Source organism: Pseudonaja textilis, chromosome 8 (assembly GCF_049901715.1).
Source record: "Pseudonaja textilis isolate UNSWEBS1 chromosome 8, rPseTex1.2, whole genome shotgun sequence".
NCBI lineage: Eukaryota > Metazoa > Chordata > Lepidosauria > Squamata > Elapidae > Pseudonaja > Pseudonaja textilis.
Genome location: NC_141997.1, coordinates 19,837,636 through 20,070,813, shown reverse-complemented (window position 1 = coordinate 20,070,813; position 233,178 = coordinate 19,837,636). Strand labels below are relative to the sequence as shown.

The following is a 233,178-nucleotide window of genomic DNA, read 5'->3' as shown; positions in this document are numbered from 1 at the left end:
TAAAAATACGAGTTCCAGGTAAAACTGAAGAGACAGACACCCCAATCTCTGGATGAGGGAGGGAACTAGAGAGAATGCTGTCAGTCATGCGCACAACGGTTGCTTAATGTTTGATAAAGGCACGTATCTCCTTAATGTTAGCTTTACACTCTGACGATGTTTGATAGATAGATAGATAGATAGAGATAGGTGTGTATATCTATCTATCTGTCTACCTATCTATGAATGAATGATGCATTATGCATTGGTGGCAGACAGTCTTCCTGTGTACCGTACATATCCTTTAAGAACGTATTCATATTAATGTTTGTTGCGTTTTTGACTGATTCAAGGGAAACGCGCAGAAAAACCCAGCTTCTTGGCATTTAATTGCACGCGCAGTTCCAGGGGCGCGAGGCTAAACCCGTGTACTTGCTTGGTCAGCAGCAGTAGGTAGTTTGGGTCCAGGCGCGCGTGTAAGAAAACAAACCCGGCGGGGCTCGCTCGTGATCGCCAGAGACCCCCGGCAGGCGCCGCCTCCGTTTTGCTGCAGAAAATCACGCAAGCGCCCCGGCCGAAGCCAAGGCAGGACATGAATGAGCCAGCAGGATATTCTGAGCCGCGCTACGGCTGCGCGTATCTGGACCCGCCTTGTCTATATATAGCGCTCCCCTCAGTCTACTAGCAGGGCTATCCCTGTGTTCCCCCCCCCCCGCTTCACGGCCGGTTCCTTTTCTATTGGTGAGCTTGGGAGAGCGGCGCTTCCGCTACAGAGCCAGAGCTTAGAAACTTCCGCTCTCCTCCTTTAGGGGGCGCTTGAAACTCGGCCTTTCCAGCCTATGGAGAGTCCGCAACCCGCAGCACGAGAGAAAGAGGCGGGGGAGGGTCAGGGAAAGAGGACGAGAAGCCGAAAGGAAAGGGAGGGGGCGGGAATATTTTTTTTTTCCCTTTCCCCAGACGTCACGTGACGTTCGGAGGCCGCTTTTTTTTTCCTTCGGGACTTCTCGGCCGCGGCGGAGAGGAAGACTGCGTCCGCTCACCGTCGCGCGACTCCTCGGTGCCTCTCGCCACCAGGGGGCGCCGCCTGAGGGCAGGAAGGACCTGGCGGCGCGAGCGAGCGAGTGAGCGAGCGTCGCCGGTCGTCGGAAAAGGAGGGAGAGGCGGGCAGGAGCGGTTGATGGCGCGACACTTTTTGCGCGCCGTGCGTGACGCGGCGTTCTGAGGGAAAGGGAAGGTCGGAGGAAGAGGCGGCGGGGGGAGACACAGAGAGAGAGAGAGAGAGAGAGAGAGAAAGAAACCAGAAGCTGCGAAGGCGGCCGAGGAAGAAGCAACACGAGCGGCGGACGCGGAGAAGGGGACGCGATGTGAAAGCCTGCGAAGCCCGGGGGCGGGGCGGGCAAGACGGCGCTGCCGCCTGCAGCGGGACGAGAGGTGAGAGAGCGGCGCCGACTCCTTTCAACTCCCTCCCGCGCGGTCCAGCCAGTCGCTCCCCGGGGAGGCCCGCGGCAGTTCCGGCCCGAAGCGGCTCTCCCGTTTGGCGCACAGTTTCTGTCAGGGCAGCGGCTTAAATCACCAACTGCGCCCGGGGGTCAAGCAGTTGTTGCTCGCGCCCGCCGGCGACAGGTTGTATCGTTTCGGCGCCAATCACTCGGGCCGCTCCAGATACAACACCCACCGCTCCCTCAGCGGGACACGAACCCAGTTGCTCGAGGCGGCCGCGGCAGAAGGCACTGCGGACCCGTGCGGAGAGGGGGGGGTGCCTCCCCCTGCCGTTAGCTTTGGGTGAAAGTGCGTGCCAAGCCCCCAGTTCTGGAACCCGTGGCGCTGCCTGTAGCTTTCTTCCCCTCGCTGTCCCCAGCCGTCTGCTTTTTGCTACGATTATTCGTCGTCATTATGAATTATAGGCGCTTTGAGCGGCGACGGGCACTTCGGTTTGCTTGCCGGGCGCCAAGAAAGGAAGTGAAGCTGTTCGGTTTTTAATGAGGCTGAGGGAAATTCCGTATTGGCTAGAGGCGGGAGGTTTTGTGAGACCACCGCAAAAATAAGCGCCAGGCTCAGAATAAAAAAGGCTGGAGGCAATTGACAAGACTTCAGACCAAATGGTGGAAGTTAAATCACAAGATTTAAATGCTTTTTAAAAAATCTTTTTTTTTTTAAAGCCAGAATTCAAGTGAATTCTTTAAAGGTTGCTTTAGCAGATTCTTCTTCGCAGGATGTCATTTTGTGTATAATAAGAGCCATCCAGTTGGCATATAAGAAACCCCTTAATACTATAAGTGAAGGAAAAATTGTTCCCGCTAATTACGTTTGTCAAAAGATTAAGAACGAAAAGGTGAAACCAATTTCTCAGAACATCTCTTTATTCTGTGGCTTTGGAATAATTTTAAGTGATGATAATTAACAGGAATAGTGTTTGGAGAATTTACATGACATATTTCCTGTTCTTTTCCATAATCCTGTAATCTATTAATTTAATGAACAGTTTGGGACTTTATCAGTGCAGGCAAGTCAGCATTAAGATAGTTTCTTAAAGGAAACTTTAAACTATTTGAAATAATTGCAGAAGATTTTGAAACACTTAACCATCACAATTGAGCCCAGAATTTATGTTGCTAAGTGAGAAATTTGTTAAGTGAGTTTTGTCCCATTTTACAACTTTTCTTGCCACATTTGTTAAGTTTAAAGTGAATCAGTGCAGTTGTTAAATTAGTAACATGGTTGTTAAGTGAATCTGACTTTGCCTGTCACAAAAGATGGTCACATGACCCCGAGACACTGCAACCATCATGAATATGAGTCAGTTGCCAAATATCTGAATTTTGATCTTGTAAATATGAACCAGTTGTCAAGCATCACAGTGTAAATCATGTGACCATGGGGATGTTGCAAACAGTCATAAGTGTGAAAAATAGTCATGTCACTTTTTTCACTCACCAAACAAACTGTTGTATAAATGTATAGAACTACCTATATATTTAATGTTTATTGTAAGCATATCTAAGCACATTGGAAATATTTTCTATGTTCCTCTGTATAATTATTTCCTGAGAAATCTTGATACATTTATTCAGCAGTCCAATAAAGAACTTCATAGTAAAATTCTTTGGATTATCAAATTAATCTGTGCTAATTCAAGAAGGAAGACTCCGTTCACTCAATTGTGCATTAATTTCCAAGCATATAGGGGAATAGCAATGATAACCACTGGACCAAACTGGATATAGGCAGGTTCTTTAAAATTAAATGTTGTTAGAGGGTTTTGCTTATCATTGCTACTCCCCTATATGTGTTGATTTACTTATAATATAAGGCTTTGTATCCTTAAAAATTATATTCACTTTCAGAGGGTTTTGCAAAGTATGCAATAGGAGTATGCAATGCCTTTGTAAGAAGTCCATTAGAATGCATGGGAAAGTTTTATAAAGATTAAAGCAGCTGCATCATTTCACAGGTTTAAATAGTACTCTAGAAGCTGCTCTTGGCTGTTTCCACATACATATTTACGTAGAACCTGGAAAAGGGCAAAACTGCTTTAATTATCTAGAAATTGGCACTTCATATGCACTCTTTCACATTCTGAAGTACCCCCTTTGAAGAATGTGCATATATCAAATGCACAGTTAAAAACAATTAGAGTTAGGTTAGCAAATATTTCAGAGAATGCAGATCTGTGCTAATGGTTCATTGTGATTGAGCATAAGCAAATTAATAAAAGAATACATGGAACATTTTAAAAAACAAATATTTAATGAGTTTAATTTGTAATTTTAATAAAATAAATCTGATTTGTTTTAAGGAACAAAGAATAGGATAATTTGAGAACGGTTTTGGGGCAACTAAGATTTGTATAGATAATGCTGTCTGAAACTTACTGCTCTGAACTTCCTCCCAGCTAATTGAGACAAAACTAGAAATTATTCTGTCCAATTGTTGCCCATCTGACTCTCCCCTCCCCTCTTTTCTAAGTAAAAAGTTCAGAAGTATCAGTGAGAATGAAAGGGAACTTAGTTTCAGATGATGCAATTATGTATCTCTTCCAGTACTTGTCAGCAATCAATAGCATAATGTATTGGGACAGTTATTTAGGTATAGAAAGTCTATCTATTGCAGTAAATGATTTCTGTATTTTGGTAAACATTATTGATGTTTATATGGGAAGCCAATCATAAATCAAAGTTAAAAATATTTGTTGTTTAAATTATCTTAGATACTTGAGGTTTTTTCTCCACAAGAAATTTAGAAAATCTTAGGTAGGCTATAATGAAAAAGTTCTAATTTCACATTCTTACCTCTTAAATTAGTATTTTATAGAACTATGCATACTTTGGATGTAAGATTATTAATGGTTTCCATTTGTACACATTTTAAAAATAATGTTAAGTCTCTTTAATTGTTCAGGATATTTTAAAGTTCAGGATAGCAACATGACAGTAATGAGAGGGAAATTCTTCCATGTTCTTAATTTATGTTTATGCCTGTACAGTACTATTTCATAAGGGATTAAAAACAGGCAAGTTCTGGCAGGACTGGTATAATTATTTTCTTCTTCAATTCCCCCAGAGACAGTAATAATCGATCCATTTTCCAACTTTGTATTGAAAGTCATGGACTTTAATTTATAATGAATTTTGCCTTCTTTGTATCTTCAGAGTGTTCTATCAGAAATCACAAGTGAAACAGTGTAGTTAAGCTTCCTGGTAGATATTATACATATGATTGTATGGTTGGATTTCTTTAAGTCATTTTGAGAATATAATCAATAATATATTCTGAAATAAAGGTCTGACCTTATTTTTGTTAAGGTGAATCTTATGTTTCCCTTAGTCAAGAGGAATAAGCCTTACGCGCTTTTTTTGTTGTTGCCAGTCTTGAAGATAAATACAATACTGTGTCTCTTTATTAATCTCCAGAATGTTGAAGAGAATCTGAGGCTAACAGAGTACTGGCCTTTTGAGGCTGTTTGACCAGCCTAAAAGGTATGAGTTCCAAATATAAAGTATTTGGGAGTAAGCATGAGCTTGATCTGGCCTTGTACTCCATTTCATAAGAGCAGGAAAAGTTAGGAAAATGCTTAGACACTAAGAAAAGGGGAGGAAATATTTCATCCCCTGCCTTTGGTTTTGGTTGTTCTTTCTAGTTGTTTACAGCTATATGATGAATACACATTCCAAAATTTTAAAACACAAAGTTTCTATATAATTTGTTAAATGGAAGACTTGGATTCAAAGTATTCCAGTAAATCATTATACTTTTTATCTTGAGCAGTGTTTCCTTAAAAGGATGCATATAGACCGATGAAGTGCAATCCATGAAATCTTAATATATTTATTAGTTTTAAGATGCCAAATATATTTTGTGGTACTTTTATCTGGGTCTGTATATTTACCATTTATTGAAGCAGACTATTGATGTTGTTATGTAATTGCTGCTTGTACTTCGCAAGATCTCATCTGCAGATGGAAGTTTGAAGATATTGGAAAAGGCATCCACCTTGTCTGTCCCTTACTCTTATCCATCTAATATTTATTTGAAGTAACAGCATTGCTATCTTAAGTTAATGCTCACATAGATATGATACAGACTTTGAAAAGGGTAGGATTCTGTGCTGTTTCTGAGTTTGCCTCCTTTTTTCTCCTGATATCATTAGTTGTTCAATCGTGTGGCATAGCACTAAGTATCACAGTATTGGCTGCTATTTTAGTACAATTAAGCAACAAAATACACCAACATATAACATTAAGATATACCTTAATTTAACGATGAAATGAAGAAGTATTCAGTCAAATTTTTAAAGAATTTGAAAACTATAAATTAATATCTTGTAGAAACACTGTACTGTATTCAAAAATTTCTGGAATAGTTAATTGTAATTTATTTTCTATGAATTATTTCTGGCTGTGTAGTATCAAGTGTTATAGTAGCAATGCCAAAAGTAAATGCCTTTTTTCCCCTTCACAAATAGAAGGTTCACTATGAACCAAGGTGGATGGAGAAAACGAGCCAGTGACAGAGATGGCTGGGCAGCATGGGTAAGTGCATGCAGTGAAGCTTTTAACTAACTAAATAAACATATTTTGAGGGACAATTAAATATTTTGTACTACTTTAATCTGATTATTTTATTAACAAAATATATACACCATAGCCATGCCAAAGAAGTAGTGGTAAAGTCATACTTTAAACTTCAGATATGACTGAAAATCATTTTTCTGATATTCAGTAGTAATTTAAGGATGATACATGAGATTTATAAAATGTACAATACATGAGATTTATAAAATGTATAATACGTATAAAGATTAAACATGCAACATTTCCCATATGAAAAATGAAAGTGACACTATGTATATATGTCAGAGGCTGGAATCTCTCATTACCCAGCAGTCATATTATGATCTATTTGATTTTGTTAGCATGTTTTGTTAGTACTGTGTATTTTCTAAAGCATAAGTTATGAATTAGCTTGTTGACTATTTCACAGCTTATTAAACTATTTTTCATATAATTGTAGAAGCGATCAAGTTGATAATAAATCTCTAAAGATTTATATTTTTTCTATTCAAGGGAGGATATATGTCTGCCAAAGTCCAGAAACTGGAGAATCAGTTTCATTCAGAGGCAGCTCTGCAACATCACAAAGATGAAAAATCATCCAGCATTTTCAGTGGAGTTGCCATCTTTGTCAATGGCTTCACAGGTGATGCTTTTATTTTTATAGACTGTTCAAAATATCCTCTAGGAATATAATTAGGGATAAGAAAATTGATAAAGATGCTAATATGTGGGTAAAGGGCAAAGCTGTAATTTTATTCTGTTCCTAACCAGAATCTAATATAAATGAAAGAATTAGTGAGCCAGTTTTTGCTTGTCTAAATTCCCTGAATGAAATGCTCCAGAAAGTGTTTACTGTACTCTTATTTCATTTTGATATAGATCAGTTTAACCTAGTTTTTCAAAAAAACCTCTGTATAAAGTTCCAAAACTGCAAACTGCAGATTCACATATTCCTTTTTTGCTTTTTACCTGAATTGTGAAATGAAGAGCAGGACTGATGGGTATCTACTTAAAAATACTTCTTTTGCTGTTTGTTTATTGTAGTCTTGATAGTTGAGTGGACGTTATCACTGCACTTGTGGAATGGCCAAAGAGATACTTTGAAAAATTATATTAAAATGTAACCCCAATGTAATAATTTGTTGCTACAGCACTTGCGGGATTCCCAGTAAAAATATTTTAGTTAAGTTTTCAAAAACAAACATGCTTTGTGAGATGTTAGAAATGTCTTTCAAGCTGTCATGTTATAAAAAAGAAAAAAATGTAATACTGTATATTATTACACAATACAGCATTCTTTTTAAAATCTTCATTGTATATGCTAATAGCAAATATTTTTAACAATATTTCAGAGCATGGCTACTCTGAATGTTATTCAAGCAATGAATGAAAGAAAGGAGTCAGCATTGTTGTCTGAATTTCAAATAAAAAATTGCAAAGAACACAGAAAAAAATGCAGTATCCTGGACAAAGGATTAGCAAATCTATTGGAATTCTGAACAGGAATCCTCCAGATTAAAGCATTTAGTGTAGTTATTTTATGGTACGGAATGAAGAAGAAATATTAAAACAAATATTAAAAACAACTTAATGAAAAAATTTGTGGCAACTTTTCAAAATTGGTATTTTACTGAGGGAGGTAGAATTGTGAAATCTATAACTGTGGAAATTGTGACATATTTATCAATAAACTACAGTATACACTCTACTACATACGCTCTACTTTATCTGTAACATTTTATTAGATGAATAATTGCCCTTAATTCCAAAGCATAGTGCTACGTTTGTTAGTTTATGGTTTTTAAAAAATACTTTTATATATCTTGTATTTTTATTACAGATCCTTCTGCTGATGAATTAAGGCGGCTAATGATGTTGCATGGAGGACAATATCATGTATACTATTCTAGATCCAAAACAACGCACATTATTGCTACAAATCTTCCAAATGCCAAAATAAAGGAACTGAAGGGAGAAAAAGTAGTTCGACCAGATTGGATAATAGATAGGTAAATATTAGAGAATTGTGAGCAGAATCCTATTTGAAAAGTCTGAATATGAGTTCCGTGATTTTGTTTAAAAATACCACAGACATTCTGAAAAACTGATCTCATTTAAAAAAATATATATTAAATGTTTTCTGTTTTTATCACTAAATGATCTTATTTTCATTAGAGATAATATTAGTGTCTCTGTAATAGTATTGATCAGATCCAGTGGAAAATTCAAAACATTAAAAGTAGAGACAATTAAATAGAAAGCATTACATAATATGCATATTGTATTTAAACATAAAAATAATTTCCTTATTTTTGCTTTAATTCATATGCATTAAACTTTATTAGATTACTTCATAGTTATTAAAAATAAGCAATTATGCTGCAGTAATTTGAATTCTACTCTAGTTATTGAAAAAATAATCTGCACTTGAGACTATCCCCAATGTAGCAGATAAGATTGCACCATTCCCATAGAAACCTAATCACAAACACTAACAAGTTCTTTTTTTTTAATTGGGTAATGTGATCCTACTGTAGTTTTGCTAACTACAAATGGATTGGCTTTTGAATCTTTGCCAAATTTCTTGTTATAGTGTAAATGCAAGCTAAATGAAAAGTATATCAAAAAGAATTATTAGTAATTGTGATAATATTCCAGTTCATTTTCCCAGATCAAACTGTTTATCCTCTTTTTCTGTATAACAGAACGTTTGCAGCTTTTATCACAGTGTAACACTTCAGAGTATTCTGGGTTTATAAATATAAATTGTGTAATGACTTGTACTTGATTCACTAAACATAAATAAAACATTTGAAATAATTGTAGTAAATACAATTAAAAGAACTATATTACTTCTCTATATGATTTTCATGTTGATCTAGCAAGATAAGTCATAAAAATTAAATAAATTGAAAAATCATAACAGGCCAATGTAGAAAAACCTTATGTGTTATTATTTCCCTTATTTAAAAATAAATTGAAACCTTTTTAGATACTTGGTTAGAAGAGACTCAGTGACTTCATCAGTTGGAGTGTAAGTCTGTGGTAGAGCACCTCTGTTTCCACTTTCACTCACACTTCAACCTGTGGTAGACCATAGGACTAAGGGATAGGAACACAACAGAAGAAGTAAGCAGTTCTCTTATCACTTCTGTCCTCATCTGGCTGTCATCACGTAAGGAATTAAATGCCAGAAATCTTAAATCTGGTTACTTGCCTCTTTCATTTTTTTAATTGCCACATTCAAATTTAAACATCTTTTTATTCAGAAACAATTTGACTTGTATAGTTTCCTTGAAGATTTTTTAATTACATTGATGCCTCTTTTTTTTCTTTTAAGTCATATAAGTCCAAACAAATTGCTAAATTAGCATCTCTAGTGTGTACCCAGAGAAATGTAAGTTTTTGTTTCTCAACAGCTTAATTACACGGGTGAAACAATTTTGATACGTTTTCAAAAGCTGTTTCAATAACATGTATAAGAAAATGCTTCCTATTCAAATGAAATGTGCTTAAATCTTGGGTATTTCTGAATGTGTGAAAGAAATAATGTGAATAATTAGAAAATGTGATGCCATTTAAAGTCATTTAAAATCTGTCTACGCTCTTGAAAGTAAGAACAATTGAATTTAGATTATAATATATCCTTTACACATGCACACCTGTTAATAAGGCTTTCAGAACAAAGAAACATTCCACTGTATATAAAGACCATTTTTTCATGAAGTTTTTGAGTAATTAAAATTCTGGCATTCTGTTACAGCATAAAGGCTGGACGACTCCTTTCATATATTCCTTATCAGCTTTACACAAAACAGACAAGTATTCAGAAAGGCCTCTGGTTTAATACTATATGCAAGCCTGAAGATTCAGTTCCAGGTCCTAGCAATATCTCTGTGGGACTCAACAGGGTGTAAGTAATTATTTTGATTCAGTAATTGAAATTAAGTTTAAGACTGAGAAATTTTGATGAGTTTACGTTGATATTGTAAATTCAATTATTTGAAGATCTCCAAGTGCACCTCACACTATAGTTTGATACAATGGAATTCAGTCTGAAACCCAGTGCAGTTGTAATGGTTAAAGTGTTCCTGCAGTAGAGAGACCTAGATTCAAGTTTACCCTCAGCTGTGGAAGTTTATGGCGAGTCATTCTTTTTCAGCCCAATTCATAACCCAGGGTTCTTCTGGTGGGGAAAAAAAATGGAAGGAATGCTATATATGCTGCTTTCATCTCTGCCAGAAACCAGTCTAATAAGACTTTTTTCTCTAAATTAAGCTTCTTTCAATATTAAAGATTTTTTTAGATAAGTATACATAACAATGTAATATTAAATCTAATCTGATACATATATAAAGCGGGTTCTTTGCACTAGTATAGATTTGTTGCAGTGCTCTTGTATGTTCCATGCACCCTGGTGTATAGTGTATAGACATGCTGGCCACATGACCACAGAAACGTCTTTGGACAATACTGGCTCCCTCGGCTAACAAACGGAGATGAGCACCGCCCCCTGGTGTCTTCATTTCTGGCTGGACAGGAGGAATATTTACCTTTATTTTTTTACTTCACACCTTGATTTCTACAAACCACTTGAGTTGTTCAGTCATTATCCATGCTGCAAAATTGAAGTTGAGCAATTGTGGAGGAAGAAATCAATGGTTGTACCAATAGTAATAGGAGTTCTTAAACCCAAAAGATTGCCTAGATCAGTGTTGGTGAACCTTTTTGACACCAAGTGCCAAAACGGCAGTGGGGAGCACTGGAAATTGTGAATGTGAATAATTAGAAAATGTGATGCCACTTAAAGTCATTTAAAATCTGTCTCCCCAGTGTGAATGCACGTTCTGGGAAGCTGAGCTTCTGGTTTCTGGCACATGCATGCATGCTAGCCAGCTGGTCTTCACATGCACATGTGCATCAGAAACCAGAAGCTCAGCTTCACGGAGCACACATGCTCTATGTAGGTTTAGTTCTCTGCCAGATCTAATAAGACAAGCTGAAATAATTGGGGAGAAGCAGTCTCTCGGATAGCCCAGTTCTATGTCATGAAAGGATTAAAGGTTAAAACCAGTACCTTCAATTGGGCCTGAAAACAAATTGACAATCAGTATAGCTTGCAGAGCAGAAGAAGAACTGACTATTCTAGGAGCGACATAATTGCTCATGCTGCTGCATTCTATACCACTTGAAATTTCTGGATAGTCCTCAAGAACAGCCTCATGTAGCCCACATTGCAGTGATCTAATCTGGAGATGATAAGAGCATGAGTAACTAAACAGGGTCTGCCAGTCAAGAAACAAGCCTAGTGGTGCACAAGATAGGGCTATCAAAGGCCCTCCTAGCTATGACTGCCACCTGCTCATTGCTCAGACCTTCACAGCCTCCAAAGCATTATTTAATTGACCAAGAGGATATATAATTTGGTATTTCTTTAAGATATAAAGGAACAATCCCCTATCCCAAGAAGAATTCATCACTGCCAGAACCCACTCACATGATAACCGCCCAGGCTGTTTCACAGGCCAGGCAGTGCATGGAATTAAAGGTGGCTGAGTTCACAATCCTAAGGATTTGTCCACTTCTTCAGGTTCAACAGATTCAAATCATTGCCAGATAACTGAATAAGACTGTTTCCCAAACATCTCTTCTAGACTTGTGAAGGTTAGAGTCCAACTGGGAGTGAATTTGAGCAACTTTATCCACAAATTTGCAAATTCCTCCACGCAACCAGCAAAAGATTAGAGTTAATCCCTTACAAGGATCCATATCTGAAACAGCTATGGGGAAGCAATATGCAGATCCAATAAAAATGGAGAAGTATTGTTACTTTGCTACCCTTACTGTCACAGTGTAGATCTTAATAGCTCTCACCCATGTTCAGTTGAACCCATCCTTTGTTGAATGCTTTTCCTTATATTTCCTCTACTTATGCCAGAATACTGGGAAAGATCTCTAATTTTACATTACAGTGTATAGTATACATCAAATAATTAAATCTTGGACTTACTTTCTTTAATCTATAGCATATAACAGTTCAGGGAATAAAACAGTATCTGTCAAATGTCCTAGAACAATGGTAGCTAACTTTCTTGGGCTTCTGTGCCAAAAACTGTGCGCGCACTTGTGCTCACGCGCTTGTGTGCCAGCACCCAGAAGGGAATGTATGCCCCTCCATGCCCCTTGCGCATGTGCGTGCAGACCCCACCCCCTTACCTGCATTGTGCGTCCCAGCTGATTTTCAGCCCATTTGAGGCCTTTTTCGGCCTCCCAGAGGCTTGATGAAAGCATCTGCAGCCTCTGCAGCCCGAAAAATAGGCCCGTTTCATCACTTCCGGTATTTTTGGAAATACAGGAAGTGACAAAAACGAGCCTATTTTTCAACTGAAGAGGCTTTCCTCAAGCCTCTGGAAGGCTGAAAAAGGCCTCAAACAGGCCGAAAATCATCTGTGAGGCATACACATGTGCAGTGAGATAACTTTGCCTGTGGCTCGAGTGCCGGCACAAATGGCTCTGTGTGCCACCTGTGGCACGCATGCCATAGGTTCACCAGATCTGAATGTATCGAGTAACTAGATATACCAGCAAGTTTGTATGTCAGTCAGAATTCTTGGAATCATAAAATATAGGCTGTAAGATTTTTAATGTCATGCTGCTAACATTTATGTAGTATTCCATTCATGATTAGGTGATGAAAGAAAATGTGTACAGTATAATGTACATATATTGAAAGCTTGACAAATGTATAACAAAATTAAAATATTTAGAAAAAGGATCTTAAATGTAGAAAATATTACCCAAGTCCCAGTTCAGTTATTAGTCTTCATATAATATTACAACAAAAAGAGGAAATCATTTAACCTTTATCCGTTTTCTTGATTTTAGAAATAGTCTTGTAAAAAAGCATGAAGGAGAGAATGAAATGAAAACAAATGGAATGAGTAAATCAAAGAAAGAAGCTGAAACTACAAGATTCTTGGAGTTGGAGCAAACTCTTTCCAGAAGCAAACAGAATGGAATATATCAGAAAGACAATTTTTCCATTTTTAATGGACATAGTGATAGTTCCAACAGTGCCTTAAAGATGCAGGATGGTTTGCTACACTTTGACAAAAGTGTTATAAGCAGATTGTCTCCTGTGCATGAAGAATTGAAAGAAAGCACTGATTTTAGAGACTGTTCTACGCAACATTTGCCACAAAGCAACAGAAATACTGAACTTTTAAGAAATGTGCACAGGACTATGAGTAATTCATCTTTTTCATCTTTGCACAGTAATATTAAAATAAATGGTGCTCATCACTATAATGTTCAGGGGCCTTCAAGCACAAAAAGCACTACTTCAGTACCTGCTCCTAGTAAGGAAGATTATTCACCTTTGTCCAAACCTTCAAATGGTAATTTCATTTCAGATTTTTACTCTCGTTCAAGATTGCATCATATATCTACCTGGAAATGTGAATTTACAGAGTTTATCAACACGCTACAGAAACAAAATAATGCTAACTTCCCAGGAAGAGAAAAGTTGAAAAAACTGAAAGCAGGACAATCTACAATAAATAAAGCTGACTTAGGTAAAAAATATTTCAAAATTGTATATAAAAGGTTGTTACATATTTGTTTTTCAATGAAATAGTTGATATTGTGGTTTGCTATATTTCTTCTGGTATGGTTGTTTTGGTCAGAATATAAATATTTCAGAATTGGTGTGAATAGCATTAAATGGTATCTGAAAATAAGGTGGCAGATGTTAGAGCAATTTTAAATTTTTCTACAGTTATATTTTGTTAAAAAGTAAAGAAGAATTGAGAGCTAAGTTTTAAGGTTACATTTTCAATTTTACTAGAAACAGTAGATAGTTGTTTAGCCAGAATTAAATTGTCTGTTTTCTTTTTCTTTAGATAGTACATCCTTTTTGAATTCAGCCAAACATCAGTGTTGCATAATGCATGTAGATATGGACTGTTTCTTTGTATCAGTTGGTATCCGAAATAGACCAGACCTAAAAGGTTGGTATTAACATCTAAATCAAATGTTTATTTAAAAAAAATACTTACTCATTAAAATATTCATTTAAATAGATATTCATTTAAAAAAAGAATGTTCAAAGTCTGTTGCTACATAGATATTTAATAATCAGAATAGAGCTGGAAGGACCTTGGAGATTTTCTAGTCCAACCCCCTGCTCAAGCAGAGCCTCTTCACCATTTCAGACAGGTGGTTGTCTAGTCTTTTCTGTAAAACCTCCAGGGATGAAGCACCTACAACTTCTGAGGGCAGGCTGTTCCACTGGTTAATTGTTCTCACTGTTAGGAAGTTTCTCCTTAATTCCAGGTTGCTTCTCTCCATTCTTTCTTGTCTTGCTTTCTGGTGCTTTGGAAAATAAGTTGACCCCCTCTTCTTTGTGGCGGCCCCTTACTTACTGGAATACTGCTATCATGTCATTCCTAGTCCTTTTCTGTAAACTAGCCCTACCCAGTTCCTGAAACTGTTCTTCATATGTTTTAGTCTCCAGGCTCTTAATCATCTAAGCTGCCCTTCTTTGCACTTTTTCCAAAATCTCTTTTTTTTTTTTTTGTAATGCGACGATCAAAACTGGATGAAGTAGTCCAGGTGTGATCTTACTAAGGATTTATAAAGTGGCACTAATACTCATGTGATTTTTATTCTATGCCTATGTTTATACAACCAAGGATTGTGTTAGCTTTTTTGTCTGCTGCCGCACACTCATGTTTACGTTTACGTGATCATCCACTAAGGATTCCCAAGGTCCTTCTCACGGTTACTGTTTTTGAGCCAGGTTTTTCCTAATCTGTACTTGTACCTTTGGGTTTTCCTGCCTAGGTGTAGAACCTTGCTTTTCTCACACTAAATTTCATCTTGTTGGGTAGAGGTCATTATTCAAGTTTGTCAAGGTCTTTTTGGATCCTTGTCTTCTGGGGTATTGTTATTCCTGCCAGCTGTGTCATCTGCAAATTTGATGAGTTCCCCCTCTATTCCCTCATCTAAGTCAATTATGAAGATATTGAAGAGTACTAGGCCTAAAATGGAACCTTGTGGTATCCGAAGTCTTGCTTTCCTCCATATAGATGTAATACCACTTGTTGACTACTTGTTGAGTATGATTAATCAACCAGTTACTTTAGGATTTTCATCCATGGTATCAAATGTCCCACTGGCTAACTTAGCAAAGGAAACTCCTGGGACATATTTTTTTACCAAGAGTATAACTTTACTAAAATTCCATATGGGTACAGAAGTAGAAAAGCCAATTCTAACAATTTTGTGCACAAGCAGAATAGGAAAACTTTCCCTTTTCCCCTGGCCCTCCCAATGTCCATTCATCTAGCCCATAGGTGTTAAACTTGCGGCATCACATTGCTGTCATGTGATGTTTCATGACGCTTTTCCCCTTCACGGAGCTGGCATGGGTGTGGCCTGCGTGTGACACGTCTGGCCCACAGGCAGCTAGTTGGACACTCCTGCTTTAGATTGATGCCTATTCTGGTTGGTCTTCGCCTACCAGGAGTGTATGTGGTTGGATCCAAGCTGTGGTGAATTCGGGGGAGGGGGGGGTCCAATCTGTTTTGAAACAAGTGCTAATCTATGCTCTCCTCAAGTTTGACCCAACAGTTCTGAACAACTTCTATTCAACCCCCAACCTGAGTAGATGTCTCAGAGCTTTAAAAGACCTTAGAAAAGCAGATTATTTGGATACTTTCCATTTAGGATTTAGCCCAGGTTATAGTACCAAACCAGCATTGATCATACTTGTGGATGACCTCTGAAGTTTCAGGATGGAGGTAATTCATTCTTGCCCTTCTGGAACAATTCCAGTTAGTTTTAGTAGCAAGAGAGAGATCTAACCTTGGATTTCTGCTACATGGGGTAATTCAGGACTCAGTGCTCTTCCCACACCTATTTAATAACTGGCTTTAACTAACCCAGTTACAAATCCCTATTGCAGAAAATACAGAGATTTTGTTGAGTCTCTTAACCAGTGGCTGGAGACAAATCTACATATGAATAGGCTCCAATTCAACCCCATCAAGTCTTGAGTTGCTGTGAGTTTTTGGGCCCCCGATTCTGGAACCATTCCACTTGCAATCTGAAATGGACTTGCATTTCCCAAAATAGAGCTGGTATCTGGTTTGAGGTTTTTGAACTCATGATTACTGCTTCAGGAGCAATGGCAGCTGTGGTTTGGATGACCTTTGCAGAAATCCATTGTGTGAGTCAGTTACTCTTGTTGATGGATCAGGAGATTTTGATCACTGTCAACCACACCTTAGCCGTTTCCTGGTTGGATCAATACAACATCCTGTACATACAGCTGCTCTTAAAAAGCTTTTGGAACCTTTAACTAGTCCAGAGTGCAGTGGCACACACAATACTGAGAGCACCTAGATTTACCCATGCCACAGCTTTACTGCATAAGCAGCACTAGTTTCCAGTAGCAATTCAGTTATCACATTTAAAGTCACACAGGTGCAAGGATTGATTACTTATGGAACCACTTTGCTTCAAATAGTTTCTACCCATTTAACCAGATTTGACATGGTGAATATGTTTCAGTCTTTTCTATGAAATAAGGTCACCTTCAGGACGCAGCAGATGTGTTTTCTCTACTTCTACCCCTGCCAAATAGCCTCCCCAAGAGATTGTGAATCTGCAGCTTTCTAGAAAGTTATGAAAATTTGACTTTTCCCTCAGGAATAAGCACAGACAATTATGTGTTTTGGGGACTTTTTCAGTTTATGTTGCTGTTTTTATAATAATTTTTGTATTTTGTTGGCAAACTCACAGGTTTGGCAGCCATATAAATTTTCTAAATAATGCTAAAATGAATAATTGAGATCTATAAAACAGAAACAAACTGAATATATTCAGTTTTGTAAAAATGGATACAATGTAATTTGTCTTACATTTTAATTGTAATTTGCAGGAAAACCAGTGGCTGTTACAAGTAACCGAGGATCAGGAAAAGCATTGTTACGTCCTGGTGCAAATCCACAACTGGAAAGGCAATATTATCAAAATAAATTGTTGAAAGGCAGAACAGGTACAAATCTGTAGTTTTTGAAATTGCAAAAAGAAATACTGTTGAATTTATAGGTTTTCATTTATATTACCCACATTACTTTAATATTATAATACACTTCTAAATAGATGTGTTGTATTTTTAAAACTTTATGATACCATGCCATTCATTTTGAGAAAAATAGAGGTGTAGAACTATTTTCCATTGTTCAATGAGAATGCTTTCTTTAGAAAGAAAGAAAAATCATAGTGGGAACTTCCAGTAGCAATAGCTATGCTTGAAACCAACATCACAATCCATGAAGGATAACTATGGATGTTTCCAAATTGATAGATTGTTGTGCCACCCATATTATTTATTTAAAACATTTATATGTCTGTTTAGTATGCATGTCATGACTCTGAACTGTGTGCATCAATAAAATCAAAGGGAAAAAAGTACAATTAAAACCGAAAACATAGCAAAAAAAATGTGTATGCTAATGGCACACAGTTAAGCCATTAGCACACGTTTCATCTCCCAAAGAAAACAAGTTTTAAAGCCTTCCTGGAGATTGATAAGGTTGGGCCAACTGAATTTCAGACGGCTGAAGTTGTTCAAAGAGTAAGCACTGCCACAGAAAAGGCACTCCTAGCTTTCATCAGGTGACATTGCTTCAAGGAAAGGACCTAATGCATGCCCATTTTGTTAAACATGCAGGATTGGCAGGAACCTAATCTTAGGTGGTCCTGCAAACCACCCAGACCTTTATAGGTGATTATTAGCACCCTGAGTTGCCTAAGGGAAATAGTGTAGTTTGAAAGTAGTAGAGTTTCCACATTTATAACTACCTACATCACTGCATTCTGATCCAGTGCAGCTTCTGGATGAAGGAATACATTGCATATTCATCTGAATACATTGCAGTAACCTGGCCAGAGACAACTAAGGTATGAGAGACTCTGACCAGGCCTCCCGATTAACACAAAACTGGAATTGATAACAGATATAACAGATAATCATAGTTGGAAGGGACCTTGTAGGTCATCTAGTCCAACCTCCCGCCCAAGCGGGAGACCCTACAACATTTCTGACAAATGGCAGTCCAATCTCTTCTTGAAAGTCTCAAGTGATGGTGCTCCCACAGCTTCTGAGGGCAAGTTGTTCCATTGGTTGATTGTTCTCACTGTCAGAAAGTTTCTCCTTATTTCCAAGTTAAATCTCTCCTTGTTCAGTTTCCATCCATTATTCCTCGTCTGGCCTATAGGCGAATTGTGCAAAGGCTTTCCTGGCCCCAGCTGCCACCTGCTTCTCAAGCAAGAACTGTAAATTTAGGAAAAGTCCCCAAATTATGCGCTGATTTTGAATGAAGGATGTAACTCTTTCTAGAACTAATAATAGCAAATCTGTTGATCCGGGATCAGAGGATCAAAACTCATAGTCACTCAGTCTTGATATGATTAAAGCCCTTTTTTTTCCATCCTTGCCCCTTTGGCCTCCAAACATTAGAATGAAATCAATCTCAGAGTAGCATCTCAATAAAGTATCACCATCATACTAAGGATTTTCTATTGCTAGAAAATGTATAAGTGTTCCTGTGTATATTGGATAAGGCAAGAATGCAGTGTACAATCTACACCTATGCAAAAAGATGATTGTCTCTATTATTTTTTGATTATCAGTAATTAGACATAAATTAGTGAGTCTTACAAGATCATTCTGTGAAGATAATAAAATCAGTGGACATTGATAGTTAAAAGAAAATTGAATAACTAACTTACTATTAAGATGTTCATTAGGTCAATCTAAAGTGTACAAAATAGTGTATAAGTTTTTAAGGTTTCAAGAACTTTCAGATCAGCAAAACATCTAGAAAAAGATGAAAAGAAAAATGTGGCCTGCCTTTAAACCATTTTTGCATATTTGTTCTTTTGTAGAAACTAGAAACAATATGCAGGTTTGCAGATCAATCCGCTTCCTATACAATATCTGTTGAACCTTGGATAATATAGAGAAAAAATTAAGTTTCAAGGCTTTTTTCTCTCATGTACCAAGCTATAGAAGCCAATAAAATCATGACATCACAGATTGATTGACTTATGAACACAGTTGCCAAAAGATGGCACTAATTTAAATGAATTCAATTGTGGATTAAACTATTTTTCTGCAGAATGTGTGTATATCAATTACCATTACCTTACATAGCTAGGTTCAGTATATCCTTGAATGCCAAGTGCTAAGAACAAACCCTTCAGAAGGGCTGTTTTCATACTTTCTAATTAACTTTTTAGAAACCTTGTTAAAATTGAATGCTGGGCTAGATGATCTAATCTAGCACTTGCCTTTTTATATGTTTTTTTTTATCAGTGAATCTTATACAACTTTTTTCTTTGTACAATTAGTGAATTTAGGTGTTTTTTAAAAAAATAAGAAATCTCTCATAGCAAAGTCAAGCTTTATCTAAGGCTATGTTTCCATTTTTTCAGTGTTGTAAATATAGAAGCAAGATTATAGTAAATTGCATGAAAGCAATTTATTCGATATCTAATCCCAAGACTGTATGATCTATTGCAATATATTTACTTGAGATCTTCAAGGCAGGACGAGAAAGTGCTATGTAAACAAAAGCTGCAGTTGTGGGGAGAGTTAGGGGGTGCTGTTAGGAATCCAGTTAAGGGATGGTAGTCTTATACAGGCAGGGCCACATCACCTGCCAAAGATATTCCAGTGTTTGCTTTGGTTTTTTTTTCTTCTGCATTTGGAACTTTTGGGGATATTCTTTGTTTTATTTACATTGAATGTTCCTTGTTCAAAATAGAAAATAATGGAAAACTGTGCAGCCAGATTTCAGCTATCATATTCATGTTTTTATAGTTCTTCACTCGATCTAAATGTTTTGCTTTTACTAAAGCCGGTAACCATATTTTAAGGTTTGAATTTTGAGCAATAAAATAAACATTTAGTAGTTTTTTTCCAGCCAATTCTGTTGAAAATACAGATAATCCTTGGGTTACAATGGCAAATGGAACTGGGATTTCCATCACTAAGTGAGGTGGTCATAAAGCATGACATCTCGTGACTTCACTGCTTAGTGACTGAAATTCGGGCAGTCCCAGTTGCTGTCATGTGGACCAATAAGTTAAGACCTTCTGTGACTATGATGTGGGAAGAGGCAGAACCTCCAGGCAAGCAGAGCAGCAGATCTATGGACCAACTGGGCAGGTGGGCACTAGGAATTGTTGGGCTTGCCTAAGCACAAGACATGAGGCAGCACTCCTCCACGGTGGTAGCCTTCAGCAGTCTCAATCAGCTACCACTGCTTCAGCTCTTTATTTCAGGCCCAGCACAAGCCAGAGAGCCATAGCAAGCCCAGGGCTGAAGCAAGCCTCAGCAATGCCAGCTAGTCTCAAGCCCCAGTACTGACTTCAAACCCCAGCAGCACTGGTCACCTCAAGCCCCAGCAGTACCAGTATGCCTCAAGTCCCAGCATTGAGGCAAGCCACAGCAGCACCAGCGATCCATAAGAGCTCATTTAATGTCAACTGTCTAGTAGGTAAATCCAGGAAAAGAAACTCCTGCGTCATTATTTATACCAAGAGTACAGAAGAACTGAAAGCAGCTCTGGCTTCCTGCGCACAAGCACGAGCAGTTAATCCTCTTTTCCCCATGGGCCACCCATAGTCCATTATGTCCACCAATCACTTCTGTTCATTTTGTTATGAGAACCAGCCAGCCATCCTGTTACATCTGTTCTAGGTGTCCTTGAGGGGGGAGCAATGTCTCATGGGAACTGACAATGCTTGGATGCCATTCCCCCCACTCTTGCATTCCAATCCACCACCACTGTATTCTTTGTCAAGCTGTGAGCAAAGCGGAATATAAGTGAAAGTTCGAGTCGGTCTTGACACCCTCATTGCAGCAAATCTGAGTAGCCTTAAACTCACACTTCCTAGCACCAGTATCAGTCCTGCAGTATCAGCCATGAGTCCAGGAATGGATGGAGATACAGCTGTTGCTATTGTGAGTTTCTGTTAACCCTGAAAGATGCTGCAGCAGACATAGCTGGATGTGAAGCCTTGTTTGTGAATTTGGGCCTCAAGGATCAGCCAAGACCACATCTTGCCTCCCTCCCTTCCTTCTACAGTATGTAACAATATTCCTACTTGAACTTTTTGATTCTGTGATTGAAATGGCAAGGAATTTCCCTAAATTGATAGTCCTTGGGACATCATTCTTCTGCTAGAGTCAAAAATGACTTGAGAAAGTCCCACATTTGATTGTTGTTGTTATGGGACATTGGAATATGATCAGGTATTGATGGATGTTACATCAGTTTCTTGCCATGAACAGATTATTTCCTGCAGTCCTGACCATTGCAAGGAAGAAGGGCTAATTTGATCATCTCACCCCAGGAGACTGATAGACCCGGTGGGGTTTTAAAGGGAACTCAGCAATGTTCCTTTAGCGTTAGTACATGATTTTCTAGAGGCGTTAGTTATGGCCTGAACTGAACATGCAATAAGAATCTTGGAATGGGCTGTTCCTGTGTGGAGTCTATAATACTGGGCCTGTAGCCCTTCAATTACTGAGGAGGGATTTGGGAGATTAAATAAAACAAGTGATATTTAGAGTGCTGTAGAGAAAGACAAAGAACAAACCTGATCCAAGTATAGGCGAGAGCCTTTATTAGCATTTGCCTTGTAATAAGAGCAGTGAAACAAGCTTAATTTTCCTTATTGTATCTGCCAATAGCTGACCAAGAGCTGTTTCAAGTGATTAGGTCCTTTCCTGGTAAAGGGGGGAGCTCATGCAAGGCCTCTCTCAAGACTTTTTTGGCATCTGTTGAATAAAGTTGCTCAGATTTGCTGAGTTCGGCAGATCCTATGCAAGTGGTTGTTGGATGCCTTTGCTCAAATATTTGGGAAGAGTTTCAATTGGGTGGCTCTGAAGAAGGGGACAGAGTTCTTGTTGCCTTGAGTTCTTTCATCTTGTAAGGTGGAAAGTGGTTGGATTCGTGCAATTTTTAATGCGTCTTTGCGGAGGGTTAAAGGGGATCCTTAATTTACAACAAGTTGCTTAGTGACCATTCGAAGTTACAATAGAACCCCCCCAAAGGTACTTTGTTCTCATAGTCACCCTGCCCTTGCCCCCTTGGTCATATGATCACAAGTCAGGCACTTAGCAACTAATTCAAATTTATGGCCATTTGCAGTGTTCTGTAGTCACATGACTGCATTTGTGACATGGCCTATAGCAAACATATAAGTTATTTTATGACTGGTAGTTGCCTAACAATCACCTTAAAAGATCATAAAAAATGGTCCAGTCACCTGCTTTACTGCCATCATGACTTACAACTACAATGGATAGGCTCCATTTCTGGCATTAAGTCAAGGGCTACCAGTAATTCTTGCCTTGAAGGAGGCGGTAGGTTGTCTGACTGTCATCAAGAATAACTTTTATTAAGTCTCCAACCTTCCCTTTCTAGGGATGGTTGTTTTGAGAATAGTGAGTGCTCCCATTAAAAAGGTATTAGAGGAAGCAGGTTACCTGAACCCATTTTAGTTGGGTTTCAGGGTTGGTTGGTTATTGTACTAAGATGGCATTGTTTTCATTTATGGATGATCCATTGAGGGCTCAGGATGGGGATGCTGCACCTATTCTGGCCTTCTTGAATCACTTGAAAGCTTTCAGTGACACTGACTATGGTATTCTGAATAAACTTAATGAGTTGGGACTACAGATACTGTTTTACAATGATTCTTCTGCTTTCTCTGTAGTCAGTGTTGATGAAGTAGGAGAGATACAAGTCTGTCCTTATATATAGTGCCTCAATCTTCTCATCTCTCCTATTTAATATCTATTTGAAGCTGGAGTCCTTCCTGTTTAACATCTACATGAAGCCTCTGGGTGCAGTCATCAGTCAGTTGCACATCTCCACCTCAGTCCAAGCAAGTTATACTATTCAGGTGCCTACTCTACACCTTGAGGCTGGGAAGGTCTGAATGTAGAGGAACCAACTATGACTCAACCCTGGCAAGGTAGTGTAGTTTTAGGTTTTCTCCTGGAACTGAAGAGTTGCAATATTTAACTCTTGATGGAATAGCCTTCTCCTGAGAAGAGTTGGTGTGAAATTTGAGAGTCCTCTTGGATTGGTGGTTCCTGTTCAAAGAGGAAGGGGCAGCTGTGGCTAGGATGGTTTTTGTGTATGTTCATCTTGTGTGCCACTTGTACTCATTGTTGGACTGGGAGGCCTTGCACATGGTCCCTTAACGTTTTAGTCATTTCCCAGTAGGACTACTGCAATGCTGTTTATATTTAGCTGCCTTGAAGATCATTCAAAACTTTCAACTGGTGGAGAATGAAGTGGCTAATAGAGTTCAGGGCATCCTGCAGTTTGCCCATATGGGCAAACTCCTGTGGCTCCCCATTTTCTTTCCAGGTGCAATTCAAGATACTAGTTATCACCTTTGAAGCCTTATAAAGCATAGGTTCAGTTTACTTACAGGACTGTCTCACACTGAGGGTGTTTTCCTGTCCCAAAGATCAAACATAGGGTGAACAGTCTCTCTGCTATGTCATCTGGGCAAAGTTTGGACGCTGGAATTCTCTGTAGCAGATGCTGCCCTATGAAACAGCCTCCCTGAGATCCAGAAGCCCCCTATTCTCTTAGACATCTGGAAGTCTGAAGACCATTAAGACCTGGTTCTTCATCCAGGCATTGGGCTCAGATGTGAACTGAATCCAGTTCATGCATGTTTGGGGTAGGAGTGTTGTGGTGACTTGGTTGTTGCTGTGCATGATGCTTTTAATTTTCTTATTTTTTGTCACTTTTATATGTTGTGAACTACCCAGCATTATTCTATTTAAGATGGACAACACTATATCATACACACACACACACACAATAAATGTCAGATTTAACATTTGAGCAAAATAACGAAAAAGTGAAATATGTTTGTGTCTGTCTGAATCTTAGAGGTTTCTGTGACTCTATGTACCTTGAAATTCCTTTTCATTTGGAGCAAATACCATCTTGAGCCAATGTCTGGCATAATTACTATAGTATAATCTTTGTAGTGCCACAAAAGCCCCACTCTACCTGCATTTCCTTTTTTTTTTTCATTTTATTGAATAAATTCTATCATAGAAGACATAAAATTTGTTTTATCTTAATAATGTCTGGTCAGAAATAGTTCATTTCTGAGTTAACAAGCTCAATGTTATAAAATTGAGCAAAATGTCCTGTATAACGGTGTTGTTCAAAAATTCTTGTAGACCGAAGGATTTCCGTGGTGATGCATGCTGTTTTATAAACTGCTTGCATTTCCAAGAAGGAAAAGAAAAAATTAACATTATCTCTCCCCATTCATATCATGGAAATAAGATTATTTATAACCTGGGCTCACATGTTTTTTCTTTTCTAGGCAAACACAAACACGTGTTTTTTTTAAAAAAATGTTTTGCAGATAATTCAATTTTTAATTGCATATTTTTGCACAATACCTGCATTTTTTGTAGTGTATATTTACTTGCAGGTATTTTATCAGTAAAGAAATATAACTATTAGCTTGCTAGGTGTTAGAGAAAAGTAAGAAATATGCTAATTTATTGCACTATGGAATAATTAATTAGCAATATGTCATATAGGATGGTAGGCACTGACAAAATAAAAGCTTTGGATGGGCAGATGTTCAAATGTGTTTAGCATACTGATGAATTCCACTCTAATAAATCATCTACATACAACAGAGTTCATTCATGTATAAGTGTGAATGAAATCTGACAATTTATTACACATGACTAATCATGTTCTGATAAATATCATTTATCAGTACCTCATATTCCCCATACTTTTGTTCTGGTGATCTTCTCTACAATCTACTAGATAAAGTTGTTTTAAAGATCAGTGAATTTCTTAGTGTAACTTGATTCAGGTATCTGCAACATCAGCCCCATCTTTACAACCTGCTTATTTACTGAGGATTGTCCTTGCTTATATTGCTTCTTTTTGGACAAATTGATTTTCATAAAGAGATCCAGGATTCAATCTTTAATATTTTTTATACATCAATTGCATTATTCTGCATTTGATGGCATCCTTCTCTGTACTTCTATCTTGGAATATATCTTTAAGGGCAGGTACAATAATTACAATGTGTTGACAAAATCTGGCACAAAGACAGAAGTCATTAAACATGCATAAAGAATGAGTTATTGTCTTATCCACATCTGCCAGTATTCTCAAGCCCAATATCTTCAGTTCTCATTCTAGAGAGCAATTTTTTTTAATCACACTTTAGATACAGATTTATTCTCAGCGATTTCTTTTTCACAGACTTGGTCCTGGCCTCTGCTTTCTCCATCCGTTGCTCCACATTCACCATGCGTCTGTCTAGTTTCCCAACTTTTGATGAGAGGTTCTCTACCTTGCCTTCCAGTGAGAAAAATGTGTCTTCCATTGCCCCTGAATTACATGAAGTGACTTCATCAACTTAAGGGGGGATCTGCTGTACTGCACTGTGGAGGAGCCCATCGAAGTCATGAAGATAGACAAGATGATGACATCATCTAATGCCAGGGCAGAGAAACAGATGGACTAAGGACATTGTTCTTGTTGTTCAGGGCATAATTTGCTCTAATTTGCACTTGCAGATATGTTGGACAACTTGAATGACACAGTCATCCGAACGATAGTGATGAACTATCAAAGATAGCAGCTTGTCCATGTTCTGTCTCCCACTTTTCTCATCCACTACATTCTTTATCTTGATTATCATTTGTGAAAATAAGTGCAGCATAAATTTCACATTCAAGTCATTCTGTAAATTTTTTTAGCAACCTTTAGAAGTACTGAAGAGGAGAAAGCATAACTCTTCACGGTGTGTGTTTATGTGTAAATTAATCCAAATTACCTTATTTTTCTCTTCTAAAAATATTAGAGTGCTAGAGTAGGACTTCCTTTGTACTTTACACGAGGCAGGAAGGGGAGAGGAATGTTTTCATCCATTACATTTTTCTAGCAAGAAGTAATTACACGTGTGCATGCTTCTCACAATATTTACTTATATAAGAAAAGAAACTTCCCTTGTTTTTGCATGCTGTAGCTCTGGACTATTCCTTTTTATTCATACTTAGTATGCAGTTCACTGCAAGAGCCAATTTTCTCCATAATTCTGCCTAATTTGGACAGAATGTAACAGCAAAAACGATGTTTAATGGCTTTATAAAATATCTATATTTGGGAGAAATAATGACTAAGATATAAATCATACTATCAAGGGAAATCATTGAAACATTCTGACTTACTAGTATGCTTAAGTGGATGTGCATTACCTATAAAACTGGCATATTTTTGTGATTCTATTTTAATCACATATTAGATTTATTTCCATTTTCATTAAAAACATTTTTAAAAGTCCTTTGGATTAATATGTATATTGTTTTTTAAAAAATGATTTTTTTTTCAATTTAAAAGGGGAAATATCTTTTCTCATTTCAGGAAGAAAGTTTGTTATATCAAACTCTACAATATTTGTTATAATGACACAATCCTTTACATGGTTGTTTGGAAGTAGATCTAGTTAAATGTTATGAAGCTTACACCAAATTAATTTGTAAAATACTGCAGATTAATTTATATAACCAGGCTTAAAATAAGTAGATTTATAAACACTTCCTTTTTAACAATAACTAAGATAATAACAATTTGAGTCCTGCCACAGAAAAACAATTGTGGGAAATTAAAAATGCTGCATGGCTAGAATGCAGTATTGTTGCTAATTCTGCTGCCAGTAGTTCGATTATCACAGGCTCAAGGCGGACTCAGCCTTCAATCCCTCTGAGGTTGGCAAAATGAAAACCCAGATTGTTAGGGCTGTAAAGCGGTATATACGTCCAAGTGCTATTGCTATTGCTGTTACCAGTTATAGAGTTAATTGACAGAATTTTGCTTGAATGTAGCTAGCAGCAGCATGCAAAAATTTTTGTATACCTAGAATTCTCATAAGTAATAAATAGGTTTGTCTAATAATATTTACAAGGGCATTTGCTGTCAAGCATATCTTCTGAATTTCCTAAAGTGAGACATATTAAGCCGTATAAATACAGTACATTAAATATGAAGACTGGTATCAAAAACTATCAAATTGATCTGCATTTTTGCAATGTGTATTTTATTGGGTATTGGTTTGTTATATAGCAAGTAAATTATTTGATTTGTTAACGGGAAGGAAGGAAGGAAGGAAGGAAGGAAGGAAGGAAGGAAGGACTACCATTAAGATTATACCCTGTTGCAGATTTCTACATATACAAAATATTTTCTTAAGTAACTTTTTAATTACTATAAATCAAATTCAATTTTAAAATGTAAATAATGACTTAATAAAATTATTTTCAAATAGAAATTGATGATGCTGACTCAACAGATGATGATAATCAAGATTCTGCCGAATTGAGTAAAAGTGATTTTGATATTTCTGTGTCATCAATGGCGGAAATTGCATCTTGCAGTTATGAAGCCAGGTAAGAGAAAATTATTTCTTGTTAGTTGGAGGTTGCAGAATACAGTTTTTTTCTTTAAATAGATAAAGCATATTTATTTAGTTGGTTGTTTATTAAAGAATTTTTTAAATACTCCTACACATTTGTAGGAAGACTTGAGCTTTTGCTGTGCAAGTTACAGTGTGAATTTTACTCTTTGTGAGTTAAGGTATTTATTTGCCACTATATTATGCAACATAAATAATTAAATTTAAAAAAATAGAATGAAAAAAGAGTAATAAAAAATAGAATGAAATAGTTTCTTAATTGCTTAATATTCCTCATGTAAGATAATTATTTATTTTTATTAACGGTTGGTTTTGAATCCCTACAGAATTGTTTTTGTTTTTAATTTAGGCAAGCTGGTATAAAGAATGGAATGTTTTTTGGACAAGCGAAACAGTTGTGCCCAAATCTTGAAGCTGTTCCCTATGACTTTCATGCATACAAAGAAGTTGCACGAACTATGTATGAAACATTGGCAAGGTAAATGTTTCATACTATATAAGTTGTTAAAATATTTAATTTTGAGAAAGAATAACTACCAAAAACTTTTATTATGGAATTCTGCTGATTACTTTGTAATGTAATTTGATAAAATATTATGTGCTATTTATTTTATTATCGTACTTATGAATTTATTAAGTACCTCTTCAGCAATGTACAAATATCCCATATTTTTCTACTTTTTTTTTTCTATAGCCTCATCTCACAAAAGCCACCCAAACATTTCTGAATAACGGCTATTCCAAGATCAGATTACCATTTAATCTCAGCAAAATAGAAATTTTGTTACCAAAGGATATCATTTTTAATTACAAATCAAATTAACATAGTTACCTTAAGCCAACTAGTTAAAGCCAAGCTCCATTATTCTACTTTCCAACCTGGGATTTTATTGATGTCTGATTAAACAATTGGATGTAAATATGTGAAAAAAAGTTAAAACAACTATGCTTCTCAGGTTCAGGTTTTATATTTTAAAATGAAGTATGTAATCTGGTTACTGCTACTTCACAATACAGCATCTCATATGGAGTGATGGGTGGCAAATAAATTTAATAGGTATTTTAAAATATTTTTTTCACAAATTGGAATCTTTATATATTGCGGTTTCACTGAAAAATGAGTATTTAATATTTTTAAATATGCTTAATTTTGAATAAATTTTGTTCCTACTATTCCTACTACTACTGTTCCTACTATTCCTACTATTTCTTTTTAATTCCTTTACTTTGTTGATAGCTATACTCATAACATTGAAGCTGTCAGTTGTGATGAAGCACTGGTAGATACCACTGAAATCCTTGCAGAGACTGGGTTGATATCAGATGAACTAGCAAATGTTATTCGTGCAGAAATAAAAAACAAGACCAAATGTTCTGCTTCAATTGGAATAGGTTAGTATATTTCTACAAATGTTTATTTAGAAGTAAAGTAGATTATTAAGTAAAAGCAACGTTTTATTTCCATAAAGTATATGCATTAATCACAAGAATAAAATAATTTTATGATTAGAAATTTGTGCAAAGTCTAATTATTTTTTCTTGTTTTCTCCACTCTTCATTTATAGAAGATAAATAGAAATACATACTGCCTTAGAGGCTTTTATATATTACCAACTGCCTTCTTTTGTAGTATTTTTCTCATATAAAGGGACACAGTGGAAATACTTATAATATTTGTTGCATCTGAGATATTTTCAGCTTAATGTCTATGGGTAAGGTCAGTTAAATGTGATCTTTAATCACATTCAGTTAAGCATATCATACTCCAAATAGCATTGTTCCATTTACCAATCCCTACAAAGTATTTTGGGATCAGCCATAGAATTACCCATAGGCAAGGAATATCATGAGCAAATGAATGCTCAGTCCAGCCAACAATGAGTAAATTGCCGTTCAGTCAGTACCTTGCAGCAACTACAGCAACAAAAATATTCCCCATGTTTTCAGATAAATACTCCTGTGTGTATTTATCTAGCCATTTGTCTTGTAAAAGATCTGAACGGTTGATCTGAGGAAGTTCTAATTGTAATTGTTCCATTATTCCAGCATTTAGGTAGGTCACAATTAGTACAGGTTCAATAACCAGATATTCAGTTTAATGCAGATTGTAAATTAATACCAGTTTGTGTTTCATATGACCAAAATTCAATTAATATGATACTAGCTGAAATGTGGATAAGTCCACTCTACCTGTATTTATATGTAGATTTCAAGAAAGAGAAAACAGTTCAGTCTATGCTGCTAAAATATTTTGAGAGGTAATAAAAATGTTTTTATCAATGTAAGATTGTTGGAATGATTTTTGGAATTATTATTAGTAGGAATGATAGTTGGAACTGAAATAACTAATTCTATATAAGATAATAATAATCATGGTGGACCTGGATTATAATTCTACTTATGCTGATGAATAAAATGGTCTTCCCTAGTCTCCCTATGGTATATGACTAGGAGTTCCATTATAAACTATCCTGCCTTTCTTCTTGTGTAAGGTAGGAAAAATATTGAATCTTCCAAATGGTTGAAATACTGCAATATTGAACTTTTATAGGTTCAAATATTTTACTGGCCAGGCTGGCAACTCGCCGAGCAAAACCTGATGGGCAGTATCATTTGAAGCCTGAAGAAGTAGATGACTTTATCAGGAGCCAACTAATTATACATCTTCCAGGTAGCGTTTTTCTATTATATTCCTTCTTAGTTTTCTTCAGAAGTTTTTATTAGAGTTGCTTTAGCTCTACTTTACAAAAGTAATGGGTCATTAATAAATCAAAGTGGCTATTTTCTTTATAGTGAAGATAAAGCAACATATATACATTATCCAAATTTTGAATAGCATTCGCCTCTCAATTGAAAGGTTGAGAGTTGAATCCTATATAGCAGCAGATGTTTCTTTCTTAGGGTGCAAAGAAAAAAATATCTGCTGCAAACTCCCTATGGCACAGGTGTCAAATTTGCTGTTTCATGTTGCCATCACATGATGTATTGAAACATTTTTTCGTGGAGCTGGGGTGGCATGGCCTGTGAGTGACACATCTGGGCTGCCAGTTTGACACCCCTACTCTTATGGCATCAGGAAGAGGCCAGTAAATCCTCAGCTTCATCCAGTCGCCCTGATTCTATCCGGAATGAAAGGATGATAGGGTCATAAAAAGAGAGTTGGGTTTTAATCCAAATTTTGAATACCAATCTGATAAATTGCAGGGTGTAGATTTTGCATCCTGAGATTATGTTAATCATCTGTATATTTAATAAATATTCAAAACATCAAAATAACAATATTCAGCCAAAAGAAGTCTAGACAAAAATACATATTTAATCGATTAATTATGTGCCATCAAGTCATTTTTGACTCCTAGCAACTGTGTATATAGATTTTTCTCTTGACAGTCTATCCCCAACCTTTTATTTTAAATCCCCCAAAGTTGCACTCATGGCTATCTTCCTGCAAGTAGTCCTTTTTTCTTTCTACTTTCTCAGCATTAGATATTTTTACAGAGAGTTGGTTCTCTGCGTAATGTGTCCAAAATGGGATAATTGGAGCCTGGCGTTTATTCCTATTTTAGATGGTGTGAAGTGTAATTGTAGGCAACATTCTCTGAGATATAAAATTACTGTCACATCTGCTGCTTTATAACATTTTATGCATTTATACAATACACATTTCAGTTTAAATAGTGTAACAATGATTGTTAAATTAATAATTTCTCTGATGTAGAGTTCTAATACAAAAATACATTTTTTATTTTGGGGTTCAGGAGTTGGAAGAACAATAGAAACTAAGCTGTCATCTATGGGGATAAAAACTTGTGGAGATCTACAGTGTATCACAATGTCAAAGCTTCAGAAAGAGTTTGGACCAAAAACTGGACAAATGCTATACAGATTTTGCCGTGGTTTGGATGACAGACCAATTCAGAGAGAAAAAACAAGAAAGTCTGTTTCAGCTGAGATCAATTATGGTATAAGATTTTCACAGGTAAAAAAATTAAATCAAATATAAGTGAAACAATCATTGTTTCAAAATGGTTTATAAGATTGCATGTTACTGGGCTATAATTTCTTTGTTCTAATTCCTTATTTATACGAATAGGCGGCAATATAAATTAAATAAATAAATAAATAAAATGTGCTTTTATATGAATGAGAAGGTGGATGAGCATTAGGTAATGTGGCCTTCCAGATGCTACAGGAATCTTAGAATTTGTTAAGGCATTCATTAGAAGCTTTTTAATTAGAATTCAGTAGAGCAGTTCCTGTGCATGTCTCTACCCATTGGAATGGAATGGAATATTCTCTATTGGCCAGTGTACATACAAACAACAAAGTAATATAATAATAAGTTAGCAATAATGGAAAAATAGGTAAGATAAGGATACTAGTAATAGAGCCCTACTGCGTGGGTAGATATCCTTAGGCATAAGACAGGGGTGTGCTAATTAGGTGTTCAGCAAAGTGATGGCATGCGGGGGTGGGGGGAACTGTTTAGTTGCTTTGGCATGCAATTCCCTGCAGCAGCATCCCAAGGGTAGGAGTGGAAACAGTTTGTGTCCAGGATGTGAAGCGTCTTAGATATTTTCTCAGCCCTCTTTCTAGCTCATACAATATGCAGGTCTCAATGGAAGAAAGGCTGGTGACAGGGGTTTTGTTTCCCCTGCAGCCCTAACTATCCGTTGAAGTCTGTAACTTGTTCTCTTTGCTTGCTGGTCAAACCAGAGAGTTAAAACATTTAAACCAGTTAAAAACGAGGCATTAAAACATTGAATGATCACTGAAGGATTTACTCCCAGATATGTAAATATATAGGATTGTGGCCTAATGATAGAAGGTCTTCTGAGAAAAACAGCAACTATTATTGGCCCTCTTTCTAATTTCTTACCATGGAAGAATGCAGTTATAGCTTATGTTCTTCAGCTCTCATAATTTATACGTATACTCTATAGGGTTCAAACAAATATATATTCATGGTAAAAAGCATGATAATTAATTGCCAATACAATAATTAAAGTAACTCAAGATTACTTTTGTAAATTTATATGTGATTCACAAATTATATGTGGAATGTCAATATGTACATAAATGTGTAATATAAAAAATATGAAAATAAAATTTGATCAAATATATAGTGGCACCATTTTACAGTAGTTCAAAAAGTATTATTCATTTCAGATTCAGAAACTATTTGTAAACATTTCTACTATGCAACATTATTTATTTTTATATGAATATACCATGAGAGCTGGTGCTGTATGTGATAAGAATATGGTAGATCCTAATCCTTCATATTATGTCTCGGTCTCATAGTCAAAAATGTATGTCTGTAATTTTAGTTTGAAAAAATTAAATATCCTGCATCCTGCTTATGTTAATTTATTTTATATAAAGATGCTTGAAGAGATGTATACAAGTACATTGACAAAAATAGTTACATAAATCCTAAGTAATATATTTATGAGCTATGGCTCAGAAGAACATTTTTGAATACAAAAATTACCATGAAGTTTCCCCCGTGTACTAAAAGCTCTGTATTGAGTGGAAAACGGGTTGTTTTGAACATTTTGGAACCATTCTGATCATAACGTAACATTATAGCCGTGTTTTCAAGATTGAAATGCTTTGAAATTGCTCAAAACAGCTTGCTGTGAGTTCAGAAAAGGAGTTTCGTATTTAGGAGGAAACATTCTATGAAATTTCACATTTGCATTGTCTTTCATACCTATTGTCAATTGTTAAATGGTATTTAATGTTGTTGTTTTTTTGCTGGCATCTATTAGTACAATAATGAAGATCAGTTTTGATTTGATTACATCTTTTAACATGTGTAGAATCCATTTTTCCTATTTCAAGGCAAAAGAAGCAGAAGCTTTCCTTCTGAGCCTTTCAGAAGAGATCCAGCGAAGGTTGGAGGCAGCTGGTATGAAAGGAAGACGATTAACTCTCAAAGTTATGATCAGGAAAGCTGGAGCCCCAGTAGAACCTGCAAAATTTGGAGGGCATGGAATTTGTGATAGTGTTGTCAGGTAAATAAATAGCTCGGTACATAAATTTGTCATTGTTTTATATAGTTAAATTTGCACACTAATAATAAATACAATATCTCTCTTTTTCTCTGCCTTTGAGTCAGCTTTAACTTTTGCCCTTGCCTTTTTCTATGGCTGAGAGAGAGAGATTGTCCCAAGATTATTTGGTATTTAAGGCATAAGTAGAACTCCCAGTTTCTAGCCTGGCTCCATTAACCATTACACACTGGCTCTTAATTTCAGTCATTAGACTTTCTTTTTTTTTAAAAAAAGATTTCTTTTTAAGTCCTTTAATACCTCCTTGTAACATTGCATTTTTATATTGTGATTTTAATGCACTATAAGCTATCCTGGGAAAACTCTGTTTTCAAGGCTGGCATAAGTTTTTAAAATAAGATTGTACATTTTGTAAGATATAGAAAATACATTTTTAAAAGTTCCTGTTTTACAAATAATGCTAGTGATAAGAACATGCTTCCAATTTGTTTTCCATACTCTTTCACATGACCATGTGTGTTGGGACCCTATAAAACATTACTGTCAAAATACAGGTAGTCCTTGACTTAACGACACCAACTGAAGCCAAAGTTTTTGTTGCCAAGTGAGACAGCTGTTAAGTGAGTCTTGACCTATTTTATAACCTTTCTTGCCACAATGGTTAAGTGAATCCCTGCAGATGTTACATTAGTACATGGTTTTTTAAATGAATCTGGATTTCCCCATTGACTTTGCTTGTCAGAAGGTCACAAAAGGGTATCACAGGACCCCAGGACAGTGCAATGGTCATAAATATGAGAGTTGCCAAGTCCCCAAATTTTAATCACGACCATGGGGATGCTGCAGTAGTGGTAAGTGAAAAATGCTCTATTTTCACTGCTGTTGTAACTTTGAATGGTCACTAAATGAACTGTTGAAAGTCGAAGACTACCTGTATTGTAATAAGTATTTAAGGAAAATATATAGTTTTGATGCTATTTTTCTATTGTTAAAAATTAGTAGTAAAATATCTGTTGTTTTTAAAATGGAAAAGAAGTAGACTTATATCAACACAATTTATTCATGGCATTACTTGGACCTCATTATGTGTGATAGCTTACTGGGGACTTAATAAAGCTACTAATTTGCTCTTGTCTGCCAAAATACAGGACAAGCTGAGCAAAATACACCATTGCTATCTGACAAAATGTTCAGGGAGCAAATAATACACAATTAAAAAACAAAATAAGCACATGAAAATATCTTTTAGTAACCAGAACAAAAGCTGAATTTAATTGCAGAAATTAAACAAGAAGAATAGTAAACCTGCATTATTAGTTAGTGGGTTAATAAATAAGCAGCCCATTTCCCCAATCGTGGCTTTTTCTGGTGACATAAATAATTTTTATAGGTGATCATATTAATCTAGAAAGTTTTTTAAACTGAAGGTCTTGATTTTCTGCCTCCTTTAAAAACTAGATTCATAAACTAAGAAAATGTACAGTCCTAGTTTGTAAAAGGAATAACATGACAGCATTTATCAGAAATGGTAATCATTGAACATGCTAATCAAATCATTTTTATCATATGCATCCTTATATTAGCAGAAGGGGATAGGAGAAGGAATCTGGTATCAGGAAATGAGTAGCTAAGTAGCTAAGTGCACTGTAATGAAATTCAGTCATGGTAAATTCAAAAGATTTCCTAGCTGTTTTTGCATAATGGTTGCTTTTTCTAAGGAAAAGGAGCTTTGGGGCAGTGTTCAGCAAGTAATGAATAATGTGTAAAGTGGTGTCTTCCTTGCCTGCTTAATTTTTACAAGGAAAAGAATAGGTATTGCTGTGTTATGTATGCATATATGTACTGTGTGTGTGTGTGTGTGTGTGTGTGTGTGTGTGTGTAATGTAATTTCAAATCTAGTTTTTATATATGACTGACATTGCAAAACAATTGAAATTAAAATCAGAAGAATATGTCTAGAAACCTACCTATTTCTTTTTTCTATAGTGCCCACTCAGTTTTCTACCACATTCAAGGAAACCAAATATGACAGCAATAGTCCTTGGCAACTTTGGAAATAACGAGTATATTCAAAGATGTGCTTCTTCTGATTCTGGTGATGACATGTACTCTTATCTAATCAGTAGCCATTGTAAGGCTGTTGATGCATTTTAAAAATTTTGTATTTGTAGGACTGTGACTCTCAACCATGCAACAGATAACGGGAAAGTGATTGGGAAAGAAATATTAAATATTTTTCACACAATGAAACTGAATATTTCTGATATGAGAGGGGTAAGTTTTTAAATCACTGCAACTTCAGGACTCATGCTTGATTTTTTTTCTTCTACAAAATTATTTACCAGTGTTCCTTTATTGTTCTAAATAGGAGTGGTTATATGATAAATATTTACTTCTTCCAATGTGATATATCCTATTACATGTGAAATAGTGCAATTTTACATTGGACTGACTGGCCAGCCATTATTTAAAATGGTAAACCCAATCTGAGAAAAGGAGCATTGGCTAGAGAACTTTGGAAACTTGGATTAAACAGATTTTAAGAGCTTTAATGACCCTTAGTTAATCAGCTAACTGGTTGAAGAATGTTTCATCCAGTAACTATAGATTCTTATTACTGAAAGAATTTTCTACATTTCACTATGACCTCTCCTTTTACTATTCTCATAAATACCCATACAGTTGGCTTTTTTCCAAGATCATACTTTCTCGGTGGTTGTGGTATGTGTGTGTAAGTGTAAGCTATAGATTTATGAAAAGTTATTCTAAAAATAGGGAGTTCCAGTTTGTCAGGCTTTGGAGGCGGCAGGAATTCGCGTTTGTGCACGATCCCTGCCGCACTCGCTGCCGGAGTGCCTTCGATCCAATTGGATTGGGAGGCTATAGTTCTATAGGGATAACTGAAGAGAGGGGAGATCCGGGCAGGGGTCTGGGGATATCGCAACCCCCTTCCCCAGCCAGCTTAACTCCCTTTTCCAAAGGCGGTGGAGCGGCGGTCAGCAATGGCCGCCACAAAGAACCTCTCAGCCAGACAAGTTTTGTGCAGGAGGAAGTGAAGAAAGTGAAGTCTTTGGCTGAACCAGGACGACAAGCAACATCTGAATACCCTGGAACTTTGGCTTTTTAAGTGATACATTGTTTCCCAGAAGATCGTAAAGCTGCGGGTGAAAGTGAAAGCTTTTTTTCCCTCCTCACTTTCCTTCCCTACGGAGACAGCAGATGGAAATCGGAAATACCCGCTTTGGCAGCAGAAGGTACTAACTTTGAAAATTAAAGCCAAGGGGACATTAGATTTCTAAACACTGACATTTAAAAATTAAAATCTTTTTGCTTTAAGTGGGAAGGAAGAGAGGTAAATGATTTATACCAAGATTTGTTGAAGGAGATTGCTTGGAGTTTTATAAGATCAGAGATTGAATTGCAATAAAACTTCCAAAAATTACCTTGGAATTGTGTAATTGAATTCTACCCCAGGAAGAGAAAGTAGAAGAAAGTGCTAAATGAAACAGACTGTGCTGATTGTGCTGACTTTGATTGCTTGATGACTTTGGGACTTTCGTGAACTATCTTTTGAAAGACTAAAAAAACATTTGGATTGTTTAAAAAAAAATTCACAATGGTATCTGTTGAAGAACTGAAAATGCAATTTGAAAAGTTAAAAGAAGAGGAAGAAGAAGGCAAGGGCTCTTTTGGATCTATTTTTCACTTCTTAGAAATGGCGATTTCTACTTATCAGGAAATGCAACAACAAGAAGGCTGGGATGATGAAGAAGAAGCCATCTTTAATGGACATATGATTTTAATTGAGAAAGAAAAGGGTAAAAAGGAAAAGAAAATGGAGAATTTAAGTTCTAAAAAAACAACCAAGAAAGGGAAAAATAAGGTGAAAAATCGATATAATGTCAGAAAGCAACAGAAAAGAGGAATACAACAGGGGGGAGACTAAAAGGCTGGAGATTGAGGGGGGGGTAAAAAGGCTAGATTTGACAAGGAAGGAAGGGGAAAAGTGAAGGAAGGGAAGTTATAAAGGCTTAAAACAAGATGTTAACCAACAGGTTTTTTTCAGAGACAAAGGGTAAAATATAATTTAAAAAGAGATTCTGCAAAAGTACATAAGATTGTATTGTAGTATTTGTATTTGAAATAGAGTTAGAAAATTGGAATAACATATGTGTTAATAGAATATTGTAGGGAATGTGTAAAACGTCTAAGATTTAATTAATAGAGTTTAATTAATTTATTTATTATGGAACATTATTTTTAACATACTATAAGCTCACTATGTTTTATATTTTAAAATGTTATGTAGAATGTACTAAGCAGAATCAGAATAAAAATTATGTATTATTTTAAGTGTTAAATTTGGGGGAAAGATAGAAAGGTGTCATACTTCAACCAGTAATTACAGGAAAAAGTTTGTGTTAAAGAGAAAAGATAAATAGATAATTGAAAAAGAACGGACAAAAGATACAAGTATAATGATTTAAATTGAGATTAAATAAATAAAATAGAATTAAGAGAGTGAAAAGAGGGGAGAAGACATATGGAAAATATAGAATGTTAAATAAGATATGAAATAGTATATAAGGTGAGCATGAATTTGATTTATGTCTGTACAAAAAGTTGTAACCCGGGGTTAAGCCTCTTCCTAAAAAGAAGTTTTATGTTTTTATGTTATGTGTTTTGTTTGTTTATGTTTGTTTATTGAGGATTAATGATGTTGGATAAGAACATATGAAACAGTAATAATATGAAATATAGTAATATGAAATAGATGAAAGTATAAGTTTAATGAATAAAATTGAACAGAAATAAAGGAAGAAACAGTGAGAAGTTGGAAAAAGAGTAATAAGATATGAAGTTGAATACATAAGATGTATATTAAATTGTGTTTGTATGGAAACGTGATAATTTAGAATTACGTTGTACTTAAATAAGATGTTTTATTTGTTTTGTTAAGCAGTTTTTAGAAAAGATGTTCTATGTTCTTATGTTTTATGTTTTGTTTGTCTGTGTATTGTCTTTGAAAATTAATAAAATTTGTTTTTTAAAAAAAGTTATTCTAAAAATAATTTATTGTTAAATATCTTTAGAAGACAATGGTTTTTGCTGCAGCAGCCTATAAATGAAGTTATCCCCCCAAATTTACACTGGTATCTTTTTTTCTAGGTTGGAATTCAAGTACATCAGCTCGTTCCAGTTAGTAAAACAACTGCCATGTCTTCCTCTAATACTTCATTACCTTCTGGGTTCTTGCCTGGTGGAGCTGATTCAATTATTGATCTTTTGCAAGTTCCAAAAGGTGTGAAGAAGTCCAAGAACAAAGAAGAATGCAAGGAAGGTTGGAAGATAAATAACATTTTGCTTTGTGTGGGTTTTTTCTAGATAGTTTTTGGAATAAATTGTTATCCTCAGAAAACAGAGTTGCTTTTTTAAAAAGTATGTTACATTATTAGGTGTACCTTTTGCAGGTAAAGATAGTTGGGTTACTGTATATTTGTAGTTTTAGCTTGGTGGTCTGCAGTGATTGAAAATGTCCTTTTCTTTCATTGATAGTTTTTTTGGCTGCTGTAGATGTTGAAATATCTTCTGCATCAAAAGCATGCACAGAGTTATCATCATCAGAAGCAACTAATTTCCATCCCGTTATCAGCAAATCTGAGCCTAGTACCAGTTTGAATGGCTTATATCCACCAATCAGTATAAAATCTAGGCTTAATTTAAGTATTGAAGTGCCATCAGCTTCCCAGGTAAAATTTCCTTTTATGTGGATAATATAAAATCATTTTTATGCCCCTTTCTTAATAAAGAATGCATAAGATGAATATTTTATGGGCTTTTATGCTTAATGCTTCTCACTACTCCAGTGCATGTGTTTTTCCTGGGTTTGGTTTGAAAAATAATTCCTTTAATTGAATGGGAGGGAAGTTGGTCTGAATACCCTGGATGTCATGGTTGCATCTCAGCTATCCAAGCTTCCTGAACTGACAGCTTGACATTAGCATGAGAGAGGGGGGAGAGGGAGAGATTGGAATGGAAGGGGGGAAATGGAAGCCCAGCTGAGCCTCGTGAATAGCCAGCCAAGGTCAACTAACAATATGCATAGCTGGGAATTGAGCACCTGTTTCCTAAACAATATACAAGCACCTGATTGGACATTGGGGGGAGGGAACTTTCTTTTGTGTTGTTTGCACAGGAAACCCTCAAATTCATCTTGCGCTACTTCTGTAACCATTTCAGCTTCAGTAAAGTATAGTCTTGGTAAAACAAATGGCCAGGAGTCTTTCTTTCTTAAGATGATTGGGTGGGACAGTTAACATTGGACAATAAGGAAAGAGCACTGCCACTCTCTTCCATCTGTTAGTCTATTGATTGAATTATTTCAGTTTTAGCCATTTTTGTTAATATTTCAATTACCTTATTTTTCGGACTATAAGACACTCCGAACTATAAGACCTAGCTTTTGGGGAGGAAAACAAGAAAAAAAAAACGCCTCTCAGCAATTTGCCTCCTGGCAGCCAACAGCCTGCTCAGCTTCAGCACAGCCAGATTTAGCATGAGTAGCTGATTGTCAGTTGGATCTGCCTCTCGCAATACTGATGATCAGTTGTTCCAGTCTGCAGGGATTGCCACCGCCTATCACTGCTTCCATGCAGCCCGTTTTCTGTGGGGTGCACGGAGGCTGAAAATGGGGCACATGGAAGCGGCGATAGGCGATGGCGATCCCTGCAGACTGGAACAGCTGATTATCGGTATTCCGCGAGGCAGATCCAACCGACAATCAGCTGCTCGTGCTAAATCAGGCTGTGCTGAAGCTGACCAGTCTGTTTACTGTTTGCTGCAAGGAGGCAAATTGCTGGGAGGCAGAGGCCGAAGGGTGGGGGCTGGCAGATGGACAGCAACATTCGCTGTATAAGACGCACAGACATTTCCAGCCACTTTTGGAGGGGGAAAAGTGCGTTTTATACACTGAAAAATATGGTATTCACGAAAGACTTAAGGATTTAGTTTAACTTGTCCTGAATTTAGCTAATATGAACACAAGAGCCTCTTGGATGCATTCACTTATGTTAGATGCTACTATTACATGTAGACACAGGCACAAGAGAAGAGCAGCTTCCTCCTTTTATAGTCTATACATTTTGTACTTGTTTATTATTTACCACGCAACGAGCATAATATAGTGTTTCTGATAAGAGTTCTGCGTTTAAGTTACATCCAATTTTCATTTCCACTTTCTTAAAGAAAAACATTTTTTCTTTATAGCTTGATAAGTCTGTATTGGAAGCACTCCCTTCTGATCTTCGAGAACAAATAGAACATGCATATTCTCTTCAACTAATAGATGCCCATGATAATAGCAAAAAGGAACCAATAAATGGATGCAATATTAACTTTCCATCCCAGCCTGGTGGAACCGTTCTATTACAGATGCCAGATCTCAAAGAATCAAGCAATAATGCCGGGATTAATATAATAGCACTCCCAGCATTTTCACAGGTAAATGATAATATGTATTAGTAGATTTAATGTGGTAAAAATTTTCTATAGAAGTAGTTCTGTAGATTTCTAGTTAGAGACACCATTAATAAACTCTATTTCTTACCCTAGAGCCAAAAACGCAGAAGTTTAAATATTAATGTTTCAGTGATTTCATATCAGTGATATGATGACAAATGGATGCTTTATTACATAGGTGGATCCTGATGTTTTTGCTGCCCTTCCTTCAGAACTGCAGGAGGAACTTAGACAAGCATATGACCAAAGGCAAAATCATGTAGAGAACATATTTCAGCAATCAAGTGCCACTGGTAAGTCTTTGAATGCATTCCTATCAAATAACTATGTGTAATCTTTTTTATTGCAGCAAACATGTGTTACAATGGCTGGGCTGTAATTTCTTTAATTATAAAATGCTATGCAATTCTCACTTCTTTTTTCTCAGCATCAAAGAATCCAGTTACAAAAAGTAAGAAGAGAACTAGAAAGAAAATCCAAGTCAGCCCAGTAAAAACAAACCATAGTCCTTTCAAAAACAAGCGTTTGGGTAACCCTGCAAAAAATACGGTTGTTTCTGTTGGAAGTCCTCAGAAATTAATAGATAACTTCTTGAAACAGGAAAAAGCAATCAGTGACAATCCTCAGGTAATTTTATAAGCCAATTCAGCACTTCAGTATTTTTAAACTCATTCTGATTTAAAATCATAAATTTCTTATTTTTCTGGGGTTCTTGTGCTTGGGCTTTTTAAATGTTTCCTATTGAGAATATAGAGAAATTTCCATTTTTATTCTTTCTGGATAGATGGAAGAAGTACAAGCTGTTACAAATCCTTCCAGTCCATCTATTTCACAGCCATTATCATCTACCACAATTTGGCCTCAAGCACCTAATCTAGCAGGAGCTATTGAGTTTAACGATGTAAAGGCCTTGCTTAAGGAATGGATTACAACTATATCAGGTAAACTCTAGGCGTATTATTTTTTAATGAAAAGGATGGTGTGCCTTGTAAGCTAATTGAAACCAGGCTACATTTCATGTCTGTACTAGATGTCATCAAATAATAGCATTCTACAATCCTGGTATCATTGTTTGAACAGGAGATTTGAGTATTTAAAAATAGTTTTAATTGATTCTTAATATTATTTAAGAGCTACTGTGGCTTTCTACTATTGCTTGCATTCTGTAGTTTTCAAAGGATATTAGTCTTAAAGTGCCAGAGAAGTGTCTCTTCCAGTAAATATATTTCAAATTAGACAATGTTCAAAATCACAGAAAAGAGAATTCTACTTCTGTGCAGTGCTTTATAGTTTGGTGTATTACTAAGAACTGACTATTGATGCCACAGGTACAATTGTAGCAGTGTAACTAAGCAAACCGAAACAAACAAACAAAAAAACAGACTTCCGCTGATGAAATGGTATTTGCCTGGAGCTGTGGGGAGACCTTGATCAACCTCTTCTATGGAAGTTTCTTTTTTTTCTCATGATCAATCAAAATTATGAATATTTAAAGGACCATTGGGCTGTATGTATACTTCAAATTACACCCCCCATGAAGTGTGACTGTATTTTATTCTTTTATATTGGGCTTTTTATTGCTTATAAGCTGCCCAGAGTCACTCTGAGTGAGTGTACAGCCATATAAATCTAATAAATAAAATGGAGCAGCTTCATGGTGGCACAAACAAAAAGGGTTGAATTCCATACAGAATTTCATGGGAAGATGTGGCAGATACTGTGTAGGGTTTTAAAGTTCTTCTTTCAAATTGGTCTGTAAATTGAGACAACAGATAAGAATATGCTTTGAGCTATAATGATCACACACAAGATTTTGTATACATGAGCTTAATTTTCTTACTTGAAAGAGGCAATTTTTTTGTTTTAAAAGGAATATCAATTTACATCAGTGTCAGAATATCCATTAATTTAAAGCTGCTTAATCTCTGCCACTCAAAGAGGCATTCTATAAAGTATGTATAATTTTGTAGATCCCATGGAGGAAGACATTTTGCAAGTTGTGAAGTATTGTACTGATCTGATAGAAGAAAAGGATTTAGAAAAGCTGGATCTAGTCATAAAGTACATGAAAAGGTAACTAGATGCTAACTTATTTTTGATATATAGAAATAAAAAATCCAAATGACATTGAAAATAAGTTATAAAACTTTTTAGAATTTCAGATAGCAATTCTTTATACTTGCGTATCTTGCATTTGTCATATTATTTTCCCACAATTGAATATCTAGAACGTGTTCATTTGTGGTACTGCATCAATTATTTATTGTGGCTGTGATTTCTCTGCATTATTGTGGTGAGTTTGCACTTGCAAAGTTCTGGAAGATTTCTGAGAGGAAGCCTGTATGGCAGTCCTACCTCTCTTCTGCCTGCTTTGCCTTAACTTGCCCCAAATCGCCAGCATTGCAAAATTATTCCAGATTTATTAGGATATTATATCACCTACTTTATTAGGAGTGTTCTCTGTGACTCAGTACTCTGAATAGACATGAAAAAATATGGTGAGTTTTCCTTTTTTCCTTTTTGTTCAATTAAAATGTTTTTTTTCCTTTTGTTCCCGGCCCTTTTACCACATGACCAAGGCCTACTGTTTATCTGAAATTTCACGTATGTTCCAGCTGCATGTCCACAATCATTAACAACCCTTTCTGCTTAACAGGATATTGTGTGGGTTCCTATCCATAGCCCAAAGTATTAGAATCGGAATTATCTTGCCTTCATATCTTCCTATGGGATAAGGCTTTAAAAGCTATTGCCATAGCTTCAAATAAATTTTCTCTCTTCAGCCTCAGTTTGCTAGATGCAAGTGCTTTTTCTGTCTCTTTATGGCCACATCTGTCAGTGAAATATTTAGCTCATCTATATACCAAAGTGGCATAGAATCATGAAGTTTTGGGACTTCATGAAAGATCACTCTTTCATGCCTCTTCCCCCATTTCAATAATTGACAAGGCCATGCCAAAATCCACAGATCAAAATTCTTGCAGTTTAATGACCTTTTGCTGAAATCGGGGACTATTGTCTTACTGCAGCTATCAAGTGACAATCAGCATTGTTTCCTCAACAAAAAGTTTCCCTTAGAAGAGGTAGTACTGTATTCACCATGTTCAGCTCTTCCACTACAGTGTTTTTACAGAGTGGTAAAGCAACTTGTCTTTTAAAGTTTAAGCGATGTGAAACTACTTGTTTGTATTTGGAATAAATTTCTTTTTCTGCTTTATTATTTATTCATTCAAGAAATCATTCACTCAAACAATTAAATAATTGTTAAACAATTAGAGGTTTCTCTGCCATCTTTATGGAAGTGCGTTTAGTTCTTCTTTCTCCCTTTCATGCCTGTTGATGTTTTTTTCTGTCCCATTCCCTTCTTCCATAACCAGTGTTCCCACCCCCATAGCAGGATTAAATGGCTTGAAAGGAAACTGAATTGCAACATCAGTAGGAAGTATTAGGAACTTGTACCTATTCACCTTTTGCATCTATTGTAATCTTTCTAATGGTGGTGGCTTTGGCCTGTCAAAGAAGTATTCAGCCATCAAAAATCAGTCCTGGTTTACCTGATATAGTACAGTGATGAAATTGCATTAAATATGATCATCTTAATTCCCAAGAGCTTTAAATTCTACCCTTCCCAGGCATCTTTACTGCCATTTTTCTATTCCAGTTCTTTTAGAAGTTTGGAATCTTCTTTATGTGGTTGCAAATAAAATGTAGCTTTATCTGTTTACAGCAGGGGTGTCAAACTCAAGGCCCGGGGGCCAGATCCGGACAGTGGGGTGCTTAGATCTGGCCTGTGGGGCCACCTTGGAAACAGCAAAGGACCAGTCCGCAATGCCTCTGCCAGTGAAAATGGAGCTTGGGAGGGTCACAGGCAGCCTTCCCAAGCTGTTTTCACTGGCGGAGGGTTACAGGAAACCGTCGCAAACAAAAACAACCCAGGAGCCCATTTTTGCTGGTAGGGTGCTCAGGCCACCACAGGGCCCCCCAACATGAGTCCCCATCCTGGTCACGCCCACCCTGGCCCCCCAAGATGAAACACAACCCTGATGTGGCCATCAGTGAAATTGAGTTTGACACCCCGGGTTTACAGTAACAAATCTGTAACTTTGTGAGTCACATTTTTATGATATAAAATCAGCATGACGCACAGACTCCAAACAAGACAATTGTTTGCTTCTCTGTAACTAATTGAATGGCTATATGATTTCACATAATGCACCTGCCATTATTTCTTATATTGCTCCTTCTGCTAAGCTTCCCTGTTAAGGAATTGGGATATTTAGCAGTCCTGTATAAACCTACAGTTGAACAAGGTTTCAGACAACAGCTTAGCCAAAACCTGTTCTGTAATGTTCTACACCTGTGCAAGCCAATCAGTGTATATGCTCAGAATAATCCTAGCAGTTTTGGAGTTTTCCTGTTCTTTGAACTCTCCCACTAAATACCAGTTATACTCTTCGTTATTCATAAAATGTCTGCTTCAGTTTCCAAATTTGTAAACTGACAAATATTTTTACATTTCATTGTTTAAATCTCATGATTGAACACCTAAATGCAGAATGTATAATTTTGTATGTTTGTCTCGTGCCACTTTAAATTTATTTTTAAAATATTGCATAGACGGTTTACCTGCGAGTGTGTGTGTTTGCATATGTTTTTCCATCAACAAAACTTTGTTTCTAAGTATTTTCACACCAGAAAGTGAACTATAATTAATATAGCTAAGCATATTCTATGAGTTTGGCTGTGAATAGCCTATTCCAGTTCAAAATCTTGCTCTACAATCTATGAAAATGTGTGATAGTAAGCTTTCCTTTCCATTCTGTTACTTTTTTTTATCTCCACAGGCTAATGCAGCAGTCTGTAGAATCAGTATGGAACATGGCATTTGATTTCATTCTTGACAATGTTCAGGTTGTTCTGCAACAAACTTATGGAAGCACATTAAAAATTATCTGAACTGATCTTGTAGAAAAAGATATGGTAAGAGCCTGGAGCTCTCTGATAGCTGTACCATAAGTGCTTGTGAGGTATTTGCAAAGTGCATGATATTAAGCTGAGTTTTTATAAGTTGAATTTTTTTTAAAGGAGAAGGTGTTTTGTACATTTTCTTTCAGCAAAGTGCCAAAATTTGTCAGTATTGCATGTAAATAATTGTGTTTAAATTCTTTTATTGTAGAATAGAATCTATTTACAAAATGTTTGTTTATAAAAGTTTTATGGATTTTTACAGTGAAGTGTTTACAATTGTTTAATAAAGAATTGTATGTAATTTGTACATATTGTTTCACTCCTTTAATTTTCTTTTCTAAATGCTATAAATTTTGAACAGTCGGTATTAGTTTTCATATTTTTATTGGCTAAACATTTATCTTCAAGCTTAGCTATTTCACAGTGGGAGAAGGCTCCCTGGAAAGTGTTTACTTAGTGATTTGGACTTTTTAAAAAAAGAAATTCATTATTCTTGGAATTGTCTAACATGAACAACAGAATCCTGGCATCTGTCTCATAATTGGCTAAATCTGATAATATTAATGGAGTTTGGTTTGTTCCTATCAAACACATGTAAGAAATATTTTCCTATTCACAAAATACTCAAGTTTTCATTTTCATTTTCCTTCTATTTAAAGAGTTTCTGTTATAGCAGTCTATTAAAACCTTTAAAAATGTAAAGAGGTAAGAAGAATGTCTATTGGATTAGATCAAATTGCTGATCTTATAATGTAGCAAATGGACTTCTCTTTGTACCCACACTACTAGTGTGAAGAGATTTCTTCTTATCCCCATATCCACCTGGTAATTCTAGCAACATATCAACTGACGTTCACAACAGTCTCATTAAAACCTACGAAAATTCTCTTATCACAACATTTAATTTCAGAATTTGTAATATACTAGTCTTCATGAGGCTATATGAAAATGCTTTAATATTAAATAGAAAACAATGAGGATTGAATATTTACTTATGTTTATCTTATCAGGTAAAATTATACCTGTAGAATAGACTTAAGTTACAGCATATCTTGAGGTTTCTGCAGACTTGATTGTTTCTTACCTAAGTTAATCAGCTTCTTTCAATTGTAGAATTTTAACTATTCTTATTTCATTTACAATTTTAACTTTACTGATGTTTCCTGATAATTATGTTTGCAACTGGTTAAGGCCATTCTGCAAACATCAGGCAAAAACTAAAAGTAGGATTGTTGATAATCTGCCTTCCATGTAACCTTAGCAGTAAATACCATGATGCTATCAGTGTATAAGATCACCATCCAAAGAGGATTTAATTTTAGCCCACCTTTCCAGATGTGGTTTTGTACAATTATACAGTACAATTATACCTCATTTACACATTAATAGGATTACTGTACATAATTCTTCGACCATGCTGACCAGATCAAACTGCTCAACTGTGCTCTTCTAAGCATTTGGCAGAGATTTTATTCCATCTTTCTAACAAACAACCTACACAAGGACTATTGAAGTGTTCAGACCAGACACACGTAACTAAATTTTGACAGATATATTTGCATGCTGCACTGCCTTTATTAGGAATTAAATTATCAGAGTAATGTTCGTTTCTTTTATTTGCAGTTCGGCACTGATTAATTTGCCAAATTTCATAAACTGTACAAGCAATAAAAGGCAGCCAACTGTGCTTTACATCATTGTTTCACACCAACCAAGTACAGATAGCCAATTACCTAATTTTTCTATAATAAATTTCTATAGGCACAAAGCAGAAGTGATGAAAAAAATCAGGGGGAAAGAGGGTATGCATAAATAAAGATTTCTTACATCGAAAAAGTCCAAAAAATCACAAAGTCTTGTAAGAGTTTGATTAGGCAAATACCGTGGTACTGATCTTACTAGTATAAAAGTGAAATCTGAGTTATTTAATAAAAAATTATTTTCTTTTAATTTGGGGATGTGACGTGGAAAGGGCAAACTTTAAAAGTAGCCAGTACAAAGTGAAGGGCATTGGGAAAGATGCACAGGCACATTGGAACCACAGGGACATAAATTGACCACTGTCAAACCAGTGTAAGTTATTTGGTTTCTCATGGAAAACATTTTATCCACATTTTTCCCAGATGTTTGTTAAATACAACAGCATATTTATTATAAGCTGCTGTTGTTCTTATAATAGGAACTGTGGGCTTTTGCTAATCATTGCTCAAAAGTTTGACAGAACCTAGATGATTTCAAATACTTTCTTGAGCTCCACAATAAGTTGCCAGTCAGACTTCTGCATTTCATCTCTGAACCAGTCTTTCAGGGCATCAATGGACTGCCGACTAATCTATAAGTAGAAAATCAAAATGTTTGATATGAGACCCCTACTTGTAGGATTATTTGTAATATATAGCACAAATCTACATTTCATAAATTTCAGAAACCAAAGTTGCACCTTAGGCACTGTAATGATGTTCTCAACCATTTTTAATTTTAATCTCTAGAAGCAAAGAATGATTATCAAAATTTCTGTAACAGCCTCTCTTACCCCCACCCCGACCCCCAAATGCTGATATATCAGTCTAAATTCTATCCCATTTCAAAAAAGGCCTTTTGTCTTTACAGTCAAGCATAACATTCCGAATTTAAAAATGTTTACCTTGCTGACAAGAATATCAGTTGCTTCAAAATGTCGACCAAACATTTTTGGTGCTTCACCAGGAATTGGTTCTATTTTTACACAGACTTCTTGACCTTTTTTTGCAACATCTACTTGTTTATGATTTATTTCAATACTTGTAATTATTCCAATATCAATGAACTGTAATAAACATACTCTTTGTTAGCAATAAATTTGCAGAACAAGGGCATAAGCAAAATAAATATTCAAAATGTAACTAGATTTTTAATAACTTCTCCATGTAAAATCTGAAGAAAAGTATGGGAATCTATCTGTTAGGTGGTACTGTACATATGTGATTGAGCAGGGATGTCAAACTCAATTTCATTGAGGGCCGCATCAGGGTTGTATTTAACCTTGGAGGCCCAGGAGAAGGGCTGAGCATAGCCACGGTGGGCATGACACAGACCATACCTCCACACATAAGGTTTTGTACACTTATAAAAATAGATAGGCGTACATTTCTGTGATTTTGTTTTTTAATACTTACTTGATCTATGAGAGAGACTAGATCAAGAAACTGACTGCATAGGAAGACTAGAACTATAAATTATTGACTTAGGCTATAGTAGCAGAATCCTGCAAGCCTGAAATACTTTACCTTTCTTCCCTTTTATAACCTTCTGAGTCAAGGACGGCCTCCTGCAACACTCTGGAGGCCCCATTTTGGATCTGGAAGACCTCTTGCAGCACTCTGGCAGCCAAAACTGGTTGCGGTGGAGCTGCACATGCCCCCTCCACCCCCCAGCTGCCTTATTTTTGCTAGCAGAGGTACCACAGGCCGGTCCTTTGCTATTTCCAGGCTGGCCCGTGGGCCTTTGAGTTTGACATCCCTGTGATAGAGTATATAATGAAAGTTTGGGACTGGAGGCCAATTATCTCTAAACAACTAAGAAAACCTTGGGAAAGCAGGTTTGTACACTGTTATTTATTTCGAAATATGTTTTATCAAATTTAACATTTGAAACTAGAAAAATGAATCCATAGGTAAAATCAATATTCCACAGAAGTCATGATAAAGGACATTTCATCGAAGAATCCAAGTTTCTAATCAATGCAACTTTACTGCAACATAGATGGTTGATTTATATATTTATAAACACCTATTATCAAAGTATATTACAATGAACTATTTTTTAAAAATCATTATCCAAATAACCCTTCTTTTTAAAAAGATAGAATATCTTTAAAGATATAGATTACTCACATTTTTACTAGGTACACAGATTGGAGTTCCCTGTTTTACCTGACCTGCGTCCACAAGGACTCCCATCACTATGGGATCACGAGAATTAAAAATAAATTGAGGAAGTATTTTCATCTTACAAGGGAATACTGCTATATGCCTGGGGGGAAAGGGGAGAGAAAGATGGCAAAGAACTGTTTAAATGTAATCTGAAAATAAAGCTACATGCACAAAAATCTATTTTTATTCTCAAGTACTACTACTGATAAATATAGAAGGGCACAGAAAGTTCTGCCATAGCACTCATCCTTTAGAACATGGGTGTGAAACTCGATTATGTCACGTGACATATTGTGTATATCAGGACTTTTCTGCATTTGTGGAGCTGGGGTGGCTGTGGCCTGCACACGACCCATCCAGCCCATGGACTGCCAGTTTTACAGGCCTGCTTTAGCAGTTTTACAGGCCTGTTGTTCGAACAGAGACTATTTCTGACCATGCTGAATTTTTGTAAAACTCCTGAAATATCCGTTTGGGGTCCCAAGTATGAATGAGAGTCTGTCTCTTGGTTTTATTGAGTGTTTTTCAGATGCTTGCCTGTTATGTGTTTTTATGTGTATTTATGTGTATTTTAACAACTGTTTCATTCAACAACCAAGATGCTGGTCCAAATTGCAGTAGTTAAGTGAGGATGTCCTGTATTTTTTACACTAACATTTTTCAGTTGAAATGAGAATGAAACACTATTATAGAACACTGGTCTTTAAAAAATAATTTTATAATTCACACACATGCAAACATAGTATTTGTATCTATATCTCTGTATGAGAATTCTACTTACTTGAATTCTTCTTGTTTCTGTTTTTTGTAGTCTTGCCTATATTTTGTGAAGGCATCAAATAAATGATATATAATTTCTGCACTAAAGATTCTAACCCCTAAACTATCAGCCATTTCCTGGGCATCTCGTTCAATCCTCACATCAAATGCCAAGATCACGGCATACCTTGAAAATAACAAATGATAATATTAGGCAGCTGCACATGAAGCTTCTTTAGAAATGCTACAAACATTTTGAAGGAAAATACTTACTGTGGATCATGCTCCAACATGACTGATGCCTTCATAACATCCTTTTTGTGCACAGGTCCTATATTAATTCCAGCATACTATCAGGAGACAAGAAAAAAAAAAACAGCTTGCCATTGATATAAATTCTGCAAATAATACCCAACAAAATCATGACCAAGAAAATAGAATCTTGGGTACTTACTGGCACCTCTGAAGTTTTCAAAAATTCAAGTAATGCTTCTAAAGATCCCAGGGTAGATGCCTGGACATAAACCCCCTTTTCTTCTAACTTTATGGCATTCAGTGTCTGCTTCAGTTCATGTATCAATTCATCCTTAAAATAAAAAAGGAAGGATTTTAGAAAACTTGCTTTTATGTGTCCAACGCTGGAAGTGGCATTATACACAATACACTTATGAACAATGCACACATCAGAGATACAGCTTTGTATTTAGGAACATGCCGCTGGAAGCTCAAACTGGTTTAAATTGACATAGCAGACAGCTCTACTACCCAAAGTAGAGACACAAGGTTAATTCACAAATATTTAAATTATTATTAGATTTTATCCCACCTTTTTAAAAAATAATAATAAATTCAAGTAAATCTCTTTTTTCTCCAGAGCACAATGAAAAGTTCAGTTCTATGATAATCAGTTTTTTCCCCTTAATTCCCCATTAAATGTTCCAAACTCTAAAACGTCAGCAATTATCTTAATTCAATCCTAATTTTACAGAATTGTCCTTTGTTTTTAACTAACATGTAACTTGAAACCTAGTAGCTTATCCAGATGGCACATACCTATAAGGCCTTTACTTCCCAATAATTTGATAACTATATGAGAACAATAATTGCTTCTAATTACATCTCACATTTAAAAATTTAAAAGTCAACAGTTGAGAACTGTTACTTTGCTTAAATTCCTTAAAAATCTGAAAAGTTCCTCATCGCTGGAATTTCATACGACTTATTCCTGATTGTTCTACTTTAGCACAATTGAGGCATTCATAGTGGAATTTTCTGGCTGCTGAAACTCCACTGATTCCGATGAAGATCATCTGTGCCTTACTTTAAGAACTGGAATTTCATCTTCTTTATAGGCTACAAGCAGGGGCAACCCAGCCAATGTTTTCTCCAGGTCCTTGCCAAGAATCTTTACTCCTTGTGCAGCAATAATTTCTTTGTGTTTTTCGTACTGATTCTACACAAACAGAAAGATGAATAGTTATTTTTCTGGTTTTCCAATTTATCACCTTTGTTTTAATTATATTAAGAACTGTCAAGAACTCCAATCATTTAACTCTATTCAGTCATTTGACAAGATGACAGATACACTATATTTATTTAATGGGTATCCTACAATTAATGAAACTGGAAGGAATTAATATGACAGTTGCTCTATGGTATTATCAGAAATGACAATTTTCATAAGAAGGCACTTCTTGAACAAAAATAACAACTAAATGTTCTGGTTTTTAGACAGTAAGAAGTGTTCTTATATCCAAATTTGAAGATAATACAATATAAAGGCTCTTAGATTAGATTCTACTGCACATCAGAAATATAATGTTGTTCTATCAGGACATAATAAAAGTGTTAGTTCACCTACACAAAAAGTTCCAAAATTGATCAAGTATTATGACAATAAATATTGTTCAATTAACCATTAATTTTAGAACATCCCTGCCAGAAAATCTTCAAAGTATAGCAAAACAGAATAAGGAAAAAATGAGAAATAAATGATATACAACAGTTTCAATATCAGACAATATGACAAAAACTACATGGAATCTCCTTTCCCAGACTTTATCATTTAAGAACCTGAATCTGTTATTTTTTGCTAATAGAAATTCAACAACAAAGAGCATAGATAAAATTAAATACTTTCACTCAGTATGACTGGACACAAAAACATTTCCCTAGTACTGTCATCTTTCACACAAATAGCACATTTCTTACAAAGGGTCATTACCGCAAAAATAAGAGTAATTTATCTGGGGGAAAGGAAGGGTGTATGACCTAGTAACATCATTGAGCAATTCATACACCATTAATCAATTTCAGGAACATTTTTTCATATGCTGTTTCCTTACCTTCACTCGTAATTCTTTCATGGGAGGTGGGAGCAAAAGGCCTCTTATCTGTGTTACTATGGGGCCTTCTACTCCAGGAACTATAATGGTATCACCTTCCTTCAGCCTTCCATTAATCAAAATGACATCTATTGTGGTACCCATTCCAGGAAGCGCTTTGACCTAAAAGACACAGGATTATATGTCTTAAATGGTTTGCCTCAGTCAAGTTTGTTGTATCAATTCAGTTATCTAAGCAGCATTTCAAAAGATTTGCTAGGTAAACATTACCTCCATAACCTGTGCTCTCAGCTCTTCACAGTGTGCCAGTCTCTTATTTAACATGGTTTGTGTCAATTCAACAAGAAGAGCAATTAAACTTCCCATACCATCTCCTGTATGAGCAGAGGTAGGAACCAGAGAAACAAATGTGCGGGGATCCTTATTTTCATAGTACAAGGCAGCATTCAAGCCCTAAAATAAGAAGCAGAACATTACAAAGTGAAAGAATGGGGAGAGCAGGGGAAGGAGGGGCTTCATTCCGCCTAGTCGAAAAAGAAACTTAGGAAGATGGAAAAATGGAATGCATTATCTAATATCCAATCCTCTCCCATTCAAGTCCACTCACCAGAATAAGTCTTCTATTTCAGTGGTAAAAATGTCTGATGACTCTGACTCATTCTGCAAAAGATCCCATAGTGGGGCAGACTATGGAGGATGAGATGATGTTGCCGATTATTTAAGCCTAAACCTTGTGAGACTTTCACAGCAAAAGTAGCACCTTGACTTTGGCTAAGACTATTACTGTTAATCAGTACAGGTATTTCAACACAGAGGTAAAGTGACACCTTTAAGAAGTGCTGCTTTTTAGAGTGATTCATACTGTCATATTGTATTCCAGACCTGCTCTAATTTCTATCTCATCTTCAAGGGTTGTGCCTTGAGTAGTAGTTGTCCACGTTACCAAAGCATCTGACATCAATATTAATAAGAATACTGGAAAATTATAATCAGAGTACTGATTACTACAAGTATCAAATCTAGATAAGCTTCTTCCTAACAGCTTGATACGATTAAATAACAGACAAAATGGAACTTTAAATTTAAATCTGAAATACATGTAGACCTTATATAAACAGTACTTCTCCCAGTACAACATTTCCCTCTCTCATTCTCCTGAAAATTACTATAGTCAATAGTACAAAAGTACTGACAAATCCAGTATTACTTCACTATGCCTCTTTCCAGCAGAGATCATTCATTGGACAAGTAAGGATGTCTCTCGACAGAATCTGAAAGCTGGACTGGAAAGGTTATTGATAATTGAGCCCTAGTGCTACTGCCTGCATTAAATTTGTTAAAATCACTATAAGGTACCAATTTATAATTATAAATTGTCCTGTCTAAGCCTGACTTCTTAGATGCAGGCAATCATCCCTAGGTATACCATATCTGTTCTCACTTTCCTCCTTTCTATCAACCATTTGATTACAATTTTGTTTGATCCTGGATGGTTAATGTGCTTGGGCTAGTTTTACCTACAGGAACTACAGCGTGCAAAGCATACTCAAGACATTTTTTTAACCAAATTGATACTCACCTGCTGGGCAAATTCTACTATGATAGCCTTAGCGCGTTCCTCAAATTCATCCTTTGTGTTTTTCTTCTGTTTCTTCAATGTGACAGCTACATCTGTATCTGGACTCTTTTTCCAATCATATAATCTATCAATCTAAAGAAGACAGAATTCACCACGATTTAATATTGCATTATTCAGGCAGATCTATATAGTAAATACTCTGTATGTATGGAAATAAGCAAGGTAGAATGGAATGGAAAGCAGAATAGAATAGAATCAAGTCGAATAGAGCAGAGCAGAACAGAACAATAACGTTATTCTCACTCTGAATGTACACTGATCAGCATACATTAAAATGAAATTTAATTGCATACAGCTCTCAAAGGGTCTCCACCTCCAATATATGCTACATAAACATGACAAAATAAATACAAAATTATGTATCATTTCCCCGAAAATACAACCTATTCCGAAAATACGCCCTAGCCTGATTTTTGGGGGTATAATATAATCCCTACCCCCAAAATAAGTCCTAGAGAAGGAGATGTGGCAAGCACAGGAGGCAGCCCTTCCCTTCCGCAGTCACCTCATGGAGGGTTGACCCTTAATCACAGCAAGGGCTGGGAGCTGCCTCTCATTCTGTCTCTCTGCAGAGGCCTCCCAGTGCAATGTTCTGCCACAGCTTCAGAGCAAATCTCCACCTTCCCTGCATAGGATTGCGAGACTGAAGGCTTCGGGGGGAGTATTTTTGGGATGTGCATCTGTGCAAAGCTCCCCAAGGATAGAATGATTGGCAGGGAAATTGAGGGAGGGGGGAATTTTCCAGCTGATTGGAGCAAGGCAAAGCCTCCAACCTTGCAATCCTATGCAGGGAAGGCGGACGTATGCTCTAAAGCTGCAGCAGTGTGTTGCACCAGGAGACCTCCACAGGTACCGGTAACATTTCTGAAATATTAACACCGTACTCACAGGAAAATCCCCCCCTCATCGTGGTTTGATTCGCTTTCTGTGAAGCTTTGTACTGAGAAAGGTCCATGCTTTCTGATTCCCTTCTCCTCCACCCCCCTCCTCCGGCTTTCCATCTCAGCTTTCAGAGACAACTGTCCGCCAGGGTGGAGGCTCCCTCGTGGGGTGCAATTGAACTTCCAACCCAGATCATCCCAAAGGTAAGTACAACTGTACGGTAATCATTAAGGCAATGTGATAATAGTTTTGGGGGGCATTGGTATGATGATTGCAATCTTAAAACATGATGGAACCACAGCCTGACGCAACAAGGAGTTGAAGATGTCTGTAAGAACAGTGGTCAGCACACTCCTTAAGTACCCATCCAGGGATATTATCAGGACCAACAGTTTTCCAAGTATTGACATTCCACAGGATCTTCCGAACAACAGTTGTATCAAACCTGAAGCACCTGCTCATCAGGGAGGGGAACAACCTTTCTTGCTGGAATGTTGTTTGTGGCCTCAAACCGTCCCCAAAACATATTCAGCTTGTTTAGAGAATCTGTGTCATCCTTACATGTCAAAGAAGCTGCCTTATAGTCAGTAATGACCCAAGACATTGGAGGTCTTCTAATCCAACTCCCTACCTAGCCAGGAAACCCTATGCCCCAGCCATTTCAGGCAAAGGGAGAGAACCATTCCTTTGCAAAAAGCATTCTTAAACTGATATTCATTTTAGTACAATCCAGTATTAATCTTTCATATACAGAAGGCTACAGCATCAATTCAGTTCCATCCAGTCTTCCAAAAGGGACAAAATATTTATAGCTATGTTCACCTAATTTATTAAATCCTAGTAAATTATTTTATTTTCAGATAAATATAAGTACAGTAAACCCTTGATTTGATTAAGCTTCTATGCATGAGGAAAGCGTACAATCTGGATTGTCCGCCTCCTAGTCTAATACTTCAACCACTGCAACTATTTTGATAAGTAAATCGTTGATTATGGATGTGTGAAGCACAACCAAGGAGATAATTGCTAACATATTCTGCTTATAGATTTCTCAAGAAAATCCAGCTGTGCTGGGGTAGGAAAAAGGCATTGAGCAACATAGGCATTTACATACAAAAGGGCTTTAAGAAAAAAATCTGTAACAAAACAGCTGGTTTCTTACACTTTGCTAAATTTGCTTTAATAGTGATTAAAAGGTCACAATAAATGAGTTCACACATCCATAATCAATGCTTTTCATACCAAAATAGCTTAGCTCATGCAACATATAAAGCCAAAACAGAATACATCATTGAATACAAACCCATTCAATGAAAAGAGATCTTACCTTGTTAAGTGCAACTATAAAGGGACACTTTTTGGATTTCAGCAGGTTTATAGATTCAATTGTCTGAGGTTCCAAACCATGCATGATGTCTACTACAAGAATTGCAATATCACACAGTGAGCTTCCACGATTTCTAAGATTGCTGCAAATTAAAAGGGTATTGTCAACAACAGAAAAAAGCATGATCTGTAGTTTACCAAATTTGCAGTTTACCAAAGAATAAATAATGTGTATTCTTAATACAAATCATGTTAGGTAGAAAGATTGTAATATTTTTTTAAAACAAATTTTATTCAGTTTTCCATATTTTAGTGTCTCTTTTTAGTGAACAGCATGATTACAAGTTTCACATATACCTACAAATATGACCATCTTAAATTCTAATTAAAAAAGACACTTCTATAAATTGGTTTCCCCCTGAAATCTCAATATAAGTGCGCCACCTCTAAGTTATAAAATTCATTTATTTTTACCCCTTTTACATCTCGTTAAAAAATTTAACATTACCTAAAACATTAAACTTAATAATCCTTTTAAAACTACATAGCATATATAAATCAAATTCTGCATGATTTTTCTCCTTTTAAATGTCATTAAATTTCCCCGCCCCCCCCAAAAAGGACATATTAATCTACTCATTCACAGTAAAACAATCCTAAACCCTAAAGTTAATTTCATTTCAGCTCTCCTCCTATATCACTTCATTTATTTCCATATATTTAATACACATATTCCATTAATTATTCCATTCATATTTAAACCAAAAAAAGCCAACATTACAATCTTAAAAATATTTCAATATATCTAATATACATTCCATTATTTGTTACAATTATCTCTCTACATAAAGAGGAAGAGCATTAGATTCCATTATCCAAAAAAATAACAATTGTTTTTCCATCGTCTGTATGTCCCTATTTTGTAACTATAAATTTATTTATATTACCCCCTAATACCTTGCAGAATCCCCTTTCTATATAATAATCACCCATTATCTGTGTCCAATTAAGGATTTCCCCATTTTTTTACAATTCCCATATTTCTTTGTTTCCAAATCCTGTTTTTGTCCCTTCTTTCCCGTCTTTTCTCCTTTGTTCTTTCACTCCAGTTTTTATCCCTCTCTCTATTTACAGCTTCCTTTCGCCCTTTGAATTTCTGCTGGCTCTTTTTCCCTTTTTTAATTTTTCGGATATTCCCCTTTTTATTTAATTTCTTAAATCTCCTGTATTTATTTCCAACTCTTTCCTTCTTTCTTTCAATAGTTCTTGTTTCTCAATGATCACTAAAGATGGTCTCTTCTATGATTTGCTCCACCTCCTCTTCTGCCTTTTGTCTTTGTTGTTCATATTCTGCTGCCACGTTTTCAATAAATTTTAAAGCAAAACCCAGTGATTCACCCCGTTCTTGTAGTGTTTCTTTAATTTTTCTGAGTTCCATTTTTAATGCCAGAAGAGAAATCGCCATTTTACAACTTTCTGATTGGCAATTTAATCCAAATAGTATCTTCCTGTTTTGAGCTTCCCCAAAGACGGACCGCTGACCGCGATCGTGCATGGCTCTGGTTCGTACTTCGGCGTCGGAGAGCAGAAACTACCTCATAGGGGTGGCGGAGGAAGGGGAGACCGTCAGCTGGGTAGAGGGGAGTCGCAAATCCCCTCCCCGGCTTGGCAATTGCTCCCTCCCGAAGATGCCTGAAGCGGTGGTCTAAAATGGCCACCCTGAAGGGGAAGATTAGACTGGAATAAGATTGTGCCGGAGAGAGAGAAAGAAGCTAACAGCAGGAGGAATGGGATGATATAATCAAATAGAAGATGCCCCCAGGATTAACATTTCAAAGAATCTTTAAGAAAGGATCTAAGCGGCGAATAGAAAGAAAGAAAAAAAGGTGTGAATTGCTTTTGATAGCATCGGGGCTTCAAAACTGCAAAAGGTAGAAGCTGGAGAAGGAACTATATAATCAACTTGGATAAGTATACTTTGAGTTTATATTGGCCCTAATAAAGCTGAACTATAGACTGTTAAAGAGGAAATTTAATATCAACTGGATTTGATCTTTTTCTTGTTGGAAAATTGTGGTTTAAAAAGCTCTGAATAATAGAGAAGAAAAAAGAAAAGACGGAGTGAAGACTTAGCATAATAAAGAGTGCCATCTCAGTTAAACTCAACTTATTTTTCTTTTAAAAAACTTGTTTCTTGAAATTGCATGGAAATTGATACAATAAAGCAAGAACTTTGAAAAATTGAAACATGGTAACAAAGAAAGAATTAGGAAGATTCTGCCTTTGGATTAGTTGCTGATTCTGACCTGAATTTGGCACTGGATTAGCGGAGACTTACAAACTTGAGAGGAAGAAAAGTTGACTGTTGGAGAACGATTGTAATATTGATCAGTCCACATATAATACAGGTACAAGACAGCATACCACTTAAAATATATAAATAATTTCTGCCTCTGCAACTGTTTTTAACATTATATATTACAAAATGTAACCCCAAAATGATATAAATAATCTTACCTAAAAGACTCGTGTCCTGGAGTATCAATGATAAGCATTCCTGGAATCTTGACTGTTTCTTTGTCAAACTATTATTGCAAAATATTAATTAACTTGATATTTAGGCAAACCAAATTTTTATAACAGTTTCATGCTTGATGACATTTATTACAAATCTCAATCCTGTTTGAAGGTACATTAATATTTTAACTTTTAATATACAAGTTAACAATCAATTGAATAACTTTCACTTATTAGATGTAAGTCTTTTTAAGATCGTAGGTTAAGATATGCTTTTATTGTGAGCTCCATCTCTGTTGGCATTTGCAAAATTACAAATGAACATAGACATAAAAACCTCCATAAGGTAAGTAATTCAATTCTATGTATTCATGCAAATGCAGAATATTTCAGGTCAACCAAAATAGTCCTCTGAACATGGAACAAATAAACAGAAACCTCAAATTATCCACTGTCAACACTGATAATGATCATAGGCCAAATTCATACTATTATGTGGAATGCACTTAAAGGGCTGAAGGGCTTCTACTTACAGTTTTCACCATCTTTGCTTGTTCATTAATGGCTTCAAGAGGAACATTAGTTGCCCCAATCTGCTGAGTGATGCCACCTGCCTCACTGTCTTGCACATGAGTATGACGAAGCTATATGAAATATACCATATTTATTATGATATAGTATAAAACAGTTCTCAACTACAAGTGTTCAGTTCAAGTAAAAGCCAACAGTTTGTTTGCTAGCTAGTGCTATACCTGTGCTTACCTTATCTAGGATTTTTGTTTTTCCCGTGTCTACATGCCCCAGCACACAGATAACAGGTGCTCGTAGTTTCTCAGTATTTACGTTTTTATTATTTTCAATTCGACGTTTCTAAAATTAAAAAAATGAGAGTAAGTTTTACTCCCCCATTAAACAAAGTGAAATGCAAATAAGTCAGATTTGAGGATTTAAACATTTTCAAGATCAATGCAATATCCCCAGTGTTTATTAGTTTTCTTTTTAAAATAAACCTGAAGTTATAGGCTAGTTGACATCATAAGCATATATTTATATTTAGTTACATGCCATAATTCTGTATCAAAAGGGAATAATTCTGGATAAAATTCAGAGCTCTCTCCAGTCCATGGGGAAAAGGCAAAAAAACTGTTTGTGAAAATGTTTAACTAAATACCTCAATTCGACGTTTAGCTTTGTCATATGAACGTTCTTCTTTAGTGCGATCATCATCCGAATCAGACTCTGAATCTGAACTTATTTCTTTGTTTAGCTTTTTTTCTACAGTGTGTTTTGCAGCAGCTTGTAGGTCTGATTCCTTTTCATCTGAGGTTTTCTCTTCTTCACTTCCTTCACTTTCTCCTTCTTCATACTCTTCACTCTCTTCCATATCCTCATCTTCATCTTCATCCTCATCTTCATCATCTTCGTTTTGTTCTTTGACTTCAATATGGACAGTTTTTCTCTCTGATGAAGAAATACAAAAGTTACTTAATATGATTCTAATTTGGCTCACCCAACTCTGCTTTGCCCAGGTATTTATAGGTAATACTGCATATCGCTGAGATTTCTTTAGAGGTTTGTAGTATATAAAATATGTAACAGATATGCCGCAGACTCATTCCCATGACCAGCCACAAATGCAAAGGAGCAACAGTGCATCAAAAAGTCAAGCAATAGCTTGTTCTCTTATTGGTTGTTCCCACTACAGAAGATCTTGTTGAGAACAGAAATGTGGCCCTTCTAACAATGTTATCACTAGCCCTTCTCACCCAGTTAGACAGCTAGACAATTTTTAAAAATTATTGAACAGCTAAAGATTAACAGAAAAATAAGCCACACATAAACAAATAAAGCGATCTGCATTGCAGTTTAAAATATATATTCAGTTTTAAATACGCTTTTAATCATTTTTTTACATTGCTTGCTTACTTTCTCTTACTAAACCCAAGGCTTTAATGAAAACAAAAGTCTCACATGCCATGTAATATTTTGTTCTTTTTTCAAAAATTTACCCTTTTCTCTTTCTTCATCACTGGCCATAGCTTCCCAGTCATCTAATCCTCCATCTTCAGGTTCTTCCTCTTTTTCTTCTGAAACTAAACAATAATAGATTTTCTAGTAACAAAGTTTACTTCATAGCTTACTAGACATTAAACTCATTTCTTACTGCCTGAAAATAAACATTTGAACATTTTTCACAAATATCATAAGAGTCACAGAGTCTCACACACAGATTAATTTAAGGAAATTAAATGAGGGTTCCTCAAAGAGCTGATTATGATATAATGAAATACTTAATGCCCAATTTAGAACTACCTGGTTCAGCTTGAAGATTAATCTCCTCTTGTTCAGGTACAACTATTTCTGCAGCTTCTTCCACCGGGGATGCCAATTCTGTAATATCTAAAATGCAATTTAAAATTATTAGTTATGACTATTTTAAATTCATGTCATTGTTCAAGAACACAGCTCCTACAACCTTACCTACATTACATTCTTCAATTAGCTTACAATATTTATGCTTCTAGGTTACCAAATAACCACAACCTCTAAGGGAAGTCCATTTGACAGATCGTCCACTATTTACTGCAGACTTCCCTACACTGTAAGCACAGTAAATTATAATTCCTGTGGTCTCTGCAGTAATGATATATCTACTTGATCAACTACTTTATGCATTAATGGCCAATGCAGGATGCAACAATGAAAATAAATATAAAATACCTATAGATTCATAAAACTTTTAATAATCCAAATAAGGTAGAAATTGCATCTTAATTATTATGAATATAAATCATTATGTCAATTCAAGCTATAAATCAGAAACATTATTCTATACCAAATTAATCAATCTTTTTTAAAAGGCATAGATCTTTTCAATTTATCTAATACATGGGTGTCAAACTTGCTGCGTCATGTTGCCGTCACATGACGTTTCACAATGTTTTCCCCATTTGCAGAGCTGGGGTAGGAGTGACCTACACAACGCATCCAGCCCGCAGGCCACCAGTGTGACACCCCTGATCTAATATGATAGCAGAGAAGAAATGAACATCACTTTATACAAACCAATTTGGAACATCTCAGATTCTTGCAATAATATTTTAGAAGTCAGTCAAAAATGTATAGAATCATAGAACAATAGGGGTGGGATGGAAGAGACCTTGGAGACTATCTAGTTCAGTCCCCCACCTGGTGCAGGAAAATTCACAGCAGGACATCTCCTGTGCTTAAAACACTTTAAATCACAAAAGAGATTCTCCCAATGGACCTTTCACTGGACTGCACAACCCACTGAAGACTATCCTGTGCTCCATACGTCTATATAGAGCAAAGGAGATACTTTGAAGCACACAGTGATTGAAATAATCTTTTCTTGATTTTTAACCTGTTTCTGTGTTTACAGTTATCCATAAACAACATTATCACCTTCTTTGCTTTCTTGCTGCTGTTGCTTTTTTTTCTTTTTGTCTTCATATATGGGTCTTTTTTTTGGTATTGAATCTTTGGATGGCACCTCCACACCTGCACATTAAACAAAAAAAAATCTTCACATAAACATTTGATGACAAGTGACTGAATTTGGAAATTAACAAGATAGGATAAAATTTGAGGACAAATATCTTGACAGTGTGTCTAGATTGAAACTTAGGACTTTTAATATGGATCAGTTAATCTGCTAGTGATTTGATTTTACACTGGTATTCTATTATTGAATAATAAATATTAGTATTTACAGTTTACATTCAGTGAAACATATACTGAAAACTGTAGTTAATAACAAAACATTTCTACTCTGTATGTTAAGCAAAGTAGTGCTGAAAAAAAGATGACTTGAATAGCAACAAAAAGCTGCACACAGAAGCGCAGACCTCATTTGTACTTTGGCTTATTAACATAGGATGGTTTAAACATGACAGCAGACAGCAGACACTCATTTACAATTGTACAACTTGATCGTAAGCAGATTTTGTCAATAATAAATTTTCACTTAATTGGAGACTATTCTGAAGTACAAGCATAAAATTGTGGTATTTTAAGTTAATACTTTACACAAATACAAATAAGAATTGCAAAACCACAGCTTTTCTATTAAAATGTCCCCGTGATATCCTAACAATCATACTCTAATGAAGTATGTATAGTATTTTATCCTAAACAGGACAGAAATAAGAAAATTATTATAAAGAGCAATCCTTACCCTGTGCTTGCAGCAACTTAAGAGTGACCTCTGCCCTGGCTTTGGATTCCCTTTGAGATTTGGTTAGAAGCTTTCCTTCCTTCTTCAAACGTTCTTTTCTCTCCTTTTCTTTTTGTTTTTTCCTTTCCTTTTTTTCTTGTTCCAAGCGTTCCTACAAAAATCAAGTTTTAGCCTCTTTATGACTTCCAGTGCACAGGGCTGGAACTTGGCATGCAAAAATGATAAGGCTGCAATGCTGCACACATTCAGTTGGGAGTCTTGTTTAGATTTCCCTCTAAATAAATGTATATACCATTGCATTACAAATACACTGTAATTCAATAACAAATAAAAATCAGGATTAGTTATATCAGTAGCTTAATGATTTTCAATACAGAAAAAAAATGGCACGGCAAGGGATTCTGAGCACCTTTGCCTTTCAAAGCTAAAAACATATACACTAGAGACAAATCTATTTATTCTCAATCTATAGGAAAAGTTGTAATACCTCTTCTTTGCGTTTGGCTTCTAGCTCTTCAAGTTGTCTAATACGTTCCTCCTCTTCTCTCTTTGCTCTTTCCTCCTCTTCTTTCAGTTTAGCCAAGGCTTCTTGCATTGCTTTAACTGTGGCCTTACTGGGACCCTTTTTTTTCTCTTTTTCCTTTTCATCTTTCTCTCCTTTCTTTTTCTTTTTATCTTTATCCTTTTTCTTCTTCTCACCTTCATTATCATTGACTAAAAAGGAAAGTTAATTGTTGAAGCACAAAGGATAATTATGCATAAGAAGAACTTAAAAAAGTAACGAAAATTAGAAATGCTTAAAACTCTTGGTATTTTTTTCTCTCCCACAATTTACTCATGATAACTTTCAAAACTGTCAAGCATGAAAAGCCACTTGAGGGGAGCCACTTTTTATGAAGAGTCCTTCTTATATACCTTATTATATGAAAAGAAAAAGCATTTGCTTTAGGTAATTTTAAATAAACTATCAAATCAGCAACATGAGTAACTAGGCAGCATTCAATTAATGTTAACCGCAGAATAAGCTTAAAGAAAAAAGGAGTCAAGAATATTATCATCAGTTCCATTCATTAGGTTATAAACTGAAACCTACAAAATTCTTACTAATCAAAAATTAAGTATAAATCCTCTTCTTCCTAAATATGTCTTTCACAAGCAAACCCAATTTCTGAATGAACATATAAAGTCAGAGTGGTATCATTTGCTGATAGTCAAATGTGAAAAGATTTCAGGATAGATGCTATAAAGACTGATCTTTATAGATTTACATTTCTTGGCATATTACAAGATTAGAGAAAAACACTTCAATAGTCTCACTCCTTACTTTTGTTGAGAAACCAAGTATACATTTTTTTTAAAAAAATCTATTTCTCACATATTACCCAAATGTTACTAACCTTCTGCTGCTTCTGGGGTCTCTCCCTTTTCCACAGTGGCAGATGTTGACAGCTGAGCTGAGGCAGTTCCTTCGTCAGTCTTCTTCAGCTTTGCCTGTTCTTTATTAGCTTCCAAGTCTTCCTTTTCCTTCTGTTTCCTTAGCTTAGCCTTCTCCTCTTCCCGTTTTTTCTTTTCTCGTTCTTTCTTTTCTGCCTTCTTCTGAGCCACAGTTTTTATTTTAAATGAAGAGTCATCCACGTCATCACCGCTTTCGGTCTCAGCCACTAATTTTACCTTCTGATTTTTCTTCTGCCCCTTTTTTGCCTGCGGGCCTTCATCCAATTCATCTTCACTCTCACCAGAGGACACAGGATGTGCCAACTCTTTGCTCTTCTTCACAATGCCAGTTTCATCTTCTTCAGAAAATTCGTGTTTATTACCTGATTTCTGAACTTTTCCTTTCATTTTTTTAAAATCAAAATTATCGTCATCATCACTCTCGGAGAGTAGTTCTTTCTTGGGTTTGAGGAACTTTTTAGATTTTTTTTCTTTGTCTTCCATTTCTTCACTGCCGTCTTCCTCCTCTAAGCTAGCCTTTTTATTCTTGCCTTTCTTCTTTTTATCTTGTTTTGACAGGCCAAGTTCTTCATTTTCATTCTCTACCTGATAAAATATTTTAATATCATAAATTGTAAATAATCATAGAAATCATATGGTTTGTGATCACTACATTCTCTGACTATTAAACATTAACAAAACACCTCTCAGAAATATACCTCCCTCTATTTGGTTGGGAACGGTGGCAAAAGAAATCTGAACAAATGCTTCAGATGGTACATAAAATAAAATCTTGTTCAAAAAGTGTAGCGAAGTTATACAATAAATAGTGTTTTTTGCTGAAGATCTTGTATGTGTAAGGTTTTCTTTTCATGTGGCAAAGGAACCTTCAAGCACAGCACTGCATATGTGAACTTTTTTTTGTCTGGACTTTATTCAATTGTTCCTAAAAGGATGTTTCTTTGGAATATAATTTGTTAAGTCTTAAATTAGTAAGATTATTAGACTACTCTTCCTTTTCCTGGTACTGTTTTCTTGTACAACATGATAAAAATTCAGTTTCAATAACACACCTGATTAAGTTCATATTTGTGAGAAGGGACTGTAGTTGCAGAGAGAGGGAGGGAGGAGGGCTAAATTAAACCCATCAGCAGCAGAATCAGGGAGTGGGTTAGATGGGGTGGTGCAGGAAGACCTTAGCAGTCCTCAAAGGGAATGAGGGCAAGCAGTCATTCACGTTGTAGAGCCAGGCCCAAGATCATAACAACAACAGAACGTACAATTGGTATAAGGAAAGTGTCTGTAGGAAGGATGTGGGGGGAGAGCAGCAAAGCACGAGTTAAGTCCATAAGTGAAACAGGGGTGGAAAAAGAGGCAGGTAGAAGAGTTATAGAATTGGGTCTAGAGCCAGTTGCAGCAGCGTTGAAGGCCGGATGGCCTGTGGTCAGGATGGAACACAGCAGGTCAGGAAGACACTGGAGGTAGTTGCCCTATGAGGGAAGCAGGAAGCTACACAGATTGCATGGCTGGAAAGACACAGGGAAGAATGTGAACAGTGCTGACCTCTAGGCCAATAGCAGCAAGATTTGGAAATAGTCTCTCAGGAGTCTTTGGACAGGATGGTGGGCAGATGGGCAGCAACACTCTGAGGCAAGTATTATAGAAGAAAGCACTGACACCTAAGACTTGTAAAAAAATTCTTATGTTTGCAACTCTTCCAAACAGAGCTGGACAGCTGTCAGAACTTGGACCAAACTAACTGGATAAGCCAGCAGCTACATTGCTGTATCCCTCTTTCTCTGACTGCCAGATTTCTTTTGGTGATAATCTGAAAGATAACAGCTTCCCTGGATAGGCTTTCAAATGTTGGCAGGAAATGGCTGCCTGATAAGGTGAATGGCAGCATAGAGCCCTGCTTTGCAATATCCTTTGGCATCGTCCTGCTTCACCCTCTTCCCCCCTTCTCACAGGTGCCCTTGATTGCATTGAATTCTACCACCACTGCTAGCCTTGGGAACAATTCTGCAGAGCAACCACTTGTCTCCCGTCAGTCCTACAACCTGTACAGCTCCAAGCCCCCTCAGAAAAGAGTTGCCCAGTCAACTTAGGGCACCTTTATCAACAGGAGCCTTCTTCCTGGTCCTTTTTTTGCTTGGCACATCTCCCTTGGCTCAAGCCTCTCAAGCCGATAACCTGTCCCTCAGGACATTTCTTGGCTCCTTCCTGCAACGGTAGCCCATCTCTTTCAGGAGAGTCAGCATGGATAAGATCTGGGTAGGGTTTTTTTCCCCAGCCCTGCATTCCTGAGGCATGATTAGGTACAATTGCTGAGCATGAGCATAGACAAGAGCTACCCAAAAAACTTAAACAGCAAGACAGGGGATGTGGCTGAGCTCCCTCCTTCAGGGGGCCATATTTGCACTAGCCAGGCAATGCATAGCCAGAACTACTTCTCAGGAACTGAACACCTAAAGCTCCATACAGGCCTTCTGGCAACCTGGCACTGGTACCAAATTCTGACAGGGCTCCAATTTTGCAGGCATAAAAGGGGATAAAGAATGTAATAAGGATGCCATTAAATGCTAAACAATTAATTGACATACTCAATTATTCCCATAATCCTAAGAAAAGTTTCATTAGCACCCTCAAATGAATTCATCCAACTTCATCATCCTTAATTCACTGGAAATCAAGGCAACACAACGCTTCAGAGCTTTGTGGAAAGCAAAGTAAATGCAGATGATTCATTATGGTTCAAAGATCAATAGCCAAATATTTCCTTTCCTAATATAGTTAGATTAAAGTATAACTTTGGTTACTGTATAATATCAAAATTTGCACCAATATTGGTTTTGACAAATAAAGGGAATTGAGATTTAGGTTGTACTCTGATACTTTTGTGTATCTGGTTATATGGACTATACTATATATGGCAAACTTTCCCTCTGGTGAATTTAAACATTTTGTTTGGATACAAATGAAATAAATGGACATTCCTTCAGGATTAAAGCTAATGGGATTGAAATAAAATATAAATTAATCTTGCATTTATATTTAAAACATCTTATTCAGTCATACTGATTGCATTACTTCTATAAGGTATTAACTTTCTCTGACATACATAACCATTAAGATTTTCATTGTATGCGCTGCACCATTTTTTGGGAAAACTGGGTTTCATTTCCTGCATTATCATATGATTTTCTTCTCTATTTAAAATGGAGTAATTCAATGCAGAAATCTATTTTGTCTATACGGGATATGTCAGAGAAAGTTTAAAGATGGACGCAATCACCAGGCTACTTGTGATGCAGTTTAGACATGGGAACATGAAGCTACTGGGTTTTCCTACCACTGTCAAATTATAAGTTTATGCGATTGTCAGCATTATTTTAGACTGAGCGCTATTAGTTAAGGATGTATGCATTCTACTTTGCTATATTTCTGATACGTGAAATTTATTTTAAAAAATTGATGTGGATTGTTTCATGTGTGGGAAAGAATTATGCAATATTGAAGGGACAAATTACAAATAACTTAGAACAATGGAATGTTGATATGTATCATTGGCGGTATTCGCCCAGTTCTGCGCGGTTCTGGAGAGCCGGTAGGAGCGATGAGCAGCAGAGACTGAACCGATTCTCTCTGCTGCTCTAATGGTGCTGCTATTGGGCCCACCCACCTGCCTGGGCTCCCATACTCACCTTTATCCGCTGAATTTGAAGCGCAGCTGCTTTGTGCGGCACAGAAGTGTGCTGCGCGGCAGCTGCTGAAGCAACTGGGATCATGCAGGTTTGCAGGAGGTGAGTTAGAACACCTCTGCGCCTGTGCAAAGTGCACGTTTGGTGCACACACGCACACAAAGTGTGTGCACATGTGCAAAGCGCTTCCACCAAGCCACGCCCACCGAACCAGTGGCAACAATATTTGAATCCCACCACTGATATGCATGAACTGTCAACAGTTTTGTTTTTGTTTTTTTACAAAAAAAAAGCCTTTTGAGCAATCTGGTCAAGTGCTTTAAATATATTTTGTTCACAACTTTCCACACCACTTTCCAGAGAGGTGGGTAAATTTCAGTGTTAAATTATTATAGTGTTTCCAGGTGAATTAATCTGACACAAAAGATATACAACGTTTTAAAACTTTGAGCACCAGTTTTGCAGGATTTTTACCTTTGCTACAACTGGTTCTTTTTCAACTCTCCCACCTTGTGTTTCTAGAGACAGCTCTTCCAACTCTTTCAGGATATCATCTTCACTGCAATAAGAATTATATTATTTAGATCCTGTTTATATACTAAGAAAACTAAGGAAACAGAAGTCAATCATTGGATGAGTCTGATAACAGAATAAGAGTTGAGAGGGACCTTAGTGGTCCTCTGGTCTAACCCTCTACACAAGCAGATGACCCTATATCATTTCAGACAAATGGTGTTTAAAGTAGTGCTGCTCAGCAGTCTAAATCATAGCATTCCTTCCCTTTCATCTTTTTGAAACTTCTCAAAACATTTTAAGGGAAGGGGAGATATAGAAGAGGGTAAACTCTACAATATATACCCTACCATAATTTATTTTCAAAACTTAAATGTACTATATAAACATTCAGCAAGCTAATGTTTCTATGAGATTGGCATTCTCATGTTCCTTCATCTGGAAAACCATTTAAGAAGAAAATTAAAGCAGTGCACAAGTTCTGTTTCTCATATAATAGTTGGGCAGTGAAACTAAAGGGGAAATCATAGCCAATGGCACACAGATGAATAGGGAAGACAAGGCACTTTGCCTTGGCTGAACAACTCAGTAAGATGCTACCAAAACATTTCTGCAACTGCCAATAAAACTACAGGGATGAAAGAGTAGATTTGGTCTCTATCATCGCTATCACAATTCTTTCAGTCATCATTAAATGCACTTGTACAAGCCTTCTCCAAATATAGCTTTTTATCCCACATGTTCAAAGCTTGCTATAAGGATATTCACAAAGTCTGATTTCATGCATCTAATATAATTTGTATGACAACTCCTGCCTAAGCAAGGGGTTGGACTAGAAGACCTCCAAGGTCCCTTCCAACTCTGTTATTCTGTATATTCTATTTTATGAAGGACAAATTTTGTACTTACTCATAGTCCTGTTTTTTCTTTTCTTTTTTCTTCTTGCCTTTAGATTTTTGAGGCTCTTGTTCCTTGGCAGCACCTGCACCCTCTATTTCAGCAGCAAGGGCATCAAGATCAAGGTCATCCTTGGCACTAAAACAGCCCCGCAAAAAAAAAATGAATCAAAAACTAAAGTAATGTGAAATATATCTGATACAGAAGTTCAAATCTGTCCTTTCCAATACCAGCATTTTAAAGAAAACTTGTTCTTGAGTCTGAAAATCTCTTTTTTAAATAATTATTTCAATATTGCAGTTCTATTCAAGAGGCCCAAATCAAGTACAATATGCTTCAGGATTGTAATTTCATGTGTGGGGCACCGTTTATATTTATACAAGCAAAGAAAAATTTAGCCAAGAAGTTCTCAGCTTGGTAAGATTGGATATTGTATTATCTGCTGCTTAAAATAAAGGTTCCTTTGAGGCTTCTGGCAATTTTGTGGATAATCTATATAGCTTTCTTGGCAGAAGTGCATACTTTTTCCATAGTGATTTTTTTGTTTTTTTCCGACCAAAGCTTTCTGGTAGCTTTTCTTTCAAGAGCTAAACAACACCAAAGTGCTTAGCTTCTCAAGATCAGATAAAGTCATTTTATTATTATCTTTAGTTTTTGCAATGTATGAAATCATGTTAAACTTCTACTCTTTTTCCAATAACCTATTTTTAAAAATTATCTCAGAATGTATCTAGCAAGCATCTTCTGTAATAGGCATTTGCATTCAAAAATATAGTCTACACCAGAATGTGTATCATTTAGCTTTCTCAGATAACTGTAACATAAAGATGTTTGAAATAATTCCAATATAAACACTTAAGAAAGTTCAACGGTATAAGAGAAAAGGGGGTGGGATGGAGTGGAATGAGACAGTAATTAAAGATAAACTGGATAGCTTGCTCTAAGATAATAAATCGTTCTATCTGAAATGTTTTTAAAAAACAACACATATACTTCCAAAAATAATAAAAACCTAAATGTTTCAAAATCAACATTAGGAAATCAAAGTTAGGAAGAATCTGTTTGAAAAACCTTTAACAATAAAATACATTTATTTCATACATCCAATAAAACAGGAGATAAAAGAGCAAGATATATTTGTACCGATTTCATTATTATCAAAACCAGGCATCGTTCCCAACCTCATAAATTTAATTATAGTTACAATTTCCCTTGGACTGCAAGGCGATCAAACTGGTCAGTCCTAGAGGAAATCAATGCTAACTGCTCTTTAGAAGGCCAGATCCTGAAGACGAAACTCAAATACTTTGGCCACCTAATGAGAAGGACTCACTGGAGAAGAGCCTAATGCTGGGAAAGATTGAGCACAATAGAAGAAGGAGATGGCAGAGAATGAGGTGGCTGGATGGAGTCACTGAAGCAGTCAGCATGAGCTTAAATGGACTCCAGAGTATTGTAGAGGACAGGAAGGCCTGGAGGAACGTTGTCCATGCGATGGGTCGGACACAACTTCACAACAACAATTTCTTGAAGCACACAGAAAAAAATTATTGTTCTGACCCCTAAATGTAGCAATCTTTCCATAAAATAAACTATATCATCTCCTACTGACGGAGTAGAACTACAAAATATAAAAGAAATGTAATACATTGACTAAATAATCTAGAACTGTATATACTTTCACATTTGTGTCTCAAATGATGGTATATTTTATTGCTTATTTTGAGTCTAAACGCCTAAGAGTTCTGTCCCTTTTTTAACATCTAATAAATATGCAATATAATCTAATAAAAATCCTTTATAAGGATTAAGTTCATATTTTATTACATTCATATTTAGCAGATATCAAAGATCTATATAAGGAAATATATAATCATTCCTTAACCTGCTCCTCTAAGAAATTAACCTTTAGCCAATTGCTGTTTGTTTTTATAAATACATGTGATAAGACTCTAAAAAAATATTTCAACAGCTTCTCATTACCAAAGTCAATGTTGAAATAAAAATCACCCTTACCTTTTGCTTAATAAAATCTTTATTTTTCAGAATGTTAAATATCGGTATAAGCATCACTTAAAAGAGCTTTTAAATTTTTGCCATATAAACCAATATCACAGAAGCACCACCTGAATTTACTCTCATGTATAAAGGACTATCTTTAATTACTGTCTCATTCCACTCCATCCCACCCCCTTTTCTCTTACACTGTTGAACTTTCTTAAGTATAAGTGTTTATATTGGAATTATTTCATACATCTTCATGTTACATTTATCTGAGAAAGCTAAATGATACACATTCTGGTGTAGACTATATAACAAAATAATATTGCTGGAAACAATTTCTGTATATTCTGTACAGGTAATCCTAAACTTACAATGCCAATTGAGCCCAACATTTCTGTTACTAAGTGAGACAGATGTTATGTGAATTGACTTTGCTTATCAGAAGATTGCAAAAGAAATCACATGGGCATTGCAATCATCAATATGAATCAATTGCCAAACATCTCAATTTTGATCACATGACCAAGAGATTGCAACAACAGTCAAAAGTGCGAAGAATGATCATGACACTTTTTTCAGTATTGTTGTAACTTTGAATGGTCACTAAATGAACTGTTGTAAGTCTAGGACTACCTGTATATCCTATTTTTATCCTGACATTTATTTGGAAGAAATGTCATTTTTTTCTGTAGTTTACAAAATCTGATTAAAATCACACTTCTTGCATTAAAAACTACACATATAAATATCTTTCTCCCAATCTTTCTATAAAATATTTATATTTAGGGAGAATATGTTATCTCCTAAGAAAAATAAAGCCATGGACTTCCGGTTTGTAGGGCTTTGGTGGCGGTAGGAATCCGTGATCATGCATGGTTTCTGCTTGCGCTCACCGCTGGAATTCCCCGAGCCAGCTGGCTTCAGGGCTATAGTTACCCCGTAGAGGTGACTGAAGATAGGGGAGACCCAGCAGGGGTCGAGGGGAGTCATACCTCCCCTCCTCAGCTGGCTTAACTCCCTTTTCCGAAAGCGGCAAGAGCAGCGGTCAGAAATGGCCGCCACAAAGAAGCACTCATCCAGAAAAGTATGTGCAGGAGGAAGCTGAGAAGTGAAAGTTTCGGTTGACCGGGATGAGAAGCAACATTCAAGATATCCTGGAATTTAAATTTTGGCAAAGGATACATCTCTCCCAAAGAAGATCTGGAAGCAGCGAATGAAAGTGAAAAGGGAAAGTTTGCTTCTTCTCACTCTCCTTCCTTATGGTGACAGCAGATGAATGAGAAATTGGAAAAACCCGCTTTGGCATCAGCAGGTAATTAAACTGGAAAATTAAAGCCAAGGGGACAATAAAGATTTCTGAACACTAAAAAAACTTTTTCTTTGCTCTAAGTGGGAAGGAAGAGGAAAAGAATTAAGATTAAGATTTGGCTGGAGGAGACTGCTTGGAATTTAAAAGACTAGAGCTAAATTGTAACAAGACTACTAAAAGATACATTTTAATTGGAACTTTGTAACTGAATTGCAACCCCAGGAAGAGAAAGTGAAAAAAGGAAAAAAGTGTTAAATGAAACAGCCTGTGTGTATTTGAACTGCTTGATGTCTTTGGGACTTTTGAAAATTATTATTTGAATAATTAAAAACATTTGGGTTGTTTAAAAAATTTTCTACAATGGCATTACTTGTGCATGAACTGAAAATGGAATTCAAAAAATATAAAGAAGAGGAACAAGAAGGGAAAGGTTCTTTTGACTCCGTTTTTCATTTTTTAGAAATGGCGGTTTCTACTTATGAGAAACTACTAGAACAAGAAGATTGGGATGAAGAAGAAGCCATCTTTAGTGAACAAGCAACTTTATCTGGAGAAGAAAGGGGAAAGGGGGGAAAGAGAATGGAGAATTTAAGACTTAAAAAAAACAACCAAAAAAGGGAAAAATAAGGTAAAAAGTGGATACAATGTCAGAAAGCAACAGAAAAGAGGGATACAGAAGAGGGTGGAGATCAAGAGACAAGGGGGTAAAAAGGGTAGAGTGGAGAAGCAAGGGAGGAAGGAAGGGAAAAGAAGCTACAAAGGTTTGAAACAAGATGTAAAGAAACAGGATTTATTTAGAGATAATGGATAAAAATATAACTGAAAAAAAGATTCTGCAAAGGTACATAAAATTGTATTGTTGTATTTGTATTAGAAATAATGTTAGAAAATTGGAACAACATGATTATAAAATGGGATAAAATATTCAATGTAATTCAGTGAAGTTTTCTTATTTTTTGAACAAAATAAATGAAATGAGATATGAGAGAATTGAACTAAGAAGGAATGGGAACATCTTAATTACATAATGTGTTAAAATATAAGTGAAATGGGGTGGAAGTAACTACGTAAAATTTATAAGTGTTTCCATAGAAGCATGATATCTATTTGAAAAGGAATGTGTAAAATGCTCAAGACTTAAACGAATATTAATTTTAATGATAGAGTTTAATTGGTATGGATTGTTGTTTTAATATTATATATTTATATTTTTTTCTTATTTTAAAATATAGTGTGTAGCTTTAGAATGTACTAAGCAGAATCCGAATGAAAAATTATGTATTATTTTAAGTGTTAAATTTAGGGGAATGATATAAAGGCATCATACTCCAATCAGTGATTACAGGAAAAATTTTGTATTAATGAGAAAAGATAGACAGCTGAAACAGGACAGACAAAGGATATAAGTATAATGATTTAAATTGAGATGAAATAAATAAAATACAATTAAAAGAGTGAAAAGAGGGGAGAAGATATATAGAAAATGTAGACTGGTAAATAAGATATGGAATGGTATATAAAAGTGAGCATGAACTTGAATTTATGTCTGTACAAAAAAATGTAACGCGGGATCAAGCTGCTTTCCAAAAAGATGTTTGTTTTCATGTTTTGTGTTTTGTTTGTATATGTTTGTTTTTTAAAAATTAATAAAATTCTTGGGAAAAAAAAGAAAAAGAAAACCACTTTCAATATTTATATTTTTAAAAGTTCATTGAGGATTCCAGTTCTTTAACATTGTATCTTACAAATGAGAGTATTATTAATATTAAAATGTGAGCAGGAAAAAAAGATATACGCCATATGGATTTCATTAAAAACTCAAGCCAAGAAAAATATTTAAAAAGTGATATTAAAAATAAAATCTATAAACTCCATTCTTAAATAAAGGCAAATTTAAATTAAAAAGGAGGAAAAAAGGGACAAGAGGAAGAGGGAATAAAAGGAAGACTATCTAAAAAGCTGCCATGTTTTGCAGTAGTTAAGGACATAAATATGAATATATAATTAAGAGTTAAAGATAATGCACAATAAAAAAAATTAACCACCTTGTAATAGGAATTTAGAAGTGAGATATGTTTTAGACTGCGCACAGTAATGAAATGATTTTCACTGTCAATTGATCATTTTAGATTTCTTTTCTCAAGAACTATTTCAAGTTAAAGTTAGTATTTCTCTGTGCTGGTGAAGCTCTTTGGTATAATCTGAGAAAGCCATAATGATTGTCTTTATCTTCTCAGTCTATCGCATACATGTGCCTTCACGTCAATGCTGACTCCTGGCAAGTGCCTGGATGAGTCCCTGTAGTTTTCTTGGCAAGATTTTGAAAGTGGTTTGCCATTACCTGCTTCCTAGGCTGAAAGATGACTGCCTCAATCACCCAGACTGACCTACGGCAGAATTAGAACTCATAGTTCTCATAGTTCTCTTAAGCCTATGTGATGACAACATGACACTGTGGGTTTGATACTCCTGCTTTACATCCTCTCTGACCTGCAGGAGAATGGCATCACATCTTTCTCAAAAACTCTTGTTGAATTGTCTTTGATGCCATAAAGACAAGTAACAAACCAGTGTGCTCTAGTAATTATATATTTCTGGTTCTGGCAGTAACAATTAATGTAGCAATTAAATACATACCAAGATTTTTTTAAAATGTATGGGTGGCCATCTTTCTACTCCCTATTTTCTTCTTAGGATTAAAATGGCTGAGTCAAAGTATTACTTTATTCAACAGTTTTTGGAAACCACAGGGCTTTGTCCTATTATATGCTGTTCTGGTATTTTCCTGTGCACTACTGTCTTCTGTTTCAAGTGTGATACTTGCATATGTAACCATGGTAGGCTATTTCATCAGCACTGACTTCATGTTCTACATATTTACAATAACCAACTGATTCTTACTGTGTTATCTTATATTTCATTTCAAGACTGGTAAAATTCATGGCTTGTAGTTAATTACCACTAATGATCAGGCAGAAATAGTCGGAGCTCTAAAAGTTGGAGGCTCCAACAATTACAAGAAACTCAGCTCTGATGAGAAATGCAGCAAGCCAGTGGTCTATAGTACAGGATAGGTGAAGTATAGAAAGCCTCTTCTTTCCCAAGAACCTCAAGAGCAAAACCCTTAGTTGTTCATATCACTGTACTCTTCTTGAAAAGGCGGCCAGAAAGGTCTCCCTAACATACCCAACTCCCGAAAATTCACACCATTTCATCTAGAGTAAATTGTGATTATCGTCAACAAGTAGGGTTAAGAAGGAATGGTTTGATCACGTTTAACTTTGTTTTATCAGTAACTTTTCCACGTCAGGTTTGAACTAAAGGGCCAAGCGAATATCTGGAAGCACAGGCCTTTTTAGCCTCCTCCTCTCCCCCCTCTCCCCCAAATTTGACACTGTCTTTAAATAAACTCTAGCTCTCCTAACCGGAAAAGCGACTGCACCCAGAAGTCGCAGGGTGAAGTCGAGCAGAAAAAGCGCACACACCTAAAATAATTGCGAAGGAAACCATGACTAACAGCGCCTGTTTAATTGAACAGGCAAACAAGTACCGGCCGAGTCCTCAAAAGTAAGCAGTCCCAGCCATGAAGGAGATATATATATATGAATTCGGACGGGCCCCTTGGGTCTCCCCCCCCCTTCCCAGTCTTCCCTTCACACGCGAGGCTCTGGCCCGAACTGCCACGTCCCCCCCGAGTGAGAGAGGAGCTGCCTCACATTCCTGGACTGAGGAAGGGGCATCCCTCCGCGCAGCCTGCCTCAGCATGTTGGAAGAAGAAGAAGAAACGCAGGGCTAGCAGCCCTGGGCCGGCAGCCACCGACTACTCCCGCTCCCCCGCCCACCCAGGCCACGTCCAGGGCTCTGGGTACCTGTCTTCGCTCTTGTTTTTCTGTTTTTTGCCCATGGTTGCAACCGCCCCTCTGAGGCTGGCTCTCTCGCTCGCTCTCCTTGCGCAGGGCCCAGACAGCCGCCTCCACACGCGAGAGGGCACATATGGTGAGAGGCCAACGCGACGCGAACCCTCCACTCGGCAGCGGCCGACGATGTGCGCAGGCGCCTCACCTCTGGCCCCCTGGCACGCGGCAGGCGGGCAATCAGCGCGCAGGAGAAGCAGGTCGCCTCGCCAGGAGCTTCCGGCTGCGGCGACCGCCTCCTCTGGACGGAGGATGAACAGCAGACGAGCGCCTGAGTTGGGCCCGTATTGAAGATGAACTTGAACGCAGGACTGGGGCGCGTCCGTCCCTTGAACGACCGGGGTGGACCGAGCGCGCTCGGCGCCTCAGCGGCGGAAAGGCCCCGTTAAAGCGCCACCCTTCGCTGAGAGCCATCCCGAGGTGGGATCCGGGTGTTAACGAGATGGCGGGGGGGCACCCAAGCGTTGGGTCTTGCAAGGTCTTATGTGGCTTATTACAAGCTAACGGAATTAGCGCGACTCGGGACGGTATGTGCTGCAGGAAGCATTGCTTTTTCTTATGAATCCCCCTCGCTCGAGCGAGACTTTTAATCGTAAGTCGTTAATTAACGTGAAAGTAAAGCCGCTAAGCAGCCATCCCGCTCCCTGGTATTCAAGCAAAGGATAAGCGCACGACGCAAGCGCAGAAGGGATCGTGGCCTCTGACAGGTGACTGCTGCGTCAACAATAAAACGTCTTCAGGACGCGTCGGAGACGTTAGAGGCGCATGCGCGGGACACCCGGGGTGACCAGGTTTATTTGCTGCGCCAAGTCGTTGTGCATTGGGGGCTCCTTTGGAGGCTCATTGGGGAGGCCGGTTGGGCGACAGAGGCTCAGGGAGAGATTTTTGTGGTTTGTCTACGCTGAGGAGCGTTCCTTTGTTGGCCTTTCGATTTCTAACTAGTAAGTATCGAGCCGAATCGTTACTGTTTGGTTGCCTGGGTCTCGAAACGATACAAATAAACGGTGTTTATGTCTTCGTGTTTCTTTTGGAAAGCCTTGCTGCTGATGTAATAAACGAGGAGTGGGTTGGATGCATCTCTGTTGCTTTTAGATTTAGGTGTCAGCTTTGGACGGATAAGTATATTTTCCTTATCGTCCCTAGCAGAAATTGCTTTTTCTACATCATGATATTTCAGATCTTCTTAATTGAAATCGTATTTCCAGAATACGAAGCATGATGTCCTCACAAAACAGCCATCCCAACTATTGGGGACATCCGTATTTGGAAAAAAAAAATACAAAGGTCACTCAAAATTTGTATGTTGTTAAATTGTAAATGGGACACTGACTGCAAAGCAAAATAGGTGAATGTAGTAAAGTTTTCCCCTTTAATTTTTCATTGTTAAAAGTGGTTTATGAAAATTATAGTTAAAAAATATCAATGCAATGGAGACATTTGTGTTATGAAGAATAAGATATCTTTTCTAAGATAGTGCCTATGAGAGAGATTTGTAATTTAAAGTTTGATTAAATATCTTATATTAATGAAAAAAGGTTTACAATATTATCCTGCTTTGCTGAATTTCTTTTCTAGAGTAAGAAACATACATTTAGGAATTGCTATTTTCTTGTAGTATACATGAGATTTATTCTGAATTCAATTATGAATATTTTGGATGCAATAAATGAAACATTTTGTGTGCATATTTTGATTTAGCTTTTGCCTAATTTAGCAACAATAATACTGTATGTTATATTGGTATCACAATCCATTATTATAAGATATAACTGAAAAGCAATCATTTTGCCATTCTTAACATATTCGCTTCAGGATCTTTATATATTTGGTAAGTTATCTCCAGATAGATTCTTTTACTGTGGTTTTATGTCAATGCTACATTTTCATTTCTTTCTGATACTAGTTTTATTTCTGATATAGTTTCTTGTTTGTATGCCACATGATTCTTTTTATTTTCAAGAGAGCATTTGGTATTATTTTAGAATTTTTTTCATTTACTAAACAAATGTTCTAGTTAACACTTTAATTAGATAATCCAATGCTATTTGATATATTTCACATCTTGTTACTACATGCTTATGTCTAAACTTGCAAGTCCATGTTACTCATTGTTAAACGTAGAATTAGATTCCATCAGAAAGAAATTTCTATTTACCAACAATGGCAAAGGGAATATTGGTTTAAAAAAAAAAAAAAGCTTCCACGGTCCAGATAGTATCCTTGCCTCTCCTCCAAAATCTTGCTCTTCCTGATCAGTGATCTGGTAATGGAAAAACACTGGTTTCTTTCCTCCCAACACAAGATTACTCTTCTTTTTCTTTGTGGAGAGAGAAACTTGCCTTTTATTCATGGTTAGAAAGAATAAGAATGGTCATAATTTCCTGCTCAATGTGTTTTGAGAATTATATATTCAGAATGAATTCATTCTGAACCCAATTCTGTAATTAGAGTACGGTATTAATGATTGATAATTTGTCAAAGCAGATTCTTAAATTATTTAAAGACTGATCTGGTCCAGATGGACTTGAAATTTTGTACTGTATGTTTTCCTATCTACTTACAGTTTCAAGGGTATGTTGCCCATTATAAAGTAGAAATGGACCTAGATTATGCTCCAATGCGAAGTACCAGATAATCCACTACAGCATTTCTCATCACAAGTGTACCAAATTAGAATATTACTTTAGTAATCCTCACTTAAGAGAAGATATATTTAAAATGCTGACTAATAATAAAAATGGTTCAGATATCAATCTCTGTGCCTCTATGTATAACAACTCCCCCCTCCATACAAGGCTTAAACCAAATAATCAGAATAAAATGTATGCTGTCAACAATCCTTCTGTCAGTGACCACTATTTAACTATAGCGAAAGAATCAACTGCAGTCATCTTTTCAATTAAATATTTTATCGCTCTTCTGAATCTGCTTTCAAATTCCATTATGTATACAATTGTTATTATAATAAATATATTTTCAATCTGTCTGGTTCTAACTTAAAATCTACTTCATTTTTCAGGTTTAATGTGTCTGCTGCTAATTTGAAAAGAAAATGGATGCAGATACTTCTGTTGATGTATTTTCCAAAGCCCTGGAAGCTCCGATGCTTCAGACATCTAAGATTTTAGAAGAACAGCTTGATGCTGAAATACAAAAATTGGACCACATGGATGAAGATGAACTGGAACTTCTCAAACGAAGAAGGCTTGAAGGCTTGAAGAAAGCTCAGCAACAAAAACAGGTAACTGACAAATATAAGAGTCTAAATCCCTTCTCCTGTACTGCATTTATAATCTTGGAATATCTCTACAAACTAGACCACTCTTATTGCACTAATGCACATGTGTCAAACTCAATTGTGTCACGTGACGTATCGCAATTTTTTTTGCCTTTGCAGAGTTGAGGTGGGCGTGGCCTGCACATGATGCATCTGGCCCACATGCTGCCAATTTAACAGGCCTGCACTAATGCATAAAGAGATGAAGTTAACAAATATTAGCTTGTTTCCAGTCGCAGAGATTTGAGATGAAGCAAAATTAAATAGTGAATTAGTAAATTCCATTAAAATCTGAGTTTTAGTCAACATTCATATGTTTATCATTACAGTCTTACAATCAATCTTTGCAAATTTAATCTAAAGTACTTTAAGAGATTCAGTGAAACACACAAGTATGAATTGCCTCAGGATATAGTCCTATGCACACTGGGAGAAACCCCTGTTGACTTAGACTACCTGATTCCCTATAGTCAGACATAGGACTAGCTACTATAACATTTCAGCTTCCTGAATTCTTTTGACATTGACTGACAGATTCTTCAAGTGTTGAACAATTCTTACTAAAGCCAAAATTGTCCGTTCATTATTTTTCATATAGTGGATGTAAAACAATATTGTGCCCAAATACATCAGTCCATACATATTTTAGGACTTCTGGAGTCATTACAATTATCAACATCAGTAAGTTTTGTGATATAGAAAACTGAGGAATATACACAAGAGTAATTACAAATCTTTATGAAAGGCAGCATTGAGTGTTTTCTGCTAAAGAAAGTTTTTGGGAGCCAAATGGTTACCTTTGAGCTTGAGTAGTATGCAGGAGGCCACAGTTTTAAAAATAAAGATCAAGTAGAAAAGTGAATCTGATTTAATTTACATTTGCAATGTAACTCAAATTTAAACTAAGTAATTGCAGGTCCTATATTACTAAAATAGCTTAAAGAATTCCAGTGTGGATGTGAATTTTGAAATACAGATATTTTTGACTAATTAAATGACTCTAAATACAGCATTGTTACAACCCGGTGTAATTCCTGGACATAATTGGTGGACAGGTTAGAATAAATATATGCATAATTTCACTGGAAATTTACTTCGTATTAGAGTATTAACCATTAAAATTTCATTTACTTTTGGAATACAGACTTTCTGTTCTAGTCCTTTTATTTATGGAAATGGTTTATAATAAATGTTTTTATTTAAGTATATGATTCATTTGGAACTAATGTTGACCAACTTCAAAGCATGTAAGAAATGCTAAAATTACCACCAGTGTAATTTTGAGGTTAGGTTTTGGATTCATCAGATGAAGCTTAGACATAGTAGAACTTGTCCTCATGGAATAACGGTAGAATTATAATCTTATGGAATGAATTTGGAATGATAAAACTTTGTATTCTTATTAATAGGAATGGCTTTCGAAAGGACATGGAGAATACCAAGAAATCCCCAGTGAGCGAGATTTTTTTCAAGAAGTGAAAGGGAGCAAAAATGTGGTCTGTCATTTTTATAAAGATTCAACCTTCAGGTAATCCTCGCTAAAATTATTAGTTGAAGAAATCTCAGAAAAATTGGAAACTTTTTCTAGTACGGACTGAGTTAGTGTATTTTTTTTAGCAATGTAACCTCTTAAAGTGAATCAGTGTTCGTATTATAACCTAGGCATGGGAAGAACCATTATTCCTCAATAAAAACATAAATCACATAGGGTCTGCTGAATGGCAACTGTTATTATTGTTCCCATTCAATATTACTAACACTATAGTGGTTATTCAGAAATAAATCTCACTGTTAATTTGAAATTCCTTTCAGGTTAATGAATTGAATTGCCATATTTTTAAATTTAGGAGCCCTTTATAAAACCAACTGGAAATTTCTGGTCATAATTGTAATTGCGTTCATAATATGGTTATTTGCTTAGCCATTGTTTGTTGAATATAATATATTGGATCTCCATATCATTCCAAATAATATTCAAGGAAGTTGATAATGGTTTGCTGAAGATAGGAAACAGTTCAGTGACTCTAAGGACAATTATCTGACAGATTTATTGGAAAACCTGATGGCAATAACCTGAGATACCTTTCAGATCCAAGTGTTGCATTTTTCATAGTATCAGCTCCCCAAGTCAAAATGAAAAGGAATTTAAAAATACATTTTGGGTATGTGCTTGATAATTTATTTACACGCTGATTTTAATGTTTAATTATATCTGTATAAGATCTTAAATAGCAGAATATTGTGTCTAGAACAATAATGGACCTTGTTTCACTCTTTTTCAAATGGACAGGATGACAGGCTTTCAGGGATGGTTTAATAGATTTCTTTACAGAAAAAGGGATTTGGGTTAGATTACTTACAAGTCCATTTTAACTTTGATTCCATGACTATATTATCATTGGCATAGCAAAACATGAAAGCACACTTCAACTAGCACTTGTAGTATTTTTAGATGGTGGAAAGCATTTGAAGGGGCCTTCCTGAAGTGCCTCTCTTGAAAATGTTGAAATAACCATATTCACTTGGCTCATTCAAAGGGTTTTCCAGACATATATGCATTTATATGCATACATGTATAAAAAAACATTTCAGCTGTTCCTGCTGGTGAAGCAACTATATATACAGAAAAATGAAAGCATAATTCAAATGCTTTGCACAGCTTTACTTGAATTAGAAAGCAAGAGATGACTTGATATTTCACTATTTAATATATTAAATGTTTATTTTTCCTCAGATGTTTAATATTTGATAAGCATTTAACAATACTTGCAAAAAAGCATATTGAGACTAAGTTTATCAAGTTAAATGTTGAAAAATCACCATTTCTTTGTGAGAGACTTCGCATCAAGATAATTCCCACATTAGCACTAGTAAAAGATGGAAAAACTCAAGATTATGTTGTTGGATTTACTGATCTTGGCAACACAGATGAATTCACCACAGAAACTTTAGAATGGAGATTGGGTTGTGCAGATATCATCAAGTACAGGTAAATAAAATGAATCTTACTGTTATATAATACACTTAATATAAAAATATCTTCCTGGCAAAGTAGTGAATGATATTATATTAAATCATTTTAGGCTTCCCTGATTTATGAATGTTACCTAATGTATTACAAATATTTTTATATCTTTTATAAAATATATACCTTTTATATATGATTTTTATGTCTAGTTCATATGTCTATATCCAATACCAGATATGCCAGTTTACAGAGAGCCTATACAATGGGCCAGCACCAGAGGTGGTATTCAGCCGGTTTTGACCAGTTCTGGAGAACCAGTAGCGGAAATTTTGAGTGGTTTGGAGAACCGGCAAATACCACTTCTGACTGTGCCCCGCCCCCATCTATTCTCTGCCTCCTGAGTCCCAGCTGATCTGCTGGGTCTCCTTTGGTTGCCCTGCACAGGAGAATGGAGCTGGAAAGCAGGTCAGTGGGATGGGGAGGGAATGGGGATTTTGCAATATCCTTCCCCTGCCACACCTACCAAGCCACGCCACGCCCACAGAACCGGTAGTAAAAAAAAAATTAATCCCACCACTGGCCAGCACCCAGCATTTAGATCTACATTCAGTAAAGACTTCAAGGGAAAAGACCTTGCATGCATATATGAACTAGAACTAGATCACTTTCATTAGAGGAGATAGTCCCTAAGATACCCTGGAGCCAAGATATATTGTCAAAACTGATTATTCCAACTGAACGTGGCAGCCTTTTGGTAACCAATGCAGCAACTGGATAATATATGTAATATTTTCATAACAGCCACTCACAGTCTGGCTGCAGCTTTCAAATGGTTTCCAAAGGCAGTCTATCAGTTTCTGGACAAAGCATCCTAGTTCACGTAGGATCACAACTGATGCACTAGCCTTTTAGGTAAGGCTAAGTCATGTTCCCACCTGTTATTCCACTAGCAACTGCTAAAATAACCCAAAATTTCAGCCCAACTCCTTTAAAGGAAGTCTTGTCCAGAAGTAATACTGGGAATTACTTAATTCTCAAATCGGAATTGTTCTGAACAAAAAGTAACTCCATCTTTCTTGGATTAAGTATGAACATTTTCCAAATGCTTGACATTTCAGACTCTGGTCTAGGATTTCCATTGCATCTCCAGTTCAACCTGAGCATATTTGTGTATTAACATATTTGAGTATTATCAACATATACTTCATGTCTGACCAGCAGATGATTTCTGGGGGCTTCTTGTAGATATTCAAAAGTATCATGGATAAGTCAGTCAAATGTTTGACCATCCCTTCCTACTAAAGTAGGAGTGGAACCACCATGAAATGGTCCCCCCAGGCCTTGTAGGCAGTCCAGTAAAGTACCATGGGCAATGGTATAAAAAGCTGTATAAGTTTCAATACGACAAAGAGGGGCACCCTCCCGCCTTCAAGAGCCCAATGCAAATCCTCCAAAGCCATCTGTACTGTTTCTGTTCCATAGATAGGTCTGACCCAAAGTTATTCAAATAATTCTTTTCTAGTCCAAGTATCAGCAGAGCAACACATCTAGTCATAGCAAACATTCCATGCACAGTCATTGCCACCATCACTCCAGACACAACATTGCATCTGTTGATGGACCTGAGATATAGGAGGGCAAATTTCTCACAAAGCTATTTGTTTCATCACTGCCCAATCAGGTTTCGTTAATACATGCCCATTTATCCATCACCATATGATGTCTGAATGAGATTTTATTCAAAACAAAACTAACATTTGTCAAAAGCAGCCTATATCCAAGGCCATCAATTTTGACTAGAGGCTCATAAATATGGAAACCTGAAATAAATTTCCAGTCACACATAATTCTGCTATCGTTTTTTGCTCTCTTTCATTTTCTTGAAACAATCCTGAGTTTGAATGCCACCAATCAAGTTCCTTTTTTAATTCCAGTGTTCTTCCCATTCAGGTTTATTTTTCTCTGTTCAGTATCTTTTTCTTTTGCCTACTGTCTCCACTTCCAACCATCAATCCAACCATATTCAAAGTTTCCTCATCACTTTGATTGTCAAATCAGTCTCAGTTGTCAAACATCCTAAATACTACTCCAAATCTTCAACATCTTTCCCTAATCTACTGAAAGACAACAGCAATAACAGTCCCCGAACAAAAATTAACTAGTTTCTGGGTGCCATTTTATAAGAAAAATAAGATCGTTTGCCACTGTGTGGACCAATTGATTACATTCAATCCGGCAGGGCATGGCTTATGTTTTTATCATGCCTGTTAATTGTTTAAAATGTTTACTATAATGCTAAGAGATTCATGAAGTAAAATAATGTATCCCTTTTTTGATGTAATGACCTGGGAGCAGGGAGTGTTGGCTTCAGACAATTGTACTTCCAATTTGTGTTTTGCCGGATATGTCTAATAAACTGGTTTTTCAGACAGCTGTTACCTTAAGGATATTTATATTAGTCATTTCTTCTTTTTTAGTGGCAACCTAATGGAGCCGCCTTTCCAAAGCCAAAAGAAGTTTGGAACCTCTTTCACAAAATTGGATAAGAAAACAATCAGAGGAAAGAAATATGATTCAGATTCTGATGAAGATTAGAATTCATGATACAAATATTTGTAAACCATTTTTCTTTTATGTTTGATACATTTTTAGGAATGTTTTATACAGCTGTTTGCTTTCAGAACATTTGCACATGACACTCATTTTCTAACAGTTTTATAGAGCTCATGAAAGGAAATCTTAAATATTTCTTTCTCCTAGGAAATAATTTCTTAGTAAAGAAATTTGAACCCTTTTAAACTGTGTAACATGAGAGATTACTTTTAACATTTTCTTGATTTAACAATAGCTCTCTTAAATTGCATCTTAAAATTTATACCATTTACCATTAAGTTATTAATGAAAGACTTCTGTCAAGAATTGTTATTTAAACTATTCTTGAAGTAGTGCATTAATAAAAGTCATTCTAATAATACCATGACTGTGACTGTGCATGCTCTTAACTTCATTGCACTACATATTATAAAATTCCTGTAGTTTTTCTTTAAATTCATTTTGCCAGCTGTGTACACTGCATGTTAGAGCTGAATTAGCAATAAATACTACATGACAAATATACTGAACTAAAATTCTGAGGCTTGAAGGACAGCTTTTTTTTTTTAAACAAACCACAGGAAAATTTGAGATGTTTAAACTCATATGAATACAGGTTAATACACTGTCTTGCATTGTTGTTCTTCACTAATATACACATTTCCTGGCACAGCTTTTTGAAATATTAACAATCCTGTAGAACTTTGACAACCCGGTAGGTAAAAGAATATTTTCCTATATATCACATTTAAATATTTTCCACCTACAAATTTTGCCTTAGAAAAATTAAGTGTCACAGGAACTTAAAAGCCACAGATTAAAGTAAACATGGGAACTTTCCATTCTATTGGCAACCAATCAAATAACAATTGCTGCAGGGCACGAGATTACTGCAACTATCTTCCCCAAAAGGAAAGAAAATGGGAATTTAAATTTCTTTATAGAATGTCTTCTATGAAAGATAAAGACATTGGGTAAAGCATAAATGGAGGTAATAAACCTTCTACAAGTAAAATCATGCCATAGTTTTGGAATCACATTTAAGCTTCTGTTTGCTTTCTTCAAATGTTGGAAGGCATCGATGGTCACACTACTTTCTCAAATGACAAAAAGAAAGCATGAGAAGTTAATGAGGAAAGCCACAGGACAGAGATACAAGGCAGTGGGAGAGAAATAAATAACCCATGGCTTTCAACTAGGAAAACATGTTTGAGTGCGGGTCAGAGCATCTGATTCTCATTTTATAAACCATTGTTTCCAGAATAGTTATAAAACTTAACTGCCTTAAAAGGTTAATAATAGTAATCCTTAATAATAATTGGTTTTGTGGTGTTCAATTACATTACGTTAAACTAATACTCTGAGTATTATAATCCTAAAATGTTTTATGTCTCCCTAGAGATTACTTCATTTTTCTCAATTTGTTACTTTTTATAGTTATGGCTGAGACATTACAACAAAAGACTAAATGAGGCATGGCTTGGAACATTAAGCTGGTAGATTAAATTCAGGTAGTCCTCAACTTACAACAGTTTGTTTAGTGACTGTTCAAAGTTACAATAGCACTTATGACCATTTTTCACAATTATATTTCACAGTTATGACTTGCAGCATCCCTATAGTCATAGTAAACTGAAACCACCTGTACATCTGTTGCCATTTGGAAAAGGAATGGTCTAGTCCTGGCCAGTGACAGCGCTTTGAAGGTTCAAGCTAAATATACTTGCTTCTCTGGAGATGTGGATTTTACAGTAGTCATTGTAACACAATCTAATAATTGACTGGTATCTTCCACATTTTGCTTTTTCACTAATCTTTTAAACTTGCAAGTATCTTATCTGTAAAAATGCCCCTTCTACAGTAGCTGTAGTCAAGACCTTTGCAGAGTTAATTTCTTCTATAATCTTAAGTACCCTGTACACTACTTCTGATGCCATTGCATGGTTATTATTTATCATGGTTAAAAAAAGCTGGATCTTAGGCAGCAGTATTTCCCTGAATTTTAATTTTTTTTTTATAGATTATTGATTATCCAAACCAGTTCAAGAAAAATAAATCTCTTTCTTTGATATGATTGGCTTTTCTGAGTGCACATAAAAGCCCACTCATCACCAAATTAAATGAATTTTCAAGGAGGTAGTTAGAAGGAGCCATCTTCAGAAATGCTACAAACTTTTGTACAGGATTTCTGGGTCATATTACAACCATTTTTTATTTAAAAATATTTTGCCTGTAATTCAAAATTTACAATCATTAAGATGATGAATAAGCCTTTGATGATATACATTAAAACCATTTTTTAGTTCATAACCATATGTGGATATATTTACTGTCATCCTCCAACTTCTTTGTGTTTAATTGTTTGATATTTCATTTTAAATAAAAATAAGACTTTTTATATAATTTCCATTTTAAAGTGCAGTTCTTTTTCCCTATAATTATATCAGCCAAGAAGATCCGCTTAGTGGACAAACAACATAAAAGAGATCTCAGCCCACAAAAGAGGGAGGGTATGGGAAACATTTCAGAAGGGACCCTTCTTAGTTTTCCAGAGAGCAAAAGGAAAGAAGGGGGAAAAACACTTTTACAAGATTTTGTTAATTCTACTTCAAAAGGCTAACATAGCCCTTCAGATGCTGAGGAATGTCTGGTGTTCGTTGCCGGCTGGTGATTTTTAGTAAAAGAAACAAGCCAGAATTATCTACCAATTGCCGTCTTTAACTGTCTTGCATTAAAATTACCATGTTATCATGTTATACCATCATAACACTACTCCCTGGTCAAATGGAACAGTGCAAAGCATACCAGAAATTTCATCAGAACATCCCATTCAAAAAACCAAAAACCAAGAGCCATTTTGCTTCCAGTCCTATATAAAAGCTTTCCAGGAAAAGGAAGGAAAGCTAAACCAGGCCTGTTTATGTAGTTTCCTGCTAACAAACTGCTTAACAGACATAGCCATCACATGAAACAACAGGGAATCTTACTTCAATATCTACTCAGGCAGAAACTGTTGCGGAGCTGGCCTTATGCAAGCTAGGGGTTACAAGAATGAAATCCTATACAGGTAGTCCTTGATCAAAGTTATGATGGATCTCCCCAAAACTTACAACCCACTTTTGAAATTACATCTGTTGCAGTCCCCCAAGTGAACAAAATTTGGGCACTTGGCAGTCTGCCGTATTGCATGGACACCGTAGTGGGCTCAAGGACTGGAAGGAAATATTTAATACAATTGTGAAGAATTCTAAGAAATGCTAAGGAAGAGTGAAAATTATCGGCTCACCTCAAGATAATGTGGAAATACAAATTCTCTCATACTTTTCATACAAAAGCAAAATGGGGGAAAAGCCAACTGAAGCCAAGAACTTGGCATTTTGACTCCTCTGGAACTGAAGACAACTCACTGCAACCAATGAGCTGCAGCCAATTTGCTGCAGGACAACTTGCCATGGCCAACTTGTGTGGGACAATTTAACAATTCAATTTAATTATTTAAAATGAATAAAACAATTAATTTTTGTTATTCACATTTCATTCTGTCCCTCCATTTGCATCCTTTCTTTAATGATTCTATTCCACCAATTCTTTGATATTAGTGTAACTTTTGTCCTGTGGCAAGTTGGCTGTAGTGAGTTGGCCGTGGCGAGTTAGTCATGGCGAATTGTCATAGACGCCCACCCACCCCCGAGTTGGCTACAACTAGCTGAGTAAAACCTGCAGCAACTCCTTTACCTTTTATAGTCATGTCTACTGGCTGGAGTAATTTGCTGGCAGATTCTGACCTATTTGTTATACATGCCCTTGTGGTCCACGCAGTGTCTTTCAGTTCTTCAGTTTGTATCTAAGTCCCCACCTTGGAATGATTATCGAAGTCCAGCATATTCCATGGATGTCATACCAGAGATAATATGCTTCAGAACAAAATATATACCCTGTTTCTCCAACAATACAGCCTCCCCCAATAGGAAGTCCCAGCATGTTTTATAGGCATGAAATGAAATTAAGCCCCTCCCCCCAAATTAAGGCCTATATTAAAACATGTGAAATGGGGGGGAATGGTGGAGGGGCTTGCCATTAGGAAGTACTTTTGTTGCACACCTGGATATGGTGCTGCCTGCGTTGACCCGATACGAAGTGCCCCACCAACGTCAAGTTCAACATCCAAGCCATCGCCGCCTGCCCACTCAAAGATGCAAGGGGGGGGAATTAAGTCACCACCAAAAAGACGGCCTAGCCATTTTTTCAGGGCTCAAAAGAAAAATAAGATCCGGCCTTATTATATGAGAAACACGGTACTTTTTGATGAAAGAAAGGTGAGTAGTTGTTCTTAGTAAATATGTGGTGCAGATACTTGAATGTTGCTTTTATAAGCTGCAGCATGTTTTTGTGCCATTAATGAAGGTTCTTATGCAACTGCTTTCATGTGCTGTGATGCAGTTATTGTATGCATGGTTCAAATTTGATGTGTTCTATCCCCGCAAATCTCCAGTCACTGACCAACCTAACAGACTTCAAATTCCACATCTATGAATACTGCAAGGTGATCCTTATTTGTTAATGCTCTGAGGAAGCCTTGCCAGAATAATGTCTGCAAAACATAAAGATATGTAAGTTTTCCACAGGAAAACTTTCTCCACAGGAGAGCATTTGAGGTGCCTTTGAAGTGGCCAAAGCATAGGGCTCATACATTAAAACAGTGGTTGCCAACCAGTGGTCCGGGGACCACTGTTGGTCAGTGAGAAAATTTCTGTGGTCCGCAGAGAAATGTCACCCCCAAAGCACCTCCCAAAGCAATTAATCCAGGCTGTGCAAGAACATAAGGCTGCACCACCCACATGGCCTGCAGGAACACAAGGCTTGTGTCGCTAGTGAGGGGAGGGGGGAAAGGGCGGAGGGGGGGGGACTTCTTTCTTCTTCTTTCTTATGCTGCTTTTGGCTGCACGCAAGGAAAGCAGCAGAAGTCTTTCTTTCTCTCCCCCAAACTCTGCCAGAAATGTGCCTTTCGGACCCTTCAAGGCATCCTGCTCCAAGAGATTCTGACAAATCTCACAAAGACTCGTTTCTGGTCTGCGGTAAGGCAGAACATTAAAAATATATTAATTTTAGAGAAATATAGATAGTGAAATATGTGGTATTAGCAAGAGAAAGAACAAGAAGTGTGAAAAGCCAAACCACAAGGATCAGATGATCCAGTCACAAAGTCATATTTGCCAAGAAACCTTGTCTCGCTTGTAACAAAACCACAAGCTAGGGAGTTTAGCAAGATGGGTTTGTGACATCCAGCCATCCTAGCCTAGCAACAGGGGAGGGGGAAAGCTGTGTTTCAAGAAACCAATGAATGACTGACAAGTTATATTTCTGTGTTTTGCCCCTTCTGAAGAAGTATATAGGCATGTGCTGTTCTATAAGAAATTGGTTCAGAAATAGTTCTGGCTAAAATATTCTGAACCTGTTTGCGCAAATAAAACCAACTTATTTTTTTGGATTCCAAGGTCTGAGTCTCTTAATTTCCTGCAACAGCGGGATTTAAAATAATGAGCTTGATGGTCCCTCAGGTCCAAAAGTTTGGCAAGCCCTGCATTAAAACACAGTTAAATTGAAAATTCTGCCACTGTGCTTTGGGAAGGTCAAATTCAGTTTAAAGTTTGGAAAAATCCTTAAAACAATCACTACATAATTGGCATAAGCCTGACTTCCAAACTTTCCAATCGAATACTATCTATTTTCAGAGTAATTTTCCAAATAATTAAATATTAATGAGTCCTATTAACAAAAAATCTGTGCAACTAAAAATATGTACAATGAACATTGCTGTTATCCCAAGAAAACCAATCAATCAGATATGTGACAATCCCCTTTGATTTGGTACTTTCCTGAAATGTAATTAGGTAATTTCCCAAGGGTTGCAACCAACATCCTGTTTAGTCAGCTAACAGAAATTAATGTTGAAAGTGATACTACATGTCCTTCTTTTCTTTGTTCAACACAGTATTGAAAGTGACTGCAGACAACAGAGAATCATGGAAGGTATTTATTTTATTTATTATAAAATATGTAAAGGATGATAGGCTGTGGTCAGGGTGGGGATTAGGAAAGAGCTAGTCATTTGTGTGCTAATGTTGTGGTCTAATTTTACCAAAAGTATTTATAAAGTTGTGGGCATTAATGGCTAATTTTGAACCTAGCATTAACACTTTTGCTTCCTTCTTTTAAGTTCCTTTCCCTCTCCCCCAGCCCATTCTTCTTAGAGTGCAGTGTTATGATTCCTAGCAACCATAGCCAACTGGGAGCAGTAGCATGAAGTAAATCTCCCTTACTGGGTTGGAAAATGGTTCAGTTTATGGAAAAGGTTTATTTTTAAGCTTTCAGTACTCCAACATCCATGATCTCCATCAAGAAGGTGAAATTGTGTCATACCGAATCCCATCAAGCTTCAATCTGCAGGATCCAACCTTATCTCCAGGTTTTCTGATAATTCCCCAAATTAATAGAAAAACTATACCGGCTATGGAACTGCCCTAATTCATTTCCATTCCACTGAATTAATGGGTAGAGAGTAGAACTAGAAGTAGAATGAAGATATGCCTATTTTTTCCTTTTCTAAACATTGTTAAGCACAATTATTTACTATATAATGTGGGCTATTTTGCTGTTCAGCTTAGTGATGGAGATTGCATTAATCTTTTCACAAGCATTTGAAATTAGACAACCTGTGACACTTTGGCTCATTGTTTCAGTTATTTCTTTACTAGATGTCTTAATGTCTTCAACAATGGCAGAGCTTCTACATTACTTGAAAAGAGATATATTCAGAGATGTTTCTGCCTTGAAAATAGTCCATGCTGAACTGTATGGTAAAACATCAGCAATTGATCACATGAAATGTTTTATGACATTTTGTATTATATCATAAAATACTTTGATAACTTTTATGTCATATTTTATAAAATTTGCCAAATATCAGTTCCATGGAAGTCATAGGCCATATATTCTGTAAGTTAGCCCATTTGAGGTACCTTGATTCAAAGTGTTGTTCTATCCTGCCCCATTTCATCCAGTTAAAGGTTACAGACACAAGAGTTTTAATAGTATATAGATATACTTATTTTGATCAGGGCATTGTTATGTTGATTATTGTCAGCTTCAGAATTCCTTTCCAATAGACTGCTTAATACATTTTGTGACTAGACAGTAATTTAATGCCTCTATAAACAGCTTGTTCTTCTTATTACGGTAACATAATGGATGTGGATACTACTGGAGCTTCTCTTGAAACTGGAAAACAAGAAGGCTTGGAGTTTGGGGGTAAGATTAACTATAACCTACATTTGAATATAATATATTCAATGTGATATATTTTTTCTTTCTCTTTTCTGTTCAATGTGTAACTGTTCTTAAGTCTGTATGTTCCTGAGCAGAGTCTTGTTTTTTTCTTCTTTGGAAAAAAATATGTTTATTGCAACTATATAAATAGCTTAAACACAGTGATTAGATTTGCTTTATAACAAAATATATAACTGCACAATTATATACCTACAGCAATAGGACCATATTCTTAAAGGTTTCTGTCTCCTCTTAGGAATGAGAATTGAGAGAACTTTTCTTTGGCATTTAATGTTATTTCTTCATTGTGGTCCATTCTGTAGTCCTTGCTATGGTTTCTGAAGATTAATTCTACTTGCTTTTTTGTTTTTACTCTTTAACCTTTTCCCCACCCTTACTTTTGCCATAAGAACCACTTACTTGTTGGCTGCTGTCCTTTCTGTAATCATATTATTTTGGTTCTGCTTCTGTTTTCACTTACACAATAAATTTAATACGCATTTGATGATCTTGTGTTTGTGTGCCTTCAAGTCAAGTTTAACTCACAAATCCCTGCAGTTTTCTTGGCAAGAATTTGGAAGCGGTTTGCCATTGCCTTTTTTCTAAGAGTGACTCACTCAAGGGCACCATCTGGCTTGATGTCTAAAGCAGGATTAGAACACATGGTATTTCCAGTTTCTAGCCTAACCATTATAGTAAATTGGCCATGGTGTCCTTGATGCTCTCTAGGTTTGGTTGCTTCATTAACCAACTAGGTAACATCATCAGCTGTAAGCTCTTTGATGCGCTTCTAGGAGGCAGCATTTACTTTAATTTCAAAAATGAACAACTTCCAACGTAGTTAATTCAGATGCTAGAATTGAACATTGCTGGAAGTGTGGATTAGATTGAGAAACTGAAAAAAAAATGTTTTGAAGAAAGCAACGGCTATGTCCATGAAGTACTTTAGTTTTCCAGAAACTAGAATTTTTAACAAAGTTACTGATAAACCCATCAATATCAGTGACACATTGACCATTATAATGGAGATGGGCTTCCTATTCCTATCAAATTCTTAAACATAAGAATTGTTTTATTTAGTTTAATTCCAACTGTTATTTTTAATCAGAAGCACATTTCTCATGTTAGTTTTTTCCCTCTGCAAGGGGTTGAGGCTTCAAAAATAATTGCAAGGAAAGACCTAAACAATCTAGAGAAATATAAAATGAAGATTAAGCGTGTCAGCGAAAAAACAAATATTGATGCAGCTGTGATTGCTGCTATAATCTCTCGAGAATCACATGCTGGAACTATCCTAGATGATGGCTGGGGTGACCATGGAAATGGATTTGGATTAATGCAGGTAAAGACTTTTGTTATAAATTAAGAAACAATGCTCAACAACTCTAGGCAAAGCTATCCTGGAGTAATTATAAGGTGTGATTATAATTGCCCCTAAGCAAAATACAGCCTTATATAATGGGAAAAAAATCCATTTCTCCCTAAATATACTCTCTGCTCCCCTCTTTATAGTATCTTTCTCATGTTCTGATTATACATCTCTTTGGTAACTGATGTGTATTTTTTAATCATTAGCTTGCAACGCAACTGAACTATCCCGGTATAACATAATCATAGCAATAATTATTACAGAATAATTGAAAGCATTTAATCATTTTTCAGGTGGATAAAAGATATCATAAAGTAGTTGGCACCTGGGACAGTGAGGAACATATTAATCAGGGGGCTCTCATTCTCTGTAGCATGATAGAAGAGATAAAAATAAAATTTCCATCATGGACAAACGAACAGCAACTCAAAGGTATGAAACATCATTCTTCTAAAATCTACATGGAATCTGTTTTATGTCCAGATCCTTCATATAATTTTTCAATGTGACTCAGTATTTATAGCAAGTGATGATGATTCTCTGGTTTGGAGAAGAAAATGGAAAATTCCCAACCAAAGAGGAGATCTTTAGAAAGGAAATATATATGCTTTTGCATTCATTTATGATAAAATAGTTTTTGTTACCAACCAATCCTTTTTTATTATTTTATTATTCACCTAGTACAGGTGGCCTTGACTTACAACCACAACTCAGCCCCAAATTTTCATTGTTAAGCAAGACTCAGCAAGTGAGATTTGCTTCAATTTACGACCTTTCTTGCCACAGTTGCTAAGTGCAATTGTTAAGTTAGTAACACTTTTGTTAAGTGAATCTGAATTCCCCATTGACTTTGCTTGTCAAAAGGTTGTAAAGGGTGACCCTGGGACACTGCAACTTCACAAATACATGCCAGTTGTCAAACATCTGATTTTTGATAATTTCACCATTGTGAATATTCAACAGATAAGTGTGAAAAATGGTCAAAGTCAGTTTTTTCAGTGCTGCTGTAATTTCAAACTGCCACTAAATGAATGGTTGTTAATTGGGGACTATGTGTAGTTAGTAATTGGAAATCTACTGCAAAAGCAGATAACTTCAGATCAGATTTTGTCATATTGAAGATGGACAAGAACTTTTTTTCACTTAATTCAGATTAGAAACTAAGTTACAGATAATCCTCAACTTACAACCGTAATTGAGGCCAGTGTTACAATTATAAGTTGTTGCAATTAAGCAAAGCATCCATTTGATTGCCTTGCCCAATCACTGCAAACTTGGCTCTCTCTATTGCAGTCTTTGATGATTGTATGGGTCATTAAGCAGAGTGTTGGGTGTCTCAGGAGGCCTGCCATAAGCCTAGGCTTGCAGCACCTTCCCAGCTCACACAGGGTTTGCACCAGGCCTTCCCCACCCAAGGTACACCTTGTACACCTTCCTGCCCAGGTGGGTCCTGACAGGCTTTGGGCCTGCTTCCTGCCCAGCTGTATCACAAGACTTGGATCTGCTTCCTGCCCTGCTGGGTCCCACATCCTTGGGCCTCCTCCCCACCCCTTCACATTTTGCATCAGTTACCTTTTCTGAAGATCACCATTCCAAAAAAGTGCCCAGCTTCCTACAGAGGACCTACCTTGCACCATTTGGGAAGTAAGATCTATTCACACAATCTCTCAGGAAGATACAATTTTCCAATATTATTTTCTCTCTTCTAGTATATTTAAATAAAACTTCTGTTTAACTTTCTGATAAGAATAGAAATTATGCATTTTTTTAAAAATGTTGAATTAGTAATCTAATGAATATATAATTTTAAACAAGCCCTTCAAAGGCATATTTGTAGATTACTGCAGGCAAAATTATTCCAAAACATTTACTTCTACTAAGTAGAAAGAAAGAAAATCTTTTGTCTTGAATACTGTGCTTTACCTCTAATCAGCTATTTAACTTATTTTGTATCAGCAGTATGGTTAATCCAATCTAGATTCTTATTTTGTATCAGGAGTATGGTTAATCCCATCTAGATTCAGTTTGTAAGTTGTTTTAGTATTTGAGGAATGTCTACATTATGTACTTAATGTAACTTTTATTTGTCCATTCACTTTTTAAATGATAGGTGGGATTTCAGCCTACAATGCAGGACCTAAAAATGTCCAAAGCTATGAGCGAATGGATATAGGCACTACAAAGAATGACTATGCCAATGATGTTGTTGCAAGAGCCAAGTTTTACAAAACAAATGGATATTAAAAGTCTAGAACAAGATGCTCTCATTTCAGCCTTATCCAAATTTTGTATGTAACATTAGCAAGATCTATATGCTAAATTCTACAAAAAATAAAGTTGTGCCAATTTCTGCAGAAAATAAAGCTATATTGCTATTTTATGATCGCAATCACACTTCATGCAAGCAAGCTTGAATGAAGGGGGTATGCATAAGCGCACCAACATGCCTACCGTTCCTGTCCTATTGCTTCTTTTTATTTTTCTTATATGTATCCATTTCATGTATTCATAACTATGTTTATACTTATACCTGTTATCTTATGACAAAATAAATAAATAAATCTTGTATTCCCATTATAAGACTTTCTTCCTCTTCACTCTCTGTTCCGCCACACTATTATATCCTTTTAACTTTAGTTTGTGGAAGAAAATCAACAGAACCCATCTACACTACAGCATCTACTGAGTCATTCTTAGTGGTGAACTGGGGAAAGATGTGAAAATATTTTCAATCACCCACTTAGAAAAGGGTAAAACTGCACAATGAATGTACAAAAGAATGTGACAACCAATGGAACAAGCCAAGGCTGCAAAGTAAAGCACTTATGTCATCTGTAGAGGCTTACTTGTGCATAGGATTTATATTTCCACAGACTCTAACCAAGTTGAGGAATCTGAAAGGACTAGCTTTGAAAGACTGGGCATTAAAAGAAATCTGGGGGAATACTGCTTTTGGGAGACAGTCAAAATGGACTTCTCCATGGAGTCACTATCTGTACTATTTCAAATCAATTTACACAGACAGCTATAAGCTAGCTGCAGCTTATCTAATGTTGCTCTTCCTTTTGCAGTCCAAATAAATTGCATCTACAAACTGGTCTGAATTCTGTGAGCTCATAAAATTACACTGGAAATATAAAATATAATGAAAGTTCCTGAAAGTAAGTTAGCATCACAAACATACCATACTATTAGCTTGTTGAAGAGAATTGCTGAGATCATCTTGGGTTAGAAAAAAGAATCCACCAGAGATCTAAAGTAAATGTTTAGTAATGGGCAATTTCCATTATATGCATAGACTGGATAAATGTACATTCAACACATGACAGTTTTCCTGATATGATCAATCAATCATTATTGATTCATAGAACTAACACGAGGGGATAAAAAAATAATTCAAAGTAATATACTAGATCTGGTAAGAAACTTAAAATTTGAGCAATGAATTAGAAATGTGGTACATTATTTCTGGACTGTGTATGTATTGTGAAAAAAGAGGAAGTATAGACCTGAAAATATGTGCTATCAGCTTCTAAACAGACCTTCATTCGTGCTTTAATTTTAATACTTTAAAAGCCGTTTAGTATGGATTTCCTGGCAAAGAACAGAATATAAACTGTCCAGGAAGCAATCTCATATTTCCCATAAAACAAAAAATATATACAAAATTATGTTAATAAAAAAGGTGAAATAAATGTCAGGAGAACCAGATGTCTTTAAACATACAGGGATTTTCCAAACAAAATAGTTCAGCTGGAATGTTTACCAACCAAAAATGGGATAAGTAAAATTTGGTACATGCCAGGGTAAAAGAACACCAACCATATACAGTATTCAAGAAGAATTCTGTCTGAAAATGGAAAACTTCCCCAAATGAAAGGGTGGGAAAAACAGATATAAATGCTTTCAAGTGAATTGCTGACATGAAACAAGATACAGAAATACACCTACCCGAAAAATCCCAATAGGAACAAATCTGGTTGCAGGCCTAAGGGTCAGTTACAAAAGGAAGATCCTCAAAAAATCGAAATAGAAATACTAAAAAATAGAGGTAAGATTACTGGGAAGAACTCATAATTATTATTTTTTTTTGGGGGGGGGGATGAAAATGGACCAAACATGGCCTATTTACAATTAACTGACCATTGACTGTATCTGCCTGATGATGACACTTTATTCTGAAATGTTTTATGTTATGCACAATTGCATACCTTAAAAATTAACTTTTATCTGACTAACAATGGTCAGCAAAACAAAATCAAATTAGTTTAACCATCATAGAAATTCAGTTTGGTTAGTTACACCCTTCTGTAAACTTTGTAGATACCAAAATATATCTCAAAAGCTGCTGATGTTGCATTTACTGTTATTCATACTGTCACATTTATAATAGTCAGCTTAAGTAGAAATTATGCCCAAATACTAGATAAATTATTTTTATCTTCTTAGTGATAATACTATCTAATTTTATGAGAAGGCAGTTAAGTCTAGAGAAATTGTTCTAAAAATGAACATATATATATTATGCCTCTAGTGGCAATTACAGTAATACAATTCTCAACTTAATATTACATTTATTATATAAAGCATTAATACATTATTATGAAGAATCAGAGGTGTTCTTTTCCACTTCTTTTAGATGGCGACAAACTATCAATTCACCTGTGACTTTGTTAAGATAGGTATCAGGTATTTCATCTTCAGTTGGAATTCCATAAGGCAGTTTTAATGGCTTTATTCTATAGTCAAAAAGAGAGGAGGGGAAACAACCTATTAGTATTTTTACACAAAAGCAATTGCAAAATATTGCTGATAAGAAGAATTACCAACCTTATTAGGTGTTTAATGACTTTCAGTTTTGCATTCACAGAAGGGATGTTTTTAAGTATTACTGGATCAAATCTCTGTAGGTGATACAAAGCTAAATCAGACAACTCAGTTTCCAATGCATCACAGAAGTGAATTTATGAAAACAGCTACAGTAACAAATTTGATTAGATTTTGTAGATACTGCAGACACTAAATATTCAGTAACAATAAAACAAATGTTATGATCCCTTAAATTGATTTCTGCTATAGTTTAGTAGTTTTCCTTTAGTGGCCACAATTGGGATCAACAACCAAGGGAAGTGGTTGCTAACCAAAATTGTGATTGTGATGATGATATTACTTCAGCTTTCCTTTGCTTTACAGACTTGCCTGCAATGGTTGTAAATGCGAGGAATGCTTGTAAAATTACTTTTTCATCAGCAACGTAATTTGAATTACCATTATTACACAAGGCAGTCATTAAACAAGAACAACCTGTAAACCCTAAAAAGGAGAAGAGTGGAGGCAAAAGGGTGGAACTTGGAATAATGAAAAAATGGAGTGCCACCTGGAAAAATAAAGAGGATTAACAGCGAAACTTTGAAAAGACTCCCAAGGATACATTGTAATTAAAATCTTATTAAAAGATACAGTAACTCATGGAAAGGAAAAGGAAAGGAAAGAAACAAGAAGGAACAGTCTGGGATCATTTGGCATTGGTTTTTTCTTTCTTTTTCTGTTTTTACTTAAAGTCAATTGGGTGGTTGTTCAAAAGTGTTTAAAATGGCATCACTCCTGGAGGAATTGAAGATGAGTCTTAAAAAACAGAAAGAAGATGCAGAAAGGGGAGGAAGATCCTTTGGCTTCGTATTTGAATTTTTTGAAATGGAGATCCTGAACTATGAAAAGCAAAAGCTTCGAGAGCAAGAAGAAGGGCGGGACAAAGAAGAAGCCATTTTCAATGATCAAATAATGCAAAGTGTGGTAATAAGGGGGAAAAGGGTGAAAGGAGTTAAAAGTTTGTTATCAAAGGGAACAGCCAAAAAGAAAAATAGTCTGAAAAAGAAGTATAACAGCAAGGAGAAGCAGAAAACTACAGAAGGGAAAATTAGAGAGAGAAGGGTATAAAAAAAGAAATGAGAAAAAGGGGGGAAGATAGAAAGGGAAAGAACTGAGGGACAAATAAAGAAAAAGGGAAAACGTACTAGGATTAAAGGTATTTGCTCAGCTAGAAAACACAGAGACAATGGTTAAATTAAGTTAAAAGTGAGGATTCTGCAAAGGTACAAAAGATAGTGTTGTGACAGTAGCATACTGTAATGAGTTAGAAATGAAAAGTAAATAATCTATGATATAAAACTATTGTTTTATAATGGTATGTTTATTTATAATTAATGCAATAATAAAGAAGAGAGGGAAACATTGCAATTGTTTCTAAAGATTAATAAAATATTGAAAAGAAATGTGAAAGATTTATAAGGAAATTTACACCAGTTATTAGAATGAATTTGAATAATTATTTTGTTTATTAATAGTAAATAATTTATAAGATAAAACTGTATGACTATCCAATTGTATGCTTATTAACAGTTGAGTAATAATGAAGAAGGAAGGGAAACATTTCAATTGTTCTCAAAGATTGATAGATATTGAAAAGAAACATGAAATATTTACAGGGTTCACACCAGTACTAGAATGATTTTGAATAACTATTTTGTTTACGTGTGCGTGTGTGTGTGTGTGTGTGTGTGTGTGTGTGTGTATTGTTTTTGCTATGTTTTTAGAATTTTTCTTTTTACATTTTCAAGGGAAAGTACCAAGCAGAGTCTGAATGATGAGATTTACATGATATAAAATAGATATTAGAAATTTGAATTTTATAATTTTAGAACGCACAAATTCAATATTTAATGAGATTTCATATGATAACAACAATAAGATTTAAAGGTGTTGCACTTCGATTGGCAATCATAGGGGGAATTTTGCTTCTTAAGAATGTTGGAAGAGAACATAAACAAGACAGATGAAAGTATAAGTACAATGAATAAAAAGATATAGAAATTTAGGTAAAAGAAATACAGTTGAATAAGAAGAAAATGAGATAACCATAAAAAAAAATTAAGAGAAGTAAAGGGAGAAATAGTGAGAAGTTGGAAAAAGAGTAATAAGATATGAAGTTGAATACATAAGATGAATACGCATATGAAATTGTGTCTGTATGGAAATGTGATAACCCAGAACCATGCTATACTCAAATAAGATGTTTTATTTGTTTTGTTAAAACTCAATAAAATTTTATTAAAAAAAAAAAAGAACTACCTGTAAAGTTAACATTTGTTAAAGCATTCAGGGATTTAACTATAAATATAATTGCTTAAAGATGCAGACTCCTTAAGTATTCTTGATTTCTATAGTGATTCAGCTGTGGAGAACAACATGTAAAGAGCAGAATTGTTAAGAGGTCTGATATTAGCTACTGTGTCAGTCTCATCATCCTGTCTGCCGCTGTGCAACCCCCAGGTGACTGCTCCAAATCTCATGTAGTCCTTAGAAGCAAATACTGTCCTGATTCTGACAATCCATCCCAGGGGTGAGATTCAACCAGTGTTACTACCAGTTCGGTGACTACGTTTTTGCTGCGTGCATGTGTAATAAACCTTACGCTGTGCCGCCTGGACAGCTGATAAGTGCTGCGCGCGAGTATGCAGCTTTTGAAAAGCCACTTTTTTACTGCTTTTTCAACCTCAGCAGTGCCGCACAAAGCAGCTGAGGTTGAAAAAGCAGGAAATAAAGGACAGGTAAGAACCCGGGTGGATGGATGGACCAAACAGCAGCAGACACAGAACCGGTTCAGTATCTGCTGTTCTTCAGAGCTACCAGTTCTATAGAGCCGGGCAGAACAGGTAGCATCCCACCCGATTCATCCCTTAACTGTTTTCTATGCTAGAAAAGTGCTTTGCTTCCCAATTACAGTACACATTCCATGAAGAGATGGGTAAGCCTCTAAGAACTTAATTTTTTCTTTTTTTCTTTAACATAAGATAATGCCAAAAAAATGAATCCTGCCACACATTTGGTCTTATTTATTATTAAATCTGTATGTCACACAATCATGATGTGATCAGACTCCTAAAGATAAAGGCAGAATGAAAGCCTGCCATTTGTAATCATTGTGACACAAGTATAAAGCTTCTTTTCAGAAATCACTTTTTGTTCACTCTCTTCCCTCATCTGTTATAATCCTTCAAGAACAAAAGCACTTCAATTCTACTTAGTTTCATATTACTCTTAATTCAGTAACCAGGCAGACACATAAGAGCAGCAACTTCTTTTTTAAACTTCTGGAGACTGCCTTTGTAACATAGTTTAAGGAAATACATATCTGAATTGCCATTCCTGCATTATAAAATAGTAAGAGACCTAGAAGATATTGCCAATTCTAACACTGACATCAAAATGCTTTCATGAAAGCAAAAGGAAAGATCTGAAGTGGTTGTGTAAGGACATCTTAAAACCTAAGATAGAAGGAAGCATCAAACCCCCTTTTTGTTCCTAAATTAAGAGCAATAGCCTATATGTTTTCTTTTATTATTTCTATGAATAGCTACTTCTTATTGCAGCAGATTGCCAGATCCAAGATGCAAAATTCAAACAACTACTAGACATCACTGCAGAATTAATTTGTCATCTAATGGCATCTGATGCTTGCAGACCATATCTGATAGCCCTAGAGATACCAATGGTACTACATTCTATGTTCAACATGTTTAATTCTGAGAAATGACACATGTCCCTGGAGATTATTTTGGATACATTTATTTTCTGCTGTGATAGAACCATTTGGCAAGGACAGAATGTTGTGATTGCAGGATGCAATCATCCCCAACTAATAATGGTATTTGCAGATGGATCTAATTTTAGTATAGTTTACTGTTCTTTCCAAACTGCTACAAGGGGCTAAAATCACCCAGCCTAATGACAAAATTTGCCTTAAACAGTTCAAAATAACAGAAGTAGCTAATGTTGAGCTCAGTGGAAGCTATGCAAGGTTGGATTTGGGGGAAACTATAAGGATTGTATAGCACTGATGATATTACCTAATTTGGTAATGAAATATCTGCAGGAAAGCAACCAAGCTCAGAGAGCACCAAGGACCCCACAGTTCAACCCTGAGCTACAAATATTCTTTTATCAACAAAGTTAACAGGACTATAGGCTACACTGGAAAGTAAAAGAAGAATTAGAAGCAGATGTTTCCATGCTGTTCTCAAGTAAACACTGTGGCTATTTGGAATCAACAGGCAATTGCGAATCTAGATTCTCCTTTCCTTTTGATACCAACTTTCTGCCTTACAATGAAAATGAACTCATATGTTTAATCAGTATTATAACTTGTGACATGGAGCTGTTCTAGCTACAAATTATTTTACTATGTGGCCAAATATCTCAAAATAGAGAACCATGGTCATAGACAACCATTTTGTTCAAATTATTAACTCCACAACTTCTGAATAAACAATTCGTACAACTGAAATTTATGCAGAAGCATTAAAGGTGGAAAAAAATCTCTAACACTGTCATTTACACTGTAAATTAAATACTTTTGTTAATCCAAGCTCTTCAAGCAATTCTTTCTCCCAATAAGGACGTCTCATTCCACTTCTGATCCTGGTGATAAGATGTAGTTTATGAGGCTTTTCTGGATTACCACCATATTTTTCATGATCACCAGGTTGTGGTTGAAATACCTAAAAGAAGTTAAACCCTCATTATTAATCAATCCAATAAGTAAAATCAGTTATTAATGATTTCCAGGGCTCATCTTCACATTAATCATGGCGCAAAGATGCCCAAATAATCATTTTTAAACATCTTACCCTCTAGCTATTGCCTTCATTTCATCCCAGATATCAAAGACAAAGTTTAGTTTTCCATATTTAAACTGGGGGGTTTCCTCCTTTTTTTAATCACAATTTATTATTTACTGGCATGGATACTGGCTAGTAATTGGCTTACATGTGGTTTACAGCAAGGGTCAACTTTGGGATGAAGGTAGAGCGAGTCTTCCATAGCCAGGAAGGTATATCAGAAATAAAGGCAAGTTAAACTCTGATCAATTCAGACCTACATAATTCAATTTTAAAAGTACAAAGGTGAAAGCATATATTCATAATTGATTTGATGTACTAAGAATATATTTTGACCGTTTTCATTTGTAATTTCATTTTCATTTGTAACTATAATGTTTATTTTTTTAACCCAAGGCTTACCGATTCTGGAATTCGTGACCTTGTAAATCTCTGCCTAATCCATATTCTCCAAGGGATTGGTTCCCTTTTGGTCAGATTCTGCAGCATAAGAAACCAAGGAGGAAACAACGTAATACTTCAGAGTTTAATACATAACACAGTCAAATATATAAAAGTTTCAACTAAATCAATGATGACAAAATGCATGGGTGCATATATTAATTCTACTAAGAAGTTATTTTATATTCCTGGAAAACCAAAAGCATCAGAGATTCACAGGAAGCACATCTTCTTATACCAGATGTATTCACGTATATTTAAATCAGCGAAATTGGAAAGTATAAATGATTTACCAAGTAAAAAAGTACATGAACGGTTACTCGTCGCTCCAAGGCATCAATTTTTCCCAGAATCGGGTTTTCTGATTAAAAACACATTTAAGAACTACGGTAATGCTTTATTCAGCTCCAGCGAGGACGTTCTGCAACTTCTGCAATTCTCTTCCTGATAAAACCATCTGAAATTTACAGAAATCTTTTAATCATTTCCAAACTTCTCACCTGCCAAGCGGATACAGAACATCTCCAGGCTGCCATCTTACGCTGCCGATTCTCCTTCTTGCAAAAAGAGACGCCAATCACGTGTAAAGTCTCCTCCTCCGGAGCCACGGGAAGAGAGGGACCAGCTTGGGATCTTCCTTAAGCGTTCACTTTCCGGTTCTTTCAAATCACGTGAGCAGAAAAGGGCGGGGCAACCCCGCCTCTTTTCCATTTTGCTTGGCGGGTCGGATGGATGTCTTCGCTTTTGCAGGTTTGCAGGGTTGGGCACGGGCTGTTGCATTTGGGGCGGCCCTCCGCAGAGGAAAGTGTCGTGACTCGTGCCGGGCATCGCTGGCTGATTGACATTAGTCAATCAATCAGACAAGAGCTGGAAGGGACCTTGGAGGTCTTCTAGTCCAACTCCCTGCTTAAGCAGGAGACCCTTGTACAATTTCAGATAAGTGACCATAATGTATTAGACACACATCCGCAAACATGGAGGATTCGGCGGCGACGGTGCTGAAGCGAGCAGTGGAACTGGATTCGGCTTCGCGTTTCCAGGAGTCGCTGATTTGCTACCAGGAAGGGATCGATCTCCTACTTAGTGTGCTGAAAGGTGAGAGTTTCGTCTTCCCACCCCTGAACCAGGAGATGAACTGGCTTGTGCGGTGCCACATTTCACCAATCGTAGTAAATCGGAAAAAGAATTTTGCTTGCCTTGTGCTTAGCCAGAGATGGATTGCATATGAACGCGGAAATCCTAATTGTAAGGGATCTTTATCGCTGAAGGGAGATCTGCATTTGATTTGTTCACCTTGCTTAGAATTTAAAAGTTTGCAGGATTCAATGCAAAAGGTGTACTTTCACCACCTATAGAACTGGGCTGGATCAAAATATTGCTGCCCTGTATTTGTTTAGGAACGGTGGATGGTCCACTCCCTGCATCCTGTTTTAAGTAATTCAAATTGTAAATTTGTAATATGCTTGTGCTGGGATTGATCCCTTTCCGATTCTGGTTTCCCTAGAAATATTCTCTGAAGTGTGTTATTTTAAAGTCTCAGACATGTCTGCTCCCATGGTTGTACTGTAAATTTTGTAAAACATAATGGGAAATAGCCTGAAGCTTAATTGTTAATTCAAATAAATTAAGATGGTGTACTTTTTAAGTAGAAATTACTGTATAGTGTTCCTTAAGTCCACATTCTGGCTCCGGTGAATTTTAATAACTACTTGAAACCATTGGGAAAGGTTTCAAACTGAATGAATCTTAACGAAACAAGTTTCAGAGATGGAAAGTTTTTCTATACTTACAGATTTTGATCTTCTGTTTTCTCAGACTGAAATAATAACTACAAAATTCAACTATGGAGGATAGATACTCCAATTGCATCCTTTCCTGGAAGAAAATTACCAGTGGTAATTGTGATCAGGAATGGTTGCTAAGTCAAGGAACACCATCTTGTAATTGTGCTTATCTGTGATAGGAATTCCAGCACTTCCAGTTACTGTCCTTAGACAAACTCAGCATCCCACTCTCATGCAGTTGCCATTTGCAAGCCTATGCCTGTTTCCTCACTGACTTTGTTGGAAGCCAACAGTGAAGGTCTCAAATGCTGATCATGTGGCTGTGGGATGTCGTGACATTGCAATTTTGAGGTGGTTACCATGTGTCTGAATTGCGATCATAGGACCATGAGGATGCTACAGTGGTTGCAATAACAATGACCTGTCATAGATCCCCCTCATTCAGTGCTATTGTAACTTTGAACAGTTGCTGAAAAATTGGACATTAAGGACTACCTGTATTGTATTGAAAATGCCATGTGTTATTTGGATACTACAGCTATTATCTCCATCTATGATTTCCCCTCCCTCTTCTCATATCAGATTAACTTAGAAAATTCACATTAAGTTGCCATGGAATCTTACATCCTTATTCTTCTCAATGTGGTTGTTAAATGAAGCATAGGGTGCTTCACGGACCTAGAGGAGGCCTAGTATAAGACCTGCCGTGGGTCTGCCAAAGTCTCCCCTACTCCTGAGATAACTCATGTTCCACTTTCTAACCTTCAGAGTCCCATCAGGCCTCAAGCCTGCTTCCCATACCACTGGGGCCCGAACCCTCCTCATTTAGTGTCAGCCATCATGCACTTACCTTTCAAAGAGGTTCAAGTTAGGGAAGTAAAGTAAGCTGCTCCATTACTGGGCTGCACAATGCGATTAAGAAGCTGCCATTTTCTAAGCAGCTGCAATTCAATGCAGCCTCTTGGAAAATTAGAGGCTGCTTCCACAATCATACTGCGTGGCCCAGCAATAGAATGGTGTGGAGTCCTTTCTTAACCTGAGCTCTGCAGTATTCCACAACACAGTGGGACACTGCAGAGCTTGGGTTAGGGGAGCAAAGCAAGCTGCTTTGTGGATGGGCTGTGTGGTGCAACACCAAGCAGCCATAATTCAATATCAATTCAATGTATGAGAACATACATTCCTCTGAAGGAAAAAGCTTCCATTATACGTTTTTAGAAAGGATACTGATCACATTGTTTTCTTAATAAGATCTCAAAGCACATATTCTTATCCCTTATGATCATTCATTTAACCATTTTTATATGAACGGTCATATGAGGACGACCCCCTGTAAAGTTTCAGTGGCCTTGGAGAAAGTGACTTACAACCTGTACTTACCCTTGTGGTGACCATCATATCACATCTGCAGTTGCATGATTGCAGATCAGGCACTTGGCAACTGGTTTGCATTTACAGCCAGTTGCAGCTTCCTGTGATCACATTATCACAATTTGCAACTTTTTTTACCAATGGGAAAAGGCATTGAAGCAGGATTTGCTTGATATCGCAGAATCATGTCCCACTCAAGTTACGACTACAATGACTTACAATGGAACTTTTGGTCTCGTTGTCATAAGTCAAGGACTACCTGTACTTTCAACTGCCCTGACAAAATGGGTGGGCAGTTGGAAGTACAGGTATCCTTTTTCCTTTTTTCATTTTTTCGTATCTTCTATTCGCAGCTACAAAAGATGCAAAGAAAAAGGCTTACTACAGAAACAAAATATCAGAGTACATGAACAGAGCGGAAGACATTAAAAAATCTGTTGTGAAGGAAAAAGAAGGTATGAAGTTACAATGGAACATCTTTTTAATTCAACCATAATTGTAATGAGGTACGATGCTTAGTGAAAGTTTGCTCTTGTACTTAGATGGGAAATGCCACAAACAAATAAAAATTGAAGAGAACAGCAAAGGATTCAGCTATGAAAAACTGTTCCAAGAGTATCTAAATGAAACTGTTACAGAGGTTTGGGTTGAGGATCCTTATATTCGCCAAACCCATCAGGTGAGATAGCAGTGCTGCATTTAATCAAGACATTTTGCCCTTTTCCATCTGAAAAATTAATCCTGTTTAATTTTCTATAGTTGTACAACTTCTTAAGATTCTGTGAAATGCTTGTTAAAGGACCATGCAGAATGAAAACTATACACCTACTTACATCTCATGAAGAAGTAAGTATTTTTGACTGTAATCATATTACAAAATTTAATATGAATTCTTAAATTATTTAGGATTGCATAAATGTCCTCTTACTTAAAGTAAGAGTAAATACATTTGCTGAATGGTAGTATTGTTGCGATCACCATGATTAGAATACAGAAAAGAATTTTTATTCTGTAAATAATATTCTATACCACATTTTGGGTCAGAAAAGAAATTGATTGAAAAATCATTTTGTGGATGAAAAAGATTGCTATCACTTACATTAAAATTAAATACTTCTTGTATTAATGGAGATAGTTTTGCTTTGGAATAAGAATAGTTTTAAAAATAGCTTAATGTAGGTATTTTTTACAGTAAGATAATATCAACTTTAAATTGGTAATTAGAAAAAAAATTAGTTTTCAGTTCAATATTTTATGTTTATTGTAGCAGTTCCTCAAAGTTTCATTCCAGTATCTACATGAAATGTCAAGAATTTTACTAAGTACCTTTTGCATACAAGTTTATGCCCTATCACTGAGATACAGTTTTGCTGCCCTTTCTATTGTATTAGTGCTTTACTAATTAATTCTGAAAATCTGTATTGTAGGAGATGACAGGAATCATCTTCCTCTGATTTTTCCACCAGCCTCTGAGGCCTACAGTTTCTACATTTTTATGTATGGATTCTGTGTCATGGAATCAGGGTTTTCTTACAAGTCATCCATCATTTACCCAGAAAAATAATTGGTACAGGCTTCTCTTCATTAGATAATTTATAAGTTTTGATTGAAAACAATGTTAATGTGGCCTACATTAATGTAATTAAAAATAGCAATGTTTTTCAGAGAATTCTGAATCGACAAGTTTCAATTGTCTATTCAAGTTTAAATTATAAAATGTCTTAACAGGGTCATGGAAAGAGCCAACAGATGGGTTCCTTAGAAGAAATACAACAGTCTCTAAGGGATTTTGGCATTACACTGGATATATCATACTCTTCTTCAATACATGATCGAGAAATTAGGTTGGTGATATGTAAACACTGTACAGTAAATAAAAACATAATGTACTAAAGGTTGATTAATATTGTGCTTTCCAAAATATCGATAGACAGTAGGTGTTTAGGCATCAGGGATTCAGAAATATTTCCACCATTTCTGTTAATTGAAAGAATGTAAACAAAACATAATGAGCTTAAAAATAAAGCATGAATCCCCAACTTCAGCTTTGTTTACAAGAATGCCCCAACCCATTTTGTAATACTGGGGCATCCTGGTGGTTGACATAGAAAACTGCACAAGTTTGTTTTCTTGTACATAGTAGGATTTGGACTGCAAGTACAGTATAGTACTTTATCTTTTTGCTGCCATCTACTGACCAGGAAGAGTTCTGCAGCCCTCATCTGTTGACCCTAACCATGTATTTTGTAAATGTAGAAAAGCCTTCCATGGGCAGTAATTCTGTGAGAGCACCCATGACATGCTCACAAAATTCCAAATGGGTTTAGATTTAAAATGTGTGTCTGCCCTTTATTAACAAATTTGTGTTTGTGGGTGTGTGTCTAATGCATGATTATTAAAGGTTTTCAGATCAAAACAGACAGATTGCAAGTGAGTTATCAGGATGCTGCTTTAATAGTATTTGGCAGTCAGTGTTCATGTAAAAAAATATTTTTCTCTCTCAATATATATTTATGTGCCTGAGTAAAAAATAGCTGTGCCTAGGATAGGCCAGATTTCCAAACTGAAATCTAATGTTAATTTTAAAAGGCAATTGAAATATCTTTTAAATACTTTTCCTGAATTATCTGCAAACATACGAACGACATTGCCATTTTTGTATTTTTGAACAGTGTTTCTTTATTCTTGTATTTAAAAGATTCAACAATGGATGGATGTTTAAAATTGGAAGAGGCCTTGATTATTTTAAAAAACCACAGGTAAGGGATTTTGTTTTTGTTTTCTTTTTTTTAAACAGAATTCCTGAATTGTTTGCTAAGGAAAAACAACTTTTTATAGGGTCGTTTTTGTCTTGGATATTGTGATTTTGATTTGAGACCTTGTAATGAAACTACTGTGGATATCTTTCACAATAACTACACAAAGAAGACATGATTTCTTCTGAAACCACTCCTGTTTTCTAGGTAAAATCCTTGCCAAGATGTATATTTAATATGCTTTTTTATAAAATAAATTGTTGTTTAAGCAAAAATGTTTAACTCAAGTTAATTTTAAAAGAGGCTTCAACAGTTAAATTTTGCTTAAAGGAAAATCAGTATTCTTACCTTAATTAACATCAAGTAAAATATTGGAAGAATAATTAAATTAAAACAAACTACTGAATATATCTTTAAAATGCAATGACTGGAGTCACTATTTTATACAAAGAGCTGAAATAAACCTCGGTACAGATACAGGTTCATTCAAAGTTATGACAGCACTGAACAAATGGTTTCCTCATAGTTTAGCTGTTGCAGTGTCCCCACAGTCATGATTGCCATTTGGGTACTTGACGCACTGCTTGGGATTATGTTGTCTCAAGGACTGTGGTCATGTAATTGTGATTTCCAATGTTCCCTACCAACTTCCCACAAACGAAGTCACTGGGAAAGCTGGCTGGAAGTTGTGGTCATGTGAAGTGCTTGTTTAGTGATCATTTTATGCAGCCCTGCAAAACTGTTGTTCCAGTTTCTTACTGCATCACTTAGCAATAGCAATTCCAATCATAAGCCAAGAACTTTTGAATTTAGCAGTCTAAAAAACAGTCTCTTCAAGTTATATGAAGCTATTGCAATTAGAAAAAAAAGGTTCCTGACAAATTATTTGAACATTAGAGGATGCTCAATGGAGAGGATTTTTGGACAGTTACACAGCAGTCACTTAGGTCATATAGCATGCTGATATTGTGATGACCCGTGGCGTGGCACAAAAGCAACAAAGTCAGTTAATCAATAAGTCCCTTTATTAGCTCCAACTTTGCCCACAATGTCCTGCTTACCTTCTGGCTGGAGAAGAACTCTCCCAGGAACTGCCTTTAACTGGAGAGAATCAAGTCCAAAATGTGGTCAACAAAAACTGTAACTATAAGTACAATCAAGACAAAATGAGGTAATTATTTTGGCAGGGCAGGAGCAAGAATTCCAGATGTGAAGGCAGGGCAAAACTCAACACAGTTGGAAAGAGGCCAGGAACACAGATAAGCAAAGTCAACACAAGATAAATTCACATTTGCTCCCAGCAGCTGCTGCATGCAGCCTGCATTTCTTTTAAACTTTCTTCCCAGTTGTGGCTAATGAAGGGAATCAGGGCACTTTCCTCCCGCATAAACCATGCAACCCACATTGCTCTCTTCTGTTTCTCCCTGCGTGCCCTAGGATGAAGAGGAGGCAGGCCTGGGTCTTCCTCTGAACTCCCTCTCCCTTGTTCTCTCTCTCCCCTACTCTGCCCAGCCAGACTTTGCCCTCCCATCCCCAGTTTCCTCCACAGCCAACCGAGCCACACTCCCTGTCAGCTGTTTGTCTTCCTCCTTGGCTTCAGACTCTGACAGGGGCATGACAGGTATACTTTGAACAAAAAGAGTCCACCTGCTTTTTTTTTTTTTTTTGCAAAAACCATGCCACTACCACAAACCTGTCTGTTCAGCCAAAATGGAAGAAAATTACACCATGGCCAGCTAGCTATGTATTGGCTGAGAGCGTAATAGTGAACCACATCTTCTGAACTTTCAAAATATTGTACATGCTTGCAATTTACAGCTCATATTTCATCTATGGGTTCTTTAAAGAACCTTTCTAGTCTTGATGTGCCATTCCTAAAACCTTTGTAACATGCATGTTCTTTTAATTAATTTTTTTTCTCTCCTCAGAATTATTAGGTGATACTGATATTTTGGAATCAAATAAATGATCAAAACTAAACATCTGATCCAGTATGTTATGGATTTCATTTCTTGAACTCTTGTCCTTTTGAATGTTAGTGGGTTTTTTATAATATTGTATTATTATTATTACAGTTATAATTTATATACATTTTTGTTTTTTATGTCAATAAATTTGAATTAATAAAAAATAAGAATATAGACCTTTTGGGATTATGGCTTGGTTTTTTAAAAATGTACTGTTCACCCCATACAGATCTTCTGTTCTTACTAGAATGGTGAAGTAAGAACTAGTGAAAAGTAATTTAAAGTAAAAGAAGCCAAACAACCTTTCACAAGATTGTTAACATGTCATTTATTAGATTTATTTGCTGCCTATTTCACCTTGAGTCAATCTTATCCAGTACAGAAAACAGGGAGAACAAATCGTATTTCAAATTTTGTTGATTAGAACAGGAGTAATGTTTCATGTCAGTTCAAATATGGCATTAGTTGGGTGTTTGGACTAGTAATATGTATATTGAATATGAAAATGGTTATTTATAGCTTTCCTTCCACATTTTTGCTCACCCAAGTGTATTATTATTCTTACAATTGCATTCTTGATTTCAACTCTATAGTAAGTTAATTCAAGTTCCATTAAACTCAATGGAGTTCACATCTGAGTAGCTAATGACTGCAGTATCAATATCAACCTCCTCTAAAAAAGGAGCTTTATATTCAAATGTTATTTTGTTCAGTTATTATGTAACATTAAATTTACATTCACCGAACTCTTCTAACATCATAACAATCTTGTATTAGAAAACTACTAATTTGATATCCAAGAATCCAGTTCATCACATAAGTTACATTAATGTTACAATCTTCTCACATAAGATATGCAATTTGCTGTGTAATGTAGAATCTGCCCAAGTTCGCAGCAAAGCAGTTGCCAGAGCAGTGTTTTCATTTGGGCAAAACTTGTTGCCAATCAGGCTGTTCCCGAGTTCCACACATACATCCAGTGGCAGCCAGTTCTGAGGCACATCTATTTGGCAAGTTTCAATGTTACCATTCTTTATATCCATACTTATCTGAATTTCAACATTGGATTCCTCATGACGTATATTAAAAGATGTGATGATTTTGAACTTTGGTGTTTTTCCATATAGCCAATTCCAGGCTTTTAGTTCTATGGCTTTATTGTTAATTCCAGGGAATTCTGTTTCATTGGCTGGATTTATGACATGGATATGGTTTTCTATGTGATGATGTGAAGCATATTCGCCAGCAATGGCTTCCATAAGCATTTCACAAGTTAATGTGGGATCTTCTTCATAGAGATTTCTCACTAATGCAGGCACACTTGGTGTGGCATTACTTTGGATTCCACTGTTAGGAGTCTTTAACACAGATGTTAGAACCAATTTATCAGTGCTGCATAACAAAGTGCAGTGGTGATAAGCAGCTGTTCTTCCTAATTTTGCAGCAGTTCCTGAAATTTTAAAGATTTTGTTTAACAAGAGATCATATCTTTCAGTAGCCTGAACATCTAGCTGGGGTCGCAGGGACTTCAAAGCTTTAAGAACCAGTTTTAAATTTTCAATTCTTTCATATTTTTTTCTGTCAGTGAAAAAAGTCAGATTAATGTTGCCTTTGTCGTGGTAAACTGCACCTCCTCCACTTCGTCTTCGAGCAAGCTTTACACCCTTCTGCCTCATGACTCCAAGGTTACATTCCTGCCAGGGATTCTGGTGCCGACCAATCACTACAGCAGAAGAATTTCTCCAGAGGAGAAGAACATGTCTCTTCTCAAAATCCATGTTATCATGGATCCAATCCTCTAATGCTAGATTCTGGTAAACATCCTGAGACACAGACTGTAGGATAAGCCCTTTTTCTTTTGTACTTTTGAAGCCAGCAGCTGGAACTTTGAGGACACAATATAATGGGAAACATTTCTTCCATGAGAACTGGATTATCATGTTTTAAAGAACTAAAATAAGCATCAAAAGCAATGGAAGTTTTGGCACTATTCAGAATCTTTCAAATCATTGGTTCAATGGTGAACTTTTTTTCTTTTTAGAAACAGTTTTAGATTGTTTTAATATTCCTTTTTGGTAGGTAGCTGCAACCTTTAAATCAGTGAATTTGTAAAATGGTTTTTCAATCAATTGCCGATAACCTATTGGAAAAAAATATTTATTGAAGTTATATCTGAACACGTCTCAGTAGTATATACACAAATATCTTCCCACAAATAAATTAATTTGATTAAAATATTAAAATATTGAAACATCTACAACAGGATGAACAAAAATAAACTAAATCATGACACAAATGACTAATATCTGTATAACAATAATAACAGAAAAATAAATCAGTAAATGACACAACTCAGTAAACATGACAGAAACATTCCAAAAAGCTCAAGTTTTAGTTTATTGTTTTATTTATTTTTATGGCCAAGCAACTCAACAACCAGGCTCACAACAAATTCATGAAAATAAAGATTAAACTGATGTCTCATTTATTCTCCAATAAACCTTAAGAACTTTCTGAAACTCACCAAGGAGGTGGCTAGCCTGATCTCCACAGGAAGATCATTCCCCAACAACTACATTACCGCTAAGAAGCAGTGCCTTCCAACTTCAGTTCTCACCTTTCTCTTTAGTATATCAGGCTCATACAGGCTGGAAAAGACAGTTCTGATATAGTCACATTTATAGTTTTAAAGTTACCAATTCAACTGCTTTGGGGATTATACAGCAAACAGCCTATTTCCTGACAGTTACGGTTCATCACTCAAATCTGGAGATAATTATGTCTGCCAAACAACTAAAGGTGCTTACAAGGTGTGCACAGAAACACCCCAGAATGCTCTACAGATACAAATAGGTCATGATACGCTGGAACCTAACGAATTTTTAAGGGAAAACCGAATAGAAAATGTTGCCTCCCTGTTCCGCTCCATTTTTTTAAAGTCCCATAATCCACAGTGTATGAAAAGATTGAGCAAAGATAATGGGCGCTGTAGTACAAATACATCTGACGGACAACTACGGGGGCGGGAGGCTTCTTCAAACAAGCCGAAAGGCAGGAGTAAGTTGATCGCAACAATATTCAGCGGAAAACTCTTGGCGAACAATCTTATACAGACATCTAAAGGCGCCTTTTCCCTATATAGAGGACTGCTGCGCCAGGGCACGACTGAGCACAGTTCAGGCACCAGAGAAAGCAGGGCTGCAGACCTATGAAGCTTGCACGCTGCAAGGCTCGCTAGACAGCCCCATTGTTTTTCGGAGAGCAGAAGGGCAATACCGTACTTACCAGCTTCTCTAACGGGTCTTTAATCTATTGCACGTGCTGGAACGTTTTGCCCTCTTGGAACCGCGCGAGACATTCGGAGAGAAAAGGATACGCGCATTTTTACATAGAGACAAAGTGTAGAGAACCGCTCCTCCCATTGTTTGCACTCGAAACGTCCCGTTTGCTTAAGACTCTCTCCCCGTTCTTGTTTGGAGGATGGGAAGAGCGAACCTTGAGAAAGGGATTGGTGCGGAGAAAAGAGTTAGTGATTTATTTATTTTGTTTGTTTGTCAAACATGTATGAGAAAACAACATGTATATGAACATAACATATCAACAGGTATAAGTATATACAGAATAAACGAGTACGGATAAATGGAACAGTAGGGCAGGGAGGGTAGGCATTTAGAGCTAGCAAAACAACAGCTTTTTAAACACCAGTCGCGAAGAAAAAACGGAGGCAGTCATAAATTATTCCTACCCTTCACGAACCGAAAGGGGGGAATAGATTGACGGGCTATGTAGTACTTTACAAAGCTATAGCAGATTTCTATCAGTAACCCGCTGTTCAAGACTATTAAAGGAACTCGAAAGTCGATGAATAGTGTTACTCTTCCTTGTATTTTTCTCAGATAGTGTGCTTTAAGAAGCACTTCCGTGTTGGAGTTGCTCTTATCAAAGCACTTCCGCGTGGGGATAAAATTAGAACGTGCGTTGATTTCGTCTCTTCCTCACTCCCACGTATTGTTGTGTTCGGGTGGTTTGAACTGGAGTTGCAGAAACTGGCTTTCCATTTTTAAATTGATTACAACACATAAATTGCAAAACAGGTTTTATAAGTTTAAAAGTATTTTCTCATTTTAATTTTATAAAACCATTCATCCCTTGTTTGGCAATTTCTATTCTCTGGATGCAATAATGTTGAAGACCATTACAACATATTTTTACTTGAAGTCAAAAGAGTCATCAAACTATATGTACCAATAACAACTCCAAAAACCAGAAAAAAACAGATTACCCATAACAATAAGGAAGCTTCAATCCAAAACGAAATCACTGGTGGAAAAACAAATCTGGTCAGTTGCCAACTTCAAAAGCCGATACAAAAATTTATGCCACCAGATAAAGACTGAATACACCAATTATCACATTAAACAAGAGGAAAACCTTCTACGCACCAATTCCACCCACGCTTTCTACAGTTTTGTAAACAACAAACTAAAAGACTCAAGGTCCATCCCACCCCTGAAAGGACCTAATAGTAAAGACTGCAACAACGACACTTAAAGCCAACCTCTTTAACACGTTCTTTGGCTCAGTATTTGTAATGGATCATGCCCAATATTTCCTAGTCGAACCACAGACAACTACAATAATCTAATACATATCGATTTTACAGTAGACAATGTTGAAAAGCACTACACAATCTAAAACCATCTCTCTATTGGACCGGACGGAATATGTGTCTACCTCTTAAAAAAGCTATCCACTGCCATAGCCGAACCTCTAAGCATAATCTTTTGAAAGATCTTTCAGGACCAGCTTCTTGCCAAAGCTATGGTCACAAGCCACGGTCATCCCTATCTTCAAAAAGGCCCCAGCCTAGTTGAAAATTACATACCAATCTCTTTATGCTGCATTACCTCTAAAGTCATGGAATCAATTATTAACCAATCCATTATCCTCCACTTAGAAACAAACAACCTACTCTAATAAACAATTTGGTTTCAGAAAAAAACTATCCTGCAATCTGCAACTCTTACACTGCAAAAACATATGGACTACACAACTCGATCAGGGCAAAGCAATAGACGCAATCTACATAGACTTCTGTAAAGTCTTTGATTCAGTGGTACACGACAAACTACTCCTAAAACTAAAATCTTACAGTATCTCTGGACACCTGCATAACTGGATAGAAGCATTCCTGTCAAACAGAAAACAAATGGTCAAAATTGGGAGCGTCCTATCAAATTCTGTACCTGTCAACAGTGGTGTCCCCCAAGGCAGTGTTCTAGGACCAACTCTCTTCATACTCTACATAAATGACCTCTGTTGTCATATTAAGAGCAACTGCGTTCTCTTCGCTGACGATATAAAGCTATTCAACACCACAGACAATACTGCTACCCTTCAAAAAAACCTCGATTATGTATCAGAATGGTCAAACAAATGGCAACTTCAAATCTCAACAAATAAATGCTGTCTTACATATTGGCTAAAAAAATCAAAAAATAAAATACAGGCTGAATAGTCAAGACCTTGTTGATGATCCAAACTCTGTCAAGGATCTTGGAGTACTCATCTCAGATGATCTACATAGCCAAAAAGGCATTAAAAGTTGTTAACCTCATCTTACGTAGCTTTTTCTCTGGTAATATTACACTACTAACTAGAGCATACAAAACATTTGCTAGACCAATACTTGAATATAGCTCATCAGTCTGGAACCCACATTATGTATCTGATATTAACACAGTTGAGAAAGTCCAGAAATATTTCATAAGAAGAGTTCTCCATTCCTCTACTCGTTGCAGAATATCTTATGCCACCAGACTTGAAATTCTAGACCTAGAAAACCAAGAACTACGCCGCCTTTGGTCCAATCTAAGTATAGTATATAAAATCATACACTGCAATGTCCTGTCAATGAATACTTCAGCTTCAACCATAACAACACAAGAGCAAACAATAGATACAAATTCAAGGTTAATCGCACCAAACTTGATTGCAGGAAATACGACTTCAGCAACAGAGTGGTCAGTGTCTGGAATATTCTACCTGACTCTCTGGTTTCTTCCCCAAACCCCAAAAACTTTAACCTTAGACAGTCTACTATTGACCTCACCCCTAAGAAGTCTGCAGGGGGTGTGCATAAGCGCACCAACGTACCTACTGTCCCTGTCCTATTGTTTATTTTTTTATTTTTCTTATATGTATCCATGTATTCATAACTATGTTTTTACTTATACCTATTATCTTGTAAGCAATTGACAAGCCAAATAAAATAAATAAATAAGTAAATACAGCAATGTGTAGTGGGGTTTACTCAGTTAAAAATGTAGGTATGCCCCCACTCCCCTTTTAATCGTTCAATTCTTGGTGACAGTCTGGACAAGCCCTTGCAGTTTTCTTGGCAAGGTTTTTCCCCCCCAGAAATGGTTTGCCACTGTCTCTTTCCTAGGGCTGAAAAAAAAATATCCAGCCCAAGGCAGGACTAGATTCCAGTCTAGCTTCATGACTTATCCACTACATTAAAATAGCTCTAATATATGTTTTTACTGTATGGTTAAATGTATTTTGAATGTAAGCTCCATTCGCCATACTCCCTGGAAAAACTGCTTAAGAGTTGTAGCTGCATTGGCATCAGCAGGATTTGAAATGCAGAATAACAAGAGTTGGAAGGGATCTTGGGAGATCTATCTAGTTTAATCCCCTGCTCAAGCAGGAAACCCTAGTACATACTATTTCAGACAGATGCATTCCAATCTCTAAAACCTCCAGTGTTGGAGCACCCACAACTTATGGAGGCAAGTTGTTTCACTAAATCCTCTGATCAGAAAATATCTCCTTAGTTCTAAGTTGCTTCTCTGCTTGATTGGTTTCCATCAGTTGCTTCTTATCCTGTATTTAGGTGCTTTGGAAAATAAGTTGACCTCTTCTTCTTTGTGGTAGCTCCTTAGACATTGGAACACTATCATTTCACATATCACTCAAGAATCACTTATACCCTAAATGGTCAATATATTTGAAGCAATGGAGTACAGGATAATATATGTCTTGCTCACAATTTTTCAATGAATACACCCATGGAAATATAAAAGCCAAATGACCCTGCAGATTTCAAGAAAGGCAGAGATACAGCACATGGCGTTGGTTAGCTAACATAAAGATGTACAGTATAATGGAGATACCAAAATATGAGATTTACTTTTCTTGTATTGACATGCCAGAATGGAACATGTTAAAGCTAACAGGTGTCCAGAACTCCATTCTGGGGAACTGAACAGTGAACAAGGAACCACTAAAAGAACTGAAAATAGAGCTGGAATCAAAATATTTTCTACTGATTTATTTTTATGTTTAAAAATTTTAATATAAACTTTTATATATCTCAGTACTTGGATTGCAGTGGATAGAATTACAATAAATACAAAGCGAGTCAAAACTGAGATAGTCCACTTTGTTAGCAGATATGGAATGACACCACTTTGTTAGCAGAAAATAAAGCAGAAGACGAATTTGCAAAGCTACATAGAAAGTAAACTCTGGATTACATAAAATATCGAGAGAAAGGTAATAGCAATCAAAATGCTTAGTACAGTATATTGGACTCATAAATAATTACAATTAAATAACAATAAAATTAAACTTGTATGCAGCTCCATTCCCAACAAATCTGGGCAGCTCATGACAAAGAAATTACAGTAAGATCAATAAAACTAGAAGTCTGACAAGTCAGATGGAAGATGTTGAAAAAATAATTCAAACAAATAAGCAATTTCGATTTTAGAAAAGATGATAGAATAGGAAGGATATTTCTATGACGACAAACATCAGAAAGGTGAAAGCAGTGATTTTTTGTGGAGTATTGTGAAAGTAAATTAAAAAGGGACAACATTCAATTATTAATTCTGAGATATTAAAAGTCATATAATCATCAGTCTGAAACAAGTTGATGACATCTATGTTAGGTTGGAGGACTGAATAAATACCTACTAAATTTGACCATCTGCATTTAAAAATAATAACATTTAGACCGATTTTTCATAAATTTAGAGCTTGGGAAGGATTCCAAGGATGTCAATCTTAAACAGGAGAACAACTCAAGAAGCTTGGAAAACTCTAAAAAATATTATAAAAACCCAATGACTGGAAAAATAAAAATAAACCCAATTTTAAAAAAACAGCATGGTTGCACAAAGACAGAGGTGGACTGCTGCTGGTTTGGACTGGTTCGCCTGAACTGCTTGTTTCAATTTTGCGCAGCTCAGAGACCCAGCAAATTGGACCACCGGCTGGCCCCACTCCCACCTGTTTTTCAGGTCATTTTTGGCTGTTTTTCAGGTGAAAAATGACCTGAAAATGGCCAAAAAGTTGGCCATTTTCAGGGCCAAAAACTGCTCAAAAAACAATCTGAAAATGGCCCCAAAAAGCTGGCTGCAAGAGGAAGAGAATCTGGGTGCACTAGACCCAGATGTGACGCGGGTCCCTTTGTCCCAGGAGCAGCAACCTTGCACTCTTCTCTCAGCTAGCTCCCTTTTTCACATGGGATTGCCCAGCAACAGAGATAGAGAGGGAGAAGGGAGCAGTGTTTCTGTGTGCTCCCATTTCTGTGTAGCACTCTCCCCTGAATGCTAGTGGCCACCACTGCCCCTTTTTCCATCTCCTGCTGCTGGGTTATCCCATGCAAAGAAGGGGCTAGCAGAGAGGGGAGAGTGCAAGGTTGATGCTTCTGGAATGAGGGGCCCCGGAAGCATCTGAGTCCAAGGTCACTTCTCTTCCTCTCGCAGCCAACTTTCCCAGTCTAGCTTGACACAGGCTTCCTCCCCAAGCCCCCGTCTGTTTTCCTCTGGTTGGACAAAGCTAGGCAAAAAGCCAGCCCTCACCGGCACCCAGCCTCACTGAGAGCGGGCTTGGAAAGGGCAATGTAAGCTGCGCTGCTGCCTGTGTCAAGCTAGACTGGGGAGGGATACTGAGCTAGGCAAAGGAGTGACCAAGGGGTGTCTGAAGCATGCCGGGCCTAATGGACATTCTAAGCCTGCCTTAAGCAGGGAGGGAGGGAGCACACACACACACACACACACACACACACACACACACACACACACACACACACAAACAGGTTGGATCTTTCTTTCCTCCCGTTCCCCTCCCACTGGAGACCTCTGGATTCCCTCCCTCCCCAACCCTGCCTGTCCCATACAGGTACCATCCACACAAGTGACATAGAATTGGCTATGCGCAGTCACATGAACCCCCCCAGCCATGCCCATCCAGTCACACCCACCCATCCAGTCATTAGGGCAGAGAACCGGTTGTCAATTTTTTTGCGGCCCACCACTGCACAAAGAATTCTCTAATAAACTGAAGACAAAAAGGTGCTGGCAGACATGATCTTGAAACCATTGAGCCATTTCTTTCAAAGATCCTGGAGCACCTGTTATGGTTCGCCAGCAGCTGGTGTGGACAGCTGAGGTCTCGGAGAGCGAGGACTCAGGTGAGGGGCCTGCGTGTGATGCAAGGATGGGGCCAGGACCATCAGGGAGTGGAATGCTGCCTTCGGAGATTGTGGAGGCTGGCAGCAGTGATGAAGAGGTCCCCGAGGAGCCTGTGCCAAGTATGCGTGCGCGCAGGGCTGCTCAAAGGAAAGAGTAGCTGCACCAGCATGGGCAACTCGGAAGTAAGGCTGCAAGGTAATGGCCCCTCCCTTAAGAGATAAAAGCCAGCTGAGAAACCGGAGTTCTTTGCAGGAAGCAAAGAAGATTTTGCACTCAAGCCTTGTGGATGTTCAGACTCTCTTAGTTTGTGTTTGGAGACTCTTTGTGTTTGAAACATTTCTTAGTAACTTTATTTAGTATTCTTAGAAGCCTTGCCCAACCTTGGCAAGGTTCGTTCTTATCAGAGATAATTAGTTTGAAACAGCCTTTTAACTCTGAAGAAACAGAATTAGTAAAAAACCATTAAAAGGTTTTGCTGTTACCTCTGTTTCATGTTTGTTTCTTTGGAACAAGGTTTGGGTCAGAACAGCACCGGGGAATTACCAGAGGACTAGAAAAGAGCTGATGTGGTTCCCATCTTCAAAAAAGTGGAAAAAACAGATCCAGGAAGCTACAGACCAATCAGCATGAGCTGAATGGGTGGGAATATCCTGGAAAAGCAACAGATCTGCAAACAGCTAGAAGCAAGCAAAGTTATAACCAGAAGCCAACATGTCAAAAACAGATTATGCCAAACAAATGAAGTACACAGCATCACCACCAAACGAAACAAAGCTGGCGGGAACAGCCAACACCCCAGAAGATAGAGATCCAGAAGGATCTCGCATATTTGAACTCTGGGCCCTATATCACAAAATGAAATTCAATGGAGAAAAGGTTTTACACTTTGGCAAGAAAAAACAAATGTACAGATACAGAATAGGTGAAACATGGCCCAACAGTAGTAAATTGTGAGTAGTAAATTGTAAATTGTGAGTAGTAAATTGTGGATCTTGGAGTCTTAGTGGACTATTATTTATTTACATATGAACCTGCATGTGCTGCAGCTGCAAAAACAGCCAATGCAATCCTAGGCTGTATTACTAAAGGGATAGAATCAAGATTACATGAAGTGTTTGTACTGCTTTATAATGCCTTGTTAAGACCAAATTTGCATCCAAGTGACAATATAAAAAAGAAGTTGAGATTCTGGAAAAAGTGCAGAAAATAGCAACAAATACGATTGAAGGGCTAGAGACTAAAACATATGAAGAATGGTTTCAGGAATTGGGTATGTCTAGTGAAAAGGACTAGGGGTGACAGGATAGCAGTGATCCAATATTTGAGGGGCTGCCACAAAGAAGAGTGGGTCTTCTTTATCTTGGAGATCTTCTAGTCCAGGGGTGTCAAACTTGCATTGTCATTGCGTCAGCACATGACATATTGGGACTTTTTCCCCCTTCGCTATACTGGGCAGGGTCATGGTCAGCATGTGATGCATGTGATCCAGCCCACGGTTCGCAAGTTTGACACTCCTGTGTAGTCCAACTCCCTGCTCAAACAAGGGACCCTACATTTCAGACCAATGACTGTCCAATCTCTTCTTAAAAACCTCCACAGCAAGCTATTCCTCTGGTTAATGTTCTCACTGTCAGGAAATTACTCCTTAGTTCTAGGTTGGCCTCTCCATCCATTGTCTTGCTTTCTGGTGCTTTGGCTTGCTGTCAGAAGTTGTGGGTGGTCCATCAGAGGAGGTTTTTAAGAAGAGATTGGGCAGCCATTTGTCTGAAATGGTAGGTCCTGTTTGAGCAGGGGATTGGACTAGAAGACCTCCAGGATCCCTTCCATGCTATTATTCTTAAATTCTGTGTGTGCATGGTTTAAGGAATCTGCAATTATGGTATGGTAACACTTCTAACATAATGATGGGCATAAAATAGATACGTCTAAGAAACAGAATATGAAAAAACCCTCAAGATTTGATCTAAGTTCTACAATTCCTATTAATTTCTTCCCTCTAGCATCAAGAAGGAGAGACAGCAATTAAAATTATATTGTTAAATTACTGCTGTTGGTGGTACCTTTTGCAAAATAATGGACAGATCTAGAATCATACAGTATATTCAATCAGAAGTATTTCTAGTGTTTATGACATATTGCAACACAGAATATTCTCAAGCAACATCATGAAGAAATCCTATCCATATAGAAGGCATTAATTGCAATTATTAATAAATAAATGGTAAAATATAAAGATTTTATTTTAACAAAGATATTTAAGAAAATCATTAAACATAAAATGAATACTGAAACTAGTGAATTGCTATAAATTGGTTTTTTTCTAATTTACAATTAGATTATTATAAAGTTCAGAACCATTTTTTATAAATATCAATAAACATGAGTTATTGCCAAGCGATTACTTTTTTAACTATGGTCTGAGAACCCGTAACATTGTTACAACAATCTTCTGAATTAATGCTTTCATTATTTTGTATCCCATCTAGTAGCTTTCTCCCTGTAATTTGGAAAAAGTCAGTTATAGGTACAAGCTTGATTTCCTCCGTGTGTTGACATAAATGTTCGTTTGAAGTTCCAGTACCTGCATCATTCTTTATTATAGATATCGGAGTGTTCGTTTTACTGCAACACTTTCCCATTATGTAGTTACAGTGAAACTGCTAAAACTAATCCAAATTATCCTCAAATTCAAAATCAATGAAGTTTTTCAGTAAGACTGTTATATAAACCCTATATAGGAAAAAAATGTATCAGAATTAAAAGAATGCCAAAATATTTCATTCCAATTAATAATTTGGCAATAGAAAAAAATCTCTCTTTTCTTTTAAAATAAAAACACATTAATTCTCCTCTAAGTATCATTGGCATATTTTTTTTTCTGAGAATATTTATGCATTATGGTATATTAACTTTTTTTAAACATATCACACTATACCAATAGTAGAAATTCTTTTCCGACTTGCTTACTGAGATTAGTGAACTGGAAAATGTTCTTCTCCTAACAAGTCAAATTATGGTTTACCAATATCAGAACAAGTCTTGGGTTTGTAGACTTGTCTTTCCTAGCACAATCACAAAGGAATTGGAAGATTCTGCTTCAGAATAACTGTATGATAATTAATACATTATCAACAAACTAAAATGTCTAATTTCACCTTTGGTTATCTATAGTTGGAGAACATGAAAAGGCATAAGTTTACATGCATGGCAAATTTACTGGTGCCTTTTATGTTTAAACATATGTACAGATATAAATCAGCTCAGAAACCATGGCTTAATTAAGAAGTAAACATTGAATTATCTATATTACATAAACAGAAGTTGCTAAATGTTGATCAATGCACATAGCAAGCTATTCAGGGATTCCACTCATTGAATTTTACCATGTAAAAATGTATAATTTCATATAATTACACATTTATCATATAAAATATTTAATAATAGTATTTTAACACAAAATCAATGTATAACTTAATATAGAACACAAATTAAGGAGTCTGGGTGTTTTTGTCATGGCACATTGTTAACCATCAAAAGGCATTATTTGAATGGGCTTCCTAGGACACTAAAATAAAGATGAAATATATGATAGGGAAAGATGCAAGTTACAATTAGAAAGTTAGTGTCTAATGACCCATACAAACATAAACACATTATCCCAGTTTAAGGCAACAAAACTGCAATTAAGACATGCCTGGAAACCCTATTAGGATTACCAAATGGATATTATTTCAAATTTCCATACTTGTAGGAAAAACAACCCCCTCAAATTGTTACATAAATGGTATCTAATTACCCCCATCCCACCCTCTTTTCACCTGTAAGTATTCTTAACAAACCTGTGATAAGCACCCTGGAACTTCAATAGCAAATGCTGCTCCTCTCTCATTTCCATTTTATATTTGAAGGGATTGATGCCAGTAGCCCAGTCCCCAACCAGATTGTTTCTTCTAGGTTGATTTCTATTGGCTGGTGGTTTGCCAGACAATCTCCAGGTTACAAATTCCCTCTAAGACTTACACCTGGGCATAGTTCTCTCCCATTCTTCTCTTCAACAAACTGTTATGGAGAATCCTCTAATTCAAAGAAGCACTCCATATTTTCTAGCAAATGGAAGTAAATGTCTTCTCTACCCAAATGTGGCCTGTGTGAGTTACAATTGCTCAGTATTAGCAGGTCATTCCTGTCCCAAGGATGGATACTTCCATTTCAACAGCCTTTGGTTTTTAGGCAGGTGTGTACAACATTTTTACCCCTTACCCTTTGTGTGTGTGTACTTTTGCAAATGGTCTTTGGGCCACTCTCCTCCTTTCTCATACCAACCTACCTCACGTTGCTGTTGTAGGGAAAATAGGAGTAGTATTGGGTAGGTTCGCCCGCCTTTAGCCATTCTAGTCATTCTCATTAGTCGTTCTTAGTGTTCTCTTTCCCTAGTAGTAGCACTCAGTATACCTTCAAATGACCATCACGGTCCTTGATAATTTCGTAATAATCCATAAATAAATACATCCTAGGTTCTTGGGAATAACTCGATGCGCATGAAGTCCAAGCCTAACTAAAGAGCTGGCACCTGTTCTGCACATTGTTGTGTATATGACAATAATACAAATTATAATAACTGGTCTCCGCCGCCAGGACCTTCCACCCGTCCAAGGCTCTTAACAGTTGACCAAGGAATGCGCACCCCCGACTGGGCGCTCAATGGAATTTTGGGGATCGCTCGCCCGTTCCCGAAGTCGTCGCGAGGTGTTTAAAGCACGAACGGCGGTTGAAGCGGCGGAAGCGCGCCGCGCGTGCGCCCATGAAAGGGGCGGGGTGAGGTCAAAAGCGGAGCATTACTCGGCCGGCTTGAGTGTAACAGGTATCGGAAGCGCAAGGGGCGGGGGTGGGGTGGGTTACCAGGCGACGCCGAGGAGTCGAGAGGAGACATTATTGTGGCAAACCGGTAGGGGGCAGCGCGTCCGGGGAAGCAGGCGGCGTCCCTAGCAGAAGCCCCGTGGGGGCCGAGGCCGCTTGTGCCTGCCTGCCTGCCTGCCTGGAGGGGAGGAGAACTAGTTGGGTGCCCTTGCCGAACAGTTGCGGGGCGGGTGGGCGCGGAGTATCGGTCTGGTTGCTCATTGGCCTGTCTGGCTTGAGAGGGAAAAGGAGGCGAGGTAGCGGGTAAAGCCGAGAAGGGAGTTGAGGAACCCGGGAAGGCATGAGAAAAGGCAGGCAGTACGCTTTCTGGCGCTCACAATTTAGCTGCCGTCATGACCTCTAGGAAAGTCCCTGGGCAGAGGAGGAAAAAAGCAGAAATTCTCGCAAAGGTACAGAGAGTCCGTAGGGTATAAGGATAAGGAAGGCAGCCTTCTGGCAGAGGTATTTAGCAACTTTGGGGTTAATTGCACAGGGTGAGAGGGAGTCGAGAAACAACTCTTCTGAAATGGGGGTTTCAGGTAATTTTTATGAAGGTTGAGGGGTGATGTGGTCATCATTCCCAGTTTCTGTTAACTTCCAAGAGGAAAGTTACAAATAAACACATTTATTGTCTTTAGAAGTTTATGTACAGTATGTGTAAGGTGGTCCTCAGAAGAAAATGTATAGATGCAAACAATTATATGTTTTAGAAAAAAATGAAAGGCTAGAATTTCATGTTTCAAACAGAACAATTCTCCCAATTTGGCCATGTTGTCTGAATTCTTCATTGTTCTTTTATATTTTTTTAAAAAACTATCAATAATCCATGGTTACAGTTCAGGTATAGATTTTTCCTTCTATTGTGGTATCATTTTTTTATCCGCTTCCATGTTTGATAAATCCATGATAGATTCCAAATCCTAGTGATGTAGCCAAAAACACATGCACTTTTAAAACAGCAATTAATTTGGAAGGGATAAACCTGTTTTTAAAAAAATATCCTTGGCATATGTGGGAAATATCTCAACTTTTTGATACATACAGCCACCCATTTCACTATGGTGATTCTGAGCTGCTGACAACACAAGCAACAAACAACAAAAGTAGAATACATGACCAGCCCACTTGGGTCACTGTTAGATTCATTATTTTAAAGCATGTTAATATTTCCTTCTGAGAGTCCTCATAAGTAGTTATAAATTACATTTCCTTGTATAGTTCATTTCTGTTATTATTGTTAAAAAAAAACTTCCTAGGAAGATAAGTTTTCCCATGTATCCAATTCACTTGTCCCCAGTACATTGAAACAGCTGTCATTGTGTTACCTCCATGTCTTGGTTTCCTTTGACATTTTTAGAAAGTAGGGGAGGAATTGGATAACCAAAATATCATGTGACTTAGTCTTTTAGTGGTTGACTGGATTGTTCTGCTGTTTGATAATTTAGTTCCATGGAAATTAATTTTAAATAAGCACAGAAGGGCTTTGGATTGCATTTGGATTGAAATGCTATCACAGATTTTTTTTTTAAAAAAAGAATCAAAACCCAAAGTTAGTGGGCTCCCAAAACTAACGCAAGCACCCTTGGCTTTTAGGTAACACAAGCACATACTGGGTAGTACTTACAGTTCCTACTTACACACTTCACCAAGTCTACTAGTACTCTTAACTATTAGTAATAGCCTACTACAATTTGTGAGACCTACTACCAGAGAATGGTATTTCTATCTATTAGCCCTAGGCTATCAGTTGCTTTATTATTTCCACAAAGTAACAGAAATCACCTCCTGTCTCACTCCCAGAACAACTCCAATGCACCAATTACACCACCACAACACCTACCTGCTTTTCTGCTTGTTGCTGAGAAGCTGGACTGGCTAGGGAAAGGTCTTAAAGGGACAAGGCACCATCAGCCCAGCTGCTAGCTAATTTTCAGGCAGCCTCTCACAAATAATCCTGATATTTCTTTTTAAATGTAAAATTTGCTATTATTGATGATTAATTTATATTTTATTTTTTATACTAGTCTTGAGTTTTTAATTCACATTTAATAGTTCTATTATTTAACCACTTTTAAAGAAATATCACAGAATAATTGTCCTCTTATACAGTGCAATATTAAGTGCATGTATTGGAATAAATGCCAGTCAAATGATTTTTTCATATACCATATTTGCATTTATGCTAAACCCATTCTGAATAATTTTGGGTAGACCTTGCTTACAATTACTCATGCTCTAGTCACCTCCAGATTGGACTACTGCAATGCACTACATGGGGCTTCCCTTGAAGAGTATCCTGAAGCTTCACTGCTACAGAATGCAGAAGTGTGGGCCGTTATGTGCATTCCTAAAACAGCAGATGTTATATCTCTGTTCTGAGAGCTATATTGGTTGCCAGTGTATTTATTAAATTTATATGCTGCCCATCTCATTCTGAAAACTCGGCAGCATATATAATTAAATAAATAAAGTTTGTTTTTTAGTCCAGTTCAATGTGCTGCTTTTAACCTTTAAATCCCTTTATGGCATATGACCATGAGGGAACACCTCTTCCCAGTTACATCAGCTGCCCCATTACATTTGAGGGGTCCCAGAAGATATACCTTCTCTGCCCACCTTATAGAATGTTCTCTCCGAAATTACATTTTTCTTATTATTTTGTAACTTGCCTCATTTACATAATGCTTTCTGACAAACTAGTAGCATTTTGTCTGGCTTAAAACAGTAACTTTTTCTCAAGATTCCACATATGTCCCCAAACTTAAAGGTTTATCATGATCTTTGTCAGTCTTCCACGGTATTGTTCCTTCCAGATATGCTGAACTACATTCCTACAATTCTATAACCAAGTTGAAAAAAAGCTAATGACTGTTACTGAATTACTAATAAAAATGTTGACAAACTCTCCCATTTGAATCCTCCCTTCAGTATGGTACAAAATAAGTAGTACTTAAGCATGTTTTTTTTTCAAAAATTTCTGAATCCATTTAATACAGTGCCTATTGAACCCCGTCAATTTTATTTTCAAGTAAAGTTTAATAAATTAGGCTAAATGTATTTTCATCTGGCAGTAATACAAAGCTTGCATCTTTTAGCTAAACATAGCAATACATATCGCAAATTTAGAATGAAATTATTTTTAATTGTTTTATAGAGAATTACAACAAGAGAAGAGCTTGCATTAAGAGGTCCATTTACTGAAAGTGACAGAACTTCAAAATCTGAAGACTACTTTAAAAGCAAAGATAAAATAATCCAGGAACTGCAATTAGAGGTGTTGTTTTATATTTATACTACTTTGTAATGACCATATATGGAATAAATGCCTACTGATATCATTTAATTAGATTACTGTAATGTGAGAAAATGGTTTATATTCTCCATAGAGACAAAGGGACAAGATCATGGCCTAGGATCAGTGATGACATTTTATCATTATGACTTAGTACCTCTTATACTAATGGTCTCTTACTGTGTGTCTCCAGAAGAGTCAGCTCACTTACTTATGGATACTATAGAGAGAAGCTAACCGCCTAGATGTATCAAGACTGTTTAGCTCTTGTCAGTCTGAATTCAGACCTCATGGCAAAACAAGGTTGATAAGTTTATTTAGGAAAAGATAAAGATTGTACTTATCACTAAGAAAGTAAGTGTCAAACCTGATTAGGTTGTTGATTACAAGATTGCCTATATGCAAATGGAATAATAGCTACAACAGGAATTTATATTATTGTTAGATGATATATCATTTATTGTGTTCTGAGTGTTCTTAAGCCTAACAGTATTAGTACCTCTCTTAATGTGATGTCTTCACTAGGCCACAGATAATTTTCAGATATCCTGCGGTTACTAGAGAGTTTAGTATGTCATCTGAGTAGAAGCCTATGTTCAACTATTTTAGTTCTGGAAAGAAGATATCAAATTTGGTATACATTTAGTAGGGCAGAATTTAAAAACTATATTCTCATTTAGAGTCCACATTTATAACTATAGTTACCATGCATCTTATAGCATAACTGAACTTGTTAATAATAAAACATAGTTTTGAAGTTCTTGGAGAAAAATCAGTGTAAATCAAATGGTTTTCTGGGAGAAAATTTGGTAGAATTTAAATACTTCCTGCTTATTATGCAGGATAAATTTTCATGTTCCTTTATTTTGTGCTAATTAATTTAGGTGACCCTGCTTTTTAACATAGAAATTAAATGTAGCTTAAACCAACACTCATCATCATAGTGTTTTTCCCACAGGTGCAGGATCCACTAGCTTGAACCTTCAGTATCTCTCCAAAGTAGGTTTTCTAAATAGTTTAGTATACAATGTTGGCAAGAATTTATTACTTAGATAATTTTTTCAAATCTTAACACTAAACCTAGTTTTGCTACTTTTAGTCTGTTTGTCTTTGCCACTTCATAAATGACAGATGACCCACGTTATCCCAAAATAAAAACTGCTTACTGCTGAGACCTCTGAGGTGTCCAGTAGAGATTCAGAATGTGACAAGAGACATAACAAAAAAAATCAATGATATTGAGCCTTAATCTAGAGGATTAAAACCATTCTATCACTAGATAAATGTGAATTGTATTCATATTATAAATAATCTCATCTATTCCTTTCAGAACAAAGTAGAGAACAAGCTATGGAGATCAGATAGTTTGGTCTAAATTTTGAGTTCCAGAATACAAATGGAAGTAAACTCTGTTCGTTAAAATATATCTTTGAACATTTCAATTAATTTACCCATTAACCTAGTGTAATACATTGGTGTCTAACTTCAGAAAATTTAATTCTGACCATAGCCCAATTCTGAAAACTCATTTTTTTTACTTAGGGCTATATGTGGCATTTTTGTTATCCCATAAATCAATATCGTGAAGCTTTTCCCACATTTCCCACTTTATGGTTTAGCTTAAATAGCTATTTATGATACTAGTTCTATGTGGATTTGAAAATGGAGTGTTATTCAACCTATCTCATCTCACCTCACATTTCCTACACTGAAAGCTTGCTTAGGGTTTTTTACAGGGAACAAAATTAGAGAATGTAATTTAGTCTAGGTTATTTCACAAGTACCAGTAGAAAATGACCTGAATTGGTTTTCTAGCCTATGTATACAGCATGAACTGAACTCTTCTTACTTTATCAACTTCCAGGCTTTGGGTTTAAGTAAGTATTTTGTTCTCTCCCCATGTCCCGATGCAAACAGCAAAATTGTAGTGTAATTCCATCAGTGTAGTTTTAATTGAGAATGTATAGGAAAAAATGATACCTTGATAGCCAGGCAGGATTCTCTTATATCAGCAACTTAGTTGTTTGCCAAAGTGAGGTATTTTTTCTTCTTTGTATTTGGAGGGGCTAAGGAGAGTTTTGTTTTAGCAAGAGGGTAAGCTAGTAGCCAAATTGTATTTTGTATCTTCTGTGGTTGATTGGTTTGAGGGAACACAGATTTGTTCATGCCTTTCCTTCCCTGTTTTCAGTGTTTTGTATTCAGCAGCAATCAAAATAACCCCATAGTTGATGGATGACTCAAAATGCTTTATAGACATTAATAAGTGGAAATAATGGCATGTGCAAAGTCTTACTTTATCCAATATATTAATACATTTGTTTCTGTGATAAAAGAAATATAAAAAATGTGTTTGTCTCACCAGATTGAACATCTAAAAACAAAAAATCTTGATTTGGAGAAGCATGTTAAGAAAATACTTAATAGTAAAGAGAAAGTAACAACCCAAGTGGACAGTTTGACCAGTGAGAATGAATACCTTTGTAAAGAACTTGCTCATGTAGATAAGATAGCTGAACAACTGGAAAAAGAAAGAGAGTTTGTACTTGATAGTGCTGGCCAGGAACTTTCAGAAGCCAAGGTACTTGATTTATTACATGAAATGTTTTATACATGCTGTGCAATTATAGTACGTGTTACATTGTTAGTTTTAACAAGTGGAGAAACTGGAAGAAAAAATGCAATAAACAGAACATTACAGGTAATCTTCGACATATCCATTCATTCAGTGACCATTCAAAGTTATGTCAATGCTGAAAAAATCATGTTATAACAGGTTCTCAAAGTTCCCCCTGTAGAACTTAGAAGTGCTCCTGTGTAATCACGAGCAAGGCACTCAACTGCCTAGTTCACAATTATAGTGTCGCAACAAGTCACATCACATGAACCCCATTTGCAGACTTCCCTGCCAGCTTTCCACAAGCAAAATCAATGGGAAGCCAGCAGGGAAGATTGCAAATCGCTCCATTAAGTTGTTCCTGCCACATTTTCTCCTGAGGAGTTCTATACAGAATGCAAGATTCCAATTTTTTTTTTTACTCTATATCTGCCTGTCCACTGCCCCACCTACATTCCCCAGCATTTATCTGTGCCCCTCACCAGCACATATGCCGTCATCACACTTGCCTACACTCCTTTCTGGCACTCCCATGGCCTCTGATGACCTACCCTCAACCTCCTCCACCAATCTGGTTGTAGATCACATTAATCCATTCCCATTCAGCATTACATGTTTGTGGTATCTCCTACTCCCGCCATACTCCTTACCTGATTCCCACCTTTTCCTGGGTTACAACAGCAACTGGGATTGCCATTGCTAAGTGATGGGATTGCATGATGTATGTTATTACTACATCATTTAGACATGTCAATCCTGGTCCTAAGTGCTCTCATAAACAGAGAGTATCTGTATTGTTCTAATTATACTGTAAGATTATTGTATTCATGATTTAAGATCATGCATAGTTTTACATGGAGTGATTGTTTTTCAGTGAAAGGTGTGTAAATATATAATTTCTGCAGGATGAGGGAAATGAGTCCATTATTTCTATCTTTGCTACATCTCTGGTATTTCACATCTCATGTTGCTATTTCAGCTTATCTTATGGAATAATTGAAATGCATTATTGTCATGTAAATACTTAAATGTTTTCTTTCTAGTCTCAGATTAAATGCCAACAAAATACTATTAAAAAATTGGAACATACGGTCAGCGTTCTTAAATCTGTAAGTTTTTCATATCTTTCCTTTGCTAATATATATTATTTCAGGTATTTTAAAATGGATACTTATTTTACTTGACTTTTAAATTGTTTCATTAAAAAAGTTTAGGATACTATGTATACCTATGAATATTATGGACTCATAAGCACAAACTCCACAATAACTAATTAAAGAGAATTAAATTACCTCATGAACATATAGATGTAAACTATAAATATGATATAACAGTAGAAATGCTAAAAGACCAGATAAAATACAAGAAAAACACCATAGTACTGAATACAATAAAAATAGGGGCAAAGATCTAAAATCAGGATGATCAATCTTTTTGGTTTAAAATCAAGCCAGACTTTATATTGGTGTATCAGGGACTTTAGTGCCAATAGAAATTGTCATCTGTTAAAAGCATTTAAAATTATTTCTGATTCTGGATCACTGAAGTTTCTTGGTGAACTTTAAGGGTAGCCTTGTGTAGAATGGGTGGGCTCTAGCACTTAGATCATCAGAGATAAGAACTCCAAGGTCCTTGACAGAGTGAGAGTTGTCTACAAGATCTTGTCTGTCCAGCTTGTATTTTATTTTTTATTTTTCTTGCCAATATGTAAGACAGAGCATTTGTTTGTTGAGATTTGAAGTTGCCACTTGTTCGACCATTCTGACACATAGTCAAGGTCTTTTTGAAGAGTAGCCATAACATCCTGGCTAATCTTACTGGAGAGAAGTGCCATCTATAAAACATTTTGTATAAATTTTCTTTATATGCAGTGGACATTGTTAGTTTATAGTTTCTGCCCCACAACTTTTGCTCTTTATCCAATTCTATAGAGTGCCCAAAGTTTTTAACCCACACTATCATGGTTTCCTTTACTTGCTTTTCTTCCATTCTAATACTCAATAAATAATTATAGAATTTTTTAATTAGTTTCTCCTCAGGTCCTGTTAAAATTTGATCCAGTTCTGTTGGTTCTTTATGAAAACCATATATTTTAGCATCTTTTTGATATCTAGTTTGTATTTGTACATACGGCCACCTTGTTAAGTTTATCCCTCGTCTATTCAATTCCTGCAAGAAGAATTTTATGGGAAACTTCATGAGAAAATTGCAGAATTAGACTACGAAAATATTTGCGTAATAGGAGACTTTAATGCAATTACAAACATAAAACTGGACTATAGAAGCAGTAAAACAAACAAAAAGGCATGGAAAATTTTACCAAAGACTTTCTTTAAATTGATGGATGAAATGAGCATTCAAGAAATATGGAGAGAAAGAAATCCTAAGAAAAACCAATATACATACTATTCGAATAGATATCAATCTTGGTCAAGAATAGATACAGCTTGGATATCATCAGAATTAAGTAGCAATGTAGAAGAAATAGAAATAGAATAGAATATATGGGCAGACCATAACCCAGTTAGGATCAAATGGAAAGGATACAAGGAGAAAGTGAAATAAATGTTGAATCAATCTCTACTAAAAGACAAAGAATTATACAGATAACAGAAAAAGAAATGACATTCTTCTTCAAAGAAAATAGAAAAGAAGAGACCTAAGTACAAAACGTAGATACAGCTAAGGCATACTTTTGAGGATTAGCTATAGCTTATACAGGAAGGAAAAATAAGGAAAAGAAACATCCAAAAACACTGGAGGGAGGGTATAATAAACTGGAATTACAGAAAAAGCCGTAAGAAAAGAATCTCAAAAATCAAATGGAAATAATAAAACACAAATTGAGTTTACTCGAAAAAGAATTGGCACAGAAAATAGGAGTATAAAACAAAACTTCTTTGAAAATGCTAATAAACCAGGAAGATGGTTGCATTTAAATTTTAAAAAACAGATACAAATTTGATAGACGAGAAAGGTACAGTACAGCATCAAAACAACAAGAACAACAAAGTAATAATTCAGAATTACTATGAAAACTTATATGACCAAGAGGAAATATCAAAGGACAAAACAAAATGATACCTAGAAGAGGCAAGGTTGCCTAAAATCCCAGAAGAAATAAGATCTCCATTAAATGAAAGGATAACAATGTTTGAATTAACAGAAGCAATTAAGAGACAGAAGAAGAATAAAACACCAGACCAGATGGCTTATCTGTGGAATTTTATAAACAATTACAAGATACTCTGGGTCCATTACTGCTGGAAGTTTATAATGAAGTCTGTTAGAAGCTAAGATACCAAAATCCTGGATGGAAACAAACATTATACTTATACCAAAAGAAAATGCAGACCTATTGCAGATTAAAAATTATACCATGTTTCTCACAAAATAAGGCTGGGCCTTAGGTTTTTTTGACCCCTGAAAAAACGGCTAGGCTGTCTTTTGGGGGGGTGACTTAATTTCCTCCCCCACCTAGAGCGGCCCATATGCACGTACCTCGCCGCGAAGCCGCTTCTATTGGCCAATGAAAGCTTCCCGAAGGCAGAGTCCCCAGTTGCTTCGGGGCGTAGCATGGCTGCCCATGTCCCCTCGCCGTTAGGCAGTCTCTTTTGGGCGATAGAAGCTCCCCAAGTGCGGTCACCAGCCACTTCAATTGGCCGGTAGAAGCGGCCTCGGGGCAAGTACACACACACACTCCCCTCACCGCAAGGCCACTTCTGTCAGCCAACGAAAGCTTCCCGAAGGCAGAGTCCCCAGCTGCTTCAGGGCGAGGCGTGGCTGCCCATGTCCCCTCGCCATTAGGCAGTCTCTTTCGGGTGATGGAAGCTGCCCAAGTGCAGTCACCAGCCACTGCGTTCGCCCCGAGGCCACTTCTCCCGCCCGATCGAAGTGGCTGGTGACTGCACTTGGGGAGCTTCCATCGCCCGAAAGAGACTGCCTAAAGGCAAGGGGACATGGGCAGCCATGCCACGCCCTGAAGCGGCTGGGGACTCTGCCTTTGGGGAGCTTCTATTGGCTATCGGGGTATTCTAGCCTAGGCTACCTGCAGGGCACTCCTAAAGGCAAGTTTTCTCCCCACCCCCTCGCCCTTCCCCCCATTTCTCTTCACCTCGTGTAGTTCTAAGAAACGGTATGAGAAATGGCGGGGAAATGCATGGTTTAAATAGGCCTAAATTTTGGGGGTGGGGCTTAATTTCACCTCATGCCTAGAAATCATGCTGGGCCTTCCTCTTGGTGGAGGCCATATTGTTGGAGAAACACGGTAGACTTTTATCACTTTTAAATATGGACTATAAAAATTTACATACCAATAATAGCTGAAAGATTGAAGAGATTCCTGTATGAATTTATACATTTAGACCAAAATGGATTTTTGTCTAATAGACCAATTAAAAACAACATGAGAATAATTTTGAACACATTGGAATATTATAAAGCACATCCTGAAAAACAAATGGCGCTGATATTTTTAGATGCGCAGAAAGCTTTTGATAATGTAAATTGGCGATTTATGATACTGCAGCTAAAATATATGGAATTTGGCGGGGAAATTTATCAACATGATTAAGGCAATATACACTAAGCAGATGGCAAAAGTATTTGTAAATGGGGACATAACAGAGAACATTAATATTAAAAAAGGCAGAAGGCAAGGATGTCCATTGTCCCCTTTACTATTTATTTTGACTCTGGAAGTGCTAAATAGAAATATCCACCAAGATATAGAAATAAAAGGCATGGAGATAAAAAAGGAAACATACAAATTACAAACTTTCGGAGATTATTTGGTTTTTATTATAGAGGAAACAAGAAACAGGACCCAAATTAATAAAGAAAATAGAAGATTACGGTGATATGGCAGGACTGAAAATAAAACCTTACTGAGAAACAGAAAAAGATTTAATGGAAAAGATAGACATTCAGATAGTAAAAAAAGTAAAATATTTAGGAATTTATCTTTCAGCAAGATGTATAACCATAAAAAAAACATAATTCTTTAAAATTAATTCAGCATATTAAACTGGATTTGGAAAAGTGGAAAAACATGCAACTATCACTGTTAGGAGGAATAGCCACCATTAAAATCTTACCAAGACTTATACTTATTCCAAACAATTCTAATAAAGCTGGAAAAGAAATACTTCAAAGAATTAAATAGAACAGTATCAAAATAATAAGAATAAGTTTAAAATTACTACAAGACTCTACTGATAGTGGAGGCTTTGGGTTGCCAAACTGGAAATTATGCTACCAGGCAGCTGCTCTTACTTGGTTAAAAGAATGTATAACTCTGAGACATAGATGACTGTTAACATTGGAGGGACATGATTTGCAACTGGGGTGGCATGCCTTCCTATGGTATAGGGAAAAATAAAACACACAAATATTTTCAAGGACATATTAGAAATGCTTTGTTTTCAGTATGGGCAAAAATCAAGGAGAAACAATATTTGAAAATATCAGTCTGGCTCTCCATGATGGAAGCACTGACATACCCAAATGTGATGGATAAAATCGTAAAATATAAGGAATATTTTGAATGAGAAGGGGGAATTGAAAAATGATTCTGTTAACTTTTTAGATTAAATGATGTTCATTATTTAACGTTCAATGGAATTTGTTTTTTTCTCTTTATTTAACAAATTCATAGAAAAAATATAATATGACAACTTTGAATTAAAAGTCAATAAAATATTTACATTCTTATACAGATAATTTCTATAAAACTTTAAACATGGGAATTAGTAATTGTGTTTTTTCACATGCACATAAAAGGCGGCCCTGGATGTTGAAAAGTCAGATGAAAAGCTCAACAATTTTGTAAAAACTATAGAAGAGGAGAAAGATTATTATAAATCTGAAGCAGAAAAGTTGAAGAAGATGTATCGAAGTACAAGTCCTAAGCGCAGCCCATCTTGTTCTATTTCAAAGATTTCCTCCCCAATGCAGGTATATATTTTCATTTTCTGAAAATACAGAATGTATGCATTTAATTTTTATTGCTTAACTATATTGAAATTATAAGATTTCAAAATTAAACAGATCTTATTCTCCAATGAATTTTAAAGTCTTCCAGCTGGCTTGAAATTTGGTAAGTGAAGGATATCTATATCATTTTTTTGGCAACACTATTGATATGGTTTGTCACTGCCTTTTTGAGACATAATTTTTAAATTTGCTTCTTCAATTTATTGTATAACTATGGAAGTCTCTGATGGCATAGCCATATCAGACACTGCTTAGCTTCCAGTTTCCATTCCAGTATGTACAAAATTTAGCTATTCTACTTACGTAAGTAGTTAGAATTTACCTTACCTAGAATTTACCTTACATAGTTGCCTCTATTGCAAGGATCTATTTGTGATGGTTTAGCAAGTGAATTGTGCTAATAGGAACTGGAAGAAATACATGTTTGCTCATTTTTCTTTTATGATAAATAAGTAACATATATATTTCAAATCATCTATTTAAAGCATATGCTTACTTAAAATAATAACATTATGAAACTGATAAAAATGTTCAAATAGTTTGAAATTTAGAATATTGCAAATTAAATTTATGTAGAGTTCTCCCTTCCAAAAAAGAAATAATTTCAAAATGTTAATATAGAATCTTGCAATAAATTTAAATATTTGAAAATGGACATTTTATCTCCATTAAACATTTAGGGAAATCACTGTGATAAAGAATATCTACAAATTTTGGTAGAACGTGATGAATTTAAGACAATGCTGGAAAAATATCAACGTCATATAACAGAACTCCAGGGGAATATCAAAGTTCTCATGGCAGAAAGAGATAAAGCTGTTTGTCTTTATGATCAGGTAATTTTTGGATAAAGCATTTTGGTAAAAACAATTTTTGATATAGTACAAGAGAGTATATAAGTTCCAATGTATTATTTTAGTTTTAGTTTACTTTATTGTCATTACCCCCGTACAACGAAAATAAATACCATTTTCAGTGTAGAGTATGACTGAAAATAAACACACACATCCTTCACATTCTATATAATGAACTGAAAACTCATGATACTGCATTAATATTGCACTATACAGTAGAATTCAGTAGTTACTGTCCTGGGATAGAAGCTGTTTTTCAGCCTATTTGTCCTTGTTTTTATTGTTCTGTACCGTAATAGATGGTAATAGTTCAAAAGAAGGGTGCCCAGGATGAGATGGATCTTTGAGAATGTTTTGAACTTTCCTAAGGCAGTGGGAGCTATAAACCTTTTCCAAAAAGGGGAGAGGGCAACCAATGATCTTCTGGGTAATGACGTTAACCCTCTGGAGTGCTGTCTTATCTGCCACTGTGCAATTGGCAAACCATACAGAGGTGCAGTAAGTTAAGATACTCTCTGTGGTGCAGCGGTAGAAAGTCACCAGCAGTTTTTCATTCAGTTGTTGTTTTCTGAGAAGTCTCAGGTAGTATAATCTCTGCTGGGTCCTTTTGACCAGTGCTGCAATGTGAGCATCCCAGGTCAGGTCCTCTTTTATGGTAACACCCAGAAACTTAAAAGTGGCCACTTGTTCCACTTGGTCTCCATTGATAACAAAGGGCTGGATGTCTGATCTGTTCCTTCTATAGTCCACTATATGCTCCTTGGTCTTATTGGTGTTGAGGACCAAGTTATTGTCTACACACCATGAAAGCAACCGGTCTACCTCATCTCCGTAGGCAGACTCATCCCCCCTGGAGATAAGTCCCACCACTGTTGTATCATCTGCAAATTTAATAATAATATTACTAGCATGAGTGGGAATGCAGTCATGCATATAAAGAGTATACAGGTGAAATTCAAAAAATTAGAATATTGTGCAAAGTTCATTTATTTCAGTAATGCAACTTCAAAGGTGAAACTAATATATGAGATAGACTCATTACATGCAAAGCAAGATAGTTCAAGCTGTGATTTGTCATAATTGAGATAATTATGGCTTACAGCTCATGAAAACCCCAAATCCACAATCTCAGAAAATTCAAATATTGTGAAAAGGTTCAATATTCTAGGCTCAAAGTGTCCCACTCTAATCAGCTAATTAAGCCATAACACCTGCAAAAGTTTCCTGGGCCTTTAAATGGTCTCTCAGTCTGGTTAAGTAGGAATCACACTCATGGGAAAGACTGCTGACCTGACTGTTGTGCAGAAAACCATCATTGACACCCTCCATAAGGAGGGAAAGCCTCAAAAGGTAATTGCAAAAGAAGTTGGATGTTCCCAAAGTGCTGTATCAAAGCACATTAATAGAAAGTTATGTGGAAGGGAAAAGTGTTGAAGAAAAAGGTGCACAAGCAGCAGGGATGACCGCAGCCTGGAGAGGGTTGTCAGGAAAATGCCATTCAAAAGTGTTGGGGACTTTCACAAGGAGTGGACTGAGGCTGGAGTCAGTGCATCAAGAGCCACCACACACAGACGGATCCTGGACATGGGCTTCAAATGTCGTATTCCTCTTGTCAAGTCTCTCCTGAACAACAAACAACGTCAGAAGCATCTTACCTGGGCTAAAGAAAAACAGACCTGGTCTGTTGCTCAGTGGTCCAAAGTCCTCTTTTCTGATGAGAGCAACTTTTGCATCTCATTTGGAAACCAGAGTCTGGAGGAAGAATGGAGAGGCACACACTGCAAGATGCTTGAAGTCCAGTGAGAAGTTTCCACAGTCTGTGTTGATTTGGGGAGCCATGTCATCAGCTGGTGTTGGTCTACTGTGCTTCATTAAGTCCAGGGTCAATGCAGCCGTCTACCATGAGATTTTGGAGCACTTCATGCTTCCTTCCACAGATGAGCTTTATGGGGATGCTGACTTCATTTGGCACCTGCCCATGCTGCCAAAAGCACCAAAACCTGGTTCAATGACCGTGGGATTACTGTGCTTGATTGGCCAGCAGACTCACCTGACCTGATCCCCATAAAGAATCTATGGGGCATTGCCAAGAGAAAGATGAGAGACATGAGACCGAACAATGCAGAAGAACTGAAGGCCGCTATTGAAGCATCCTGGTCTTCCATAACACCTCAGCAGTGCCACAGGCTGATAGCTTCCATGCCACGCCGCATTGGGGCAGTCATTGCTGCAAAAGGGGGCTAAACCAAGTACTGAGTACATATGCATGCTTATACTTTTCAGAGGTCTGATATTGTTCTATGTACAATCCTTGTTTTATTGATTGCATGTAATATTCTAATTTTCTGAGATTGTGGATTTGGGGTTTTCATGAGCTGTAAGCCATAATCATCACAATTATGACAAATCACAGCTTGAACTATCTTGCTTTGCATGTAATGAGTCTATCTCATATATTAGTTTCACCTCTTAAGTTGCATTACTGAAATAAATGAACTTTTGCACGATATTCTAACTTTTTGAGTTTCACCTGTAGAGTAAGGGACTTAACACACAACCCTGTGGCGTACCAGTGTTAAGAATAAGGACTGAAGAGGTATGATTACCTAATCTGACTGTCTGAGCGGCCAGACAGGAAATCCATAATCCAAAGGCAGATTGAATAAGAAAGTGCAAGGTCCAGTAGTTTAGACACTAGTCTATGTGGAAGAATTGTGTTAAATGCAGAACTAAAATCTACAAAAAGTGTCCTCACATAGCCTCCCCACTATAATATAGCATTATAAAATGTCTTCTGAGTATTTAGGATAATCTTAAAAAACCTTAAAGGTATTGCCTTCCCCTAAGATAGTTAGTATTATAAGTTGGAATTGTCAATAACTTTCCCTACATTTTGGAATCCCTGTCTGAAGATATCTCTGTAGCTTTATATTTTAATCAACTTGTTAAATAGTTTTAACAGTTGAAAAAGCAGTTTCTTCTAGTCTTGATGATTTTATATCTTTTTTGTGTAAAGGAAACAAGTTTTGTAAATTACATTGCTTCTTTTAGAGTTTTACTTCCATATTTGTCTTGTACGAGGATGTATAGTACTACGTGCATTGCTGATAAGGAAATGATTTATCAATTTGAAAGTGAAAGATACAGTGAATCATAATAAATTCACAGAAGTTATCTGTTTCCTATGATCTTATGCAGAAACCCTAAGAAGATGAAAATTTAATAAATTAAATATATTTTAAGATAATAAGTTTATTTTATTTATCAACTTTTTCCACAGTGGCTAGTCGGATTATTTTTTTGAGAAGACTGTTATTAATAAATTAAAAGGGAAGTCCTCTAGCTTATACTAAATAGTAGACTGCCTTTGAATACAGGTTTCATTATTTATTGTAACTGTCACTGATATTGTAGACCCATATTATACCATCCTTTACCCTTTGGGTTTTGAGTATGAGGAATAAAACCAATTAGAAAAATTGCTGTAAGCACTTCCTATGCCAAGAGAAAGATAGAACAATACGTACACAAATGTTAAGACTAATGCTTCTTTCCCTGGTTTTAGGGAAACCAATTTATATCTTTCTTGTAGCAAACAACAGACCAGGCAGTCCCAGTCTTTAGCTAATATAGTTATTTTTTATTAAACTTACATTTTATGTCATTTATTATATTATAAATAATATTTATATCATATATTTTGAATTTATGTAATTGCCTAATGTATGTTGTACACAATCAGCAGATGCCCTAGGTTATAAATCCTAGAAGGAAACAGATAATGCTGATGAACAGAGTTGTTGGTGTATCTCTCCTTGCATCTCCTAAACTTGCTCACCCTTGCTATGGCTGAAGTTGTTTTATTATTGTTATTGAAGAAAAAAATCAATTATTTCTTAATTGTGTACAAATTATGGAGAAGAGTTTTAGTTTTCATGTCAACCAACAAATGTCTAGGATCAGATCTGTTAATAAGTTAAATATACAGTAAATACTTAGCACAAATAGATTCATGCCTCAATATTAATTTTAAACACCAGGCACAGGAAGAAGTAAATCAACAAAGAAAAGAACTTATGAAAATCCCCAAAGCTTCTACAACTGCAGTGACTGTTCAGGCTGTTTTGAGACGTGTGGAAACAGAAAGGGATGCAGCCATTTCTGATTTTCGAAGGATGGCCGCTGAACGTGATAGCTTGAGAGAGAGGTTAAAGGTTTGACTTTTTATCCAAGCTCATTTAAGTATACACATGTTATACCATATTCCCAAAGATTTAATCTACTAAATTAAAATTTGGCACACTGAAAAATAATTTAATGATTCTTGTTTGATATAGATTGCTCAAGACACTGCGTTGAATGAAAAGGCTCATCTGGAACAGAGAATTGAGGAACTGGAAATAAATATTCAAAGCGTAAGAAAAATCTTCTTGAAATATATTGATAAATGTTGACATTTATCAGTAACTAAAATGTATGAATATAACAACATGATAAGATATATTGAAATTTTGTGCAAATTCATTAATTATGACATGTAAGCCAAGAGCTTTAAGCCAGTTTGTTCTAATGTTTCAGGCACTGGACTAGGAGCGGGGATGGGTCCAAGTTCTACTCTTGCCTTAGGCATGGAAACTGATTAGGCCACTCACTTTCAGCCTTGAGACATGGCAAACCACTTCCAAAGACATTGTCAAGAAAAATATATGTACTTACCTAGGCAATCATCAAGGGTCAAGACTAACATTAAAATGAGTGCCAGCAATTCTCAGGGTAGACTTGGCAGCTATGTAAACATTCAACAGCTTGTATTTATATGAAAGAGGTGTGAACATTTAGCTACCATTGATTATTGTTATGTGGTTGAACTTGTGGATAATGTAGTTCAGACTGGAAAGAATCTCTTGGCAGTATATTGATTATATATTTATTCCTAATTCTGCAATTCACATATTGAGCATCCTACCAGAAAGGCAATTTCTTTAAGTGAAATTCTGAAGCTCAACAAATCTTTCTTCAGCTCCAAGAGGCATTCACTTCTTCTATTCTCTGCCATACTTCCCTTCTCTTTTGTGTGTAGCTTTGATTTCACCTTGCAATTGTGTTTGTAAAAAAACTGTTCAAGAAGTTTGGGGTAATTTTCTCTCCTGCATGAACTTTATCAGCAGTTATTATTATTGGAGATAAGCTAGTGTTTTCAACAAGGAGCTATTGACCATCAAGGAAACCTTTCAGAATTGAGACCTTTCCCTCAGCTTCCATCCTGTCCTGAAAAGTTTGCCTTCACTCTAGTGAAACTTTGGAAGCTGTGTTCAGCAAAAATAGTATTATTTGCAGGCTTAGATTATCTTAGTGAAATCATTGACATTACACTCCCCTTTCCTGAGAGCAGACAGAACTATGCTGGAATGACTGAATTGAGGAAAGAAATATTGCAACACCTATCATGGGACTAGCCCAAAAGTCCTTATCTTCTTTTCTGTGGCTTATATATTGCCATGCAAAGCCTCTTCCCTTCACATAAGGGCCTTGGAATAATTTGTTTGGACTTTATAATGATCTGCCATATATGAAAAGCCTACATACCATCAGCCCATTTAATTCCTTGTCATGGCTTGCTTTCTGAGTCTGTCTATCTGTGATTTCAACAGGTTTTACAGAATGATAGCTTGGATAATCATTTAATTTCTGTCAGAAATTATCCACAATTCACTGTAGATCTTTGGAGTACTCTTTTTCAACTCTTGGATGTAAAGTTCCACCTCTCTAGATATCATCTACAACTGATGGAGAAATTGAGGAACAAATGCTAGAAAAATACTTACACTGTTGCACTGCCAGCAGAATAATTAGCTAAATATTCTGCCCATGGTAGCCTATAGTAATTATTTTTCTAAGATAAATATTAGTCCCCTGTGTTTATCATAAAAGCATACCCCAATTCTGATGGGAAGACTGCTTTTAGAGGAAATTTACTTTGTTACCTCAGAAAAAGACTTTTCCTTCTATAGAAAATTGGGAATGCCAAATTTGAAGTAATCAGATGAAAGTGAAATAACTCTAATTCTTAATGGTTCTTTATCAGCTTGACAATGAACGATTAGAACAAATATCAAAAATAGCACTGTTGAAGGATGCTATTGAATCTATGGAAAGGGAGATGAAAATATTGGCAAGAAGGGCATCAGATTTTGAAAGTGAACTTAACAGACAGAAAGCAACTAATGCTTCAATAAGGTAAAGAAAATAGTTTTAAACAATCATATACATATGTTATTCATTTAATTTAGGCTTAGATGCAAACAGTTCTTTGCTTAAATTTTTTTCTGATCTAAAAATGTGATAATGTATTTATTTTACATTTTGTTAATTGTGGGAGCTCATTTAATACCGTAGTTCTAAATATATAGGTGCCTGACTTTAATATTAAAGATGACTCTCTTTTAGACATTTGTGGCAATATACACTATCAATTTATAGCAAGATTCAGTCACCGTTCTGGTAGCAGATAGCCTAAATATATTATTATTAATACTTTACAACAGCAATGTCTGAATGATACTGTAAACTACAAAAGTACCTTATGTCTGAAACTATTCTGTTGTAAGCAATGATATTGTCATTATCACTAAGTTTTTAATTGGTACTGCTCATTTGGGTGCAAAGATTAATTTAAATGCCTTATTGTTAATTATCAGCATACTGAATGAAAAGATAGAACATAACTTTACAGAAGCAGAACGACAACTTTCAAAGAAAAAACATGAATTACAACTTTCTCAAGAAAAAATTATGTGTTTGGATGAAAAAATTGGTATGTTCAAATAACATCTATAAATAAAACTTTTTTTTAGCTTTAAACATGTCACTTTTATTATATATGAATTGCAAATTCATTTACTTAGAATTTTGCTTTAAAACTCTTGAAATAACTCCTTTATTAATTCACTGTATGGATGGCCATAAATTTACTTTTATGGAAATCAGAAATATATAGCAGGAGCCTTTGAAAGGCTGAACCAGAAGTATATAAATAATAATTAGCATTTTGAATTGGGCTTAGAAAACATAATGATGTTTTGGAAAGCTCAGTGTTTCAGAAGCATCATTCTCCAAATCATGCACAAAATCTGCCATTCTCAAGCTGATGTCTCATTCTTGCAAGACCTGGGGAAAACAGAAAGGTTTCTAAAGAATTGTGAGAATGGGATACCATCTTGCAGAAGAAACAGGAGGCCAGCTTACAAAAGGAATGTGACTTTGCTTGGAGAAAGAACATGAAGTCAGCTTAAGGAAGCTATGGCACATGCAGTTGATCGGGTACGTAGTCTGAGAACAGTGTGAGGTGGCAAAGGCCAGGGGTTTGGGGCTTGAGGCAGCACTTCTCACTGGCATAGGTGCTACAAGGGCTGAAGTAAAGGTCTGGGGATAGCTGGCTGAAATGGCATAGGGTTATGCGTAGGTTGGTAGAGGAGATAGATGAGGCAGAGTTGTATTTGCAGTGGTAAATACAGGTGGATGGCCAAGTGCCTGAATTTTGATTGTGTGATGATGGGGGTGCTTCATTGCCTATAACTTTGAGCACAGGTTATAAGTACAATTGTAATCTCAAAAAGTTGCTGAATGAATGGTAATAGATTGAGGACTGCCTGTACCACCAAACCATAGCTTCAACTCAAAAATTTTGGTTTCCTATAGAAGAATTCCTAGGGAAATGGAAACGTCAAAAAATTTCAAAATGGCAAGTGTGTGATTGAATTCTTTTATTACGGGCACAGAAACCATCTTGATGTCCCCCATCTCTCCCTGGCCAGGTGAAATACATGCTTCTGAACTTTGCTTGATCGGCCTGTTATATTAAATAGATTGATAAATTAGTTTATTATTTTATTTTCAGAACAACTTTCAAAAGAAAGCCTGGAGCAACAAGGACATATTTGTACTCTTAATGATACAATAACTGAGTTGGAAGCAGAAAAGGATTCTTTACAAGATCTTCTAGAAGATAAAAGAGAAAAAATTCTTACACTTGAAGAAAGTTTGGCCATTAAAGTAAGTTTTAATATGTGAATGCCACTGTAGTTTTGATTAATACTGGTTTTTTTGTATGTTCATAGTTTTATGAATTTTATTTTTAGAATACCATTTTTCAAAGCATATATTATTAGTAGATCAATCAAAATTAAACAAATACCTCATTTTTAAAACTGTTTTAAACAACACAGTGATAATAGAAATTGGAACAATTATATTTGAATACTGCCGATTTAATACGCATGTTTATGAATTCACATTCTGATTATTGCTGACTTTTAGGATTGTTGAAAAATATATGTTAATATGTAAATTGTTTTCTTAAGTTTTCGCGGGTACTTACATGTATTCAGCTTTGTTCGGGTATTTTCCCTCGTCATTGTAGTTGTGCTTTTAAAGTTGTAGCAACGTTTTGGCAGAATCTCATCTGGCATCATCAGGCTTCTGTATAGTGTTCATCTGTGAGTCAGACTTTTACAGTGGTTTCAGATTTAAATTTGGGGCAGCCTATTGCTGTGCCAGAGTGGTTTTTTCTTCATCCTGATTGGTTGGGAGTCTTGGTCTGTGTTTATTGGTCTTGGAGTTTGCTGTGTTCTGCTTGATTGGTGTTTCTAATATCTTCTGTCTGTTTTTTGGCTCTTTTTGTATCTTGATTGGCTGGCAACATTGTGTTACTTTATTGGAGGCCCTTAGTGCAGCTTGGCTCCAGGTAAATGGACAGCTATCACTTGTTAGGAAGCCAGGTTTCATCTGGGTGCCTGGCTGGGGTGTGTTTGAGCTGGAGGTATCAGGGGGATCTGTTTGTGCCCAGGTGTTTGCCTGGCTTGTGGTGTGGAGATTTTTTTGTTTGTGAGTGCAGGTTTCCAAATGATTGACAGTCTGGTGGAATCATCTCTTCTATTCATGCTTTCAGGTCTTTTTTCAATCTCTATGGCTTCTCTGATGATTCTGTGGCTCTATAGTGGCTAGGGTTTTGGTGCCATTGAAGTTGATGCTATGACCTGTGGCTTCCATGTGTTGAGGAAGTGTGTTCCAGCTTTTTGACTGCATTTTTGTGTTCATCTAGGCGGGTACTTATTCTTCTATTGGTCTGTCCAATGTATGTGGCCGGGCATGATGCACAGGGGGCTTCGTATATGCCTTGGTTTTCCAGGTCAATTTTATCTTTGGGGTTTCTAAGGATGGCTGCTATTTTTGTGTCTGTTTTGAAGGCAGTCTTGATGTGATGTCTGTGTAGTATCTTACTAATTTTGTCTGTAGTACCTCTTATGTAGGGCAGGACAGCTGTTCCATAGGTCTGTTCATCTTCTGGGTCTCCATTATGTCTCAGTGTGTTTTTGTGGATCAAGCTGGTGATTTTGCTTTTGTGGAAGCCGTTGGCTGTCAGTACTTTAGTCAGGGTGCATAGTTCAGTCTTAATGTGTGTCTTGTCTGCCAGGCGTTTGGTTCTAGTAATTACTGTTTTGGCCACGGAGTTTATCTGTGCTGGGTGGTGGTGGGATTGGGCGTTGAGGTAGCGGTTGGTGTGTGTTTTCTTCTGGTATATGGTGTGTCCTAGTGTGCGATATGTTTTTTTGTAGATTAGTACACCTAGGAATGGTAGTTGTTTGTTTGTTTCCATTTCCATGGTGAACTTGATTTTGGGGTGTGTGCTGTTTAGGTGTGTTAGGAAATCATTTAGGTTTTCTTTTCCATGGGGCCAAATCACAAATGTGTCATCGATGTATCTTAACCATAGTTTGGGTTTGTGGATGGCATTGGCCAGGGCTCTGGATTCGAATTCTTCCATGAACAGGTTTGCAATGATGGGTGACAGTGGTGATCCCATAGGGGCTCCTTCAATTTGTTCAGTATATCTCACTGATCCACTTGACCAGGGGTGGGATTCAATCGGTGTTACTACCGGTTCAGTCAGAGTGCATTTTGCCCTATTGATTTTTATTGACTGTTTTCTAGTATGATTTGATTGCTTATTGTACCCTATGACTATTATTAAGTGTTGTACCTTATGATTCTTGACAAATGTATATTTTCTTTTATGTCCACTGACAGCATATGGACCAAGACAAATTCCTTGTGTGTCCAATCACACTTGGCCAATAAAGAATTCTATTCTAAACAATTTCAGAGGACAGGATAATTTAATTCAAAGATTTTTTTCTGTTCAAGTTGAATAGAAACACTATTATAAATAGAGGACAAAGAAGAGATCCATGGTTTTGATGTGTTTGGGACTATATCAAAAGATGAAGGATTAAAAACTTACCTGTGATAAGATGTTGATCCAGATTTCCCCTTTCTGCATTATTTTGGATATGGCAGCTAACTATGTGATAAATGTCATGTTTTGCTGAATGGTAAATGATAGCACTTCTTGAATCTGGTTCTGTTTGAAATAATTGTTTTCTTTTCTTTTCAAATCAGCTACATATGATTCTAATTTATTAAGTCCATAATTGTGGAAAAGTATCTGCTCTGTAAAAATCTACATAATATTGTACTCTTAGTCTTATAAATGTTAAAAAATGTTTTAATTAAAAGAAATCTGGGTTTTTGTTTGTTTCATTCATCTCTTTATTAACTAAAGAGAAATTTTAATTTATTTTCAAGGAGAAGACAATTTCAGATCTGAAAGGTATTCTTTCTGACATGGAACATTCATCAAAGTAAGATTCAGAATTCTAAATTTAGATTTTCCACTTAAATGTTTGGATTAGCTCAATGTATAATGCTAGAATTATTATTTAATACCTTTATTCTATATTAATCATATCTAAGTATTTTTTTTATTCCTCAGTATAGCGAGGGGTTTGAAGTGTCATGGTTTTAAAAACTGTAAATAGAAGCCAGTTTTAAACAACTGTTTTAAATTATAGTCTTTCTTTTATGGAAGAAATGTGACATTGTATTCGCAATTATATTCTTATCCATGTAGAATTGATATTAGGAAGAGATTCCATGTCAGTCCTTTTTTGCTAATATTTTATGTGAAAATTTTGTGTTTTTGTAATTGTTACATAGGCATTCTACTGAAGCATTATGCAAGTATGAACAAGATATTGGCAGACTACACCAAATGTTAGATGATGCTAATAGTGAGCTTAATCAGACTGGCAGAGAGAAAGATATATTAACTAGGGAAATTTCAAAACTAAAGGAACAACTTTGTGCCTTTAAGCAGGAAAATCAGGTAAAAGGTCTATTTGTTCATTTGTGTCAGAAGCATCACAATGAAAATAAGGCACATTATACAATATAAAATTTAAAATATAAAACACAATATTAAAATATATACAAGGTAAACAAATCTTGGCCAGAAACTAGCAACATTAACTGTGTTCTGTCTCACGGCCATGAAGTCCTCAAGAGAGCACTGATCAGGACACAAAGGACAGATATACATATATGTTGTCTGCATGTCACCACAATCGCAAGGGGGAGAAGCCATCCGATAGCCCCATTTGTTCAGAGTATTTCTGGATCTTGTATCCATGCAGAGTCTATTCAGTGATTTCTATACTTCCCAGCTTTCATCAGACCCAGGTGCCAGCTCCTCCATTAGTTCTATCCAGTGTTGATTCTTTGTAGCTTTCGATAAGTCCGTTTTGCTTTTAAAAATTTCAGTCTTTTTTATAAAATATTAACAACATATACTTGCTGTTTGCCATTATATTCTCTGTCCCATCATCTCTCTATCCTTCCATTAAATCCCTATTCAAATCCTATTTAATAATTTTCTGAACATTTACTTTTATGTAGTTCTTTAACTTTGATATTTCTATCAAAGTTATCTATAATTTTTCTGGATCATTTTTTTTAGCAAAGTAACAGTTACAGTTCTGAAAATCAGTAGTTGGATATATAAACGTTACGAACTTTCTAGCAAACTATTTTCTCTGTCTAAATGATTTAAGTATAAACAAATGCATAATTGTACATATACATTTCTGTGAACGAATTCTAAGTTTTTATATATTTAATGACCCTTCAAAGATACAGCAGCCTAGGAAAGTAAAGTAATTCCAGCTGTTGTAAAGTATTAAATTCTCCTTGCAGTCATGTGATCACAATTTGGGTGTTTGGTAATCTGTTCCCACTTACAACAATTGTCAAGCACCTCACATGATCATTTGACCATTTGCAATCTTCTCTGCAGAAAAACGTACGTAGTAAATCCTACAGGAAAGTTTGCAAGAGGACTCCCTTTCATCTCTGGAACTGGCTTAAGAGGCTGCTTGCTAAGGGGAGCTGAGCTCTTTTGGTGGGATGGAAAAACTGAGCTTAGATCTGAACTGTCTGAGTTCTGTTCCTGCACTCTGCTGAAGGTGTCCCTTTCCATGCATGGAGGACAGCTGACGGACCTTAAATCCTACTTATTTCTTTCATCCATTTCTCTCATCATTTCTTTCACCCTAGAGGTGAGAGGGAACAGAAGAGGATTTTCATCTCCTGAGTAGAGAGTAGTAGGGCAAGGAACACGGGGTGCCTTACCCAGGTAGGGGAGGCCTGATGGAGGCTGTGTGTGAGGTTGTTATCACTCAAAGGCTGAAAATCCTGCTTGGATTTTGTCAGAGAGGATTTTTAGCTTCTGAGTGGAAAGGCAGTGCGGTAAGGTGTATGGAGGGCGATAGAGGGCTCTGAGAGGCCTGATGTAGGATGCACACAAGTGTCTCTCCTTCAAGGGCTGAAAATGCTGCTTGGATTAGCAGGGAGGATTTTCAGCTCTTGAGTGGAGCCTCCCAGGATCTTCTCCACCCCTACTGATACACTCTGCATTCCTTATCTGGGATCTCATTTGCTTAACTAACTTTCACTTTTTGCTTAATTTGTGCAACTGGGAGTGCCAGGGTGTGGTCATTCAGCACAACAATGAAGTGGACCACAATCATGTGGTCTCTTACTTGACCATTTCACTCAACGATGAGCTTCTGCTACCAGTTATGTTGTTAAGCAACAACCACCTGTGTTTGCCTCAAATTGCATTGTTAATAATTATAAAGGTAAACATTGCATGCTATCCAAATAAGTATGATGAAATCCCATTTTCAACTGCTTTTGAAAATGAAACTAGCCTTGCACATCTACTAAGAGATGGAAAGATTTTATTTTATTATTTTATTTTATTCTGCATTTTTTATGCCAAGGACGCATACATACCATATTTATAAGACATACTTTTCTCTCCCCCAAAAGTGGGTGGAAATGTCTGTGTATCTTATACAGTGAATACGGGCCCATTTTTGCCCTCCCCGGTGTCCAGAAGCACTCTGCAGGTCAAAAATGTGCCCATTCTGCAGGCTTCCGCAGGTCCTGTTTTTGCCCGCCCCAGCATCAGGGAGGAAGAAAACGGGACCTCTGGAGGCCAAAAACGGGTGCGCTTTTTGCCTGCAGAGTACTTCTGGATGCCTAGGAGAGCAAAAACAGGATGCACGGAGGCGCATCCTGGGAGGCTAAAACAGGCCTGGTTTTGGCCTGCAGAGTACTTCTGGACCACTGGGGAGGGCAAATACGGGACACATAGAGGTAAAATATTTTCATTTGTTCACTTCCTCTAAACCAAGGTGCATCTTATAGTTTGGTGCGCCTTATAGTCCAAAAAATACGGTATTTATGCTCCTCACCTCCTATTTTCCCCACAACAACAATTCTGTGAGGTGGGTTGGGTTGAGGGACGATGACTGCCCTAAAGTTATCCAGTTGGGTTTCATGCAGAAACGAGACTAGAATTCACAGCCTCCTGGTTTCTAGCCCAGTACCTTAGCCACTATTTACCAATGTTTTATTTATCTAAAATGGTCAATGAATTCAGATAGTTAAAACGCGAGATTAGGATAAGGAAGATTGAAATTCAAGTTCATCATCAATCATAAAAGGTCGGTGGCTTACTTTTAAGCCATTTCTAAATTCACAGGGTTTTTGTTGTGAGGAAAAATTGGAAGAAATACTCTCTATATATCTGCTTTTCTATTCCAAGAGAAAACTAGGATTTAAAACAATAAAAGCTGTAAATAAATACACGGCTCAAAAAAAATAAAGGGAACACAAAAATAAGACATCCTAGATCTGAATGAATGAAATATTCTTATTAAATATTTTGTTCATTACATAGTTGAATGTGCTGACAACAAAATCACACAAAAATTATCAATGAAAATCAAATGTAGCAACCCATGGAGGTCTGGATTTGGAATTACACTCAAAATTAAAGTGGAAAAAAACACTACAGGCTGATCCAACTTTGATGTAATGTCCTTAAAACAAGTCAAAATGATGCTCAGTAGTGTGTGTGGCCTCCACTTGCCTGTATGACCTCCCTACAGCGCCTGGGCATGAGGTGGCGGATGGTCTCCTGAGAGATCTCCTCCCACACCTGGACTAAAGCATCCCCCAACTCCTGGACAGTCTGCGGTGCAACATGGCATTGGTGGATGGAGCGAGACATGATGTCCCATATGTGCTCAATTGGATTCAGGTCTGGGGAACGGGCAGGCCAGTCCATAGCATCATCAATGCCTTCGTCTTGCAGGAACTGCTGACACACTCCAGCCACATGAGGTCTAGCATTGTTGTGCATTAGGAGGAACCCAGGGTCAACCGCACAAGCATATGGTCTCACAAGAGGTCTGAGGATCTCATCTCGGTACCTAATGGCAGTCAGGCTACCTCTGGTGAGCATATGGAGGGCTGTGCAGCCCCCTAAAGAAATGCCACCCCACACCATTACTGACCCCCTGCCAAACTTGTCATGCTGGAGGATGTTGCAGGCAGCAGAACATTCTCCATGGTATCTCCAAACACACTCACCTCTGTCACATGTGCTCAGAGTGAACCTGCTTTCATCTGTGAAGAGCACAGGGCACCAGTAGTGAATTTGCCAATCTTGGTGTTCTCTGGCAAATGCCAAACATCCTGCACAGTGTTGGGCTGTAAGAACAACCCCCACCTGTGGATGTTGGGCCCTCATGGAGTCTGTTTCTGACCGTTTGAGCAGCCACATGCACATTTGTGGCCCGCTGGAGGTCATTTTGCAGGGCTCTGGCAGTGCTCCTCCTGTCCCTCCTTGCACAAAGGCAGAGGTAGCGGTCCTGATGCTGGGTTGTTGCCCTCCTACGGCCTCCTCCATGTCTCCTGATGTACTGGTCTGTCTCCTGGTAGCGCCTCCATGCTCTGGGCTCTACTCTGACAGACACAGCACACCACCTTGCCACAGCTCACATTGATGTGCCATCCTGAATGAGCTGCACTACCTGAGCCACCTGTGTTGTAGACTCCGTCTCATGCTACCACTAGAGTGAAAGCACCACCAGCATTCAAAAGTGACAAAACCCTCAGTCAGAAAGCATAGGAACTGAGAAGTGGTCTGTGGTCACCTCTTGCAGAACCACTCCTTTATTGGGGATGTCTTGCTAACTGCCTATGCTTTCTACCTGTTGTCTATTCTATTTGCACAACAGCATGTGAAATTGATTTGTCAATCAGTGTTGCTACCTAAGTGGACAGTTTGATTTCACAGAAGTGTGATTGACTTAGAGTTACATTGTGTTGTTTAAGTGTTCCCTTTATTTTTTTGAGCAGTGTACATATCTTTGGGTTTCCACCATAATATGTTCAACTTAAACCTTGGAATTCTGCTTCATCAGTCATTCATCTTTAATCTTGTAGGCTGAAGTAATAGCTTTCTTCTCCAAGGGATTATTTATACTCTATGCATGCTCTTTTTAATTGAAGCAATATGGAATTGAATCTTGTACTCACTTCATTTTCATCTCGGATATGTGGCAAAATGCATCCTAAGGAATGGGGGATATTCTTGTGGTTTATCTCTCTTGATCACCCAAAAATGCATGAATTAAAGATTAATTACTTACATTTGCTTGCCAACTTTTTTGCTGGAATAAATATTATGGCTTCTTATCCTCAGAAGTCATTTCATTGGTACAGACTGTGCTTTACATATTCCATTTGTGTTAATTAAAAGTTATCAAAATTTAGGAAAGCAGTAATATAGAAGTCATAACAAAGTAAATTGGTTTGTTTTTCATTTTGCTGCAAGGCTGTCAATCACCCTGTTCCTTGAACTTTGTACATTTTTGTCTTCTTATTCCATAAGCTTACCATCCTCTTCCTGGAAGGTATGACATCCATACTTCAACTGAGCAAAACTCAATATTTTATCTTTTTTTATCATCAATATTTTTAAGTGATTTGATTATGTTTACATTGGTTAATGATGCTTCCTTCATGGAATCTGAGCGGTCTGTTAGGAATAATGAGCAACTGTTATACTGAAAATAGCTTTTTGCTGCGGTTACTATAGCTTATCACAAAAGTAAACTAGTAGGTCTCCTCTTAATCCATTAATTATAGCCTTCCACAAATAACAAGTGGTATTCCCAGGTATATCATTTCTACTCAAGGTTGTTTCTAGTTTTCATTTTAATTAAAGTCATTATTTTGTCAGTATTTCTTTTGGCTTCAATAAGACTACTAGAGAGTTACCCTTTACTTCATAGAGTTTCAAAGAACTTTGTATTTTTCCATGAATAAACCTGTGTATTTAAGAAACAAAATCAATAATCCGAGTGATTGTTTATGAATTATAGACAGAAAAGAAAGTGGAACACACATTGGGTTATCTGTTCATTTGTACAGTATATATCTTAGAAAAGTTTCTGCTACCTCAGCCTTCTGTAGGCCCACTCATCTAGGGTGAGGGCTGTGTCCACTCTAGCTTTCATAAAAGTCAGACAACAGCCTAGCTTAGTACTCAACTTTTATTCAGTAAAAATGACACTACTGAAATACATTTTCTCAAATTTAAAGTTATTTCTCTTTTTATATGTAACAATACAACTTATTGCGGTTAAATATCAAATCATATTAAAAACATGAATAAATTAAACATATGAAATAATGCTTTGTATTTGTTTGACAGCTTTTATTTGAGAAACTCAGTAAATATCAGAATGATCTTGATGATATGAAGTTGAAAACGGAAGATTTTCAAAGATTGAAGTCCTTACTGAACTCTAAAGTAAGTATATACTTTGAAAAGATATCACTATAAAAAGGCTTAGTACAAGGCTTCCTGCCACAATAGGCAATGTCAAGATGTCTCTTTCTTTGAATAGTTGGTGCTTAGAATAGGCATGGGCAATTTGACCGCCATCCCCTTCTTTAAAACTCCCAAAGACTCCTTTAATTGTTGGTAATTATCTGATTATTGGTAATTGAGTGAAGAATTTCCTATCGATTTAAGATGAAAGAACACACGAAAGCCATCCTATAACAACTGCAATAGCACATTAAAAGGAAGGAAACTCTACAAAAAACCCTGACCTTCCTCACATATGTGATATGTACTGTATGGTCCTACACACTGTGCAGTGTTTGATTACCAAGAGGTTGTCCACCTCTGCTTTAGTGCCATTACTTATAGAAAGCAGTGTTACTTCAGGATATCTGTGTTCAAACAAACTATATACTGCAAGATAAATATGAGATTTCCAATTCCATGTTTCCCTTAAAATGCTAATATAGAGAACAGAATTTTGAAGAAAGATTTGTCAGATGAGACAGAGCTGCTTTATTCTTCCTCAGTTTCATTCTCACTTGCAAGTGGTTTTTCTCTAACTTTTCCTTGAAATATATTACTGGGAAATGGCTACTGAAAAAGTTTCAAGGAAAAGCTCTTAAGTGCAGGAGGAAGTTATAACTCTCTCTTCCCTTTGGCTAAATCTTGCTCTTTTAGGGAACTAGATATGCAAATTGCATGTTGTATACAGCATGCACAGCAGCCCAATCCATATAAAGAGGGAAAGCTAATACCACCTCCTAGATATACAGTAGTTCATGAAGGGACAGCTTGAAAAAGAACAAGACTTAGTTGTTAAAAATGATTTTTTCTTAAAAAGTTTCACATGCAATGGGAAAAATACTTTTAAAAAACCCTAAAAGACCAAGGAAAAAGATTTCTGCTGCACCATGCTTAATTGTTCCCAGTCCAGACTATGCTACTATGGACTTACCTGTACAATAGTATTTTGAGTATTTTAGAATGTTGTCTACCTTTCCACTAAGTCTTTAAAGCAAACTTTATTGTTTCCAAAATTGTTACTTACATGGCTATAACCAAGTGTAGGTTTTATCTTATAAATAATTGATCACAGGAACATATTTATTCCATTTTAAAGATCTACCCTGGTAGAGAGCATAATATCTATTTGTCACTGCTTTTCTCTCACATTTCTGGAGTGCCCAATTATGCTATTATTTGTAGTAGCCATCCTACCTATGCTTGAAGTTTAGACCCAAATGTTGGTGATTGTCATAGCTGTATGCAGTTACAATAATAGTGTATTTTATGAAATTTTATTACAATTTTAAAAGTTGTATTAATACAGGCCAATGAATTTTATTGTGATACGTAGGGCTGTAATAAAGGTTTTGATTTGATCTGATTACACTACAGTAATTTTTAAATGCAGTTTTCAAGGCCCATAGAAGAGATAGTATTTTATTTTATGACATAAAACAAAGATACACATACATGTGTATGTATGTATGTATACAATTTGCAGTGTTTAGATATCAAGAGAATACAATGATTTGTTTTAATATAAAATCAAATTTGTTATATTAAAAACAGAGAGAGAAGTTGTCTCAAAGATATAATCCAGTTGTGAAAATAAGTACGGTATAAATTATTAACAATATAAATATAATGCACACTGCAAAGAGATATTACTTATAATATTGCCTTTAACATTACATTTAATTTTACCATAGTATCCATTTAAAATACTATAGGTACAGGACTCAACATTTAAGATATCCAAATAAAAAGCAAAAATAATGTGTTGACAACAGGCCAGTTACTTGAGTCTAACCCATTTCAGAAAATCTTAATTAACAGCCAATTTAGAATTTAAAAATTATATAATTAATATAAAATTATTGTTTATATTTTGCCAACAAAAAGTGCCTTAACTCTTGTAGCTTCCTCATGATGACTTAGCTGATAGCTTTTTAGATATTCAATGTTTTTTAGTGCCAGGGGTTCGATCCTGACTGGCTCAAGGTTGACTCAGCTTTCCATCCAGAGAGGTAAAATGACTACCCAGATTGTTGGGGACAATATGCTGACTCTATACACCACTTGGAGCAGGGATTTCAAACTCAAGGCCTGGGGGCCCACAGGTTGCTTAGTTTTGGCCCATGGGGCCATCCTGGAAATAGCGAAGGACTGGCCCACAGTGCCTCTGTCAGCGAAAATGGAGCTCAGGTGGGCCACTGGTAGAGGGCTGTAGGAGGCCATTGCTGCCAATAATGGGGCCCAGGAGGGCTGCTGTGGCCTCCCCGAGGTCCATATTTTCTGGCAGAGGGCTGCAGGAGGTTGTTGCAGTTGAAAACTGAGCTTGGGAGCCTGTTTTCGCTGGCAGACTGCTTGCGCCATCACAAGTGCCCCCGACATGAGTTATGTCAAGCTGGCCATGCCCACCCTGGCCCCGCCCATCCTGACTTCCTGAGGTCAGACACAACCCTGATGCAGCCCTCAATGAAATCAAGTTTGACATCCCTGGCCTAGAGAGTGCTGTGGAGCACTGTGAAGTGGTATATAAGTCTAATGTTATTGCTATTATCGTATGATTAAAAGTTCTAGTTGATTGCAAAAAGTAATCCTGTCAGGCTTTAAAAAATATTTAAAGACTGTTCATTGAATTTCTGTGATTGTGTTCAGACAATGGATTAGCTTTGACACTTCTGAAATATTGACCCTGATGCTTTAATTGATCCTAATTGATTATTGTGTGATTACTTAAGTGTTTAAATTTATACTACATATTTTCCTGATCAACATTTGCATATGATAAATTGGATCTAGTATTGTACAAGGAGAGTGTTATTTATCCAAAGATTGATTCCCTCTCTGCCTCTTTTCTGAGCAGTGTGATCTATAGTGCAGGAAATTTGTCTTAAGAAAGAGTGCTAGTATGGTATAGGGCTGGGGTCTGCAACCTTAAATACTCATTTGGAAAGAGCCATTTGTACCTGTTTCCCAGAGAAAAAAAACACTGGAAGCCACAAAACCTGGGTGGATGTGGCCAATTCGACATCACTCACTCCCACTCAGTCACATGACCCCCTAGCCATGCCTACCCAGCCGGTCATTAGGGCAGAGAATCAGTTGTTAAAAAAACACCTAGAACCACAAAACCCTTCTCTCTCTCTCTCTCTCTGTCTCTCTCTCTCTCTATTTCTATCTTTCTCCTCTCTCCCGCCTCTCTCTGTGTTTCTCTCTCTCTGTGTCTGTGGCTCTCTTTACCCCCCTATCTCTCTATGTCTCTCTCTCCCCCCCCCACTCTCTTCCCCCTCTGTGTATGTGTGCATGTGTGTCTATCTCTGTGTATCTGTATCTGTATCTCTTTCTCTCCCAATCTTCCTATCTTCTCCCTCTGTCCCACCTCTATCTCCCCCTCTCTCTGTATCTCTCTTGAGTGATTGCACACACAGAGAGACTTTAGTCTCTTGTGGAATCCCATCTCATGGAACCTCAGGTTCTTTTTTTTAAAATAAAAATTTATTAATTTTCAATAAACAAACATACACAAACAAAACACAAAACATGAAAACATAAAACTTCTTTTTGGAAAGCGGCTTAGTCCCGGGTTACAACTTTTTGTACAGACATAAATCAAATTCATGCTCACTTTGTATACCATTTCATGTCTTATTTACCATTCTATATTTTCTATATGGCTTCTCCCCTCTTTTTACTCTCTTAATTCTATTTTATATATTTCATCTCAATTTAAATCATTATTCTTGTATCTTTTGTCCATTCTGTAATTATCTATTTATCTTTTCTCTTTAACACATAATTTCTCCTGCAACCACTGATTGAAGTATGACACTTTTATATCTTTCCCCTAAATTTAACACTTAAAATAATATATAATTTTCATTCTGATTCTGCTTAGTACATTCTAAAGCTACATACTACATTTTAAAATAAGAAAATAGTAAGTTTATAATATAATTAAAACAATAATCCATAGCAAGTTAAACTCTATCTTTAAATCTTAAGCATTTTACACATTCCCTTTAATATTTTATTAAATCATATAATGTTTCAGTTTTCTAACTTTATTTCAAATACAAATACAACAATGCAGTCTTATGTACTTTTGCAGAATCTCTTTTTTAATTATGTTTTTACCCTTTATCTCTGAAAAAAACCTGTTTTTTACATCTTGTTTCAAACCTTTGTAACTTCTCTTCCTTTTTTCCCTTCTTTTCTTCTCCAATGTAGCCTTTTTACCCCCCATCTCTTGATCTCCTCCCTCTTAATCTCCACTTTCTTCTGCATTCCTCTTTTCTGTTGCTTTCTGACATTGTATCGATTTGTCACCTTATTTTTCCCTTTTTTGGTTGTTCTTTTAAGTCTTAAATTCTGCATTCTCTTTCCCCTCTTTCCTTTTTCTTCCCCAGCTAAAGTTGTTTGTTCATTAAAGATGGCTTCTTCTTCATCATCATCTTCTTGTTCTTGTAATTCCTGGTAGGTAGAAATCGCCATTTCTAAGAAGTGAAAAACAGATCCGGAAGAGTCCTGCCCTTCTTGTTCTTCTTCTTTTAGTTTTTTAAATTCCATTTTCAGTTCTTCAACAGATAATGCCATTGTGAAAGTTTTTAAACAACCCAAATGTTTTTAATCTTTCAAATAACAATTTCCAAAAGTCCCAAAGTCACCAAACAATCCAAATAAACACAAGCTGTTTTAGCACTTTCTTCTTTTTGTACTTTCTCTTCCTGGGGTACAGCTCTATTGCAAAGTTCCAAAATGTATCTTTTAGAAGTCTTGTTACAATTTAACTCTGATCTTATAAGTTCCAAGCAGTCTCCTCCAGCAAGGTCTTAATATTAATTCTTTACCTCTCCCTTCCCACTTATAGCAAAAAAAGAATTTTTTTTAAATTCCAATGTTCAGAAATCTTTAATGTCTCCTTGGCTTTTAGTTTTCAAATTTGATTACCTGTTGATGCCAAAACGAGTTTTTCCGATTTCCATCTGCTATCTCCGTAGGGAAGGAGAGTGAGAAAAAACAAACTTTCCCTTTTAACTTTCACCCACTGCTTTTTACAATCTTCTAGGGAACAATGTATCTTTAATGAAGTTGAGTTTCCAGGGTATTTAGATGTTACTTTTTATCCCAGTTCAGCCAAAAGCTTTCACTTTCTTCAGCTTCCTCCTGCACATTCTTGTCCGGATGAAAGCTTCTTTGTGGTGGCCATTGCTGACCGCCGCTCCACCACTTTTGGAAAAGGGAGTTTAGCCAGCTGAGGAGGGGGGTTGTGTTTCCCCTGGACCCCTGCTGAATCTCCCCTGTCTTCAGTCACCTCTATGGGGTAACTATTAGCCCCCAAATCCGGCTGTATCGGGGGCACTCCAGTGGTGAGCGCAGCAGGAACTATGCACGATCGTCGATTCCTGCTGCCGCCGCAGCTTGCAAACCGGAAATCCCGGAACCTCAGGTTCTGTGCAACCTGATTTGAAAAATCCTGCCCTTGTTTGCATTCCTGCTCTAGTAATGCTAATTGAAAATCTAACTATATCGCTCTGGGCATGGTCGTTAATAGGGGAAAGTTGCCTCATTGAAGACTGCTGCTAGATGACAAGTGAAAAATCTGCACTAAATCTGCTTGGCTAAAGCACAGCAAAGACGTGCGCAGGGCAGGCAGCCGCTCTCTTAATAATGGTCTCCCTGCTCATGCGCACCCTCCTGGCCCCGCCACAACTGGCCAGAGGGTCTCAAGAGGAGAAGAAGGAGAAGGAGGAGGGGGAGGGAAGCTTCTGCTGTGGCTTGAACTCATTCCTCATCCACCCTGGATTTCCAAAAAGAAGAAAGAAAAGATGTAGCGAAGAGCCCCAAGGAGAGTTCTCCGGCTTGGCCCAGGCTCGGCTTTCCAAGAGAGAGAGAGAGAGACAGCGACAGAGAGAGAGAGAGACAGAGACAGAGACACACACACACAGAGAGATATACAGAGAGAGAGAGGGACATCAGCTGACAGGCGAGCGTCTTTGGCAAGGGTGCTCCAGCTTTCTCCAAGCCTGATCCCCAGGATGAGCATGCAAGGTTTGACAGGGCCAGCCCCCTTTTCCCTCTGCCCTGAGATTCTAAAAGCCCTGGCTGGGCACTGTGGGCTGTCCCCCTTTCTGTTGTTCCATCCTCCCGGATTCCATTCCCACCCCACCAGCCCTAATGTTAGCGAGGCCAGCATTGGTTGTGGCAGGGTTGGGCCAGTGTTTTGGGGTGGAGAGTAGGTTGCACATCTCCCTAAGCAACTGTGGCACTCCCATCACCAACAAGGACCAGAAGAAGCTACAGGAAGAGTGAGGCCCCGGCTGCTTCTCCATCCCTCACTGTTGCCCTTACCTTCTCAGGCTAGGCAAGGAATGACTGGGAGGGGAGGGCAAGGGGCAGGGGCAGCCAGTGATGGGACAAGGAGCTGCAGCAGAGGGCCGAAAGAGCCACATGTGGCTCTGGAGCCACAGGTTGCCAATACCTGGTATAGGGTCAAAGTATTGAACAAGCACTGAGAAAATTCAGGTTAAAATCTATTGCCAACCAGGAAAGCTTTCTTGATGACTTGGGGCCACTCACTCTCTCAGACTAACCTAGTCTCCCTTCTTTGTACTGGAGAAAATTGGAGAACAAAATGCTGTATGCCACCTTGATCTCAGTGAAGTAAGATAAATAAAGCATTTTTAATCAGTCACTTTTATTATAAATAGCATGCAACTGTATATGCATATGTGATGCACTTAGTTCGCATGAACCTTTAATCTAAAGGAGGTTTTAAAGGATACCAGGATTTTGTACACAATAGCAAGCCTATAAATGCACCATTAAATATTACACAGGTAGTCTTCAACTTATGACCACAATTAAGCCCAGAATTAATGTTGCTAAGTAAGAAATTTCTTAAGTGAGTTTTGCCTCATTTTATGGCTTTTCTTGCCACATTTGTTAAGTGAATCACTGCAGTTGTTAAATTAATAACATGGTTGTTAAAAGAATCTGTCTTCCCCATTCACTTCACTCATCAGAAGGTCACAAAAGATAGTCACATGACCCTGGAACACTGCAATCATCATAAATATGAACCAGCTGTCAAGCATCCAAATGTAAATCATGTGACCATGGGGATGCTACAATGGACATAAGTATGAAAAATAGTCATAAGTCAGTTTTTTCAGTGCCATTGTAACTTCAAACGATCACGTCAGAGTTTGCAGCAATCCAACCAGTATACAAGTAAATAATTCAGCAGGATTCTTTTATAGAAGAAACTTGTTTATATACAATAATACACTGCTCAAAAAAATAAAGGGAACACTTAAACAACACAATAGAACTCCAAGTCAATCACACTTCTGTGAAATCAAACTGTCCACTTAGGTAGCAACACTGATTGACAATCAATTTCACATGCTGTTGTGCAAATGGAATAGACAACAGGTGGAAAGCATAGGCAGTTAGCAAGACATCCCCAATAAAGGAGTGGTTCTGCGGGTGGTGACCACAGACCACTTCTCAGTTCCTATGCTTTCTGGATGATGGTTTGGTCACTTTTGAATGCTGGCGGTGCTTTCACTCTAGTGGTAGCATGAGACGGAGTCTACAACACAGGTGGCTCAGGTAGTGCAGCTCATTCAGGATGGCACATCAATGTGAGCTGTGGCAAGAAGGTTTGCTGTGTCTGTCAGCGTAATGTCCAGAGCATGGAGGCGCTACCAGGAGACAGGCCAGTACATCAGGAGACATGGAGGAGGCCGTAGGAGGGCAACAACCCAGCATCAGGACCGCTACCTCCGCCTTTGTGCAAGAAGGGACAGGAGGAGCACTGCCAGAGCCCTGCAAAATGACCTCCAGTGGACCACAAATGTGCATGTGGCTGCTCAAACAGTCAGAAACAGACTCCATGAGGATGGTATGATGGCCCAACATCCACAGGTGGGAGTTGTGCTTACAGCCCAACACTGTGCAGGACGTTTGGCATTTGCCAGAGAACACCAAGATTGGCAAAGTCGCCACTGGCACCCTGTGCTCTTCACAGATGAAAGCAGGTTCACACTGAGCACATGTGACAGATGTGAGTGTGTTTGGAGACACCATGGAGAATGTTCTGCTGCCTGCAACATCCTCCAGCATGAACAGTTTGGCAGTGGGTCAGTAATGGTGTGGGGTGGCATTTCTTTAGGGGGCTGCACAGCCCTCCATGTGCTCACCAGAGTAGTCTGACTGCCATTAGGTACCGAGATGAATTCCTCAGATCCCTTGTGAGACCATATGCTTGTGCGGTTGACCCTGGGTTCCTCCTAATGCATGACAATGCTAGACCTCATGTGGCTGGAGTGTGTCAGCAGTTCCTGCAAGATGAAGGCATTGATGATACTATGGACTGGCCCGCCCGTTCCCCAGACCTGAATCCAATTGAGCACATCTGGGACATCATGTCTCACTCCATCCACCAATGCCACATTGCACCACAGACTGTCCAGGAGTTGGGGATGCTTTAGTCCAGGTGTGGGAGGAGATCCCTCAGGAGACCATCCGCCACCTCATCAGAAGCATGCCCAGGCGTTGTAGGGAGGTCATACAGGCACGTGGAGGCCACATACACTACTTAACCTCATTTTGACTTGTTTTAAAGACATTACATCAAAGTTGGATCAACCTGTAGTGTTTTTTTCCACTTTAATTTTGAGTGTAATTCCAAATCCAGACCGCTATGGGTTGCTAAATTTGATTTCCATTGATAATTGTTGTGTGATTTTGTTGTCAGCACATTCAACTATGTAATGAACACAATATTTAATAAGACTATTTCATTCATTCAGATCTAGGATGTCTTATTTTTGTGTTCCCTTTATTTTTTTGAGCAGTGTATAAAACATGATGCATGTATACAATACCCATGCAGCTCTTGCAACGCGGTAGCAAGTACAAGGACAAGAAGCAGAAGCAATCGGAAGTACCAGAACTCAGAATCACAGAAGCTGTAGAAGCTCTATATTTATACAGACCAGTTATCTGACATAGCTCACAACAGGTGCGGTTTCTTAGTCACCAAACAGTTCCCATTGGCTGACTAGTTGTTATGGCTATCCCAGCTCATAATTTCTTATATACTGACAGATCACTAAACAAACTATTATAAGTTGAGGACTACCTATAGTAGTTTCACATGGTAAACTAAGTCTCAAAAATAAAATCAAAATTTGTATTTTAGGAGAAAGATAATGAAGATCTTATGGAAAACCTCCACATGATCCGTGAACAGGCAGATAGATGGGAATCAAAGTTGCATCAAATGGAAAAAGATTATAACTCCATCCAGATGGAACTTCTCAGTGTAGAATCTGAGAACCATAGACTGAAAGAGCAAGCAGAATCTCATGAAATAGCAATTGGACAAGTAGGTTTTAAAAGCTTCCTCTTATAATCTTGTCTCTGTCTCTCTCATATAGATGCTCTGCATTTATGATGAGATTGCAGCAGGAACTTTCAAAATGGATGTTTATTTTAAGGGAAAGGTATTGACCATTTGCTGCACTTGACTTTAAAACATTCTGATCTTTCTTAAGGAAGTTTAGGATTACAGGAATGGAAAGGCATTAATGTTTGTCTCTAGTAATTTTGAATGATAGACTTTCAACTGAGCCTAAATTCATCTTTTGAGATAGTAGATATGAGAGATTGTAAAATATCTCCCATGCTTAGTCTGACTATTTGGAAATAGTATGCATGTGTTTGTTCACAGAATAATCTTCTTTTTGATTTTAAAACTGAATTTGCATTCCCAAAGTAAGATTTTTTTAAAAAATAATTCCTTCTGTATTAATTCTTAACTTCTTTTGTTCTATAAAATAAACAATTTTACTGTATTTTGAATAACATATCATTTCCATTTGAAGTTACATTCTGACACAAATTCTTCAATATTCACACGGTTCTCTAATTTATCAAGACTTCCTTTGTGGATGTAACAAACAATTGCATTGAAATTTACACCACATGATACTTTCAGTATGCAATGAACATCATATGGAATTCTGGATTGGTCTACTAGTGCTATAAGGTCTCTTAACAGTGTATAGATAAAAAACATATGATTTTTGTTGTATGTTTAGTTTTTGTTTACGTATTTTTAGTCTGCTTTTATTTTTATTGACTGTAGAACATTTCAAAATTAACATAAAACAGAAGCATATTTATTTAGATAAACATGCTTATTAAGTAAAATTATTTTTTTCTTTAATATATTCTTACTGATTTATTTATTATGTAAATGTTAATTGGCCTTTCTTTTTTGGGGCAGCATTTAGCATCTGAAAAAGCCTGTAAGTCACAGATTTCTACTTTAGGTAAGTCTCTGGTGAAAATGGAGGAGAAACTTGAGAAAGTCCACCTGGAAAAGGTTTCTATACTCTCAGATTTGACTTCTGCTCGGGAACTGTGCATTAAACTGGATACTAGCAATGAGTTATTAAGCCGGCAACTAAAGAACACAACAAAGGAAGTAGAAAGAGTAGGTATAATATAATTTCGGCTTGATTTATAGAGAGCAAACATTAAAGCTGAAAATTTGTACATATTTTCCTAATGCTTGAATTAAATTCTTGCTTTTTTTTCTGGAAAATTCTTTACATGTCAGATTTTTCTTAGAGTCACCTGGAGTGAAAATTGTCCATCACAGGAAGTGTATTGTCATATCTCTTGATTCATGAGATCTGTTAAGAAGGTTAAAATAGTAATACAAGAATTTTGTAAAATACCATACCTTCAAATGAGGTCTGTGTGTATGAGTGTGTTTGTCAATTTTGCTCTGTGGTCCAAGGATTCAGTAGAGTGCAGCCATGTGATTCCAGGAAAATTTACAATTATATTATGCATTTGTTCACATGTATTCCATTCCCACTCTTGCATATTCTTAAGTACCTTTTAGTCTTCAAATCTGAACTTTGCAGAGTCTTTTTTGTTATTTCCAAAATCATAGGCAGCCTATCATTTCAGGTGCTAGAAAACAACAACAGCTGTTGCTCTCCTGTCGATGCATGTAAGCTCACTAAACACATCTATTTGACAAATGTAGTCTTCTGTTCTAATATCTATATTTGGGAACTTGTTTAATTTTTAAACATCAAATATAGCAGAAGAAAACATTGCCAAATATTACTGTTTTTCATGAACTCTAGTGCCATGATTGTTGTGTAGGAAAAATACATTGTACACTATTATATGATCTGAATATAAAGTGCTAAGAAAAGGTAAGTACAATCGGTGCTTATCTGAGAAAATGAATCCTGGATATGGATTTAGCGTATCTGCAGACATGGGGAACTCTGCGGGTATAGTTCAAAAAAAGTCAAAAAGGCATGTTTGACTGTATGATTGAAGTCCCAAATCTAAAACCTTGTAAATGCTCCCTCTTTCTATATTGATTCTTGAGAGATACTTAAACTTGTCTTTTTTCTTTAAAACAATAAAATGTTGTCATTCATAATAGACTTGATATATACAAATCCATCATTTATTCTTTTGGACTATGAGGAAGATTTGGGGGAATAATGAGAATTTTTTTTAAACCATCAGTCTTTTCTATTTGATTGTGCTAAATATTTTTCATGGTTTTTTTTTTCAAAATTCCTGATTTTTAAAAATACTTCAGCTGAATAAAAAATATGACTGGTTCATTTCAAAAAGAGAAATAACTGCAAATGAACTTTAGATTAAGCCAAGGCAGGCAATTTTTTTCGTGTTCAAAAGGGTCATGCTTAATTTTAAAAAGGGTTTGGGGAAGCTCTGAGCACTTCAAGCATGATAATGATGAAACCCTGAAGTCAAATCTGTCATTATTAAATCTTTTATGTGAAGTTTGACCCATCTGTCTCTTTGTACATCTGACAAAGTGAGTCGTAGTTCAGGTTAGTCTGAAAAAGTACTACCAATCTTCTGATTTTGACATCCACTTTAGTAGTTGATATTAAAATCCTGCGGCTATTAAAATGGATGTGGTTTGTAGTTATCCCTCTTGATTTAAATACTCTAAATTTATTCAGAGGGTTCTGATATATTTTGTATGGGATGGAATGTCCCACAGTATAAGATTCCTCACTAAGGGCTAAAATAATAGGAATATAAAAAGGAAATTATAAATTATATTCTGCTTGCATAATTTAGTGTGTATATAAACCGGAAAACTGTGGAGCTTCAGATCATGTTTTACAATAGTATCAAACTGGGAAAAGGCTTAAATCAAAACATTAAAAGACTTAATTTTTAAATCACATATCTCCATGTCATAATTTCTGATAATTAGTGTGCAGTGTCATTTGTTTACACTGATTGGAAAGGAAACCACTTCCAAACTGGCAAGGCAAACTGCTTATATATGAGCCACCAGCAAACCCACTTCCATGTATCAGTGATGTTACAGTGTTACATTTTGTGATGAGTTGTCTGCAGGAAACAGCCAAGCTCAAAGAATACCAAGAACCCAATAATCTGTTTAGTTTTGGATTAACATCATAAATAAAACCCATTTATGTTTACATATTAAGAAAGATTACTATACTGTCTTTAGAGAATGCCACTATGAGTTCTTAGCAGAGAGAGGGCTTCAGTTTTTTACATTAAAGAAGAAAATAGGACATCTGTTGTTGGGGGAGCATTTCATTTTCAATTTACAGTGTAATTACCAGTTTTTAATATACTACATATTAAAGAAAATGAGAACATTCATTATTTTGGCTTTCAGCTTCAGAATGAATGGGAATCATCTCACTCAGAAATAGAACTTCTGAGAAAGCAACTCAACAATGAAAGAATCTCAATTAAAAACTTGGAAACTTTGCTAACATCCCATCGAGAAAAAGAGTATCAATCTCAGATGATAAGTCAAGAGAAGGATTCTGAAATACATCTTCTTAAAGAGCAACTTACTTTGGCGGAAAACAAAATGTGAGTAACCAGTAGAAACAACAATTGATTATCACGAATTAAAAATTACTGTTATACTTTTGTTAATATCCATTTTTACCTTTAGGAGACCTCTTATTAGAGTGGAAGATACTTTATTTAAAAGTTACTTGAAACTTACTAGGAAAAGTAAATATTAGGCAAAACAGTATCTATCTCATGGGAATAAAAAATATATTAGAATTTTTAAAACAATTTGTACCTTATTATGAAAACGTGTTTGTTCAATAAAGTTAGAAAATTTTAACGCAGTTTAATTCCTTTTGACACAGCACAAATATATAATTGTTTCTATTTTCTTTCTGGGTGCTTATCCAACTATTTTTATATCAAATATATTGGAAGCTGTTCTTGAAAAACTAATCCTATTCTTTATTTTATTATATTTGACTAGTTACATCTTTTCAGTTTAAGTGACAACTTTGTCCTTTATAGCGCTCTCCAGAGTCGAGATTTTTCACAGTTCAAAAACACAATTACTCAACTGGAATCTGAGTTAGATATCACCAAAAGACAGTTGGGCACAGAACGCTTTGAAAGGCAAGTGTGTGACCACATTTTTAATCATTTACATCTGTTTCTCCCAATTAAATAATATACATTTGCACTAATCTAGAAAAACCCAGGGCTAAAGTCATTAATTAATGCTATTAATTTATATACACTAGACCAGAACTAAGACTAAAATTCAGAAATGGAGCATGCTTGCTATGGAACAAGTATTATTATTTACAAGTTCTATTATTTCATGATTTAATTGGGAATAAACTTCTACTTGATTGCCCCCACATATATAAATCAAATTATTTACCAGTTTGAAATAAGTCCAATTTTATTTTATAATTAGCAAGTACTTCATTTAAACCTTGTGGTTTATAGATTGTTTTTAATAGAAAAATAGAAAATATTTGTAGATTGATTTTTTTCATAAAAACTTGAAAATATCTTTTGCAGACTTATTCAAAGAATGATGGTTGAATTATTTCATTGCATATTTCATTATAAAATCCAATTATTTATAAAAAGTAAACAAAATACATCATTCCTAATTTCCCTTCAATAAGAAGTGTGCTGAGAGAAATAACCCAGAATTAACTATAACCTCAGTTATTGCCCTAATACTTCCAGAGTTAAAGGAAATTCAATAAAATTGATCACTATAACTTGCCTCTAAATTTATCATCCAGGAAAATATTCTGAAAACTGCAATTTAGGAAAATTAGTATTTCTGACTAATTGAATTACTAAAAACACTTTCAGGAGTAAATATAGTATAGGCAAATAAAAGTCCAAACTCGAATGTACATTGTTGATCTGGAAGTATAAAAGTGCTAACTGTGGGCCTTTCGGTATATTTAGTGTATTAGTGTGACCTCTGCCATCTAAAATAGCTTAACTCACTAATCCACTCTGTAATTTCTAAAACAGAATTATGAACCACAAACATGGAACAAAGTATTGAAAAAAAGGGTAGAGAGGAGTAATTTGGTCAAATCATTTTCTCTTATGTAAATTGTGGAGAAAAAATATTTGTTCTGTTTTTATTAGTAGGGGGATGAGTTGAGCAAATATCTACTGCTACTAAGCAGATTGTCAGGCCTAGCGCAAGACTGACATAAAACAATCCAGTCAAAATTCAGTTCTTTATTTATTAACACTATATAGACAGAATATTGCCAGACTAAATCTATCTATCCTAATCTAATGGATATGGATATACCCTAAATCTCTTTCCATAATCCATTTTTGGATTGCACGGTCTCTTGTCTCACCACCACCCCCCATTTGGAATATGCTACCTCCTTTCTGGGAACCTGCTGCTTTTACTGTAGTCCATCACCCTGTCCCTCACATACATATTCTATTTTTAGGCAGACTAAAAGCTCAGACCTATTTGACTGTATATACGTTGTGTCTGTATCCTGTTGGTTTTTTTAAAAAAGATACTACAATCTATCATAGATTTCAGTTATCAGAATCAACTGTTATTGATTTTACATATTCTACATTTAAATTGCTGGTGTTATATTAATGCTTTGTTTTGCTGTGTAATTTTAATTACACAATTAGACAATTTCATGCTACAGGTAATCCTTAACTTCAGCCATTTATTCAATGACTGTTAGAAATTATGATGATGCTAAATGAAGAATGATGACCCCTGTTGTAGTACCCTTGCTGTCATGTGATCAATATTTGGACATTGGCAATCTGCTTGCCCTTACAACTGGCCACAGGGGCATTGCAATTGCCCTACTTGCCTGTCCCCCCCATCTCAGCCCCTAAAGTGGTCCACCAACATGCGCAAAACTGCCTACACTTTGGAGGCCTTGGCCTGCTTCCTGCCCACTTATTCCCACCCCACCATGCCAGGATCCACTTACCTTTGCATTATTCTGCAGCTGCTGATAGGCATACCTGCTGATGAAGCTTTCTCACTGCCATCCTGCAAACAGGCTTTCTTTTTGTGTTGGCTTGGAAGGCTTTCTCCAAATCAGACGGAGAATGTGATTTCAGAAGAATGATTGCATTCATTAGCTTTCTAGCCTTCCTAACACAATCCTTCTGAAGGCTAGTCACATTTGATAACTTTCTTGTTCTGAAGGCTAGTCATGTTTGCTAGTTTTCTAGCCTTCATGAACCATTGCAAGAACAGGGCCCATTTGCTAGATGGTGTGAGTTGGTCTCAGTAGGAAGGCCACACCTCGTATTGGTTGGACACATCTATCAGCAGCTACAGAGTTAAGTGTTCCTAGGTATAGTGCAACAGAGAAAGGATTTGGGCCTCCTGGATGTGGTGTGGGGAGAAAGCTTGGACCTGCAAGTCCAGGTAGGTTTCTGCACACCAGAATAGAACAGAATACTTTATAGAATAGAATATTTTATTGGCCAAGTGTGATTGGACACACAAGGAATTTGTCTTGGTGTAAATACTCTCAGTATACATAAAGAAAAGGTACATTCATTAAGAATCAAGAATCATAATGTACAACACTTAATGATAGTCATAGGGTACAATCAAATCAAATCATATTAGGAAACAGTCAAGTGGGAGGGGAGGGGTGATAAGGAGTGGCCCCTTCCACCCACCCAAGGCACCCTGCATCCAGTTAATAACTCTCGCAACTGCTTAACTACCACAATAGGGAGAGCCAGGATTACACTTTTTGAGTGAAACAGTCATGTGGGCATCTTGCTTAGTGACCAAAACTCCAGTTCTAATTATAGGGGTAAGTTAAAGAACCTGTAGTTTCACTGTTTGGATATATATACAAAGTATCTACCAATTTATTTATTTATCGGGACCAGGTAACTTATTGGGACGTATCATGAAATTTTCCCTGAATAAAACTTAATTGTCTTTAAATGCACTTTCTCCCATGTAAATTTCCCATGATTTTTTTTTAATATTTTGGGGAGTTTTAAGAATAGAAAGTAGTACAGGAAGCTACTGGAAGGAAAACAGACCCTATTTCATATGTTTATAGTTCAAACCAAATTCAAAATCATACTGCCAAAATTCAGTGGCAAATAACTGAATGCTGGTGGTTTCAGGTTATGATTTCAGGTTATTTCTTGAGGAGGTTTTAAGAGGAAAAAATTGGAATGATAAGCTTCCATAGGGCAGTTCCTTCTTTCCTGCAGGTTGGAAGAGAACAACTTTTAAAATCTATGTTTTGAAGCATCGATCATTTTGTCACTGAATTTAATGGCATAGTCTCATATTGTTGGAACAGATGCTTTATTGAGGGCTGCGTATGAACATGGGTTACTCATCCCTAGCCAATATCAAATAAGCATATGAAGCTGTCTACTGCATTAAATTTAGCAGTATGGCAGTTTTCTTACTTTGGAAGCCAGCTTAAATCCTGCCTTATTTTGCCTCTCAAAAAAAAAGTGTATTTCTAGATGTGGGTAAAGGGGTGTAGAATTACCTAAATACAATTCCGATGGGCCAGAGGGGTGAATGTTACCCAACATAGGAAACGAATCAGAAGTTAAAGAAAAACAAAGTTATATGACACTGGTGTATTTCAATATGCTGGGCTTGGGTTTAAACACAGAATGATGAAGAAAAAAGTTATCACTGACTGACTCCAGAACAGGTAACAGGTAATAAGCTAGATAATTTATTTTAAATAATTCTTTCCTGTATTCTTAATCTCAAACTCAGATTTTCCAAAGGTATTCACCCTGGCTGTGAATAAAACCCAAATGAAATTCCTCATCCACCCTATCATTCTGGGCTGGACCAAGAGAGATCAGTTTTTCACTTCCTGTGTGACATCCTTTCAAGTATTTGAATAATGTGGTCATATTACCCAGTCATCTTTTTTCAAGGCTAAAAATACCCATGTCCTTCAATATTTTTTTGTATTACCAAGTTTCTAGACCTCTGATCATTGTTGTCCTTCTAACCCAATCTATTTTTTCTGATTTTTTTTTGGAAGGTAGTATTCAGAAATCGCCTTGTGCAAGATGGGCAACAAATAAATTTAATAGATAGATAGGTGATAGATAGATAGATAGATAGATAGATAGATAGATAGATAGATAGATAGAAATGAGAGCAGAACAGATGCAGCAATTACTATCTATAAATTTGGAAATTATATATCTGTTGATGCAGCCTAGAATTCCATGTGCTGTCTTTGCAGTTAACATACTGCTACTTCATTCATTTGCAATCAAACATGTAATCCCCACTTACCAAATACTCATTCAACAATTCTTCAAAGTTATGATAGTGCTGAGAAAGGAAACTTATGACAGGTCTGCAAAGTTGCAGCTGTTGCAGTATCCCGGTGTTCACATCATCACAGTTTAGGCATTTGGCAATCAGCTCACATTTATAATGGTCAGTGTCTCACAGTCATGTGATTACCTTTTGCAACCTTCCACAGATGGCTTCTGACAAGCAAAATCATTGGGGAAGCCATTAGAAAATTTGTAAGTTGTGATCTTACTGAATTTAACAATTCACAATGATTCACTTAATGACTACACCCAGAACTGATGTCATAATTTGTGTAATATGATATTTTACTACGTGCTGTGTACCAATGGAATTGCTAGTCCCATTTGTGGTTGGTAAGTGAGGACTACCTGTATTATTATTATTATTACTATCTGTGTGATTGCTATTAGAAAACTAGGTACTACCTATCCTATTCCTTTCCTTTTGTATTTTAGTTTCCTAAGTTCATCCCCTCCTCAAGAAGCTATTGCTAAATCCCATGGTTCAGAGCTTGGTGCATTTCATTTCCAGTTTAGTATTTTCATAAAGTCATTGGAGAAGGTCAGCAGTTTTGGATGAAGTATTATCAGTATGCTGATTATATCCAGCTTTGCATATCCACTTTAGGTCATCTGAGTGATGCGGTGGAATTATAGATCCTGGAGGCTGTGGGTGTCTGGATGCAACAGGTTGCAACAGGTTTCAGAACAACCCTAGCAAGATTGAATGGCTATGGGATTTGGGGGTTTTGAGCCCCTTGCTTGGTTATGTTGTATTGGATTGTGGCTTTGTAATTTTTTTCTGGCTGTTATGGTATTTATATATATATATTTGTATAAGTTCTTGTTTTTAATATTGGGAGCTGCTCAGAGTCAGGCTTCTAAGATGAGTGGCCATATACTGTAAATCCAATAAATAAATAAAATATCACCTTTTGCTTTTTGGACATCAGTTTTGTATTTCTGGGCTACCACTGTGTAGTTTTCCATTGTGATCTAGTTCTATTTGCATTTCTTGCATGCATCTCTTTTATTTCAATTCTTTGATAAGTTTTTTGTTTAGTCACATTGACTTCTTTTTCTTTTTTATCTTTTATCTTCTTATTGAAACTGCATCCATATTTTCTTTTAACAGTCTTGTTTCTAATTGTATTTTAATGTAATCTTCCTTAAGAACTCTTGAGCTTCTTTTCCCATTAGCTTCTCCCGCCGTTGCATGTATTTCATCCTTATATTGAGTAGGCTGAAATAAAAGCTAAAATCACTGTCAAAATTGAGACCAATGTGGAGGAAAGGATGTTTTGGAAATAGGCAGTGTTCCCCGTATAAATGGACCAGAGTCCTGAGGAGACAATAGTAAAAAAGAAAAGCAGATTTTTGGCAGTCTCTTTCCATGTAAGTATTTGTTTGTTTTTAAACATGCCACTGTGGAGACTGGCAAAAATATTGTATTACTTTCTCCTGACCTTTGTGTGTAACCAATAAGACTAACACAATACTAAACGGAAGGCAACAATTTAAAGAATAACTCTAGTGGATTCCATAGTATGCCCTACGTTTGAAATAGGCACTGATAGAATTCCATCTAGTTCAATTCTTCTGAATTCCATGCAACAGCCTGATGTTCTATATTTTGTTTAAAATATTTTTTATTGAATCAATTACTCTCTGACCTTTATATGCTCTCCTTACTTCAATATCTAGGCACTTACTGTCCAAATTTAGGAAAAAAATGATTTGTGTCCCCTTTAAAAATAAAAAGTTAAAAACATTTATCTGGGATTTTTAAGAGACGGTAGCTGCTGGACTTAGGAAAGTATGTGCATTAAATACTCTTATTTAAATACATTTTTTGAAAAAAATTTAGGGAACGTGCAGTCCAAGAACTTCGCAGGCAGAATCGTACAGCTTCGTATCATTTAACTTCTACGATAAGATCGACATCACCTGAACGTTGCCGGCACTGGTCTCCTGAGAGATCTCTGGATAGATCTTTGGATGGGTAAGAAAATGTCTGCTAAAAATATATTTCCTTTCTCTCACTGTTACTCAGGTATAGATCTTCTCTTTATCATGTTACAAAGACATCCTTAAATTAGAAATGAAGTCCATCATTTTATTTCTTTGTTGCTGAACTGCAAAAGTGTACCCAGGATGGCTCATAAAATCTCAAGGGTTAAAAACTGCTAAGAGAATTCTAATTTTAATTTTTTTTCTTTTGTTCTGAATTGTTTCAGGGCAGTGATTGGTTCTGTATCATGGTTTGCTTAATCACGAGTTAATAAACCACAGTTGGCTGGGTTATCTTCAAGCTAAGCCATAAACCCTAACCAACTGTGAGGTTCATGCCAAGCAAACCATATCCAGTGGCATCTATGGAAAAGCTGGGGCAGGGGGAAGGAGCTGTGTCAGACTAACGGAAGCACTGTTATGCTCCCGCCTTTTTATATATTCATCATGATGTCACATATTATTGTTGCAATGCTGATTTAATTATTCTGATGCCAGCAGAAGGCTTCTGAAGATGCTATGAACTCATTCAATATTTAGATCCCCTCACTCATTCTTGGATCTTTTGCTTCCTTTTTGTTTTCCTTACCACAAAATTATTGTGTATTTATTTGTAAGAGTTTATTTTCATGGTTGGGAAGCACTTACAGAACTGTATGGATTAAACATGCTTTTGAGATCATCAGTAAAATGGGGCATGTTTTTTCACAGACACCATAAGTATTATCGAAAAAAGAATTTATCTTATAATTCAAGAATGAAAAAAAGATTAGTGTGTTTGCATGTGAAAAGAATGTACAATCACCAGTGGATAAAATACAAAATTTCTTTATTCTTTCATAGGGATTCTATTTCAAAGGACTTCTAATTCAAGAAGATATGGAAAAAATTAGCATCCATTATAAAAATACCAATACATGCCAAACCAAACTCAAGGTTTATTAAAACAGTTGCTTTAATCCAATTGGTAAAGGATAATGTTCAGAGTGCTTATTAACTGAAGAAGCCTACATACACAAATATTTTATTTGGGGCATTACAATAAAAGCAATTATTGTTTTATAAAATAATTTTTATTATCAAAAAGATGTTTTGAAATGAAAATTGAACTGCACACCATCAAAAAAATATATTAAATGAAAAAATTAAAAGGCTTCTTATTCTTCATTTATTTGTTGTATCTTGGTTGCACATTTGCTAAATTGTTTAACATTTTGAGAAATTGATAGTCAAAATCAGTTTTACACAACCATTCAATTCTTGAATTATTTTGTTTTTAAAAGCTGATGACAAAGTCAGCGGGTTTTATCACATTTTCTCCTTCTGAGAATGAACAAACCACAATGAGTGTGCTGGTTTCTGGAAACCCACACTGACTTGACTACTCCTGGAGTTTAGGGAATCCAAGGAATAGGCTGATGGGTGTTATGGATGAAAGAGTTGGCAAAACTGATACATATATTTTATGTAAAGCATATCCAATACATCTTTCTCCTCCTATTTTCTCCACAACAACAACTTTGGACTGAGAGAGAGAGTGACTGGCACAAAGATATCCAGTTGACTTTCATGGCTAAGGCAGGACTTGAACTCCTGCTTTCTAGCTTGATGCCTTTACCAATGTGTGTTTCTGAAGTATGCCATCATTTTCATGTCATTATTAATAGAATTTCCAAGATTCCATAAAAAACCGTCAGTTTTATTTACATTGGGGAGATCCACCTTACTCATACTTTAACTTATTGAAATAAGTAAAAAATAAGAAATTTCTTAATAAATCACAACTTGAACATGAATTCATTGTATGATGTAGCTACAAAAAATGCCCTAAACCGCATCAACAAAAGTAAAATGTCAAGGTAAAGAAAAGTAATTGTTTATTCTATTTTGGTCAATCCACATATTATAAAACTTAGGGGGAACAATTGGAGGCATTAAATATTTAGTCTGGGAAAAAGTCTATAGAAAGACATGGCAGCTATGAATCTCAGGAGTGCTTTGTTCTAGGAAATAGGACGAGAAAAGGGTTAAAGTTTAAATTACAAGATTAATTATGGCTGGGTATCAAGAAGAATTTCCTCATCGTTGTTCAACAATGGAAGATACTCCTCTGGAAGAAAAGGTACAAGAATTTTCTCTTAGGATGAATACCTGGTGTTTATTCTCCTCAATCAGACAAATCTTACACTAATTACCAGTCACAAAGAAAAAACTCTAGGAAGCTTTGATAGAATAAGACACAAAACATCAATGGGAATCATTTCCCATTGTCTACCTATCTATCTGCTTACCTACCCATCTAATCTGTATCTACCTTGCCCAGAATGTCTAGGAGAACTTGGTTCCTTTATATCCTGCTGCATCAGAAAGCACTAAATTTCGTGCAGTTTCTTGTCAATTCTGTTGTTTTGACTAGTTGAGAAGTGATCAGAACAGTTTTTCAACCTGCTTGGAGTGAGTGGCAGAACTTGATTACCATGTAAAAATTAGATGACTAGCATTAGTCTCCTTTAGTTTCATAAAACTGGTGACATTTGGTTAGCTTACCTGGTTAGCAACTTGACATCCTGGGAGTTATCTTTTTTTTAAAAAAAAAAATCAGTAATGGTCTGTGATTTTCATAGAACAATTCCATATTTGCAGTACCAATTTCCTCTAATTTTAAATGACTATTTCAATTTGACTAGTTGACTGTAAATTGGCATTCCTGGCCATTTTCTAAAACAATCTTGTACGATTATTGAATATGATTATTTTGGCTGATTGGGAAGCTGGAGTTAAAGGCTTGAAATACAGCTTTTTCTCTGGAAATGGGTTTCCATGGAAATTTTGTCCCTTATTGTATTAATGCCTTCAGTAGCCCTTTGATTTTGTTAACATAGCTGGGAAGATGGTATTCTAGACCATTTTACCCTATGGTTTAGACTTTAGAGGGATTGAGGGCTAGTAAACTTATTCTAAAAACACTACTGCTATTAAATGTTCTCATTGATATAGAATACACCCCCGTTTTACCTGCATCAGTATCATTTTAAACATGTCCGTTATGGCCAGGTTCTTTCCCCAACCTTCAAAGAATCCTATTCTTTAAGGCTTATCTGCGGCTAAGCCTCACTGAATTTGAATGGTTTATTATCTCCGAAGGCTTGTGCCGTACAGTCATCTGCTTTGTGACCGACGACATTAGATGTCGGTGCAGGGAGCGAAACCTGGGGCGCATTTTTTCCCATTCTTTTCCGTAATCGACCCAGTCCTCGTTTCTTCGGAGACAAACCCTGAGGAATTCAGCAGAGTTTTCCTAGATAAGCCAATAGAGGATTGCAATTTCAGGCGGGCGCTTTCCTGGCAATGCTTCAGCCAGGAAAGTGGCACGAACGGTCCCAGGAAGGAGAGCCCCGATTAGAGCGAGCCTCCAGCTGCAGGCTCCCTCTCGACTCAAGGCGGGAAGTCGCCGAGCGAATGCCAATGGGCTGCTTCGTGAATGACCTGCGTTCCCTCCTCCCGTCTCCCCTGACAGCGCCAAGGGCTGCGCCCCGCCTCTTACTTCTTGCTCTCGGTCAAGGTGCCTTGTGGGGCTCTCCTCCGCGCTGGCAATCTCTTGCCTCCCTGAGGCCGACGGAAAGGTGAGTGAGTGCCGCGCCGGCCGTCGAGCTGGCAAGGCTGCCGAAGTTGAGACGGGAGGGGGGCGTCGTGGAAGCGGCCCTCAGGGTTGAGGTGCACCTGGCGGGAACATAGCTTCCCGTCGGCGCGCGCCCAGCCAGCAGGCCAGCTTCGCCACCAGGCTGCGCCTTCAAAGCTCTTCGGTTTCCTTGTGCGCCGCCTAATCCGCTGCCTTGTTTGCCCTGAAGGCAGAGATAGAGCCAGGCTTCTGCTGGTGAGGAGGGCAGGCTCACTTGTTGGAAGCAATAAATGCAGGACGCTTCATCGAGCAAAGGACATTTTGTGGAAGAGTTTCCCGAGAGAGCCCGCATCTTTATCAGCTCAATTTCCAGAAGATTAGGGCAGATTCATGAGTTTCAGTCACAGCACACACAAAATACTGGTTTATTATCTGAGCTCTTGGTTCAGACAGTCTTCAAAAAACTATGGATCATGGGGAAGTTTTCTTAGTGCAAGTGGGAGTTAGTCAAATAGTAGCCTTGAGATACTTTCTTGTTTTTAGAAACCAACTCTAGGCTGTTCCTCAAAGTTCAAAGTGCTCTCTGCCCCTCCTTGAACTAGCAGAAAATGAGGGCTGCTCCTGTTGCAGATCTCTAACCTGCCATAAACAATGTGGAGCCAATTCTGTATTGTGTGCAGGTTTTCTAAGAAAAAGGATTGGTGCATCAAGTTGGCTCTGTTTCTCTTTCTCCTTACCAGATGTCACCAGCCAGTGAGAAGACATTCACCCATTACTCCTCTTAAGGTAGACTAGGGCTGAGTAGGGAGGGAGGTTTTAATGGAGAGGGTAAACCTGCAGATCCCACAGTACTATACTACCCCACCACCCATGACTGTCACTAGTTTGGCTGATCCTTTTTTCAAAGTCAAATCCCTGGGCCAGGCATTGTCCTGGCTATCTTGTAAGTGAGAAGCCAGTTTAAAAGATCCCATTCTTCCTACTATCCCAGACAGATTTGGCATTCAGGACAGTAAAGAGTGTGCTGAACCAGTTTGCAGTGGCTAATAGATCTCTTGCAGTCCCTGATGTAGAATACTTTCTGCTTTTTAACATTATGTCATAACCCATTTTAAAGCCATTGTGATGGAAACTGGCACAGGTAGTTCTCAGTTTACGATCAGTCACATTTTGTTGGGTATTGTGGTGGTGGAAATTGTGGTGAAAATTGGTATAGACAGTGCATGACTTACAACAGGTCACCTAATACAGGGGTCTCCAATCTTGGCAACTTTAAGACTTGTGGACTTCAACTCCCAGAATTCCTCAGCCAGTCCACAAGTCTTAAACTTGCCAAGCTTGGAGACCCCTGACCTAAATAGACCCTCCAAAGTTATGTACCCCCTATACTTAAGACCCAGTTTTGAATTTCTGGTGTCTTCCCCCCCTTGCAAGTAATGTGATTTTGGGCTATTAGCATCTGACCCACATGTATAGCCATTTGCAGCATCCCACAGTCACATGACTGCAATTTATGAGGTTTTTGCCCAAAACTGGCTGAAAACCAGTGTTCACCAAAAATGCCTCAAAGCAAGCGATGGGTTTGCTTAGGGACTGCAATGGTCAGTTTACAATCGCAGCATTTGCTTAACAATTGCTGCAAAAAAGGTCATAAAATCAAGTTGGCCCCATGACAGTCTGCTTACAACTAACCCAACTTACTACCGTAATTGGCAGATTCCATTACAATCATAAATTGAATACTACCTGAATCATGTTGAGATGTAAAGAAGTAAATGCTGTATTCCTTCAAATCAACGTCACTTCTTGAATATTTATTGGACATGTTCCATGTATTTCCTTGGCAATAGTATAAGGAAGTATTTGCTGTTGCTTCCTTCCGTGATGTTTTTCTTCCACTTTCCAATCAAACTTGCAACTTGAGCTATATATCTGCAGACCTATAATGGCTATCTTTATTCATTTTATTCATTTTCAATATTTATTTTATTTATTTTTATTTATTTATTTTTATTTGTCAATTGTTTACAAGATAATAGGTATAAGTAAAAACATAGTTATGAATACATGGATACATATAAGAAAAATAAAAAATATAAAAGAAACAATAGGATATTTTTTCTCAAAAAATGTTACATGATCTGAAGAGATTTAGAAAGTAGAATTATCAGTTAACTGACATTTTGCCAAGCCAGCTAGAGATGGTACAGATCAGTTGCATTTTTAGGATGCAAACTGGTATAAAGAGGACCAAATGGAACAACAGTCTTTTAATTCTCTAGAAGGATACAAAAAAGGCAGACTGGTCTGTCCACATATATCTTGCCAGTGTCTCTGGTAAAACTCCAGAAAGGGATGAGATCAAAAATAGAGAGTCTTTGACTTATGTCCATTCATTTCTTCAAAATGTTAATGGTGCTGAAAAAAAAAGACTTACAACTTGGGACTGATTATACCAATTGCATCATCACATGGTCACATGGTCAAAATTTGGATGCTTGGCAGGTGACTCATATTTATCATGATTGCACTGTCCCAGGTCATATGATCATCTTTTGCAACTTTGTGACATGCAAAGTCAATGGGAAAGCAGATTCACTTAACAACCTGGTTACTAACTTAACAACTGCAGCGATTCACTTAACAATTATGGCAAGAAAGGTTGTAAAGTGGGGCAAATCTTACTTAACAACTATCTTGCATAGTAACAGAAATTTGGGGCTCAATTGTGGTTATACATTGAGGACTAACTGTAGTAGGAAATTCAAAAGCCTTTCTCTCAAGTTGGTTGGTCTAATAAATGTAACCTAAGTTCAGATTTTCTTCTTCATGTGCCATTTCAGAATGTGTGTCATATTGGTCTTGGATAATTGTGGTTGTACAACACACTAACCTATAGTTAACTGAATCATAGTTTATTCAGTTAATTCCATTTTATGTGACAAATTAATCCACAAACGAATGACATAAAATGTAGTGAGCTGTGTGAGTTCAGTAAGTTCTAGTAGTTCCATCAATATCTCTTCCATGGTCTCCCTAGAGCCTGCTCCCCAGTTAGCTATCAGTTCTTGTTACTGAGCACTGTATTACCCCAATACTGGTCACATTTCAGAATTTATTGATCCCAGTCAACCTAAAGAGGTTTAATGAGCCTAAGTGAAACTCCTCTTCCTTATTTTTGATTATACATTAGGGGTAGTTTTATTCATTCCCTCTACTCTTAATTGGATATGTCTCACTGAGCAAAGTTTTGTTTTAATCAGCACATTCATATGACATGTTAAGCTGTAATATAGTTGGATTGGTTAAATATGGCTTGTGAATTTGTGGGAGATTTGTATCAATGGCATTCAATCTATCAAGAAGAACCGCTTCTTTGCAGCGCCCCAATTAATAATTCATTGTTCTGAGCCAGTTGTGTGTTAGAAAAATTATGGTTCCTTTCCCTCTAAAGTATGTGTCTATGACCCCCTTATGATCTGTAACTTCAACTCCCAGAATTCCTGAGCCAGCACTCAGGAATTCTGGGGGTTTAAATCCACAGCTTATAAAGGGGCCATAGTTCCCCACCCCTTCTCTAAAGAACAGAAAGACAGAAAAACAAGGGCTATGATAGATTGTATAATTATAATTTTAGTGGGAGAAACATATTCTGTTACATTTCACTTTTACTTGCCTTTCTCTGTCAGTTTTCAGTGCTCTTCTTATGGCAGTGGAGAGGCTCTTTCTAGGCACAATGGAGTAGAGTAAAAATGGTAGTGTTGCCTGGTTACATTTGATTACTTGGGAGTTAATGCTCCACACGGCTCAGTCTGCGTTAGATTCCAAAGGGATTTCTCAATAATTTATTTGTGATATGTGCTCAGGTGGAAATGATATTTGTCACTCTTTAATTATCATACGTGTTCATCTTAATAACCGATTAATATTAATTCATATTAATTGAAATGTACTTTTAAAAATAAAAATATAAACATCTATATAGGTTCAGTATGAGTTTTTAACATATTTTATGTTAAAGGCTTCAGAAATGGAGTTTTTAATGATTCAGGTTTCTACAGAAGACTCATTACAACACAATTTTCATTTTAAAATCTTTGAATTGATGTAACGGATGCAAATACATTCAACAGGGTCTATCTGAATCAGGGGTGTCAAACATGTGGCCCATGGGCCAGAAGTGTCACATGTTGACCATGCCCACCCCTGGTTTAGCAAAGGGGGAAAAAGTTGCAATGCATCACGTGATGACAACATGACCTTGCAAATTTGACACCCCGGTCTAAATGTTTGGGCCAGCAAAAAAAGTACCATATTCTAGAACAGGGGTCACAAAACTTTCAGACCCCAGGGATCACTAAATTCATAATTTTAAATCCCATGGACCAGTAATATGATCTGCCTAATGACCGGCTAGGTGGGCATAGCTAGGTGGTCATATGACTCGGTGGGCATGGCCAACTCGATGTCACTCACACTGAAGGGCACCTTGCTGGCTTCTACTCACCCCTCCCCTCCCAGCCTCTCCCCACCTGCCTGCCTGGACTCCTTAGGGCCCCAACAGGAAGCAATTGTTGGAGCTAAGCAGCCACCATGAGAAAGAGTTGGCAAAACAGCTGGCTTAGTTCAAATTAGATCTAACCAAGAAGGAGGTTCAGCAGAAATACCTCACTGAGGACTACAAGCATAGGCTTTCCAAGCATAGGGAAGACCTGCAGGAGTGCAAGGCCCGGTACTGGTGCCTGGAGGTCAGTGGGCTGAGATGGTCAGCCAGCTCCAGGCCCTGATGCAGTCCCACTGGAACCATGCCCTCTGGCTCTTCGCCACCTGCAGCGCTTCCCTCCAGCCTTCGTCCAAAGCCCCGCACCAGGAGGCTGAAGCAGACCCCAAGTTGGAATTTCTGCCCTCCTCCAACCCACACGAAAAGATCCCAAAGGGGGAGATTCTGCAGCAACACAAACATTCATTGCACATATCTGGCCCAGGGGCTATAATTTGAGGACACCTGATTTACTGCAATATAAAAAATGCAGATAATTTTTCTGCAGACCATCAAAATTTTCTCCCAGATCACCAGTGGCCCACAGACCACCAGTTGGTGACTGCTGTTCTAGGACACTATTCCAAATATTGTAGGTAAAAATTTCCGAAGGAATTTTTGCATCTCTCTCAGTTTTTATCTCTATAATAAGGGAGCTAGCATTTATTTATTTGGTTCATGTGCCACTCCATTTCTGAATATTCTAGCAGTTTACTAGAATATTTTACATAAAAGTAAAACAAAAATCAGTAGTATAAATGTAACAGCAAGAAAACTCTTTACTGTGAGCCCCAATGCCTTTTTGTATAGAGACTTGTTTTCACTTCTTTGATAATATAATTGTGTGTGTGTGAGAGAGAGAGTGGGCCTAGAGATTGGGGAACCATCATTTAGAAGGCTCAAGCAAGAGTCCTTGCAGGTAACATTCCTTCAGATTTGTAACTCTGAGCAAGAGAGGCAGTTTTCGCATAGAAAAAATGGTCTGGGCAATATCCAGTCACTTATTTATATAGGTAACAATCCAGAGTTCTTGTTGAGGTAATTCCCCGTTAGGAGAATGAGCGCACACAGGGAGACGTAGTGAGAGTGGTGAAGAATATATTTATCCTGGTTTATATATTTTCCAACCCAACTAACTGTTAGGTGACTTACATTCCTAACAGTTCTCACTCAAGGCTCAAAGGACCAAATCTACATTATCCTACTTTGTACACATTATGTGGAGGTGTGACATCTCAAGAGAAAACTCTAATGCTGGGAAAGGTGAAAAGAAAGAAGATGACCAGCAGCAACATGGATAGATTCAGTTATGATAACAGGGAGTGTACCAATGGAAGACCAGATTAGAAACAGATTGTCATGAAGAAAATCAATTTATGTAGTCACCAAGAGTTGATACTGACTTGATGGCACGTAATTAATACATCCAAGCTATGTAGGTGATAACCAGCACCTTGCTTTTTTACCTAAAAACTGACCAGCCCTAATTACCTTCTTTAATATGGAAATGCATTATGCAGGTTTCTGTGGAACCTGCTTCTAACTGAATAGGTTTGATTTCATAGTAAGTGTTGCACAGGATGTGGAACAAGCAGGAAGCATTCCCTGTGCCAGTTCAACCTTTTGTAATCAGCAAGCCAGAAACAATACAAAGGGCAAATGTACAATAATCATTTATTTATTTATTTCATTTATTTGTTCTATTTATATCCTGCTGCAATCCAAGCTGCTCTTAGCAATTTACATGCTACAGTACAGAAGCTAAAACACCCACAGCAAGTCTTTAAAATACAGCACCACCATTTAAAATAAACCCTGCAGTGAATCAAAAATCACAGGCAGAATAACAGGAAGTTGGACATTCAGATAAAAGATGGCTAAAATTCACCTGTGCAATTAGACAGGTGCTTTAGGGCAGAATAGCTGAACTAGTATTTGTAGCTGAAACTGGTAAATGCAGGAAAACTATCAAATAAGTAGCAAAAGTTAAGTTTATTTTTCTCCATTTTCTGGAAAGTGCACATGGAAAAGTGGGGTGCTACATCAAAAAATAAATATCTTTATGGATGCCATTTTATAGTATAGTAGATACAGATTTTATTCCTGAAATACTGTTGGTTTGCTTTCCATTACTCTATCTTCTTGAAAGCTTGGGAATAAATAAATTTGCCTTCAGGAAACAGGGTAACAGATAACAGATAATCAGAGTTTGAAGGGACCTTGTAGGTCATCTAATCCAACCCGCACTGCCCAAGCGGGAGACCCTACGCCATTTCTGACAAATGGCAGTCCAATCTCTTCTTGAAAGTCTCAACTGATGGTGCTCCCACAACCTCCGAGGGCAAGCTGTTCCATTGGTTGATTGTTCTCACTATCAGAAAGTTTCTCCTTATTTCCAGGTTAAATCTCTCCTTGTTCAGCTTCCATCCATTATTCCTTGTCTGGCCTACAGGAGCTTTAGAAAATAGCTTGACCCCTTCCTCCCTGTGGCAGCTCCTCAAATATTGGAAGACTGCTATCATGTCTCCCCTGGTCCTTCTCTTTACTAGACTAGCCAAGCCCAGTTCCTGTAACCGTTCTTCGTATGTTTTGGCCTCCAGTCCCCTAATCATCCTGGTTGCTCTTCTCTGTACTTTTTCTAGAGTCTCAACCAGTGGTGGAATTCAATTTTTTTTACTACCAGTTCTGTGGGCGTGGCTTGATGGGCATGGCAGGGGAAGGATACTGTAAAATCTCCAGTCAGAGGTGGTATTTGCCGGTTCTCTGAACTACTCAAAATTTCCGCTACTGGCTCTCCAGAACTGGTCAGAACCTGCTGAATACCACCTCTGGTCTCAACATCTTTTTTGTAATGTGGTGAACAAAACTAGATGCAGTATTCTAGGTGTGGTCTTACTGAGGCTTTATAGAGTGGTATAAGTACTTCCCTTGATCTTGATTGTATCCCTCTGTTAATACAACTTAGGATTGCATTAGCTTTTTTGGCTGCTGCTGCACACTGCTGGCTCATATTTAGCTGATTGTCCACTAAGACTCCAAGTTTCCACTCACAGTTACTGCTCTTGAGCCTGGTTTCACCCAGTCTATATGCGTACTTTTGGTTTTTCTTGCCTGTGTGTAGGACTTTACTTTTCTCTATGTTGAATTTCATTTTGTTAAATATAGCCCAGTGTTCTAGTCTGTCAAGATCCATCTGGATCTTGAGCCAATCTTCTTGGGTGTTAGCTATTCCTGCCAGCTTAGTATCATCTGCAAATTTCATAAGTTCCCCTTCTATTCCCTCATCTAAGTCGTTAATGAAGATATTGAAGAGTACTGGGCCTAAGACGCAACCTTGTGGCACCCCACTGCTTACTTCCCTCCATGTAGACTTAAACCCATTAAGGACTACTCTGGGTACGGTGTGCCAGCCAGCTGCGAGTCCATCTAGTGGTGGTGCTATCTATTCCACTTTTTTCTAGCTTACTAAGAAGTAGGTTGTGTTTTGGATGACCTGGGGAGAAAGTGACAAGTATCAAAAGGAATTCAGGAAAACAAAGTATTAATGGAGAGGACAAATGTAGGAGAGACATGGCTTCAATCAAGGCTATCTAGTGACCAAAGGAATTCCTTCCCAACCTTGTTCACATCTTCAATAGGTCAACTGGTCTCGTTTCCAAGATAATGGATTGACAAAGGTAGGAGGGAAGTACAATGTCAGAACTGTCATTGTACACTTGAACTTCACATCTACTAGCTGCCAATCTGCCAGGAACAATGAGAGGAAGCTGGTTGGGAGAGAGGGAAGCAAACTATTCGTCATATCTTCCACACACACCAGCTGATGGTCAAAATGCTGGGAATGAAATGCAACAGCTCACTAACCAGCCCACTGTTGAAGAGACAATTCCCAAAACAATTTATTCAAATATAATTGGATAATAAGAGACCAGCAAGAGGGAGGAACTTGGGAGGAACTGGATGGGGAAAGTTAACTAGGAACATTTGGTGCCCAAACTTTAGTTCTGGTGTTTATTATACTGAAATCCACTTGGCCTTTAGTAAAGTAAACCTTTCACACTGAATGGAGTTCAGAGTCATTCTTACTTAAAGGACCAAGGGGTAGGACTGACATAGTATTGGTTTCAAGGAGAAACCAATCCTTAGTCCAATACCCTTACTGATAACTCAAGGCCATTGGATGCTTGAGCTAAGGAGTGGATGAAGTCAATGTTGTGCAATTAAGGGAGATGTTGAGAATGTCACAGAAAGTGGAGGTAGGACTAGAGAACAGCACATATGGGGAAAGGGAATTGTATTTATAGAGAAGCCTTCAACCGAAAGCAGTTATTGATCACAGATTTAGGAGGGGAAAGTACTTTTCTTCCATCAGAAGCACAACCATAAAGCAAAATGGCACTCTTTTAGACTTTGAAAACAATGTATTTTCTCTAGGGGTTGTAAAATCGAAACCTTATCTTTTATTTTATTTTTTACAAGCTATCTTAGCAACTTTGCTTTTGTTATTTCTATGCATTGTGTAAAGTTATATATCTAATTCCAAGGAATTGTAAAGACCATAAGCTTCCTGGGCAACATCAAATTCTACTAAGAATTCAGGTCAGGGACTCCTTCCTTGTTTCCTAGCAACTTAGGATACTGGGGCTTTTTCTGTTTGAATGAAATCATTCAGCAACAGAGACCAGGATCATTTGCAGGGCCTAAGGCAATATTTTGCATACACTTGGGAAGAAGCTCTGTAACATAACACATTCCTGCCTGTTTATAAGAAGAGGGCTCTGCCTTTTGAATCAGATTGAACCAACATTACTTCAGCCTCCTTTAACGTGAAGAATAGGATTAGGATTCGGATTTTATTACTGCTTGGTTGGTTGTCAAGGTGAGGCATTTATCTTCAAACCATGTACTTTCCTAGTTACTGAATTTGGTAAATCAAAACCGTATTCAGGTAAAGACTTCCATGTCCTATTGATCTAACTGAAGCAAAGATTTCCAAAGATTTATTGGTTACTAATGCAAACAAATAGACTGGGGCAAGCCCTTTTCTACTGCATTTAATTAGGAATACTGCCAAATGCGCTTACTGTTTCCATTTGTATAGTGTAGGAAACAGCCTTTACTTTTTTGTGATTAATCAGGATTGATCTAATTTAAAAAAATACTTTGTTGGAGTGATAGTATAATATCTGCATAAGCCCTCCAAGAAAATTGATGCATTGTTGACTATGATAATATTGTAAATAATCTGTAAAGGATCTGCATACATTTTTAATGTTTTAAAATGTGAGTTCTCTAAAATTGCAGCTTTTCAATGTTATTTTGCTTATTCTATTTATAATTATGCAGACTATGAATTTTCAATTTAAATTTTAAAATTTCTTTGTGTTGACTACTTTTGTTTATGATCAACATTTTGCGAATTACATATTGGAATCTTTGTTTAATTTCTTTAAATAAATGAGTGCTTATTCAGATAATAAAATAAAATCATATTTTGGCTAGATGTCCAGATGACACTATACTGTAATTTTGTTTGTTTAGTTTTGGCTTAACATGATATTGAAACCAGCTCTTGTTGCTTGCATGTTATAGATGATGGTTTAACTTGATGTCCGTCAGATTTCCTGGAAAAACTTAAGCAGAAATTCCAGGATATTAGATAGAATCTGAGATATGAAACACATAGCTAAATAAAAAAATACTTTATTGCATATTAGAATGAAGTCATAAAGGAGTCGGTTGACCTTTATTGCTTTTTGGTCCTGCCACTCTTTGAAAACTGCTCATAGCCTTGAAGTTGAGTTGTTATTAATCATTTTATATCTGATTTATCTTCTGTTGGAAATACTGGTTGTTGTTTAGGTTCTTACTATGTGAACCATACCACTGTGGGCAGCTATCAGATCTGCACTATAAAAGTCCAGAGGATTGTGAGATATTTTGCATACTACTGTCTAGATTTTAGCTTCCCAGATTGGGTAGTCTTATTCTACAATAATTTGTTCAAAATATAATTAAAATAAATAATAAGACATGATGTATGAAAACAGCCTATGTTTTAGCCCTCACAAGGATTTTCTGAGGGGAAAAAATATTTTGCAACATAGTTCTGAGAATTGTTAAATTGTATCTCTGCATTTCTGATGTGCTGTGTCAAATTAGAACATTTATCATTGCTACTAGGGGAAGATAGAAGCTGTATATTTTCATTGTAGAATACAAAAAAAAAATCTGAATCCTGAAAATAGAATAGGTGTTGGGTTTGTTGAAAGGATAGGATCTTTCTAGCATTTGTAAATTTTATTTTAAATTAATGTGAAGGTAGGTTTGGTGTGAAAATTGGAGAAGGCTCTATTCCTAAAAGTATTTAGTGCTACAGGCAATATAACGTTTCTTGCAAGCAAAGAGAAAACAGTAGTTAGGTTGACTTTTATATTTGCTTATCAACAGGGAATTCGAGGATACCATAGAATAGATGACCATGACTTCTCCCTTTTCACTTGGATTGCTCTCATGGACATTAAATTCAGTGTGGTCTCTTGATCACAAATAAATAATCTTCATATACACAATTTTGCAAGACTAAAAACCTAGCCGAACACTGCAGAAACTGTGCTAGCTCTCACTCAGGGTAAGTAATATCACCTTGTACTACTTCTTGCAATATTAGTATGATGTTAGGGAAATTGCTTTTTCTTTTCTCTTAATTCTGATAAGCCAATATGGATGATGGGTAATCATCATATTTTTACCACTTCTACTAAATCCAGTGTAAACTATCCCTGCCAATAATGATAATAACAATATTTCTAAATTATCAGAGTTGTAGGGGTCTTAATTACTTGAGTATGAAGTCACTAGGCTGTCACCTCTTGCTCCACTTTTCAACAATTATATATGGTCAGTGCAATAAAATGAGATAAGATATTATGGTTACCCAGATTACAACATGATAGATTCCTATAAAAATTGATTTAGTTATTAGAATACACACTGCTATCCAGTTAATTAAAATTATTGATCATTTCTCCTAAAATAACTGAATTTCCAATCATGAACTAACTATGACCTACCAATTTATCTCCCTCATTTCTGTATTAGATTTATCAGATTTACTCTGAGAGGCATAACTAAAGATGAAAAAGTTCCCTATGTTTCTGCTTAGAGGATCAGTGTGAATTTCAGATCATTTAATGAGATAGTTCCGACAAGAAAAGCCAAGATATCCCTGAAAGAATTTGAGAGGGACATCTACTTTAGCTATTGCCTCTCTTTGGATGGGTGGTCTTTAGGGGGAGGCATTTGGAGGGAAACTAGGTAAGAAGCCAACTGTGCAAAAACAGCGTCCATTGCTCACAATGTTAAACTGAGGGTCTCTCAGAAAATCATTTGGGCTTCACTGCTCCAGGAAAAGAAAAAAAACTTGGACTCCCTCACTTGTACATGGTCGTCACCCTTTATTCCCAGAGCTTCTGAGACTGAGGCACAGAGATAGACATGGTTTTCTGGATCAGCTGATTACTTCAGTGCCTTTTTGAACCTTCTGAACAAGACTGTGAAGCAAGAAGTGGCATGATCCCGATCTATTGTTTGGAGACCTGCCACCTCATGCCTGCGTTCTGCAATTGTTTCAGTACCAGTCTGTCATAAACCCTGGGAGGAGAGGGGAGGGAGGGGGAGCACTTGGGGGAGAGTGAAAGTTAAGAAAGTGAAGGTGCCTGCCAAGATGGCATTTCAAGGTCACTCTGCAATGAGAAGAATGCAGCTGCAAGCCTGCTTACAATCCGAGCGGCCATTTCTAAAACATCTTTGAAATTGATTGGACGGGGGGTGGGGTGGGGGACCAGCAATGGGAAGTACTTAAGTGGGAAAAGGTTTTGGTATGTAAATTTCAGTTCTGGCTTTGCACTACCGTATTTCACTTGGCTTCTCGTGAACCATACCTTTCTCAACCCGATGGTTGTTAAGGGTCGTTTTTACTTAGAAGCCTAAGGTATGGAAAGTCTGACATTTGGAGAAAAAGTGTTAGTGGGAAGTCAAATTGCTTTCAGTAAATGCTTCCATGAGGCAGAAGTTTTACTTGAATGAGTGAGCATCAAGAGAGAGAAATTAGGCTGTCTCTACTTACATGTGTTTGCTTATGAATTAAATTTAGTGGTGAGCCTTGTTTCTACACCATGATACAATAAAAATTGAATTAAATTAAAGTTTAAAATTGTTGTGATTACAAGTAATCCTTGAAATACATGCAATTCTCATGAGTAAAGGTGTTTAAAAATAAAGATATCATAAATGTTGCCAGATAAGGAGCCTTACTTCTTAGTATCTCCTGCAATGAAGATGTTACTTACTATGATAATGACAAGTTTGTAACCCAAAACATTCACTCAGAGAATTCTAACAGCACAACCTGCCAACATTGAGATACATATGTTCTGTTATTATCTCTACTGCAATAAACCATTGATGAAAAAAGCATTGAAAATATTAGATATTTTATATAATTCAACTGATATATGCGTAGGAATTTGGAATATTTTGAAAGTGCTATATATACAAGTAGTCCTCAATTTACAACAGTTTGTTTACTGCTTCAAATTAAATGTAACTGAAAAAAAGCTTATGACTGAGTGGACAATCACTAGTCTTAGTGGACAACCAGCTAAACATGAGCCAGCAGTGTGCAGCAGCAGCCAAAAAAGCTAATGCAATCCTAAATTGCATTAACAGAGGAATACAATCAAGATCAAGTGAGATACTAATACCACTCTATAAAGCCTTAGTAAAACCACACCCAGAGTACTGCATCCAGTTTTGGTCACCACATTATAAAAAATATGTTGAGACTCTAGAAAAAGTGCAGAGAAGAGCAACCAGGATGATTAGGGGACTGGAGGCCAAAACATACGAAGAAGGGTTATAGGAACTGGGCTTGGCTAATCTGGTGAAGAGAAGGACCAGGGGAGACATGATAGCAGTCTTCCAATATTTGAGGGGCTGCCACAGAGGGGAAGGATTCAATCTATTTTCTAAAGCGCCTGTAGGCCAGACAAGGAATAATGGATGAAAACTGAACAAGGAGAGATTTAACCTGGAAATAAGGAGAAACTTTCTGACAGTGAGAACAATCAACCAATGGAACAGCTTGCCCTTGGAGGTTGTGGGAGCTCCATCACTTGAGACTTTCAAGAAGAGATTGGACTGCCATCTGTCAGGAATGGTGTAGGGTCTCCTGCTTGGGCAGGGGGTTGGACTAGATGACCTATAAGGTCCCTTCCAACTCTGATTATCTGCTATGACATTTTTTTCACACTCACAATTATTGCAGCATCCCCATGGTCATCTGATTGAAATTCAGATGCTTGGCAACTGGTTCACACGATAGTAGCAATGCTCTGGTGTCATATGCTCGCCTTTTGTACTCTTCTGACAAGCAAAGTCAATGGGGAAGCGAGACTCACTTAATCACCATGTTACTGACTTAACAACTGCAATAATTCACTTAACAACTGTGATGAGAAAGTTCATAAAATGGAGGGAAATTCACTTAACAAAATATTTCACTTAGCAACAGAAATGTTTTGCTTGATTGTAGTCATTGAGATCTACCAGTACATTCATATGCATAGGCCCATATATAACTTTCACCCTGATAACATTCTAAATTGCCCCAGAGCCTCTTTTGTCTTTTGTTGTTGGCCTGATTTGCCACTCTTTACCTGATTTCTTATTTGTTCTTGGTTGGGTTTTTTCTGAATTGTATTGTATTTTGGTTTTTTTGTTATACTATACTATGATTGGGTATATTGTAATCTCTGAAATAAAAGTGAGCCTAAGTCTCATTGGCACCCAATGTGTGGAAAATTTAATGGACTTACATGTGCCTGAATTTTCTATGAATTATTCTTTAATGGACATTCTATTTTATCAAGATAGAGAAGTAAGAAGTAAAAATTAGTTTTATTATTTCAAGTTCATGCACTCTCTTTTGCTCACTTTAAATTCATTCTGTAAAATATTTTAATTAAAAAATTTAATTAAAATATTTAATTTAATTAAAATAAATAATTAAATATTTTACGGAATGAATTTAAACAGGATGACATGAAAAATAGGCAAATAGGTGCAAATAAGTTTTTAAAATTTGATAAATAAATTAAATAGTTAAATAATCAAAGAACCTAAATGAATATTTCTAAAATTTTAAAAGTGCATCATTTTTGGAACAAAAAAATTAAAATCCCTAGTAAGTTTAAAATAAAGATGTCTGTGATTTCATCTTTCATACAAAATGGACTTTGGTATCTTTTAAAAGTTCATTAAATGAGGCAATTTTCATCTTAGATGATTATATAATATTTTTCTGAAGAATTAAACTAACAATAGTCAATATGTATAAGTAAGTATATTTCCTGTGCATTATTTTTAATTGTGTTAATTGAAAAGTTAGATTTTTTTTAAAAAAAATCACATATTCAATTGGCATTTATTAATTTAAAAGTTTTATACAGATGCCCATCTTATAACCAACTTTGGACAGCTACCAATTAGAAGTTAAAACAATATACAAAACCATATTAAAATTATAAAAACTAACTATATTAAAATACCGAAAAGAACAAAAGCCTGGGACCAAGTCAAACGTCAGATGTACAGCTATTTAATCTTAGCTGAGGGCTTGGGGGAAAAGCCAGATCTGCAATGCTTTATGGAGGGTAGAGACCTCCTGAACTTCATTGAGCAGAATGTTGTGGAGACCGCAATCATCCAGGTCATGGTTGTCCCAACAATGCTTTTCAAAAGGTAGCTGGACTTTCTTGGTTATTTTTTTCTTTGAAAATGTTTCACTTCTTCAATACTCACTATTTTAAGAATTGTAGGAGCTCTTTTTTGTTTTCAAGCAAAAAACTCTCAAGCGATTAAGTTGCCTTTTGAAAAGCACCTTTGGGACATTTATGGGGCAAGAGTGTTCTATAGGTCAGAGGCTGCCACAGAAATGGCACATTTCCTATCTCTCATCTTATGGTGATATTTAGGGGAAGGGATTAGAAAATGCCTAGTTAGGCATCTTCTATTCCCTTTCCCTAAATATGGATGGATAGGTGTCCTTAGGGAAAGATGGCCCCACAAATAATAGGGCTTTAAAGGTAAGAAGCATCAGCCTGAATTCCACCTAGAAAGAGGAAGCCAAAGATGTTACCTAGGCAAACCAAGGAGCCTTCATTACTGTGCATGGTGCTGCATTGTAGACCAGTTGAAATTTCCAAGTGGTCTTCAAGGAGATAGATAGATAGATAGATAGATAGATAGATAGATAGATAGATAGATAGATAGATAGATAGATAGAATTCTTTATTGGCCAAATGTGATTGGACACACAAGGAATTTGTCTTGGTGCAAATACTCTCAGTATACATAAAAGAAAAGACACATTCGTCAGGAGTCAAAAATAATAAGGTACAACACTTAATGATAGTCATAGGGCACACTAAGCAATCAAATCATGCCTAACTATCTTGATATAAATATATATGCTGTTATTTCTTACTTAATAAAACCAAGTTTGCTTTACAGATTAAGAACAGAGGAAATAGAATGTCATATAGAGTAGGATTCATTTGAATCAATTCCAGTGAAAGAAGAGAGCTCTAAGGCACCCTAAGAATGCTATATGAATATTTTAGCATTATGTTCCATGTTAATAAACTCCAGCTTGTTCAGCTTTGTATTAGATCCTTGGGGATTACGTCAGATGAGGAAATGTGTTTATCACATAGTGGTTATTGTTAAACTCAAATAAGCTTGGCTGCTGCCTAGAATGATTACACCAAGTTAAGATTGTTTTTGTTTCATACATAATGTTTCCCAGGAAGTTGTGGTGTTTGCTGTTGAAAGTCTGAGGACAGGGAGATTTTGCCTGCTGTAGTACCCCCATTTAGTCAAAATGTATCTTCTCTTCAAACGACATCTAAATTCTTTGATATTCCAATTCCAATTGGCAATTAAAGGTAACCTAAATGTGAAACACACCAATGCTCACCCCAATATTTAGATAGATAAAGAACAAGAAATAATGTGTAATAACTTTTTCAAAAAGCAACTCCACTGAAAAACATTAAGCAAAAAAAGAACCTTTTGGTTAAAGTGATAAAATAGTAAAAATAATAAAAACCTTGAAAAATAAACAAGAAAAATATTCAGGAAAAGAAAAAGAAGCAAGAAAAATCACCCACCAGAAGTTTAAAGGAAAAATTAATTAATTTATTTTTTTTTTTTGTCATGCATCATTCAAAAGCTTATATTTGCAAAAAGTCTGTGGCAGCAGTTCTGGAAAAATAATTATTTTCTTGCTGTTTTACCAAAGCCTCTACTTGCTAAATAAATTCAGGGTATGGTTCTGTTTGTAGCTCTTTAAAGTCTACTGAGAACGCTGAACATTGTGTATCTTCTTTGAAAGTCAGTTCAGAGTTGTATTTCTTTCTTCCTTCTTGGCATGGCCATGTAACCTGTTGCTAGGATGGCTAAAGTGAGGGCTCATTACTAGTACCATCAAGATAAATTAAAAGTTAGACATTTCAAATATATTGCCCAAGATATAGAACCCCAGAATTTGGCATAAAATTAGAAACAGATGCCTAGCGGAGAGATGGTAAGGTGAAACCTACGCTTGCTTTTCTGTTTGTTTTGTGCCTTTATTATTTTTACAAATATCTCACCTTCCTCTTCCCTATTTTCCCAACAATAACCACTCTGTGAAGTGGATTAGGCTGAGAAAAATGACTGGCCCAAAGTCACCCAGCTGGTTTTCGTGACTAAGGAATGACTTGAATTCATAGCTTCTCATTTCGTAGCCTGATACCTGAACTGCTAGACCAAATTGGCTCTATTTTTTTAAAAATTGTAATATTTGAGGCTATGCTGTTCCTTGCCTTTTGACCATACACCCCAGAGCCTGAAAATCCATCACTTTAACTTACAGCTCATCTTGTACAATTATTTAAATATACATAGTGTAGGAAGTAGAGAATAGTACATTTTTAGGTCCTTGTTAAATTTTAAAGAGAAATTAATATCCAAACTAGCCTTAGTTAATGGGGATAGATGATAACACAAAGCTTTCATCATGCAGACTAAAACAGTCAGTGTGTTAAAATATGTATTCTCTACAGCTCATCTAACTTTCCAAACACTTCTAGAGAACATCATATCCATAGCAACTTTCATGCGTTTATCCTTAATTCCTTCTAATCCTAAACACAGCCAGATAAATAAAGTAGCTGAATTCTTTTCATAGAAAGGAGCTGTTCTCCCAATTGGAGAATATTGACAGGAAAAAGATGCAAGGAAAAAATACTGTATCTGTCTTCAGAGGAACAGAAAATGAACCCATGTGGAACAGAATTTAACTTTTGCATCTTACAAAATGACATAATGTATTCAGTCCCCTTTCCATGAGGTATACAAAGTAGCCTACTTCACCTAAAATCTTACAAAATTGAAGGTAGAAAAACCAGAGACAATGAAAATCACACAAACTGTCCTGACAAAATGTGGAATAAATGTATTCATAATTTGGGCAGGAATGAGCAAAGACACTTGGGAGATTTTCAAACTTTCAACCCCTAATAAAATAATCAACAAACTTGCAGGTAGCCCACAAAACCAAAACATATGACTGTGGTTTACAACACTTTTCATTAAAAATTAGCATTTACTTCTGGTTTCCAGCAAAAACCTCCCATGGATTTGCTTAATAACTATAGACTTGCTTGATGACCATCAGGAAGATTTGCAGCATTATATCTAATAAATAAATAAATACACATGACTGTTTAATTATCGACACAGCTTACGCCCATAATTTCAGCTCCATTATGGTTGTAAGTCAAGTCCCAAAGGTGCTTTTTTCTTCTGCAAAAGGCAACTAGACTTTGGAAAAAAGCATGATCTGGATGACTGAGAATCTCCATGGTTATAAGTCAAGGACTTACCTGTATTAAATTTTGGGAAGAACCCTGAGAGGTAGTAGCAAATAACAAAGCAAGCAGTTTTTCAATCATTTTTGAGCAATGATATATAATCAGGGAATCAATTAGTTTGTATGTTAAAATGTTCAGCTATGAAAATACATAGTGTAAATCACTCTAACTAAGCAATATTGTATTAAAATATCACCATATTGACACATTTATAATAATCCTTTTTTCAAGACTGGTTGACAGGATTGTTCCAATTTTAAAAAAATCCTTTCTAAAAATATGATCAGGATTTGGGCACTGAAAGGGACACCCCAATTAAAGTTCATAGCTGATAGAATGTGATTAGGAGTAAGAAGTAGGTATTGTCAATTTTAAAAAAACATGCACTTAACTTTCAAATGTTACTTTTTATGTTTCTATGTTAGAGACTATTATAGTGTATGAATTTTACAAGGACAATGGATACGAAGTTTCAAGAAGCAGAAGGATTTGGGGAAGAAACTTCAGGTAAATGTCACATTATAATTATATGTTTGAGAAAATACTAATTACTAACAATTCTTTTTGCTGTGCAGAATAGGAACTCTGTTTTAGGTCAGTTATCCAATTTAATCTTAATGCACTGTAGTCAGTTAAAATGTACATAACTAATCACCCGTCTATTATATGATTTGTATATGAATGGAAATTATTCCAAAGGAGAAGCTATGTGTTGTTGTATGTTCACATTTGCGAGTAACATTACTTTTTAAAGATCAAAATGGTATCTTCTGACTTGTAAGTACTTAGAAACACACATTTCACTTGGTGACCAAATAGTGAGTCATATTTAAAAACAAAAATATTTTAACATTGTTTTATTCGTTGGCAGTACAATCTTATGGATATTCTATTGAGAAAGATTTCCATTGAATTCACTGATTCTTATTTATAGGAAATTCTAACTACATATTGTGGAAGAAATATAGCACCTTAGCTTCTTAAAGAAAAATATTTGTATCCTTAATATAGTCCTCTATAATTAAAAATATGCTCATTCTAAAGTTTACATTTTATAATGAGTGAATTAAGACATTCTCTCAACTGGGAATGGATATTTAGCAATTTCAACTTGGGTTAGATTAATTATTCTTGTATGTATATTAAAACCAGAATTATATTTGTAAGTTAGATGATCAATTTAAAAAATAGGTTGATTTTCTTTTAGTATTTGTAAGTTAGATGATCAATTTAAAAAGTAGGTTGATTTTCTTTTAGGTTCCTATTTTCATATCTCTTTCAATGAAAGCTTCAGTCAGTTTTAGGAATAAAAATTCAGGAATTGTCCAAATTGGAAAACCATCCTTGTATCACTTTGTTCTGACTTTGTGTCTCTTTGGAAATATTGTCTAAAAGTAATTATTTTTCATTAATACCTATTCACCTAGGAAAGAAGAAATCAAAGTTTAAATCTATTAAAAAGTTCTTTGGGAAAAGGAAAAGGAAAGAAACATTAACACCATCAGGAAGTGGTAATATCAACACATGTCAGTCTGCAACTGATATCTCAGCCACACCATCTAGGCATATAGATTATGATTCTGAAGATGATCTGAAGTAAGTCACATGCTTGCCTTTTACTTTTTTGCAAAGCAAGTTCTTGTTGTTGACTGAAAAGCAAGGTTATTTCTCAAGGGCAATCCTCCATGTGTACAAATGCCTCCTTTGATGAATATCTAGGATACTCCTCCGAAGCTGTTGTAAAGGGATAATTAGAAGAATGCCCTGATATTGATCCATGCTGGAGAGCAGCAAGCATTGTTAGAAATAGACATTCTTAGTTAATATTCCCAATGAGAGGGGCGGAATATAAACTTAATAAATAAATTAATGAATAAATATTCAGAATTCTCTTGCCATTGAAGCACATCAAGCCCATACTTCATTATCCTGCCATCAACCTCTTTTTACCATCCCAATACAGGTGGTCCTCAACTTACGGCCACAATTGAGCCCAAAATTTATGTTGCTAAGTGAGAAGTTTTTAAGTGAGCTTTGCCCCATTTTATGACTTTTCTTGCCACAACTGTTAAGTGAATCATGGCAGTTGTTAAATTAGTAACATGGTTGTTAAGTGAAACTGGCTTCTCCATTAACTTTGCTTGTCAGGTCACAAAAGATGACCACATGACCCCAGGACACTGGAACCGTCATAAATACGAACCAGTTACCAAGGATCCAAATGTAAACCACATGACCATGGAGATGCTGCGATGGTCACAAGTGTGAAAAGTTGTCATAAATCACTTTTTTCAGTGCCGTTATAACTTTGAACAGTCACTAAGCAAACTGTTGTAAGTTGAGGACTACCTGTACTATGGGGGAGAATAATATCCTCCCAATATTCTTCCCCTTTTATGTCTAGAATGGAAGGTTTTCAGTCAGTCAGTCTGCTGTTTGATTTCATGACTTTCTAAACATTCAGAGTCAAAACATCCCAAAGGTGCTTTCCCAAGACATTCAGAGTCAAAACTGAAAATGTGCGGTGGGGCAGGCTCCATAAACAACTTGCTCCTGGTAGTTGTGCATTCCCAGAAAAATTCATTTGAGTTAAATGGATCCTCACAGCATACACACACCTGCTCTAACCTTGACTGTGTCTCTTTAACTCCAAAGCATAATTTCTTGGTTTTGCGTGACTATTTGGGATCCCAGGAAAAGATGCAGTTTCTTTAAGGAAGCACCAAGAGGTGCAAAGGTGTGTGCCCCTATCTTACTCCAAAGCACCTTTACAATTTTGGATCTTACGTGTGTGTATGTGTCCTATGTAGTATTTTCATTACTATTTTAGAATATTTTCAAACTATGTAATGATTTCCATTTGTGGTAAGCTATACTGGGAAAAGTAAACTTGCTGAAGTCGATAAAATAAGTAAATGTTCCAGAATGTTGTCTTATAATGCTAATAAAGAATGCTTTGCTCAATATTGCCATTAGAAGGTGCTATTGTACAAAATCATAATGGTTTTATCTCCTATTAGTACTACTATTAAAATGACTTCAAAGTCAATGTACAGAAAGACTACTGTAAAAATTCTGGAAATTTATTCTTACACAGGATAAAAAGAGCCATGGAAATGATAGTTCGATAAATATGGAAAGCACTAAACTGAGGAAGAATAATATTACTTTGCTATTTTTATTGAACATATTTGTAGTAGATGTTAGGAGAACCTCATAGTTCTTATTTACAGCCTCTCTTTTTTGTGTTCGTTGCTATAGCACCTTTATTTAATGGAGATATATTTAATTTAAAGTCTTAATATTTGGAAGGATAATATAAATTAACATCAATTGGCAAAGTCATAAACATCCATGATACTTGCCTTAGATAACCTTGCAATTAATACAAGGTGTACGCTGCTATTTTTCCTCTATTTTATTTTTCTTACAAAAGGGCTTTGGGCTATTCTGATGCCTATGTATTATCTTTGTAGGAAAATTATATTTGCTTTGTTAGGACAAAATTATCTACTGTAACAGATATAGCAATCCACAAAAGGACACTTATTGCACATACTGATTATCTATAAAAATACAACATTATCTAAGTAATCACAAAGTAGAGATTCTCAGGGACTATGGCAGAGAATCATAAGTTTGCAATTAGTGTAGAATAGTTGGTGGTGATAAACTTTTATATAAAGTTTGATAAAGAGGAATTATCCTTTGGTCCTCATCATTAGAGAATTCTGGTTGATATTGAAAGTAAGGGAGGTGCCTTGATAGCGATATGCAAGAACTGTTAACTGGTTAAAAAGAGCCGAAGCATTTTAAAAGTTCAGAATTAGTTAATATTGAGAAGCAATTCTGACTTAAATATCTGAACCTTCCTAATTCATTAAACTAGGAGGCATGACAGCACAAACTTGCAAGATTCTGTTAGTATATAGCCCAGGGGTGTCAAACTTACAGCCCATGGGCTGGATGCATCATGCGCTGGCCATTCCTACCCCTGGTTTAGCAAAGGGGGGAAAGTCACAATATGTCATGTGACGACGACATGACAATGTGAGTTTGACATCCCTGGTATAGCCTATCTCAATAAAATTAGTTTTAGCATTTGCATGGAGTTGATTTTTTGGTCTAATCTACCTATAGTAGTTGGGTGACAAGAATTTGGTGCATACAACTTCAGCTTGCAACTGACTGGACTAAGGTTGTCTGAAGAATTGCAGACCCTAGTTGGAAATGTGTTATCTAAATCCTTTTCAATTCTGCGAACATGTTGGGCATCTCTTATGACTGAACCCCAAATTATTCATTAGCCACTTTATTGGTTAGATCCTTCTAAATAAACTATGGGATTGTACTTTGTTCTACTAGAGAATCTAGATCTCTAGTGAATCTGGTATTCAAAAATAATGTCTGTAGGTAAAATCATGAAGACCAAAATACATCAGATACTGTTATAGGGCATCTTTCTTCAGTCATTCCTTCCCTCATTACATTCCTACTCAAATTTGCATTGCAAATACTGTAGATTTCATTTCTTGAAAAGAAAGACCAGGTTTAAATACGTGTTGTTTTATTAGCTTTCCATATTCTTCTAGGATGCACAGAACTATCATGGGAAACAGAGCTTTGTCACATGACAGCATTTTCATTTCTGAGACTCCACAAGAACCGCCTAGGCCAATTCGAGTATTTTCTCAGGAAAATGTTTCTGATCGAATTAGATCTTTGCAGGTAATGCTGTTGAAATGATTAATATCCATTATTTCCAGAGTCTTTCATTTGTGGTATGATTGCAGATGTGTGTCTATGCAGTATGATATTCAACATATGAATCAACAGAAACACTTGGAATAGGATTTCTCTAAATTAATGATGTAGGGAATTTAGTCATCCAAGGAACTTGAATATCAAGGTGATTATATGTTGGTTATACGGTATCACATGATCTACACTGAAAGTCAAAAAGTACCTTTTGGAGAGGGCATAAGGATGTACGCAGTCTTTGCATAGTTTTGGAACAAATATCCTGTCCTCCTTTATTAGTAATTAGTGTGAAGAAATGTAAACAGAATATAATTGCTTGTTCATTTTCCTGCCACTAAACTCCCTTGACCTATGCCTTGGGCCCCAAGGGCAGGATCAACATTGTTTTGTTTATTATTTACGACATAATTTAATAAAAGTAGGTCACAACAATAAGTAAGCATTGTATAAAATCTTATACTCTCCTGGTATATAATCAAATAAGGTAAAGGGCAAGAGGCTGAATAAAATGACATTATCCACATGTATCTTTCTCCTGGGAACAAAAAGAAAGTGCACTTTTCATTTGGGGAACAACAGAAAGATGCATCATTTTTTTCTTTTATGAAAGCAAATTTATTATTTTAGTAGTTTAAGAAATGTATTAAAACTCAATATTTGGCATTGTAGGTGAAACTCCAGCAAAACTGGAAGATGGGTCTCTCATATCCATTTGGAACGCCTTCCAAAAAACAAGAAGATGCGGGAATGAGTTCAGAAGATGATGGCCTACCCAGGAGCCCACCAGAAACGTATTTGCTACAAGAAATTCTAAATCCCAATACACCAAAGGTAGGATAAATTGGGAAATGCATTTCATAATTATGGATTCCTTTATTATTTGAATTTATATTGCACTTTGTAGTAATAGTAACTGTCAGAAGTTTAATAATAAAGATATTCAAATATTTATATACTATAGATAAGACCTTGTTTCTCTAAGAGAAAGGTGTTTTGAAAAATGCCTAAACATAAGGATAACTGTAAGAAATGGAATCCCCTAGAATCATGTCAAATGATAGAGGGAATATTTATTGTAGTCGATTTTTAGAGATCTATTTGATTCCTTCCGGACTGAGATACTGTTCAGAAAGAAAAGCTTCAAACAAAGTTAAAAAATGAAGTAGAAAGAAAATGACAGCTAATCTGAAGGCCTTTCCAACTTTCATCTAATTGTGACCCAAACATGCCTAGGCAACATCTTTTCTTCCTGTGGTTTTTCTCATAATGTTGCCTTTACTTCATTTTCAGTATATGAGTGAGATAGGCATTATGTTTTCTGAGCTATACCAAAGTTAAAGTGGTGCTTTCGTCCTTCTTTTCACATATCAAAGCTTTAAGGTGTAATAACATCTGTTAAGCTTTGCTACCCATTATTTTGGAGAAAAATCAGGAGTCTGCAATGGTTGGGATAGAAACAACGAACAGGAGATATTGTTTGAAATCTGGGGAGAGAACACTTCAGTTCATCAGTTGTGACTCTGATATTTTCTTAAAGAAAACTGTAAATACTAGAAAATATACTCAGCATTCTTCTCAAAACAATCTCTACTATCATATTTAGAGATTTCTCCTAATTTTTAGAGCTTTATAGAAATATTCTTGTTGCCTGTGTGATGTTGATATGGTATTGTGTTTGTATAGCACAGCATGCTGGCTGGGGAATTTTGGGAGTTGGAGTTCACATAACTTAAAGTTGCCAAGTTTGAAAAAATACTGGCATAGTAGGGACTATAGCTTTTGTTTATATTTCATTTCATATTGACATCTATTACTTAAACGTTTCCTCATTCTACCCCACAGTTTTCAGACTCTCACAAGCATCATAGCGCTTTGAGTTTAACTGGAACAGGCAGTGAAGAAGAAGAACAGGTAATTAAATTGTATTTATACTTAACGGCAATGCTGTAATGTCTCTTGGCGTGCCTGAATTCCCAGAAAAGTGGCAGGGACAGGTTGCAACACTTTTCTTAAGAAATATTAATGAAGGATATCATTAGCTGCATTACACCTATTGTCATCTATTTTTATTTCAAACACGGCTAAGAAAGGAATGAACTGGAAACAAATGCAGGCATATTTTATTTGCTAGGCTAGGAGTAACCCAAAACGAAAATGTGAAGGGTTTTTTTAACAATTTCCCTCACACCGTCTTTAAAAGTTAATTTTGAACAGGTCCAAAGATTATCTCCAAGGTCTTTTGATTACCCCTTTTATTCTTCTCTAATTGATCGGCCACATTTCTCTCTTAACAGTCAAAATTGCAACTGCTTTGCTAATGAAGGCTATTGGCTATTCTGTTTGAGAGCATTGTTATTCTTTCCCAAAGCTCTCTTTGATAAAATTTCTGACTCTCTTCAATCAGTGGCACAGAGTAACCAGCAGACTGAAGAATGGCTTTAGTAGCCTCTTGAAGGACCCCATTTATTCTCTCCTCTGGAGAAGAGCTAATAGGCATGTAGGAGATAGAAAGGACAATTGGAACACTACAAATGGAGAAGTAATACGCAAATAAATTACCACTTTTCTTTCCTAAGTGAACACTTTCTGTGTGTAGATCATAATAAAGAATATTATAACAATGATTACCATTCTATTTTAATCAACTGTTTCTATATTCATTGTTCTGAAATATTGTTTCTTTTGCCAAACTTGAGATTGGTTTTGATGACAAGGTGCCAAACAAACACTTTTCAGTTTCCTGAAAGAAGAGGAAAAAGGAGCACAATATCACAAGCAACATGGCTATGAAAAGTCCACAACTTTTATTTTTTAACGTACCAGATGACTATTTTGTTGCTTAGCTGTAGCAAAAAATTTAAATGTAACAATCTGTGTCAGCAAATTGCAAATTACTCGCTATTTCCCAAGTATTGATGAGTTAAAGGTCTGATTTTCTTGTTTTTTCCTGTTTTTTTGTTTTGTCCCCCATAGTTTAAATAAATAAATAAATAAATAAATAAAATAGGAAAATTAAGTTCTGCTTACAGGAAAAAATATAAACAGATATAAACAAACGATGGATACTTTGAAAGCACTGTTAATTCTAACGATGATGAAATAAGTGTATGTAGCATCATTTAGGAATTTCCTGGGTTTTTTTTTCTTTTAAAATTCTTATAGATTTGCTTTGATACTATTCCTCTTCCCCCTTTGTCTTTAGATCACAAAAAGTCCTTCAAGATCCTGTTCTACAGAAAGTCAGCTGTTCTCCCATCAGCCAAAAGCAACAATTATAACTGAACAAATATTTGATAGCAGCTGTTCGCCTGCTGCAGATTTTGATATTCTTCCGGAATTATCCTCTTGCTTGGATAATTCTGCTGCTAAGCACAAGCTTTCAATAAAACCACGGAACCAGAGATCTAGCAAAATAAGAAGACTACCTTTGGTAATTGATGAGAGAGAGAGGGAGGGAGGGAGGGAGGGAGGGAGAGGGAAGCATTTTAAAGAGGAAATATTTGTGGATGGAGGTTTCTTTTTCTGTACAGGCTCTTCCTATGATGTAACAATATTTTAAAAACCTCCTTGATGAGCAACAAGGCTGTGCCAAGTATTTAAAAGGGACACTTTGCTAAACTTGTTGAAGTTCGTGATGTTCCCTTCCTCAAAACACAACTATCTGTGCACATTAAGGGGATACGCACCTATTCTAATGTGCTGGGGGGGTTCCAGTCAAAGTGTGGTCTAATCATACATGTGCCAACAGCTGGGAAGGGTGGCCTTTGAAGCAGGGCCACAAGTATTTTGAAGGATTGGATGCTTTGACACCTCAAGGAAGGATTCTCTATGCTAATGTATTTGGTGAAAAATGCCTTTCTAATGCTTTGCACGGTTCCATTGAACAGGTATACCATGAAATGCAGAGAGTCTTCAACTTGCAACCTTTCATTTAGTGACAGTTTGAAGCTACAATGGTAGTAAAAAAGGGACTTTTGACTGTTTTTCACACTTACCATCATTGCAGCCTCCCCATGATCATGTAATCAAAATTTGGATGTTTGGCAACAGGCTCATATTTATGACAATTGCAGGAGTCATATGGTCAACTTTTGCAGCCTTCTGGCAAAGTCAATGGGGAAGCCAGATTCACTGAACAATCGTGTTACTAACTTAACAACGGCAATGATTTACAGTTTAACAAGTGTGTAAAAAAGGTTGTAAAATAGGGCAAAATTCACAACTGTCTCACCTAGCAATATGTATTATGTATACTACAGATGTGAGCTTTTTCTGTCATGTGGTCAAGTGAGTGAAAGGAAACATCTAAAGTTATTTGTACTCTTAGGACCCTAAAAAGTTGCTTTGTACAAATTCAGATCTGTCCCTGTAAGCCTAATATTGTTGTTACAAGCTTGGTTCACATCTCATGCTAAACTACAGCTTGAATGAATCACTGTAGTTGGTTGTACGCAACATGCTTATAATAGTGCAAGACTCTCTTACAATTATTTACACAGAAAATGAGAATGTTTACAGTAGTTGAGAGACACGAATTATAAGGACATGTTGAGAAGTAACATCGAATTCTAATTTATGTGAAGACAAAGAGATGTATCATGGTATGCTATTTAGCCCTCCACTGCAGTTCATTAAATCATACATGTTTTCCTAACATCATGTAGCAATTGCAGGGGGCAGCTGTATGATCATAGGAAAGGCATGAGCGCTTCAAGGAATTGCAGACAAACAGTACATTTGTGTTACCATATATTTCAAAGGCCCATTCTTTCCTTTAAATTCAAAATACTGCACACTCCCAATATATATATATATATAATAATATATATATATATATATATATATATTATGAAGAAAATAAAGTTAACCAAAGTTGTAGGCTGAAATTATGCAGTTTTTGTAAAAAGCACTATGACAAATGAAGAAACTGTGAAATAATTAGTTCCTAAGCATATGTTCCTAAGCATTTTCTGAAGAAGCTACTTAAGCTTGGCCAAAGACGTGGCTGTGAGTTCTTGGCATTCTCTGAGCTTGCTTGTTTGCTTGTAGATATTTTATTACTCACCTAGGTAGTACTAGTACACCCACTATCACTGATGATGTTATCTAGTCAGGTAATGAAACATATGCAAGCAAACATCCAAGCTCAGAGATCACCAAGGATTCCACAATGAAACCATGAGCTACAAATATTCTCTTCTGTTGAAAGATACAGCTATTTTAAAGGGTCTGAAGTGCTTCATAGATGTACTTCCACATCTCCTTTTTTACACAGTCTCAGTATTTAGTTGTTAAAGATAGAAATAGAATAAGAGAACAAGAGACTAACAGTACTTCTCTTCCATTTATGGATAACTGTCTTAATCTTTGCAATCAGAATAACAAAATTTGTGGATCTTAATGATTACTGAATGTATGAGCACCCAAACTCATGGTTCATCTGAGAATAGGGACTGGTTAGAGGGAAATGTAATCATAGAGAAATAGTGGCCACTCTTATATATGTGCCTTGCAAATTTCATCACATGCACCACTTACAATTCTATCTCTTGAAAATATTTCATACTGTGGAAGTGGATCAAATCACAAAATTCCACAACTAACTTTTTTAATTTTAATTTATTGACAAAGCATTTATTGTCAATGATACTTCCATCTGGGGGGTGGACTTCAAAATTTTTAGCAAAGGGTTCTCTGCCCGGTTCTGGGTGGGCATGGCCATGGTGAGCATGGCCTAGTCGGCCTCCTGCACCATGGGTGGGGGGGCATTTTTGTCCTCCCCGGACTCTGGAGGCTTTCTGGAAATCAGAAACAGGCCCATTTCTCACCTTCCCAAACTTCCAGGAGGCCCATTTTTCCCCCTCCCCGAACCTTCATGCATGCCCTGCACTTAAATTGCATCCAAAACAGGCCGCATAGGGACTCCTGGTGGGGTGGGTGGAGCCAGGCTGGAGTGGGATTTGCGGGGTTCTCCAAACTGCACAGAAGCTTAGCTAGGGGCTCTCAAGAACCCCTGCAAACCCCTGCAGTCCACCCCTGCTTCCATCTTAGGAGTAACTAATCTTTTTTTAAAAGTACTACTGTGACATAGAAAAACGGTGCAAGCTCTTTCTTTTTCCCTTGCAGAAGAAATTATCTGAGTCTCATAGTGACATGACCTGCACCCTTGAGGAAGATGAAAGTGTTGAGAAAGAAGTGCCGGTTGAACCGTCCTACGAAGGTGTGATTTCCATCCACCAGGAACTGACTGACAATGCAGCTTTGTCCAATATGGTTTTATCGGAGCTTCAGCCATTGAGTCACCCAGATGAAAAGACTGACATGTCATGCTCCACTTCTCTGATGGATTCACATATTTGTGAGAACTCTTCAGAGGGCGGTGAACCTGTCCAGGAATTAGGACACACTGTAAGGCAATCTTCAACTTCTGACCCCAAAGAAAACATTGTTCCACAGCATGACAAAGACCACTGTGAAACTTTAGAGATGTCCCCTGAGAATCTAAGTAATGTGCCCTTAAGTATTTTAAACCAAGAAAATAAACAGATTTCTGGTATTCCATCCAAAAGTGACCTGAGAACTGCTAAAAATATCCCTGCCAAAAATTCTGTGACTGTAGAATCAGATGCATTAGAGAAAAAATCATTGAAAGATGCTAAGGAAACTTTGGAAGGTGTTTCTAACAAGGAAGCTACAAAGAGAACATCTTTATTGGCCAATTCCATCATTTCTTTATCCACAAATCTTTCCCAGCTTCCAAATTTACTCCATTCAGAGGACAGTAGTATTTCTTGGGCTTCATGCAGAAACTCTTCACTGGAAGAGAGAACTTCTTTGACTCAAGGCAAAATGAAAGCAACTCAAGAGAAACTGGAATCCAATGATGAAGACCATCTCCCAGCTGTACCTGATGGTATATTGGGAGGGAAAGCAGAGAAAGGGACTAATGACCTTTGTGCCTTGAGAAAGTTTTCAGTATCATCAGCGCGGTGGAGATCAAGATCTAACAGCCTGAACACGAAGGATGCTTCAGAGCATGAGAAGCCTCTCGCCATGCAGGTAAATTTATCCACAAATAGGGAAAAGTCAAAGAAGGATGTTGATGTGAACTCTTCACAAGAGAAAAAAAGATGCTTTAATAAACAGAAATCCTCATTAGAGTCAGAATCTGGTATTCCTAGTCGAGCATTAGACTCAAAGACTTTTGCTTCACAGCCTTTGGGTTCAAAACCAGTATTGAGCAATTCTTTTGGGAATCTTCTGCAGCTGTCAAGTCCAAACCATTCAAGCTCTGAGAGCCAAAATCCCTTCCAAGTCAAACTTAGGTCCACATCTTTATCACTGAAATACAGAGACATTGGACAGGAATCAAAGGAACGGAAAGGAGATAATGCTGAACTTAATTTAGTAAAAGAGGAGGGGACTTTATCTTCGCTGAAAGTTGAAAAAGGAGAAATCAGGAAGATAATGCATGGAAATGTTACTGATTTGTCCAATGAAAGCTTCAAAACTAAATTGAAATCCTCTGAACAGGGAAACACAAAACCTCCACTGCCGAAAAAACCTGTTTTACAACACTCCAGTATTACTAGCCTTAACACAAGCACAGAAAAGCAGGAAAAGATAACCAAAAATCCAGAATTTAAAACAGAAAGCAGAAATGTGGAAAAGAAACAGAATTCCTCCGAAGTGCCTGGTAAGACTTTGGCATATTTGTGTGTGTGTGTGTGTGTGTGTGTGTGTTTGTGTTACTTATTCAGCAAACTGTGGTTTAATGCAATAAATGAGTGTCTAGATTTTAGATAAATGATTTTAAAGATACAAAAGTCTCCCTTTTCCCTTAGGTGAAAATCCATTCTGAAAACATAAGGAAATTCTGGACATTTCGATCAGGGTGTCCAACCTTGGGAACTTTAACACTTGTGGACTTCAACTCCCAGAATTCCTCAGCCAGCAGCTGGCTGAGGAATTCTGGGAGTTGAAGTCCACAAGTCTTAAAGTTCCAAGGTTGGACACCCCTGATTTAGATCTTATTTTCAAGATTAAAAAAAAGACTTTATTAAAATCTGCTTTCCGATATCCTGAAAGCTTGGTGCCACTTCTTTTCTTTTTGTTTTACCCCATCCTTGGGATTCTGGCTGTTACCAGATACGTTCAAGGACATTTCTGGTAGTGTCCAGAAGTGCTTTGGTTATATATGTTTTGGTGAAATTTCTAGTTACCTCAATTACAATATTCTTTTCCAGTAAAAATGTTATAATACCATAATAGGTACATGGGGGTTTTGTGGGGGAGGGGGAGCAAAAAGCAACAGCATCACAATTATTTTTAATTGTATCTGGAGAAATTTAAAATAAAAAATAAGAAGTAAAACGTCTGTTAAAAGAAGCTCAAAATTAGCCATGTGAAATGTTTTGAAATTGAGTCTTGGCCATCAAAATTAATTGCAGTGGCAGGATGATGAGAATAAGTAGGGAAAAAAGCAAAGGTCATTGTGCGTTTCATTGGCTGGATAACAAAGCCGTATTTTGGGAAGATGTCAGTGTGAGAAGAAGTTAAAAAAAGTATTGAAAGGGTACATGACACTGGGTTGATTGATTGGAATAAGCCATGTCTGGTGGCATTGATAAGACTAATTAGTCAAACTTCTTGTCTTTGGAATATATTTATCAACATCAAGGTATTTAGCAAGTAGCACAGATTAAGTTAAGGTTTATGGTTCCCTTTAACTCAGAAAAGCATTTAAATCCTTTTTTAGGAATCAGATTAGTAGAGTAGGTCTCTTTAACAATATTTTCTGATCATCTCGTTACTCTGCCTAACTATTGAACCCTATCTCTGGCTACACAGTTTCTAAAAAAAGAAGTTATCCAATTTTTAACCTGTGATACAATAAAGCTTTAGAAGGAATGATAGCTACCATGGAGAGAGAGAGAGAAAATGAGTGAGTGAGTGGCGCGCGCGCGCACACACACACACACACACGTGCACACACAGAGAGAGAGAGAGAGAGAGAGAGACAGACACAGACACAGACACAGACACAGACACAGACATATTTTGTGTGATCAAACTGATCACAACTCTCAGTGACCATATAGAATAGATGAAATTTCTTCTAGATCATCTGTCTCCAGCCTTTAACCTTCAGATCTTCCAACAGGGAACCATCACTGCTATATAGTTGTCCATCAATATTGTTGCTGGTGGTCCTCTTCTTGTTCCGCCTTTTTCAGATTCTAGACTACTCAAGAATTAGCCCTTCACATAACCTGTCCAATCTCTCTCTCTTTCTCTCTCTCTCTCTTTCACTCTCCCTCCCTCCCTCCCTCCCTCTCCATTCTCTCTCTTTTTCACACACACACTTCTAAACTTCCTCATAGCTTTTTCAACTTGGTTGCTTAGGCATTTAGCTAAAGCAGGGGTGTCAAACTCAAGTCGTCATGGCAATGTCACGTGATGTATTGGGACTTTTCCCCCTTCCCTAAATCGGAAATGGGGGTGGCCAGTGTGTGACGCATCCAGCCCGCGGGCTGGGAGCTAGAGGGATAGAAACCAGCAAGTTGGGATCCAGAAATAACTTAAGGTGGGCTTGTATTTTGGAAGTAGACATCTCTACTGTAGAAATTTCAAAATACTTTTTCCATCTTCTTTTGATTTTCTTAGAGTCAGTTAATATCTGTCCATTGGTATTCTTGAAAACATCAATTCAAAGTTGGAATCCTCTTTGGAGTTGAAAGATATTTTAGAAGACTTTCCTTGTGTTTCTGTATCTGTTCCCATCATTGGTATCTTTACAGATGTTATAATACTGCTTTTTGTCTCTTCTGACAGCTGCTTGAAATTCCTCAGTAAGACATCTTTGTCTTTCCAGGTTTTGGCTTCTCATCTCTTCTTGGCAATTTCCACAATGTATTCCAAATTTGATTTGTTGTTTTTTTCCTGTTTCTTGCTCTTTGGCAATCTCTTATCATACTTATTCTTAATAACTTCTTTGATTTCATTCCATAGTTCTGGTACTCTATAAGTGAGAACTAATATTTCATGGTTGCATGGTTGACGTCAAAGGAAAAGATAGGCAGAATAAATACAAAATCAACAAAGATATTAGTTTGTTAAGGGATGTTTGGCAGAATTCTGATCAAAAGAGTGTGAGAGATTACAATGAATAAAATTTGGGAAGTCAGAGCAGTTTTATGTGAGGCAGCAGGTTGCAGTTCTGATTTATTTTGTTCCTTGGCAGACCAGTGAGCAATGTGAAACGCTTGCCTGAACCTAGAAATGAATATTGGTCCCTGAATGTGTTAAGATCAGTAAGTGAGAGAAATAAAGTAAGTGATGTACATTGACCAGGAAGTAAGGCATGGACATATCACTGTGGGTTAAAGGGTTTAAATTTAGAACACTTTATTTCTTGTGGTGGGAAAAATGAGATGTGTAAATGCTGGTAGAAACATTGTAATATGTGAATGACAAAAGAGAACATCTCATCCATGTTTCTGATTTTTTAAAAATCAAATCCTATTTCTTTGGAAGAGATGTAAATGTACTTCCACCATGTATGGTCTTAGGGTCAGTTATAAAGCAATGCAATACAATACAATTTGGAAGAATGAGAGTGAGATGTGCTGTATTGATGAAGAAAAACTGACTTTCTATGTTACCTTGCTCGATTAGCCCAGAGGCCCATTTAATGTACCATTTTGCCATATCACTGTGGTTATTTAAAGCATTTAAGTTTAGAATACTGTATTTGTTGTGATGGGAAAATGAGATGTTTAAATGCTGGTAGAAAGATAGTGAGTAATATGTGGATTAGAATGTAAAAAAAAATCAAAAATTGATGCTTAAGAGTGTGGTTTTGTCTGCCTTATTACACAGCAGTCAAGAATCTAATACAGCAAGACAAATGAAGTGAGAATGTGTTATTTAAGAGGTGTATGTGATAGAACAAGAAGAAATCAGGTGAATAATGAATGGATGCTAAATGAATATGGCTTCAGTATAAAAGTGTTTGGTATGAAAGATATACAGTGCAGTTAGCTTTAGAGAGAGAATTTAGGGGAAGAAATTGTTGGATGGAATTTATAAGATTTTCAAAACATAGAAATAAGAAAAAACACAAGGAAACATAAAGCAGTGTATGTAAAAGAAAGGATGGCTTGCAAAAATTGAAAGGTTTAAACAGAGATACTAAATTTGATTTGGCTTGATACTTCTCCTTTTTAGTCCTTCTTATAACACTTCTTACCTCAAAATTGAACTATGTATTTATGTATATTTCAGTGAAACATTTTTTATTTATAACATTGCTTATGACTCATTTGTATGAAATTCAAAAATTTTAGATCCCACAGATTATGGCTGTACTATGATGCTTAATCTGAAAGTTTAAAATAAGCAAGTTTCAGAAAGCAATTAATGTGATTTATATGAAAGTATTTGGTTGTGTTATGAGAGACCACTGCATCAAAATATATCTAGTTCATTGTTTAACAAACAGAAATCGTAATTTGAATCTTACTTATCGAACATGTCAAAATGCTTGTGTAGTAAAGAAGTTCTTCCAAATATTTAATCTAAATGTTTTTTTTTTGTTCTTATATTTTAAATGATAGAGTTGGGTCCTGTCTAACTGATGGCTTTCACCTGCAGCAGCTACTTTCATTATTAAGGTGGACAGTTAATTAATTTAGGGAGTTGTTATATAGTCTTTTAATATTGAAGCACAATTCCCTAAGCACTTTCCTCATTCAAAACAAAACAAAAACAAATAGCAACAGAAAGAAGTATATACAAGTAGTCCTTGACTTACAACCACAATTTAACCCCAAATTTCTGTTGCTAAGTGAGAACAGTTGTTAAATGAATTTTACCACATTTTACGACCTTTCTTGCCACAGTTGTAAAGCGAATCATTGCCGTTGTTAAGTTAGTAAGGTGGTTGTTAAGTGCATCTGGATTCCTCATTGACTTTGCTAGTCAGAAGGTTGCAAAGGGGGATCATGTGACTCCAGGACAATGCAGTCGTCATAATTATGAGTCAATTGCCAAGTGTCTGAATTTTGATCATGTGATGGATGCTGCAATAGTTTTAAGTGTGAAAAAGGTCATAGGTCACTTTTTTCAGTGCCGTTGTAATTTTGAATGGTCACTAAACAAATGTTTATAAGTTGAGGACTACCTTATATATATAATTGCGAAAGAAATACATAAAATATCTTACAATAAGAAAGTTATTTTATTTAATACATATCCAAGAAAAGTAACATTATGCCAGTATTCTCCATCTTTGTCAGGATGCCTTTAAGGTTGGTGTATACTTTAGAGCTTATTAGACTGACATATGAAAGAAAAGCAAGAATTGTTCAAGTGACCTAGTATTACTCTAAGAAACCAAAATAAGCAGATAACAAGCTTATGCTGAGGGCAGTTATTGCCAACTGTGATATCTGCTGCCATTTTCTCTCAGAATTGGAAGGCTACAAACCAGGGGTGTCAAAGTGAAGACCCTTTGCAAGATCTTTTTTTTTTTTCCCGTGAGAAGTTGGAAGGTCTGAACTTTTTTTTTCTTTTTACCATAGTCCCTCAGACTACTTTTTTTGCCCTCCATGTGGTGGTGGCGAATGGAGCTGGAAAGCATGTTACACAAACACACACACACACAAAAGGATTGGATCTCTCTCTCTGTGTGTGTGGTGGCAGTGGCAGTGCTTCAGTGCCTGGCCAGTAGGGCAGTTCTCACTCGGCCGCTTTCCCCCTTCAGACAAAAGCTGCGCTTTTCAACTTCCCATTGCAGCGCAGTGCCCAGGAGTTACTTCGACAGCAATGGTGCTTGAAGGCAGTGGTGGGATTCAGAATTTTTTATTACTGGTTCTGTGGGCGTGAATTGATGGGTGTGGCTTGGTGGGTGTGGCAGGAGAAGGATACTGTAAAAATCTGAATTCCTTCCGCACTCCTGGGGAAAGGTTACTGCAAAATCCCATTCCCTCCCCATCCCAGTACCCTGCTTTCAAGATCCATTCCCCTGTGCAGGGCAACCAAAGAAGTCCCAACTGATCAGCTGGACTCAGGAGGCAGAGAATAGATGGGGGCGGGGCCAGTCAGAGGTGGTATTTGCTGGTTCTCCGAACTACTCATAATTCCCGCTACCGGTTCTCCAGAACTGGTCAGAACCTGCTGAATACCACCTTTGCTTGAAGGATGGTCAATCCCCGTTCCCTTGCCAAGCTGGTCTGGTCTGGTGAAAGGGATTGCATTCCTCCTTCTCCACCATGCCATGATCAGGGATTGACCATCCCCCAAGCCCCACCACTGTCAAAGTAAACCCCAGGTGCTGCGCTGCAATGGACAGGTGCAGCTTTTGTCTGAAGGAGAAGGAGGAGCAGGGAGAAGAAAGAGGGGAAGTGGCTGAGTGAGAAGAGCCCTACTAGCCAGGTACTGAAGTGCCACCACTGCCACCGCAGTAAGACTGAGAGCAAGAGCAAGAGAGCAATCCAATCCAGCCTCTTTTTGTGTGTTTATGTGTGTGTGTGAGAGAGACAGAGAGAGAGAAAGAGAGAGGGGGGGGAGGAGGGAGGGAGGGAAAGAGAGAGAGAATGATCTGATCCAGCCTTGGAGAGTTATACCAGGGCTGATGGTGGTGTGCTTCAGTGCCTGGCTGGCGGGGTGCTTTCCCTCTTCTCTGGAGGGGCTTGAGGGATGGTCAATCCCCATTTATGATGTGGTGAAGTCAGAAGGCAATCCCCCACCACTAGACCAGACCAGCCTGGTGGGGATGAGGTGGAAAACCGAGTGGTGCCGAAAGCAGCTGAAGGCACATCAACTATAGCTGCCCTACCCCCTGCCTTGCCTCACCGCATCCCGCAGGATGAGCCTCCTGCCCCCCCCCCCGCCCCATCTACTGGGAGACATATGGATTCCTTCCCCAATTCTGCCCAGCCACCATAGGTACCACCCATGTGAGCGACTTCAAGCTGGCCACACTCCAGTGCTACGCCCAGTCGGCCGCAACCACCCTGGCCATGCCTATCCTCCCTGGCCCCCTGAAGACAACCACAATGCTGATCCGGCTCTCAATGAAATTGAATTTGGCACCCCTGCTATAAATAATCTTAGGTTCAAAATACAAATGATGAGAAATGACGGTGAAGCTGATTTTAAAAGCAAAGAGGAAGGAGATCACCTCATCCATGTTCCTGAGTTTTAAAAGATCAAATGCTATTTCTTGGGAAGAGATGTAAATGTACTTCCACCATGTATGGTCTTAGCATCAGTGACAATGCAATGCAATATATTACAATTTGGAAGAATAAGTTGTGCTGTTTAGATGCAGGGAAGCAGACTTTCCATATTATCTTGCTCAATTAGGCCAGAGGCTCATCTAATCTACTGTTTTGCCAAATATCAGGGTGGTGATCAGATGCCCAGACAGTTGGTCCTTTGGATCCAGAGACAGTTAGTGGTAGATTTTAAGCCTCACTATTAATAAAAAAAATTAAAGCATAATATAAAAAGCAGACTCACCAAGCAAAATGATACCCAAATCTCTTGCAAACTGTCAGAAGCTCCTTAATAATGACAGCAGGGATACCCCAAAGATGATAAGTTTCCATAGCATCCAACACTTCCATGCAGAATCTCCCAGCTAGTACTAGGGTTTTTATTAAAACCTGGCACCATGATTTCATGGACTTGCTTTTATGGTCACAAGCCTGCAAGACTTAACCTTGACCAGGTAGCATATGATGGAACCCAAAATTTTGAGACTTTCAGATAAGAAAAGCTTTGCAGTTGTGTGAAGATTCCCTCCTCCTCTCCCTGCTAACAAGCAGGTTAGCTCAGAATGAGTTCCAGCCTTTTCTTACTATGACGGAGAAACCAAAACAAGTAACTAAACTTGAAATACAATGGTCTTCTACATTGGCACCAAATCTACTCCCATCCATGGTGGTCAGTCAGATGTCCTTGAACAATAGGAATGCTAAGTATAGCTCAACCAATTCAGTCCTTTATTATTTTGCTTTTTGAAATTTGTTTCTAAGGCCATTTAGTCTTTGATGATGATGATGATGATGATGATGATGTTATCCATTCAATTGTATCTGACTTTTGATAATTCTATGGGCCAGGTTTCTCCATGTTTTCTGATCTTGCACTACTTGATAAGTAAGTAATTATCAAAAACAGTAGATCAGATCACATTTGTGATAAATAGTCACAGATAGATAGTTTCTCCTCCTCTTTCTCCCAGATATCGATCTGCTTTTTTCTCTATAAGTTGTGCAGCATTTCAGCCTCCAAAGTGCTTCAGAGTTCAAGGGAGGCAAAATATAACACCTGACTGCAATATTTTGCACTAGATGTACTTTTCCCACGATAGAGCAGCTGTTCTCCACAACTTTCCAAAATAGAATTTGCAAGCAAAGACTACATTTATTATTTGTGTGTTTAATTTATGTGTTTAATCTGACAATTTAATACTTTATCATATATAAAAGTAATCATTGGGATGTACACTTAATGTTGAAATTATAATAGCATTTAAGTTATAACAGATGATTGACTGGCGTTTTGAAACTAAACCGATAGGTCTTCGTTGTAAATACATCAAAAGAACAGCTGTTTTTGTTGAACAGTGAAACATCTGATGGTTAAATGAAAGTTATATATCTAATATGACTGGTAACTTCTTGCCCAACTGAGAAGAAATTAATGGAGAAGTACTATTTTTTTCCCTTCTGCTCTTGAATGGAAAGTTTATATGGAAGGCAGTTGATTTTTTTTCTCAATCTCATCATGAGTAGATATACTTGATTGATTTGTGATTTTATGATAAGCCTGTATGACTTTCCCTAACAAAGTACAAATTTGATAGCAGACAAACACAGAACTTTTATTCTACACATATGTAAAGAAAAGGTTGCAGATCTTGCTCAGTTTACATAATGATGGCTGTTCCTTTTAGAAAAGTTTATTGGATTTGTATTGACAAAGGTTCCAAAACCAACAAAACAGTATTTTATTATATACCTCTCATTTCTAGTTTATAAGGCATTGTTTTCCTTGATATTTAAGAAGAACATTAGAGGGAGAATGGATTCTGAAATATTTTGACTCCTAACAAATGCAAGTTCTATTCATTCACACACATGCAGCTGCCCAGAAATGTTTTGGAGTCACGCCATTCCTAAATCTAATAAATATATCAATACAAGTTTAAGAAGCTTAAAAAGCTTAAGCTTTTGTGTATTGAAAATCTGGGGAAAATATAATTGTTTTTATTCTGGGCTCAATAAATGTTCATACTAAATTAGTTGCATGGGTAGTTTGTGGAAGACAAATCTAAAAGTACACAAAACACAAATACTGTGTACAAAATTGCCATTCTCCTCCTTCAACCATGTAGTCTGTAACTGGTTCAAAAATATACAGTATGTTACAAGGTACCCAGAACATGTAATTTCAGGGTTATGGAATAATGGCATCACAAAACAGCCCTTACTCCATAGATCACGGATCAAGTTTTCTTGAGCTCTTATCTATTTACAGAAATTATCACAAGTCCCATCCAGTTGCTTTAACTCCAGTTTCTAGTATCAATGGGAATTATCTCCTTTACTATAGTCTTGTTAAGAATTTATCAAAATCTCAATAATTGAGCTGAAAGGAAGTCTAGATCATAGGTACAACTATGCATTATGACATTTTCTGGAAGAGTGCAAGTGCCATGGACTTCAGATATTCTTGTTTCTTTTACTTCTGGCTCTGAATAACTACAGCTGTAGAAGAACAGCACCTTTTTTTTTTTTTACTATATCTGCAGTGTCTACTTGGTGCGACATTATCAACATCATCATCGTCAACTCAATGTAAACGGCTGCCCATCACAATTCATGACTCTGGGCAACTAACAATAGTTAAAATGATATAAAAAATAAACATGTAATTTGCAACCAGGGTGAAAACAAATTCACCCATAACAAATCAATATGACTAGATTCTAGAGCATGGGTTCAGCCAGGCCTTCATATCCCCAGACATTGTGAGTGAACCATGTCTTTAGGGCCATGAGAAAGGGTCTGAGCACTCTAATCTTGGTTGTAGGGGGGCAGTATATGAAATGACACATCTACATCAGCTCTGGATTCCTCAGCTTGGCATCTCTGCTTATAGAGCAATTTATTTGATGTATGTGGAAGCTTCTCCTTAGAAATACATGCTAGCCATTCCTAAGGTTTACAAGAGAAAGTTTTGCTCTTTTTTTTTATTTTGACCTGGGAAGATGGTTCTAAAAGGCAAGGAGAATCCTTTACAATAATCTTCCTAAATCTTCTTTCAACAGAAACAAGTGTGTCTTCTCCTGTGACTGCTACAGACTATGGAAGAACAACTGAAATGCCAGCTTGGATTACCATAGCAAAGCAAAAGCAAAGGGTTGTTGAACAAGACCTTAGCAAAGAAGAGAAGCCAGAAGGACAGGACAAAACAGATGCAGAGAAACCAATAAAAGAGAAGGAAACATTGGAGGTAATGTAATTTACCACTGATTGATTGGTGCGTGTCATTTCAATGACGCTTCTTTTAGTTTTGTTGATCAGTCCTCTAAGCCTTGATATACCTTTTAATCAAATCAATTAAAACTGTTCTGCTTCTGAGGCTTCAGCCAGTAATGACAAGTGTCTTATCATCTCCATCATGGAGCTATGGTTATTTATTTGTTACATTATGGGAAAATTATGGGGAAGGTTGGTCAGGTTGGTTAGGAATTTAAATTCCCTTATAAGCCAAACTCTTTCGTTATTAATGGTTTAATATAAATTGTTCCTTTCCTCTCCTAGCATTGACAGAGATATATGTATTATATCCCAGGTACATGCAGGAAAACAAAACTTTATGACATGCAAAGCTCTTTGGTTCTGTGAGAACCCTGTTTTTTATGGCCTTCCACTTTCTATTCCAGTTGAACTTTATTCCGAACTATCCCAAGTTTCAGATGTGGCTGCCTTAATGTGATTAGATCTAGGTCAGCCTGTTTTTCACCTGTTTTTCACATTTTTAAATATGTTTCCCTTTTTCTGTATCTGTGCAGATTATTAATATTTTATTAATATTAATGTATAAATATACACATTAACATTTAATATTAAATACATTGATCTATTTTCTGACCTCTCTGACCCAACCATAACTTTATTGTTTTACCCATTTCTCTCAATCCATTTGCTTTTTCTTCAAATATCTTTGTGATTGAATCCTCAATCATTCTCTCTATATGATTAAAATACATCTTTCATACTTAGTGACTCACACTTCTATTCATACATTAAATCATACATTAATCATACATTAAAGATAATCTTCTTGCTTTACCATATAGACAAAATTATACTAAGCTACAGTTTTTTAGATGTACAAAAATCTTATAAAGTCTTAAAATCATAAACAGCATTGACATCCTTTATAATATGCACTGAAAGTAGGTTTATTCCCTCAAGTGCTATTTTGCATCTGTAATTTACAATTAACTCTAAGCAGGAACCTCTTTTATTGTATGTATAGGTGTGTGTATATATTTATGAGTGTAATTAATTTACATATGAACTATGCAAGAACTCCAAAATAGGTTGAGAACTTGTCCTCCCAAATTCTAAATAAATCATTAAGTACACAAAGGTTACATACTATATTTGAAATGAACAACTTGTATCCTTTGCTATAAATTATACTCCCTAGGCCATTAAACACCACAATTCAGAACCACAATTTCTCCATCTTAGCACAAATAGTACAACTTCTTTTTTTAGCATCATTTTTCTATGCTTTTTGGTTTATACAATTTATGTGGCTGCTCATTTTGCTAAACAACTCTGGCTGGCTATCAGTAAAACCAACAGCAATGCAACAAATAATGATGAAATTTTACATTACATCAATATTAAGGCACCAAGATTAAGTCCTTTTATTCTTACAGATCAGTAACAGGCAATAAGAAGTTAGCCAACAGGTTTATCTAACAGCCAATCTTTAATGTTTGAGGGCAAAGCCAGATTTTTTACACTTTGTGAAAAACTAACAAGCTGAGAGATCTTTGCAAGGGGAGGGAATATTGTTCCCCAGGACAGATACAAAAGTGAATACATTTGATCTAAGATCTGCAAGGATTATTTAGTATAAAGACCCAAAGCATCCTACCATGACAGATCTGATGAGGTGAAATGATAAAATTGGGGAAAAGTAGTCCCACAAATAAAGTCCCAGCATTATTTTATAGGAGACAGCCAGCACCTTGAAGGTCATCAAGAGCCAGTGCAGTTCACAGAGTCTTGGTAATACATGGCCATATCATGAGATGCCCAAGACTATCTTTGCTGCCAAAGTAGTTGTGTCTTTCAAATGCTCTTCAACACCAGTCTCATGTATAGAACAGGATGTCAGTTCCAAGAACCAAGTTGGTTACGTATGATTCTTCTAAGAAAATTTCTTCCCCCCCCCCCCCACCCACCCACACCTATAGACAGAACCTTGCCAAACTACAGCAAAGTACTCCCTACATGAAACATACTCTGGTAACTATTTACCCTCTTTCTCTCACACAAATTATCTGAACTGAGTTGCCTCTTATTCTTCTGTACTGTGTTTCTTCCATCCTAGGAATCCTGACTACATTCCATCACACATTATACGTCATGAAGGCATGATCTGCCAATTGGCACACAAAGTGCATTTTTGAAAAGGCCTCTGAACCATGGCTGCCACCTATTTCTCAAGCAGGGCCCATGAGTCCAAGAAAATCCCCAATTGTGTACCAACACAGTCTGAGAGAGTGTAACTGCATTTAAAGTTAGAAAATATTGGGGGCAATGACTCAGCCAGTTGGGCTTACTAAGAGCCTCCAAACACTGAGGCTCCAAACATACAATTGTAACATCTTAACAATTAGGTACTTGGATAACTGGATATTACCAATGTCTTCACCTATGCTATTGGATGACCTTACCCAGTGACTTCATGTAGATGTTTAATATGGATGGGAAAAAATAGAGCCCTGAAGCATTCCACACAGCAGGGATCTAGAACTAGGCCTTCTACTGCAACCAACTGGAATTCAATTGGCCCTGGAGAAAGGAGAAGAACCACTATAACAGTACACCTCCCACTCCCAATCCTCAGAGGTGTACTGTTGATGATATCAAAAGCTACTGAGAGATCAAGGAAGGTTACAATGGATGTATAATGTCCCATTCTAGTCCACCAAAGATTATCAAGTATAATCAATGTCATCTCAGTAATATAATCAGGTCTGAATCTTGATTGAAAAGGCTCTAAATAATAAATTTAGAAAGGAACTCCTTTTTATCTGATGTAGCAGGGTTATAATAGCTGTTGATGGATCTATCATCCATGGATTAAATTCCAATTATCAAGTCTTACAATAATCAATTCCACAGTCCATTATGTGTGAAGAGTGCAGTAGTTGTAATATGTAGCAGGATAATTTTAGAGATGAGCAGGAGATCCACTTCTACTATGTGTTGCTTGTTAACTCCGCTCATATTTTCTTCCCAAATTAATTATTTAAAACTTTACTAATTGTTTCTTTATACTTTTATTTAGGAAGCAGTAAGGCAACAATCAGATTTGCCTCAGAACACAGTGCCACCTTCCCCATTCACAGCTTCTGTTGGAGAAACAAAGAAGGAGACAAAGCTGGAAATGCAAGACTCTTCACTAAGGAATAGCTTATCATCCCATCATAACCCTGGTATGAAAAAAAGAAATAGTCAGAATACCGAATTACTATTGTTCCACAGTATGCAGAATTCCCATATTGTACTAAGCCAGGTTTTGGCTTTGGCTTGGCATGCAGTATCAATTTGACCAATTATGGATAATTAAGAAAATTGTGGTTAAACAAAACATGCCTAAACATAATATGTAGACCCATTCCCTATTACTATAGTACTTTTCATTTGCTATTTATAGGAATATTATTTTGTGCCCAAGTCACAGGTCATTAAGATACTGTTCATATACATGAACCTAATAAAAAACTAAAGGTGCTTTCTGTGAATGTATAGGCTGTTATATATGGAATCTTGTCAAATCCAGATGAACTGAAGATCCAGTGCTCACTTGCTGAAGAAGTAGAAGAATCTAGATTTTGTTTCTGTGGCCTATGTAGAAGATTCTTTTTATACAAACTTATTTTCTTCATTATGTTTAGAAAACATTAATTCCTTAAAGCACCGTATGGGATGAACCTGACGTTTAATTCTAGAATACTTTTGTATATTATATAAATATTGTATTCATAGTTTATTTTCACAGATGGAATTCTTATCCAGTCTTGCCTAGCAGAATCTCAGAGGGTTAGCAGATACTGCTGAACATTGAGTTTCTAGAAAAAGGATTCTCAGACTAGGATCTATAGATCCCCAATGGTCCACAAGATCTTTCAGACAGTCTGGTAAATCTCCCTACATTCATTGGCCAGAGTGGGTGCTCCTTCAGCTCCTGCTTTTTCTATATCATCAACCATCAGCTGGCCATCCTTTTGAAGATTTTAGTACTCAGATTTCTATTGAAGAACTTTTGTGACCAATACGCCTGTGACAAAAGCTACAATATAGCATGAAATACAAAAAAACCCACAATGTTCAATAAATGCTTGGAATAAATATTATGGTAGAAATATTACATGGGTGTTGTTTAAATGGGTGTTCCATATATTTTCAGATATTTATTTGATGTGTCACAATTGCAGGTTTGAGAAATACTGTAACAGAACCTTTTCCCCCAATATGCAGCTCAGCCATCATTGCCAATTGAAAAAGGAGATGGAAAGCCACTTAAGAAGATTGGTCATTCCCCAGATCAACCCTCATGGATGGAACTTGCCAAAAAGAAATCTCAAGCATGGAGTGATAGACCCCAGAGGAGAAAGTAGATAATTTCATACCGTTATCCACATGAGCACTCATCAGTTGATCAAATGGTTTAGTAAAACAAAAATGTTGATTTTTCAAGCTAAATTGATTGAATTGATATGGATAATAAACCTATGGTGCACCAAAGAGGCCACAATACAAGTGTTTCAGAAGAGTCATCACACTTGTACAGTACTATAGGACAATGCTTGAAAATGTCTGCAAGCAATTTAGCTTTGGCAAGAATTTATTGAGATGAAAAATATTTCTTACTGTGTTTCCTTTCTTTTTCTCACCCATAAAATGTTATGCCATGAATATTGTTAGAAGGTTAACTAAAATTAGGTAACTGTTGCTTTAATACAATGAGAATAATTGTCCAATCAAAATGTCTTTGCTGAGATATACAGTAACAGCAGACTAGAACAAGAATATCTTTTGAGATATACAGGAGAAACATTTTAATGCAATCAATCAATGAATGAAAATGAAAAAAACAGGTTTTAATAATTGCTTCTTAAAATAGAGTTGGAGATTAGCTAATCTAAACCTGTAGTTTAGATCCCTACATTTCCCAGTAAATGAAAACTTACATTAAAACAAGAGGTTGTATAAGGGTAGTGATGATTAAGGCATCCTTCAGGGAGGTGTCAGCTTTGGCCATCATCTTTGAAGGTAATAGAGCTATACCCTTCCCTAAGGAAGCCATCATTTGAACCAGCAATATTAGATGATTAATCTCCTGTTTCCAATTTTCTCTATTTAGGGGAGGTTCTTAAGGAGGTGGTAGATCCTATGGGAAACCCTAGGAGAAATGGCTTATCTGAGTCTTTTTTTCAGTTGGACTTCAGACCTGGATATGTTTTGAAACCACACTGATTCTTCTTGTGGAACTGAAATAAGGGTAGTGCAATGCTCTGTTTTGCTAGATCTCTCTGTAGCTTCTGACAACATAAATCTTGGCATTGTCATGAACCACTGCCTGGAGTTGGGAGTGGGAGACTTTATTTTATAGTATATAAATCAACTAATCTTTGCTTATATTGTAGAAATGCTATTGAATGAAAATTATAAACAGTTGGGTTATTGTTTGACTCTTTTTGCCTTTCAAGCAATTTAAGGTACCATATATCAAGATATCCATGCATAGTGAAAAGTGCTAGATCACTTTTGGACTGAAAGCTTTATTTTATTATGTACTATATTAACCCATTTTTTGCATTGCATAAAGTAATGTTATCTTTCTTATTCCAGCTTTCATCCCTATAACATTTCTTATGTTAAAGTTTTTTGTGACTTACTTCCCAGTAGTTGCATCTGGATTTGTAGCCTATATTTTTAACATTTGAATTTGTTTTAATATTGTGTAGAGAACTGTAATAAATTTTTAAGCCCAAAATACCTTGTGAGAACAAAGTTGATTGTTGTCTTGTTTCAGGTTTCAAACTCATAAGGTAGTTGCTAGGTGAGAATAGCAATTTACTCAAGGCTGAATAGATAACTGAGAGACAAAGAAAGGATGCAAATCAAAATAGAGTCTATGGGAAAGAAAGCTTGCTGGGGTAAGTTTGCTTTCAGCAGAAACATGGAAAAGAGAAGTCAAAATCCAGTGCAATTTTCAGATTCTACTGTGAGACATGCCTGACTGAAGACATCTCTGTGAATCAGCAGTAATGACAACTGCTGTGTAGAATGAAAGATGGGGAATAGAAAGTCTCCAGGGAAGAAAAATAATGGAAGATCATCCACAGGTGCTCTGGATGGCAGTTCTTCATGAGGAGATCATAAAAGAGCAGCCTCCTGTGGATCTGAGGACCAGAAGCCAAGGGAGATGACAACTTTGCTTTTAGCAAAAGTGGAGCCTTTAATGAGGACACCAAACCAGCCAAATTCATTTTCTAGACACATTTGGAAATGTTCAATTTAACTATTTTATGGATAATAGAGACCGTCAAAATGGGGAACTTATTTTAACACCTGATGAATTTTATCTCCGTCTTTGGATTTAAGAAATGTTTAAGACTTAATATATAATAATATACAACTGGCAAAAAAATGGTTTTATTTGTTTTTCAAATTGCAAAAATAAAAAAATGATGGCAGGACAAATGAATGTGAACATGAAAACCAAGTGGATCCGGTTACTGCATTTGATTGCATGAAATAATATTGTTGACCCTGCACCTGTGGGAAAATACAGGCATAAAAATGTTAAAATAGCCAAGCTGACTATAATCATTTCATATCTTAAATACTTTTTTGATAACTGAACTTTTAATAACTAAAATCTCAAAGACTACAGATTTCAGTGGATGCATTCTTAGAAAATGATGAGAAAAGAAATTAAAAACTTTTGCCCCATAGATATAGATTTTGAAGGCACGAAAAGGAACAAATTGAGATCAATGAAATCGGACCATCAAACACAAATCAGAAAAGGCATCGGATATGGAACAGCTGCAATAAGAATCTTTGATGATGCCTATTTATGTGTTTTACAAAGTAAGCCGATAAAAAAACTCCTAAGTGCAAAGATCAATGAAAGTTCAAAATCTGCAATGCCCTTGGAATGATTTAAAGTTTAAGATTGTGAAAAACTGAAAGAAGGAATGTAAAGTTGAACTCTTTGATCAGGGATAAATTATTTGTTTATTTATTTCTAGACTTTTTGCTGAATGAGAACTGTAAAGAGGCTATGGGAATAATTTTTTGCTGAACGAGAACTGTAAAGAGGCTATGGGAAAAAAGTATTTAAGATATGAAATGATTTGTAATTTTAAAAGCATGTCAAAAGTTAGTACTTTACATTTATGCTCAAGTGATGTAGGTTGCAAGCTGCTTCTTTATTATAGTAGTTGTTGCTTGTTTTCCTTTCTTTTCCTTTTGTAATTCTCTTTGAAGCTCTAAAGTAGCTATACCTTTTTTCAGGTTCACATTGCTGCTTCAAAATCAAATGTTCTGCATGCTTATATACTGTGTGTAATCAGCGGTGGGATTCAAAATTTTTAACAACTGGTTCTGTGGGTATGGCTTAGGTGGTGGGTGTGGCTTGGTGGCCATGTGACTGGGTGGCCATGGCTTGGTGGTCATGTTATTGGCTGGCTGTGGCCAACTCAATATCACATCGAGGCATGCATCTCCTCGCCTGGCCTCTCAAAACTGTGGGGATGATGCAACAGTCATAAGTGTGAAAAACAGTCATAAGTCACTTTTTTCAGTGCCATTGTAACTTTGAATGGTCACTCCACACAAGCAAAGTACCAGCAAAGGAGAGAAAAAAAACTCCAGAGAAGTTCCAGAGACAGGAAGTCTAGTCCTGCCAAGAATGTAATAAGGGTTAACGGAGAGGCAGTTTCTGTGAGCAACACCAGAATGTTTCCTTCCTGCCTTCCTTACAGGATTAGGCCATTAATTTCTTCTAACAACTGGTTCTCCGAACTGCTTAGAATGTTAACAACCGGTTCTAGTGAATAGGTGCGAACTGGTAGAATCCCACCCCTGTATGTAAGAGCCGCTTTGCTTGCTGAAACAGACAGGAACATCTTACAAAAAGGTCTGAAGCTAAAAACAAGATACTGCTTCTGCTGCTTTAATAATTTATGCCCCAGAATAGCTCTTCTTTCAAAGAATTTTCAGATTGGTAAGGTTCCTGTAGATCAGGGGTGTCAAACTCAAGGCCTACAGGCCGGATGTGGCTCATGATGAGGTCAGATCTGCCCCACATGGCCATCCTGGAAACTAAGGAGCTAGCCCGCATCACTTTGGCCCAGCCCACGCCATCCTGCAGACGTGTGTGTGTGTGTGTGTACAGGAGACAGTGGGCACATTCGTGCACAGGCCTAATTCTCTGCCACCATGTGCAGGGCAACAAAAGGAGTTTATTACAGTAAATAAATAATACAGTAATAGTAGAAAATAGTATAATGGTATAATAATACAAAATAGTACAGGGATTACAGTAAAAAAATAATAATTCCAATTTCGTGAGATCTTTTTTTTTTTTTTCATGAGAAGATGGAAAGTCTGAACTATTTTTTTTACCTAGTCCCACACACTACTTTTGTTGCTCTGCACGTGGCAGCGGCGAACAGAGCTGGAAACCAGGTTAGTGAAGGGAAGCCAAATATGAGAGAGGGAAGTGCTTTGATGTTAAATTTAAAAACATACACTATTCAAGTGACCGAAACTACTCTTAACAATCCAGTGTTTAGGACATGAGTCTGCTACTCCATCTCACTATTTACGAAGTGTCAAGAGAGATTACAGAGACTGCTGGTAAATGTCATATTTCCCAACTGAACCCATTTTAATAGGAAAGTAACTTGGATATGAAACTTGTGAGAGAAGTCAGAAGCATGAACTTATTTCTATAGCTTGCTTTAAACCAGTTAAATGCCCTTCACTGGTATACCCTTTCATTGATACATTCCTCTGCTTTTATATAGGTAAACAAGGCTGCCTTGTGGGGGTAGGGCGGGGTGAGGGTTTGGCATGGGTGGCCTGGCTGAAGGGCTCTTAGGTAAGCTGGTGCAAGGTTGGTGGGCTGCTCCGAATCCCATGCTTTGCTTCGTCCTCCACCCTCCCATCACCTCACTTCATTCTTCTTCATTCTTTGCCACTTCTCCTTGCTCGGCGCTGCAATGGAGCAGGAGGTTGAGCAATGCACTGGGGTGGCAGCCAAAAAGCAAGGTGATGGAGTGGAGGATGAAACAAAATGGAGGTTTCTGGAGCTGCCCCATGTCCCATACGAGCTTACCTGAGTGCCCCGCAGCCAGGCCATCAACATTCTGTGGTGGCTCCAGCATCCCTGTCCAGGACCCCATGTGCGTTGCTCAGCCTCTTACTCCATTGCGGCAGTGAGCAAGGAGAAGCAAGATGGTGGTCATGTGGGGTTTTTGGAGCTGCCGCTGCGAGGCCAGGCAATTGTCAGGACATTGATGGCCTGGCTGCAAGGACCTCAATTAGCCAGTGCATGGGACAGCTTCACACACTCTGCCTTGCTGCGTCTTCCATATACCCCCACTGCCTTGTGTCAGCTTCCACCCCCCTCCCACTGACTCACTTTATTGGCCACCGCACCAGTGCATTGCTCATTCTCCTGCTCCATTACGGCAGTGAGCAAGGGAAAGAAGTGGCAAAGAATGAAGAGAAATTAAGTGAGGCAGTGCGCAGGTGGAGGACAAAGCAGTGCAGGCCACTTTGGAGAGTATGGCTGGTGCCAACATGAGGTGGGATGAGAGAGTGAGAGAACGACTCTGTGTGTGTGAGAGAGAGAAAGAGAGAGAGAGAGAGAGAGAGAGGGAGGGAGGGAGAGGGAGAGGGAGGGGAGGGGGGAGAACACCACTGCCAGCCCTGATATAACTCAGATAGCTCTCATGTTCTCTCTCTCTCTCTCTCTCACACACACACACACACACACACACAACTTGGATTGGATCTCCGCCCTCCTTCTCTCTCACTGCAGTGGCAGTGGCAGCACTTCAGTGCCTGGCCAGCAAGGTACTTCTCACTCAGCCACTTTCCTTCTTTCTACTCTCCACACCTCCACCTTCAGACAAAAGCTGTGCTTTTCATATGTCCTTTGCAGTGCGGTGCCCGGGATTTATTTTGACAGCGATGGGGCTTGGGGGATAGTTAATTCAGAGGTGGTGTTCAGCAGATTCTGACCAGTTCTCGAGAACTGGTAGTGGAAATTTTGAGTAGTTCAGAGAACCATCAAATACCACCTCTGACTGGAGATTTTACAGTATCCCTTCCCCTGCCACACCCACCAAGCCCTCCCACAGAACTGGTAGTAAAAAAATTTGAATCCCACCACTGAGTCAATCCTCATTGCCCTGCCAGGCTGATCTGGTCCGGTGGGGGTGAATGCCTTCTGCCTTCTTCACTGCGCCACGAATGGGGATCGCGAAGCGCGTGATCACTGAACCGGTTGTTATACTGGCAGCATCCCACCTCTGCTCTCAATGAAATTGTGTTTGACACCCCTGCTGTAGATCATCATTTAAAAGGCCTGATACACATCTTGCCTGGTAACATAGAACTTCATCTCTTACCACTTTAAATATCGATCCCTGCAAGTTTAAGCAACAGACTGAAGGTGATGCTTTTCTAAAAGTGATTATTTCGTTAAAGTAATTATTGTGGTTAGACTTCTACATGTTTAGTGTGTCATATTTACTTTCATTGAGGGGGACTATTTGAACTGTGTAAAGTTAGCACATAAATATATTAAGTAAAATGACTGAGTTATTAAAAATGTGAGAAAGGGAATTTCTGAATGACTTTTCAGAACAGTTAGCCCTTACATAAGATTTGAATGTTCTTACTGCATTGCTCTCTCTTCTGTTTTCAAATTAAAAGACACAAAGCAAATGCCAAATATGAGAGAGGGAAGTGCTTTGATGTTAAATTTAAAAGCATACACTATTCAAGTGACCGAAACTACTCTTAACAATCCAGTGTTTAGAACATGAGTCTGCTACTCCATCTCACTATTTACAAAGTGTAAGAGAAATTACACAGGCTGCTGGTAAATGTCATATTTCCAAATTGAACCCATTTTAATAGGAACATAACTTGGATATGAAACTTGTGAGAGAAGTCAGAAGCATGAACTTATTTCTATAGCTTGCTTTAAACCAGTTAAATGCCCTTCAGTGGTATACCCCTTCATTGGTATATTCCTCTGCTTTTATATAGATACTCAAGCGCTATAGTAAGAAACTTGCATAAATGCTGGAAAGAGGGGTTTTTTTGCATGAGGGAAAGCAAAAATATATTTTATTCCAAAAATTCACATTTGCCTCCCCTTGGCAAATGCGGTATTCTCGGTAACCATCCTGTCAACATGGAATATCTGACTATAAAAAACTATTCATGTATACATGTATTCTAAAGCCTTTTTATTGTACAGTCTTATTTGCCTACTATGAAATAATTTATTTGAATTTTCCATTTCATTGCATACATTGGCAATCTTCCCAGAACACCTATGAATGAATTGCTTTAAAACAGCTTAAAGGGTGGTCAACAAGGAAAACACTAGACTATTTTGTCCTCTTAGAAGCATTGCTTCAGTTAAGTTATCCTTTTTGAGGATATACTGTATATCACTGATATCATATGTCTTTGCTGTTATTTGATTTTTCCTATTGTTTTACAGCTCTAACACGGTGCAGTGGTTAAAATATTGTAGTTGGATTGAGGAAATTCAAGTTCAGGTTCCTTGAACATAAGTGTTGTCTGGAGGATAAAATTAAACCATGTAAGCCACCTTGGGCTCCTTGAAAAGAGGCTGAATATATCAGTCAATAAAAAAAACAATATTCTATGTCCTCTGGCTACCAAATAACATATGAACATTTTAGAGCATAAAGATTAGAAATTCTATCCTAATCTTAGGAATCA

General features: G+C 36.7%; 9 protein-coding genes across 18 annotated transcripts; 6 read left to right on the top strand and 3 right to left on the bottom strand.

Moving 5' to 3' along the window:
- Positions 1-985: 985 nt before the first annotated feature.
- REV1 (REV1 DNA directed polymerase) lies at positions 986-46,412 on the top strand. Of its 2 annotated transcripts, XM_087938468.1 has the most exons (24): positions 1,282-1,410; positions 4,890-4,954; positions 5,940-6,008; positions 6,543-6,675; positions 7,873-8,041; positions 9,796-9,945; positions 12,918-13,606; positions 13,934-14,041; positions 16,978-17,094; positions 27,456-27,576; positions 27,952-28,080; positions 28,840-28,994; positions 30,154-30,273; positions 31,361-31,581; positions 33,450-33,622; positions 35,791-35,893; positions 38,789-38,960; positions 39,176-39,369; positions 40,886-41,119; positions 41,316-41,430; positions 41,565-41,764; positions 41,922-42,078; positions 43,108-43,210; positions 45,982-46,412. In XM_087938468.1, the coding sequence occupies exons 3-24, from the start codon at positions 5,952-5,954 to the stop codon at positions 46,091-46,093; spliced, it is 3,732 nt and encodes a 1,243-aa protein (XP_087794594.1). In that variant the 5' UTR covers positions 1,282-1,410; positions 4,890-4,954; positions 5,940-5,951; the 3' UTR covers positions 46,094-46,412. The 2 variants fall into 2 exon arrangements, with proteins under 2 accessions (XP_026563332.2, XP_087794594.1); XM_026707547.2 differs by lacking the exon at positions 4,890-4,954 and having other exon boundaries at positions 986-1,410; positions 5,942-6,008.
- Positions 46,413-47,642: 1,230 nt separating this feature from the next.
- On the bottom strand, positions 47,643-77,572 carry EIF5B (eukaryotic translation initiation factor 5B). Its single transcript, XM_026707549.2, has 24 exons — positions 77,410-77,572; positions 70,240-70,365; positions 69,292-69,376; positions 65,080-65,722; positions 64,170-64,396; positions 63,683-63,833; positions 62,911-63,006; positions 61,798-61,884; positions 61,494-61,577; positions 60,656-60,945; positions 60,247-60,354; positions 60,018-60,128; positions 59,485-59,552; positions 56,969-57,110; positions 54,700-54,831; positions 53,391-53,573; positions 53,121-53,282; positions 52,097-52,228; positions 51,230-51,361; positions 51,049-51,125; positions 50,798-50,962; positions 49,978-50,116; positions 48,750-48,911; positions 47,643-48,437 (listed from the first exon to the last, which is right to left on the bottom strand). The coding sequence occupies exons 1-24, from the start codon at positions 77,442-77,444 to the stop codon at positions 48,330-48,332; spliced, it is 3,645 nt and encodes a 1,214-aa protein (XP_026563334.2). The 5' UTR covers positions 77,445-77,572; the 3' UTR covers positions 47,643-48,329.
- Positions 77,573-77,595: 23 nt separating this feature from the next.
- TXNDC9 (thioredoxin domain containing 9) lies at positions 77,596-86,854 on the top strand. 2 transcript variants are annotated; one of them, XM_087938469.1, is made up of 5 exons: positions 77,596-77,874; positions 80,474-80,695; positions 82,141-82,259; positions 83,466-83,720; positions 86,177-86,854. In XM_087938469.1, exons 2-5 carry the CDS (start codon positions 80,507-80,509, stop codon positions 86,292-86,294), a joined length of 681 nt encoding a protein of 226 aa, XP_087794595.1. In that variant the 5' UTR covers positions 77,596-77,874; positions 80,474-80,506; the 3' UTR covers positions 86,295-86,854. The 2 variants fall into 2 exon arrangements, with proteins under 2 accessions (XP_087794595.1, XP_026563337.1); XM_026707552.2 differs by having other exon boundaries at positions 77,629-78,395.
- A 5,337-nt stretch (positions 86,855-92,191) lies between these two features.
- On the top strand, positions 92,192-97,548 carry LOC113440808 (lysozyme g-like). Its single transcript, XM_026707439.2, has 5 exons — positions 92,192-92,321; positions 93,510-93,599; positions 94,763-94,959; positions 95,280-95,418; positions 97,097-97,548. The coding sequence occupies exons 1-5, from the start codon at positions 92,237-92,239 to the stop codon at positions 97,228-97,230; spliced, it is 645 nt and encodes a 214-aa protein (XP_026563224.1). The 5' UTR covers positions 92,192-92,236; the 3' UTR covers positions 97,231-97,548.
- Positions 97,549-99,142: 1,594 nt separating this feature from the next.
- On the bottom strand, positions 99,143-105,763 carry MRPL30 (mitochondrial ribosomal protein L30). Its single transcript, XM_026707440.2, has 5 exons — positions 105,605-105,763; positions 105,066-105,143; positions 104,397-104,543; positions 99,817-99,890; positions 99,143-99,725 (listed from the first exon to the last, which is right to left on the bottom strand). The coding sequence occupies exons 1-5, from the start codon at positions 105,638-105,640 to the stop codon at positions 99,587-99,589; spliced, it is 474 nt and encodes a 157-aa protein (XP_026563225.1). The 5' UTR covers positions 105,641-105,763; the 3' UTR covers positions 99,143-99,586.
- A 20-nt stretch (positions 105,764-105,783) lies between these two features.
- MITD1 (microtubule interacting and trafficking domain containing 1) lies at positions 105,784-114,592 on the top strand. Of its 5 annotated transcripts, XM_087938465.1 has the most exons (9): positions 105,784-105,854; positions 106,041-106,199; positions 108,613-108,714; positions 108,802-108,938; positions 109,019-109,105; positions 109,988-110,103; positions 110,958-111,018; positions 111,098-111,222; positions 112,944-113,159. In XM_087938465.1, the coding sequence occupies exons 2-8, from the start codon at positions 106,079-106,081 to the stop codon at positions 111,191-111,193; spliced, it is 720 nt and encodes a 239-aa protein (XP_087794591.1). In that variant the 5' UTR covers positions 105,784-105,854; positions 106,041-106,078; the 3' UTR covers positions 111,194-111,222; positions 112,944-113,159. The 5 variants fall into 5 exon arrangements, 4 of the variants coding, with proteins under 4 accessions (XP_087794591.1, XP_026563221.1, XP_087794593.1 ...); XR_015744561.1 differs by having other exon boundaries at positions 110,958-111,222; XM_026707436.2 differs by having other exon boundaries at positions 111,098-113,159.
- LIPT1 (lipoyltransferase 1) lies at positions 112,023-116,883 on the bottom strand. Of its 2 annotated transcripts, XM_087938463.1 has the most exons (3): positions 116,728-116,883; positions 116,268-116,477; positions 112,023-115,122 (listed from the first exon to the last, which is right to left on the bottom strand). In XM_087938463.1, the coding sequence occupies exon 3, from the start codon at positions 114,920-114,922 to the stop codon at positions 113,804-113,806; it is 1,119 nt and encodes a 372-aa protein (XP_087794589.1). In that variant the 5' UTR covers positions 114,923-115,122; positions 116,268-116,477; positions 116,728-116,883; the 3' UTR covers positions 112,023-113,803. The 2 variants fall into 2 exon arrangements, with proteins under 2 accessions (XP_087794589.1, XP_087794590.1); XM_087938464.1 differs by lacking the exons at positions 116,268-116,477; positions 116,728-116,883 and adding an exon at positions 115,507-115,631.
- Positions 116,884-127,421: 10,538 nt separating this feature from the next.
- Positions 127,422-178,091, top strand: TSGA10 (testis specific 10). Of its 3 annotated transcripts, XM_026707537.2 has the most exons (20): positions 127,422-127,773; positions 130,518-130,637; positions 133,018-133,233; positions 134,313-134,378; positions 139,051-139,224; positions 139,944-140,099; positions 144,158-144,331; positions 144,455-144,532; positions 146,203-146,354; positions 146,816-146,931; positions 148,015-148,169; positions 150,762-150,817; positions 151,173-151,341; positions 157,087-157,185; positions 166,445-166,630; positions 167,534-167,743; positions 169,973-170,175; positions 170,629-170,733; positions 176,798-176,932; positions 177,784-178,091. In XM_026707537.2, exons 1-20 carry the CDS (start codon positions 127,717-127,719, stop codon positions 177,806-177,808), a joined length of 2,652 nt encoding a protein of 883 aa, XP_026563322.1. In that variant the 5' UTR covers positions 127,422-127,716; the 3' UTR covers positions 177,809-178,091. The 3 variants fall into 3 exon arrangements, with proteins under 3 accessions (XP_026563322.1, XP_087794588.1, XP_026563324.1); XM_087938462.1 differs by lacking the exon at positions 166,445-166,630 and having other exon boundaries at positions 127,439-127,773; XM_026707539.2 differs by lacking the exon at positions 170,629-170,733 and having other exon boundaries at positions 127,439-127,773.
- Positions 178,092-180,314: 2,223 nt separating this feature from the next.
- On the top strand, positions 180,315-227,167 carry CRACDL (CRACD like). Its single transcript, XM_026707535.2, has 12 exons — positions 180,315-180,563; positions 191,550-191,730; positions 199,504-199,585; positions 200,506-200,674; positions 203,671-203,806; positions 204,509-204,670; positions 205,682-205,750; positions 207,042-207,269; positions 209,966-211,535; positions 221,184-221,368; positions 224,456-224,603; positions 225,649-227,167. Exons 3-12 carry the CDS (start codon positions 199,519-199,521, stop codon positions 225,786-225,788), a joined length of 2,874 nt encoding a protein of 957 aa, XP_026563320.1. The 5' UTR covers positions 180,315-180,563; positions 191,550-191,730; positions 199,504-199,518; the 3' UTR covers positions 225,789-227,167.
- Positions 227,168-233,178: the final 6,011 nt, after the last annotated feature.

Excerpts from the sequence above, each read along its gene's own strand:
- REV1 (XM_026707547.2), top strand. The coding sequence starts at position 5,952 with ATGAACCAAGGTGGATGGAGAAAACGAGCCAGTGACAGAGATGGCTGG. Across the intron at positions 28,995-30,153 it reads TTCTGCTTCAATTGGAATAG|GTTCAAATATTTTACTGGCC; the intron begins GTTAGTATATTT and ends GAACTTTTATAG. Across the intron at positions 41,765-41,921 it reads CAATCAGTGACAATCCTCAG|ATGGAAGAAGTACAAGCTGT; the intron begins GTAATTTTATAA and ends CTTTCTGGATAG.
- MITD1 (XM_087938465.1), top strand. The coding sequence starts at position 106,079 with ATGGAGGATTCGGCGGCGACGGTGCTGAAGCGAGCAGTGGAACTGGAT. Across the intron at positions 109,106-109,987 it reads TACTTACATCTCATGAAGAA|GGTCATGGAAAGAGCCAACA; the intron begins GTAAGTATTTTT and ends ATGTCTTAACAG. Across the intron at positions 110,104-110,957 it reads ATACATGATCGAGAAATTAG|ATTCAACAATGGATGGATGT; the intron begins GTTGGTGATATG and ends TGTATTTAAAAG.
- TXNDC9 (XM_087938469.1), top strand. The coding sequence starts at position 80,507 with ATGGATGCAGATACTTCTGTTGATGTATTTTCCAAAGCCCTGGAAGCT. Across the intron at positions 80,696-82,140 it reads AAGCTCAGCAACAAAAACAG|GAATGGCTTTCGAAAGGACA; the intron begins GTAACTGACAAA and ends TCTTATTAATAG. Across the intron at positions 82,260-83,465 it reads TATAAAGATTCAACCTTCAG|ATGTTTAATATTTGATAAGC; the intron begins GTAATCCTCGCT and ends ATTTTTCCTCAG.
- MRPL30 (XM_026707440.2), bottom strand. The coding sequence starts at position 105,640 with ATGGCAGCCTGGAGATGTTCTGTATCCGCTTGGCAG. Across the intron at positions 105,144-105,604 it reads GTTCTGTATCCGCTTGGCAG|AATCTGACCAAAAGGGAACC; the intron begins GTGAGAAGTTTG and ends CTTATGCTGCAG. Across the intron at positions 99,891-104,396 it reads AAGAGCTTGGATTAACAAAA|AGATTTGATCCAGTAATACT; the intron begins GTATTTAATTTA and ends TATCACCTACAG.
- CRACDL (XM_026707535.2), top strand. The coding sequence starts at position 199,519 with ATGAATTTTACAAGGACAATGGATACGAAGTTTCAAGAAGCAGAAGGA. Across the intron at positions 200,675-203,670 it reads GATTCTGAAGATGATCTGAA|GATGCACAGAACTATCATGG; the intron begins GTAAGTCACATG and ends ATATTCTTCTAG. Across the intron at positions 224,604-225,648 it reads ATCATCCCATCATAACCCTG|CTCAGCCATCATTGCCAATT; the intron begins GTATGAAAAAAA and ends CCCAATATGCAG.
- LOC113440808 (XM_026707439.2), top strand. The coding sequence starts at position 92,237 with ATGTTGAAAGTGATACTACATGTCCTTCTTTTCTTTGTTCAACACAGT. Across the intron at positions 92,322-93,509 it reads ACAACAGAGAATCATGGAAG|CTTGTTCTTCTTATTACGGT; the intron begins GTATTTATTTTA and ends CTCTATAAACAG. Across the intron at positions 95,419-97,096 it reads AAACGAACAGCAACTCAAAG|GTGGGATTTCAGCCTACAAT; the intron begins GTATGAAACATC and ends TTTAAATGATAG.
- LIPT1 (XM_087938463.1), bottom strand. The coding sequence starts at position 114,922 with ATGATAATCCAGTTCTCATGGAAGAAATGTTTCCCATTATATTGTGTC.
- TSGA10 (XM_026707537.2), top strand. The coding sequence starts at position 127,717 with ATGACCTCTAGGAAAGTCCCTGGGCAGAGGAGGAAAAAAGCAGAAATT. Across the intron at positions 134,379-139,050 it reads CGGTCAGCGTTCTTAAATCT|GCGGCCCTGGATGTTGAAAA; the intron begins GTAAGTTTTTCA and ends TGCACATAAAAG. Across the intron at positions 144,332-144,454 it reads GCTTGAGAGAGAGGTTAAAG|ATTGCTCAAGACACTGCGTT; the intron begins GTTTGACTTTTT and ends TGTTTGATATAG.
- EIF5B (XM_026707549.2), bottom strand. The coding sequence starts at position 77,444 with ATGGGCAAAAAACAGAAAAACAAGAGCGAAGACAG. Across the intron at positions 60,129-60,246 it reads AAACAAAAATCCTAGATAAG|CTTCGTCATACTCATGTGCA; the intron begins GTAAGCACAGGT and ends TATTTCATATAG. Across the intron at positions 52,229-53,120 it reads TGAAAGAATTACGAGTGAAG|AATCAGTACGAAAAACACAA; the intron begins GTAAGGAAACAG and ends CTGTTTGTGTAG.